The sequence below is a fragment of the Macrotis lagotis genome, chromosome 2 (assembly GCF_037893015.1).
Source record: "Macrotis lagotis isolate mMagLag1 chromosome 2, bilby.v1.9.chrom.fasta, whole genome shotgun sequence".
Classification (NCBI taxonomy): domain Eukaryota; kingdom Metazoa; phylum Chordata; class Mammalia; order Peramelemorphia; family Peramelidae; genus Macrotis; species Macrotis lagotis.
The window spans coordinates 320,798,107-321,086,464 of NC_133659.1; the positions used below are offsets into that span (position 1 = coordinate 320,798,107).

The window sequence follows — 288,358 nt, forward strand, 5'->3', positions numbered from 1 at the left end:
GGTGGCATCTGAAGCAAGGAGAGGGAGGGAAGGATCAAATAAGGTTGGAGTTAGTTGTCCAAGGGCTCTCCTATCCCTCAAGTGATATTTGAGATCAGGAGACAAAAATAAACAATTTTTTTCTATGATACAGGCATCTCCAGACTCTTAGAGTGTTAATTAGAAAAACACCATAGGATCATTGAATTAGGGCAGGGAAGGACCTTAGAAGCCATTAAATCAAACTACCTCATTTTACAGATAAGGAAACTGAGGCAGAAAGAGGTGAGGTGTCTTGCCAGGAGTGCACAGCTAATACATATCAGAAGTAAAGGTTTTCTTCACTCTGAGTCCTCTTCCTTATCTACTAAATACCTTCTTTCCTTGTTTCTTTCTCTTTCTTTCTTTCTTTTTTTCGAACACTACCTTGATATTTCTGACCTCAAATCTGAACTAGAAAAATGAATCACTCTCAAACCTTAGGTTGTTCCCATGTCTGCGTGTTTGATGAATATAAGTCACTTTCATAGAGTACCCTAACCTTCTTTGTCAATCCCAGTATGAGAGGCAGCACAGTATGCTTCTGAAGTCAGGGTCTTGGTTTTCTCTTCTTTTGTCACTTTTCTCCACATTTTCCCCATAAATCCATCCAAAATGTTGATTATCTCTCTTTCCTCTAGGTTCCCTCATATTAATGGGGCACATGACTTCCCCCTTCCCCTTAGTCATCTTATATGACTGACCTCTCTCTCTTCCAGTCTCTCTCTCTCTCTCTCTCTCTCTCTCTCTCTCTCTCTCTCTCTCACACACACACACACACACACACACACACACACACACACACACACACATCTTTTAGGCTGGCAGTTGCTTAATGAATGAGATAATGAGGTCAATTCTGAATGGTCTTTTTTCTTTTAATATAATTGAATGAGAAAGGGGGGAGGAGTGAATCAAGATAACTGCCACTTGTCAGAAATGTTTGAAAACTGTCAAGTTAATTAGAAAAGGCTTGTATGGAGAAAGCTTAACTAATGAGAAAAAATTGTTTCAAGAATGAGTTTATTTTGACGAACTCACACACACACACACACACACATACAGCCATTCACTCCCAGAGACCTCAGTAATACCCTCCTCACTTCCTCTGATCCCTCCTACAAATATTTTCTAAGTTCATTCTTTGTTTTTCAACTTAATATTGTCATATGCACTGAGGCAATATGTCAATATTACAGCCAGCAATGTTGCTAACCTTCAACTGTATTTACCCATGATTGAGACAGATGTGTCTCTTGGAGAAAGGCTAATTGAAATCTCAACAGTTCAGTAAATTATTGGTTCATTTGTTAATACATAGAAGCTGGTACATCATCTTAATTTACTTATGCTCCCTAAGCTTGCTTTATCTGCAACCAGAAGACTGTTATTAGTGTTCTAGCTCCCATACTAACTAGCCTTGTAATCAATCAAGCATGAATATTTATTAAGTACTTACTAGATTCCTAATAAATGATTATTGATTGCCCAGGCACTATGCTAAGTGATGCAAATATGAATACAAAAATGAGAAAGCTCCTGCCTTCAATAGTGTACACTCTATTAGAGGCAATGAGGAGGATTCATGTATCCACAGAGAAGTAAATAAATGACATATATCAAATTAATTTATAGTCATTGAGAGATGCAACAGTGGGAGAATCAGGAAAGGTCTGTTGAACGTGTTAGAACTTGAAATGAACTTTGAAAGAAGCTCATGACATACGAGGCAAGAGAGAAAGGTTGTGATTTACAGACTTGGGAGAGGGCCTTGCAAAGTCTCAGAGGTGAGAGAGGTGTATGGAGGGCAGCAAGGAGGCCAATTTGACTGGTGTGTAGCATGTAAAGGGGAGCAATATGTCACCAACTTGGAAAGACATGCAAGAGTCATATTTGCAAAGACTAGTAATGCCAAACAGAGGAGTTGAGTTATCTTTAAGGCAATGGGGTAATCCTGAGATTTCTTATGTTGGGGAATATTGCCTCTTTGATAAAGGACAGTATGGTTCAGCAGATTGATTAAGTTGACAAAAATGGAAAATGACCAATACTGGAGGGACTGTGGGAAAACAGGCTCATTACTGTACTGTTGGTGTGTTAGGGACTGTTGTGTATGGGAACACTGTAAATTATCTTCACCTGCTGTCCTTGAACACCAGAGCATCATCTTACTAAGTGCCACAGGAGTGGTAGTGGATTAGAGACTGGGAGGTATTTAAGCACTGGTATTTGGTTCAATAAACAGACTTTGGTGTATAGGGAGAAACTTGTCTTCCTTGTCTCCTGTCCCTCCAAAGTTCACCTGGGGAAGATTGAAGGAGTCCAGAAAAGGACTCAACATTGGTGAAACTCTGAATTTAGTCTGGTCATTCTAGAAAGCAATTTAGAGCTATTCTCAAAATTACAACTGTGTATTTTCTTCAAAACAGTGATACCACTATTAGGTTATACTCCCCAAGAAGTCATGTATGTATAAATACAAAAATATTTTAAGAACTCTTTTAGCAGTAACAAAGAATTGGAAATAAAGGTAGTGCCATTAATTGGGGAGTGGTTGAAGAATTTATGGTGCATGCATGTAATGGATTACTCTAAGATTGATGAAATAGTTTCAGAGATACCTGAAAGACTTGTATGAAGCAGAGTAAAGTGAGTAAAGCCAGAAGAACCATTTATATAACATGTAAAAATTAACAACTTTACGAGATATAATAAGACTTCTGACAAGAGGATCATTAATGAAGCAGGCTACCTACCTCCTGACAGAGAGATGATAGATTCAGCATTAAAAACTGGCTATACATTTCTGAACATAGCCCAGATGCTGTAAATTTTAGTTTATTAACTTTTGAGGCTAGAGGATAGAGCCAAAAATCCCTTCCATAGCTTCCCTTTTTAGAGAGCTCAAAAATCCATCTATCTTTTTGTTTGCCACCATTTCCTCTACTAAGTATGAGCTCCCCCATAATCTTCTTTGAGTTGCTGGGTGGCACAGTGGATAGAGTTTTGGGGCATCGTTCCAAACTGCTTTCTAGAGTGGCTGAAACAATTCACAACTGGCATGGAAGGCATCTTGTTTTAGGGGTTAAAATCAAGCATGGCAGCAGAGTGGAGTGAGTCAAAAAGTCCAGTCCTTTGCCCTCTGTAAAGGAAGGCACTGGGAGGAGTTGGTATTCTACCCTCTGGCCCTCCAATCAGAGAGGAGGAGTCTGAGGGAGGTGGTGTCATTGGAGGTCTGAATTAGCAGCTTGGAGGTGAGATTAGTGGTGATGACTTTAACTTGGGAGGGGCATTTTCAGTGGAGATGAAACTAGACTGAGCTATAAATGCAAAGTAGAATGATTGACCTGACTTCTGATACTACTGCTTTCACTGGTTTGATTCTTTTCTTCCTAAATGTTATTTCTTTTGATTCTTCAATATTTCATCATCTTTCTGAACCCCTAAAGTGGGTGCTCTCCAAGGTTCTTACTGCATTCTTTACTCTTTTTTTTTTTGTTTGTGCATTGCTCCCATTTGGTGTTGTGGTCAACCCTATGGACTCCTTTTCAGAATATTTGTGTGTGTGTGTGAAATAAGCATTTATAGAGCACCTATTTTATGTAGACTAGGAAACTGAACTAAGCTCTTTTTCAAATATTATCTCATTTGATTCTTACCATAACTCCGTGAAGTCCATGGTATTATTTTTTCCATGTTACAGTTGGGCAGACTTAAGCAGTCATGTTAAATGGTTTGCCCAAGAGTGAGTGACTGAGTCTGAACTTTACCTCAGATCTTAATGACTTTAGGCCCTGTGATCTCTCCATTTTGCCCAAAATTTCCTCATTATGAAAGAAAATGATCATATTAAAATATATATACATATTCCTGGACTCCAGTTAAGAACCCCAAAGCTGTATTCTCTTTCATGAAGTTTTATGTCTTCATTCATCGTATCTATGTAACTGACTCCTAAATCTACATATTCAACCCTGACAGTAGGGAGGACATGAGCTCTGGACCTAGAGATTCTGACATCATTTCACCTCTTTGGGCCTCAATTTCCTTACTTATAAAATGAAGGGGTAGGACTAGAGGACTGTTATGATTCCTTCCAATTTTATATTCCTGATTCCATGAGCTACCATAAACTCTGTTCCTTTATTTCCAACTGCCAGATGGCTGTCTCCACCTGGAATCTGCTAAGACCTTAAACTCAATCTGTCCAAAACTGAATTCATCCTTTTTCTCTTAAAACTACTCTTCCTCTTAATTTCTCTATTTCTCATGATTGTACCATTTCTCATGACCAAAGTCATCCTTAATTCTTGCCCTTCTCTTCTTCTATAACTAGGCAACTTTAATCACAAAATGGGCATTACCTCAGTCAAACTGAGACCTGGGAAAGACCTTAGCTTAAAAAGGCCAAAGTCTCCTACTGCCTCATCTCCTGTCATCCTGATCTACCTCTTGCCACTGGACCTCCATGGTTCCAGAGGAGAAAGTGAAGCTGGTGACTTTCTCACTTAATACAATTCACTTGCATGTCATGGCACCACTTTTCTGATGTCCTGGTCTTCTTCAAGAAGAAACACCACCACCACCAACAATGACAACAGCTGGTAGTCGTACAGTAGATACAGGGCTAGTCTTGGAGTTGGGAAGACTTGAATCCTGACTTAGACACCTACTAGTCATACGATCCTGGGCAAGTCACTCAACCTGTATTTACCCGAGTTTCTGTAAAATGAATTATAACAATTATAACAATGATCATTTCACAATACTATTTCCCTCTCTGGGTTGTTGTGAGGATCAAATAAGATAGAATCTGTAAAGTGCTTTGCAAACCTTAAAATGCAGTTATTATCATTGTTGCTTTTATTGTTACCATTTTCTAAGCAGCTAGCAAGTCCAGTTGATTTTAGCTCCCCAAAATTGCTATCTTTCAATAAACAAAGGAGGGTTCAATTATATTCACTATACTCTGCTTATTCTGGCAGGGATTCTCTTGTTGTTTAGTCATGTCTCTTTGTGATCCCATTTGGAATTTTCTTGGCAAAGATACTGGAGTTGTTTGCCATTTCCTTCTCCAGCTCATTTTATAGATGGAGAAACTGAGGCAAAGAAGGTGAAGAGTCATTCCACCAATAATGATCAGATGTAGTACTTGAATCTAGGTCTTTGTGAGGAGGAGGTCAGTTTTCTATTCCATTCATCACGACTACTTCTCACAGTCTTCACCCAGATTGCCAAATAAGTTTCTAGGTATGACCATGTAATTCCCTTGCTCAAAACACCTTTTTTATAAAATCCAATTGCCAACAAGATAAAATATAAACTCCCTAGCTTTGGCAGTCAAGGCTTTTGATAATTTGGCTTCAACTTACCTTTTTCAGCCTTATTTCACAGGATTCCTCCTTATACACTCTTTGTTCCAGCCAAATCAGACTACTTGCTGTTTCCAGAACATGATGTTCTATCTTATGCTTTTGTGCTCCAGGGCAAGTTGTCCCCAATGTCTGGAATGTATTTACTCCCTCCAACTCCCTCTGTCTCATTCTCTCCCTAAACATCCCCACCCCCAACCAAGGCTGAATTCAGGTGCCACTTCTGAGTTCAAATGTGACCTCAGTTGCTTCACCTCTCCAGAGCTCAGTTTCCTAATCTAGAAAATGAGGACAATAATAGAATTTATCTCCTAGGTTTGTTGTGTGCTTTTAAAGCTTTCTGCAAACCTAAATGCTAATTACTATCATTGATTAATAATTAACAAGAATGAGCCTCCCCTGATTCCCCCAGGTGTTTGGTGCTTTATTTTATGTGACACACACGCAGATGGATGACTATTTCTAGTTTGTATTATGAGTGCCTAATACAGAGCCTGGATCCTAATAGATGTTTAACAAAATGTTTGGTGGATTGGATTGAAGGGGAGAAGAAAAATAGAAGGAAAAACTCAAGGTATAGAAGAGGTCAAAAGAAGATCAAAGGAAGAATTTTAGGATGGGGAGAGCTCCTTTGAATTGATGGGAATAGAATCCATAGGGAGCAAAAACTTGGTGAGAAAAATGATCACTAAATGAATGAATTAAAAAACCAAACATTTATTAAGTAAATACTCTATGTGAAGTATTGTGGTCGGTACTAGGGTTACTAAAAAAAAAAAGGCTCCTTCCAGGAGTTTATATTTTAATAGACAAAAAAACTAATAGAATGCAAACTTAAGGAGGGTGAAGTAAGCTCTATTTTTTAATAATTGCAAAAGAAAAAGTCAGGGTGCAATTGATATGTCAGAACCATCTCATCCTTTGGGATTTGGCAGGAGAAGAGAATGGAGAAGGTTGTGGAATTGGAGAAGTGAAAAAAGGATAAGGTAAGGAAGGAGTTACTGTTTGTAGATAAAGTATTGGAGCTTAGAAGGTGGTTTTTTGCTCCAACCCCATCTACCATCCTCAAATTTTCACCCAGCTTTATAACTGTGGCAATACCAAAGGCAACTTGACAGCGTTGAACACAGAACACCCAATGACAGAATTAGTTGTTGCTTACAGAGTACTTAAATATTTTTCAAGGCAATTTATGTTCACTTGTACCTTATAACAACTCTGTAAGGTAAGGCACTATGGGAAGATGCTTATTCTCATTATGCAGATGAAGAATCTGAGGTTCTTTCATAGAGAGCAGATAACTTGATCCTGGCTATATAGCTAGTGATTGTCAGAGATAGGATTTGAATTCAGAACTTTTGACTGTAGCATGCTCTCTACTGCAACATGTAACCCTTTGATTTTTTTTATAAAATTATGCTAAAACAGGGATAGAAACCAATTACATAGGCCCATAGGCTTATTGATTTAGAACCAGAAAGAACCTTAGAAGTCATTTAACCATTTTATGAGATGAGAAAGTAGAGAGAGTAGTCAAGTGATTAAATTAAGTGACTAAGTTACTAGCCCAGGGTTATATAATAGGGAAAAATCGGGGGTAGGATTTGAATCCACATTTTCTTGGTTCTAACTCCAACATTCTATCCACCATTACAAGTTGTTTTCCCAAATAAGCATAATCCAGAAAGTATTTAAAATCAAGGTCCTTCCTGATTACAAAAATCTATCTACCAAACATGTTAGCATGACTTTTTTTGGAAAGGCAATCAAGATTAAATGACTTGTCCAGGATTATAGCTAGTAAGTGTCAAATATCTGAGGTTAGATCTGAACTCAGGTCCTCCTGAGTCCAGGGTCAATGCTATATCTACTGTACCACCTAGCTGTCTTCATAATGAGTTATATAGCCAAATCTAACTTTTATAGAAATTCTGTTCTTCCAAATGACCCATTCCTCATTTCACCTCCTTATCATCCTTCCTATTAACCCCCTTACTCTTTTTGAGGTTCTCTCCAACATTTCCCATTCCTGGGGCCCTTCCAGTGGGGATTTGAGAAAAACACTGATGTGAGGTTAGGTGAGTTCAATTTATTTCATTAAATTCTCATTATCTAGGACTCTTCCTTATCTGACTAATTCTTCAGTTCTATGGAAGTAGCTCAAGGACTCTTTCTGGGCCTGCATTCAATTTTCACGTTGATCCTTTCATGCAGAGCAAAGCTCCAAACCTCCCTTTTTGGGGCCCTATTTCCTACCCCCAGCAAACAACCGGGTTCTTAATTACTTGCATCACTTTCTGTTGAAGACCTTTGGGTCTGCAGCTGTTTCACAGGAAGGGGCCTCCCATCTTTGTTATGGTGCAGGATTCTGATTAATGTGCTCTCTGCCTTCATGGATCATCTTTTAAAGGCCTTTCTGAAAGTTTTGCCTGGTACCTTAATTCTAGTGGAATGCAGACACAGTTCCTGAGATATTTGTGTTCTGAGGAAGAAAAGGACTGTTAACTCTTTTCTGGCCAAAAACTGGACTACTGTGTTTTCTAACATAGCAATAACTAAAAATTTAAAGAATTCACTTTTTTTGTCTTTAGAACCCAGTAATTTCTGGACTCTCACACCCAATGGACCTTATAACAAAGAAAAACCAATTGACACAGTAATCGCATGTGAAAGTGTTGATTCCATCTAATACCCATAGTCTCCTACCTCTTCCTAGCTCTTCTTTTTTGAGAAGCTGTCTGAACCTGTGATTTCATGAAAATGAAACTTTCTTTTTCAACCCTTACTCTTCAGTCTATACAGTCTTAGAGAGTTCCCTGGGAATCCTAAGAGGTTAAGACTTGTACATGATCATAAAGACAATATGTGTCAGAGAAAGGACCTGAACTCAGGTGTTTTAAATTCTGAAATCCACTCTCTATTCTATACTATACTGCCTCTTTTGTTTGTAAGATTGTGGGGATAAGAACTAGACCTGTGATTTCATGTTAGTATAGAGATCTCCTCAATGAGGGATATCTCTCTACCAATGCAGGTAGACATTTTCTTTCTTTTTGAGTTGTTTGAATCAATAAGAGGTAAGGTAATAAGGGGTTATACAACCAGAGTGTGCCAGATAGGACTTTAGTTCAGGTCTAGGTGATACAGTGGATAGAACCCTGGCCTTGGAGTCAGGAGGAGGGGAGTTCAAATCCAACCTCAGACACTTAACACTTACTAGCTTTGTGGTCTTGGGCAAGTCACTTCACCCTTATTGCTTCTCATTCAGGGCCATCTCCAGTCATACTGATCCATATTGGGCCACTGGACCCAGATGACTCTGGAAGATAAAGTGAGATTGGGGACTTAACACAGCAACCCCTCACTCTAATACAGTTCACATGCTTGTCATGACTTCTCCTCCCTGATGTGATATTCTTCAAGAATGAAGGACAAACAATATTACTGTTCCATGATCAGCTCTCTATACACTACAACACTTTGTTCAGTTACTCAGGGTCTGACTTCCTTTTAGCAATTTTTTCATTTATATTGTAGCATTCCTATCAGCTTCCTGACTCTGTCTACTTCACTGTGAATCCATTTATACAAGTCTTCCCACATTTCTTTGATTTCCTCCACTTGCCATTACTCATGTGGTAGTGATATTTCATTATATCCAATGACCTCTTTTCTCTTGAATCCTTTTAAAATTATTCTCAATCAGTATTTTATTTGGAAAAGCTTCAGTTTGAGACTCATTATTGTCTATGAAGCTTTCCTTATGAAAGAACCATAGTTTCATTTAGAACTAGAATTAGAGATAATCTAGAGATCTGGTCCAATCCTTCACTGAAACATGAATTCTGCTCCATCTGATTTTTCCTTAGTATCTATTATGATATGACCAATCAGTCAACCAGCAAGCATAAATTAAAGATTTACATATAGAAGGCATTTTCTTAAGAGCTGGGGATACAAAGATAGGCAAAAACAGAGTCCCTGTCCCTCAAAGAGTTTGCTATTTAATAGGAGAAACAATATGCAAGCAACTAGGAACATAAATTATATATATATATATATATATATATATATATATATATATATATATATACACACACACACATACATACATGGGCAGTCATATGATTATGTATCCATATACTAGATGGGAAGTGGTAATGTATTGGGAAGGATATCATAACTGGAGTCAGAAGACCAGGGTTCAACACTTGACTCTACTACTTATATGATATTGGACTTCTTTCTACTTATATGATATTGGACTAATTACTCAATTTCTATGGGACATAGTTTCTTCATCTGTAAATTTAAGGGGGGGATTGACCTAGAAGGTAGCTAAGGCCTTTCTACCTCCAAATGCATGTTCCTGAGGAAATCACACTTTTGTAAGGAAGACTTTGAATGATGGGGAGCTCAGTTTGATGTTCAGTTGTGTCCTACTCTTTGTGACCCATTTGGGGTTTTCTTGGAAGAGAAACAGAGTGAAGTGACTTGCTTAGGTTACAAAGCTTCTAGGTGCCTGAAGTGATATTTGAACTCAGGTCTTCCTGACTCTATTCACTGTACCACCTAGCTGCACTGGGGAGCTCACTATCTGTTCCATGCATATATTGATGTGAGTGTTCAGAAGGTTTTACATATAAGGGAATGTATCCCAAGCTCTTAATGTTTTTCTACCCATTTTTCCTAGTTCTATTGTCTGGAACTATGTTAAGGCTAGTTTCTTTTCTACAAAAAATGCTTTTAAAATGTTTCATAATTGCTATCCTGTTTTTTTGTTGTTCAGTCATGTCTGACTCTTTTTGACCCCATGGACCATAACAATCAGACCCTTCTAGGCTCCCCTCTCTCAAAGTCTGTCCAATTTCATGTTTTTGTTGTTTCTGTGACACTATCTATCCACTGTCTCCTCTACCATCCCCTTTTCCTTTTGCTTTCAATCTTTCCCACCCTCAGGGTCTTTTCTAGTGAGACCCTGCTTCTCATTTTGTGGCAAAATATTTAAGTTTCACCTTCAGTATTTGACCTTCTAGGAATAGTTTGAATTCATTTCTTTAAGTGCTGACTGATTTGATCTTCTTCCTGTCCAAGGAATTCTCCAATGTCTTCTCCACAATTTGAAAGCATTGAGTCTTTGGGGAAGTCAGCTTTCCCTATAGTCCAACTCTCACAGCCATACAATGCTTGCTGCTGGAAAAACCATAGCCTTGACTTTATGGACCTTTGTTGGCAAGGTGATGTCTCTGCTTTTTAATATACTGTCCAAATTTGTCATAACCTTCCTTCCAAGGAGCAAGTGTCTTTTAATTTCATGGCTCTAGTTGATCTTTGAGCCCAAGAATATAAAATCTGACACTGTTTTCATTATTTCTCCCTTTATTTGCCAGGAAGTAATGAGAGCAGTTGCCAAGATCTAAATTTTTTTATGTTAAACTTCAAGTCAACTTTTACATTCTCCTTTTTCACCCTCATCAAGAGGCTTCTTAATTCCTCTTTACTTTCTGCCATCAGAGTGATATCGTTTGCATATCTGAGATTGTTGATATTTCTCCCAGCAACCTTAATTCCAATCTTTGATTCCTCCAGTCTGGCATTTCACATGATGTACTCTGTATGTAAGTTAAATAAATAAGGTGACAGTATACAGCCTTTTCATTCTCTTTTTCCAATCTTAAACCAATCAGTTGTTCCATGTTTGGTTGTAACTTTTTTCCTTGGTCCAAGTACAAGTTCCTCAGGAGACAAGTAAGATGATCTGGTAACTCCCATCTCTTTGAAGACTTGCCACATTTTGTTGTGATTTCTCACAAAGATTTTAGTGTGGTTAGTGAGGCAGAAGTAGATATTTTTCTGGAACTCCCTTGTTTCTTCAAAAACCCTCCTGCTCTTCTGGTAATTCTTGGTTCATATATTACTGAAGCTTACCTTGTAGAATCTTAAGCATAACCTTGCTAGTATGTTAAATGAATACAATTGTTTGGTAATTTGAACACTCTTTGGCATTGCCCTTCTTTAGGATTGGAACATAAACTTATCTTTTTCAATCCAGTGCTGTGTTCTCCAAATCTACTGGCATATTGAGGGCAACATGAACAATATCATGTGTTAGGGTTTTAAATAGCCCAACTGTAATTCCATCATCTCAACTGGCCTTATTGTTAGCAAGATTTCTAAGATCCATTTGACTTTATTCTTTGAGTTGTCTTGACCCTAGATTAGTAGTTGAATCAGTGTGTTTATTGGGGATTTAAAAATCTTTCTTTTATATATTTTTTGGGTATTCTTACCATTTTTTCTTAATCTTTCCTGTTTCTGTTAAATCCTTGCCATTTTGGTCTTATATCATGTCCATTTGTTGCTATTTCTAATTTTCTTGTTATGTATGTTTTCTTTTCTTTTCTTTCTTTTTTTTTTTTTAGATTTTTCAAGGCAATGGGGTTAAGTGGCTTGCCCAAGGTCACATGGCTAGGTAATTAAGTGTCTGAGGTCGGATTTGAACCCAAGTACTCCTGACTCCAAGGCCGGTGCTCTATCCACTGCGCCACCTAGCCGCCCCCTTGTTTTCTTTTCTTGAGATGATATATTTTCGGGTTTTTTCAGCCACTCTCTTTGTGATATTTCTCAGTTTTCTTGATGCCTCAGTCACCTTTCATTGGCCATGATTGAGTTTGTAAATGTCTCTCCGAAAATATATCCATGAAAATTGAATCCAGAAAAAACCTTAGGTTTTTGGTGACCATCTCATGTGAGTCTACAGCTAATTTAAAGACTTAGGTCATTTACACAGGAATCATTATGTAACCAGATTTTCCTGGTATTGTATTTATGAAGTTAATTTAAAAATTTTTATTGGTACCTTTTGTCTTTATAGAATCTTAAAAACACCTGAGTTCAAATTCTGCCCCAAATACTTAACCTTCTCATTGCTGATTATTAACAATGTCTCTTGCCTATATCTTGTTTGTATGGTATTATTCCCATGTTTTCTCTATTAGACTAGGAGTTCCTTGAGACTGTCTCTGGAGAAATAATTTAGTTATCTTCAGTCTCAATTTTGTCATCTGTAAAACAGGGATTATAATAACATCTACATTATGTATTATTGCTGTAATGATAGAAAAAAACCAGTATAATGTAAAGCATTTTGCAAAACTCAATGGACTATGCAGAATTCATTGTTGATCTTGTTGCCACAGCACTTTTCATTCCCCCTCTCATGTTGAACTTGCCCCAATTATGAACAAAATCAATTGGGACAATGATGACACCTGATAATTTACACCACATCTTTCCCTTTCCCTGGGGATAGTATACGTATACCAACTCTGCCATAAGAAGATAGATATGCTTCACTACTTGTTCTCTGGATTTTTCATTTTTTTTTAGCTACCCAGTATTCAAATTTTTTCTAATAAGCTTTTCATTAATCATTCTGCATATTGGTCTCTTATTTTGGCATTTTTGACTCAAATAAATCTTTTTGTGTTTTGGCGTATTCCATATGTGCATCATTTCTTACTATGAAATGATTTTCTTCTATATTCCTATCCTGTAACTTTTTTTTTAGGTTTTTGTAAGGCAAATGGTGTTAAGTGGCTTGCCTAAGGCCACACAGCTAGGTAATTATTAAGTGTCTAAAACCGAATTTGAACCCAGGTACTCCTGACTCCAGGGCCGGTGCTTTATCCACTGTGCCACCTAGCCGCCCCCATCCTGTAACTTTTTACAAAAGCTATCCCTCAATTGACAGATCCCCATTTTGCTTTCCCTTCTTTCCTAACACAAAAATACTGTTATGGATATCTTGATATCTCCTGGACATTTGTTAATATCTTTGACTTTCTTGGTTATATTCCCAGTATTGGAATTTTTAGGTCAAAGACTATTGACAGGTTAGTTACTTTTCTTGCATAATTCTAAATTCATATCCATAATGATTAGACTAATTCTTAGCTCCACTGACAGATTTTTAGTATGCCAGTCTGCCCATAGCTCTTCTGATATTGACTCTTCCCATTTTGGGATCATTGTTGCCAACTTGTGACCCCAGGCAAGTAAGCACAACCTGTCTCAACTTCTTTATGTACACAGTGGGGAACCATGCAACCTCTGAGGAACTTTCTAACTTCATTCGGTTGTTGTAGAGGTCAAGTGAAAACTCTAATATAAAACACTTTGGCAAGCCTTTCAAAGATTCAAAATTATGCAATGGAAAGAAAGTTAAATTTTCCTTATGAACTTGGAAGAAAACAATGATCTATTAGGCGCTTGCTATGGATCAGACACTGTACTTAGCACTTTACCCATATTATCTCATTTAATTCAAATATTACAGACATTTCATTTATTTGGAGTCAAAGGATCTCACTTACCTTCAACCCTCAGTTTTCTTATCTATAAAAGGAAAGGGTGGTATCTGATCTACTCCAAGTTCTCTTCAAACTCTAATGATCTAATGGAATGGACCTAGAGAACCTTTCTGAACCATTGGTTTTATTGGTGAAGAAGTTAAGGACAAGGGAGGATAAATAACTCGTCCAAGGCTGTATAGGGAGTAAAGTGATGGAATCAAGATCTGAACACTTACTAGTCCTTTGATGCCAAAGTCAACTTCTTTTCTTTTATTATATCATCTTGGTGAATTAAATAATAAAAAAAGACATTTATCAGGCATCTGATATATTTCCAGGTCCTGTTCTAAATGTGGGAGCTATGAATACAAGTAAGCAAGACAGTTCCTGCTCTCAAGGGACTTACATGCTATTGGGAATAAATATACATAAAATCTTAAAACTGCATGGAGATCTTGAAGGCACCCCATATGGCCCCATAGTAATGTTATGGAACATTTTGTTGAGATGATTAAAAAAAGCGGAACAAGCATCATCTTCCTTGCAACTCTCAGTCTACTCTAAACTCCTCTGAAATCTCATGGAAACATAACTTGTCTAATGACTTCATTTTCTTTTGCTCAACAATGATGGTCCCTTTATGTATGAGAAGGGTTATCATTCTCCTACTAAAGGGATCATCATGAAACTGCATACAATGATTACATCCCCAAATTTGTGGCAGTACTCAGGGGAACCATATCTCTAAGTGTTTATATCAATAAAAGAGAGAAAGAACAGATCAATGAATTATGCATGACAACCCAAAAACTAGAAAACTGACAATGAAGAAGAAATTATGATTATTAAGAGCTATTTCACTCAACCATTTGCCAACAAAACTAACAATCTCATTAGATGAATAGTAATAAAACATAAATCACCAGCATTAATAGAACAGGAAACAGACTGTCTTAGAAAAAGAAATTAAGCCATGAAGGAATTCCTAAAGGGGAGAAAATCCTCAGAACCAGATGAAATATTTAATGAACATATTTGAAGAACAATTAATTTCAATACCTCATAAAATGCCTTAAAAATAAGCAAAAAAGGAATCTCACCAAGTTTCTTCTATGACGCAAATATGGTCTGGTTATTTAAACCAGGGAGAGTCAAAACAGATAAAGGAAAGTACAAGTCACTTTATCTAATGAATAATGATGCAGAACTTCTAAATAAGGTATTAGCAAGATGATTACAACAATATATCACAAAATTCATACACTCTGATGAGGCTGAATTTATACTATATATTCTCAGGAGATTGGGTAAGATTTGTTTACCTGGCATTCAGTACAGCTCTTTTTTTTAAAATCATCTGAGAAGGGCTTCTGCTAAATTCTAGTTTGGGACCATAGTGCCCAATTAGAAATAGGGAGATGTATAGGTAAGAGTCAAAGGAGAGTGCTTATCCAATTTATCTAGCACCTAGAGCACCAGGCTTTGCTATTGCCCTGAGCTTGGCCTTCTGAACTGATCAGCTTCCTCATTTTCCTTCGAGCTATAGGGATGGAACCTATGTTAGAACTGTTCCCATGCTACTTCTTGCATAAGGAATAAAACAAAGAAATCTTCGCTTCTCATCTGTTCAATAGGGAGGTAGATCTTTTTTCCTTGTTCCTTTTCCAATCAATCCTTTTCCATTTCATCAACATAGAACAGCAAAAATCAGATTGAAGCTACCACTTTGGATGCTGAATGTACCCTTTTTATTAGTAATAACACCACAGATCGTGTGGAAGACTCTAGAGAAGGCAGTGTGGTATAGTGAAAAATGAGTCAGAAAACCTAGGTTCAAATTCTGTCTCTGATACTTATCTGTGTGACCTTGGACAAGTCACCTAATTTGCCTAGATTCAATTATAAAATAAGACAAGATAGTCTCTGAAGTCCTTTTTGGATTTAGATCTATAACCCCATGTAACTTGAGACAGATTAAAACATTACACAGTGTCTCTTCACCTAGGCCTTATGCCTTAGTTTCTTTATTAAAAAAAGGAGGGAGATGAATCAGACAGCTACTGAAGCATGTTCCTATAGTAGTAGTGGTGGTGGTAGTGGTAGTAGTTGTGATAAAAATAATAGAAATAATAATAATAGCAATTTTTCTAAAGAGTCTATTCTTTTTCTTTAAAGAGTCTATTCTTCATAAAAGTTTATATCCATTGCACTTAAGTCAGACAATTATTTAGATAGTCAAATTTTAAAAATTTCAAGTCATTCCCAGTTGATAAACTGTTAAAGGACATGAAAGGCAGTTTTTAGATACAGAGACCAAAGCTATCTATAGACATATAAAAAAATGCTCCAAATCACTATTGATTAGAGAAATACATATTAAAACAATTCTGAGGTAATACCTCAAACCTAACATATTGCATAATATGACAAAAAAAGGAAATTTTGGATGTTGGAGGGGATGTGGAAAAACTGAGATGCCAATGTAAAATTTGTGGAGTTGTGAACTGATCCAACCATTATGGAGAGAAATTTGGAAGATCTGTATCCCCAAAGCATCCAAAAAAAGGGGGGAAAGGAACTATTTGTAAGAAAAATATTTATAGCAGTTCTTTTTGTGATGGTTAAGAATTGGAAATCACAGGGATGTCCATTAATTGGTGAATGACTAAACAAGCTGTGGTATGCAATTATAATGGAATATTATTGTGCTCTAAGAAGTAATAAACAGGATGATTTCAGAAAAACCTGAAAAGAATTATTTGAACTGATGCAGAGTGAAGTGAGCAGAAGCAGGAGAATGTTGTACATAGTAGCAGCAATATTATTCAATGAAGAACTATGAATGACTTAGCTCTTCTAAGCAACAGGGATATAAGACAATCCTGGAGGATTAATGATGGAGCATACTATCCACCTCCAGAGAAAGAACTGATAATGTTTTAATATAGACTGAATCATACTATTTTTCATTTTCTCACATTTTTCCCCTTTATTTGTATTCTTGAACAAACTGACTAATATGGAAATTGTTATACATAATCGCATATGTAAAATCTATATCTGATTGTTTACCATCTCAGGGAGGGTTTGTGGGAAAGAGGGATAGAATTTGAAACTCAAAACTTTAAATAAAAATGTTTGATAAAGCTTAGTGATCTAAAACCATGACTTTAAAATGCCAAAATGTGATGATGATGGATGATGATAATCATCATCCATCATCATCATCATCACCTATGATTTCATTCTGGATGGAAGTATCTGATGAGGAAACTCTACTGTACAAATCAATGGAGGTGGTGGCAGCAGTATTACTAGGAATAGTGAGTTAGTAGTAGTAGTAGTAGCAATAGTAGCAATGGAAGTGGTGATGTAGTATTAGTAATAAAAAAGTATAATAATAATAATAATAATAATAATAATAATAATAATATAATAAACAGTTTTCCTAAAGAGTCTATTCCCTCAGAAAAGTTCTACCTTATATATTCATTGTAATTAAGTCAGATACTTCTTTTGAATATGTTGTATATATTAGCAAAACTGGAATGTCTTTCTGGCCCTTCTTTTGCCTGTAAAATGTCAAACTAGTAGAAGCATGGAAAGGTTATTTGTGCTTTTTTTGGGGCTGGATGAGGTCAATCACAGCTTCAGAGCTAGAAGGTCTCATGGAGGTCCAGTCCAACCCCATCATTTTACAGACCTGAGGCATAAGAGGTTAAGTGAGTTGCCCAGTAAGTGTCTGGGTTGGAATTTGAACCTAACATTATTAACCACTACACTCTGCTGCCTTTCAGGTTCTGAATTGGGACACTTGAATTGATGAACAGGGCGTAGTCCAAGATCATGGCCACAGACCTATTTTCATTCAAGGAAACACATGATTCTTTCCCCACTCTTTAGTACTGGGAGGGCTTAAGCCAATCCTTTGGAATCCTCCCCTATTCCTTTTCCACCTGTTTGCAGTTACTGTCACAAGGAGCGTCATGTCTCTTTCTTCCACAGCTGCAAAACAATTTTCTGTCTCAAACAAAATGAGTTTTTTTGCTGTGTCAGGGACACTTCAGGATGTTCGAAGTTCACTGTCCATTTCCCAATATGCTTCCCTGCACAGTCTGTAGAGTTTTTTGCTTGGTGATTTGAAAAGAGATCCTCATCAGCGTCTGGACACTGTTGGTAAAACCACATAGGAACTCTGCTAGCCAGCACTGGTCCATCCTTGGGAGTCTTTTCTGATCAGCCCTCCTCTGCTTTAATGAATGTGGTTTTACTCTAAGAAAGTACCTGCAAGAGTGAATAAATTCAACTTAGATGGATTGATGGGGGATTTTCTGATATGTCCATACCTATACCCTTCTATGGGATCAGGTCTACTAGTCTGACATCTGAACAAGAGAAATGACTGTCCCCAACATTTTTTTTGGCTTTTGCAAAGTAATGGAGTTAAGTGACTTGCCCAAGGTCATACAACTAGGTAATTATTAAGTGTCTGAAGCTGGATTTGAGCTCAGGTCTTCCTGACTCCAGGGTCAGTGCTCTATTCACTGTGCCACCTAGCTGCCCTCCCCAGCATTTTAATTGTGTACATGCATATTTTAGAATCTTTCCCTCCCATTTCTTTTTGTGATGTCATTGGTCCTCTTTGAAAATGAAGGACTGGAGTGGCTAAGTGGCACAGTGGATAGAGCACCGGCCCTGGAGTCAGGAATACCTGAGTTCAAATCCGGTCTCAGACACTTAATAATTACCTAGCTGTGTGGTCTTGGGCAAGTCACTTAACCCCATTTGGCTCACAAAAAACTAAAAAAAAAATAAAAAGAAGAAAATGCAGGACTGACAACAGATTTCTGTAGTCTCAGGAATAATGGAGATATGTATTGTAAATGTCTATGGAATCATAGGATATTAGTGACAGAAGGGAGCTTGGAAGATATAATGTTACAACAACAAAAAAAAAACTTCCGAGTCAGGAGATACACCAGAATGATAGATATTAGAGCTTAGAATGTCAGAGTTGGGAGGAACATTAGCCCATGAAATGGCAGAGTTGGAATATAGAATTTAGAATTGTTAGGGACCTCAGTGCCCAGAATGTCAGTGTGGGAAAAATCTTGAAGCCCTAGAATGTTGGAACCAAGAAGGATCTTAGAGCATGGAATGTCACACGTTATGAGGAAGGCAGGTGCACAGTGAATGGAGCACCTGCCCTGGAGTCAGGAGTGCCTGAGTTCAAATCCGGTCTCAGACACTTAATAATGACCTAGCTGTGTGGCCTTGGGCAAGCCACTGAACCCCATTGCCTTGTAAAAACAACAACCAAAAACCCAACAAAAACCCTCAACAGCAAAAAAAAAAAAAAGAGTTTATATTGTAGACATCAGAACTAGGGAAGGACCTATGGGAGGGACCACAGCCTTTAGAATGTCAGAGCTGGAGTGGAGTGAAATTTAGAGACCCATCTTATCACTTTTTAGTCCATGAAAGCGTGATTCGCAGCACTTGCTAGGGAGGCGGGACAGGGCAGGGCAGGGGAGGGGATTGCCCCAGTCTACCATCTGTTAGCTTCTTATTGTAACTCATTTTTCTTGATAACTAGGCACTGAACTCTATTGTTTCTAAGCTGCCAGAGGACTGCAGGTGCAGTTAGAGTACGCTAAATTTAGCCCCCTCTATATTCAGCAAGCTGGAGCAAATCTCCCATCACCCCACCCTAGTTATGTCTCTGGGTGTGCTCAGCAGCGCCTGAACTACCACATGTCCCGTCTAGACTTGAGAAACTTTGATTTCTTTCCTAGAGTCAATGAAAGGGGAAATTGCTTTTTCATGGATTCCACCTTTTCAAAAAAAAAGGTCTTTTGGTTTTCCATGATGGCAGGTCCTTTTCCACTCCAATAGTTCTTTTCCCCCGGGGCATTCTGCTGGGCTGAGCTTGTCTCTTGGGAGCAGTTCCTGGTCCATGAAACCTGGAATTCCAGAAGGCTATAAAATTCAATGACATGTGGGTTTAATAATGTCAGGGGAAATGTTCAGTTAATCCTCGCGAGCGTGGGTGCACCTAGGATTCCAAAGAGCCCGATCCACAGAGCACTAAGAGGAAACAGAAAACTGGTAATTATCTGGTGAATTTGGACCATCCAGAAAGCCAGACTCAGTGACTCAGGCCAAGAGCAAAACTAAATAGTGGCTTTGGTGGGGAGGCAGTTCTTCTCCATCCTCCCTTTCAGCCCTTCTCCTTCCCCCCACCCAGGAGGATAGCATTGGGCAGGGATCTGAAGGCATGGTGTCCCTCCCTATTATAGTGGAGAAAGCATTGAATCTGGCTTTGAGTTCTGGCTCTGACACTGTCTCTAGTTACTAGTGCCTTTTTCTAGCCTGCCCTCATATTTATTTCTATATATCTTGTTTTCACTTATTTTTTGTCTCCCTTTCTCCCTGAGAGAGGGGTGTTGCATTGGAAAGTATCATGATGGGAAAGCATCTGGTGGGAATCCAGAGAACTCAACTAACAAAGCAGAGATACATAGACTTATAACTGGCAAGATGATACTGTCCTAATATCAAAGCTATTGGCAATGTATCACACCATTGAGTCACTCAAAGGAGGAAAGGCCGTATTGATGATCAGTCCATCAAGAAACAGACCTGGATGTATTTAGTTGTTGCATTCTATTACCAGAAATCACCTGCTGGGGTGTTACCCAGTGTTGATGATGTGCCATCACCATAGTCCTGTTTCCTCTCAATGAGGCCATATGGTATAATGGTTCTGGAAAAGGTAAGTGAGAAGGATGTCTTTGCATAACACTCCCCTCACTCTAATAAACATAATTGTACAAGTCATATCATCAAGTATAGTCCTCTTTGATTACAAAGGATGAATATAATCATGATCAAACTTCTCAGGGCAGGTACTAGTTCATCTTTGCATTTTTATTCCTACCACCTGAGTGGCCGTGTGGCATTATGGATAGACAGAAGACGTTGGAGTCAGGGCCACCTGGGTTCAAGCCCCCTGTCTTCTGACACATATAGGCTTTGTGACTTAATCCCTCAGTGTATTAAATTGCAGAGAAAGTAAAATGTTTGTCCTTCATTTTCTAAGACAATGACACCAGAGAGGTGATGCCATGACAAGCATGTGAATTGGATTTGAGTTGGGGGGGGGGGGCTGTGCTAAGATGCCAGCCTCACTTTCTCCTCCAGAGCCATCTGGGTCCAATATGGATCAGGACTACTGGAGATGGCCCTGAATGTGAGACAAGTAGGATTAAGTGACTTGCCCAAGGTCACACAGCTAGTTAGAGTCAAGTGTCTGAGGCTGAGTTTGAAATCCTGTCCTAACTCCAAGGCCAGTGCTCTGTCCACTGCACCACCTAGCTGCCCTACAAAGAAAGTATAGACCTCTGCTGAAAGAGGAAGCTTCTCATTGAGAGTTTATTATATTGATCAAATCATAATCTAGTTAAAAAATTGTCAGTGTTTGACACAATGTAGATGCTTAATAAATGTTACTTATTAATTAATGCCATTCACCACTAATACTTTCCTTCAACTCCTAAATCTTAGTTTGCAAATCTGTACAATGGGAATAAAGCTATTTATAATCCTGATTCACAAGACTGTGGTAAGGAAAGTATTTTGTAAAAATAAGAAAGGACTACAGAAATGTATGTTATTAATACCTATATATTTTAACATCACTATTCTTCCTGCATAGCTATGAATTGTGAATGTCAGAAACATAAAAATTACCAGTGAACCAAAAGAGTCAAAGAACCAGCCAGAGAGACAGAGAGACAAGAAATTCAGAGAAAGACTCAGAAAGATAGACAGATACAGAGATAGAGATAGAGCTAGGGAGACAGAGACAAAGGGAGGGAGGGAGGGATGGGGTCTTTATTTGGCTGCAACAAACTACCTTGGATGATATGTGAAAGAGAAATAGGAGAGAAGAGGGCCTTTGTCACCTCTTAACCTGGGTGAGTGTAGTCACATCCTAACTGATGTTTCAGTCTCTAGTCCTTGGAAAAAGAAAGATTTTATGAAGACTCTTTCCATGGAGAGAAGCTGGTAATCTCTATCATATCCCTATTCTGCTTACCACACTAGAGACTTTGAAGCATTTTCCCTTGAGTGAGATCTGGAATTTTTTCTTTGGTTGAACTGAGTTATCTTGCTCTCAGTGGGGGAGCTCATTGGCTCTGAACATTGTCTGATATGCATTCTGTATATGTTTTATCCAATTTTTGCTTTACTATCAACTTAGATAAATGGGTTTATTTGCTATTTGCTATGTTTGTTCATTGTGAAACTGGCATTTGGTGGGAAGGGCAATCCAAGAACAAGCCTTGTATCCATAATTTAGGGCCCTCATTTTCCTCTTAAAGAATAATAGTCAGGGTTTCAATCTACATCCTTTCCAATCCCTTCTTCACCCACATGATTTTCCTAAAGAGTATCTCTGATCATGGCACTAACCTACTCAAGAAGTTCAACTAGCCCCTTCTTAACTTTAGTGTAAATCAATCAATACCTACTCTGAGCTAGGCACTATACTAAGGTCTACAAGGGACCTACAAGGACCTTACATCCTATGAGAAAAAGACAAACTCCTTTGTTTGACAATTAAAGCCTTTCAAAATTTGACCACAGCTTGTCTTTCCATTTGTATTACACATTCTTCTCCTTCACTCTACATTTTAGTCAACTGAGCCCACTTTCCAGTCTTCATGCACAATCTTCTATCTCTGTGCCTTTGCACAGATTGTTCCCCCATATCTAGAACGTGCTTCATTTTTACTTCTGCTTTGTAGAACACTTATATTGTCCAAAAGTCAGCTCTAGCAGTACCTCCTACAGAATTCCTTAGATGCTCATTTACCAGTGAAATAGCTAAATGGATTGTCATCAATGCATGAAGTGGAATAATAGCGTGGCATAGAAATGGTCAGTATGATGAATACGGAGAAACATGGGAAGACTTACAGAACAGATGCAAGATGAAGAAAAATAAGGAAAACAAAGAAAACCACAGAAACTATAACTATGACAATGGAAATAGAAAGAGCAATAATAATACACTTCAAAGTGAAGGCTGGAAGATAATGATCAAGTTCAGCTCAATGAAGACATACAGATAGTACTTTCTTAAATATACATTATATATATATATATATGTATATATACCTACATATGCATATTTACGGGTGTGTTTTGTTTTTCCCATGTAGATTATGTGTTCTTTTGTTTCTGTCTAGGTGTGGCTGGCAGAGAGAGAAAAACACATTTAGATTCTCTTCCCTTTCCCTTCTTAAGTGAGACTGATTCTTGCTAGGAGGGGAAGCAAAAGGTGAGGAACAGAGGCTGACCATTTGCTCTCTTCAGATAAAAGAGAATTATCTTTATTATTTATTATTATAATTTTATTTTATTATTATTAATAAAATATTATAATTATTATAAAGACTAGAATTATTTCTGTGTCTTCCTTTACATGTTGTTAGTTTTGGGGAAATAAATTTTTAGGTTCAAATTGTACGCCTAATTGCCATATCTTAATAGGGAAAGAGGAGCCTCAAAATATATATCCAATTACCAGTTCCACAGTGGGCACACCTGGCAAATATGGCAAATAAATCCATTAATCCAATCTGATGACAAAGCAGAAATCAGAGAAAGTATAAATAGAAGAAAATATACCAATAATAAATGAGCTCTCCCACTGGGAGCAAGGTAACTCAGCTGAGTCAAGGGAGACAATCTAAGGTCTAACCAAAGGGAAAATTCCCCTAAATCTGTAGCGTAGTAAGTGGGAAAAAGTGAGCTGATAGAGATTGTCAGCTCCTCTACATGGGAAGACTTTTTCAGGGACCTGAAGACAGTTTGGAATATCACAATTTATTTCTTGAATTGAGAACCTGAGGAGACCAGATCTCTTTTCTTTCCAGCCATTTCCAATTTCTCACATAGTCTCAGGGCATTAAGCAATCAATTTCCACCAATGAGGAGAAAGTGCCATACTTTCTTTTTTTTTTAAAATTATTTACTTTGAATTTTACACTTTCCCCCCCTCATCTTGTTTCCCTCCCCCCACCTCCACAGAAGGCAGTCTGTTGGTCTTCACAATGTTTCCATGCCATACATTGATCTCAGTTGAATGTGATGAGAAAGAAATCATATCCTTAAGGAAGAAAAATAAAGTGTAAGAGATAGCAAAATTACATAAGATAATGGTAATAGTCTTTGGTCTTTGTTTAAACTGCACAATACTTTCTCTGGATACAGAAGGTATTCTCCATCCCAGATACCCCCAAATTGTACCTTTCAAAACTTGGAGTCAGGAGTTACACTTCTTTTCAGAGATGGTGGATTATAGATGTGGAATACTATATATTTAGTTAGACCTTTTTCAAAATGCTGGTTAGTCTCTTGAACTTCTCCCCAACACCTTAAAAAAATTCTTTCTTATGATGATTATTCCTTGAAAAAATAGAGGAAGGGATAAATTAAGAATTTCAGGTGATATAAAAATTATTTTAAAAAGAAAATTATTGCTCAAGAGTCAAAGTATAATGAATGTCATTAGAGAAGGGAGGTGTTTGGCACTTTACAAATATTATCTAATTTGATCCTCACGACAACACTGGCAGGTAGGAACTATTATGATCCCTATTTTATGATTAAGAAAATCTGGGCAGCTAGTGACTTGCCCAGGGTCATACGCCTAATACTGGATTTTAATTCAGGTCTTCTAGACTCCCGACCAAAGTTCTATCCACTATGCGACTTTCAACGTTGTTTTTCTTTGCAACGCTGTTGTGGCTGTATAACTTGTTCTCTTGGGTCTGTTAACTTCTCTCTCCATAGTCACATAAGTCTTCTCAGGTTTCTCTGGCACTTGACCGGAGCAAGAGAAAACCAATTCATAGCCCCCACATTCTTTCCCTATTCTTCCAATATTGAGAGATTTAGAGGATGTTCCCTGTTATGTAGAATGAACTTCTTGTGAAGTTCTTATGGGTGTCCGGGGACAATAATGGCATAGGAAATGACACAATTATAGGTGGATCACTGAAGGGACTCTATCTTCAATTCCCAGTCTCATCTAAACACTGATTGTCCCTCATTGCCTGGGAGCCAGGGTAAAGAAAGTCCCTTTTCTATCTCCCTATTCTCTACTGGATCTGTGTGGACTTTAGAACACCTTAAGAATATCTTCTAGGTAGTGTCTAGAAAGAAGAAATTAGAGATGTGGGGATTTGCAGATTGGTTCATCCCTTTTTCCTATTTGTCACTTGAATAGAAAACCAAAATAACAGCATAATCAGTTGTGTTGAGCTTGATAACAGGACTATCAAATCAACTTTAGTGTCATGAATGAAGCAAATGGTTTTTTTCTTTTTTTTAGGTTTTTTGCAAGGCAAATGGGGGTTAAGTGGCTTGCCCAAGGCCACACAACTAGGTAGTTATTATTAAGTGTCTGAGGCTGGATTTGAACTCAGGTACTCCTGACTTCACAGCCGGTGCTCTATCCACTGTGCCACCTAGCTGCCCTGCAAATGTTTTTTTTTTTTTTAATAAAGTTGAATTGGAAATTTGACCTATCCTGTGGCATTGAGGAGCACCTGCTCTAATGGAGGGCAGACTTTTAAAGTCCCTGCTCTATGCCAGTCATCCTGATAGGTCCTGGGTTTGAGTTAGAGATAGCTACTGGTTCTGTGATTTTAATGCTTGTATCAAGAACTCTCAGATGAGGAAACTTTAATCAATTTATATCCAGAGCTTCTCCTACTCATTTATCCAGGGTCACACAGTCATGTAGGTGAGAGGCAGACCTTGAACTCAGGTTTTCCTGGCACGACAGCTTTCTAGTCATTATTCCAGTATCTCTCCAGCAGAAAAAATACAGACACCACTAGGAAATGGTCCTTACTCTCAAGGAGCTCATATCATATCTAAAACGAGTTTGAAATAGAAAAGGGAGAGCCTTCCAAGGCTATGATTTTCTTCAGGCAGCAATTTACCTGTTTGGGGTCCTTTCTGGTAGCATGATGCTAAAACTTAAAAATTTAGAGTTAAAATAAAATGACAAAAAATAGGTTAGACATGAAGTTTATTCTCTAAGATTTATCAGTAAAACACTATAGGTAAAGGCTATTATGGCCAGGATCATCTCCTGACCAAGAGAGAAGGGAATATTTATACATAAGAAAAGGATAGGGGAATCATTAAACTTCCTTGGAGACTTTTCTATTAGATTGCACAATTGCTCATTCTTATACTATCTTGTCTAAAGGAGGATTCAAAGTTTTCTTTTTCCCCCCCCCTGGATTAAGGTATAATGAGGACAGGACAAGCCTTCTTGCTATTCTAATCATTGTCTTCCCAAGTTTGTAATTAGCATATGGGGAGATAACAGTCCATTTCCTACAACAGAAAGAAATCAAACTTTTACCAAGAATATAGATTTGATATACTTATTGAACTTTCTCATATATCAGAAATGAAATACCTAAATGATTGAGACAAGATCAATTCAGTTGAACTCAAATCCACATAGATTCAATTGAGCACCGACTCATTCAAAGAGATAAAAATGAACTTGTTTCCCCCCCCCCCCCCCCCACCACCACCACTATCCTCAAGTAGCTTGCATTCTGGCATGGTGGTACTAGAAAGAATGACATGCATAGCAAATTAGATTCAAAAGACAAAAAATGTTAATTTTAGGAGAAAGTTTTAGCAATTGAAGGAATCAGGAAATTTTTTTAAAATATAAAACCTGATAAAAAACAGAGAAAAATTAGCAAGAAGTAAGATATTGGATGAACATCTGTCTTTCTTGTGACTTCATTTCCTCATCAGTGAAATGAATGGATTTCCTAGAATAAAAGAATTCAAGAACTCCAAGGGGCAGTTGAGACTAGGACTAACTTTTTACAATTGATTTGAATGTAAATGCTGAAATCCCAGAGATACATTTTGCTATTTTGAGGTTCTTGTGACATAATTTTATTAGACATTGACCCTCCCCAACTTTACCTCAGATCTTTTTTATTTTTTCAATGGAAGGAGTTTCCATGGCAAAAATTCCCTCCACTGATGCAAAGCAGCTACTTTTCATTTTGGGTCTTTCTATATCTGTAGCAAATCGACATAGTTTGTGGCAGACAAAAGGTGCTTAATAAATAAATGTTTATTAACTTGAATTGTTCTGTAAGTTATATTCTGACACAATTGCATGAGGTTAATTTTTTAATCCATGCTCATACATACATGCAAACATACATATATGTCAGTCAAGTCAGTAAGTCAACAAGCATTATTATTTATTATGAACCAGACTTGTAGTTGACTCAGTGGATAGAGAGGAAGATTTGAGTTGAAATTTTGTTCCAAGTGACCCTGGATAAATCCCTTCATTTGCCTCGGTTTCCTCTTTTGTAAAATAAACTGGAGAAGGAAATGACAAATCACTCCAGTATCTCTACCAAGAAAACCCCAAATGGGATTGCAAAGATGACTGAAATGGCTCAATAGCAACATGTATTTGGGCAGCTAGGTGGCACAGTGGATAGAGCACTGGCATTGGAGTCAGGAATACTGAGTTCAAATCCAGCCTCAGCCACTTAATAATTGCCTAGCTGTGTGGCCTTGGGCAAGCCACTTAACCCCATTACCTTGAAAAATCTAAAAAAAAAAAAATAACAACATGTATTAGGCAACAAGTTAAACACTAGGTATAAAAACAGAAAGACTGTCCTTGCCCTCAAGGAGCTTACATTCTAATGACGGAAAACAGTATGTAAGAAGGAAGCTGAAAAGGGAAAGGTATCAGTGGCAGAACAGGACTCAGATCTAATTTTAGGGTGGCCTTCTATCTGGCATCATGCTGCCCCTTATGAGAATACCATTGCTTTACTTGGAAGCAATGGAGGCACCCATTTCAATGTGTATCCTTTAAAATCTGGAAAATGATACAATTTGAGCTTGTAACCTCTTCATGTATATGTCCTTTTACAAACTTGAATGATAGTATGAGCTGACATCTTCCTCCCCCCTGACTTGGTGCCTGCATATTTTTCTGTTGTTTCACTGCTAGGACTTTTTGGCCAAAGCATTAGTTCATCTAAGTCAACTTCTAAGCAGAATGCCTAGCCCAAAGTTGGCACCCGCCTTTATGTATCATCCTTTCTGTATTCAAAAACTGTCTGAGACTTATTTGATTAAGCATAAAAATAACTCTGTAAATGCCATTAGTGGTGCTAATGAATATTCAGTGCCTGGTCCTTTGCATTGGGATTCAGGGGAGCATTGTTGGACAGCCTGTCCATCTTTCCTCTTGTAAGAACCTGATTGTGTTCTCTGGAGTCTGGAGAAATTATTTTCATATTAAGAACTTTAAAAGATTTATTTTTTTCCATTTCCCATTCAATAGAAAGGAAACAGCTGGTAATTTTGTGAATGCTTGTCCAGTTTTTAGTTGGCTATATATTACAATCTCCTTTTACTAATTTGGTTGAGTTGATTTTTTTTAAACTCTTCATATCAGAACAGGTTTCAATTAGAAGGAAATAAATGGCATTTCCTTCCCAAGAGTGGTGAACCTCAAGTCCCAATTTATTCTACTTTTGCTTCTTAGGTAGTAGCCCTTCTTTGATAGTTTTCCTCTGTCCCATGTAATTTCTTCCACTCAACAGTCCTAGAGTTGGAGAGAGGCAAAGTCCTCTTTGTTAAATGATCTCTTGATTTCATTCATTCCACAAATACTGTGCCTATGATGAGCCAGGTATATTAAATGCCAATGTAGATTCATGCTAGCCTCAGAGTCAGAAAAATCCATGTTCAAATTGTATCCTGCCTATGTGATCTTGGGCAAATCACTTAAACCCTTAATGCTTTGGCAGTTTTCAAAGACCCTAGCTTATAGAACAACTGTTGATCATCGGTGGTAGAAGTTGTTTCTTCCTTGGAAATCCTGTCATAGGTCCTAACCAAGCACATTGCCAGGTGCTGGAGATGCAGAGACAAAGCAAAACAAAACAAAACTGCTCCCCTTCTCCAGAATGATATTTTTTTTCAATTTGGGAGAAACAACATGGATGTAGGTAAAACAATAAAATTTGGGAATGAAGTCATTAGTCACTGGAACTAGGGGATCAGTGTCTATTGATTGATCAATCGATTGATCAGGAAAGACCTCTAATAGAAGTTGGCATCCAAATAGAGTTTTGAAGGAAGTAGAGAACTCCAAAAGTGGAGGTGAGGAAGATATATGGAGACCCTCTGTGCAAAGGCATGGAATGGGTGTTGGGACAAAGCGTGCAACGAGCAGAAACTAGGGAAATTTAATTGACATTTAAGGTGCTTGAAGAGGAATTAGGTTGTAATGTGAAATAAATAAGCTTAGAATACTGACTCCATATTGTGGAAGACCTGAAAAGCTCAACCAAAGCATTTGACTTTTTCTTTGAAAGAAGGGGCCACTGGAACTTTTTGAATAGGAGACTACTGGATTGTATGTTGTACATACATTCTTTTGGCCCAACTGTGAATGTCTTCTGAGTTTAGCAGCTTTCCTTGATAACTAGAAAACCAAAGGAAAAATCTTTGGGACTCTTTTCCATGTGTATTTGCAGAGGGAAGACTTTTTTCCCCAAACCAGGAAGGGGTAACCATGATACTAGTCAAAATTACCCACTAATAATTGGGGGAATCTTAATATTTCATCTCCTTCCTTCATGCTTTTGCATGTCCTGTCCTATAAACCTGGAAAGCACTCCTTGCTCGCCTCTGCCTCTTAAGCATCCTCAGCTTCCTTCAAAGTTAATTTTAAGAGCTGTGATGTACAGGAGTTCTTTCCTAATCCCCGGGTTGTTGATGCCCACCTAATTCCATATATATTTATCTGTTAGTTCACGCCATTCCTTGCCCCTCAGTAGAATGTAAACTGCTCGAGGGCATGGGGATATTTTTGCTTGACTTTTTATGCACAGTCTCTCACATTGAACTGTGTACCTCATTGGTGTTTAATAATTACATGCTAGATTGGATGGGAAGATCCCTTCCATTCTTGTTGGAGGTGTGTGTGTGTGTGTGTGTGTGTGTATGTGTGTGTGTGTGTATTAGTGGGAGGCAGCTTGACCTACACGATAACTTAGGTTACTTCCAGGGTTTAGGGTTAGACTTGGAACCAGAGGCTCTGTCCTTTCTATGTCTGACATCTCACTTTATCTTGCACATGATGGAGAGATATTAAAACAACTGCATTCATGGCTCCAGTCAAGTGGTTAACCAGGTTGAATAAATTGTTCGCTGATGGGAAGTAAATTATTCCTCTTCAGGGACCCTGGAAGCTGTTGAGATTAATCAGTGACTTTCTCTAGTGTTCTAAATAGCCCTCTGGTGCCCAAAAAGAAACCAGTCACCTCCCATCAAGGGACTCTTTGCCCTCATTGCTTTGAGAATCAGAGTATGGAGGCTCATTGAATAGCAGGAAGTGTCTCCTTCATCAGAATGAGACTGGGTTATTAAACCGGAGGCAGCTAATGCCACCTTTTCTTTTACCATGGTGGTCAGTGGCAGAGAAGTCCAAGCTGTCTTTTGAAGCTGTCACCTCTGTTTCAACGTCTCCTCTTCCAATCTATCCAGTCTCAAAGCTCCTATTGAATCATCTCTTTGCTCAAAAATCATCGAAGTGTATACATTGTCTATTGGGAAGAAACCATACTCCTTAGCCTGCCTTTTGAGGCCCTGTTTAATTGAGAAATGACCCATCATTTTAATCTTATCTTCTGTGTCTGTCCTATTGGAATGCTGCCAAATTATGCTGTATTATCCTGTCCCTTCGACATTCTTGGTGTTTTCCCTTCTCAGAACTTTTGCTCATCCCATTTCTTCCGATTTATTGCTGCCTATAAAAACCAATTGTCGTTCAAAGTCTAGTTGTACGCCATATTACTAGATTTGGACTCAGGAAGGCCTGGGTTCAAGTCCTGCCTCAGACTTTTACCATAGAGAAGTCCAAGCTGTCTTTTGAACCTGTCACCTCTGTTTCAATGTCTCCTCTTAAATTCTCTCAGACTCAATTTCCTCATCTGTAAAATGAGGATTAATAATAATACCCACTTCCCATGAGACAACATATATAAAGTACTTTGAAAACCTTAAAGCTCTATGCAAGACCTAGTTGTTCTCCCTAAAGAATTTCCTGACCTCTCTCCCTATACGAGGACACCTAGGTGGTATAATGGATGCTGTGCCTGAAGTCAGGAAAATTCATCTCCCTGAGTTCAAATCTGACCTCCAACACTTAGTAGTTGTATGTAAAATGAATTGGAGAAGAAAGTGTCAAATCATTCCAATATCTTTGCCAAGAAAATTCCCAAATGAGGTTACAGAGACTTGGATATGATGAAATAAGTGAGCACCAACAATTCCTCATGATATCCAATAAATTGGTAGCTCCTATTTCTAGAGTTTTTTAGGGTCTACTAATTTTTTTATATTTATATCTATATCATCTATATCTATATCTGTATCTATATCTATATCTATATCTATATCTATATCTATATCTATATCTATATCTATATCTATATCTATATCTATATCTATATCTATATCTATATCCATAGATACACGCATGCATATAGACCCACACACATATCTTAACTTGATCCTTGCGATAGCCCGGAGAAATGAGTTCTACAGCTATCACTATCTCTGTTTTATAGATCAATGTTTTATGGATTTAGAGGTAGAAGGGACTTTAGAGGTCACTGATTCCAATTCCTTAATTTTACAGGTATGGAAACTGATACTTTTATTGGTGAAGTGACTTGCCCAGGTCATACAATTTGTAAGTGTCTTAGTCAGGATTCAATCCCAGGTCTATCACTCTATCCACTATGGTACCTAGGTGCATGATAGTTGGAATTATATAGCTTTAGAGGTTCCTTCCAGTTCAAAACCTGCTTACCATCAGAAGTAACTTCACTTTTATAGGTCCGTAATCATTTCTAAGGTTACTTATAGCTTTAAGCTTTTGATCCTGTTATCCCAAATCACTTCACCTTTCTGTATTTCAGTTTCCTCATTTGTAACATGAAGGGGGATTTGATGGACTGGACTCAGTGACATTCAAGGTCCCTTTCATATCTAATCTAAGTCCATGATTGTATCATCTATGCACTGCTCAAAGGTACAGTGAGCAAATAAAATGTACAGTGTGGTCCTTGTATCCCCCAAGATCTCTAAAGTCTAACTGGGATAACAAGATTAACCTCCATGAAAATTCAATCATCTGGAGAAGCAGTAGATGGTTATGAACAAATAGTGTAGAAACTCAGTGGAGTATAATCAAATGGAATACTGAATTGAATAGAAAAAAATGTCATGCAAGATCAATTAGAAGGATGCAGAGACCAGAGTTAGGAAAAGCATTTGGCAGCTCTCTACAAGCACAAAATGATAAGGATCTGAAGGACATGGGGGAGGGAGGGATGGAAAAGGAGGGACCACCCTAAAGAGATCAAAGAAAAAGGAAAAGAGTCAATATGTATAAAAATATTATAGCCTCTCTTTTTTGTGGTAGCAAAGAATTGGAAACTGAGGGGAGCAATAATTAGCGAAGGATTGAACAAGTTCTGGTGTATGAATGTTATGGAATATTATTTTGCTGGAAGAAATGATAAAAGGGAAGGTTTCAGTGAAACCTGGGAAAACTTGAATGAACTGATGAACTGATGAAAAGTGAAATGAAAAGGAAGATTGTAATGATAAACCATTTTGAAAGACATAGTAACTCTGATTAGTACAGTGACCCACCACAATTCTTAGGGAATCATATCAAACATGCAATATATTATGAGAGAGAGAGAGAGAGAGAGAGAGAGAGAGAGAGAGAGAGAGAGAGAGAGAGAGAGAGAGAATTTTTTCTCTCTCGGAATATGAAGAATGCAGAAATTTGTTTTGCACATCTAGATATATGGGTAGTTTTTTTTTCACCTTGCTCTCAATGGATAGAAGACTGAACAAGTTATTGTATATGAATATGCTAGAATACTGTATGGTAAGAAATGATGGAATGGTTTCAGAGAAATCTGGGAAGACTTGTATGAATAGGGAGAGGTAGGAAGGGAGAGAATTTGGACCTGGAAATAAAACAACATTGGAAAAAAAAAGAAGGGACTGATGTACAACACATTGTAAAGCAAGAATCCATATGCTGACTACATATGGGTGTAATGACAGAGATGAAGGAAGCAAAAGTCACTCCAGCATTTTAATTGTGATGACTGGGGGAAGAGTAAAAGTAACAAAAAAAGAAAAATAAAGAAGGGAAGTAGGTAGCTTTTCTAGGGTAAGTATGTAGAGGGGAATAGGATTAATTTGTTTATAGATTCATTTAATTTAAGGTGATAATATTTTTATCCAGATTGAAATGCCCAGGTTGTAATAATATAACTAGAATTCATGAAAACAGAATGATATTTTTGTGAATCCCTTAATAATAGCTGACATTTATTGAGTGCCTTAGAGTTTATAAATTGCTTTATAGGCTTTATCTCATTTTATCCTTTTACTCATACTATATTTTTGACAGAATTTTTGATTTCATTTGTGTAAGGAATTACCAGTGAGAAGATGCCTTTTACAGAAACAAATCAACCCTTGTTTCTGTAATTTAGTCTTAGTTTCTACAATTTATAGCCTGGGTCACTGAAAGATTAAGTTATTTGAATAGTCATTTACTTTTGTTTAAAAAAAAAGTAACTAGAAGCTAGGATATCTTGATTCTGGTGCCAATGTTCTATGCGTTACTACATGCTATTTTTTTATTTTTTTTGATTATTCCCACTTTATAAATATGAAAAATGAGACTCAGGAAAATTAAAAGTGACTTGATCAGAGTCATATCACTGATAAATATGAGATAGGATTGAAGTCTAAATCTTCCTGTCTCCAATTTCCATGCCCAATGTACTTTTTGTTTATATAGAAATAATATTGGCATGTATATATTTTTTCTGTCTTTTTTCCCAGGCTGTGTTGATTACATTCTCATGTGTGGTTTGAAATCCTATTGGCTCCAAATCTGTATTTGTTTTGGGCTGCTTAGAGCAAAGTGCTAATGAGTCCCAGGTCATAGTTTGATCACCATATGGGCCTGGTGAGTTTCATGCAGAGAGAAATTCTGCGCCACAGGTCACAGACTTTGCCCTGAATCCCATTCACTTGTCTTGAAAATATGTACCATTAATCCTGAGGGGACTGAGTGAGAAGGTGTGAATAGTTGAGCTCAATTCATCATGGCTACTGGAAAAAAAAAGTCTGCTTGGGTCAGTTGTATTGTCATCATATATGAAAGAGATTCTCTCATTTACTTGTATGGGCAATTACATAACCACCAGTGGATGAGGAGCAGGTACCTCATAGTCCAAGGTGAATTTTTTTCAGAGAGGGTAGCATCTGCCTGGGGGACTTACCATTGCATGTCATCTTTTCCTCAAGGACTTGAGATTTTTAAGATACCTTGAGAGCACTTGGGAGAGGGCATCATGAAGCTGAAGAAGCATTAACATTGGAGTTTGCAGAAATGATGGGACGTTAAATTCTCCCTCTAATGCTTACCATCTTTGTGACCTTTAGCAAGTTATTTGATCTCCCTGGGCTTTGATTTCTTCTGTAAACTGATGGTTGGGCTGATTAGTCTTTGAGGTCTCTTTCATCTCTAAAATAATGACTATGATATCTCTGAACCTCAGTTTCTTTATGTGTAAAATGAAGGAGCTAGACCAGCTGACTTTTGATGTCACTTCCAATTCTAAGTCCATGACTATGACATTTCTGGACCTCAGTTTTTCTGTATCTGTAAAATGAAGGGATTAGATTCAAAGATTTCTGAGAGTCTTTCCAGTTGATCTAAGATACCATGAAATTTCTCAAACCACATTTTGGTCCTTACCAGGATCAAATCTTTCTCTGGATATTCTGTCTTAGACCAGATTTTTCTACATTTCTGTTTCCAATGATAGCTTCAGTTTTTTTTTGAATTTCATTCATAGGTTGAATCAAAGAACATTTAAAAGCCAGATGTTATTAACCATCATCATTTATTAGACCTCCCAGAGTTTTAAACTTCCCATACAAATACATTGGGCATATGCTTTCTAACTGTCTTCCTTCCCAGGGTTTTCAGAAAGCAGACCATGAAGTTGGCAATGTATTTTTATAGAATCCAAAACCCAAGACTAAACTAATCTTTGTATTTAACTGAATGACAAAATTCTTTGGGGAAAGTAGATTTATGTGAGCATTGGACAGTGAAAAGCACCAACCTCTAGACTTGTATCTATGTGTTAAAGTAATGATTCATCACTATTAATGGAGCTAAACTTCCATAGTTCAAGAAAATAATGATTGGTTGGTTTTATATCATTTCCCAGGAAATAAGATTCCTTGAGATCACCTTTCAGAGTTTTCCATTTTTAGCAAGAGAATCTCCTTATGTGGACCAGAATAAGAAATCCTTATGTGGACTTTTCCCAGGAGCATAAAAGGGCTGAGGGTTTAACTAAACAATGACACTTTTGTGGTGCCCAGTCTCTTTTTGTATTACAACAATGATATATAAGATAGGAAATAATGCTTGTCATCAGGTGCTGGCATCATAACATGGGTGGGCATAAGGATAAGAATGAGGACATATTTCTGACAGCTGAATGGTTCTCAGTGCTTCTGGCAGTCAGAGAGATCCTATTGGTTAAATTTATCTTAGTGGTTTGAGTGCTTTTCAGGAGATAACCAAAATTCACATGTAAAATATGTCACTTCAAGCTTTGCATCAGGGTATAGCAAATAGCAGAGACTTGGCTTTGCTGCATTTGGATAGGTGGTTTTTCTAAACCCCCAACATTTTTGGAAATCAGAGGAAGACTAGGATTGTGTTATCTCATTTTACCTTGTTGTTTCCAATGTTTTTTGCTCCCCTCCCTCTCTCCTTCCTTCCCTTCTTTCCCTTCCTACTTCCTTCCCTCCTTCCCTCCCTCCCTCCCTCCCTCCCTCCTTCCTTCCTTCCTTCCTTCCTTCCTTCCTTCCTTCCTTCCTTCCTTCCTTCCTTCCTTCCTTCCTCCCTCCCTCCCTCCCTCCCTCCCTCCCTCCCTCCCTTCCTTCCTTCCTTCCTTCCTTCCTTCCTTCCCTCCATTTCCCTATCTTGCCCAGCCTGGAAATACAGTGATCTCTCAGGATCCCAGACCCACTGCTGACTGATACAGAAGTTTTGAGTTCATCCTTTAAACAGCCTGGGAGTCCCCTGCTTTCTGGAACCCATCACATTGGTTTCCAACTCAAGGTGGCCCCTTGATCAGCTTTAGCCCTAACCCAAGCAATCCAGCAGCTTCATTTTTTCCTAGTAGTATGGATATCACACGACTGTGCCCCCAGACTTGGCATTTTGTCTTAATGTCTTTTCAATAGGAAAACAGAGTGTTTTATTGAAACAGGAGATTTTAACACTTGAAAAAGAGCCCAATTCTCATTCACCATGTGTGTGTGTGTGTGTGTGTGTGTGTGTGTGTGTGTGTGTATGTGTAGATGTATAATTTGTCATCTATGATATCATCCTCTACTGGGGTTTTGTGTCAAGAATTGCCAATGCTCTACTCTATGGACTAAATATTATTTGTTGTAGGATCACATTGGGTTGTGTTCTGATAACTCATGAGACTTTATTATTCATATATATATATATATATATATATATATTCTTATGTAAACAGTTTTATTTCAACACCTTCATTTCAACAGGTGGTTGATTTTAGTTCATGTATAAATGGTGTTCTCATTTTACTGAACTGTCATCTTTGATTGTTGAGAACACATAGGCAAACATTTAAAAGGCTGTTGACTAACTGATGTCATAGCTGAATTCTTAAGGAATGACACATTACACCAGTGTTATCCAAAACAGACTGATTAATCAAACATGATTAATTTTAATGTAATTACTAAAGAAAAGGAAGATAATATCATTTTATTATTACACTCTAGCCGTACATTTTCCAAATATGCTTATTACAACAGTAAATGAAAGATAATGATTCAGTTAGTTACATTTTTTAGAAGTCATCAGGATCAATATTCCTTCACCATATATGAATTGAATAATAATTTCAAATACAATCAGGATTAATTTCTTGAAAAATATGCTTTTTTAAGCTAAGACAGATATCATAATGAACTACTGATTGCTGTTTTCAGATTACAAAGTAGCAGGGAAGGTAGGGGTTCAGTGCCAGGGGGGACTGTTTAGCACACTTGGCCTTATAAAAGTGATAAAAATATAATGAAACAAAATGCAAGATAGAACCATAGTCCTTATACTTCATTAACTCCTTATCCAAAGAGGATCTTGTATAGTGCATGGAGCCCTTGTGTAAATTGGATACATGGCAAGTGACATTGGAAAACTTTTGCTAATCTTACTCTGAAAAGGAGTTATAATGAGATATAGCAAAAAACAAAAAGGACTGGTAAATAGGCTGGATTTGAGAGGCACTCCTACTGGGTGATTATTATAAGAGTGACCAGAGATGGCATAGCAAACAGGATGAAAAAAAGATTAATGGAATCAAGCTCTCAGATAGGTTTTGGGAAGAGATGGTTCCTAGCTTCAAGCTATTGTAAGTCAGTGTATTGGGGGCAAAAGACAAAAAATTATTTTAACATATGATTGGGCCTACACAACTGAAAGTCATGCAAGGTCAAAGAATGGTGGACTGCCATATGCAAAGCAGTGAATGGAATTTAGTTGATATCCTCTACAAAGACTTAATGTCTTTAGTTTGTTTTATTATCAGGGAATGGAGACATTTGCTCTTATGTCTTCCTCTTGTCATAACACAGGGAGAGTCTTTTTTTTTTTAAAAAGAAGATACTCTTTCCCTTTGCAAAAAGAAGAGAATAAGAACCAATGAAGAATAGTAGAAGTGCATTAGCTCACACTTGTGACTCATTTATATTAATGTATGATGAAAAAGGAATGGATACAAAGAAAAGATTTAGCTGGTCATTCTAAATGGTCCCTTTTAGCCCAATGCCTCTCCCTTTCCAAACACTACTAAGAAGACCACCAACATGCTAACTGAAAGGGGAAAAAAGGACAATGGAAAACAAAATAGATAGAAACCAAGTCCAATTCTCTATGCTTCAAACACGAGGTTTCTCAGTTATCTTGTTCACTGTCAGATGGGAAATCTTTCCACTCTGCATTGTACTTAGACCTCTAGCCATTCTTCCCACCAATTTTTTTTTGGGGGGGGTAGGAATCATAAAGAAAAGACTGATATGTTCTAACCTTTGAGCCAGGTTCTAACCTGTGAAAGGAAAGCTTAAAAAAAAGAGTAACAAAATAATGGCAAGCAAATGTGTATAGGATTAAATATTAGCATTGGGAGAAACAATCAAACAAACAAGGAAACAAATATTAATAGCTTTCCTTCTAGGGTTTTTTAAAAATGAAAATGCATCATTTGTGGTCAGTTTCACAGATTTATCATCTGGACTTTGTGACCATAGGTGTGTCTGGTTGGTGGGGTGGCGAGGATGGAAGAATTGTAATGGCTGAATTTTGAAATCAATGGCACTGAACAGATTTGCCAGTGGGAAGACTGGGAAGAAGACATGGCACTTTTTGAGCTTGCTTTGGATGGGAAGCAGTGTTCTCATAGAGAGCCAACCATAGCAAGTTCCTCTCAAATAAATTAGTACAATTCCTTTAATACTAAAAAATAAATGCAAACTATCTTAAATAGACTGATTATAACTTCATTAAGTCAAACATACATTTTTCCTAACTAGCCTAATAGTTTCAAAGACTATTTGGGTTTAACTTATAACCCCTTATTCCAAAAGAAAAGGAAAAAAAAAAGATGAAAGAAAGAACTGTCTTTTTTTTTGCACATTAAGATAATTATAAAGACAATATAAAGTTTAAAAAAACTTCACAGATTGTTAGCCATATCTTTCAACGCTTTCTCATAAGTTGTCCTCTTTTTTACCTTTATCAGTAGATAACCTGTGTCTCACATTGGGAATGCTATGTGGTATGGCTCCTTGTAAAGATCAGAGGCTTTGCTTTCTATATGAGTAAGAGCTAAATGCTCATTGAGATGTTTAAATGAAGGGTGAACATCATCCATGAATGAGGAAGTGCTGAAGAATGTCATTGGGGGGGAGGGGGAGAAGATAGTCTTAGAAGTGACTGCACATCTTCCCCACACCCCTCATTTGCTCCTCTCTTTTGACTTGGCTTCCTGGTTGCAGAAAACAGGACAATCAACTTTTGATCGCCCTTGATTTTAGCTCTGTTTCACCTAGAAATGTTCCTCTTCATTTATATTTGTGCCTTGAGTCAAGGTATTAGTTCCATTAATATCCTGATGAGTTTTCCAAGTTCAAGAGCCTTACAAAGTCATGGAGGGCCTAAGCTGACCTCAATATCTAACTTCTATCCCTGCCTCCAAGTTAACCATTTTGGAGGCTTTGCTACTTGTGAGTGATTAAAAAAAAGGTGAAAGGTGATGGCTAGACCTAATTCTATTTCAATAAGCCTTACATCTATAGAATCATTGGTTTTTTTCAATACTTTAAAAAAATATTTCTATGCTTTCTTTTGTGTTTTAGTCAAGTACTTTCTTAAACAAACAATAGCACCACTTTGGCATTGCTGGCCAAATCCGTAAACAGGAAAGCAAGATGGACTGCTATAAACTCTTCTAGAAGCCTCCTAGGAAATATATTTTTTCCTGATGGAGACCCTCGAGCCATCGGGCATAGGGGACTTCCTACATACCAACAAACTAACCCCCAAAGGCAGGGGCAGTTTGGAAATGGCTCCTGCATAGGATTTTTTTTTTAAATTTTCAGAGACTCATCAGGGATTTGATTTCTGCTCAGAATGCCACCATGCCACCACAAACCCTCTAGCATGCTTTCTAGACTGTTAAGTGTAAGTAGTTTATCTGTATCTACAGGAGAGGAATATTCTGATGGAAAAGAGGACCATACCCACTTTGTTTACCATCTTATAGGCAGGAGCAGTCTAATTTTTGGAGCTGTATTATCAGCACCTAGGACAGTGCTTTGCACACGGCAGGCCCTTAATGAAAACTTATTGATTGATTAGTCAAAGACCATAGTGGTCATCTAATTCAATCTCCTTATTATATAGATACAGAAAATTCAACCCAAAGACTTAATATGGTAATTGGAAGAGTTGGGATTTGAACCCAAAGCTCTTTTCATCGTATCACATTGATCAAAGCTGATGTCAGTTAGACCCTTTTGCTTTGGGCAATCTTCTCTTCTTGTGGTGGTGATAATTCTTTTTCTTTTTTTGCCAGTATAAAATTAGTAGATGAAACAAATAAATCAGTAGCTGGGGTCTAGCTAGCATCCCAAGTATCCTGCACCATCCTGGGTCAGGAAGGCCCAGAAGAGGCCCCTTGGCAGCTATGCTAGGCTAGGGAATTTAAACTAATGTCACTAGTAAAACAACTACCAGGGTAGCTTCTCTAGGAAGGAGTATTGGTCATCTGTAATTTCTATCACTACTTTCTCAATGACCAAGATTAATCTCTTTTACAATTACTCCTAGTGCCTAGGACAGTGTTGAATACAATGCTCAATAAAATCTTCCTGACTGGAGATAGACTGATACTGTTCCTAATCCAAAATGATATCTTATCAGATGTGTAGTATGGCCAGTTTCTTATTGGGTGTGTGTGTGTGTGTGTGTGTGTGTGTGTGTGTGTGCCTTTGTATCTCCAATCTGGGATAGAAGTAGGTGCCTAATAAATGGTTATTAATTAATATGTACCTGCTGTCTCCCCTTAAAGGATGTGAGCTCCATTAAAGCAGAGCTGGTTTCAGATTTGTTTTTTGTTATTGTCTTTGTATCACTAGGGATAAACACATAGGAGCTTAATATATTTTTCTAATCACTTGCTTGATTTACAAAAGAATTTTGGATCTATTGCCAAGGAATTAAAAAAAAATGTCATTTCTCCTTTTCCCCTTGTTCTCTTTACAGCTTCCCATTCCTAAAAGCACATATTGTAGAATATTTCTAAAAAGAAATCTTTCTAAATGAACAGATTGAATAGATAAAGTATTGATTCTTATCCTATTATCAGCTCAAGAGGTGACTAATTTTGCTTCTAGGTATCTAACTCTAAATGGGGAGGGCAGTGTTTTTCTGTTCTTTAACTCTAACACTTGGTATTTGACATCTGACCTTTACAAAGTATGTGCAGAGTGCTTTACTATACACGACCTCCTTTGATTTAAAATCAGCCCTCCACCCCCAATAGGGAGGGTGTATTGACACTGAGGGACTCAGAGACTGAAAAACTCTCTCCCCTTGTTTTCCCATGAAGTGACCTGGTGGGTTGAGGAGCCAAAATGTTCTTTCTTACAGTATTATGTGAACATATGAAGTGCATAAAGGAGAGATGGGCCCCTCAAATGAAGAAGAATAAGATTTGTAAGAAAGGCCCAAGAGCTCAGTGCTTTTCATGGAAGTGGAAGAAAAAGATGTGAAGATCAACTAGTCCATGTGCTTAATCATTGAGGACATTCTTACACTGGGGATTGGGGGTAGATTCAGATGACCTTGAAGGTCTGAGACTCGAAGAGTCTAGGATTATTTACAAAGCCCCCATTAATGATAGAGAGGCAGCATGACAAGACTTTTCACATTATCACATGTTTTTTTTTCTCTTCCTCCCCCACCCCAAACAGAAATCAATTTTTTGAAAGAACATGATCCCCAGCATACAGGAGGAGCTTTATAAATGCTGACTGAGACTTTCTTGGGAAGAAAGATTTGATTTCCCCACATTAACATCTGGGTTCTTAGCCTCCTGTTTAATGAGCTTTGGAATCCTGGGGAAAGGAACCAGTGGAAGAACATTTGAGAGGACCTTAAGGAAACAAACAGCTGACTGTGGGACCAGGGCCTAACACCACCAAATCAATGTGCTTCAGAGCAGCCTTGAGTGTCATAGCCATATTCTTAAAGGATCTTAGGAAAGCAAGAGCCCCAAGACTTGAAATAGGGAAACTTCAGACAAAAATGACCTTCTGTGGGCCTGTTTTCTATGTTCATTTTCCTAAGAAAGAAGTTCTGTGGCAACCCAGAAAGTGTTTGAAGAATATTTATGCGAGACTCTTGGACAGATTTTTTTTTTATGGAGCACAATTTTCTGGCTAGTCAAGTCAATGCTTTGGAACTTTCTAGCTTTCAAATTTAGTGAAAAGTAGTCGAATTAAAAACAAATACATATATAGTAATGCATTAGTCAGAGGTTAGATTGAAATTTATTCAAGGCAGTAGTTCTGTGATTATTTTATTTGACACTGTTTAAATATTTTGAACCATGGGATACATGGACTTATAAGGAAGGAGCAAATTAAAATTTTCAGATATCTAGATGATCATTTCATGCACCAGAGGAGGTATTTACTAAATGGACACTGTTTGCCTGAAAGAATCATTGTATCCTGAAAACTGAAGTCATATCTTCCCTAAACTGGCAGAAATCAGGCTGAACTAGTCTCTTTCTGTTTTCTCCTCTTTTCTTTCTTTCTATTTGTGTGTGGAAATCAAAATGCATAATTCTATACAGTTCTCAAATATACACATCCCATGTGCTTTGAAATATTTCTGAGAAGCCCACTATTAGCACATGGATGTTTAGAGCAATTTGTCATTGCATCCTATGGTTATGATATTGTCACCCATTTAGAGGATTCCTTTCTCTCCAGCAATTCATTTTTGTGTGGTAGAATCAAGACCCTTTTTCTTATTAATCCTCACACCACTCCTGTGAGGTAGGTAGATGACAAGTACTCTCCCCATTTTGCAGATGGGGAAACTGAGGCACAGAGTGGTGAAGTGACTTGCCCAAGGTCACACAGTGGTGAGTCCACAGCGGAGTCTGAGGGTGGGGTGAGAAAGTGATAAATTTTTTTCCCCCCAAAATTAAGAAAGGAAAGGAAGAACTTCTACCTCCTAGCCCTTGACACCATTTGTTGGATTGTTTTCTCTCAACATTCTCTCATTGAGAAAGAAGTAATCATTCTTGGTATCTTTAGTCTATTTGTGAAAGAAAAATTTTTTTCGAGGGGGGGAGGAAGGATATTTTTTGCTTTCCATCAAAACCAGATGGATTTCTCAATTCCTTTTCCCTTTGTTCATCTCTCCTTCATTTTGCTTTCACCAGTTACAGTTTTGGCCAGACTCCATCATATAACAAACTACAAAATAGCACCATTGTACTAGAAAACAGAGTTGTACATACGATTTGATAATATTCTGTATTAATGATATGCTAAATTTTACATACTGCTTTTACATGGGGAAAAATAAAAGGAAGAAATTACTTAGATCGCAAAAGGAGAATCAAAGAGACGACTATGCTTTGGGACTGGGCTCTACAATAGAATTTGTTTCTCAAATTGTGTCTACTTGCTTGTGGAGGAAGAGGTGGGGGGGCATTGGGGGGTGAGGAAAGAAAGCTTTGTCTTTAAACTAAATGGATCCAACCCATATTTGGTCCAAGTGCCACAGATGGGAAGCTGTGTGTGTTTGAAAATCTGATGTGTTACTTTCCTGCTGGGGGTCGGCTACTGAGAGTGTTTGCGTTGTGCAAATGGAAAGGGAAGGGAGAAGACAAACAACCGTTATCTGACACTGTTAAAACAAACAGCCCTGTTGCTTGTTAAAGAAGTGCAAATAAAAATAAAACACACACATACACACACACACACACACACACACACACACACACACACACAGACACACACCTTAGACAAGGCTGGTGAATGTGTTACTCTTCCAGCCAAGGGTTCATAGATCGATTCTGAGCAATTGCATCTATGGAGGCCCATGGAATTGTGGGCTACTGAGAAGGAAGGGAATATATTTTGTTTTGCTTTTGTACAGTATAGTATAGAGAAGTTACAGAATCAGAGAGCAACATAGCAGCTCTGGGAAGATGCTTAGCAAGGAGTTGACACTAGACTTTTAAAGAGATTTAACATTGGAATGTTTGACCCTCCCATCCCACCCGCCCCTTGGGAGAATGCCCATTGTTTTGCCTTTTCATCAAGCTTATTAAAACAACCGGTGTGTTTTGTTTTTGTTTTTAAAGTCTTCCAATGTTGAACAAATAACTTATTTACATAGAAGGATCCCGCAGAGGTGGCATGTTCATTCTTCGCCCCTGGATGGTAGTTCTTACATTCTGTAATTCCTGCTTCCTGAGCTCCCTCTGCTTGCGTTCTTCAAATGTATTTCCTGAAAATGAAGAAAAATAATCAGTCTTCACAGCAGATGGGACTTCATGAGTGCATCTGATATCACTGTGGAAAACTGATTTTGTTCCTGCTATTCAGATGCTTCTTTCACTTCCATAATGGGTTTATATATAAGACAGAGCTGAGAGTTGGGCCTTTTGGACTGGTTTGTGGCTAGGTAGTAGTCCTGTAATTTTCTTGCTGTAGGGAACTTCCAGGTGAGAAAATTCCCTCTACTAATGTGGGTCAGCACCTTCTCTGCAACTTGGTCCTAGAAAGGTGCCTACAGAAGTAGTATTCGATCATTTTTTGTCTTAGGACCCCTTTACTCTCTCAAAAATGATTGATGTCCCCAAGGAGTTTTTGTTTATGTGGCTCAATCTATTGATATTTACTCTATTAGATGTTAAAACCTTAGCATTATCATAAAATAGACTCCCTTGGACCCTTATAGGCCTCTGTTCAACATTTTTTTTCCCCACAGGAAATGAAAACTTTTTATTTAACTTAAATTTGCATAGTTTTATATTTAGGGTAAGTATAAAGGCCCAGTTAATCAATTATTTAGACTGGTCAAGGCAAGACACTTGAGCTAGACAATAGGCTTTAAAAAGCAGTTGGTCTTTTAGTAGTTCTCTTGTAATCACAAAAATGGTATTGTACTCAGGACATATATATATATATATATATATTTTTTTTTTCCCCCATAATCTTAATCTGTTCACAATTTGTAATATTTGGAAAACCATACAAACAGGACATAACCAAATTAGAGATGTTTGACAGACTTTTATAAAGTACTTGGGATCTGGACAACATTTTGAGAACCAATGATTTTTGAGCACTGAGATGTTAAGTGGCATTTACCCAGGGTCATACAACTGGTGTATGTCTCTCTGAGGCTGTACCTGAACCCAGATTTTCCCTGCCTCAAGACTGGCTCTCTAGTCACCAATGCTACACAGATCCTAGCCTTATCTAACATATCAGTAATATTCCATTCAACTCACCAAACATTTATTTAATATCCATTATGTATGTGGCATTGGGGATATAAAACCTAAAGTAAGACAGTTTCCATCTGTCCATCTATCTGCCTGTAAGTCCTATCTATCCATCCATTCATCCATCCATCTAATGTATGTATACTATGATTTGCATGAGGTCCTCCCTCATTTGAAAATGAGCTCCTTGAGAATAGGGATAGCTTTTTTGCCAGTGTTTAGTTAACCTGACACATTCTAAATACTTAATAAATGTTTGACGAATAACTGACAGATACTGGCAGATAACAAGAACATAAATTAATAGACACAAAGAATTTATAAAATAATTGAAAGGAAAGGCTAGTAACTAGGGATTAGGAAATATTTCTTGTAAAAGGGGAATTTTTTTTTTTGGCAAGGCAAAGGGGTAAGGTGACTTGCCCAAGATCACACTAAATTAATTATTAAGTCTCTGAGGCTAAATTTGAACTTAGGTCCTCCTGATTTCAGGGCCAGTGCTCTATCCACTGTGCCACCTAGCTGCCCCTGAGTTGAGTTTTCAAGGAAGTTTGGAAATGTGCAGGACCAAGGAGGGGAGGGGATACATTCTAGGCTTGGGGACTACTACTTACTGCAAAATGAACCCCTGGGATAATCCTCTACCACATCCCAATATGTATGTTTTCTTTGGGTTTTTACAGAGAAGAGATATTTTTATTTCAGAGAGAGAAGTGCTAAGAATCATAAATGTAGGAGTTTAACCTAGAACCATTTAAATTTGAATTTTTCAATTTGAATATTTCAACATAATTTTTTTGGTAATTGAGTATATTTTTCTTAATGCATTTAAAAGCGTGATTTTAAGAAGGGGTGTATAGATTCATTGAACTGCTGTGAAAGGGGTCCAGTACACACATATAAAGTTAAGAACTTCGAATCTCTGGATCTCTTATTATCCTCCTTTTCCTGCCATAGATTACTCTATACTAATGAAATTACAGGTTTAGCAAGAGAGGCAGTGTGGTCTAGTGGATAGAAAATTAACCAGAAAGTAAGAAAGACAAGGTTTCAAGTAAATCTTTGAGTTTAAGACTCATTGTGCCATCATGGGCAAGTCCTTTAATGTCTCATTGTTGCTGGTAAAGAATATAATTTGGAGAGCTAAGCATATCATCTCCTCACTCAAATCCAATTCCCAGGCATGCCATGGTATCACCTCCCTGATATCAAGAATGAATGAATGACAAACATCAACAGGTCAATCAATAAATCAACTTGGAGAGCAGATGCTTCTGTGTTAGTAAAAGGAGTTTCCTTAAGAAAAGTTCCATAAAATCAAAAGCCTAGTTCAACTCTCCTCTCCAAATTTGAATAGTATAAAGATACCTAGACATTTGAAGGATCCTTTAAGATCAGCTACTACTTCAACCCCCTGCTTGAAGCATGAGTACCTGCTACCATAGCCTTATCATCTTGTATACAGTTAATAAATAATTTCTTAATAAATGTTTTCTGTTTCATTTCACTCTGCTCCATTCCATTCTATTGTATATAAGTGGCCATCCAGTTTCTATTTGAAGGCCTCCAGTGAATGGTTACTCATAATTTCATAGGGTAGCCCATCCATTTCCTTTATAGTTGTTTTTAATGGCCAAGGAATTCTTTATATTGATTCTATATTTGAATCCCTTTAAATTGCACTTATTGGTTCATGTTCTGGGACTAAGAGGCATGTTATAAATTTCCTTTAGCATAACTCATAAAACAGTTGAAGATAGGGATGACATTAATGACTCTAAATGGCACATGAAATTACTATTTTTTTTAAATGAAAACTATCAAAGCTGGAAAAGCACTTAGAGATACCAGTCCAATCCTTTCATTTTATGGATGAGGAAACTGAGCCCCAAAGAGGTGAAATTTTTTGCTGTTAGAGGCAAGAAACTGAGAAAATGACCCCATCTATGGGAAATTCTGCCTAGTGATTCACCAATAAAAGAATCTGAGCAGCCTACCTTATGGGGTTATCCTGCCCTGCTAAGCGTTAGCTCCTTTGAATGCCTTCTGAAAAATTGTCAGTTGTTAGTACAGTGGTTAGTAATTTGTGGAGAATGGAGAAAGAAGAGAAGTCATTTGGTTAGAATATTTATAATTAGCCTCAGGCTCCCGGTCATTGATTGAAAACATGCAAAAGCAAGAGTTTTTCCTTTGATCTTGTTAGTTTAATTAGATTGTAAAGATGTAGGGATTCTCCCCCACCCTGCAATGATGTAAAAGCATCAATATAATATAGCATATTGAGAGAAAAGGTTGAGGGGAAGGAGGGAGAGAGACAGACAGAGAAGGGAGGGAGAAAGAGATAGGAGGAGAGGGAGAGAGGAGAGAGAGAGAGAGTTAGTTGTTCAGGGTCCACAGTTAATAAGTATCTGAGGTGGAAAAACCTCAAGTCTTCAAGTCTTCAAGTCTACTGGTCTCAGTACTGTGCCACTTAGCAGGCTTTTAGATAGGAACCAGAAGATGATTTTCCTCTCTACTCCCAAAGAGGGTATAAGCTTTATAGTCTGAGAGGGTGCAAATTTATAGAGATGAATTTAGCTGTTACTTCTAGGTGTGTTTCTATAGCCAAACAGAGGCAGAGACAACAACTGATCAGAGCAAAGTGAACTTCTCCCAAGCTGCACATTCCCTCCACCCCCAACTCACAAACATACATGGCTGTGACTGTTCAAAACCAGCTGCAATCTGCAAAACCAGTCTGCTTTGCATTTGGCTCAGTTCCTAAAGTCTCACACATGCTTTCTTTGTTGCAGACAATGGAAATAATAAAACAAAAGCACATAGGGACTGTGTTCTGAGTTGCATCTTTTGCTCGGTTCATTGTCTTAATTACCCAGAGTAGTCTTGACAAGCAGTGACAATCACTGGTCATGTGGGCAACCATGTTGGTGCTCACTTTTTTCATCCCATTTTTGTTGGGTATTGAGACTGTTATCAATTTAGCAAAAATTGTTTCAAATTTCTGCAAACTCATCAATGTGATTTGTAGTAGGTGACTAATTTAGTATTTAAAAAGGAAAACAGAGGCAGCTAGGTGGCGAAGTGGATAGAGCACTGGGCCTGGGGTTAGGAGGATCTGAGTTCAAATGTGACCTCAGACACTTAATAATCACCTAGATGTGTGAACTTGGGTAAGTTACTTAACCCCATTGCCTTGCAAAAAAATTAAAAACAAAAAAAGGGAAAACAGCAATGAGTTTTTTCTTTTTTGAAAACTCTGACTCTTAATGACACAAGGGAATGGGTAACCATTTAGGCCAAATTGGAAGTGACTCCAGAAGCCTTCCTATCCAACAGAATCCTCCTCCATGATTCTGGCTTTGGACTCAGAAGACCCAGTTCAAAAATCTGCCTCTAATGTTTATCACCTATGTAATCTTAGATCCGTCAGTAAACCATTCTGGATCTAAGTTTCCTTATTTGCCAAATGAGGGGGTTAAAATAGATGGCCTCAGAATTCTTTTAGGGCAGCTAGGTGGTGCAGTAGAATGCTAAGCCTGTATTCATGAAAACTCATCTTCTTGAGTTAAAATCTGGCCTCAATCATTTACAAGCTGTATGACCCTGAGAAAGTCATTTCACCCCATTTGCTTCAGTTTCCTCCTCTGTAAAAATAAGTTGAAGAAGGAAATGTTAAACCACTCCAGTACCTCTGCCAAGAAAAGGTTAGATATGACTAGACAAGAGAGATCCCTTTTAAGTCTACATCTAGCAACCTACAGGTTACTTTAACATCTCTAGGCCTCTGTTTTCTCATCTGTAAAATAAAAGGGTTGAACTTTGAGATCTCTTTCAGCTTTAGGTCTATGGTCTGATGACCTAATAATCCTAAATCACTTAAATTTCTTTTGTCACTTAATTTTTCTGGATTTTAATCAATCAATCCACAAGTATATGCTGAACTCCAACTGAGCCCTATAGTACTTAGCACAGCAGCACCCCCCTCACTCAAATCTAATTCATGTAGTTTCATGGCATTGCTTTCCTGATGAATGAGAATAAAAGACAAGCATCATACTAGATGCTGGGGATACATAGGCCATTAGAGAATGGGGTGGTTCATAAGTGGGTTGCATCAATTGGGACTTTGTCCCCATGCCACTCCAATTTAGAACACTTAAGTTCTTTCTACAGTGTAGAATCAATTGAACTTAGCTCAATTTATTATTTAGCAAGAATAACGAATTAAAACAAGAAGCAACCATAAGATATACCTTCCCCCCGCCCCATCTCTCTTCCCTTTCCTAGAAGAAGCATCAGAATGACTCAATGTCCTTTCTTCTATCTACTGACTTTATCTTAAAAATTGATCTGGGGGTATGCCTCACTCAGCTATCATTGCTATTGAGAGCTCTGTGTAGAACAGGCAATCTGATATAAATAGTGATTGATAGCTCCCAAACCTAGAAATCAAACAGACTTCATTTGTTCCCCTTGATTATCACCATTTGCTTTTGCCCCAGAGACATACCCCACTTGTCTAATGGAAGGACATAGAGCAACATGTTAACAGACCCTCTACTATTCTAAAGAGAAGCAGTGATGTTTCCATTGGGCAAGTGTTTCCAGTGCTGTCCATTCAGAACAAGTTGAGTATTGTAGAACACAATATCTTGGCAATGGATAGAAGGCTTGAGCTCTGGGGAAATGTGGTTCAGCCATGTTAAGCATTATCATACTCGTCCAGTAACAAAGTGCCATCTTGGCTTTGACCTCTTTCCCAGAAAGCCCAATAAGAAAAGGGACACTGAATTCTTGAAGGTCAGCCTGTTACCTGTTGAAAACAATTTGTGGTAGCAGTAGTGTGTGTGTGTGTGTGTGTGTGTGTGTGTGTGTGTGTGTGTGTGTGTGTGTGTAGGAATGACTTAGAGGGCTTAGTATCAATTCTGATATCCCTATTCCCTGGGAATCACAAGTCCAAATTCCAAGAGGGTTAAGTCAGCTTTTCATCTCTGGGAATCCGGCATATTGAGTGTCAGACAAATTATGCATCTGTTAGGGGAATGACCTTTAATATCAATTTCCTGTCCACTTTTTGAGAGACTACAAAATGCCAGTAAATAACTGGGGCTGTTTGGCAAAGATAAAGAGTTGTGGTTGCCAAAAGGTGCTTATCCGGGGGGTTCAGCTGTAAGTAGAATCTGGTGTCTTTCTATGCCAATGGTAACAACTCCAAAACAAGTCTGTTGAATATGCTGTTAAGTGATGAAATGGCATTGGATACATTCAGAAGCCTTAGGGTCTAGCAATCTCAAATCCTGGTCATTATGGACTGTCTCCTTTCAAGAGTACTGATCTTCAAAGGAAGTAGATAAAGGACAGGAAGAAGCAGAGAACCAAATTCTTGGTAAGTTATGGGTTGGGTCACTGTATGAAACATTTGAAAAATGTATCCAAAGTCTCTTGGTTGATAAACCAAGCTAGGTGTTAAAAAAAATCCCAAAACAAAACAAACTCATTTCAAACTAGTTCAAAGAATGTTAGATTTGACAACAGAAGATGGGAGTTTGACTTGTTCCTCTGTGAATTACTGCCCGTAGAACCTTGGTCAAGTCACTTCTCTCTGGATCTCAGTTTCCTCATTTGTAAAATTAAGTGAGTTGGAATGAACAGCCTCTAATGACTTTCCTAGCTGATTCTGGAGAACCTTAGCTTCTTCTCTCTTGAAGCTATTGCTCTGTCTAACCATGGCAGATGTAGGCTCTTCCAAGGTCCTTATTTAAACCATCCATAAATGGAACATACTGCTTTGTGAAATTTTAATTAAACTGATTGGTTTGGTCACAGCAGAGGCTAGCATAAGTAGGCTTGCTCCATTCCCAACTGGGAGCCAGTGTAGTATTATGGAAGGATCAATAGATGTTGAATTAGAAAACCTGGGATTCACCAACTCTGCTGCTGCTTGCAATCTGGGTGACCTTAGTCATTGCCTTTTTATGGGTTCTAGTTTCCTTATCTGCAAAAATGAAAATAGTTGGACTAGATGGAAGGTTTCTAAGATTTTTTTTTCCCCCGGCTCTGCCATTTTCTGCTGTAAGGGTCTTCCCAGCTCTGGCATTCTCTGTCCCAGCTCTTACTTTGTCCCAAGAGTTCTCATAACCCTGACATTCCACATTCCTTCCAACTATAAATGAATAGTCCTATGCTATCCCTGCAGATCTTTATATCTGAGGGCTCAGCTGAGTCTCCAGTATGAGATCATGACCACCAATTTAGGCAGATAGGGTGAAGGGGGGAAGAAATGCCAGTGATGCTTTGTGGGGTTGGTGAGGGTTCTCTCTAAATTTAATGTTCTTTTGGGGTGCTATGAAGCCATTGAGGAGCCCTAGCTGTTGATTTTAAGAGCTGCTTGTTTATTTCGCTGTTTGCATATGTGTTAGATTTTTGACGTAAAAAGTTGAAAGACACTGTCTTGCCCTGACTGAGTTATTTTTGGATGTACAGAAAGGGTTGGAGTTCTTGGTCATGGCATTTCTAGAAGGATAATGTCAGATTTTGGCAGCTTCATTGAAAAATACTAAATATACCCCAATAGATGGTGTTCAGCACATTCATATCTAAAAACTGGATTATTGTTATCATTATCATCATATCATCGTCATCATTATTTTTGTCTTTTAACTCTTATCCTGTGAAATTATTTTTTTTTCAAGGCAATGGGGTTAAGTGGCTTGCCCAAGGCCACACAGCTAGGTAATTATTAAGTGTCTGAGGTTGGATTTGAACTCAGGTACTCCTGACTCCAGGGCCGGTGCTCTATCCACTGCACCACCTAGTCGCCCCCTTGTAATTACTTTTGATTCCCCAAAAACTGATTACTAAGTCACATTCCAAAAGAGCCAGGTAAATTTCAGTCTTTTATCATTTGCTCTCTTTTTCATGTCTTAATTCCTCAGAATTCTCATCAGTCATGACATGGATGGTAGACTAAATGACCTAGAAGACTTTTTCCAGCTCTATATTTATGATTCTGTAACTATCTCTGGGCCTCTGCTTCCAACCTGTAAAATGAAAGGGATGTCTAAGATGCTGTTTCCACCTCAAAATGATTATTCCATGATTTGCCATATGGAGCTATGGTAAGGGGTCAAATGAGATTATAACAACTAAGTTTACCCATTCTCCTTACATTTTTTTTAGAAACTGATTATGATTTCCATTATATAGGGGAACATCTAGCATGGGAAATTGTCTCCACCGATGCAAATCAGTAACACCTTTCAACTTCTATACTCTTAGAGAGCTGCTGGGCATATTGAGAAACTACCCAGAATCGTAGATTGTCCAATATGTCAGAACAATTGAACTCAATTTTTTTTTTTGACTTTGAGGTCAGCTTTCTATTCACTGCCCTTATAGAACTTTAAGGTTGATAAAGCAGTTTACAGGTATTAGATCTTTTGAGTCTTATGATGACCTCAAAAGACATAATATAGGCCTTATTGGCCTCATTCAATAAATGAACAAACTGAGACACAGGGAGGTGAAAAGATTTTCCTTGTTGGTTCTCAAATGAGACCTTGAGATAATGTTGATGAAGAGTTGAGTAAACCTTAGAGCTGGAAGAAATGGGAACTATTGAGTTCATCCTTTAACAATAAACCTTCTCTGTGACCTCATCACCCTGTGAAAGTGGCCCTGAGTTCCCAAAAACAATACAGGGGAGTACAAACTCTAGCAGACATTCGCTAATGGACTGGCTTCAAGTAGTGTCCAGGCACCAGCAGAGTTTGGCTCAGACAGCTTCAATGCCAGCTTGGTGGCAGAGGAATGACAATTTTGGTCACAACAAATTTTGATGACCTTCTCTTCTTCCATTTCCTATTACTACTTTTACCTGTCATTGAAAAAAATTAACTTTAATGCCTGGAATTCTCTTCCCTGCTCCATCTCCACTCCTGTCTCTTAGAACTCCCATTATATAGCATTTGGGCAACTAAATGGCACCATAGTGGATAGAACACTTGCCCTGGAGTCAGAAAGACTCATCTTCCTGAGTTCCAATTCAGACTGCATGACCCTGAGGAAATCACTTTACACTGTTTGACTCTGTTTCCTTATCTGCAAAATAATATGGAGAAGGAAATGGCAACCATTCCTGTATCTTTGTCAAAAAAATCCCAAATGGGGTTATGAAGAGTCAAATACGATTGAAAAAATTACTGAACAACCATAAATCTAGTATTTACATAGGTCTTTGTAATTAAACTTTATTTCTACTTCAGACCTGATTTCTTAAGACTCCCTGTCAAATGTTTGCCTTGTATTTATTTTCATTTGTACATTTACACACAGACTATCTCCTCTATTACATCATAAACTCTTTGAAGGCAGGCATTGTTTCATTTTTGTCTTTGCACTCTCAGCTCCTAGTTCAGTGTCTAGAGTTGGTGCTTAATAAATGTTTTTTTGGCTGATTGTTTGGTGTTTGTTTATATTGTCTCATTGAATCCTTACTAGAGCCCTATAAGATAGGTGCCATTTTCCAGAAGAAGGAAATCAAGGCTCAGAATGGGTGTGACTTGCTTGGGGTTACCTAGTTAAGCTTCTGAGGTAATGTTGGAATCCACATCTGCCTCTCTCCAGTCCAGGATGTAAAATGGGTTGCCATGGGCATTGATGTTGGAAGGACCTGTACCCACAACATCATAGATACTTGAACTTTTGACAAACTTCCCAGAATCGTGTGGTTCTGTGATTAGTTCATAGGGCTGGTAGGATTGGGCGCCAGCATCTTCCAATGATTCTTTATGATGAATCATGCATAATATTCCAAAGCTGCATTCTAAAATTCCTTTCTCAACATGTGAAAGTTATTGAGAGTTGAAAAGCAGTTTGGAACTTTTATATGGAATGAAAAAGGGCCCTGATGAATAAATGCTATTTGCTTTCATTTGAAGTTGATGGGACCTTCCCCATAGACAACTATCCAACACTATCTGGGCTTTTCCTGTGATTTTTCATGCTTAAATTTTACTTTCTACATCATGCCTGGCAACCTTTGCCATCCTCCCTTTATAGTCTTCCTAGTATTCTTTTGAATTAAAGGACAAATATTATTACTCCCATTTTGTAGGTCAAGGAATTGTTGGCATATGGTCCTTTTGGGCAACCAATACTAATACTTATATTTAAGGGTTTATATTTTCAGAGAGTACTCCTGGGTATCATTTCACTTCTCTACATAGAGGCAATCTGGAATTGTGGGTAGAAGACCGGGCTTGGTTTCAGGAAGAACTTATTTCAGAGGATATCATAGATCAGGAGTTAGAAGGGATCTTAGAGGCCATCGAATCCCTCATTTTCAGATCAAGAAGCAGAGACCCATGGTGGTTAAGTGTTTTGCCTAGGGTAAGAGAGATTGTATCAGAGATGGAATTTGAACCCAGACTTTGGAGTCATTGCTCTTAGTCTCCATTCAAATCCTGCCTCTGATTCTTACTAGCCATTGATCCTGGGCAATTTAGCTTCTTTCTATAAAGTTACACCAGTGATACTCATTGGTGGGGGAAGTTACCATGTTTGGAGTTCCCTAAGCTGACCAAATAAAGCTGTCCATATAGCAGGTGCTACATAAATATTTTTTGAATGAATGAGTGAACAGTCCCCAGTTTCCATGATAGATGCTATCTATCATCTAGGATTCTCTCTCACCACAGAGCTAACGGGAGTCCTCAAATCAACAACAGTAGACTAATTGAGGTATTGTTACCCATCCCTAAACCTGTCAGCTTCCTCTGTCTGTAACCCTGCAGAATTCAGGTCTAGCCACAATTGTTATCTCCAGCTGTGAAAATAGAATATCCTATTTTGACAGTCTGTGGGGCTGCCTGTTCTTTAGTTGTTTAACCTCTTGGTGTGGGCTGGGCCCGAAGCTCCATGCTAGCTAACATTAGTGCATTTTGAAAAGAGCTCCACAAAACCTCTGGCATCTGAAAATTCAGCCTGTGAAGGCTTTTGACTTTTGGCCAGCTCAGGGTCAGGGGGTCACATTTCCTGGTTTCTTGCTGGAACCTTCAGAGCTCTTTTACCAGTAAGAAAAGCTGCTTTTGTGGTCAGCAATTTGCTCATCCTGCCGAATATTAGACTTTTCCATCCTCCTTTCTGTGAGGCGTGGATGCCCCAGAGCCAATGCCAACAACATGACCCCGTGTCTCAGAGGGCGGGCTTTGTAGTTGAATCCTCAGAATTCTAGGTTAACTGATTCCTGTTGGACACTGGTCAAGACTTGTCCCCAGGACCTTCCAAGACCTCAATAGGAATGCTGGGTTTTAAAACATAATCTTTTTCACTGGAGAGCAAGCAATTGGCACACAAGATAATTAAAGAAGTATAGAAAGAAATGCCATGTCACTCAGTCCCTAATAAGGAAAATGGGCATTTCTATTGGGCTTTAAAGTTTGCCAAATGCTATATGCATAATCTATTCAGCATAGTCTAGTGGTTGGAGAAAGTATGACTTCAAGTTGCACTTCTGAAACAAACTTGCTTGGGGGCTATTGGTAAACCAGCATCCTAGGCAACTTGCTGAGATTTTTAAGTTGTAGTCAAATTGTGAAACTGTATCAGTGGATGGAATTTTCATAGCAGGACTTCCTCACTTCAATGAAATCACAAGTCTTTCCCAACTCTACTTAAAAAGAAAAAGACTGAAAAAGGAGATGTTAGTTCTTTAACATGAATGAAAAGCATTGGGCAGGCAGTCTAAGAATTGCATTGCCTACTGCAAACAAGAGACTTAGAGAATACTAGCATTTAGGTGTCCCTTGTAGCTCTCTCTAAGGCAAGAATCAAAGTTTCAGAGAATGTGCTGACCTGCCTAAGTAGAAAGAGCTTCCTCTTTGATGAATTCTCCATATTAATGATATGCCAAGTCAAGTCCCTTTCCCATCTCCATATCATTTTAGACTCAGAGCAATTAATGACTGAGGTCATTAATCTAATTTGCAACCCCCATTTTCATAGGAGGGGAGTGAGGGGGAGAAAAATGAAGTGTCTTGATTTGGGGAGTCAGCTAGTAAGTGTCATGGGTGACATTTGAACCTAGGTCTTCCTGACTCCAAGTCTGATGCTCTATCTGTGACGATAGGCTACATTTCAACGTTGCTTGATATAGAAATAGACCCCAGGCCTGTTATGAAAACTCAGAATCCATTTGATACCTTCAGACAAAGGGGAATTTTGAATACTGTCTTTTGATGAGTTTCCTTTAGTAAGCCACTATTCCCACATAGCTACAGCATATGGTGGACAGAACCTGGTTCTAGGAGGTTTGTCAAAAGTTCAAGTATCTATGATGTTGTGGGTACAGGTCCTTCCAACATCAATGTCCATGGCAAGCCATTTTACAGCTTGGAGTTGGAGAGAGGCAGATGTGGATTCCAACATTACCCCAGAAGCTTAACTAGGTAACCCCAAACAAGTCACACCCATCCTGAGCCTTGGTTTCCTTCTTCTGGAAAATGGTACTTATCTCATAGTTCCAATAAAAGTTGATTCCAGTATAAAGTAGTTAAATTGTAGTGGAATCAACTTTGGATTCAGTCAGAAGACCTGGTGGGGTAAGGGATAAAAGCCCAGACTTTGACAATTATTAGAACAAATATTATCGTCTCCATTTTACAGGGTAAGGGATTGTGGGCATACGGTATTTTGGACAATCAGTAATAATAGGAGCCTGGGATACAGGCAAAATCCTGACTCTGAGATTCACCTCAGAGGGGTAGAGAGGGGAAGAGTAAACCATTTCCCTCAGTGGAAGGATGAACCAGATGCCTTCTAAGGTTCCTGTCAATCCTAAATCTCTGCTTCTGTGATCATGAATGCAAACTCTTGGTTCAAAGGAAAGACTACTGAATTTGAAGTCAAAGGATCTGGGTTTGAGTCCTGGCTACACGTGCTGCTTCTGACATATATAGATTGTGTGATACTGGACAGAATATCTCAACTCTCTAAGACAATAATTTGCAGAGGAGGTGCCAAACTGCATTAGTAGGAGTTCCTGATACCAATAAAATCCCAGTCCATTTTTTCCCACCTCTCTATATCTCCATCCCTTCAGGATAAGTCACAATTATTGCTTCAGCATGGTCACTTCATAGCTAGGTGACTTGGTCAAGCTCATTCCAACCCTTTGGTCCCTTAACTCCTCATCTGTATAATGGCTGAATAATGGATTGACCTTTCCATTCCACCTTGCCATCTCTTGATCCTGCAATCCCAAGGAAGGCTGGTCCAGTGATCTTATCAGCACTTTCTGAAACACTTGATTGAACTGGCAGTGGTCAGAGCTGTGTCTTTTCATTGGCTACCTCCCCAGTGTTGACCTACTTCTAGTAACTGTAGGCTAAGGGAAGCCTGAGAATGGAGGAAGCAGAGGAAGATTCCCAGACCTCAGGCAGACACTTGAGGACAGAGAAGCTGATCCCAGCCTTGCAAAGGAAGTACATTCCCTGCCCTTTCCCCTCCCCTCCCAGTGCTTATCCTGGCTTCTTTTTCCAGTGAAGTTCAGATATTTATTAGTCCTAGGGGAATCATTACTCACCTCAGCTACTCCTTATTTCATAGAATTCTCTCTCTCTCTCTCTCTCTCTCTCTCTCTCTCTCGTCAATAGATGTTGTCATTGACTTTAAAAGGAGTCAGTAACAGGGCTCCCCACTTCATCCAGCCACACAGGGGTGGGTGGGGGAATTACTGAAGCAAGAAATTCTAAAGAACAGATTCCAAGTCTTATAAAGGGGGAATTTCTTCAGCATTCAAAAACAATCAATCTTTGCCCAATTACCATAGGTATCCATGTTAGAGTCAGTAGGCTATCTCGGACTATCTCTGATTTTTCTTTGTATCCTTTGCCATCTAGCAAATAATGCATGTTTAATAAATGCATTTTGAGTGACTGATCTCTATTCTAATATTGGCCATCAATAAGCTGGATCTCATCAATCTAATCTAATGGAACTTCCTCCTTCCCACAGTCATTCCAGTCCATTAATCTTTCATTCCCCAGTGGGTGCTTTTTTGAGTTGAAAGGAGATCTGCCAAATGTGTATCCTAAAAGAAGCTAGGGGGTGCAATGGAGACAAGCTAGCTAGTCAGGTAGGTGGTGCCGTGGACAGAATGCTGTGTCTCAGTTAAAATCTAGCCTCAGATACTTACTAGCTGTGTAACTTTGGGTGAATCATTTAACCTCAGTTTCCCTTACTTTCCTCATGTAAGATGCTGGATAATAATAGGACTTCCTTGCAGGTACTTAACACAGACACTTAATACAGTGTCTGGAACATAATAAGCACTCTATAAATGCTAGCTATTAGCTGGTTAGTTGAGAGTGTGCTGGGTATGGATTCAAGAAGAATTGAGTTCGAATTTGAACTCAAATACTTACTAGCTATGTGATCCTGAGCAAGTCACTTAACCTCTGTTTGGCTCAGTTTATCAACTGTAAAATGGAGGATAATAATAGCTCCCATCTTTCAAGGCTATTGTGAAGATCAAATGAGATAATAAATATAAAAGTGTTTAGTGAACTACCTGCCACATAACCAGGGTTATATAAATATCAGCTATTATGATTATGTTAAAATTAGTCAGAAGGGGAAGAAAGGAAATTATTTAGGGAGCAAGTTGTCTCTTGAATCCAGGTCTTCCTTGAACACAGGTTGATTTTTTGACCTAGGGCAAATCACTTCATCTCTCTAGGACTATAAGACTATACCTCTAATAAAAATATAGATCCTTCTCTTATTCTCTATTCCCTATTTTTTTCATGCTCATATCCTAATAGTGCACTCATTGGAGGAAGGAGGTAGTTTTATTTGTTTTCAAGACATGTTAGAAAGGAGCTTGAGCAGTTGGGAAGGCACTGATTGGAAGCCCATGGAGACTGAAGTCCCAGAAGCAGTGGGGAGCCCGGAAATATCCCACATGTCTATTTATTTTGGTCTTTTCCACATAAAACTTATAAGAGCTGGAGACTGACTGTTCCAACCAAATCTTCCCCAGGCACCACAAGGTTGGATCCATTGTCTCATCCTGAGAACAATGAAAACACAGATCACATGCGATTTTAAGTGATACAGAGAAATAGTTATTTCTCTGAGAGCTCTAAGAGCTGAGTGTCTAATTTATCACATGAGATTGGGAAGTTTTGACTGAAATAATAATTAATTGTGCCTGATTGATCATGAATTTAGAGCCAGCAGGACTTTCAGAGGTCATCTAATCTAATCTCTTTACAGATAAGGAAAGTGAGGACCTGAGAGATCATAGAATGAAAGCATCCCTGAATCACAGACCTAGAGTTAGAAGAGACTTAACAGTTGCTCAGACACAGGGTTCTTCTCTCTTACATGTTTTAGACCCCTCTGGCAAGTGAGTCAGACAAAGCCCAAGGATCCCTTCTAAGAATCATATTTTTAAATGCATAAAATAAAATTCATAAGATTTGGAAACAGTGACTGAAATATTGAAAAAATTCAGATTTAGTTGGTCTGATTGAATCAAACCTGTCACTTTAAAGAAAACTGAGAATCATGCAGTTATAAATTTAAAGAATCAGAGGATTATGGATTAAGAGTTACTAGAGAATTTAAAGATTATTTAGTTTAATCTCCTAACTTTACAGATGAGGAAATTGAGTCCTAGAGAGGTCCATGGAATCATTGAATCATATATCATAGGTTAGAAGGATCTTTTAAAGATCATATAATCTGACCCTCTACAGAGAGTCTCCAAATGGGAAGTGATTTGCCTAAGGTCATCACTCAATTTTTATCAGAGACAGGATTCAAATTCAGGCTTTTCTTTCTTCAAGGATAGCTCTCTCTCCATCAGTCCATCTTTGTATCTCCATCCCACTCAGTCCTGTACCTACAGTATCTGAGATACAATTGGTGATCAACTACTAATTTTTGGAGGAATATAAACTGAGTTTTTAATGACTTTTAAAACTTAGATTCAAAATTTCTTTTTAAAATTCATGGTGAGCCATATTCTGTGGATCATTTTCTTTCTTTCTTTTTTTTTTTCAAGGCAATGGGGTTAAGTGGCTTGCCCAAGGCCATACAGCTAGGTCATTATTAAGTGTCTGAGGTCGGATTTGAACTCAGGTACTCCTGACTCCTGTGCTCTATCCACTGTGCCACCTAGCCGCCCCCTGTGGATCATTTTCATTTCTGTTTTTAACAGGTCTTTGTGTAAATGTATTCTAGTTGAACTGTACCTGCCTCAAATATTCACTTGAGGCAGTAGATACTGGCCAGACAACTTTTTTTTCTCTGAAAATGGATGAAAAATTAAAAAAAAAAGCCAGGGATTGTGAGAATAGGGCTGAATTTGGTTGACCCAAAGTCTTTTTTCTCCTCTTCCCAACTTTACTATCATTTTAATAGAGAGGGAAAGAGATCATTATATTTTGCTCTTGTGTTTTTGCCCATGGTTCTTAGATCCTACTTTCTATTTATCTATTTATACCTCTATATGAGGGTAGATTTTCATACTAGAGAAGAAGAAGCAGAAGGAGCTACTCCAAAGCTTCATGAGATCAGACAATGTTTTGTTTTATTTAGTTATACTACCAAGAGCCTAGTATGGTTCCAACCTCAGAATAGGTGCTTTGCTTTACTTCATATTGTCCATTGGTAAAGATGCTGAACATTTGGGTTATTCATTGTGGGACCACTGATGCTCACCATGGAAAGATAGGTTTTTTTGAATTTTTTTCAACCAATGAGTAATTAGACCTGATGAGAATTTTTGAGTTAGAGAAGTCTTTTGCTAAAAAGATGTTTGCTCTCATTCCTTTTTAGAGTTGAAAGGGGCTTTAAAGAACATCTAGTCTAGGGATTCTTAAACTGGTGTGGTGTGTGTGTCCATCAACTTTTTTATTTTTGAATATTTTAGTGACTATATTTCAATAAAATGATTTCCTTTGATATTCTAAGGATGTAATTTTGTGTATTGAAAACACAGCAGCTTGGTGATGCAGTGGATAGGGTACTGGACTTGGAAGCAGGAAAACCTCTTTTCCTGAGTTCAAATCTGGTCTCAGACACTATCTCTGTGACCCTAGGCAAGTCACTTCATCCTGTTTGTTTCAGTTGCCTTATCTGCAAAATGAGTTGGAGAAGAAAGTGACAAACCACTCCAGGATCTTTGCCAGGTAAACCCCAAATGGGATCACAGAACACCAGACATGAGTGGAAAAAAAACTGAATAACAAAAACAAAGTGAAAACATTATTCTGAGAAGTTGTCTATAGGTTTTGCCAGACCACCAAAAGGGTCCATGACACACAAGTTAAGAACCATCTAGTCTACTTCTCCCCATCTCATTTTACAGACAAGGAAAGTGAGACCAAGAGAAGTTAAGTGACTTGCTCAAGGGTACACAGAGCCAGGATTTGAACCTAAGTTTTCTGACTCTAAAACCAATGCTGTCTTCACTATACAATGCTGTTTTAAGAGTGAGGAACAGACTATTGTTGCATTGCTATCAAGTGGGAGTTAGGTTTCAGGAGGAGATGATCATAAATCTAGAGTTGGAAGTCAACTCTGAGGCTATCTAGTTCAACCTCTTCTTTTGACAGATGAAGAAATGAAGGCCACAAAGAGTCAAGTGACTTGGCCAAAATCATACAAGAAGTAAGTGTTGGATACAGGATCTGAACCCAAGTCCTTTGACTCCCAAACCAGTGTCCTTTGCACTGGACCAAGTGCCTCCTTGAAAGTTTACAGGTTCATAAAATCATAGCTTGAAAATTGAGAAGGCCTACCCTTCTCATCTTCTAGATAAGGAGAGATGGAAAGATTTAGGATCATGGATCTAGAGCTGGGTAAGCCCTCAGAACTCATCTCTTCCAATCCCCTCATTTTAAAAGTGAAGAAACTGAAGCCTAGAGAGGGGAAGTAACTTGCAGGTCATACAGTCAGGAAGTAGCAGAGTTTGGGTTCAACCACAAGGCCTGATTCCAAATCCAGTGTTCTTTTCACCCAAGTTTCAGGTGATGGCTAAGAAAACTGCCTTGCTATCATTTACTCAGTGCCTTCATCTTCATGTTGAGTCCAAGCTTTGAGTTGACTTTGGCACTAAATCAATAGCCAGGGAAAAGAATGGAGGGCAAAAGCCAGCCATTTTAGGGAATCTTTGGATTGGAAATGAACCAGTTGCATTCTATTCCAGGGGGATCCCCAATGGCTTTCTTTAATTGCAGGAACACATAAAGGCAATAGCTCCATCCTGTGGTATTAAAATGACCAGATGAACCAAATGTAAGGACTGTGTTTTGTAATTGCCTGGGTTTCCTCAAAGGTGTATGTGTCCAAGGAGTAAGTGAAGAGGGAACTTGGTTTTCTTCTGATTATAAAGTTATATCCTTGACTCGTCTTCATCTTCTTTGAGAGGTATAGGACAAAAGTCTGGTTTAATGGCAGCTGTGGGGATTGATTCTTTCATTCACTTTGTTTCCTTGGTCATGCCTGGGTATCTTTGCATCCACATTCAAGGAATCCTGGGTCTTCAATGAACTATAAGGAGCTTTCTGAGGTAGGAGGCCACAGAAGAAGTAGTCTTGGCTTGTTTTTGAAGTAACTCATCCAAGGTCACAGAGATAGTGGTGGAATTAAGATTTGAACTCAGGCCTCTGACTCTACACTCTCTTCTCACTTTGTTGTTCTACTTCCCTGAAATACTGTTATCTTGGTACTTTGGAAACTAGGGAGAAGGGTGGGGGCTAGATCTGAGAAATCATTGGTGTTGGGAATTCCAGCATCAAAAAATACGCAGAGTATCACTTCCTTTGCAAGTTATAGCTTTAGTGTTGACTAGAACACTGGAAAGTTATGTGACTTGTCCAGGGTTCCTCAGTCAGAATGTGCCAGAGGCAGACTTTGCACTCGCATCTTCCTGATTTCAAGTTAGCTTTCTATCTACTATGCCATGCTGCCTCTCAGTTTCAGTTCTGATTTTTTAATTAAGAAACTTCCCATTGCTAAGGACTTGGATTGTAATCTCCAGAGCAGATGCAACTTAGAACTCTCTTTCACGGAGTAAAATCTTCAAGGGCTTAAAACTTAGAATCTCTTATTCATGTGTATGTATGTGTGTGTGTGTGTGTGTGTGTGTGCATACATGCATGTATATGTGTGTGTTTGAATGCATGAATGTATGTGCTATGTAATTCAAAGAGATGAGACTACAAGGCTGCAGGACATTGCTTTTCATTGCTTTTCCCCTAATTTCACCCTTGTATACCCCAGTTTAAAGTACAAAAGAGGCAGGCTACCTCATTGGTCATTGGATCAAGTTATGCCTCAGACAAGGGGGTTGGAAAAGATGATCTCTTGAAGCTTTTCCAATTCTGAGATCCCATAATTCTCTAAAATGTTCCCATTGCCCTCTGGGGGAGTTTGACCCTGAACAAGATTGAGAAATGAACCATGTGGGGAAGGGGACCTGTGAGTGTCCATAGACAGTTCTGTTCAAATGCTTGCTAATTTTTAACTCAGCCTTTGAGGGCACATGCAATAATTGGAAGTAAGGTTGTCAATGTAAAACTCTGGAAGTGTTCCTAAGAAGAACCTTTAAAAAACCCCATCTTTGACTTTCTTAAACTATTATTATTATGGTGCTTCACTTGCCTAGTTTTCTATTTCTAGTCTTTTTCCTTCTTGTATCTGCCTTTGGACTTGCTCTGACATATTTCCCTTCTCTCCAAATATTTGGTTTTTTTCCATGTCTTGTCCTACCCAAGGTTTCCTTTTTTTTTTTCTCATTTCATTATATGTGCCATCTATTGCCACAATATGCTTCTTCTTTTTTCTACCATGTTTCCTGATTTTTCTGTTTCTTTCTCATAGTCCTTGCCTCTGTCTGTTTATTCCTTCTCTCCATTTTCCTGTTTTTTCCTCTGCGTTCAGTATTTCTATCTCCAGTCTCCCTCCTCTGCTTTTTCTTCTTTCCTTTGCTCTGCTGTCTCTCTTCTCTTCCCTTATTCTGCTCCCCTCCTGGGTGTTTCTCTGGCCCACCTTTCCTCCTCCTCTCAGCCTTCGATTTCTTGTTGGTGGATGGGGGCTGATACTGCAAATATCACAAAAATAATTTCATTCAGAACAGACGGTTCCTGTGCTGTTCTCGATGACATTGCTTCTGGGCCAGCCTATGGTCACTGAGCTTCATAGATTGGGAAAGCCAGAGTGTAGGGACTGTATTTTGTAATTGCCTCTAGTGCAATTCCTTCCTTCACTAATTTAGCACCTGGATTTGGGAGCTCATGATCCTGGGACAACTCAGATCATGCTCAATTTGATTCTCTTATTTATGATTAAAGCATTAGGTTACCTGAGATAAGAAGGGAAAGGAAATAGATACTCCCTTATCCTCCTCCCACTTCTGAAAAATTCACAATCATGTCCATGGAGTGAAAACCTCTTGATAACTAGATCCCAGGTTTATTCAGAAACCAGTAGAAGGTATTCTCATTGCGTACTTCAGTATGAGACCTTTCCTCTATGTAGCTAGTAAAGACAGATACACAAGAGGAGAAGGGAGGGAATTCTATTTAGAACCCACTTGAATACCCTTGGATTCTTAACCCTCTGGGTTTTGAATATTGGGAATTTTTTATACTGATGGTGATCAAGGACTGTGTCACAGTGATCTATAGCTCTGCTCATCTTAAGCTTTTGCAGAGTGATACTATAAACTAAAACTTTTTTTTTAAACAAGAGATCTTGAGGAGATCCAAAAGAGATCCCTTTGCTTCAATTTCTTTTCCTTGCTCTCACCTCTTTCTTTGCCACCAACTATCTCTCCTTCCTACCCTTCTACACATTCCAGCCCAAAAGATAAAAGATGATCCAAATGATATCATATTGCTTTCATCTCAGAGACAAGTCCTATAAGACTTGCTCACAGCCCTTAACCCAGAAAGAAGAGACTTCCATGATTCTATCATGGTGGGCATTTCCTTGAAACAAAGTAAAAATTTTGATTTGGCATCTTTCTATGAGAGGCAAGGTGGCAGAATGGGTAGAGAGTTGACCTTGAAGCTAGGAAGATTCAAGTCATGCTACTAACACATATAGGCTGTGTGACTGACCAAGATACTTAGCCCCTCACTGCTCTAGGCCAGTGACAAAGTCAGATACAACCAAGCCACCAAATCCTACATAAGGATGCCTGTGGGCTGCATATTGACTTAGAAAATCACACATGAACATTATTCTAAGGTCTTTTGCAGTTTTATCATATATTTTCCCCAGTTGCATTTTAATCTAGTTTTTGGCCCTCTAGAATGCTGGGGATGAGGGGGCTTACAGCTTTCACATCTCTGCTTTGGGAAACCCTAGACACTGAATAACTTGCTGGGGAGGTGCTGACTTGAACTAGTAAAGAGACTTTCTTCACATGGAAGTTTTCTATGCAAATATAACCAGAGGTGCAATTCCTACTCTTATTGTCATATAAACCCAGAGGATTCCTCTTCCAGAATGGTTTGTCTTTCTACAGCAGAGTGCTCATGACTTTTAATATTAGTTCTCTGATTAGTTAGCACTGGTTAGAAGTTAAAATCATGGGAAAAATTAATTAATGATTAAAATAGGAACATGATTAAAAAAGATAAGCCTAACACAATAGGTTAATAATAATAATAATAATGATAATAATAAATTTTAAAAGAATAGTTAAGATACTTGTTAAACCATTATCTTTTATTTTTTTGGTTTTGGAGGCAGAGCTAAGGGACTTGCCCAGGGTCATACAACTAGTCAATGTCTAAGGCTGGATTTGAACTCAGATTTCCCTGACTCAAGGAGTGGTTCTCTATCCACTGTGCCACCTAGCTGCCTCTAAATCATTCTTTATAGTTAATTTTAGTTAATGATTATAAAAATTATTAAAGGTAAACGATTGAAGGCACAAGTTAATAATAAATATTATTAATTAATGATAATTTTCTGAGGGATAAAAATACTTATTTAACCATTTTCCATATTTAATTATGATTAATTGATGATTGCAATGCTTTTCAAAAAATACATAATTAAATAGTACCTGGCAGAAGTGAATAATTAATAATAGTAATAATTTTCAGAGAATAAAATACTTGTTTACCCATTTTCCATATTTCATCATGATTCATTGATGATTATGATGCTTTTCAAAAATATACATGATTAAAAAGTACCTGGCAGAAGTTAATAAATTAATAATAATATTAATAATAATAATAATAATTAATAATAATAATTTTTCTGGGGGATAAAATTTGTTTACCCATTTTCCATATTTCATCATGCTTCATTGATGATTGTGATGCTTTTCAGAAAAGATACATGATAAAAATACCTGGCAGAAGTTAATCATTAATATTATTAATTCATGATTATTACTTTCCTAGATGAAATAGAATACATTCTCTATAATCATCAGTTAATCAGTGATTTACTTAACATGATTAATTAATGCTTATTTTTTTCCTAGGGGAGATGAGCTCCTTGTTTAGCCAATGGTGAGAAGGAATAATGACTAATTCTTAATTATGATGATTTTGAAAGATATATGACTTAAAAAGATGTGCCTGTCAAAGAGTAGGTGACTTAAATAAAGACTTCTTGTCGATGGATTGCTTAGGGGTTGGAGGAAGAGAATGAAGGAAGCCTAAAGCTAACCGGATTGCCCAATAAACTGGTGAGGCAGGCCAGGAAACACATTTGCTGTGTCCACTCAACATGGCCTGGCCCCTTTGGTGGAAGTGGCCTAGAAAGGCCTCCACATTCTACACTAGGGAGAGTAGGCCTCCTGCCATCCTAACCTACCTTTTGGGCTTTGGGCATGTCGGTGTGGCGTTGGGCACGCACCGAGCGAGCTGACTTGGCCGGCTTTATGGGCGCACAGTACATCTCGAGCCGCCTCAGGTCACAGCTCCGGAAGCAGCATTCGTCCACGATGCCTGTGTGGTGTAAACGCCGACTGCTAGAGCCGTACCCAGTGGGCTTGCCTGGATGAGACAAAGGAGAGAATGGTGTAGCCTTAGAACAGAACACATTTTTGCTTAAGGTTAAAAAAAAATAATAATAACGATGGACATTCCTAGAGCATCTGCAAGTTTGCAAAATGCCTTACCTGCCACAACCCTGTGAGATCAGGGTTATATTTTACAGATGGGGAAACTGAGATGGGGGGCGGAAGTGACTTGCCAAGGGTCATACTATCAGTGTCTAAAAAAGTCAGACCTTAAACTATAGTGTTTTCAGGCTTAATTTCTAATTTCTCTTGTTACCTATTTTATTTAGTTCAAAAGAGCAATTATTCTACTTAAATAGTGAGAATTTTCATCCATCTATCTGTTAATTTATTAGACCAATATTGATTGGAAGCAGTCTTATGGTGTTAAGGTGATGTCCAAAATCCATTATGCACCATCCTCATTAGGAAGTTGTTCCTAAAAAAATGGTAGTTTCATAGGTGTAGGATCTCCCAGTGTGGAAAGTCTCTTCACTGACACAGATCAGCAACTTCTCTGTTTTAGGGATTTGCCTGGAACTTACTGAGAAATTCAGTGACTTGCTCACAGTTAGTACAAGCACAAGCAAAAGTGTCAGAGGCAGGGTTATCTATAGGCCTTCTTTCAACATGTTACACTAGAAAGAATACTGGCATTGGAATCAAAGGAACTGGTTTCAAAGTCCACCATCGTCATTTACTACTGGTGTGGACTTGGGTAAGTAATCTTATTTCTCTAGGCTTCAGTATTTAGTTTGCTTTTATTTTTCTCTAATAACGGGATTAAGTGACTTTCCCAAGATCACACACAGTAAATTTCAAGTGTCTGAGGTCAGATCTGAACTCAGGTCTTCCTGATTCTAGGACCAGTACTCTATCCACTATACTACCTAGCTGCCCCCTAATCTTTTCTTTTGTAAAATGAATTGGTTGGACTAGATTGCCTTTAAAAACTTTCCAGTCTCAAATCTATGACTCCATATCTATTATTCCCAGCTGCCTTGAGTTTGGTGATAGGGTTCCCCATTCTAGGGACATCTTTCTCCATACTCGTCTAATTAACCCTTTTCTCTCAATTCCGATCACCACTGGTCCCCTTGCTCAGATGGCTAATTGTCTCTACCAACTCTAGAACCAAAGTATTTCCTGTAATTAAGATGGTGGACAAGACAGGTTGGCAGTGGGAGTCCAGGACAGCTGGGATATGGTAACTCATCATGGAGGGGTTTGTGGCACCCATGGGAGAATGATGTTGGCTTCTTTCTAAGAGCAAATCTGGGAGGTGGCCCCCACTCTGATGGTGGGGAAAAGCAGGGCAGCTGGCCCTCCTCTCTGTCTCCGTGGTTTTCTTTGCTGGTGTTAGATCCACTCTGTCTCGTTGCTCTTAGCAGGCAGCTCTACCCTCAGTTGAGAATCAACTGGCCCCCTGAGCTCTGTAAACAATGTTTTTTGTTTTGTTTTGTTTTATAATCTTTTCCAGAGACTGTAAATTGGAGGAGAGGGGAAAACAAGCTCACGTGGTCCTCGGCAATTCACAGAGGACATCTATAGGCTTTCTTTTTTTTTTCTTCACTAAGTTACTGGATATTTCAGGAGGCCAAAGGAGTCAGACCTCCAAGAATAGATGCTAAACTCTGGTTTCCTTTCAGAAAAGATGAAACTGTGGAGGAGAGTACAGGAAGTTTTTCTCTCCCACTGCCCTAGAATGCATAAAGGGCAAGAGTTGCTGGGGACTGGAGGTCTAGGGAAATAAACACTCTTTATAAGATGTGACAAAGAGTTTGTTTTGATCAAGAGAGATCTGGCAATATAGGGAGGCACCCAGAAGCTTTTGAGCTTGGCCACTGGGATGAAAGCATTTTTTTTAAGATCATAGATTTAATGATCTTTGGATGTTAATCCATCTAATCCTTTATCTTTCATCTGGAGAAATCAAGGCCCAGAGAATGGAAGTGATTTACCCAAGGTCACACAGTCAGCATGTGACAGAGTTGGACATTAGAGCTAGAACTAGCTTTTGGATATGGAGTTCACATGCCAATGGTTTGGTGTTTTTTTTTTCAGAGCTGGCATATATGTCTGAGCTTCCTGCCAGTAGATGAAATCGCCAGTTCTCATCTGTGGTTATTATCTCTTCCTAATGGTATTATCAACCTCTTATAAAAGGACTGGGAGGCTTAGAAAAGTCATGTCTAGAGAGTCACAATCACATAGCCCAGAAAGCTTCAGTGACAGAAGATCATAAAGTTTGGTCCCTTGGTCAAGTTATGTGGTTCACCTGTAGGTTGGGAGGGGATGTGTCTTGACGACTTTGAATCTCTTCTAATTTAATGACTTTGGAGACCCCACTGGTTTAGACTAGAGTTCTAATTTGTACTTTTTGTATTAAAGAATCTGATTCCCTAATGGCTGTTGCTTCTCTCCTTCAAAGATTAAAGATTAAAGAGTCATTTTGATGGAAGGGCTAGATTCCACATTTGGGTTTCTAATCTCATCTCTTGCAAACTTGCTACTGTAGGCTAAAATAGGAAACCCAATGCAAAGTCTAGGGAACAAAATACTTAAGCTCCCGTCTTAAAAGAAATTGGTTTCTTGAATGGCCCCCATATCTGAGCCTCTGCAATTAATGAATAAAGAGATGATCCTGGTTGTATTTTTAAAAGATCCCTTTCTAGTTATGAAGATCCCTTTCTATCCTCCATGCTGTATCTCTATTATTAGGTGTACATTGACTAGAGTACCTGTGGGGCATTTCCCATAAGCCACTCATTAAAGAATTTCTCATTTCTATACTTAGCCATAATAGCAAGTTAACATTTATATAGCCCTGTGCTAAGGTAGCACTTTGCAATCTCATTTGATTCTCACAACAAACTTGGGAGGTAGGGACTATTATTATCCCCATTTTAGAGATGAGGAAACTGAGGCAAACAGAGGCTAAGATCATGCTAGTACACAGCTAGTAAGTGTCTGAAGGTGGATTTGAACTAAGATCTCTATCCACTACATCACCTTGCTGTCTAGTCATGAAAGGTCGTGTGTTATAGCAGATAAGTGATCCTAATGCCAGGAATACTGGCTTCAAGTCCTACCTCTGGCACACACTGACCCCTACTTAGCAAGTTACTTAACCTTAGTGACCAAGAAGATAGAAGATTGCATCAGGACCCATAGCTTCCTCCCCCAGGAAAATCCCTGACTCATTGTCCTTATTTAGACAAACAAGCTGGCTTCCTCAGGTCACCACCATCATTGTGGGTGTCCGGCTAGTCATGGAAAGAGCTTCGCACTTGGTGATGGGTATTGTCCAAATGTAAAATGGATTTTTTTTTTTTTAGGTTTTTGCAAGCCAAATGGGGTTAAGTGGCTTGCCCAAGGCCACACAGCTAGGTAATTATTAAGTGTCTGAGACTGGATTTGAACTTAGGTCCTCCTGACTCCAGGGCCGGTGCTTTATCCACTGCACCACCTAGCCACCCTGTAAAATGGATTTCTTTGGGAGACAGGGGGTTCCTCTGTAATGAATCTCTTGGAGCAAAGGGTAATCAGTAAAACGATCCATATCATTTCCTTCCCCATACTCTGGAGTCCTGCTTGCTGACCCTCACACAACACTTCATCTTTCATTTCTGTTCTTTCACGATGGTTGCCTCCCAGACCTGGAGTGCACTCCCTCTTCACCTCTGTCATTTGTTTCCTTCAAAACTCAGTTTTAGCATTGCCTACTACTTCCCAGCATGGTTGTTCCATCTTAGGTCACCCTCCATCTACTTTGCATATATCTTGTATATTCTCAATCATGTTTATGTCATCTCCCTCGTTAGACTGTAAACATCTTGAAGGCAGGGACTGTTTTTGTTTTTTCTTTGTATCTCCCATGCTAAGCACACAGTTAACTACTTACTAACTGCAGGTTTGTTGGGAAAAAATCCCCAAACCTTCCTGATTGCTCAATGGCTTGTGCTTCCTTCCCTCACAGACCGCTGCAAATAGTCTGGTTTTTATTTTGTTGAGACTTCTATGTGTGACCCAAAAAAGTCTTCATAGAGTTTTAAGTTATTAAAGTTTAAAACCTATCTGAAGCTATTGAAGACCCCAGAGGATTGTCCCCACACGTATTCCCCCCAACAGAATGTAAGGTGCTTGAGGGAAGGTATTTGTTTCATTTTTGTCTTGATCTATGCTTACTGTCATCTACGAGGTGCTTAATAAAAACTGACTGATTGATAGATGACAGAAGGGATTTGTTTTCATTTAGATAGTGGTCACTGAGATTCCCCCCAACTCTGAATATTCATCCTATTGATGATGAAGATTAAGAGAACTGAATTACAGAATCTTATTCCAGTCCCATCTCTGCAATGTACTACTTGTGTGATCTGGGTTTACTTGCCTAGACCTCAGTTTCCTTATTTGTAAAATGAAACGGTTGGTCTAAATGAACTGTGAGGTCTCTTCCACCTCTAGCTCTGAGACTGTGATCTTTCTAAGGAGAGTGAGATTAGTCAGTATGAACTGATTTAATATATACACATCTGGGAAGAGAGGCCTGTGATAGCACAGAGCAACAGGTCTCCTCTCCTTGGATCTACTTCCCAGTTATTCTTGTTAGGGACCACAGCAATGTCAATAGGGCTTAGAGGAGAAAGTATGGCTCATACATCTGCCACCGCTGAAGAACTCTGGCTTGGGTTGGAAAATTGTTAGAGATAATCCTGTGGAATCCTTCCCCCCAAGCAGTGGGTAGGAGTTTTTACTTGTCAGTAGTTAGGGGTCCTGACCCAAGGCTTAAGGTAAGGATTCTCTTCTCAGGAAAGAATGATTCAAGTCATATCTACTGACTCATTTCTTCATTTAATCAATTGATCAATCAAAAAACATTTATGAAAAATGCACCGAGTCAAAAACAAAGTACTGAGGCAATAAAAAACAAGCAAAAACAGACCTTGCCCTCAAAGAACTTATATAGTCTAATGAGGAATGGATGTGTTCTGACTCTATGCTGATTCATCCTAGCTTTGGCCTCTTTGTAGAAACTCTATATTTCTGGATCCTATTTAGCTCCTTGGATTTAGTTGCCTCATGAATTCTGACTATACCTTGTATATAATATTACTCTCTTAAATCATGATTTGGACCATGCCCTCTTTCCCAGAGAGGATTCTTTCCCTGGTGCCATCTTGATTGTGGTTTCTGCCTCCTTTCTAGGGTGTAGTGGTTTATAAATATCATAATGTGGGTTTTGAAGATTATGTGCTGCATCTGTGCAGAAAATGGGATGTTCTCAAATGATTCTTCTCTCCTCTCCTCTCTCTTCCTCTCCTCTTCTTTCTTCTTCATCTTATATGTCCACTTCAGATAAAAAACAATTTTTTCTGTTTTGACAATTTTCTTCAGAGAACCAATCATACCAATGGTATCCAAAAAGCTAAAACTTGAATGTTAACGAATCTCAATTTCATTGCTCCTTTGGTTTTCTGTCTAAAAGATGAAATTAATTATATTATTAGGTTCTTAGCTTATAGTTAAAATCATTTTAGCCATAGTCTTTAGACATACTGGCAAAAAATGGAGAATGGCTTAATAGATAAAGAGTTGGGCTTGTCATCAGGAAGATCTGAAATCAAATCATGGCTTGATTTCTTCTTATTTGTGCAGCTCTGGGCAAGTCACATAACCTTTGTAGGTCTCCATTTCCCCATTTGTAAAATGAGGAAGGTGGATGAGATGACGCACGAGAACTCTTACAGTTCTAAATCAACAGTTCTGGGAAGCATGAGAAATGTGAAAATTTCCTTTGATGGAGAGCGTTCCTACATCAGGATTTCCCCATACTGACAAAACCAAAGCTCCTTCCCAGACTTTGTGTATGCATACACAGAATGGCAAATAGCAAACAGTTGCTACAAATTGGCAAATCTGTCAAAAGTTACCCTCCTGCATTAGTTGTAAATGTTTCTATGTTTAGGTTAAAATCAAAGGAAGCCAAGAAGACTGCATGTGCCATCAAGCTCAGTCATATATCTCGCCCTCCTCAATTATGTTACAAAATGTCTCTCACCAGTGGGCAAGCATCAATAACATTGAGTTCAGCTGTGATGACGGGTGTATGAATATATGTTTGCTACCCCCATTTTCTGCAGTGTCACATTTTATCTAGTATAATCTTGAATTTTGGGCCATATAAAAAGTCCCCATCTCCATCTCCATTTTCCTCATCTATTAAGGTAATTTGAATAAATATTTCAAAACTATTGAAATTTCTCTGCCCCTTTCTACTCTCTCTTCTCTATTACTCCAGTACCAACAAATGTTTTAAGAATCAAAGAAAAAAAAAACACTGGTTTTTAGTTAAGGATCACAAGAAAAACAGGCTTAAGGTACTCTTGATCACTGATCTCCTATTTAAGTATATGTGATCTCAAGGTACAGCCCAGTCACAGAGGGACCTGTCCACTTATTTTCAGACTTTTATGGGTTCTGTTTATTCTTATATTTTAACCATTTTTTATGTCACCACCCCATCATGTTCAAAAACAGTTATATACAACTAACTGACACAGGTAATCACATCTGAGGTATAAGCTACATTCCACCCCTAGAGTCCTCCACCTCCTTCCCAAAAGGAAGAAGGTAGAATTTATCATGTGTTCTCTGAGAGCACACTTAAGTCATTCATTGTTTGACTGCCTTTTGACCAGCTCTGGAGTCAGGAGTACCTGGGTTCAAATCTGGTTTCAGACACTTAATAATGACTTAGCTGTGTGACCCTGGGCAAGCCACTTAACCCCATTTGCCTTGTAAATAAAAAAGAAAAACTACATTCAGTCTTGGTGACCCTAAGATGTAGTTTTCAAGCAAACAGAACAAATATACAAAATGGGAAAGTTATGTGTCCATAAACCATTTGGGCAGTTGCAAAAGTCCATCTAAACTTTACTGCTTTTATTTTAAAGAACACTAGACATACAGATTAATGAATAGAAACAACAAAAGTATTTGAGGTGAGGAATTATAGAATGGTTAGAAATACTTGCTTTATGTACACTTTGTCTCAGAGTAGATTTAAACTACTCTTTCCCCTTGCCCCCTTCTCCTTTGCTTTCTCATTGGTAAAATAAGGGATTTGGGGTAGGTCTTTTGAAACAAAATTCAATTCAGCAAACATTTGAGTAGCTATGCAGGATAATGTGGATATAAAGCCATCCATATCTGAGGGATTACGAAGACTCAGACATGACTAAATGATGGAATAACAACAACCACATGTAAGGCACTTCGGTAGATGTTTAAGAGAGAATGAACCAAAGATTTAATTGTTAAAATGCAGAGATATGGCCCTGAGGGTTCCTGGGAATCCCTGAGACCCTTGTGGGAGGTCCATAGGAGCAAAACTTATTTTCAGAATCATACTAAGACATTTCAATTTCTAATGTAGTAAGTCTTGATAGAGATAACTTACATAAAGAAAAGCTCTTTGGAGAATCTGCAATAATTTTTAATCATGCTAATGGGATCATGACATAACCATTTTGAGAATTGTAGCTCTAGGAAACGCCAAATGAACATACTCCTGTGACTAAGCCAGATCAGCACCTTCTCAGCAACCTAGAGTCCTCAAAAGGTTATTTGACTTTCCCAGAGTCACACAGCCTGCATGCATCGAAGTCACAATTTGTACTTAGATCTTTATGGATCTCAGACTAGCAAGAAAGGAAGTATGGAAGGAAAGAAGGAAGGGGATTTCTAGCTACTATGAAACATTGCCTCTCTGTTAGTTGATAGGAAAAAAAGGACAAAAAAAAGATAAAAAATGAAATAACCCCTTTAAGAAGTTTACATTCTCCATGGGGAAGCATCATGTACACAGAGAAGAAGATAAAAAGTATAGGCAAAACAATACAATTTTATTTCCAGGGAGAGAGATCACAGGCAAGTGGGGTGATTCTACAAAGGTCTTGTGTTCAAGCTACTACAACTGTGATTTAGGAGAAGCTTGGGATTTTTTTAAGGTGGAGATGGAGATGGAGAAGGAAGCTCATTCCAGACCTAGTGGAGAGCTTGCACAAAGTCTCAGAGGTGGGAGATTTTGAATGGGGAACATAAAGGAGGGGCCCTTGTCAAGGCTGAGAATGTGTAAAGAGAAGTAATATGAAAAAAAGTCTTGAAAGAAGCAATTTATAGAAAACTTGAGTGGTTGACCTGAAGAGCCTCATTTGTCCTCTGGGTAGTTGGATAGTTCCTTATGTGATCCCAAGAGTAAGTTTTAAGATACTCAATTAGAACAAGACCAAATAATTTTTCCTTTACTAGTTTGACCTTCATTTGAAAGACCTCACAGCCCCTAAAATATTGATTATCTTTCCTTGCTGTGAGCAGTACATTAGGTGGACGATGCCTGTGGGTGCCCTCTCTAGGCATGGTGACATCACTCCAAAAGTCCCATTCTCTTGCCATGTTGGGATGTGGTGGGGGAGGGGGTGTATGAATTTTCATTTGAGGAATCTGGGTTCAAAGTTTAAAGTTCTGTCCTTTCTTGCTTTTGTGAGTTGAGCAAACCTCTTAGTCTCTCTGTGGCTCAGTTTGCTTATTTGTAAAATGTGTGGAGATAAACTCTGACTTCTGGGATATAATTCTTTAATTCTCAGATCTATTCATCTTTTCTGAACTTCATTTCCCTTATATAAAACATGAAGATGTTGGACAGCTTGACCTCAAGAGTTCCTTCCATCTTTAAATCCAAGAGCCTATGAACAAAGTCTTTATAATTACTCAAACTTTAGAATGAAGCCTGTGGAGATAAGTATATTAACAATCCTTAGAGTCCCTCTTACTGGAATTTATTGTTGTCTGTCTTTAGGTTTATTAGAACTCTTGGGAGTCTTTTTTCCTCTTTCCTCCCTCTCTTCCTCCCTCCTTCCCTTCTTCCATACTTCCCTTCCTCCCTTCCTCCCTCCCTTCCTTCCTCTCTCTAGGGATCCCCTAACATATAAATCAAGGAGAGTAGCATTATCTGACCACCACTTTAGCTCATCCTTCAAACACACTGAGTAGACATAGTGGTTAGTCACAGTGCACAGCTCTTTTCCTGAGTGTTGGCCAATGTACAGAATTCCAATGGTTAAACAGCTGGCTTCTATAATAGCAGCGCTTCCCTTTAAATAATTCATAGCCAGTGAAGTAATTCAATACTCTTCAAAGCTAACTCACTAGTTACAAGAATGGGAGGCAGAATTGTGGCATCATCAAACCCACAATAATTAGCTGACTTTCCTCATTGTGCCCAGGTCCATCATCAGCAAACTGTTCTCTGGCCTGGAGCAAAGAGGGACATAGAGATCTCACCTGTGGCAATCGCTAACAAAGCAATCTTGGTTGGGCAAGGGCACCTTTCCTAAGATGCTGTGTAAGCTATGGGTAGATTTAGGTTTCAGCCATATTAATGGAAACATAGTTGGGACATAGGACCTTGAGTTAAAATTTCTTTGAAATCTTTCTGCTCAACTGAATGGCCTTCCCTTTAAAAAAGTCTTGGCAATGAAAAGTAACTTTTCAGCAAGTTACTTAACCTTTGATGAGTTTTCTTGTCTGCAAAATGAGGGTATTGAACGAGATCACCTCTAAGGCCCCTTCCAACCCCAGATTTATGATCCTTTGATCCCATGGCATAGACTCAGACTTAGATAGCAATGGATTTGGGATAAGATGCTGTGGGATGAAGTGTTGATTCTGTCACTTACTGACTGTGGGATTGGGGGGGCTAGTCACTTGTCTCCTCGAATTCTCTCTTTATTCATATAAAAGAATGTATTCTTATACTACTGACCTTTAAGCATAGTGTAAGAAAGTGGTTTGTAAATATGACCTATTGCAATGATTAATATGCCTTTAACATCTGGCGTTTTGGAAAGATGAAGAATTGGCTTAAATTTATAAACTTCTAAGTGATAATTTTAAAAATTCATGTCCATTAATAGTTCCCAAATGGGGATAAATTCTGCCTGAACTTCCATATTTAAAACTAATCATCTTCAAAAACAAGACATAAACATGAGACCTACACTCTTGGCTCTGGGTGAAATTGCCAAGAAAAGCTTAATGATCAACATCAATGGAGGTGATCATGAGCACTCTCCTTGTATCGCCCTGGCCTCTGTCCATGGCCCTGTGCTGTTCGACATTTTCATCAGGGTCTTGGATGAAGAAGGCATAGATTCAGCTTGTAGATAAAGCAATGCTGGGAAGAATGACAAGTGCACAGAGTGCCAGAGTAACAATCCAAAAATATCTCAACAGATTTGAATGCTCACATCTACTAAAAGGAACTTTAATGAAGAATGGCTCTCTGGGCTGGGGGAAGAGAAAGGAAGTGATGCAAGGGGAATTTTAGGTGATGTAAAAATATAATCTTTCGTATGAAAAAGGATGGTTTTAATAGGATCCAGTAGCCCTGCACTTTGAGTTAAAAATGATCGACTGTGAGCTTTCCCTCTTCCTTTCTCTTCTTTCTGCTCTTTCCTCTTGGTCTCTGTCTCTTTCCCTTCCTTTTGTGTCTGTCTGTTTCTCTCCCTCCCCTTTTTTCTCCTTCCTTTTTCTCTCTCTCTTCCTTCTTCTTTCTCTGTCTCCTCTCTCTCCATTCTCCTTTCTTCCTCCTTCTTTACCTCCTTTCCTCTCTTATTCTCTCTTCCCATTCTCTCCATTTCTGTATCTTTCTATCTCTGTCTCTCTCTGTCTCTCTCTCTCTCCCCACTAATTCCACCCTCCCATCTTCTAAACTGAAAAGTGAAAGACCTCACTGTTTTCTAAGAACTGAGAGTCCTGAACTCAGCTAAGGGCATTGTGATTTGGTTCCTGAAAATCTATCAACTTTATATATTGATTTAACCCTTGACCCATGTTAATTTTTAATTGGAGAGATGGTTTGCCAAGGAAGCTGTCTCTTAATTGGATGAGGATATATATTTCCCCCCCCTAGAAATGAACACTCTCTCATCCAGTTTCTGAACTTTCAAATCCTCAGAGCAACCACTCCTGTTGCCTACTCAGGTCAAGACAGTTTCTGTCTTGCAGAATTCTAAATGACTAGATTAGCAAATGACAAAGCTAGAAGGGACTTCAGAGGGTCCAATCCCCACCTGACCAAGAATTGTCGCTCAAATATTGCCAGTAGCACTTACACTGTATTTGCCAAAATGTTTTCAATAAGGAGAACACCTCCTGAAATAACCTATTCCATTTTGGGATGGCTCAAATTGTTGGGAAATTTTCCTTTTGCATCTTCCACTGATTTCTTCCAGTTTTTGCCTTCTAGGGCCAAGCAGAACAAATTTACTCCCTCTTCCATTAAATAGTCCTTCAAAAGCTCAAAAACAATGAGCCTCACCTTCTCTAAGACTTCACTTTTCCAGGCTAAACACTAATTTCTTTCAACCAATCCTTGTATGGCATGGTTTTCAGTTTGCTCATCAACTGGCCCTTGTCTTGTGCCACTGACTAAAGTCCCAGAGCCCACAGGGGTCCATATAAGGGGATGATGACTAGCTATAAGGTATGTGTTATCAAAATGAAGAAGCCAGGGCAGCTGAGCTATGGGACTGGCCCAAGGAAGCTAGAGCTAGTAGCTTGGGGGTTTATTCTCTGCCTTCAGATAGCAGAGGAAAGAAAGCACAGCAAGACTTTAAGATGGTGTTATGACTCACTCTTAGTCATGTTGCTTCCACTGCTGGTTGTCCATGAATGTGGAAAAACAAGAGCTAGGCATGACCTTTTTGCAGTGGAATTGTAGCATCTACTGGTGTTCTTGGGTGGTTTTGTCTGTATATACATATTTGTCTTCCTCTGTGTTGTCTGTGTCCTTTGGGAAATACCCTGTGCCAAACCATGCTGTAAGCTCCCTGAGGTCTGGGGAACACTCCCCAAATCTTCCCTTTTTCCTTGGGTATGTCTTTATTAGAGGTCAAGAAATTCTGCAATCAGAAGTTGGGGACCACTCCTTAAACCCTTTCTCAATCTCTTGGGTATGTCATTGTTCTGGGCAAAGGATTTTTCCGCCAGAAATTTGGGGGCTGCTCCCTATACTATGCCCTTCTGCAACTAGATTTCCAAGACCCTCACAGAGTAGATAAGTCAAGGCTGGATGGACTCAAATCAAAGCAAGATTTATTCTGTCCTGATGCTATGTTAGCAACATGACTGTGCAGAATCAATCCTCGCCTCACTTCCCCTCCCTGGGCCGCCATTGACATAACACCTCACTTCTCTGGGGAGAGCCTGTCTTAGTCAAGTATGGAGTAAGACTCCTCCGGGCTCCATTTCCAGAGCCTGTGGCAATGGTGTCCTGGACAGGATTAACTGGGGCTTCTGGAGCGGAAATATTATCATTTTAGGATCCTTTGGAGAAATAGGCTAACAAAAAGAGTGGGAGGCAACGTGATGTATTGCTTTAGACCAATACAATGCCCTAGAGGGCGAGAACCCTGCCAGGACAGCACAATTTACAAGCCTAGGTCAGATTCCAGGGCTTGAAAATGATAGATGCTGCCAACAAAATTATACTTTGGCAACAGAAATGCTTCGTTGGACAGAAATTCAGTTCTAAGAGGATGACTTGGTTTATCAAGGTCTGAGATAAGATAATTAGATGCCAAGAGATCATTGTTACATTTTAATTCTTCCAGAAGAGCATGGAATATAAGGTAGCAACTTAAAAAAAACCCCAAAACCAAAACAAAAACTCCACTTTCTTCTCTATAGATTGGAATATACCGTGAAGATTTTCTTGGTTAAACAGAAAACACAGTATGGTTGTTATTGATGTAAATTAGATGACACTGGATCTGCTAATTACGTCAGACTAAATTTGAATCAGAAGCAGTCTGGTGTAGTGGAGAGAAAACCAGACCTAGGAGAAGGAAGGTCTATGTTCAAGTTTTGACACATCTTAGATAGATGACCACAGACAAATTAACTTCAACTTCTCTGATCAAACAGCAAGCATTTTTAAAATAGTTTTTTTGCAAGGCAATGGGGTTCAGTGGTTTGCCCAAGGCCACACAGGTAGGTCATTATTAAGTGTCTGAGGCTGAATTTGAACTCAGGTCCTCCTGACTGCAGGGCTGGTACTCTATCCACTGGGCCACCCAACCGCCCCCAAGCATTTGTTAAGTACTTAATTTGTCCAGACCCCAGTGTCAGAAAAAAACAAGGAAAAACCACCTCTTGCCTTCAAGAAATTTATATTCTAATGGAAGAAACAACTGGTAAATGAGTAGGTATACACTGAGTAGAATAAAGGTGACCTTGATAAATTGTAGACATATTATGGAGATCATTAGTGAAGAGAGTTTACACCCTGAGAATTCCAATTCCAGTTAATTCACAGGTGTCACTCATCCCTTCCCACTTGTATTCAATTAATTCCAGTGCTTTCTCTCTTCAATTTTTCTACCCTGTATAACTTGCATTTTTATAAATTTGTTAGTATGTTGTCTCCCCAGTAGAATCTAAGACCATTGAAAGGGCAAGGACTGATCTCTATCTCTTTTTGCTTTTGCCCCGTGACAGGCAGAGTAGGCATTTAAAAAATATTTATTGATTGACTGAATTATTTCTGCTCCTTTGTGCTTTTACTTCCTCTCAAATGATGCACTGGTTAAAATGGTTCATTTTATATTTCTCAAGACATTCGATCTCCCTTCCCTCTTTTGGTACAATGCTCATAGACCCTGTTTGAATGGTACCACACCTGAGATATTTGCCAATCACCCACTCTCCAATAAATACGCCTGTAGGCAATTTTGGAGTGGTAGAAAGATCTCTCATTTTGGAAGGAAAGGAAGAGGGTGGGAATTTAGATTTTTGTCATTTCATGGCCTTGGGCAAATCACTTTTCTCTGGGACTCAGTTTCCTCATCTACAAAATGAGGAAGTTGGCCCAGATCATTTGTTCTTTCTTCTATGATTCTTTCTTCCTACTCATTGTGGTTTCTTTTGTTTTCCTCTTTTGAATCCTTTCAGTTTTTCTTACTTTAATTCTATTATCGCAACCTCTGTTGTGAAGCAGCCCCTGATCTCCCCCATATGAAATTCACCACAAAGAGGCAGAGAAGCAAAGTTAAAAGAGCAAAGATCTGGGTTCAAATCCTACTCTCCTGATCACCCTTGACAAGTTACTCTTCTGGCACTGGTTTCCTCATGTATAGAATGTGATGGTTGGTGGTGGAGGGAGTGGCATCGATGGCTTCTCAGTAGCTGAACTCCATGATGTCTTTTGTCTGGGATTTTCCTTTGACCACTTCATACTTTAAATGGAATTATACTTTCCTGTTTAAAACTCATCTCTTCCTGCCTTTCTAGGAAAGGGTTAGATCATTTATTATTAATCTTTGTGTCTCTGAGATATAACAAGGTACCTTGAAATACATACAGATAGGGGCAGCTGGGTGGCGCAGTGGATAGAGCACTGGCCCTGGAGCCAGGAGGATCTGCGTTCAAATTTGATCTCACCTAATACGTTTTAGCTGTGTGACCTTGGGCAAGTCACAAACCTATTGCCTTGAAAAAAATCCCCCCCAAACCAAAATATAATACATATAGATATATTGATTTATAAATAAGGTACTAAATTATATTGCATGTTCACACTCACACACACACACACAGTTGTATTAATTTGGAATTTTAGAGTATTACCTGGGGACCACTGGGAAGTAGAATGATTTTCCCAGGGTTGCCCAACCAATGATGGAATTTGAATCCAGACCTCACTGATACACTGTCAGTTGATATTACATGTCTTTAAAAGTAGTAAGAACTTCATATGTGTTTCTTGCCTTACAATTTTTGTTGAATTGGGAATAGCAATTCAAAACATTTGTCAATGACATCCAATATCCTTATCCCCACTGTTGATGCTTAGGACTAAAGAAATCACTGATCATCACTGTAATGAATTGTCTCTTCTTACAATCAAAGAGCTCCTGAATGCCAGAGTTGGAAGTGATCTCAGTAGCCATTTGGTCCTTCATAAAAATTCCTGAAGTAAGATTGACCATACCATTTTATCCCCTTAGTTCATTACCCTGTCTTTGTAGCAAGATCAAACATGAACTGAGAACTTACAATGAAAGAAAGATGGAGAGAAAGAGAGAGGGGTGGGGGAGATGTTGGGAAAACTTGTATCTGAACCTCTCTTATCTCCCTTTGGCAAAAGAGAGACTGCAATGAGAATTGGTAAGCTGATTCTGGCTCGAGACTCAAGATTAGAACCACAACACCAATATCATCATCTATAATTACACTTGTTATTAGTAGTTTACCCCTTTTGCATCTGGGAAGAAAAGCACCAGAGCCTGAACATAAGGCAGTAGTGAATAGGAGGGAACGCCCGTCTTTTGGTGCCACAAAGCAAAGAATGCGCCAAGTGTGTATTAAAACACATTTTCTTTATTTGCAGTTACTCTCAAAAGTCTATCGTTTGCCTGTTCTTTGTGACTTGGCTCCAGCACTGCCTCTTGGGGCCCCCTCTCCATCTCGGCCTCCTTATCCTCCACTCTGTTATATACCTGGAGGCTTTCCCAGGGGTGGGGTAGGACATGGTCAAGGAGGCAGGTGAGGGAGTGATGGCTGCCAGAGAATTATTTTTTTCTCATTGGAGAGGGAGAGTGTCTGGAAGTAGGGAACCCAGTGGGCGAGGTATCCAGATCCTGCACCAACAAGCTCATTTGCCGGGAAGTTGAAGAGAAGGCAGATCTTGGCACAACCCGAGAAGAGGAAGTAGCCGGATTTATTGACAGATTGAACATGGGGAGAAAAAGGAAGGGAGGAATCAGAGATAATTATGGTTTTACATAATGTTGATACTGCACTTTGTGCACTTGTTTTTGTGTTTTGGTTTTCTAGTTTGGCCGTTCTTTTTCCATCTGTCTGTAGCAAGGCTACAATTAAAAATATGTTCCTAGGGTTGAGGACGATGACCAGAGTTCATGTCTAGGAAACAAAGAGGTAACCCCAAGCAACAGGGAAACTCAGCAATGAGGAAAATCTTCTAATGAAGGCAAGATGCCCTTCTTTTTCACAGATCATAGATTCAGAGGCAAGAGGGACTTTAGAGGTCACCTTGACCAAACCCTCTGCTTTGCAGATGAGAACATTGAGGCCCAGAGTAGTTAATGGACTTCCCCAGGAAGATACAGGTGAAATAGGAGCAGGATAAATGATTGGAGAAGGATGCTAAGATCACAGCTTGAATGGCTTTGAGGATATTCAATCTGGCCCTTCCATTTCACATTGGGGAAAATGAGGCCTAGAGAGATGAAAGATTTGTCCAAAGACCTTTGTCCAGAGTCAGAGTTTATAGTTCAGGACCCACGTGTAACTCCAGATTCTGGATTCTTTCCTCTACATCTTTAGTATAAGACGTGTGTGTGTGTGTATGTGTTTATGTGTGGTGACATTCTTGACTGTGAAGGAACCAGATTAAAATATAATAGAGAAATATTTAATAATAAACAAAAATCCAATATAGAGCATGGATAATATTTTTTTAAATTTTTATGGATAATATTAATATGTCATTTTCTAAGCCAATATGAAACCTGAAGGAAAATTTACATTCCAAGTGACTCCTATTCCTAATTAAGTTTTATGCCACTGCTTTCTACATCATACAATATAGACTTTTTTTTTAATCATTCTATAGACTATTTGTGGTGGAAAATGAATGATGGAGAAAAAAAATGGGCCTATCAAGTAGAGCCTATTAATTTCCTCCAGAGATCCAATGAATCCAACTACAGTCATTCTTTCATCAGTCTCTTGCATAGGGCTCTCCAGCCACATCTCTTTGACCATGAATAATGTGCATGCTTGGTTGGCTATTCAGACAATCCTCTGCATACAGTGACAGAACAGTAAATGTTCTGTATCAGGGACACAGAAGAGATAATTCAGGAACAGACTAGGTAGAGAAAGAAGCATCTAAGGTGAAGTTTAGGTACCCACTGTCATTTAATGAGTTGAAGAAAAAAATATTAAGAAGAGATAGTTGATGGGAGGCTTGGAGAAATAGAAAAGAAACTCCCCAAAATGCTGAATTTTGAAAACTTGTCCCAATTAGGTTTTGAATCTATACTATTCTATACTATTTTAATGATTTTTGTAGCTTTAATGAGGTATACTATTTTAGACAATGTGGAGGATAGGAAAATGTGTAGAAAACTGCTTTCTATGCCTGTCTTAATTAAACACCACTCTTTTGGTATCAAGAGAATAGGATCACAAAATTTTAGAAGGGGCCCTAGCAACCATCTGTATCTGGAAAGGAGAGCCCACTGCAGCAGAGCTAACAAGTGGCCATCCAGCTTTTAATCGGAAACCTCCACTGAGAGGAGATCTACAACCTCCTGAGGGAACCCATTCCCCCTTTGCCTATCTCATATTCCTAATATTGACCCCCCAATTTTCTTCTTTGTAACGTCTTCTATTGTAATTTCTTGACTCTTCATTCCGGGGCCAAACAGAGCGAGATGAATCCCTTTTTCAACATAACTGCCCTTCAAATTCCTCTCTGTCTCTTCTCATTTGATACTATTCCTTCAGTTGTGTTGTTTCTTATCACAAAACTTCAAGTCCCTGTACCATGCCAGTTACTCCACTCTTCAAGGTCCTTAAACTCAGGGTTAAGAAGCATCTTCCAAATACGGGAAAGCTTCTGTTCTCACCGTTTTCCACCTTGTTCCCTCCACATAGTAAAGTGTTTGATTTCTTCAACCCTCCATTGGCCAAACTTAAGACCAGTGATGTCCTTGTGACAACCTCTATAATCACAGGGTGAGAATAGGACTAGCTCTCTGAATTATTCCTCCACTGTTCAATTAACCAAATGAGAGAGGGTCCATCATTTTCCTCCAGAAATTCAATGAATCCAACTATGGTTTTTCATCTAACAGTCTCTTGTTTTCCCAGGCCAACTTTCCCACCCATATCTTTTCTACCAAGAACAATGTGCATGCCAGTCAGACAATCATCTGCCTATAGTGGCAACTGGTGAATGTTTCATAGGTGGAGATAATGCTAGCAGTTGAAAGCTAGGGCTATGGTTTGGACTTGTATCATATGAAGGTGCTTAATCAGCCACTGCCTAGCTAATGTCTTGCCCATTGTAGAGTCTTCACAAATGGTTAGTGAATGACTGAATAGACAAATCTCTAGTGCCTACCGAGTGACAAAATTATAGTAGGTGCTTAACAAAAGTTTGTGAATGGAATGAAAGAATAAAACTCCAATTCTTAGCATTATTGGTACATAGTAGACATTTGCTTGTTGATTGACTTTTGATCAAATACCACTAACTGTGATCTTTCAACCTTGGCCTCCTCTCCTTTTTCTTTAATTTCTCAAACATGGGGTCGATGGAGTTTGGGAGTAAAGCTTTTTTTCATCATTTTCCCTAAGGCTGGATTGCTTAGGTGACTGAGAGACTATGATAAGCTTCCCTTGAACTAGTATACCTGGAATTTCCATCCACTCTTGGATCACAGTAGAAACCCCAGGGTTAGTTGGCAATGTTTGTCACCAATCTCTTTGGCAGTCGACTGAGATTTTTTTTTTTTAAGCTGGTTGTTTTTTTCCAGTGGGCTCATTCTTTGAATTGAATAAGGATTTAAGAAAGAGGTGTGGTCCGTTGAAACTAGTCCCTGAATTGAATCTAGTTTTCATCCTTATTTCATCTGGGACAGATAGTGTGCCTGTCCGTCAGCTGCTTTTCAATCAACATCCTGAGCTATCCAGAAAGTCTATGACTTCCTCCATTCCCCTCATTTAAAAAAAAAAAAAGAATAAAAGCTAAGTTTAATAAGAAGAAAAAAATCTGTTTTTTTTCCCCTAAAGCTTAGCTTGTGATGTTGGCTTGGGGATCTACTCATTTTTTTTCTTCTCACACACTCCAATGTGTTATGAATGACCACATCTATCTGCTCTGAAGTCCCGTCTGAGGCAATAGCTTCTTGCTTTATTCTAGTCAATCACTTCTGTGAATTTTCTGACTTTCTGAGAACTACAGAAGACTGTCCTTGGAGGCCCCTTTTCCTTCAGCACAGAAGCCAGCCAAGTTTTGTGAATCTGTCAGTCTATTTGGGAGCTTGCCACATGGTCCCAAATGTGACCCATGGACAAGGTTTCTCTGGTGATTTAGTGATATTGAGTTAAAGTGTTGGCCCGACTGTTTCTGTGCCCCCCACACTTGTCTTTTATTGTTATTTCTTTGGCTCAGCTCTGTGTGGAGGATTTGGAAGGGATGAGTATGGGTAATAATAATGTATCTAGCTATTCCTTGGCTTTGGCCAGCAGGAAAGACATTCATAGCCTTAAAGATGAAAGAGGTCACTGGAGAATATTGAATTCAACCCTCAGATTTTATACTTGAGGAAACTGAGTTCTGGAGAGGTTAAAGATTAAACAACCAAGGTCTTTGTCTAAAAGAGATGGCCAAATAGCCACCCTTTTATTAATAAATATTCAATCAACTAATAAGCATAAGATAGTGTGGTATAGTGGAGTCACAAAGACTTGGATGAGATAGCATATGTAAAATATTTTGCAAAACTTAAAATGATACATAATTATTATTATTACTAATTAGAAATCATCAAATGTCACTTCAGATACTATCTGGGTGATGTCCTGCAAATTACATAACCTTGCCAGGCCTCAGTTTCCTCATCTGTAGAATTAAGGGGTTGAATTAGAAGACTTCAATGATCTCAACCAGTCTTTAAATCTATGATCAATAATTCATTATATACCTATTCCATGCTAAGCACTCTGGTAAGTGCTGAGGATAAACAGAAATAATAAAAGAAATATTCTCTGTGACCTCCAAGAGTTTTTAGATACACAAAATGCATATCTTTACGTATACACATATAATGCTGTATATTCTACATTATTATTATATTCTCTCTATATGCACACAAGTATAAATTATACAGAATGTCTACCAGTTACTTTAAAAGGGGATTAGGAAGGATTTTCATTGAAAAAATGGTGCCTGAGTTGAGTTCCAAAGGAAACTAGGGATCATTGATTTTAGAATTAGAAGGGATCTGAGGACCATAGGATCATAGATTTAGAGCCAGAAGGGATATCTAAAGCCATTTAATCTGGTTTCTTTCCTTTCTTTTTTATAAAGTGGTTCAGTGTTTTGACCTGGGTCACACTGGCAATAACCATCAGGAGCAGCATTGGTACTCAGGTTCCTTTACTCTAGAATCAAAGCTATTTTCCCTTGCAGTACCTTGATTCCTCCCAATTAAACAAATTTAAGTTCTTCATTTTTACAGATGTAGAAACTGAGGTACAGGAAAGTAAAATGATTAACCCAAAATCAGAAAAAAAAGAAACAGGTATGAGACTTTAATCTAGGTCCTTTAGGTTCAAATTCAATACTTTTTCTCTTACAACACAGCTAACTCTTGGGTTGAGTTCTCATGGCTTATCTATGGCCATATCATAGGACAATTCTTTGCCCCCCTCCAAAAGTCATCTTGTACAAATGTTGTATTTATTTATATGGGTACATGTTAACTCCCCTGATAGAATTTAAGCTCTTTGAAGGCAGGGAATGTTTCATTTCTGCCATTGTACCCCTAGCATGGCACTCAGGAGGCACTTGGTTGGTTAATTGAGAAATAGCTCTATTCTTCCATAAATCACTCCATGCAATAAATGCTTTCTTTTCATGTTCAGGCTAACCTTCTAATGTATATGCTAGAAGAACAATATTCAAGTCTATTGGGTTGTTATTGAAAAGATTTCTTGGTTAAATGTTCTACTTTGTCCAAGGATAGCTATTTCTCTAAGGGACAACAGATACACACTCACTCATACACACACATACACACACACACACACACACACACACCTCACCTCAAGATTTGGGTAGTGATTAAAATTGGCACTGAAGTTCTTCCAGTAAGTTCTACAATAAGAAGACTGGGCTAGACAACAGAGAAGAAACATGGTCCTAAATAATAAGAAGTTTGATGAAAGAAGATGAATGAAGCAACCCAGGCCATCCCTTTCCCCAAAGTGGGTTGTGATGGTGAGTGGGAGTCAATTAATGTTGACATTGGAAAAGAGGGCTGAGGAGGGTGGTGAAGTGGAAAGAACCTTGGCTTCAGAGTCAGAGGAATCTGGATTTAAACCCTTAACCTTGATGGCAAGCTGTTTGATCCTTTGGAATAAAAAAGAGGGAGTAGGTCCTTGACAGCTAAGATCCTATGGTATATCTGGAGTTACTGGAGTTTACCTCCAATGGTTTGATAATCCTACCCTTTCATATTTGTATCTCTTAGCAGTCAATACATAGCCTGACACATTCTAAGTATTTCATAAATAACTTTTCATTCATTCATACATTCATTCATTCACTTTCATTCAGGTTCTGGTTTCCCTTTTCTTTTCAATTGCTGCTGGTAGAAATGGACCCTTTCAGGAGGTCACTTGGTGAAAGGCCGCTCTTCCTTTGCTTCCCTATTAGCTAAGATTTTTTGTATTTGGAATAAGCTCTGCCCTCACCAGCCTATTTTCCACATTTATAGTATGCTCACCATAAATCCTTAGCATTTTTTCAGAACATCTGGGTCTTCTTTTGCCACATCTTTTTCTTTCTTTCTCCCCCCCCACCCCCACACTTGACAAGCCACAAATCACTCAGAAATTCTCTTTCCAGCCCATTGATGTCTTAATGCTCCCTTGTTAATGTACTACATTCCTCTATCTTTCTTGGCTTTTCCTGCATCTCCCATCTGTGTTCCCCATTTGTGGTGTCACCCACAGGGCCCTCGCTCAGCTTTGCCCTGGGCTTGGATCCATCCAGTAGGCTTTCCTCTGATTATCAGAAGTTTTTATGCAAATTATCATACCTGATATGCAAATCATCAAATTTATGCAAATTATAGAAACCAAGTTTAGGACTTTAAAAATAGCTCAGAAATAGTAATGCAGACAACACCTTCTTGAAAACAAGAACACTTGAGAAAACCAAGGCAGAGAGGATGTTGATTAACTGGTGAGAGGGAAGGAGCTAAAATAAGGCCACAGGAGATAACCAGAGGAAGTTGAGAATGTTGCCTTTGGATGTGAGAGATATCTCAGTGACTAGAATTGAAATGCTCTCTTTCTTCCCTACCCCCTGCCAGCCTTACATCCCTTCACATACTCAATATTCTAGCCAAAGGAATCACTCTCCTTACATGGCTTTGGCATCACAAGCTATTCCCCTTGCCTGGGTGACATGCTCCCCCATCCTTGCCACTATTTCTAGAATTGTCCAAGAAGCTTCCCAGAATCTAGAAGAATGGTGTCATTGCCCAACACCCTCTCATTCTACTCATGTATATCATGACGTGAGGTCATGCTCTATTAGCAATATAAGAGAAAAAAAATGTAGAAAAACTAAGAAGATAGGAGAAGACTGAAGTATTAGGGACCTACAAGGGTTTATTGGGTAAAGCTGACACGATCAGATTTAAGATCTTGGAAAATTGCTTTGGCAGCTGAATGGAGAATGGATTGGAATGTGAATAGACTTAAAGGAGAAAGGCCAATTAGAAAACTGTTATAACTGAGCACCAGAATTAGGCAGGTTGCTATACAAGTGGAGAGAAGGGATGTATAGGAGAGATGTGGAGGGAGAAACGACAAGATTGAACTTGGTAGAAGATGGCAGCCCAGGAAGAGTGAGGGTTGAGGATGACATCCAAGATTTCTAGTTTTCACTCTTCCTTCATAGTAACTTGCATTTACTTATGGGTAGATAAGCCTCATTCTCCCACTAGAAATAAGCTCCTTGAGGGCAGGGACTGTTTTGGCATTGCCTTCAAATCCTCAGTGGTTGGCAAAAGATGCAAAAGTTTGCAGGCATTTAATAAATATGTTTTGTTGAATTGCTGAGAAATTACTTGATTGTTTATAACATTTTAATGCATTTCTTTGGAGTTTAGCATTAAATAAAATAGAAAGTGGGGTTGGGAGTAATCCTGTTATTTCATTAATGTAGAGAATTCTTTTGTAAATAAACTCCCTCTACTAATACAGATTGATGACTGTTCTGTAATTTGTAGTTTTAAGAGAGTTTCCTAGGGGCACTAAGAGTAATTTTCTCTGTGTGAGACTGCAAAGGTGGGATTTGAACCCATTCTGAAACCAGTTCTCTATATACTGATTTCTTTCTTAGCAAAATGAAGAGGGAGCAAGGTGACTAATGAATGGAGCACTGGTCTTGGAGTGAGGATTATCTGAGGGTAAATTCAGTCTCAGATCCCAGATCCTTACAAGATGTGTGACCCTGGACAAACTGTCTACCTCAGTTTCCAGAAAGGTGAAATGGGGATAATAACAGCCCCTACTTACAAGGTTCTTCTGAGGATCAAAGGAGATTTTCAAAATGCTTTGCACAGTGTCTAACTCTATAAGAGTTATTATTATTATTATTATTAATACCTTTGCAATGTTGTATGCCATCTCTGAATGTGGGGAATTAATTGCTTGGCAATGAAAGAGAAACAGTTTCAAAGGATGAATTAAGAGCTTCAAAGTAAAGGGATAATTCTACTCCATCTAACTGGTCTTCTTCCATCATGGCTAGGTGAAGGCCATTCATATGTCGTCAGTCCTTCAGCATCACATCAGTGTATAGAGCCCTATCCTTGGAGCCCTGGTGTGCTAAAGCCAAAGGAAACAGAAGACCTGGCTACTACCCCTAGAGAGAACACATTGTACACATGTTACACCATCGATCAAGGCTGGGTTTGGTATGGTCTCCTCTTGCCCAGCCAAGTACACTATGGAGCTTCCCAGATCATGATTGGATAATTGGATAGCCAACTTTGGACGACAGCCAGAACATCCTGTATTGATTAAAGGTCTCTCTTTCACATATGTTCTCTCAGGAATTTAAATGACAAAGCAAGGAATGATAGTGGGATTCAGTAAAGGCAGATTATAAATAGAAGTCATATTTAGAATATTTGTTCATGAAAACAGAACTTAGAGATAGACAGCATCTTAGATTTCAGTTCATCTAATTTTTCTAGGTAATTTTCTAGTGAGAAACCTGAGGCTCAGAGAACCCAAGTCATTTTCTGAAGGTCACACAAAGAGTGAATAGTAAAGACTTGTGGTTTGAATCCAGAGTCTCGCAGGAAGTATTCTTTTTTACTACACTAAATTCTAAACAGAAATTGTTCCTGTTGAAAGCCCTTATTGCATAGGATTTAGGGTGTGCAACCAAGAATTAGGTGTAATTTTCTGGGGTTGACTAAGGAGAAGAGAAATCCAAAGAAAATGAAGATGGTGAAAACAATGACTTTTCCTCTACTTCCTTCCTCCTCAGGTCATTTAGTGGTCTTCTAATTCAGATCCCCAATAGAGAAAATGGCCCTTATCTCAGATTTTATTTATTTTGAGTTTTATCATCCCCCCCATCTTACTTCTCTCCCCCTGCACAGAAAGCAATCTGTCAGTCTTTACATTGTTTCCATGTTGTACATTGATCCAAATTGAGTGTGATGAGAGAGAAATCATATCCTAGGTGTCTTTGTTTTTAAAGCAGCTAACACATCTATGAATTTGCCTGAATCCTAACCACATATATTATGCTACCTGTCCTAGCTGGCTAATATCCAACATTAGCTCTGAAATTGGAACCGATGTAACCAAAACATAAGAAATACCACTCCTTAACATATCAACAACTTCAATTTTCTGAATTAGAAGGGAAAGACAATCATGAACCTGAAGCAGAGAATCTGGGTCTATTACATTTGCTCTGAACACTGGACACCCTTTTGGCTGACATTGGACCCAAATCTTGATTATTATGTTTCATATAAATAGACTCATGTTCTTACGATGTCATAAACATTGCTGATGAATATAAGCTTCATGTAAATTCCAAACAAACCATAAACTCTATATTTATTTTAGCGAAGAGGATAATTCAAAGTTTAAACCATTTTGACAGATAATAGATCTGAAGCATATCTCAGAGGCCCACCATTCTTATTTTCCAATTGAGGAAACAGGGAGATGAATGATTTGTCCAACATCACAAAATGACAAATATCAGAGACAAGATAGGAACTCAGATCCTCTGACCCCAGAGTCAGCAGCACTTTATTTCCTGAGGTAAGGATCATGTATTCTTGCTGCACTTATGTTTCTTGGTGAGCCGATGGGGAATTATGTCCAGTGATGTGAAGTCCATATCTTATGAGGGGCCCAATGGTACTGGTGAATAGTGGGGGTAAACAGGAACCCATCTATATTCACTTATGACTCCAGGAGCTTATTCTCTACTTCTACAACACTGGGAAAGGTGGGAATGGCATACAACCATGTAGTTATTAGCAAGGGGTATCTAGTCATCCTGATGCTATGACAGCCCCAACCCTATTTCACACTCTCATTACTTCTCTCTTGAGTATTGCAATAGCCTCCAGGCTGTCTTCCTATTTCCACTTTCTCCCTTTTCCAAACCATCCTTCACAGAGTTACCAAATTGATATTCCATAAGCATTGATCTGACCATATCATTTGTATTCAAACATCTTCAATGGCTCCCCATTTCTCTAGGTATGAAAAAAAAGCAAAATTCTCAGCCTGATATGTAAAATACTCCACATTATAGTACATTATCCTACCTCCTTTTTCTTGTTTTATTTTATTATTCTCCCCTTCATGCACTCTTTATTTCAGTGCAACTAATTTTCCATTTTTCTTCTATACACCTTCACACAAAGTGGCCCACTTGTCTAGAATGCCATCTTTCCTTACCTCTACTTCTTGAAATTCCTGGCTTCTTTTGAAGCACAGCTTAAGTGAAGCCTCCCTTTGAAGGTCTTTTCTTCTTTTTCTTTCTGTCCTGTCTTTGTCACCTCCATTTATCTCTATCTCTTCTCTGGCTGTATCAGATTCTCTCTCTCTCTCTCTCTCTCTCTCTCTCTCTCTCTCTGTCTGTCTCTCTCTCTGTCTCTGTCTCTCACTGTCCTTTCAAAATTATGGATTGATCTCCATAGAGAACTCCTGGTGAAGAAATATCCTCTATCAAATCATATTAGTTGTTGCATTGTATAGGTATAGAGGTTTGTATGAGGAGATAAGTGAGTTGCCTAGGCTCATACAGGTAGAACATATTTGAGGTAGGGCCTGAACTCAAGCTATCCTGACTCCTGGTCCAGCCCTCCATCCACCATGCCACCCAGTTGTCTAGATATTTAATTTGCTTATTGAATTGAATTGAATTTAGAGTTCCCATGAGATCTTTCTTTCTTTTTTAAAATTTTATTTAGCATATTATTTTTCCCCAGTTACATATAAAAACAGATTTTAAAGGCACTTTCTTTTTTTTTTATGAAGTTAAGAAGATTTCTTTCCTCAAACCCAAACATAGCTTAGCGTTTATGCTTCATGAATCCCTAGGTTGTAAGTATTCAAAACAGACATATTAACACAAAAGTATGTAGCTGCTGTAGCTATAAGCTCTTATCCTAAGTCATAAAAGAGATTAAGAAAACGTAAATAATCAAAACCCACCTTAAGTTGACTTTTATTATCTTAAATATCTCAAAAATAATAACCAAATGACAATATTTGTGAAACACTTAGCCTAGTTTCTGACCCATAGTAGGCACTTTAAAATGTTTATTCCCATCCCCTCTCCCCATGGAAAAGAAAAATCCTGAATAAGAAATTAAGTTCGTCAACCATTTATCTAATACCCACTTCTTGATAGGGTCAAGGAGCTTATCTTCTTTTTTAATTTAGTTTTTTTTTGGCAAGGCAAAGGGGTTAAATGACTTGCCCAAGGTCACACAGTCAGGTAATTATTAAGGTGTCTGAGGTTGGATTTGGGCCACCTAGCTACCCCTATGGAGCTTATCTTCTACCAAAGCATCCTAGCCTAGCCACAGAGGTTAAATGCAAGGTAATCCAAGGAGGGAAGAATCATTAACAACTTCCCAGAATAGTTTTCCCAGAGTAACCTGAGCTTAGTCTTGAAGGAAGATTGGAATTCTAAAGACAGTGTTGGAGAAGGAATGCAAATATGGATTTCCATCATTTCTGATCAGTCTATTGCTTAATAAAAGGAGTAAAGTGGAAGAGAACTGGTCTTAGAGTCAGAAGACCTGTGTTCATATCTCACCTCTGTAACTACTTGTATTGCCTTTGGGTAAATCACTTTCCTTCTCTAGATCTCAGTTTCCTCATTTGAAAGATGAAAGAATTGGACTAGAAAGACCTTTAGGACCTCTTCTGGGTCTAAAGCTATAATCCTTTTGATCTTAGCAGGGCAAATCACTTTGCTTTTGTGGACTTCAGTTTCTCCCTATGTAAAGGAAGGGGGTTGGATCAGATAGCTCCAAAAGTTCCTCTAACTCTAAAATCTATGGTCCTTGGTTTATTTATTTCTCTAATTATTGTTTGAAAAGTGAGAATCTTTAATGAAAATCTTTAAGAGAAAATGACTTTGTATTATTAGTATGCACTGGAGGCTGATAGTTCCAATGGAATGAAATCTGCCCAAAAGCAGGATTGGACAGTGGCAAGATAATGTTCTAGTCCATTGCCTTTTCTTTATGGTTCTCAGATTCTGATTCATTTTGCAACTTTTACCCATGATTCCTTGTTCAGCCCACTGGGGCCAAGCAGGAGAAGTCAAACCCTCTTTCATTTGTTAGCCCTTCAAACATGTGAAGACAGCTATCAAGCCTCTTTTTAAGACTTCTTTAATATAGACTAATACAAACCCTACCCTGACCCCCCAACATCCCCTGATTTTTTCATGGCAAGTCACAAAAGGATAAAAGAGAATCATCCTTCACCTAATTTTCACATGGCAGGGTCTTGAAAAGATTGAATGATGTCTGGCATCCTGAGCTGAGGAAGGGAGGGTCTATGTAATCTGGAAGCTATTCAATTTCTAAAAGAAGAGTAATTTATTATTTGTGAATCATGAGACTCTTAATCATCCAAACAGTCCTGGCTAAAGTTATGATTAGCCAAATGGAGGCTAGTGTACAAATGTACAAATCTAACTGTTTCAATATGCAAGCACTAAGAAGGTAGCAAATTAAGGGGTCTTTCAACCCTAAGCCCTATTCAAATGTGTGTGTGTCTGTGTGTGTGTGTGTGTGTGTGTGTGATGTTAACTATTTTAAATCCTGTCCTCTGTGACTGGAAATGCAGGTTGCAAACCATGGAAAAGAGCCACTGTGGCCCATGTTTGGTTTTTCAATAATACTCTTCAGTCTCTGTTTACATCCTCCTTTAAGGAAGAAGGTAGTTAGTTGTTAATAATCCTTTCTTCAGTTATTTCCTTTCTGCTTCCTTACTATGATAGTTATTTCGGGGCTTGTCTTCTCAGGGAGACTATTTCTGGGAAAGATCAGAAGCAGAATGATCTCATTCACTAATTGGAAAGCTAATTGGGTGAGTCCCCAAGGCTCTAAGAAGACTTACTAAGCTGGTATCTCTGGGCTGGAGCAGCCACACCCACCCTGCCAGGACCTTTTTGCTCCCAGCTGCCACTACTATGGATGGAGTCCTTTCTAAATCTCACCACAGGAATGTCCTAGTAGCCAGTCAATTGCCCACTCTGTAGGATTGACTGAGGACCCACTGTGGGCTGAGTCCTCAATGGAGCATTGTGGAAGAGGACAATGGGAACAGATGGCATGAGACATGACCTCAAAGAACAGGCTCATAGGGACCAGCATGCACATCCACACCAGTAACTTCCATCAGCCTGACTCTCCACTTTGGCTCAGTTGACAGCTTCCCACAGTGTGCTTGAAGGGAGGCCAAGAGGTAACCCTTGAACGAATTCTGTAATTGCTATAGTGCTATTCCTTTCTCTCCTGTGAGTTAAGCCATTGAAAGTCCCATCCCACCCTCACCTCCCAATGGAATGTAAGATCCTTGAGGACAGAAGCTTTTTCCTCTTCTGTTTGTCTCATAAACCCTCTGCCCAGTAGTTTTCTATTAAAAATACTTGTTCAACTGGATTGTATTAACTATTAACACTTTAACCCAAATTCTTCCCCAATAATGTGAGTGGTTTTCATACAGTGTTTTGCTCATCTTCCCAATCGCCTTGTGAGGAAAGTGACAAAGTTATTATTATCATCTCCATTTTATAGACAAAGGGCGATGAAGGATATAAAGTTGCCTATGACCACACAATTAGCAAAGAGAAATCTAGACAATACAAAACCAAAATATAATAGTTAGCATTTATAAAGAATTTTCAAGTTACAAAGTGCTTCACAAATATTGTTTCATTTGAGCCTCACTCCAACCCTGAGATGAAGGTGACATTGTACCCATTTTACAGATGAGGAAATAAGTCACTTGTTTAGGGGAACTCAGTAAATTTCTGAGGAGGGAATTTGAACTCAAGTCTTCCTGACTTCAGATCCAATATTCTTTCCCACTCTAATATTAAATCACAATAAAAATCTATTTTAAAACTTTCCTTAAGAAAGTCTTCCTTAAGTTATAGTTCCAGGGTAGAGAAAGAACTCAAAAGAGATTGCTTAACAGTCTAGTCTCAGCCCAGGAGCACATGGGGAATGGTGTTCCTAAAAGATTATTCTTAGATATAGTTGTACTTGGGGCCTTATCTATTATCGAGGAGATGAAATGAAGAGCATGGTTTATGACTTTGACACCCAAGTGGAAAGAATTGAAGGGGGAAAAGTCATTTTGACCGTTTCAAGAAACTGACATCAAGGAAAAAAAAGAGCAGAATGGGCAAAGATTTCCGGGGAGGGGGAAAGAAACCCACTTAGTATTATCGACCTAGACTTTGAAGTGATGTTAGAAACCATCTTGTCCAACTCTTTCATTTTTATAGCTGAGGAAAGAAACTGAGACCCATGAAGTTTAGTAAACTGGCAAACTTCACACTGACAGTACTCACCAGAGGCAGGTTTGAACCAATAAGGCTGGTTCTAATTAATTAATTCATTCATTCTAATGCCAAGGCTAATCCTGTTTTCATTGCACCACCCATGGATCATGCTTTCCCCTAACCTCAACATGAGGTTGACCAGATACTGTGATATATTATCATCAATATGAATTGTGAAACCATGAGGCAAATCTTCCATTACATTTGGCATTGGCGAAAATACTAAAGGAAGAATGTGGGTTTCAGCTGTTAGTTTAAAAAAGGGTGTGAAGAAAAGGGAAAAGATCCAGAAAAGAGCAAGAAATAGAAAATGGGATTTCTGAGGAAAGGTTACAGAACATTGGAGATTCATTCTGGGAGAAAAGAGGGTTCAGGAAAATTAATGACTGGCTTCAGGTAGACAAAAGATCACTTCAACACTGACCACTTTTATCCATGTCCACAGAAGACTGGCCAAGGGAAAGGGGATATCAGGACAGCAACCAGTTTGACATAATAAAGAATTTCTGGCCTCAAGGAAGATAGACAATCTTCATCCCTAGGGTATCTTTCAAAAAAAAAAAAAAGAAGTCAATCTATTCTCAATTTACTTAATCTCCTTGGGTCCCAATTTGCTAAATGATAAAAAAAATGAAAGAGTTGGATAACATCGTTTCTAGCTTTGCTTCAAACTCTAGGTCAAAAATACAAAGTAGGTTTTTCTATTTTTCCCCTTGGGTAGGACTCATGTCATGCCAAACTTTTCTCTTGGATGGCAATGAGCAGGAGTTTTTGACATTTTTGTTACTTTTAACAGGTGAAGCCTAGGGATATCTTAGAATCATGTTTTTAAATGCATAAAATAAAATCATATTACAAAGAAATAAATTATATTGAAATAAAGATATTTATGTGTTCTCTTATCATGAATGTATGTGTCTGCTCACCTATCCATCTATTCATCCATCCATCCATCTATAGGGGAGGCTTAGTGGGGAAGAATGAATGAGAAGCTTGGAATCAGAAAAACTCCCACCTTAGCTATTCAGTTCAAATCCTGCTTCTAAACTATACAATACTGTATAACTTTAACTCTCTAAGCTTCAATTTCCTCATCAATAAATAAGGACGTTGGATGACCTCTTCCAACTCAAAATCTATAACTCCATGATCTCTTGGGGGTCATTTTTGATTGTTTCCTCATCATCCAGGTTCTTAAGCTTCCTCCATCCCACACTAATAAGACAGGATATCTCATTGGGAAAGATTGAAATTTTTTTCTTATGAATGGGGAGCAAACTGGTCTGTTGCTCCAGCTGCTCCTCAGCTCAGTTCTAGAGAGAAGACATGAGGTTTTTGTCCTGTAGGACCTTTCAGAGCTCCAGGGCATGTCTCTTTTATGTGGGGGTCCTAGGACCAAAGCCAGCAATACTGTGGATTCCCTTACAAATCAGAGAACCAGAGCCTGCCAGTAACTAAAAGGATCTGAGGGGGCATCTACTCTGACCCCTTCATTTTACTAACACGGAAGTTAAGACCCAGAGAGGTTAATGGTGACTAGCCCAAGGTCACACAGTTAATTAGTAGCAGATCCTGGGGCAGACCATAGAACCCCTCTTGACCTTTCATCCGGGGTTCTGTTACACCACACTTCCCCCTCACTAAGTAATGTGTTTTTTTCACTAGAGAAGGGGAAGACACATTTTGAAAACACAGATGTATGACTAAAAGTACACTTTGGGGATTTGGGTTGTGGGTGGGAAAACAAATGGGAATAGAGAAGGGATTTCAGTGATGATGAAGAGGTGGTCAGTATTTAGGTTGTGTGGAAAACGACTGTTGTTTTGAAGTACAAATGAAATTTTAGGTAAAAGGCTTCCTGGAATGGACTTAAAGGCACAGGGTATTTGGGGTATAACTGGGTAGAGCTCCTTAAACCCTTCTCCCCTTTAGAAACACAACAATAAGATTCTCCATGTAACTCAAATATTGACTCCACAGAAGACTGGCCAAGGGGAAGGGGATATCAGGACAGCAACCAGTTTGACATAAGAAAGAATTTCTGGGCTCAAGGTAGACAATCTTCAGCCCTAGGGAATCTTTCAAAAAAAAAAAAGAAGTCAATCTATTCTCAATATATAACTCAAAAATTACCCCCAAAAGATCCTCCAGACCATAGATTTAGAGGTGAAAGAGACCTTAGATGGCATCACATCCAACTCTATCATTTTACAGATGGGGAAACTGAGACCTACAGAGGACAGTGACTTGCCTAAGGTCATACAAATACCAAGTGGGAAAATAGGATTCAAATGGGTCTTCTGACTGCAAACTTAGTTCTTTTTGCCTGTACCAAATTGCTCCACTTCTATCTCCAGCTCTGAATTGGCTCCTGATCTCTAGGCAGGGGGGTGTTGAAGTCAGCTTGAACTGTCTCCTAAGAGTCGGAGCAATTGTAAAATTTTCGGTCTGAGTATTTATGCTTTGGAAATCAGCAAATGCTACAAAATCAGGACTTGATTTATTATCTTGTTGATTTCTAGACTTAAGAAATGATGGAGAAAATGTCAGAAACTAAGATGAAACTTAGATGTGTGTGGTGAGCATATGTCTCTCCCACCCCCTCAGAGAGACAGTTGTTAAACATTTACCAACAAGCCCTGCCTCTTGGCCTCATTTGCAACAATTCAAGCCGGACATCTTGCCATCATGTCCAGCTCAAGATATCACAGTTTGATTTTTTTCCTTTTAATCTTTTCCCCAAATCTATTGGGACAATGAGCAAGCTGTTTGACTTCCTTGGAGGTTGGGGGATTCAAACCAAGGGCTTTTATTCAGTTTCAGTCATGTCTGACTCTTCCTGACCTCATTTGAGGGTTTTCTTGGCAGAGACATTGGAGTGGTTTGCCATTTCCTTCTCCAGCTTATTTTACAGATGAGAAACTGAGATCACCAGTGTGAAGTGACTTGCTCAGGGTCACACAGCTAGGAAGTATCTGAGACCAGATTTGAAGTCAGGAAGATGAGTCTTTCTGGCTCCAGGTCTGGCAGTCTATCTACTGTAGTACATCAAACTTCAAATCCAGTTGTCTTTACACCATGCTATACTCCTCCTCTATCTTTCTTTCAAGTCTGACTTTTTCTATCTTCTCTGACAACTCCACCTCATAGGAAGCCATCTTTCCTGACCTCCCTTCAGATTTCCCATTGAAATGTCTTATTTGTAGAATTCAGCATGTAGCATTATAACTCTTTAGTCACTTTTAAGACAACTTATATTTTACTACGGACCAAAAATATAAACACATTGACAGCCGGGAGAGTTGTTCAGTGGTGCCTAGACAAGCGAGTTCTTTCCCTTTACCCCTTTTCACTTCCTCTTTCTGTGTTGTTTTCCCAATTAGAATACAAATTCCTTAATGACAGACTGTTGGCATTTGTATTCATGGAACTTAACACAATACTTGGGATATTGTAAGGGTTTAATAAATAAATTCTATCTATTTCTATCTTCTAAGGACTTATTTATCTACCCTCTCTCTCTATCAACTTTCTGGCTCTGTTTGCTGTCTCTCTTACCTATCCATCCCTATCAGCTCTACCTATCTAGTTCTATCAAATCATTTCATATCTCTTCTCTTCTCTTCTCTTCTCTTCTCTTCTCTTCTCTTCTCTTCTCTTCTCTTCTCTTCTCTTCTCTTCTCTTCTCTCTCTCTCTCTCTCTCTCTCTCTCTTTCCCCTCTTTCTCCCTCTGTCTGTCTCTCTACAACCATCCATCTCAAATAGAGATCAGTTTGGTTCTGGGTAAGTGAATTTTTGCTTTATTACTCATAGCCCTGGACCTGATTTCCCCTAACCCTTTACTACTCATCAGCTCTGGGTCAGTTTTCTTCTCTAAGTTGTACCTGGGTGACAGAGGGGGTAGCGATGTTGTAGGGCAGGGCCTGGCTCAAGAATATCAGAGAGCTGGGTTGGAAAGTAATCAGCATGCTGTGGTTGTTGTTACTGTTTGGTCTTTTTTGGTGTAAAAGGCAACATGGGGATGGTCTTGTTAAAATCCCTGCTCCAGTCTATCCAATGAGCATTAGTGCAGTTCTGATAGGAAGTGTGAGGAGCAACAGATACACTCCTTCTCCCCATTGCTTGATAGTATTATACAGATGAGAAAGATTATCATTCTTCCTCCCTGGGGTGACCTCATTCTATTAGATCACATAGTTGGACTCCTCAAAAAGTTGTGTCCTTTGAATGCTAATACATTGCTTCCATTCAATAAAATTCTGTCTTCTGTCCCTGTGGTCTGGTCCCTTCTAGTCTCCATGGTGCAAGACTTATAGCATGTATTATCATGAAACTGGTATTCTAGCCAAATTCATCTCCTGGCTGTTTTGTTCATTCAGGGTTCCATTGCCTGCCTTTGCACAGACTCTCTATTCAGCCCCCCAAATCCCCTTCCTCTTCTTACAAACCCTATCTCCCTAAACCTCCTCCATAAAGTCTTTTTTTTAAAAACCATTATAGATTGAATTTTAATGTGTCTCCTTTAATAGTCATCATTATCTCTGGTTACAAGCAATTACTCCCAAGGTTGACTGGCACTGAGGTGGAGGGAAGAATTAGACACAATCCTTTGATGGCCTGGGACATGGAGGCAAAAGGCACATCATTTGGCATCAGAGAGGTCTCTATAGGGGGAAGGGGTACTCCATAAAGTCTTTTGATTCACCCCACTCTGGAAATCACTGTTTACTTACTAATCTACAAAAACTTTATTCCCCTTCCCCATTAAAATGTAAGCTCCTTGAAGGCAGGCACGATTTTAGTACTCCACCTAATTTTCTTTCCTCCTGCAACTGAAATGCAAATTCCATTTGGTCAGAGATCATAGAAAGAATGATCAAGGTCTCTCAGAGGTCATCTAGTCCAGCCATCTTCCTTTCACATCTGAAGAAACTGAGGTTCAGAGGTGTGTGACCTGTCCAAGGGTCACACAAGCAGAAGTGGGGACTGAATGTAGGTTCCTTGATTCTAGCCAATGTTCTTTCTCCAGGACTAAGATGCTTCCAGACTTCAACAACTCATCTTGTCTTAGATAAAGGCTTAAGAGTGGATAAAGTTAGCTGATATAGTGACAAGAGTACATCTAGTTCTATTGATTGGAAGGGTGGTACTCAAGGTCTCCTTAATAATCGATTAGTGAATTGAATTATATGTTGTATTCTCCTGGTAGAATAGAAATTTCTTTAGGGAAGTAATTTCATTTTGGGGGGAATTGGTGAGGAGACATGCTCTGTTTTGCCTCCCACCAAATATAGTGCTCTGTATACAGTAAGGGGTTAATACATGCTCATTAAGCTTAGTTGACTCTCCAGAGGAGATTTAATAATGGCTCCTAGAATTTGCAGAGAAGAAAACAGGGCAAATAAGGATAAAGAAATTCTCTAACACATCTGGCTAATGTATCAGGTGTATAATTGCTCAGCAAACAGTCATTTGTTGAAATGTTTTTATGCCTAAGTTGCTCTGATGCTTGGAGCTGATCTCATCATATGGGTAGGAAGAGTGATCATTGAGATGGGGTTATTTGAAGGGTGCCAGCAAGTCTCTCCCCACTTTCTCCCTTTCCCCTGATTCCTGATGCTTGGTCATTGATGCCTGAAATGCCACCATTAGAGGTTTATAACTTTGGGTCGTGAAGGCATTTCCCCTAGTTAAAATGCAAATGGGCTCCCCCTTAACCCTTCTCACCTATTAAGGCTTTAGTATGCTCCCAGGGAAAGAATTTCACTGATTTTTTTCCAGTTGGCCCAGCCTAGCAGCTCAGAGGTTCAGAAACTGGACAGCCAGAGGGGACTAGCCAAGCCTGAACCTAATTTTCCGCATGATGAAACTGGGACCCAAAGTTACACAGGTAGGATCCAGCCGAGTTGGGAGCTGAACCTAGAAATTCTGACCCTGAATCCTTTGATTCATCTCCAGAATGGGTTAATGATGCAGATGGTTAGTTCTAGGGTAGAGGGGGCAGAGGGTTGGCATAGAAGCAAAAGTAGACTTGGATGGGGCTCTAGAGCTGCCATTCCCAGGTAGCTGAGAGGCTAGAAGATGGGAGCCTGACCAGTGGTTGGGGCGGGGTGAGAGAGGAAGGAGGGAAGGTGCCCAAGAAAAACTTGATCTGCTCCGCAATTGGGCCTAGATCCCACCAGGAGAAATTCGGGGTCTTGTTTTTTTCCTTTTGTATATAGGAGAGTGGTTGTGTCTAGATCTGCAGACCCTCTTGTCCCTCCTTCAGTCTCCCTTCATACCTTCCCCCCTCCCAACTCTATACTGGGTGTCACACATATGTCCATAGGAAAAAGATCAAAGGACAATAGGAAATCTAATCTGGGACAGTGAGAGATGAAGGAAAAACTCAGAAGGAACCAAATCAGACTTTTTTTTGGGAGAGAGAGAGAGAGAGAGAGAGAGAGAGAGAGAGAGAGAGAGAGAGAGAGAGAGAGAGAGAGAGAGAGAGAGATGGAGACAGATAGCTATATTAAACCCTTGTTATGTGTGTCTGGTGACTTTATTAGGGTGGGGGAAACTTCTGGCATGGAAATCTCTCTTTGGTTGCAGATTGGCAACATCTGTGGATTCTGATCTTAGAGATCTTAATTTCTGGGGATACTGAATAAGGAAGCAAGGTCTCTCTTTTCCACCTGCACAAAGCTAATTTCAAGGTCAGTTCTCTGTCCTCTCTTCCACTCTTATGTGAAGTCTAAGTTCGTGATGCGTGAGTGGGATGAGTAAGAGTGATGCCACCTTTGAGACCTTTGCTCAGGCTGCCAGACACTGAGACAGGTTAGCTTTTGAGAGTGGAATAGAACACTTTTCTCCCAGCCACCTTCCAAGTTTGGAGCATTACTCAGGAGGGAGAAAAGGACCCTGCTTTTGGCATGAGGAGGATGACGGAGTCCTTTGTCTCTGGGAGGAAAAAATAGAGGGAGCACTGTGTCTCCAGAAGGAAAGTAAAGGAACACTGTCCTTTGGGAGGAGGGTGAACAGAAGCACTCTACCATTTGGAATGAGGAGAACAAGCACATTTGCCCCTGAAAGAGGGAGAAGAGGGCACCTCCCTCTTCCGGGATCTTCCTGGGGAAAATGCCAATGAAGCACAAATCTTCTGGCACCAGACTGTGCTTCTCTCAGATTGTCTTCTTGTGACAGAGTCTCTAGGAGAGAGGAATGTGATTTCACCTTTCTGTGACTCAGCTAAGGGCAACCAGACCTGATGAAACCCATTGTGCTCTTTGCCACCTCTTTCTGTCTGGTAAACAAGAGGAGATGAAGTGGTGGGGGTGAGGGGGAGAGGGCTGGGGCAGGATTGGGGGGGAGTCATTCTTTTTGGGGGGAAGTCAGTCTTTTTTTGGGGGGGGGGAGTCATTCTTGATGATTCTTGAAGTCTAAGATAGAGCCAGTAGGTGAAATCCACAGGATCATAGATAGAGAGATGGAAGGAATTTCAGAGGTTACCTCCTACCCCATTTAACGGATGAAGAAACTAAGGTCACAGATGCTAAGCAACAACCCAATGTAAAAGTAGTAAAGACACAGTTAGGACTTGAACCCACATCTTTGAGAAAAGGGACTGATTAATTTGTCTTTATACCTCTGTTGCTTATCACACTGCCTAATAGATGCATAATAAATGCTCACCTATTGATTATTGATTACAAAACTGATCCTTAAATGCTTCTATGACTTCCTGAATATGAGCACTCCATCCACTGATGCAATTGGCAACACATCCTCTTTAATTCTATGTGATTCTTGCCTTTGTCCTTCCATAATTCCTCAACATAGAACCTAGTCAATGTCCTAGAGAAGTGGGCAATCTGTGACCCTCTTCCTTATCTTTAGCCCCAATCTCCTGCCCTCTACCTTCTACCCACTGGTCCCCTTTAGGGCCGAGGCAAATATAGTCTAATCCTATGATATCATAATAGATATTTTCCTGAAAAGTTAGGTGTCAGGTGCCAAAAGTTAGGTTTAAAACATGCTCAAGGACCTCAATATTTCAGCTAGAGAATTCTTCTCTAAATGTCCTTATAAATGTGTTTATGATGATGAGAGATCACTTAAGGTCATCTTTTCACAAGCTGAGTTTTCTGCCAAGATACAGCACGGTGAGTGAATGGAACCTGGGATGAGAAGACTCAAGTTTTAGTCTCAATTTAGCTAGTGATCATGTGACCCTACCCAAAGAAGGTAACCTTCCTGAGCCCCCTCCTCTACAAAACGAGAGGGTTGGGTTGGACAGTTTTGTATCCTCCCTCCAGTTCTGTTATTCTGTCTGGGCTAGAGTCAGAGAATGCTTTCCCAAAACTTTAATTACTTCCCTTCATCAGTCTTTGAAAGTTGGTACAATTTAATACAGCAGTTCTCCAAGTCTGGTCCATAAACTCCTGAGGATCCCTAAGATCCTTTCAAGGGGTCCTCTAGGTCAGAATTATTTTCATATTAATATTAAGATGTTATTTGTCTATTAAAACATTCCTCATTTTAAACTACATGTCTGTGTGAGGCTTTTTCTTCCTATATTTCAACCAAAACAGATTGAATATAAAAGCAGATATGAGAATCCATCTGTCTTCTATTAAGCTAGATATTAAAGAGATTTTCAAAAAATATGTTAAACGATGCCACTCTTCTTGTTATATTTTTTTGTCATGAAAGATAGTGACTTCTCCTGTATATCTTATTTGTGTTTATATGTAAATATCAATACTTATTTTGAAGTATTTTAAAAATAATTAGTTTTAATTTCTAAAATGAAAAATATCAACATATATAATCCACATGAATGGTAACTCAAGAAATTTTTAAGATTGTAAGGGGATTCTAAGATCATAGAATCTGAGAACCATATGGTCTAAGACCATAGAATTTGAGAACCATTGGTATCATTACAGTGTTGACTTGGAATCAGCAGACCACCTAGCTGGTTATCTTGGGTGTCCTATTGGTGACTTATGGGCTAACATGCTTAGAAGCATTAGAAATGTGCTATAAAGGCTCACTTGGGTTCAGTAGCAGCCAAAAAACAGATGATTCATGAGTATATATTCAGAGGCAGCTAGATGGAGTGGTGGATAGAGCACTGGCCCTGGAGTCTGGAGGACCTGAGTTCAAATCTGACCTCATATACTTAATAATTATCTAGCTGTGTGACCTTGGGTAAGTCACTTTAACTCCATTGCCTTGCAAAAGCTTTTTTAAAAAAAGAGTACATATGCAGTATCAATTCCTTACAAAAGACAAAATGGACCTCAAGATGCTTCCATTCTCAGGAAAGAAATGGTCAAAAAAAGGATATACTTTCTCCTCACCTGTCTTGGAGAATCCCTAATTTCCTTCAACATTAATAATAATCATAGTTCTCTGTTTGAAGTTTTGAAAAGTGTTTTACAAATATTATCTCATTTTATACTCACAACAATTCTGGGAGATAAAAGCTAATATTTACTATTATTCCCATTTTACAAATGAGGAAACCAAGATGAGTTTAGGAAATTTTAGAAAACAAGAGAATTTAAGTGAGTTTTTCAGGGTCACCCAGCTATCAAATCACTGAGATCAAGCTTGAATTCAGGTCTTCCTTTGTGGTGGGAGATGGGGAGAAAGAGGAGAAGCATTTTAATATAAAAAGGAAACAATTCTTGGCCTCAAAGAGCTTACATTTTATCAGGAGATATATATTCTTTTGTGCATAGGATGCATATATCTATGCATATCCAAAATAGAGGGATTGATATTGAATCTATAATTTTAATGGAACAGGGAAGTGGCAGGTAAAAAACTCCCTCTGCTAATGTAGATGAACATTTTTTCTGTCCTTTCTAGTCTCTCTCAGAGTTGTTTATGGTACAGACAGATTGCTTCAGGTCACACAGTCTGTACATGTCGGAGAAATCAATCAGCACTTATTAAGCCCCTATTTTTTTTGGCAGAATATCAGAAGCTGTTTTTTTTTTGTCAGAAACTTATTTGTCAGAAATTGTTCTAGGTTCTAAAAGTAGAAAGAAAATAAAAACAGAATGCTGCCCGAGGATGGCAATTTGGATAGTATAGAAAAGGTAGATGTGAATTAGATCTACCTTCCTACTTTGATTTGGTGTGATGCTGGATAGGACAGAAGTGAATTAGAATCCACCTTCCTACTTTGATTAGGTATGACCCTGGAGGAGTCATTATCTGTAGAAGGAGACTAGGAATCTTTGTCCTACCTTGCCCCCTGGGTGGGAAGACTCCCATGAGCTCATCATTCTAAAAGACTTTTAAAACCCTCTAGAAAGCCTGGCTCTGGCTATCCCTTCTTTCTCCAAGTTCCATCCTTTCTTCACTTTCCTCTAAATTTTCCCTGCTCCATCAGAGTTCCAAGCCAAAAGTGATTTGCATTTCCACAGCTATCACAGAAAGTGTCCCATTAGCAGGGCAAGGGAGCCCCATACAAGGAGCTGAGTTGGCAATTTTAGCTCCTAGAGTAACCAGCTGCATTTCCCTTTGGGTCCTGACTTGCTGACTTTGTGAGAGTTCTTTGGCTGGCCTGTTCCTGAAAGAATGAGAAAAGACCAACTCCACAACATTCTCCTTGGAGATAAATTGACTGCCAAGTCACTTAAGTGACATTAAGTTTGCTTTTGGGGGGGGGGCTTAAGTAGGGAATACAGATTATTTCATCAGAGTTGGGAACTTCCAGTAGGGAAACTTCCTCCACCAATTCATATGGGCAATCCTATAATTTATAGTATTAGAATTGCCTGAACCACTAAGAAATTAAGTGAACTGCCCAGGGTCACTTAGCTAGTATGTATCAGAGGCAGGATTTGAACCCAGGTCTTCCTGACTGCTATTTGTGATATCTTAATGCCAGTCTTTTAATGTTCTGACAACATTCTTCTTTTTTTATTTCTTCTTCTTCTTCTTCTTCTTCTTCTTCTTCTTCTTCTTCTTCTTCTTCTCCTCCTCCTCTTCTTCCTCCTCCTCCTTCTCCTTCTCCTTCTCCTTCTTCTCCTTCTCCTCCTTCTCCTTCTTCTTCTCCTTTCTTCATCTTGTCTTTCCAATGCACCACTTAGATGCCTTGAACCTTCTCTATTCTAAGGTAAAATACTTCAATCAAGTCAGGGAGTCTTTATGATGCTAAACACTTTACAATTCTGCACTTCATTTCCTTAGCTGACAAAAGGTAGTTGACTAGATACTTTCTAAGGTGTCAGCTAGCTCAAAACTCCTTGATTCTAATAATACTCCAAATAAACTGAGGTTCAGGACAACAATCTGAAGGAAGAGATGAATTAAAAAATTGGTGCCAGAAAAATGGAGATCAGAGTGTGGATCAAAAAAGTGATAGTTAATAGGAGGCAGCATCTTAGAACAGAGCCATGATCTGGGCATCTAGAAGACTTGGGTTCTAGCAGGACTCTTCCAGGTGGGGAGAAGAAAGATGTAGAATCTTAATCAGATACTGGATAGGTATTTATTTCCTGTCCTCAGAAGACATGCTTAACACAAAGACCCCTAAGTCTACATTGACAGAAAAAGATGAACTAAAGGTAATAACTTCTGTTATAGTCTCCTGAGAGGTTGCTACTTAAACCTCATCTAAACAGAAGCCATTTGGGGGAACTATGGAGCAGGAGTTTTACATTTATGATTCTTGATTCATGACCTGAGGGTTCTTGTCTCCCAGGGTTGTCCTGAGGCTTAAATGAAACGGTCTATTAAAGGAGAATGAGGAAGCCAATGATTTCACTGAAATAGTTCCTTCTACTTAATAATGCAGATCAGCACCTTCTTTGCCTGGGACCGGGAGAGTGCCTTGACGAGGCTCACACATCCAGTATGCATTAGAAGCAGACTTGAACCAAGGTCTTCCAGCTTAGCTCTGTAGAGACCCACCACTCCTCTCCCATGTTTTAAAAACATTTTGTCAGTTCTAGAGTGATATATGAATGCCACTTGTCATGCCTAGGAGGAGAGGAGATGCCTAGAATGAGCCTTAAAAATAGCTCCCTGGTGAACTCTCACTTGGAAGGAGAGACAGGCCGAATACAAAAGGGTTTGGGTCATTGGGATTTGTCAGAGCACTTTGGAGCTCATCGAAGCAAAAAATAATTTAAGAGCAGAGGTCTCTTTTAGAGAGTAGCCCCCACCTTGCTAAGCCCTCCAGTATGAAGAAAATTGTGCTGGGTTAGGAACACCTGTAAAAACCTGTGAAAATCTGACTTCAATGTGAAGAAAACAATTTTAATTAAATAAGCTGTTTCTGAGTCTTTCCCTGGAAACTGAGGGCTAGAGAGATAGGCCCAGGGGACTCTTTTTCACCTCTCCGACTAACCTTGGCCCTTCTGGGAAAAGAAGAAAGATCTCAGAGGTCATTTAGTCAAACCCTCCTCATTTTACAGATGAGAAAACTGAAAGCCATAAAAGTCATAGAACCTAGATCTAGGAGGGACCTCAGAAGTCATCTAGTACAAATCCATTTTACAGATGAAGGAACTAGGGCTTTGGATCCAAGACCCTATAGTTAGTAAATATTAAAGTTGAAATTTGAACCCAGGTCTTCTACCTCCAATGCTCTTTTTATTATACCATAACTGTCTCTGATGACAACTATGAGGAGGATGGATTACAGAGCAGAGAGACTGGAAATAAGGTCATGGATTAGGAAGCTATTGCAATGATCTAGGTGAGAGGGGATGTAATCTTTGGTCAAGGGGACCAGTGCTAGACTTAGGGACATGGAAGACCCAAGTTCAAATCTTGCCCCAGGCACTTACTAGATATGTGAGCATAGACAAGTCACTTAACTAATCTGTTTCCTTATCTATAAAATGGGATGAAACCACCTCCTGTGGTTGTTTTGAGGATCAAATAAGAAAAATTTGTAAAGCTCTTTGTCTTATAAAGTGCTATATAAAATGCTAGCTCTTATTTTACAAGTGAGGAAACTGAGGCACTGACAGGTCACATAGAACAATAGATTTGGAGCTGGAAGCAGATCTTAAAGATGATTTCATTTCACAAAGGAGGAAACTGATTCTAAAGAGAGGTACACTAACTTGCCCATAGTCACACTGGCAATTAAGATGTGTTTATTAGGTAGGTGTGTGACTGCAAGCAAATCACTTCTCCTTTTGATTTTCATTTTCAGAATGAGGGGGATTGGACCAGATCCTCACTAAAGATCCCTTGAGCTCTATGAGTCTCTGAATTTAGTTTCTCAATTTAAACATTTCCACATTATCAACCCCCCCAAACAAAGCAGCATTTTCAAGTATGAGCTCCAGAAAGTGCTATTGATAGGAATTCCCTTCTTTCCTTGAAGCCTTCCTTTCCCTCTTCTCAAAGGATACATAGCCACCTTTCCCAGTTGCAAACTTGGCCCCGTTTCTCTAGGCTGATCCTCCTTAAGCAATCATTTGAAGGGATAATGCTGAGGAAATGATGAAAGCTGTTTCCATTTTAATAGTCTAAGGCATGAGTCATAAAATGAGGCTCTAATGGGGGGAGAGAAAGGAGAGGGGAAGAAAGAAAGGGAGGGAGGAGAAGGAGTTTCGGAAACAAGAGAGATGAGGGGATGGAGGGAAGGAGAGAGGTGATGGAGGGAGGAAAAGGAGCAAAGGAAGCAAGAAAGAAGAAGAAGAAAAGTGAGGGATTATGGGAAGGAAGAAGAAGGAAAGTAAAAAGGGAGAAAAGGAAATGGGGATAAGGAAGGAAAGAAAAGGAGAGAGAGAAAATGCAGAAGGAGGGAAGGAAAAGAGAAGGAAGGAGAAAGGGAGGGAAAGAAAAACAGGATGTGAGATTAGAAAGAAGAAATGACAGGAATTTAGTTTTGTTTAAGGTTATTTTCATCCCTTAGTCATCAATAGGTGTTTAAAATCATACCCACAGTTATTCCACCCTTCTAGGAATTTGTTTTTGTAGATGAGCTCTATATGTGTTTCTGCGAACCTATACTCAGGACTGAAAAAATATTCGGCTGCTGGTCCAGAGGCAAGGGTTCATTCCTTTTTCTATTAATTAACCAGTCAATCAAACATTTATAAAGAGTTGACTGTGTGCTCATACCAAGGCCCACAAATGGTCCCAGTGCACACTCCTTCCTATCCCTCTCATCGGGTGAAGGAGAAGATGAACACAGTTTTTGGGGGGAAGTCTTTGTATCCCTAGTACAAATTGCCCTTCTTTGTATCCCTAGTACAAATTGCCCTAACCAATCTTTTTTTGGAAGGGATACGGAAGGCTAGATCTACAATTGTCTTGGTACAGAGGACTTGCAGGGAGAAAACTCTCTCTACTAATACAGATCACCATCTGCTCTGTAACATAAAGTCTTGGAGAGTTGCCATAGTGACAAGAGGCAAAGGGAGTTATGTGTCCAGGCTCACGTAGTTATTTTGCACTAGAGGTAGCTCTTGAACCCAGATCTAACAGGGACAGTTGTCTAAAGGGGCTGAAAGTGTCACATCCAAGCCTGGAAGGCACTTAGGATAAACTTGCTGGATTGGAGGTGTAATTGGTTGGTATTCCCATTTCCATTCCACAATGGTAAATACAAATAAAAGGCTCAACCCTTGTCCACAAGGAGCTCACAATTTAATTGGGTCCCCACCCACTAAAAGTTTATAATTTAAAAAAAAATCAGTAGTTTAAAAAAAAGATCTAAAGGGGAAATTTTAAATTGACTGAGAGAATCCTCTTTAGGACTTCACATTTCTCTCTCATTTCAAATCATTGGTATATTTCTAAGCTAGTCCTTCTAAGGAGTTGTTTGAATATAGATTATGTCATTTTAGAGCTTTTACTAGGCAATACTTACTAATCCAGTCATTAAACTCTTCCATTTACCTCCCTGACTTTGGATGAGTAATTGCCCCCTGTGGACCTCTGGTTACCTTAGGGATGAGAGGATTAGATTAGATGACCTCTAAATTCAGCTCCAACTCTAGATTTATGATCCTGGTTGGACTTGGAGTCAGGAAGAATTGACTTCCAATTCTACCACTAACTTGCAAACTATGTGACCCTAAACAAGTCACTTAACCTTTATGGATCTCAGTTTCCTCACCTTTAAAATGGGTATAATAATAATACCTATAGAACTACCTAGGAAAAGAGACCATAGGATCATAGGTCTACACCTGGAAATGTCTTGGAGTCCATCTAGTCCAACCTCTTCAATTTTAGTGAGGATACTAAGACTCAGAGAAGAAAATCCAAGACCTTTCCCTCTTAGATCCATCTTTTCCCTTGTACCACAGTGCCTTCTGTTAACATATATCAAGTTAATCTTAGAGCATTGCAGAAATATCAATAATTATTATTGTATTAGATGAAAATTATCCAACTACATTTCTTCTTTTAACAAAAATCTCCTCCAGACATTTCCCTAGTTCAAAGTGATCTTTCCTCGGTTTTATTGTAACAACGAGAAAAAAAAAACACCAAAAAAATGGGGATGACCAAACACAGTCCCTTTCAAGTGGTGAAACCATTTCACATCATGCTATCTCACCCTACTCTTACACCATCTCTGTGAAACTATTATTACATATATTTGACAGATGACCACAGAAAAATGAATTGTCTTGCTCAATATTCCCCACCAGGTCAGTAGCTGGGCCAGGTTCCTGACTCATATTCTCATTGTGTCTCCACTGTAGATGTTTCCCCAGAAACTGTTGTTTTCAACCTGGATGACTGGCATGGATGAAATCACTTAGCTCAGTGATGAGAAACAATTTCTAGTATGGAGAATCAAAGATTGATTCTGGTCCTTGGCATAGGGTTTGCTCTGACTCCCTTATGGATTCGAAGGAAAGTTTTACTCCATCCCAAATCAAGTCCAAGGGTAATTTAGAACACCTTCTGACAGTTTTGGGAAGGAGACAGGCTAGAGACATGCACACCCAAGAAATCCAATCATTTGCACAGACCCCCCCCCCCCCCCCTTTTATAACCTTAATTGAACTCTAACAAAAATGCCTGTTATGGGGCCCATGACACTGATATTCAATCACTGGAAGGATGCTACCCAAAGGTACACTCAGTAGTGGTTGCTATGGGAATTGAAGTCATTCTTCCTTGATGAAGTCCATTAAACTCTAGAGGGCATCCCTAGCAGATTTAACCCCATATTACAGACAGAAAAGTCACATTGCAAATCCAGAATTTCTGGCTCTAGTTGAGCTTGTTGGGACTTCTGGATCCTGACTAGAATGAGGAAGTCAAGAAGTCAACAAACATATATTAGGCACCTACTCTACCAGGTACTACGCTGAATTGTGAGAATAGAAAAAAAAAAGGTGAAAACAGCTTTTCGGAATGCTTAGACAGCATTTCTGACTCTCATCTTTAGCCACCAAATGCTAAGGAGAGGGGAAGGAGAACATTGGATTCAAATAAGGAACAATTATCTTCTCTTTCTTCTTCCTATCTTATGAATGAAGACTATGGCAGGAGATCTAGTCATATCCTAGGCTGATCACCAAAAAGGAAGGACAAGATAGACTCAACCATAATCCAGATGGGGGATTTTCCAATAGGTCATTAAGTAGAGACTAAAGTCCTTTAGGATTAAAGGATCCAGAGCTAGAAGAAACTTTACTGATCTTGCAGACATACTTGCCTTATTACAGATGAGGAAACTAAGAGAGAATGATTGAGTGACTTGCCAATGGTAATAAGTGGGGTGGCGCAATGGAAAGAACATGATTTAGAATTGAAGCATCTGAGTTCAAATTCAGACTTCCATTTATGGTGTGAAAGATTCTGAGTGAGGTATTTCCCCTTCTCTGGGCTTTCATTTTCTCATCTTTAAATTGAGGAGGTTGGACTTAGATTACTTTGGAAGTCTAACCCTCCAACACAATGAGAATATTGAAGTTTCATCACCACTAATTAATGGCAGGACCAAGACTAGAATTTTCCTCTTGAGTCTTTTTTAGGGCTTGGTTGTTCAGTTGTTTCAGTCATGTCCTACTCTCTGTATCCCCACTTGTACAGATGAGGAAACTGAGGCAAACAGGGTTAAGTGACTTATCCACAGTCATATAGCTAGTCAATGTCTGAAGCTAGATCTGAACTAGAGAAGATGAGTTTTACTCTAAATCCAGAGTTCTTTTCATCTTTTCATCTCACTCTGCCCTTGGTGAAGCCAGACCTCAACTGCCCTTCACCAAGTCCCAAGAGAACTTTTGGGATGGGCTGTTTAGGAACAAAAATGGAGGAAGGCTCCTTTTTTAATAGACATTTTTCAGATCCTGTTTCAGATTTCAAATTGGACCAGACAAGCAATCCAGTGGGGATTGAATGAGTCAGAAGATTAGAATGGGATGTATAGTCTTTAATCTCTAGTCCATTGGGTAGGATCCAGACCAAACTGATATTAAAAAAAAGAAAGAAAGAAGAGAAAGAAGGAAAAAAGAAAAGACTTTATGATTGATTTTAAAAAAACTATTCAGTCTTGTCCCTTGCTACCAGGTGTCCCATCCCTGGGGTTCCTCCCAGATGCAGTCGTCAGCAGAGAAGTTTCAGGTAGAACAAGAATGGAACCACCATTAGCTTCTCACCTCTCCCCCTCTCTCTGCTAAAGCACTTTATTAGGGAAACTATGGGAGGTGACATGAGGAAAGAATAGGGGGAGGGAGGAAGGGCCATGGCCACCCACAGTGTCATTCCTGTGTTCTGATTAAAGAGCAAGAAGCCGGTACTGACATTCTCATTTTCCCAGAGACCCAAATTTGTTTTGACTTTTTGGCAGAGGAGGGCTCAGATTTCAAGGGAATGGCCCTGGATGCTGCTGCCTTTTCGCCTCACAACCTAAAGCTGCAGGATTGGGTTTTTCCCCCTTAGTCAAATGCATAGAGAGGGCAATTTCCAAAGTGACTTTGCTATGGATCAGGGTTGCACAACAAGATTATGTCAGCCGTCGGTTGGGAGTCGGGTTGTTGAGCAATTGCCACTTGGAAGAGAGAGGTCACACATCGAAACCTGTCCAGCAGTTCTAAGAATTTTATATCTTTAAAAAATATTCAATATATTTCTTTATGTGTTAAGGCCTTGGTCTTTCCAAACCTCTGTTAGTATTTTTCCAGAAATCTTCAGTGAACTTGGGATTAGAAAATCACTTTCCCCCTGACAGGCTAAGGAGTCATTGGGAGCTTTATTACAGTCTGCAATGAATTCAGGAGAAGGCAATGAAATAAAGGGCTGCCCTGGAGACCCTCTGTTCTCTGGACCCTTACCCCTCCTATCCTCCAAAGCCTCCCCTTTGGGCTTTGATGAACTCAATTTTTATTCTCTACATCTTTCTTTAGGACCTGCTAGGTACCCTACATTTTCTTTTTCTTTCTTTCCTTTTTTTTGCAAGGCAATGGGATTAAATGACTTGCCCAAGATCACATAGCTTGGTAATTTTTAAGTGTATGAGGCCAGATTTGAATTTAGGTCTTCCTGACTCCAAGACCAGTACTCTATCTACCACCCTACATTTTCTTGGAAGTTTGGAATGGGAAAAAGGGGAAGGATGAGAATTGGGACTGTGATTTTCTCCCAGAAGAAGAAATTCCTATTAATGTAGGTCAACAACTCTAAACCCAGACATTTGATTAGTGTACTGAAAGTGATTTGCCCAGGGTCATACCGACCATATATATGGATAGAAGTGCTGGGGATATGAAAACAAAAAAAAAATGAGCATGTTTTTAGTCTCTTATATTTTGCTGGGGATACAAGGGGGAATACAGCACCTTGTACCCAAAGACACCAACCTCACTATCTCCTCCAGAACCTTTTGAATCTGGTGGCCCATTAGAATAAGAACAGGACTACTGGGTTAGCCTAGATACAATGGAAGACTTTGACTTTTTAGACATAGAATATCCCAGAATATCAAGGCACCTTGGTACTGAGATATTGTCAGACTTTGGTGGATTTTGATTTAGTGACATTCAGTCAAAGCTCCACAAATAGTAGTTGTGCCTCTTTGACTTAATACTAAGCAACAAACCTTCATCTGTTGGGTAAAACTAACCTAACCTGTCTCATGATGATCTCTCTATTCAGCTTAGCAACCTTACTCTTCCCAGAACCCAAAGTCTTTGGTTTCCTGGAAGCTGCCTTTCGGGTCATGGGAATAAAGCCACTGGATAGCTAGTTGGCATTGCTTATATAACTAGGATGAGGGCACCCATGCGTTTGTCCTAGGGCACAGAAAAGATATCACATCGCTCCTTCAGCAATTAGAAATTAGAGCAATAAAATAGTAATAAATAAAAGAGTAATATAAAAGTGGAGTAATAAATCTTCTCACTGAAGTGAATGTCTGAAAAATTTCTTGTATTATCTTCCCTCTCTGAATTCCAAAGTTAGAGTGTTTTTTTTTTTTTTTGGCTGCCTGCTCAAGGTGTCAGCATTCTAAAAGGCATGGGGCCATGAAGCAAAAATTTCACATTCTAATCTCATCAAATTCTAATCTCAAAAGGAAAGGAGAGGCTCAAATTGATCTTGAATTGTTTTTGCATCTATTTTGTATATAACTATATATATATATATTCATATTGTTGTACTGGTAGAATGTAAACTTCTTGCAAGGCATTTGCTAAATACTTATGAATTGGTTGGATGACAGGTGTTGCGGGAAAATCACAGGACTCACAGTCAGGAAGGACATAGATTTGAATCCTACCTCTGTCACTTATTAGTCAGATGATCTTGGGAAAAAGGGAACATCAGTCTGTCATCTGTAAAATGGGGATAAACTTATTTCTCTCACTCAACTAAGAATAAGTTATGCATGTAGAAATGTCAAACATTATTCTTTGGGGAGAAAATCTGTGAGAAAACTGACAGTTCACTTCCAAAGGGAAAGAGTGTTTCTAACAATATTTTATCAGTAATCAATCCTCTCTTTTAAATTCAATTTTAGGCTTCCATTAAGTGTTAATTTGACAGCTAAAGAGTAGCTTATGGAGTTGCAATACATACAAATGGTTTGTTAGTTTGTTTTGTAGTAAATTCCCCACATGTTCATGACAATTGAACAGATTCTAGGTGTCCTGTTGCCACCCAAGAGAAGTAGCCAATTAACCCTTTTCACTTTATTAGTGCTTGGCAGAATGTGGGGATGACTGGGACTGGACTGTCCTCAGCCATGTGATGTCAGTCTGGTGAAGGCTGCTGTGACCCAGAAAACAGAATCTGTGGCCCAGCACTGGGCAGAGCTGCACCCCACAAATGGGGCACTTGAGCTCTAGGCAAAAGCCAAGTTTGAAATTCCCGACACCTGCTCCCCTGCCTCTAGAAAGCCTCCTGGCCTGGTCTGTGCCTTCATTTCTTCAGTTGGACTCCTTCCAGATTCCTGGATCAGGATATGATGCCTTAAACCTAGATGCCTAATATTTTCAGAGAGAGAGGTTGGCACTGACATATTTCTAGATGCCTCTGGTCTACCACCCTCCACAATTTCAAACACATTCCTTTGTTAAAAGGTGACGAAATAACAACAGTTCTTGTTTTGTTTCATTCTACTGGAATATAATATGATAAAGGAGTTAGGGCAAAAGATAGATTTGGAAGATCTTTTTTCCTTGAAGACAGCTTTTTTCCCCAGAACTTTTATTCTATCCAGGATACAGGCTGGCAGACCCAATTCAGGTCTTGTGCTATTTTAGGAAGGTGATTGTCAAGGCAATGTGGTTTTCAGGTGGATAGGGAGCTGGTCTCAGAGTCAGGAAAACCTGGGTCCAAATATCCTCTTTGACTCTTATGACCTATGTGGCTTTGGCCTTGGTTTCCTCATCTGTAAACTGAGGGGATTAGATCAGTGGTTCTAAAACTTTTTGGTCTCTGGATTACTTTATACCCTTAAAAACTGATTGGATCAGTGGTTCTAAAACTTTTGATTTCTGGACTCTTTTGTATTCTTGAGGATACCAAAGAGCATTTCCTATATGGGTTATATCTATCAATATTTAATCTATCATAAATTTAAAAGGTTTAATATTATTCTGAAAATAATTTTGACCTCTTGGACCTCTGATGGGATCTCAGGAACCCTAAAGGGTCCTTGGACTATTTTTTGAGAGCCACTAGACTAGATAGTCTTTCGGGTTCCTTTTAGCTTTAGATTTGTGATTCGATTAATCATCTTGGGGCCTCGGTTTCCTTATTTGTAAAACAAAGGTGTTGGACTAGATGATCTTCCAGCTTTAGGGTTAGGATCTCATGATCCAACTCCTAGGAGCTTGGCTTAGATATCCTAGATAGCTTCCAACTGAAAAGATCATATTTCATGTACCTCACTTCCCCCAGGAATTCCATTTAGCAACAGAGCTCTTCATTCATTCCTTTCAACCTCCTTGGAATGTTGATATCTTCCTAAGCCAGATTTGTCTGCACTTTGTCCAGATTGCTTTCTACCTGTTTACAGACATTCTAAAACTTGGATTCTAACATTTATAGAGATTCTATAATTATCTGTGACTTTGTAGTGGTTGAGTAGGGACGTTTGTGCAAAACCAAATCATATCCACTTGTTCCCTGTATATTCAGTTAGATGCTTTGGTCTTTCTTGTTGCTGTTAGATAATTGTAGGATTTTCTCATTTGCCTTGATCGTAGCTTGCTGCACTAGAGACTTCAGGGAATTTCTCCTTGGATGAAATCTGGAACTGTCTCTCTTAGTTTTTCTGAGTTACCTCATTCCCCTGGGAAAGGTCCTTCATTTGGTATTGTCTGATATATATCTTCTCCCATGTATGCTTTGATGTTTTTGATGTCTGTTTAGTTAAACTTTGGATAAATGAGTTTCTTGGCTAAGTGTTTATGTGTGTTCATTGTGGAACAGGCATTTGGTGGGAAGGAAGTTAAGCCTTGGAAATAAAGCTTGGGTCCTCCTTTCTCCCTAATTAATGAGCAGCGTTCAGAAGTTTAACTTGAACCTAGAAACTAAATGTCATAGATTGATGGCAATCCAGGGAGAAGAGAGTGATAATTCTGGTCTCAAAAGCTCCCTTCTCCACCCCACCCCCAGGAGAGCAGAGTGACCATGCTTCTGACCCAAACTTCTTGCCATCCCTCCTGGCAGGAAATCAAGACTTTCTTGGAAAGGTTTGGGGTGAGGTGGAGAAATGAAGAAGCTAGAGATGACTAATTTACTGCCCTTGAGCCATACCAATGGCATCCTCATGCTACATATGTGGGGCAGCCTCATAATACTGCCAGTTGCAGAATAATTGTATTGTTAATTATGACAATAGCTCATTTATTAAATAATTATTTACAAAGTGTAGTCAGGGGTCCAAGTGTTATTCCCAATTGAATGGTAAGTAAACAAGAGGCTGAGAAAAGTGAAATGACTTGCCCAGAGTCAAACAGCAGGAATATGTCAAAGGCAGAACTCAAACTTGTCTTCTGATCTTTAAGTACACAGTGGTCTCTTCACTTTAGTATAAACTGAAAACTTTGGGAAATAGAATTTTGATGTTCAAAGGGATCTTAGAGATCATTTAGCCTAAAACACCTCTTTCATTGAGGAGGTAAGTGAAGCATTAAGATATGCAGTTCCTTAAATCAAGGCTGGGATTTTGAACCCGGGTTCTGATTGAATGCAGACTTTCCAAGCTCTAGTTACATTTTTTGCATAATGAAAAAGGTTCTGGATGAGCCATAGTCTTAATGATATATGAGGAGAATAGGAAATGGAGGAAGGAAACATTTTTCAAAACACTCTGGCTTGAAGATTACTGGCTAAAAGTCCTTATCTTTCCTATGATGGTTAACAATAATTCTAATATATTTCTATAAGACTGTAAATTTCTCAGGGACAGGGGTTATCTTTTACCCTTCCTAGTATTCCCAGGATTTATTAGCATGGGTCGGGGGTGCTTAATCTCTCTCTCTCTCTCTCTCTCTCTCTCTCTCTCTCTCTCTCTCTCCCTCCCTCCCTCCCTCCTTCCTTCCTTCCTTCTTTCCTTGTCTTTCTTTCAATCTAACTTTCTATTTGTCTATCTGTTTGTCTTTTCCTAACCTAGAATCCAACTACCTTAATTCCCAGACACAATAATTTTAATAGTTAGAGCTGTGTCATGTTCCCCAATAGAATGTAAGCTCCTTGAGGGCAAGGGTTATTTCACTCAAGTATTTGTATCTTGAGTGCCATATGGTGTTGCTTGGAACATAGTCAATAGACTTGGTGATTGCTTGATTGATTATCACATGATCATTGTATCTCCATCATCTATAGTCTAGTGTCCAGGATTGTAAATATGAACAACCATTGACTAGGGAGATTTAGTAGTGTCTGTCTTTTTTATTTCAGGAGAAGTTTTCCTGAAGTTTCTGTTTTTGAACTTCTAACTTATTACAGTTTGCAAATTACTGACTGCAACCCTCTTTTAGCTTCTTTGAACCACTTATTTTGTTCTTTTCCCTAAATCAAACCCCAAATTATTTATGTCAGATTGGGATTACAAGAGACAACATTAGAATTCTCCTTAAAGTGATTGGGGAAACCATTTGATTAGGAGTAGAATACACATACATCTACTTATTGCAAAGATAAACAGTTGTCTTGCTTTTTTAAAAAGTGTTATTATTTGGCTGTCACTAGTGGGGGCTTGTGAAAGAGGGGGAGGGGGAAGAAAAAAGCCCTGGCAAGATCCTAAGAGCTGATGTTGAGTTCTTGGCCCAACCACTGGTGTGGAAATTGCAGCCACAGCAATTAGTATTTCCAGTTCATAGAAGGTCAGGCGATGGGGTTATCCTTGGAGCAAATTAATGTTACTTCCAAGGAAAATCAGGATGAAAGGGAGGAAATAAGAAGCCTTTTGCCCAGTAGAGTCAGCATACAAATTGCTAATGGTTGGGTGGAATTTGCTTATTCAAAGCTTGGGTCAAAAGCTGATCTGTAACCCGGGTGAGGTGACTGGAGCTCTCACTCAATCCTTATATTTTTAGAAGATAACTGAGTGGGATTAGCACTTTGCTAATAATGATAAATAATAATAATAATAATTATAACTAGATTGTAGAGAATATCTTTAAGGTTGACAAAAGCTGTACATATTATCTAATTAGATTCTCACAATAACCCTGTGAGCAGATGCTATGGTGATTACCATTTTACCAAAAAGGAAACTGAGGCAGACTGTCAGTAAGTGACTTGCTCAGAGTGGTTACCACAGCTAGTAACTGAGGCAGAATTTGGACTCAGGTCTTCTTTATTTCAAAGTCCAGAGCTCTTAAACACTGTGCCAACCTAGCCATCTCAACTAATTGTCTCAACAGCAAGAATTTTGAATTAAAATAAGAAGCTGGGCTTCTCAAACTTCCCCTTCTTCCATCTGCTGGCAACCACATCCTACAGCTACCTCTAGGTGAAATCCTTTCCATCCTCTTCCTTTCCTAGAGAAGCCTGTGGTCCTGTGTATGAATATAGTCATTAATAAAGTCAAAGATACAGGCATGGAAGATATCTTTGAAGTCATCTAAGCCAGCCTTCTTATCTTACAGTTTTAGGAACTGAGGCTCAGAGAAGTGACAGGATGTTAACAGGGTCTCTTCTCCCTGAGCTGCTTGACTCAGACTGTTTTTTGTTTCTGGTCCTGGGTGCAAGATTTAATAGTTATGGTTCTGATGAAAGACCTGACTGGTGTGGCCTGTGTTCAGAGAGGAGAGACCCAAGCCATGCTAATCAACGGGTACCTTTTGGCCCCCAGTATCCTTCAAATGACCACATTTCTCTGCCATGCCACATGGTGTTTGCTTTCTGCACTCCTTGGAGCATAGAGCCTGTTGCTTTGATTATAAAATCAAACTTTCCCATCCTAAATCAAAGCTAACTTATTGACCAGAAAAATATTTCTGTAGCCGGTTGAGCTTGTTCTGTCCTAAGAGATGAACTCTAGTTTTTAAAGAACTGAGCTAAGGATGGTACCCACCATCACATACCAATGATGTTCCCTTGAATTGAGAGGTCAGACCTAGGCTTTTCCCTATTGAACATGTGCTTCAGGGGTCTTGGATTTCCTTCAAATCTTACCTTTTGTGCTAATGCAAATTTCCATAATTGAATGCAAAGCTCCCCTATGTCCTTTATTAGAATGGGATCTCCTTGAGGACAGAGACAATATTTTTTTGCCTTTCTTTGGATACTGAGTATTTAACAGAGTTTCTGACATAAAATATAGCTAAATACTGTTGATTGACATGAAGTATAGATGTATTTTATAATTTTCTAGTGTGTGTGTGTGTGTATGTGTGTATTGTATGTGTATTTATGTGTGAAGTATGTATGATTGTATTAAGGGAAGGATGAATGTCTACTGCGTGATCCCATCATAAATTTCATCTCTATTTTTAAAAATATACTCAAAAGAAAGAAACAAAAATTACTAAATTATGTTGGCATCACTAGGGAGAGAAGACCGCCCTGGCCAAAAATATACCTATGCAATTTTTCAGAGAGGAATAAGAAAGGGAACATAATTAATTGGCAAATACAAAGTATATCAGGATTTCCTTAAGTTTCATAATTCCATCCAACCCTTCAGGAATTCCCCTCCATTGCATATCTAACCAGTGGTCATTCAATCTCTGGTTGAAGATGTCCAGTCCTGGGGAACCTACCATCTCCCTAGTAAACCCATTCCACTTTAAGCGCCCTTTCCATCCAAGACAGAATCATCCCTTTAATTGGGGCCATTTGTTCAGCCTTGGCAAATTTGAAAGTGAAAAGGTTGGATCCATAGGAAGGAACATGCAGAAAATGGTTTCAATATGATCTTGTTTTTGCACTCGATACCCATTGATTGAGGGGGCTCAGCCAAAAACAATGAGAAAACGAGCCAACCCTAGTCTTACATTTTGACTGTATTAGATAGAGTCACAGCTGAAGTTCGTTATACATTTCGGGAATAACAATGCATCCATACAACACAAATATTTGGCCGGACTTCAGTTGATGAAACCCAGAAAAATTAGACAAATTATCAATCGCTGGCTCCCAAATTACACACACACACACACACACACACACACACACACACACACACACACACATACACATACATACACATTCTCTCTCTCTCTCTCTCTCTCACACACACACACACACACACACACACACATACACATACATACACATTCTCTCTCTCTCTCTCTCTCTCTCTCACACACACACACACACACACACACACACACACACACAGAAATTAGATCCATTTTCAGTAGCTTTGCTTTCAAATTTCTTCATTCCATGAGTCACTGCTGCTCATTGCCAAACTAAATATGTCTATGAGTGGCTGGAAACTTTAATGGAAAGAAACATAAAACTCAAAATACGTAGGAAAAGTTAAGCTTTTTCATGGAAGACCTGTTGACTTGTACGTCAGGAATGCAGGGGACATGGGGGCAAGACGTTATGATGCCTTTATCTTTGCTGGTTTCAAGTTGGTGACCAATTGGAATGCATAAGCTAGTCAACAGTATTTTCAAATTGTGGAAAGTTTCCCCAAAAGAATTAGTTTTTTGAAAACAACAATAATGACAACACACACACACACACACACACACACACACACACACACATAACTGACCCAACTGAGAGGTCTGATGAAGGCATGTTGTCTAGAACATAGTAGAAATTTAATAGATTTTTATGGATTGATCACTGGACTCCTCATAACTCTTAAATGTCAATATCTCAGAAAATGAGAAAGGGCTCTTGTTAATCTGATGAGTGATCCAATAATTTGTAGGACCAGGAGACATACAGTAAAATCATAGGCCTATATCCCAGACTGTTGTGTAAACCTTTGAATCCTGAGAGAAAGAACTACTATAATTGGGGCAAATATGCTTGACTCAGAGGCAGGAGACTCCGGTTGGAGATTAGTGTTCATGCTTGCCATATTACTGTGGGCAAGGAATTTCAACCTCTTTGAACTTCAGTTTCCTTATCTATAAAATGGAAGAATGGTACTGCTCAAGTTATATGAGGTAAACACTTTGGAAACTAAAGCTTTGGATGAATGAGGTATCCTGGACTTGGATTTAGGAAAGAACTGGGTTCAAATCCTGCCTCAGACTCTTATTAGTATTATGACCATAGGCAGCTCATTTAGCTCAGTTTCCTTCTTAGCAAAATGGGCTTAACGTCCGTACTATCTTCCTCATAGGATTGCTGTGAATTTCAAATGAGATAATGCATATAAAACAGTTCACAGACTTTAAAGCCCTGCAGAAATATCAGCAATCATTTAGATTTCATTAGAAATATCTCAACCATTTATGAGTTCAAGGTATTCAAGAGAGAAGGTAGAGAAGTTAGATAAAAACATTAACAAAATAATTCACATTTTCATTATTATTATTATATCACATTCTACTACTGATAATTGTCCACACAATTATTACTAATAATAATGTCAGTGGTCTAGTCCTTTATCAGTATCTGGAACTCCTGGATAGTACTTCACTGGCGCAAATGTCAGCTCATTTGCAACTTACCTCTTTAGAGAGTTGACTGAGGCAAAGGGTAGATAAATTGCTGAGGATCCCACAACCAGCACATGCAGAATCAGAACTTGGTAGTTTTGACATAGTGCTATCTTTGTCATTTCCTTATTTTTATAATAGGGACCCCCAGAGAAGTGGAATGACATTTCCAAAGTCACACAGCTTAAGTCAGAGAGGAAGAGAGGTGTCAGAGATCAAATTTGAACTCAAGCCTTTCTGATGCTCACTCCAGTGTCCCACCCTATCACTTTCTAGATCAACAACACCTTAATTTTACTTACAAAAAATGAACTGAGTGATTTTTGAGACAAAAGACTGTCTGAAGTGAATGTTCAAAAGGGGTTTGTTTCTGCCTGACTTTCCCCAACAGCTAGCAGAATGTCTGACAAATAGTAGGTGTTGAATAAATGCTTGCTGATCCAGTGACTAAAATAACTCTTAATAAATTATAATAATTGACTAACTGTCCAATAATTGACCAATTGTTCAATGAATAAAGGACTAAAATAACTCTGGATAGATATGTTCAATTTTCTAGTTAGAAGACTATTTCATCTGATAGTGAAACTAAATAAAATTCTCATCTGATAATTAGCTAAACCACTCAAAATCATTTAAGATAACCTGGGTGAACAAGTTTGGTTTTCTTTGTTTTTGGTTGTCAAATGATCCTTGTCCATTAATCTTCTGATTTGTCAGAATCTGTTGGGGGTCATTCCAGGACCAATAATGAACCAGCTTGTGATTAGTCCCTGATTCTTAACATTCCCTGACATCCCACAATCAGATGATGTCAGAGCTGGAAGAAGTCTTTGAATCTAACCCAATCAATTCATTTTCCACTGGAAGGTGAGTGGGGAAAATGAGATCAAGTGAAATTTCAACAATGCATTTGAAGGGGGAGAGAGAGAGCATTTCCTGGGAGAGGAGGTTAAAACCCTTATATTATCCAGAAATTACCCAGGATTCTCAAGAGATGCACTCCCTCCCCTGGCATTGCACATATTCGGACTTGACTGCATGTGGGTTGGCTTTGTGCAGACTTTCTCAATCATATGTCAATGATGAAAGGTTGATTTCATCAGGGAAAATAGTACATGGTCCTGATACTTATGAGAATTGGCTAAAGATGGACATATTTTTAAAGTTAAAAGAAGGACTATTGGAATCCAGAAGATAATGAATACAGCCTGCTGTAGCTTCAAGAACTTTGGAATAAGAGACAGAGGAACTAGCCTTGGATTCTGGCTCTATTATTTAGTAGCTGTGTGACTTTGGACAAGTAATTTTACTTCTTTTGTCCTTGATTATTTTATGTTGTATAAGCAAAGCTTAGACTGGGTCATCTCAGAGGTCCTTTCTATTTCTAAATCTGTGGTCCTGTGCTCTTAGGCACATGTTCAAATTGAGAATTTTCATACATAAAGAATCTACCCCATTTCATGATGCTCTTTTGGGGAGAGATTCATACCTAGGATTGCCCTAAGATTCTGCAGAAAATGGAGTGAAAAATACCTCTTGGTCTGGGGCAGTGTTGACTTTTGAGTTCACTGAAATCTCCAGCAAAAATGACTGGCCCAATAACTCATCACCATGCTTCAGATTTTCCAATAGCCCAGTATTTTAAAGTCATTCCAAAGCAGCCTGGAGCTGAGTTGACATTGGAGAGAGCAATCCAAGAGTAGGAGTGATAGAATATACAATAACATTCTGAATTGGGATTTTAAATGGAACCTGGGAAAGAGAGACCCTATTGGAATGGTCTTTACCCAGGGCAGGTGGGGGAAGGAAAGGAAAGGTCAGAGACAGAGAAACAGAAAAAGAGATAGATAGATAGAGAGATAGAGAGAGAGATAGAGAGATAGAGAGATAGAGAGAGAGAAACAGAGACTTGATGCTATGATGTACATTTCTGAGGATTTATGTTGCATCAATGATAATCAATAAAAACACCTCCTATTTTATATGAGAACTTCTCACCACAGATTCCTTCCCATCCAAGTCTGAAACAAGCATGGTTAAACTTAGGAAATCAGGAAAACTGCAAGGATTCTTGTCTGCTCTGTCCATAATTAGGTGACCTTGAAGAAGCATCTCTAAGCCTCAATTTCCTCATCTGTAACATGACTAGGTTGTACCTGGTTATTTCCAAGGTCCCGTTTAGAATTGTGAGAATAAAACAGTAGTAGCTCTCAGGATTTTGAAACTTTTATGGAGTATTTTACAAATATTAGTTCATTTGATCCTCAGAACAAGTTAAATATTATTATTATTTTATTATTATTGTTATTATTGCTCTCATTCTATTGATGGGAAAACTGAGGTTGAACAATTAAATGACTTATCTGAAGTAGGATTCAAATTCGGTTCTTTCCATCTTTTATGCTACTTAGCTGCAGAAGAGCTTGGAGGACCACAGAATTTTGAGCTGGTAATAGCCTTAAAGATGATCTCATCTGGGGGTTCTTAGTCTTTCTATGTCATGGACCCCACTGATGGGTGATCTCACAGTCTGTTAGACCCTCTCTTAGAAGCTTTAAGCTTCGAATGGAAAGAAACATTACATTTGTTAGATATTAGACATGAAATAATTTTAAATTATATTTATATATTATAATATATAAATATAAATATTATATTTAAATTATAAGGAAAGAAGTTTATAGACCTCTAAAATCTATTTACAGACCCCTTAGAGGTCTCTAACTTAAGTACTCTTGATTCAGTCCAATCTTGTACTTTTACAAATGGGGCAACTGAGGACGAGAGAGAGAGAGAGAGAGAGAGAGAGAGAGAGAGAGAGAGAGAGAGACAGAGAGAGATCCAGTAATATATCTAATGTTTCACTTGGCAGCAAGTAGCTAAGCTTTGATTTGAACCCGGCTCTGCTGAGGTCAAATCAGGTTGCTTCTCTGCTTCGACTACTGCCTTCCACAGCATGGGCCATTAAGTGAGACTCCAGTGTTTTGGAAGTTGCTTCTGGAGGTCACCATGTGATTCTCCTGCTCTGAAACAGATTGCCTTAACATTGAATGCAAGAGGTTTTCATTAGAAGACTGTGTGGTCTCTGCCAGTTGCATAATTCCTCCCTGCAACTGTGGCTGCTGATGATCAAATATTGCAAAGCCATTAATTATCTCAGGACAAATGCAGAGGGCCCCGTGCAAAGGTTCAGGCCAATTGAATAAAGCAACACGCCAAAAGGAAAGTAAGTCAAGGGTTTTTCTTGGTATTTAAGGTTCAGTGCAAAATCAAGAGGGGCCAGCCATGCCAAGAATGAATGCCGGCTCTCGCCGAGTGCTTCGTTAACTGGCGTTGGCCAATGTGAGACTAAACAATGCATTAAATAGGCATACAGCTAACTGCTGTTAAGGAATCAGATGTCAAATAACAGGGTTTTTTTTCTTCTCGGTTTTAAACATGATCTAGCCTATAGATAAAGACAAACAGAATTCAGTGTTGTCATCTCCTTAGCCTAACAGCTAATAAGGCCTGGGGATTTGAACTTCCAGAGAACAGAAAAGCCATTCCTTTGAATTTCCCAGGCTGCTGGCGTTTTCCTGGAGAGGTGTTTCTTGGAGAGGTGTTGCTGTGGCACCTTGCCCAAGACTGCAGTTGCAGTGTAGACCAATTCCCTCAATGCCACCAAAGAAGTCCTCCAGATCCTAACCAAATTAAATGTGAGGCTGGGAAGGATGAGAGTTTCCGAACCCTCAGAATCTCTAAGCTGGAAGGAATTTGTACGGGTCGTCTGGTCCAACCAGGACCTCTTCTACAAACATCCTCGGAGAGCAGCCATCTGGGTTGGCCTTGAAAAAGTCCACGGCTGCCAAGATCAAGCAATGGATTTAGAGTCAGGAAGATCTGGATTTGAATCCTGCCCCAAGCACTGCTGGACTCAATTTGCCCATCTATAAAATAGGAATGATAATATCATCTACTTCATGGGACTGATGTGAGACTCAGGTGATATAATATACAGAGAATGTTTGGTAAACCCCCCCCCCTATATATATTAGTATTTTTGTCCAGATCTGTGATTTTGTTGTAGATCTCTTATCAGCAATTATTCTCTACTTTTTAAATAGAGTTCAGATAGAGACAGTCCTGGGAGAAGTCAATATAATGGTATTAAAATGGATAATATTCTTTTATATTTAACATTCTGCAGTGGATAAAATAACTGCTTTTTGTAATTGAATATTGGAATGTCAGCACACCCTCTGTAAGTCTGATTGAAGTCATCTCCAGGACAACTTCAGTAGCAGACTGAATGATGGGAAGAGTGTGAGCCTCACCCTTTCCCCACATGGTTTTAATTTCTTCTGCTGGGTCTCTATATTTTGAAAGCTTTTCATTCTACAGTTTGGAGTTTATGAGCATTCTCATTATTATCAATCGCAGTAACTGACATTTCTAGAACTTGTTAGAGTTTACTAAGTACTTTATATTCATTATTCCACTGGGACCTTCACTATAACCCTCAGAGATAGGTATTGTGACTGATATTATTCCTTTCTTACAGATGAAGGAACTGAGGCCCAATGAAATGAAATTTTCCAGGATCAGATAGCTACTAAAAGACAAGAGTTAAGATTTAACTTGAGGTCCTCAGCCTTCTTTCGTCACATATAACAATGTAGTAGGGACCCAGTGGAGTGGAGATTTATTTGAATATATTTTATATTAATATATTTTATCTAAAGTTGGCTTTTCCAAGTCTTTTTTGGGTGCTATATATAGTATAGTGGTTCCCACTAGGGGGGAGGGTTGGACTCAAGAATTCAAGGGGATTATGCTAAAATTTCTTTAATAGTGCTTTGTCATCTCATCAATAATCACCCAATTATGTTACTTATATATGGATTTGTATACATATATATTACATATATGTATATATTTTCCTCAGTCACAATAGATATGTGCACCTTTGAAACATCATAAATTTATTTCTGCCCTGGTTTGAAGCTTTTGTTAGATAAGATAATCACTGCAATTGTTATAAGCACTGAAACAGTCGGGCATCACAGTAGATAGAGCTCTGGGCCTGGAGTCAGAAAGACTTGAGTTCTAATACAGATTTGAATTAAAATCCAGACTCAGACACTTCCTAACTGTGTGACCCTGGAAAAGTTACTTAATCTTTGATGGCCTCAGTTTCCTCAACTGTAAAATGAGTATAATAGCAGCACCTATGCCAAAGGGTTGTTAGGATCAAATGTGATATTTTCAAAGTATTTAGCATAATGCTTGGAACATTATTAAATCATTTTGGGGGTTGACAACATGTTTTGTTGTTGATAATGAAAGGATCTGTTGTACAAAAATCGGTGATGTGGTAGATAGAGGGTAATACTTGGACTCAGGAAGACTAGTATTCTGTCTCTGACATTTACAATTATGCAACTACAGACTTATCATTTCATCCTCCTTGACCTCAGTTTCCTTATCTGTAAAATACTGTTGATAGCACCCACTCCCTCGTGATGCTATAAGGATCAAATGAGATAAACTTCATAAAGTTCTTTGCAGACTGTCAAATGCCATTATTCCCCTTCTTGTTATAATTGTTATTATTAATCATAATATTTTGATGGGACCAGACCTCTAATTTCACTCCCAGCAAGGAGACAATACAGATCTGTTGCTATTCTGTAATTTAGAGAGTTTCTCCTCATAATCGATATTATTGTTGGTGGTATTACTTGTTGCTGCTATTAGTTAGTCTTTCTGGAGATAAATCATAGGAAAATCTTTGAGAAGGAAAGCTATTATCTTTGAAATATACAAATGACTTCCTCAGTTCTTCTTTTCATGGAATGACCTGGCCATACTGCTAAATCTCTGCTCTTTATTTATTTTGTATTATTTTGAATCTATCTATCTATCATCTATCTAAACACCTGTTGTCCCCGTCCTCCCTATGCCCACTTGCCCTCCCAACTCCATGAGCATGAAAACTCCCTGTGAGCTGTGTTTTCCATTTTTTTTTTTTGCATTTGCATTCTTGGCCTACCATAGTGCAGAGCATGAAATTGGGGATTAATAATGCTCTTTGACTGATTTATATAGCAGTCATTTAGTAAATTATTTTTGACTGATATTGTAGATGCTTATTAAATGTTTATTAAGTGATACAGTAGTAGGTAGTTAATAAATGCTTGTTAGATGGAATTGGATGGAATTAGATTCTCTTGATTGGAGGCAATAATATAATGACTAAAGCACTGAATGGGGAATTGATGAGTCTTGATGCTTTAATTGTCTCATCTGACAATTAGAGTTATTATTTATTGATTTATCTCTGTACAATAAGATTGTCTTGGGTATAAAGGAATATAATATGTAATATTCTGCCACTGTAATAGTAGTATGATCTCACTTCATTGGTTTTGGTGGCAACCCATCCTAGGTTGCCAGCCCACATGTCCCTCCTTGCCTTTATTCTTTCATAAATATGTCACAGTAAGTCCTCACAATATAGAAAGTTGTTAATAATAATAATAAAAGTAATCTTAGTTTGACATTTATATAAGTGGTTATGATCTTCAGATTACTTTATATACATATGTTGCAAATGTATGTCTTTGGCCACAAGGGGGAGAAGACAGGGGCGAGATGGATCAGCTCCAATTCAGCACCTTAATAGCGGAGAAGCATCATCTGTGTAGACCAGTACACTTGCTTATTTAATAACAGGGCAGTTGATTTGGGAAATCTTAGGGTGCTCTTGGAGCCAAGTTTTGGTAGGTTGTAAGCTCTCATTAGTACCCTCTAATTAGAGGATCATTTATAGTGTAGCTAACATTTTGGGAACCGACTCTATTCGTAATAACCACTTACCAAACTTGGTGGTCCCAAGACATAACTACTAAAATAATTATAAAGAGTCAGGAAAAAGACTTTATATGCAACCATAACACAATACTTTAAGGCAATTAGTTTACAGTTCCTAGGACATAATAGCTCCTCAAAAGTTATTTCCTGAATTGAATTAAATTGTGTAAACGCTGGACAACACCAAATCAAGAAGGCACCTCTAGAGATTGGTATATCTTGTACGTTGATCTCTTGACTGGTCTTCCCCTAAACCAGCAGCTGGCTGTCTCCAATTTTTTTTTTTTTTTTTTTTTTTTAGTTTTTGCAAGGCAATGGGGTTAAGTGGCTCGCCCAAGGCCACACAGCTAGGTAATTATTAAGTGTCTGAGGTAGGATTTGAACTCAGGTCCTCCTGACTCCAGGGTCAGTGCTCTATCCACTGCGCCACCTAGCTGCCCTCTGACTCTAATTTTTTATGATAATAATTAGGATAACCCAGACTTCTTGAAGGACTTTGACAGTCTGATGGGATTATTTTTCATTTTCCCCTTGATTAGAAAATGCTCTAATACTTAATATTCCAATAATATTCCCCATAGAATGTAGAGTGTCTGAGTATTGACATATGGATAAGACTTGCCCACTAGCTCTCCTTTTGGAATTAAATTCCATGGAACATCTGTGAAATTCAGGCTAATTATGGATGAGGTCTTCCACTCTCACTAAAATTATGTCAACAAAGCAAGGAAGGTCCATTAAATATTTTTACTAGATGTCATAGAAGTGTGACTTATAAAGAAAAATCATAGAATCTGAGTTGTATGGGAACTCCAAGGTAATTTGGGTTGACCTGAGCCTGTCCAAGAGTCCCCTCAACTTCATTCCCATAAGTGATTACCAGGCTTTGCTTGAAGGTTTTTAAGGATGGGAAACTCATTACTTCCTAATTATCCCATTCTGTTGATTAGAAAGATTTTTTACCTTTTTTTTGCAAGGCAAAAGGTTAAGTGACTTGCCCAAGGTCACACAGCTAGGTAGTTATTAAGTCAAGGCCTGATTTGAATTCAGGTCCTCCTGACTCCAGGACTGGTGTTCAGGATGGTTTTTCTTGACACTGAACCAAATTCTGAGATCTCATGGACAATCCTGAGAAGCAGTATGGTGTAGTGGAAAGAGGACTAGATCAGGAGTCAAAGGATCTGGCTTCAAATCCCAACTCCTACTTACCACTTGTGTGAGCTTGGGCAAGTTAATTAGCTTCTCAGGGTTTCATTTTCCTCATATTTAAAATAAAGGGTTTGGACTAGCTGACCAATGAAGTCTCTTCCAACTTTCTATGAGCTTAATTAATTGAACAGATTAATGATCTAACATATATGAGAGATCAGGAATTTTCTCTATGTTCTTTTTTTTTTAAGATTTTTTCAAGGCAATGGGGTTAAGTGGCTTGCCCAAGGTCACACAGGTAATTATTAAGTGTCAGAGGTCAGATTTGAACTCAGGTACTCTTGACTCCAGGGCCGGTGCTCTATCCACTGTGCCACCTAGCCGCCCCTTCTCTATGTTCTTAAAGGAGCAAAGTAAATGTGAACACAACTAATTTATAATAATGGTTTATATTTTCATAGCATTTTACTACAATTGTTATCACATACTTTAAAATTCAAACTTTTTGATGAAATGAAGGCCTGTCATTCTCTAACTCATTTTCTATGCCAAAAGCTATTCTGAACAATGTAAACCCCCAGGACAGACATCTCCTTTCACTATAATTCTCAAAGGGACAAAAGTTAATTCAACAAATATTTATTGATGACAGTAAATACCCATAAGAGTAACTGGCTGAGATTATCAATGTCATTTCTCTAATGCAACCAATTAATTTAGAATCAGTTGACATTTAAGTTTGTCATAAAACAATAACCACCACCAATAATGTCCAAACAATTTGGCAACCTTAAATATTGCTAGTGAAACCGAGTGAGAAAGAGGAGAGCTGAGATCTTGCAAATTTATATCGACATTTCACTTAAACTGGAATTTCTCTGGTTATGAGAGATTCTATCTTACTTGCTTATCTGGGAGGAAAGTCACCAGGGAATATATAAATGGGGCCTATTCTGTGCTGGATTTGGATTCTGGGGGAAAAATTATACTCGGTTTAAAGGAACTTGGGGAGAGAAGAAATCTGTAAGAAAGGAACAAGACTGAGAGATGACCTTAACACAGTTTGTTCTCCTTGAAGTAAGAAGAGTATTTTCCTGCTCTGAGGGTGATGATCAGAAAGGTCTCCATGTGGATCTTGTGTCAGACCAATAATCCAAATGAAATCAATCCACTTTATGAATCAGCCGAGATATACTATTCACAAATAAATGGAGCAACAAAGATAATATGAATAGATGATCCCTTGAATTCATAAAATACTTTCCTCCCAAGAAGTCATATTCAATATGTCAAGATTTTCCACACATAGCTCTTATTCTTTGGATGTACTGAATTAGAATTTCAGTTACAACCTTTCTCCACTCCCTTGACAACCAAGAAGAGAATGGATAGATCCTTGTATTCCAAACATAACCCAAAGCAACTTGAATTTCCATCATCATTGTTAAAGAATTTTGATTATCTGGAGGGGTAGTGTATAAAAGATATGTAATATAGTTATAAACTGGCTTAAGACCTAATCTCTGCCTTCCATCCTGTTTGAAAAAAATCATACACATGTATTCATCATGGGTACCAAAAAGTCCTATTTCCATGGCTTATGCTTTGGAATCTTGGAGAATGTCATATTATACTCTATAATTCAATTAATCTAGTGGATTAGGTTTTGGTGCAGTGCATCTCCTGGTGAATTTGAAGTCATAGGACCTGAATTTGAATCCCAGTTCTGTTACTAATTACATAACTTAATATATCTGGGCTCTCCTCATCTTTAAAGTGAGTTCATAAGTCAAGATGACTTCCAAGGTCCTTTCAAGATCTATGATTCTAGGATTTTTAAAAACTGCTTTATGGATTTTTTTCTTTTTAAAATGTTATATTTCCAAATGATCCCCCCCCCCCCCCAGCTCAAAACCCACCATTCTACTAAAGAAGAATAAAAGACAAATAAATGCTTTGGTCCTATCTGACAAAGCATGCCTAATTCCATCCCGGAGACTTCTTTGAATAAGGCATATTTTTATTATTGACCATATTTATTTTTGATAGGCCTAAAAGGTAGTCACGCAGTTAGGGGAATGGAGACAGTAAGAGCAGATGATTGAAACAAAAAGAAGACACATTTTGGGCTAAGTGGGAGACACTGAAATTTAGAAAACTGAATAAAGAACAACGATCCCAGAAAAACAGACATTTTACACTATCATGTTTACGTCAGAAAGTCATCTCTTCAGGTTAATTTTAATGTTAAAAATAATATTAATTCCATTTAAAATTCATTTATTCTCAATTCATTAATGATCTACTCTGAGAAAATAAATTGCCACCACTTTTTCAATCATTGACTAGAAATTGCTAGCCATTCATTCCATAAGACAGTAGAAGACACATGAAGTTATGTAGAACTGTCCTTTCCCTGCCCTTTCCCTTAAAGAAGCCTCCCTTCTGAATCAGTAGTGAGGTCAGATCATCTACTTTCTCCATTCTTAGAGAGAAAAGATCTGGGAAGAGAATGAGAGATAGGAATCTATTCTTTAGAGCTGAGAGAAGAACTGAGAAAACTTTTCTGCCTTCTGATGATACAAACACTTAGGATGACTCACATGTGATGTGGGCCAGATTCTCATTGCTTGGATCATAAGATACAGTCAATGACCAGTGGAAGTCTGACATTCCACAGAGCTGCTTAGGAGGAGTATCTGGTTCTGGAATCTTTCCCTATCCTTTGGTATGGGATAATAGAATCCAAGGGGTTAAATTAGTTTGAATGCCAAGGATTTCATGAATGTATATTGAGTCAAGGAAGACTTGAATATCTCTGAAGCATTAAAATGTCATGCTTTTAACCAGTTCACATTTTTTTTTTTTTAGTTTTCTTGCAAGGCAATAAGGTTAAGTGGCTTGCCCAAGGCTACACAGCTAGGTAATTATTAAGTGCCTGAGGTGGATTTGAACTCAGGTACTCCTGACTCTAGGGTGGGCGCTCCTATCCACTGTGTCACCTAACCACCCCAACCAGTTCTCATTTTTAAAAATAGTCCTACTGTGCCCTTGTTTTTTTCGTTTCCCCTTCATGTGGAGATAGCAACCAGAGAATATGAGCCTTTAGATCATCAGCTCTCCCAAGTCAATATTGAACCTTTACTACAATCACAAACTGACTCACAGAGAACAAATTGTGATTTGTTTGCATTTATTTTGTCTCTGTATTGTATTAATAATCACTATGACCCATCTTCTGTCATTCTAATTGGCCATAGCATTGATTATCCATGTAACCTGGTAGTAAATTTCTGCTAGTGGAATTTCTCCATCTTCTTCCAAAAGAGTAAGTTATTTGGACCTAAAACAAACATCATAAATAGTCATCTAGATTAATTCCCTCATTTTACAGATGAGGAAACCAAGGAACAGAAGAATAGAAAGTGACTTTTCCACAGGGACACATGTGAAAGTAATAAGTAGCTGAGTCAAAATTAGAACCCAGGTTTTCAGACTCTAAAATCAGCATTACTTTCAGGATACCAGGATAGTCTATTTAGGGTTATGCATACTTTGAAAATATATCTTTGTGATTCCACATACAATCAGACATGCACACACTTAAAATCCATCTTGTCCAACCCCTCACTTCATTTCAGTTTCAGAAGGAAGGGACTTTCTATCTCTCTCAATTCAAAGGTGTGTCAACTGAAAGCCAAAGAGGTTGAATGACTTATAGGACCACAGATTTAGACCTGAAAGGGACCATAGAGGTCATTGGGTCAACCCTTTATTATATGTATGAAGAAACAGAGGCATCTAAAAGTAAGGAGGCAGGATTTGAATGCACATCCTCTAACCCCAAAGTTTTGCTATGTTCCCTCAAAGGTAGAGAGGATGAACCAGGAACAGTGAAAAGGCAGAATATTAAGAAGGAAAATTCCATCCCCAGATGGCTTCCTTCACCAATTCTCTCTGAAACAGCATGCTTACTTTAAGGTAAAAAATTTCAGAAACTTAAGAGAGCAGCCAGTGCCAAGCCTTATGGTTCAATAATTTGCAAGCACACTCTGCAAATGGAAATCCATAGTTAACAAACACTTCAGATTTTAGGAATTAAAATTTAGGACCAGGGAGAGGGCAACTTACTGAAGTAGAAACCTCTTTCTCCACAAACAAACTGAAGGGCATCTACCAGCTCAGCTCCGCAGAGTGTCTCCGGCCCCGCCGTGGCTGAATTGGTCAAGGTGAGCAAACACAAGGCCAGGTAGAAGAGATGGATGGAGGACACAGTATGCATCTTTACCTGCCAAACAAATAGAGGGATTGTCACATTCCCTGTCTGGGATGAGGGGACCACCACCCCAGTATTTTATGAGGCAGTAATCATAGAGGTAGGATAGCTTGCTTGACAAGGTAGGGACATAAGAAAATAGACCTAAAGCTAGAAAAGACTTCAGAAGTCATCTATTCTTACCTTCCTCATGTTGCAGATGAGGAAAATGGAGGCTCCTTATAGTTAAGAGACTTGGTCCCAGATAGGTGGACCCATCACATCAACATCAATCAGGATTTGAATTCAGTTTTTTGACTTCTAAGCCAATATTCTTTCCATTGTACCTTGATCATGTTTGTGGTCCTCTCTGTAAACTAGCATTCTGGTACCACTTTTTTTTTTATATATATATAGGTTTTTGCTAGGCAATGGGGTTAAGTGGCTTGCCCAAGGCCACACAGCTAGGTAATTATTAAGTGTCTGAGGCCGGATTTGAACTCAAGTACTCCTGACTTCAGGGCCAGTGCTCTATCCACTGCGCCACCTAGCTGCCCTCTGGTACCACTTTTTAATTGATTCTTTTTTGTATGGGTTGAGCTATCTGGGAATAAGCTTCTTTGAGAGAAAGTAGAGGTATCTTTCATGGGAGGTCTTCAAGGAGAAGCTGAATGCCCACTTGTCATTGATTTCTCAGAGGAGATTTGGGTTCCTGCATGAGCTGAACTACATGGTTTCTGGGAACCCTTCCAAACAGACATGTGCTGGAACCAGCTCAAAGTAGCTGGTGAGAGCAGATTGTTAAATTTTCAGTGTGAGCGTTTATACCCCAGCAATCAGAAACACTACAAATTAAGATTTGATTCATTGTTTTGTTGCTTGTCTACACTTAAGAAAGGGAGTAGGCTATCCTTAAAAGGGTATCCTGTGTACACTTTTTCCCTAGAGAGTTAGTCAGGAAATATTTACCAGAACACGGCTTCCAACTCTAAGATTTTGTGATAATAATTGATATATGATAATGATAAGAGCCAGAAGATAGATGAGAGGCCATCTAGTCTAACCCCTGTATATGACAGATGAGGAAATTAAGGACCATAAAGCTTATATGATTTGTCAAGTTCATGAAAAGGATCAGAGAAATTCTTAATGATTACTCTGCCATGTCTCCTAAGATCATATTGTATCCTGTTTGGTCCTGAGTCCATTTAATTCTATTAGAATGCTTTGAAAAATTGATTGTCTGTTTGATAATATGGCAGCTCTCTATGAACTAGGAGTTTGATATAACATTCCATTCCATTATGCGTCTACTTTACCGATAAAGGTCTTGGGGTGATGCTACACATCTCCATATTTTTTCCTGTTTTAAAAAAAGTCAGATTTCTTATCGGTGAAATGCTGACAGCTATCACCACCAGGGAAAGATGACACTATGGGCGGTGGGAAGAGGGACCAGGAACCATAAATTATGAGAGATCAGAAATTGCATTGGACCATTATAGGTAGTCTTCTTTTGGGTGTGGACCTTTGGTTTTTTGCTAGAGGGAGCTCCTCAGTTTTAAGTCTCAAGATGTGCCAGAGACACATAGAGTGACTTCCTCAAGGTCACACAATCGATATGTATCATTGGAAGGACTTGAATCCAAGGCTTCCTGACTCATAAGTCAGCTCTCTACTCTCTTTGCCATGCTGCCCCAAATGGATTTTTGCTTCTGAATTCTAAAGTCCATTTCATCCAATGAGAATCGAATCGACAAATATTTAATGAATGCGTACAGCATATGCAGAACTCGCCAAAGCATTTCAAAGCCTTTTTTGTTTCTGTGGTTCCCCCTGCCCTGCCCCCCCCCCCCAGCCCGCAACAGTTTTCCTTTCACCTTTTGGAGGCCCTTATGTCATCATATCCATTTTATAGCTAAATAAACAGAAGGACCCCTGATGATGGGACTTGGCCAGTCATGGAGAGAGAGAGAGAGAGAGAGAGAGAGAGAGAGAGAGAGAGAGAGAGAGAGAGAGAGAGAGAGACAAAATAGTAACCCAGCCAGGAGATGGATTCCTGAAGCTTGAGTTCCAGGTCTATTCTCAATATGAATAAAACCAATTTGAAAATGATCATTTGATTTTCCATGGTGTCAACTCTCTCAAAACTTTGATTCATTCCAAAAAGTCTTCAGATTTTAGAAACATAACTTCCCTCTTGGTCTTAGCCAACACCAGTGAAATCAGAGGCGAACTCTGCCGGGACGGTAGGTAAAATGAATTATGGGCAGGTAAGACATGGCACAGCAACTGGAAGCTATCATTCTGAAGTAGGCTTCTCTGAACCTCATCACAATGGCATTCCCATCCAATCCCTTCCCCTTTGAAGACTTGGATGCAATCATTTATTTCCTGACCACTGCCTTTGCACTCTATGAACTCTCAACTTAATAGCTTTACATCAGTTGCAAAGTTTGCTGGGTCATTTTAATTAAGATTTCCATATTTGTGGCCAGACGTTTTATTCCTGCACTTGGCAAAGAACCCAAACCCTTGACTCTCGTTAACACAGCATAAATATTTAGCAAATTCTTGTAAAATATGCAGGAAAGCATTATAAATAACCAACATGAAATAGAAGGGGCAGTGAAGAGAAAGTTGAACATTTCTTCCATTTTCTCAATGGCACCTCTGAATGGAAACCACCCACAGATCCAAATCCACTGAGGCTATAAGAAACAAGTAAGCTTACAATTTCCATTTTTTTGACTTGTAAATTTTTTTCTTTCTTCTTCTGCCACCTTTCTAGTAGAAAACCCCAACAAATGCATTCCAAACATAACCCCAATGTGACTTCAACACTTTCTTTAGAAAAGAGCATGCATCCTTGAAAAACCTTAAAAGACATTCCACTGTCTAGGTATGGTCATTTCTATAATCTATCATTTTTTAACTCATCTCTTCTCCCCATGTCACTCTTTTTATATCCTCTCCCCTCCTTTATTTAATGCAATTTTAATCTCCCCAGATTTTGAGTTGGTAGGTCAGATACCTGTAATCACAAATGGCGTGTTTTTTAGGGGGTTTTTTGGTAAGGCAAATGGGGTTAAGTGGCTTGCCCAAGGCCACACAGCTAGGTAATTATTAAGTGTCTGAGACCAGATTTGAACCCAGGTACTTCTGACTCCAGGGCCAGTGCTTTATCCACTGCGCCACCTAGGCACCCCACAAATGACTTTTAATTCCTCACTTCTTGGAAACAAAACTACATTTGAAAAATCGTACACCATATAGTCTCAGTGCACCAAACACTTGGATGTGTGTTTATGTTTACACACATACATACACATGTTTATATCAGTCATATAATATATACACATATACACGCACACTATATGCCATTTACATACATACTACACACATGCGCATGCATATACACATACATAGACAAATCTATGTCAGAACTTGGTCATTAACAGCTCATTCAGATAGAAAATCTTAAGGCCAGTGGTGAGCATTAATCTCCAGTGCTGAACAATTTGGGCTTTTCAAAGTTTTCAGCTGGGTTACATTGTAAGATAAACATCAGCACTTTAGTCCCAGGACAAGATAGATCCTCTAGTGGTTTTTTCCTTTAATGAAGGCCAAGGGAACGGTCCAGTACACCCACAGAGAGAACCCGAAAATTTATCCACACAGTGTTCCAAAAAAGAAAACAATAAAGAGCTTGCCTTTGAGTGAAAAGTTTGAAAGAAGTCGACCCATATGTTCATCATTTACTGTGGCTCCTTTATTTTACCAGAAGGAAGAAAGAAAAATGAAAGAAATAAGAAAAGGAAAAGAGAAAGAAACTGGCAGGGGGGGGGGAGAAAGGGAGAAGAAAGAAAAAGAAATCTAAATTCAAAACACCGGTCCCTCAAAAATCCTTCAGGAACCCAATCTACAGAGAAAACTTCTTTGATCTGAATTTTAATTAAATGGCCCCTCAATTGGTTCAAGATGTCTGGGCTCCAGTCAGAGGGCCAAGGAAATTGCAGGGTAATATTCATAAGAAAATACTCACGGAGGTGTGACAATTGGGTTGCAGGTCTTTTACAGCAGGTCAGGGTGGGTATTATGTGGCTGATGTGAATTGAAAGCTGAAGACTTTAAGGAACATGTGCTGCTCTGTGGGTGGGGTTTATGAAAGCATCTAGTTACATTTGGACACCCAGGGCAGGTATACCAGGCGACTGGGTAAACGGCCTTTTGTCCATTCAAACACTGGGCTCGCTACAGGCTACACAACTGGAATTCCAGTGGGTCCTTCCGCCCCCCCCCCCCCCCCCCCCCCCAGCAAAGGCACCAATTCTCTTTGCATTCCGGTTATAGCAGCACAGGGTTGGGGCAGGTCAGTGATGAACTGGTCTGAGCCCCTGGCTTACCTTTTTCACCTCTTCTCTACACTTGGAAATCTTTGGAGTCCTTTGGAGCAGGACTTGGGGTTGGGGGGGGCAGGACCCTGGTGGCATTGCCCTTTAAGATTGACACCAAGTCATTTACCCAATTCAGCTACGGGGAGGGGGGGAGGAGTCCCCAGGGGTTTTTCCATCTCGGAAAAGGGGCCGATACAGAAAACAGAAGGACTTGGCAAGTTGGTTGCAAAAGGACAAAAGTTATGGCAACGTGTAGGTAAAGACATGGTGACGGGGCTCCGTCTGCCACAAGCCCTGTACGTTGGACAGGAAGCCAGACAAAGACAATCGGACACTCTTCTTCTCAGGGTCAGCATGGGTGTCCCCTTAGCAGGTGGGGCCCAGACATTCCCAAGTCCCCGGCTCTTGTCGTGGAGCCTCCCCCCACCTACCGCCGGTGGGATGACTGCAAGACCAGTGAACCAAGGCTGCCTTTGGGCAGCAGCTGCCACTGGGGAACCGAGCCGGGAGGCAATGACAGGCAGGGCTGGCGGGGCTGCTGCCCCCGGCCCCGAGCTGTTAGCAGACTGACAAACACCCGGTCTCCGAGGCTGGGATTGTGTCCCAAGTGGAAACTTGTCCTGGGGCCAGGGCAGTGAAGCGGGCAGAGGTCAGTGCATCCCGGGCAAGCCCGGGGCTGCCGAATCTGAGAGAGACCTGCCGCCCGTGGGCCCAGAGGGAGACGGGAGCCAGACAGAGACAGAGATGGGAGAGAGAGACAGACAGAGACAGAGAGACAGAGAGACAGACAGAGACAGAGAGAGACAGAGAGAGAGACAGAGAGAGAGACAGAGAGACAGAGGAAGGAGAGAGACAGAGACAGAGATAGGAGAGACAGAGAGAGACAGAGAGAGAGACAGAGAGAGAGAGACAGAGATAGGAGAGAGAGACAGAGAGACAGAGACGGGAGAGACAGAGACAGACACAGAGAGACAGAGAGACAGAGATAGGAGAGAGAGACAGAGACAGACAGAGAGAGAGAGAGACCGAGAGACAGAGAGAGAGACAGAGAGACAGACAGAGACAGAGAGACAGAGACAGAGAGAGAGACAGACAGACAGACAGACACAGAGACAGACAGAGAGACAGAGAGACAGAGATAGGAGAGAGCGAGCGAGCGAGCGCTGACATGAAAGCCCTCATCTAAACTTTTGCCTGCACAAGCCCCCCCCAGGAGGCAGAAGTTGGACCGGCTTCTGCAGGCATTTCCTCTGTCTTAGCCAGCATACATTGACGGGTCTGTAGGGACACGCAAGGTCAGCAGGAGCGGCCGGGGGGGATTTCCCCAAGAGCCGCCCCAGGCTCCCTCCGACGTCGAGGGGCTCAGCCCAAGGGGGCCCGCCCCCCCCGCGCGCCCGGCGGGACCCGCACGCCGCGGCTCCCCGTCGCGCTCCTGCCGAAGTTGCCGGGCCAAGCCCCCGGCGTCCGGGGCTGCCGTCTGCACCTGCAGACGGCGGCGGGGGGTCCCCGGGCGGGGGCTTCGGAGCCCCCTCGGGCCGAGGCTCAGGCGCGCGGTGGGGGGGGGGGGTCTCCCCGGGGGACCTCCGGGGGCGCTTGCAAAAGTGCGAGTCGGGCCAGGTACCTGCCGCGGCTCCCCAGCCGAGCCGCGGCCAACTGGTGCCCGGCGCCGGGGCCGACCCCCCTCTGCGGACGGGCCGGGGGGTCCCCGGGGCGCCCCGGAGGGGAAGGCCGGGGCCACATGCCGGCGGAGCGGGGCTCACCTTGAGGAGATCGCAGAGGCAGCGCCTGGAGAGCGGGGCGGGCAGGCTGTGCAGGCTGTCCATCGCGGGCACAGGGGGCCGGGGCGCCGCGGGCACAGGGGGCCGGGGCGCCGCGGGCACAGGGGGCCGGGGCGCCGCGGGCACAGGGGGCCGGGGCGCCGCGAGCACAGGGAGCCGGAGCGCCGGGGAGACGTCGAGAGCTCTGTCACATTTCAGTTTGGAGGACTCGCTTCCATTGCGCAGGCTCTGGCTGCTCTGAATTTAGCAGTGACAGGGAGATTTAGCAAACAGGAGAGGGATTTAGAGAAAATCCTCACATTTATCTACACAACACAGACACTGGAGACAGGAAACAGCTGGGGGAACATTTGCCTTCTCTCTCTCTCCCTCTTCTGGCAAAGTTATCAAGTCAGGACTTTTTTGGGCACGGTGACAAATAACATCATACCTTTGCGTTTTCAAACTGGAGCACAGAAGCGAGCCCCCCCGGAAAGAGTGGGGGGGGGCAGAAGACACCCGAATCCTCCGCCTGGAAAACCAGGGCTCGGAGGCTCATTCACCCTTTCCTGGCCGCCCTCCCCCCCCGAGGAGCTCCTCGGGATCAGAAAAGGGGGTGACGGGGGGGGGACGGGGGCCTTTGTTCCTGAGCGCAGAGGAAAGATGCCCTGGGGGTGGGTCTGGGGGGGCATCCCCGCGGGATTAACCAGGGAACGGCCGGGGGGGGGCGAGAAGCCGGCTCCCCAGCAGCCGCTGCCCCCCGGTGAACCCTCACTTGTAACACACGGGAGCAGATACCTCGGTGAGCTCCCAGCAGCCACGTGAGGGGGAATGAGCTCATTTCCTAGAACCTCCATCAGGGGAAGGCGGCGATGCCATCGGCCTACTTTAGGGCACCGTCTCCTGCTCTTTGCCCGGGATCCGGGCGCTGGGCTGGACAGCTGGCCACAAAGGAAAAAGAAAGAGAGAAAGGAAGGGGGGAAAGAAAACTGCTCTCCTCGCCTTCCTCCCTCTCCTTAGCAGCCTGGCTGGCAGCGCTCAGAGAGGGGCACCTGAGAGCTCAGCGCCCCCCTCCTTCTTGCCCCTTGCCCACCTTGCCCCTCCTTGGGGCTTTTTTTTGCCCCCTCCAATTTGTGCATATTCTGAAACAACAGCAGCTGGCCAGTAATACCCTCTCCAGGGTTATGATGTCATGCAAATCCCTCCAGTGTGCTAGTGGTTTTGCGGTGTGCTCCAAAGCCAGCTGTTTTGCTATTTATAATATAGACTTTGCATCTCCACTCTTGGCCATCGAGGATCGCTTGTGATATTTTATAGACACGATTTGTCCGGCTCCTTAGAGGCCAGGGAGATAAAAGCAGAGGGATTATGGAACAAGGTGGGAAAAGCCAGGAGAAGAACTCACATCTTGCCCTAGGAACGGATGGACTGGGGTCTGATTGAGTGCCAGGGACCCTGAAATAGCCTGGAGTTTGGAGTTAGAGCCTTGAGTCGGAGTGGGGGGCCTAGCGTGGCCTTCGGGGCTCTCTCACGGAAGAGTGTTCCCTTCCAGAGGTGGGCTTTAGTCTTGGCTTCTACATCTTTCATCCAAGGGAAGCTCAGCAGGTTTTGAAAAATGCATTGATTCATGTTTTCTGAGTGGTTATGGACCCCATAGTAATTATCACCTTTTGAAATCTAAGGCTTTTAAAGCTTGTGGATTATTCCTCCAGCAGCCCTAAACCGGACTCCTTCAAAGTTAGTGACGGGTTCACGTCTAGTACAGGAAAAGAGCCTTGTCTGGGGAGGCAGAGAATCTGAGTTCAAATCCCACCTCTGCTACTTGTTACATGTGTGACATTGGCAAAGTCTCCTTTTGGTTCTGGACTTCATTTCCCCCAATCTAGAAAATGAGAGAGAGAGAGAGAGAGAGAGAGAGAGAGAGAGAGAGTGAGTGTGTGCTAGAATTCTAGTCTTGAAGGATTCTTGCATATTGAAATCTGCAAGTCTGGGTGATTACACGTCAGTTTTGGGGAAAAGGGCTAGCTCCAACTGAATAGAGAAATTCTGGCATATCCCATTCTCCTAATAGGAGGCAGTGTGATACAGTGAAATGTACACTGGCTCTGGAATCAGAGGTTGTTGTTGAGTCTTCTCAGACTTGTCTGACTCTTTGGGACCCCATTTGGGATTTTCTTGGCAAAAATATTGCAGTGGTTTGCCATTTGCTTCTCCAGTTAATTTTATAGAAGAAAAAACTGAGGCAAACAGGGTTAAGTGACTTGCTTAGGGTCACACAGTTAGTAATAGTCTGAGGCAAAGATGAGACTTCCTGAGACCAGGCTCTGTATGCTATTTACTACCCCACCTGGCTGTCCCTTGGGAACACAGGACTTGGGTTCCTATTCTACCTCTGGGACTTGCTATCTGAGGAAAATCACTTAAGTCTTTGGGCTTAATTTTTCTCAATTGTAAAAAAAAAAGGTGGACTAGATAGATTTGAACACAGGTCCTTGCTTAGCCCTAAATCTATGATCCTATGAACTATGCTTTCTTTGAGGAGGGGGAACTCCTGCTATGGACACAGATTGGCATTTGGTCTGTCTGTAAACTATGGTCACAGAATAGGGATCCTTAACTGGAGACCTGAAAATTAATAATGATAAAAAGGATAATAAATCAATCCAATTGATTTCTTTTGTATTTCTGTATTTCATTTCACTTTTAGCATTTGAAGACATCTTCCAGAGAAGGAATCCAACGACTACACTGACCTTCCAAAGAAGTCTATGACACACAAAAGCATTAGACACTCCTGTTTTAGGGATTGGGGGGGGGGGGATACTGAGAAGTTGTAACTTACCTCGGGTCCCTCAATTGCTAAGTGTCTGAGTTGGGATTCCAACACAGAGTGCTGTGACTCCAAGGGCAGCTAGGTGGCATCATAGTGCAGAACCCTGGATTTGGAACTAGAAAGTCTCATCTCCCTGAGATCAAACCTGACTTCAGACACTAACTGTATGACTCTGGGCAAGTCACTTCATCCTGTTTGCCTCAATTTCCTCATCTATAAAATGAACCGGAGAAAGAAATTCAAACTGCCCCAGTATCTCTGCTATGAAAACCCCAAATGAGGTCATGAAGAATGAGACACAACTGAAAAGTGACTTGCCAACAACAGAATTCATGACTCCAAGACTGGTCCTCCATCTCCCACACCACACAGTCTCATAAGTGTAACTACTTTATCAAAAAATCATTATGGGAGGGGGAATAGTTTTTCATATTACAGTCCTCCAGGATTACCTCTGATATCGTATTTCCTCAATGTATTTATTACTGTTTAGTCATTTTTCAATCGTGTCTGACTCTGTGCGACCTCATTTGGAGTTTACTCGGCAGAGACACTGGAGTGATTTGCCATTTCCTTCTTCAGCTCTTTTGACAAATGAGGAAACTGAGGCAAACAGGGTGAAGTGACTTGGTCAGGGTCACACAGCTAGTAAATCTGAGGTCAGATTTGAATTCAGAGCTTCCTCACTCAACTGCAGTTACATCTAACTTCCCCAGTAAAGCAAATTTTATTTAGAAAAATCATTTTTATATGCATAAAGACACCCATTGAGAAAGGTGAGGGAATAACATTAGAGTACTTCACCTGTGCCCATGGTGGAGGAACACCCTGGAGGTATCACCTCTGATATATCCTGCCCGTGGGACTAAGGATAAACCATTTCATGTCTCTGAGCCTCAGTTTGTCTATCTGTCCAATGGGGACATGAATTCTTCTATTTCCTTCTTTATAGGCTTGTAATTAGGAAAGTGTTTTTGAAAACTTTAGAGAACAAGAAGACCTTTCTTATTGTTTCTGAAGTGTGATGCTCCCCATTTTATAAGGCATTATCAATGGCTGTAAAGACAAGACTGTCTAGTGGATAGAAAACTGACTCAGAGCCAAGAAGCCTGGGAGTCAGTCCTGCTCTGATACATACTGGCTATGTGACCCTGGGCAAGTCACTTAATCCCTATTTACCTCAGTTCTTCTCTGTAAAATGGATATACCAGAGAGGAAAATGGTAAAACCACACCAGAATCTTTACCAAGGAACTTTCTCAATAGGGCCATCTAGATTTGAACCAGACTTATCACCACCACCATTGCAACCACAACCCAAAACAACAACAGAGGTTGTGAAATCTGAAGCTCAGAGATGGTAACTAATTTGCCTGAGGTCATGTAGCTTGTCAGAGTCAGAGATGACTTAGTCTCTCTTACCTCCGGGTCTAGTGAAACTAATATATGGAATGCTGAGAGAAGGAAGGGACTCCTCAAAGTTGGAGAGCAAGTGCAATTCTTCTGTTGAATATATAGAGCAAGTGTCACTGGTATTATAGAGTAGACTTCTTTTCAAATGCCGTCTGTGTTACCTACTACCTCTAGCATCTTGGGAAAACCAATATCTCTATATGCCTCTGTTTCCTTAATGGTAAGATGAGGAGACTGGTCTAGATGGCCTCTGAAGTCCCTTCCAGACCAGACCCATGATTCTTTGGACATGCCTAATCCTAAATATTAGACAGCTAGATGGTGCCATTGAACGATGAGTCTGGAATTAGGAATACTCAACTTCATGAGTTCAAATTCATCTTTAGACACTCACCGGTTGTGTGATCCTGGCAAGTCACTCAATTATTAAAAATAGAATATTTCTCTGTGTCCCCAATGCTTCTTCCTGTCACTTGCCTCTGAAACTCTACTGAATTTTTTTTTCAGAAATGGGTCACTCCCTCTGGTTTCCCCTCCCCTTCCTTTTGGCAAAATATTTAGCTACAAAATCAAAGAGCTTACTGTGGTATCTCTCTAGTCAACCATTTCCCATACTTTCAACCTAGCTCTCAAATGGGAAGCAAAGGGTACCTTGGTGGGAATTTGAAAACCTGGGTTCAAATCTCTGCTCTGCTAACTGGGTCTCAGTTTCCTCATGTGCAAAATGGGTATCTTGGACCAAATGATGCCTGCGGTCCTTTCTAGTTCTAAAAGTATGAACTTGTGTTCCACGTCTGGGTCAGGGACAAACTGGAGTCTCCATCCTCAGTGTGTTGCTTAGCTCCCTTACAGAGTACACAGCCTGCCCTCTGTTCCCTATTGTGATTTCCACATATTTAATCTTTCCAAGATGTTTGAAAGGGCTCATAAGCTTATTTGAAGGCCTGTAACCAAGTCGGCTGTGATCTCTCAGAATTCACAGTGTGCATATCACCTTACCCCACCGATTTAATAAGAAATGTTGCTTAGGAAGACAGAAGGCCCCACTTACTTGATCAAAGTCCTGGCCTCTTTGGGCACTGACACACCAGCTCAAGAAGGCCCTCCATTCTGTAGACTCAATTACCTCAAGGGATAATTGGCTTTTAATTTATGCCCCCATGAACCAAATAAAACTGAAATTATAGCAAACCCTAATTGTCATCAGCTTTGCCGGTGGAAACATTCAGATGCTGGAGATCAGTTTCCAATAGGGAAAGCAATTTCCTGCAGTGATTATTATATATTTCAATTTGGAAAATGGTCCACATTTCTGTGTAGGGCGATATGAATATGTCACAGTGTAATAACTACTGGAAAAAAGGTCCGCTTTTTTCCTGGCAAATTCCAAGAACAAAAAATGAAAAAACCATAAGCAATAAATGTGTCATTTGATTACTAGACAATGTAACAACACTCATGTATAACATCACCGCCACCACCACCAATATATATATATATATATGTATGTATATATATATATATATATATATGTAAAACTGAAATATTCTAAGGTAGTTACAAGTCTCAATTCAGGTCACTGAGCCCCATTTAATCTAAACCTAAGGGGTCATTCTCAGATTTTGAAATGATTACAGGGCTTTGTGCTTGGCAAAGTCCCCCAGTGAGATTGGGGAATTGTGCACCACCAAAATAGATAGCTGTAAGGATGTGCTCATGGTGAGATCATCCAACTCCTGTTTTCACCTTTTGAATTTGTAATGCCTGTGGGATATAAATAACTCTTTCCCAAAGACTTTTTTCTTGCCTGGAGTATTGGCATAAGGCTGCAACCTCAGAAAACTTCTGACACCATTCTAAAAAGAAGAGGCTTGTTTACTTCTTCAAAATGCAAGCTGATTCAGGTCAATGCAAAGAGGAAGAAGGACCCCAGTATGGTAAATTCCAAACCATCTTATCAGTATCTAGGACTTTGAGCAGCTCCCCTCACTCTTCTGGACATTTTCCTTATTTATAAAATGAAGAGGTTGGATTCAATGACTTTTAGGGTCCCCTCCAGTTTCAACTCTTCAATCCCAGGACTTCTCAGTATGAGGGGCTTTGGACAAGTCATTCAACCTTCTAGGGACCCTATTCACTCATCTGTGAAAAGACCGAATTCTCCTAGATGACCTTGATGGTATCTTCTAGCTCTGATTCTATGCTTCTAGGATATTTGTAGGTGGAGGACTTTAAAAGGAGATCTGATTTAAAAAGTAACCACCATAACAATTTCATTTTATAGATGAAGAAACCAAGGCACAGAGCAGGAAGCTAAGCTGAAGTCATGATCATCTAGGAAATGATTAGGAGTTCACTAAATTTTGCATCTGAGTTTAATCTGGGTTCAAATCCTAATTTTGTTACTTTTGCGTGCAATCTTGGCCAAGGCTGGGCCTCAGTTTCCCAAATGAAGTTTGACTAGGTGGTTTTTAAAGTCCCTTCCACTTCCAATTCTATAACCTGTGATTTAAACCAAGAGCCCATTGTTTTTCCACTAGGTCATGCTTCTCCCTTGACTGTCAGATGTGCCAAACATTGGACTAGATATTGAATGTGATGAATGAGGAATGGTGTCTGCCCTCAGAGGGAAGGTAAAAACCGGGTAAAAATAACTAAGTATGTCAGTTGCCAAAAATTAATTCCAAGAAGGAAATGCAATTGGAGTTCAGTAGAGGCAGATTATATTCAGTTGATAGAATTAGAAAGATTCTAGAATCCCATAATCTTAGAGTTGGAAGAGGTGTCTGAGACCATAAATCCTATCCAAGAGTAACCCCTTCTACAATGAACTTCAAAGATAATGATTTCATCTTTCCTGGAAGTACTCTAGACATTGCCATTCTGCTTTTCAGAGACTCTTTCAGATACTCCCAACTTCTAGAAAGCCTAATTCTGTTTTTCTATACTTTCTATTCATTGCTCCTAGTTTTCTGCTCTGGGCCTAAGACAAAACCAGAATGATTCTTAAGGCAACCCTTAGAATACTTGGATCAAGCTGACACACCAGCCCCTACTTCCATCCTGCCCTCCTCACTTTCCCCTCTTCTCTCCTCCCCTTTCTCCCTCTTTAGGCTAAACACTTACTCTCCACTACTCCAACTGATGCTCATATGCCATGAATTCAGAATCCCAGGTGAACCCTTTTGGACACTTTTCATCTTTGTTTAGTCTTCATGGAAGAATATAGAATTCTAACTGAACCTCCAAAGGTAATGGGGAAGGTGGAGACAAGATACTGCAAGCATAAGCACCATGAACAGAAAGGATGCAAGATGCAAATGGGTACATGAATGAAAAGACTATCTTTAGGGAATATGGAATTAACACAGCATAGGTCCTGCCTTGGAGGGGACCATTCAGCCCTCCCTTCCCTCCCACCTGAATTTGTTGATCAGGAACCTGAAGCACAGAAAAGGATTAAGTCACTTGAATAGAGTCACACAATGAGAAAATATCCAATGTGGGATTTGAATTCAGGTCTTCCTAACTCCAAGTCTAACTCTGCCTATTTACCATATTCCCAAATTTTCCAGTTTGGCTGGAGTAAAGAGGCGTAGTATAAATTAAGACTGGAAAAGCTGATTGGCAACAGATTATAGAGAGCATTGAACACTTTCCAATCTGAGGAGTTTGGGCATTCTCTCATTAAGAAAGAGGGAGCTACAGAAAGTATGTGAACAAGAGAAAGACAGGGTCCAGACTTCCATTACCAAGCTGAATTTGATAAAATGGAGTAGCATGAATTGGGATGAAGAAGGACAGGAAGGTGAGGAAGAAACTAATTAGGAAGTTGGGAATAGTATGATTGTTGAATGAAGTCAAAACTATTTCTCCCCACAGCTAGAGAAGACAGGGATAGAGATGACAAAACCCTTCCCTTAAAACAATCAGAACTTTTCTTCCATTCCTTGACTTGGATATTGATGATTCCTGAAATGCCAAAAAGGAGAAAAAATGATGCTTTCAGAACACATGTAGGGATGAAAGCCTTCCTGAGTGTGACCCAGTATGTTATGCTGAGAGCAGATGGAATGTTGATAGAAGAGGGCAGGAAAAACCATGGGGAAGGAAGGGGCTGCTTGGGTGAAGGAAGGAAGTCAATGGCGGGAATCTAACGGTTTCTCTCTACTGGCCCAATTTAAATGGACACTATGGAATGAAGGCACGTCCCCTGCATTTCACAGCTGGTCCTATTTATGGACCTTCTACAGGAACTGAAAAATGTGGGTGCCCTCTAGTGTGTGGCTCAAAAAATACCTCTCCATTCCCCTAACTTTCCAAGGGACTCAGAGAGGTGGCCTTCAAAAAACAAAACAAAATAGAATCAGAGTTAAATTGAATAATGTTCATTACTGACTAATGGCAAAAATAGTAATAGCAATAATACATTATATAGATTTATTACTATGTGGAAAGATTTTAAAAAGTCTGTTAACTTAGATGGGGGAAAATACATATTGATTCCAATGTAATTGGCTTCCTTTGTAATCCTATGCATTTTATTTTATACACTTAAAAATATTATTTTGAAAAGGAATACATAGGTATCATCAGTCTGACTGACTGCCAGATGGATGTTTGGCACAAACATGTTACAAAAGCCTGCTTTAAAATGATAGCATCATAAATTTAGAAATGGAAGAGACAAAACATAGAGGGTATAAATCTAAACCCTTAATTTTTACAAATGAAGAGAATGAAATAAAGAGGATTAAATGAGTTACTCAGAAACACATAGCTAGCAAGCATGTGAAGCAGGATTTGGACTGGAATCTGTCTGACTTCAGATTTGAGCTACCACCCCCTGCTCCATTTTCTTAATATTATTCTCAGTTGGCAGATGAGGAGACTGAGGCACAGAGAGGCCAATTAATCTGCCAACTTACCTAGTAAACAATAAAGCTAGAACTGTAATTCATGGACTCAAAGTCCAGGGCTCTTCTATGGATGTGAACTTCAGACCTCAGAGGAGGAAGTCGAAAGGTTCTTACCCTCAAATTTAACTTTGGAGATAAAAGTGTAAATAGAAATATTAACAGAATATGTATATAATATATATGATACATAAAATAAATATATAAATAAAATATAAACAAATACATTATATAAATTCTTATGTTATAATATAGTATATAATATATGTACAATATATAATAAATTTATAAATATAAATAAAATATATGTATATTATATACCATAATATATAAAAGAAATGTATCCATAGATTTATAATTTGTGTATTTGCTAAGCAATCAGTTTCAGGGGGTCATGATTCAAATGCATATTATGCTTTGCCTTTTGCAAAAGTACTATAAAGAGTAATCCTATTTTTCCAGCAAGGAGTAGGAATAACCATCATGGCTTAGATCAATGGCTAGAAGTAGTCTCAGGGTCCATATAGTCCATCCCCCTTACTTTATAGATGAGGAAACTGAGGATCAGAGCAGTAAATTACCCTATCTAGGGATTCCATTCTACTATGCCATGGAAATGAAAAGGACCATAGGTATTAAGTGAAATTTAGGACAGTTACTTGGTTCTTTGGAGAGAGCACTGGGCCTGGAATCAGGAAGACCTGAGCTCAAATCCACTGTCAAAGAACTTACTATTATGTGACCCTGGACAAGTCACTTAACCCTGTTTGTCTCAGTTTTTCTCCTTTGTAAAATGAGTTGGAGAAGCTACTCCAGTACTTTTGCCAAGAAAATCCCAAATGAGGTCATGAAGTGTCAGAAATGACTGAAAATGATTAAACAGCAACAAATAATTCCTGGCCTATACTAGGTCCTTAATAAATGCTTCTTGACTGACTGACCATAAACATCCATCATAGGATCATAAATCTGGAGTTAAAAGGGACCTCTAAGGTCACCTAATCCAACCACAAAGCAATTGGGTGACTCAGTGGCACCAGTATAGGACCAGGAGTTAGCAAGTTCTGAGTGTGAATTCTCTTGTAGGCCCTTGTTGTTGGGACCCTGGGTGAATTATTTCACTTCTCTCAATTTTTTTCTGTATAATGAGAAATTCAATCAGACTGTCTCTAAAGGTCCCTTTAAGCTCCAGGTTTATAATTCTATCATCTCATTTTATAGATGAGGAAACAAAAGCCCTGGGATGATAATTGACTTGCCCCTGGTCATACAAGTCGTGTTTTAGGTGAGATATGAACTCACTTCCCGTGACCCCAGGACTAATGTTTTTTCTGCTAAATATACACAACCTGAAATAATGTGGGGAGGGGGAGTAAATTCTAAGAGTGGGATAAGGGTAGGAGGAGATTAGAAAAGGTTTAATAGAGGAAAAATTCCCTGGATCTTTGGATGATCAAAGTGAGGGGAAGACAAATGTCTTCCCATTTAAGCTCCTTTATCCTTACTCCAAAATATCAAAGTTGTAGGTATAAAATTTCCAGGGGTATATATGTGTCTGTCTGTCTGTCTCTCTCTGTATATGTATTTTGGTTCAAATCCTCTTCCATTTACTATCTATTTGACCTTGGGCAAGTCATATTTCTTCCCTCAATTTTTTCCTATCTTTTTCAAATTTTCTTTATTTAAGGCAATGGGGTTAATTGACTTGCCCAAGGCCACACAGCTAGGCAATCATTAAGTGTCTGAGGCTACATTTGAACTCAGGGTCTCCTGTCTCCAGGACTGGTTCTCTATCTTCTGCACCACCTAGCTGCCCCAGTTTTCTTAAAAATGAAGTCTGATTAGGTGGTTTCTCTGGCTCTTTCTGGGTATGGCTTGCACTTCACTGAGCCTGGAGTCAGGGAGGCCTGAATTCAAATCCAGCCCCAGAGACTTTCTACTAGATATGCGACCCTGGGCAAGTCATTTCTCCCCTGTATGCTTTAGTTTCCTCACTTGTAAAATGCAGGCAGTAATAGAACTAACCTCTTAAGGTTGTTGGAGTGATCATGTGAAATAACCAACGTAAAGTGATTTCCAAACCTTCTGGTGTATAAAGGACAGCTTGGAAGTGGGTTTTTCTTTAAGGTTGGCTACATATATGCAGGTATATTATAGTGTATAGTGTGTGCATGCATGCATATGAACTTATGCATGTAACATGTAGTTATACATGCAAGTTGATATGAAGCCAGTCAATCTGGAGAGATTTCTGTGGTCTAGACTTGTGATTTCATGTGTGAGGTGAGGAAACATCTCATAGCCTAGCACCTTCGAGAGTTAGTCTGACAGCAGGATTGGAACTCGTTTATCTGACTGCTGTGTCATAATTCTGCCATATTTATTTGCTGAAAATCTCTCTCTCTCTCTCTCTCTCTCTCTCTCTCTCTCCCCCTCCCTCCCTCCTTCCCTACCTTACTTCTCTATTTCTTTCTCTCCGAGTCTCTCACTCTATCTGTCTCCCCCCACTTTGTTCCTCTTTGACCCCCTCTCTGTCTCCCCACCTACTCTCATTCTTTCACCAATTCTTTCACCATTCTTTCACCATTCTTTCATTCATTCACTCACACATTAATAATAATAATATTAAAGATATTTCTAAGAATTTTTTCCCAGTCTATTGAGTTCACTTTTAATCATTCAAAAGCCACTCATTTAAAAACCTATGATGTACCTGGCAGTGTCCTGGGTGTAGGAATGCAGGGGTAAAAAGAAATGAATTCTTTACTCTCAAGGAGCTTACGTTCCAAGGAGGGAAGGCAAGAATATGCTTGAGCACATATGGAATGCATGCAAGTCATTGAGAGAGGGAGAGAGCTAGGAAGTGAGGGCATCAGGGAAGTCTTCACGGAGAAGGGAATGCTTGGACTGAGTCTGGAGGTTAAGGATGGGAATTTATGAGGCAGAAGTGAAAGGGAAGAAGAATTACACACATACACACAACATGCTTACAGGTTACACATGCACACATGTAGCCATATATGGTTGACTACATATATACAGGTATATTATATTGTGTGGCATATGGATGTATGTATATGAATTTGTGCATGTAACATGTAGTTATACATGCAAGTATATATCAGTTGAAAGTGTTAAACTCTGATTTATTCTTAAGGAAAATGACTTTGACAAGTGGCAATGTTGAAAACTAAAAGGAAGGGGGTATATAAGAGATGCCTATTAATGAATCTCTGTCATTCAGTGTCCCTGCCTAGGTGACCTCTAACTGGTCCTGCCTTTGACCTGACTCACCCCTCTTTCCATACCTCCCCTCCCTGCAGTATGAGCTCTGCCTCGCCTTCTCCACAACTTTTTTTTTTTTTTTTTTTTTAGGTTTTTGCAAGGCAATGGGGTTAAGTGGCTTGCCCAAGGCCACACAGCTAGGTCATTATTAAGTGTCTGAGGCCGGATTTGAACTCAGGTACTCCTGACTCCAGGGCTGGCGTTCTATCCACTACACCACCTAGGCCGCCCCATACAACTTCATTTCTTGACTGCCTCTCTGGTGGCTAATTTTTTCTACCTCCTTTTCAAAGAACTTTCCATATCCATGATGCCATTTAATCTCCCTTGCAGATTTCATAGGTTAAATTCAATTGACCATTCTTGGCTCTAGAAAACTATTGATAAAATGCTAACTACCTCTGTGATCTTAGATTAACATCTCTGAGCCTCAGTTTCCCTTCTATAAATTGTGGTCACTAAAGATTCTTCTAGCTCAACTTTAATGATTTTATAATGTCTCTGCAACTTAGAGTTTTAGAAATTTGCTTGGAAATCGTTGAATGTAGAGAACTCACAAGGTAGATATGCAGACCTCCAGTACAGATTAATATACCTCTTTGTAGGTTTAAAGAGTTGGAAGAATAATAATTTAACAGAAAAGAGTTGGGGTAAGGGTTAGAGAGCTTAAGTGATTTGGATAAACACAGCTAATATATGTTAGAGGTAGGGCTTCAATGCCAGGTTTCTCTGACCTTGAGGCTGATTCAGCCATGTTGTTTACTATCTTCTTGCTATGAATTTCTCCTGTTGAATGGGGGAGACCATTTGATAGATTTATAAGAAGAATTAATTTTTTCATAAGTCCTTCAGGTTTTCAATGAATTGTGGACTAATCACTGGGAACTCTTCAGATTTTGAAATATTTCTCTTTCCTTTTGATTCTTTTTTGACTATTCACAAATCCATGGCAGAGGGGGGAAAATTCTTTAAACTGATGCAATCTGTGCATAGATTTGGAAATGAAAAATAGAGGAGTCATGAAGGATAGAACACTAAGGAATAAGAACATAACACATTTTAAAAATGTATTGATACCTTTCCTTAGTTTCTAGAATTATTTGAATTACTAACTTTTTACATCACCTAGATTTCTCTTGTAACACTTCCTGTCCCAGAGACCCAGCCTTTACAACAAAAAACTTTTTTTTGGTAAGGTAAACGGGGTTCAGTGGCTTGCCCCAGGCCACACAGCTAGGTAATTATTAAGTGTCTGAGACCGGATTTGAACCCAGGTACTCCTGACTCCAGGGCCGGTGCTTTATCCACCGTGCCACCTAGCCGCCCCAACAAAAACCTTTTTTTGAGAAAAGAAAAGAAGGAAGACAGGAAAATATAATTCAGCAAAATCAATAATAGAGTGAAAAAAACTAGCATATGAAGTATCTGGTGTCTGGAAAGGAATGGGGAGAAATGTCTTCTTATATTACATCTTTGGGGCCAAACTGGTCCCAGATCTTTATAATTTTGCAACATTCATTTTGAGATTATTTTGTGGTCGTTGTGCTTTCCATTTCCATTATCACACTCATCGCATATATCATTTTTCTGTCTCTGCCTCACTTTGTACTCAGTCATATCAGTTTTTCCATGCTTCTTTGTATTTTCTCACATTTGGCATTTCCTATAATTCAATAATATTATTCTATTACCTTCAGGCACTCCATTATGCTTATTCATTCCCCAATTGGTCAACATCTACCTTATTTCAAGTTCTACCACAAAAGTTACACTTCTAATTTTTATATAATTCGTTGCCTGCCATTCTACACGCAATGAGTCTTCTTAAGGAAAAAAAAAAACAAGCCAACTCTCCTACCCCCTTCCAAAAAAGTCAGATAAGCAATACAAATAAACTTAAAGACTAAATCTGATGGCAACCAAAACATTCCATACCCATAGGTTCCTATTTCTCTAATGAACTGAGGGTTTATTATTATATTTATAAATCAATAAACTTGATTTTACTGGGTTTTTATTTACATTTTAGTCATTGTGAATATTGTTTCGCTGCTTTTGCTTACTTCATTGTGCCTTGGTTCAAGTTTTCAAGTTTCCTGAAATTTCTCACAGTTAATTTCTTATAGTGAAATAATATTCCATTAATATACAATCATGTCTTTAGTTTTTCTTAGTTTGATGAGTGTCTATGTTTTTTCATTTCTGTTGTGAATACTGCTTGGGAAAAATGATCTGAGGCAATGAGATATAAGATTCAGAGTTCAAATATGTATCGAACTCAGGCCTTCCTGATTTCAAGACTAGTGCTCAATCTACTATGTCATGCTTTCTCTCACAAAACAAAAGAACTTAGAAAAAGAAAACAAAAGAAAAGAATACCCTTCTCCCCTCCCCTTAGCCTCCCCTCCCCCCACCTCACCCCCAAAGAAATTTCTCCATAGGGGTTGGAAATTAAGGTAAAATGATCTCTCACAAGTAACCTAATCTCATTTTAGCAAGAACCAATGGTTGACTTTGTGAAGAACCCATGACTGACTTTGTTGGGAGAGTAGCCTGTCCAGAGACTGGTCCCAATCTGGCCGATTCTATCAAAAACTTTGTAACCTTGGAGTCCTGGGACATTATTGCTATGGATGCTTCAACAGTCACTTATAGTACCTTTTAAGATAATGGTTTCATGGATCACAATGGAGAACTTGTGATATCTATCTATCTATCTATAGCTATAGCTATATCTATATCATCTATATCTATCTCTATCTCTATCTCTATCTCTATCTCTATCTCTATCTACCTCTATCTCTATCTCTATCTCTATCTCTATCTCTATCTCTATCTCTATCTCTATCTCTATCTCTATCTACCTCTATCTCTATCTCTATCTCTATCTCTATCTCTATCTCTACCTCTATCTCTACCTCTATCTCTATCTCTATCTCTATCTCTATCTCTATCTCTATCTCTATCTCTATCTCTATCTCTATCTCTATCTATCTATCTCTATATATCTATATCTATATCTATATCTATATCTATATCTATATCTATATCTATATCTATATCTATATCTGTTTTTATTGACCTTACCATGAGTTCAGGGTGCAAAAGCCAATTTTGGACAGAGGGACATTTTCACTTCAGTTTTTATATTTCTAACCCCTAGCACTGTGCATCATATACAGTAGGTGATTAATAGATGCTTGATGGATTAATTTCAAGGCAGTGTGACCAAGTTCTCCCTTTGCTGGCTATTTCTTTGGCTTCTTTCTGTTGGCTGCTCCTTGACTTTTTTCCCCCCTCCTTTTCTTGGCTAGTGATGACTAGCTGAACTGGCTTCCTAGGTCCTTTCATCAATTGTTCCCTGGCTTCTCCTCCCTGTATTCTTTGCAAGGAAAATGGTGACTTCAGATTTGGACCCCATTCGAGGTAGATAGCTGCCAACCCCCCTGGCATGCTTCTCCCCAATTTGGGTTCCCATCCAGGTAGAAAAGACCACATCCTGGATTGGCAACCTCTACAACAAGGCGCCAGGCTTGTTAAACTTATTCCACAGATCTCAAGGGGGAGAGTCCTCAGAAGCAGTTGTATTATCCTATATGAATCATTGAAACAACCAAGGGGGAAGAAACTGAGGAAGACTGCTTTCTCCTGAGAGGCTATCTGGTTCAACTCATCTGACTTTGGACTTTTTCTAAGCTACTCACTCTTTGGAATTTGACTTGATAAAATGTTTACAAAACACAGATGCTCCGCCAGGTGCTGTTCCAAGAGGGAGAGACTCAAATCAAGCAAGGGAAGCTTAAACTCAATAGTGGACCCTAACAAATCAACTTTCAATGTTCCCAGGGAATGAGGGCTCCTTGATTCTTGGGATTTTGATCTTGAAAGGACCTCCTAGGAGCAAATTGAGGTTCAGAGAAGATCATGGGTTCAAACATCAAGAGCTGGAATAAGTCTAAAAAAGTTATTGAGACCAGGATCTTTTCCTCCTAGAAGATACAAAGAATTACTTAAATTTTCTACACCATCACTTAAAGAGTGTTAATTGATGTGCCTTCTGACATCATTTGGGTGGAGGAGATAGTCTTTTTTGCATATAATACCTAATTAAAAAATTTGTATATCAAGCATTTAACTTCCTCATTTTTTACAGATGGAGAAACTGAGGCTCAGGAAAGTTAAACCAGTCAGTTAATAAGCAGATTTTCCAGTTACTGTGCTAGGTGCTGGTGATAAAAAGGAAGGCAAAACCTGTTTCTTAGAAAAGATTTCACATTCTAGTAGGAGTAACAACTGAAATGATTTATTTGTCCAAGGTCCTAAAAGTAATTAGAATCAGAGTTGAGATCAGCTAGCCCAATTCTCTCCTTCCTTCATCATTTTTTCAAATAAAGAAACTGATGCAAAAAAGGTTAAGTCACGTAGGTAATAAAAACATATACTGGATTTGAATTCAAGTCTCTTGCTCTAAACACAAGGAATATTCTCAGAGGATAGAGGGGTGAATTATCCAAGGACATAGGAAACTAATAAACTATTTGGTGAGATAGTTTCAGTGTCTGCCTTCCACAATTTTTAGTCAGGTACTGATGATTTTGGTGAATTTTTATCAGTTTAACACACACATATTATATACACATGTGTGTATGTGTAAAATACATCCATATAATACATACACATATTATATATGTGTGTGTTTATTACATGTGTTTATATACCCACACACAAACCCCAAACTCTTCATTTCCACCCTTTGACAAATTTCAAAACTAGCTGGGAGGTGGGGTGGGTTTATATGTCCCAGTATGTCAAAACCAGGTTTGGAATCACCTCACTCTATACTATAATTTCCTTCCACATAAAAGTCATTATGAAAGTGGGAGATATTTATATTGACTTGTCCATTCAGGTTGGCCTCTGAGAGTCCCACAAAGACCCTGGGCTCAGAAGCATGTAGAGCATTTTATTCTTCCTGAATGTGTAAAGCTGTTTGTATGATGGAAGGATTTACATAGCTCAGCAGTAAAAGTTACAGTAAATGGGCAGCAAAAGCCAAGGGTGGTCTTCCCTAGGTAGATTGCGCTCAGGAACACCCCTCAGAAAAGGGGCAATTACTTACTTGATTACCAAAACAAATCTCATGAGACAAAAATCACCTATTACACAAACCAGCTGAAAGATGTGAAATAACCATGTTACTGTGTTTTATAGTCTGGGAAGAATGCAGTGGGGTCTTGATCTAGCAGGAATCATTTAAAGAAGGCTTCTTCATTCCTATAAATTCCAGATGTTTACCCCTTAGCAATCATTCACTTGGAGTAGAGATGTGGGGTCTCTCTGGGTCCAAGTCTGATTTCAGGAATTGGGACATAGCTACACCTGAAACCAGATACCTTTGGAATGGTGAATGTAACTCATAAGGTTCCCTCTGAGAATCTGGATGAAAAGATTCAGCGAATGAGAAAACTCCATGCGATAGAAAGACGGGAAGAAAAACAAGGAAGTAAGAAAGGAAGGAAGAAAATCTAGCCCCCATAAGTTCTGGGCATTATTCACCTAAACTCCTTGGATGGCTCCCCGGAGGACAATTAGGTACAGACTCTGGAGTACTTTCTACTAGCTCCCACTTTCACTGTCAAATCAGAAAGTTGACTAGGTATGTCTCCCCTTCAGAGATCTAGGATGTTTCTGAGGGGTTGTCATTTTTCTAATGCCATTGACACGGGTCCCAATTCTGGTGTATTCTCCCCAATATCACCAATTAGAGTGAAGTTAACACCTTCCTTATGTCTTTGATCAATCCAGCTATTGTTGCCCCAGTATCACTTAACCAATTAACAGCTTTTACAAAGGTATGTTAAATGAGGAGACATAACATACATATCTCCCTTAACCCTGGGCTACAATTTATTTCATATCACTTCTCTCCAGGGGAAGAGTGGGTTCAAGCTTAAAGTGATTGCCACAAAGCTTTTGATACCTTAATTTCACTTTTCAATTGTAGCATAGATAGGGACTGGTCACTCTCTTGCTATTGCCAAGACCTGGTATCCCAAGTGCTTCCGTACTATTGGGACATGGAAGTTTTTTGTGCTATCACTTCTCACTAGGCTAGGCTGGCATCAGTCTTTGGCATGGCCTCAGTTCCTGTACCACTGGCAGATCTCTCTTCTGACTTTCAAAAGAAGCTCAGACTGAAGCTATCTTTAATACTCCACCTAAGAATATAAAATAGACATAAGAGATAGAAGCAACCATTGGGCTATGTTGTCATGGTTTCATGCCATCATTGAGTGAAGGAGGCCTCAAGGCATCTCCTATACCCTAAAGGTCCCAAGTAGCTTGTTCTCTTTGCTCCCCATTGGTAAAGGAAAGAAAACACTTGGGTGGGATAGGGTCCCTTTGAATGAACATTCAGTTCTGGCTCAGCAGTCAGAAAAAGGCTTCTTCTTCACCGTGCAGTAAAGAGAATGGGACAAAATTATCATCAGATATTGTCTAAAGCTCCAAAGTTCATGTGTTGGATGCATTAGGCAGAGTCCGTTATCACTATTTATAACAATTAGACCTTCTTTAGCCAGTCCCTTTTTTTAGAAGAAAGGAAGGAGGAAAAGAAGGGAAAGAAGGGAGGAGAGAATGAGGGAAGAAAGGAAGGAGGGAATGAGAAAAAGAAGATAGTAAGGCAAGAAGGACTGGAGGAAGGAAAGGGAAATAAGGAAGAAGAGAAGTATAGAGGGAAGAATGGAGGGGAGGAAGGAAAGAAGGAAGCAAGCAAGGAAGGAAGGAAGGAACAAAGGAGGAAAGGAGAGATGTAAAAATGAAAGGAACTAAGGGGGGAAAGAAGGAGGGAGGGAATCAAAAAATAGCAATTAAGGACATCAAGGAAAGCATCCACTTCCTGTCAGTCTGGGATCTACATTCCCTGGGCAAATCTATGAAGGATTCTTATTGAGCATCTGATACAAGCTATTTCATTTTACAGATGTGGAAATTGCAAGGTTTCTTTTCCAAGTTTACATAGCCCCTAAGAGCAGAAATTTAAACTGAGGTTTATCCATTCCCAGTCCCTCGGCCGTATATCATCTTTTTTCAAAAACACATTCATTTCTAATAATTTGGCAAAACTATTAGTCTTTTGTCTGTCTGTCTTCTTTCCCTCTCCCTTTCTCATCAAACTGAAGCTTTATTATCTGGACTCTCTCTCCCTTCTGCTAGTCAAGATGGTTATCAACATTTTAATGGTCTAAGTAAAACAAAGTAATAGAATATTTCTCTTCCACTGAATAAGAAAGGTAAACAACACACAAGTTCATTTTTGCCATTGTTGCTGAAATTTAGCTAAAACATGTACCTAAACTACCTATGTAATTTATAAATTTGAAGAGAAATTAATCTCTTATTTATTATATTACTTTAAATTTTTTTTTCAAATGACCTGAACTGTCTTTGAATTCCTGCTTAGTATTCATAGGAACATTCTTAGCATCTCCCTCTTTAGACTGGAAAATCTGGAGAGCTGGGATTGTTTTGTTCTTTGTCCTTGTGTCTTCTAGCACCCAAAGTGTCTGGAATATAGTGGGGATTGATAAATGCCTAAGATTCTTTAAAAATGCAGAACAAGGCAGGAATGTATCCTTTAGACAAGCAGAAACATTTAATATACCGGTCTAAAAGCCGAAGAAAATGTATGTTCAGTCTCAGACTCTGGCATTCTTAGCTTGGTACACAAAGTCTTTCATTCTTTGGACTCAACCTCCCCTTCTCGTCTCAACCCCATTTATTTTCTTTTCCCATACTTGTTGAATTGAGTTGAAGAAAATAAGTAAGGATTTGAACTCAGGGCCTCTGACAAAATCAGGATTCTTTCTTTGATGGAGACTTTTTAGAGCAGGGGCTCTTAACTTGGAATCTGTGAAATTTAAAGCTATAGTTTAATAGATTTAGTTTCCTTGTTCATCTTGTGTATTTTATATTGTTTGATCTTTTCAGTTTTGTTCAACTCTTAATTACCCCATTGGGGCTGCACGGCAAAGATACTAGTGGGGTCTCCCATTTCCTTCTCCAGTTCATTTGAAAGCTGAGGAAACGGAGGCAAACAGGGTGAAGTGACTTACCCAGGGTCAAACAGCCGGAAAGCAGCTGAGGTTAGAGTTAAATTCAGGTCTTTTTAACTCTAGACCCAGTGGTCTAACCATTGTACCATCTAGCACCTATGCAGTTAAAAGCATTCTGAAAAGAGTCCATTGATTTCAACAGATTGTTGGAGTTGTCCATGATACGGAAAGGTATTTGTTCTTAGTGTACACAAACTGGTTCTGAATTTATGCTGGGCTGTGGGAAAATAGAAGCTTTTTTAATAGACAAAGGTTTTTTTTTTTTAAGTCAAAGGTGAGTCCAGCCATTTTATAAAGTAAAGACTTTCCAAGTTACTCATCTCCTTAGTGTTAATCAAGGGAAAATTCTTCATAACAGGATTTTGGATTCCTTAGGGCATAGGTTGTAAAGATCGAAGTGTTCTAGTTCTCATTCACATCTACCTGGCATCCAGGCCATACTTCATTTCATGTCCCATCTGGCTGCTCTTTCAACTTTGGCCATTTTGCCATATGCCCTTCAGCCCTGGGGAGTACACCCTCCCTCTCTTTTCCATCCCCATTGACTCTGGACTTTGACTCTGGACCCAGTAATTAAATCAATGTCAATAAAAATGCATTAAGCCCTCTTATGTCCCAAGAAACTACATGGTACAATGGCATAATTGTCGGTCTTGGGGTCATCTCCTTGACTTCAAATCTGACTGAAGATACTTACTAGCTGTGTGACAAGTCATTTAGCTCTGACTGCCTTGATTTCCTCATCTGTAAAATGAGCTGGAGAAAGAAATATAAACCATTCTGGTGTCTTTGCCAAGAAAACTCCAAACAGGGTCACGAAGAGTCGGACACAACTGAAAATGACTGAACAATAACATGTGCCAGCAATTGTCCTAAGGACTAAGGAGACAAAGAAAGACGAAAGACAGTCTTTGCCTTGAAGGAGTTTATTTCTTACTACTTTCTTACTTTCTTTTTTACTACTTTCTTTTACTAGTTACAACTTATCACTTACTACTAATTGGGACTTACTACTAGTCCTTCGTATTGAAAATGAGCACACACCAACCAATCAAATGGTTGGAGGCTAGAGTTGCACAATTGTGTTATTATAGAGGATATGCAAAAAGCTGTGTAGAAACAAGCTATAGATAAGACCATTTGGAGATAATCCATGAATCACAGGTATCTGAAAAGGAAGGGATACTACCATGGTTTCGAAAAAGACTTACCATTCCTCTGACTTCTTTGATTACAAGACCTTACTTCTCTCTGTATGTGTGTGTGTGTTGTTTCTTCCTATTGGACTTAAGTTCCTTGAGGGCAGGTACTTTCTCACTTTTGTATTTGGATTATCATGTATAGACACACAATCACTATTAAAAATCACCATTCATTTTCATCCATTTTTCAATAGGGGCACTCCCCCTGTCAGTGCTTCTTACAATTCATACATTTCTCTTCATTTGTGAGACTATTTTGATGTCTTCTTGTAAATTTTCCAGGGGTTGGGGGTCAGGGTTAAGGGACTGTAGAGGGTGAGCCAACATCCATACCTACCCAACATGCTGGGGACCTTCCTCTTGATCTCTTGAATTTTGAGGAAATCAATAAAGCAATGTGGGTTGTCCATCACTGATCTCACATTTGCCCCAAGGTCAATCCAGCTTCTTTTCTTCTGGTCCTTCATTTCTCCTTTTACCACTTCACCTGGTGAGGATTCAGGTTAAATTAGTTAAGAATGGTTAAAAAAAAAAGGGCATCTGTTCATGGAAGTCATATGTAAATAGGATAATTCCAAAAATATATGCCCATACATATTTTACAGTCTTAGAGAGCTCCCTGAGAGTACTGTGAAGTTAAAGACCTTACCTAGGGTCTCTCAGTCAGAAGGTGTCAGAGACAGAATTTGAACCCAGGACTCCCTGATTCTGAGGTCTACTTTCCACTCCCTACTCCCCTGGTGTCAAACTCAATAGAAGGGATGACTACTAAACTTTACACAAGAATCCCTGTTGGGGCATATTGACTTAGAAAACTGCACATTAATCTTATCTGTATTCTGTTGCATTTTTATTTATTTTATTAAACATTTCTCAATTCATTTTCAGTCCGGGGCAGCAGTTTGGATGCTGCTTGTCAATGTATTTGATACCTCTGTATTACAAAATGCTGTCTGTGCATTTCAATCCTATATTGGTAATAAAAAAGGAAAAAGACTTTAGGTAGGTTCACTGAAGTATTTTGAAGTTTCAATCAGAAATTATGGTTCATAAAAGAGATAGACAAGTCCTCAAAAACACTATGTCATGTAAATTATGATTCCTGTGATTTGTGAGCCCTTTGTGATTCCATTCTCTTGTTGGTCATAAGATTAAATGATTTGGAAGGGTTTTCAGAGGTCATCCAATCTAACCTTGGAAACTGGGGTCCAGGAAGTTAAATAAACTTACCCCATAATCACTAGAGGTGAAATTTGAATCAAGGTCCTCTCTCTGACAAGAAGGGCAGTGAATTTTCTTAATAATGGCTCACCATCTCTGGACATCAGGATTGGTCCCCAAGTCCAACAGCATCTGGTTGGGGGTCTTAAGATTTCCCAATATTTTCATGATCCAATTCAAGTCTATTCATGGATGTGTACCCTCCCTATTCTCTTTCCAGTTGAATTTATTAGAGTTCTTGCTATCCCTAAAAATCAGAGAGATTGTAGTGTCTGGATGTTTTTAGGAGGGAGAAACAAACAACAATCGAAGCCCTCTGTAGGGCTGGACGAGATGTCCTTGATAAGGGGCTGCCAGAGGCATGTTCTCATCCAAAAAGAGGGTTTGTCAAGTGGTCATGACACTCCCAGGCACAGAGGCTACTCCTTGGGTGGGGCCACAGGGGCCCTTCATCTTCTCATACTTGGCACAGAAGAAACATGGCACAGAAGAGGCTAATCAACACAGATTTTCATTTTGAGGATTCTTCCCCCCCTGGGGAAAGGGAAAATCCCCCCCCCCCAGCAGTAGAAGTGGTGAATCACAGTTGCTAAGCTCCAGCTCATGTTACTGCCAGTGCTTCTGTTGGTTTTTTAAGTTTCCTTGGTGCCACACCAGATGAAAGAGTGATGAAGACTGTTACAACCCAAACTGATCCCTACTGGTACATGGTTGGAGCTGGGAGATGATGCATTGGCTAGTTTGGTTCTGAAATGAGGGGGTGATGATGGGAAAGGATGAGGGCTCTACCTCCCTCACTCCACTCAAATGGACTGGCTACCTGGACTGAATAAGACACAGTCCAGTTGGCATGAACTAGCTGGCATGTGAATAGAGGGGCAGACCTGGATTCAAATTCTACTTCAGTCACTTTCTATCTTTGTGATCTTAGACAAACCACTTAACTGTCTTTTGACTTAATTTCCTCATCTGTAAAATGAGAGAACTAAGTGATGTTTGAAGTCACTTTTATCTCTAAATCAATGTTTTACCTCTGATACTTTGTGTTCTTAGATGTCACATCAATTGCCCTGTCCTCGGGGCATGAGAGGACCAAGTGGCCACTGAATCCTAATATTCTAAGGCCAATATTTCAGACTGTTGGGCTGATTGAATCAGAATGAATTAGAGTGTATTGGGGGAGGAGAAGCTCACTAACATAACAATTTAATCAAGACAGAAGACATCATGGAATCTTAGAAAACTGGAAGGAAACTTGGACACCAGTAAGTACAGTGTCCACCAGAACAATATTCTTATGATGTACCCAATGAGGAATCCTCTAGTCTTTCCTCAAAGGTGTCCCATGAGAGGAAATCTGCCACCTGTCCAGAAAGCATCTTCTCCTTTAGAACTATGAAATTCTTCATTTTAAGATCATTTTCATGATATCAGCTCCAAAGTTGCTTCATTGTTACCTCCTAGTTCTGCTCTCTAGAGACAAAAGAACCCAATCTAATCCTTCTTCAAGGGGATGATTCATGGTATACAGAGGATACTGGATTGGGATTTAGAGGAGCTGAATTCAAATCCTGACCCTTCCATTATCACCTATGTGATCTTGAGCATGTGATGTGGGTTCACTGGGCCTCAGTTTCCTCTTTTGCAAAATGAAGGGTTGAACTTTTTATTTGTTCAGTCATTTTAGTTGTACCTGTCTCTTCATGACCTTATTTGGGGTTTTCTTGGCAAAGATACTGAAGTGGTTTGTCATTTCCTTTTTCAGCTCATTTTAAGGATGAAGAACAGGTAGGGCTAAAGTGACTTGCTCAAGGTCACACAACTAGTAAGTGTCTAAAAGGAGTATTTGAATCCAGGCTCTCTTATTCTAGCCCAGAGGTTGGTTTTTTTTTTTATCTTTTTCAAATTCCAGACTTCTTTAGCTGTTCAGTGATGCCTGGACCCTTTCTCAGGAGAATGCTTTTAAATGAATTTTAAAAACTATGTAGAATTACAAAAGTAACCAATCATCATGAAATTCTCTTAGAATAATATTTTTAAATGGTTCCAAGACTTTCTCTTTTGATCTGGACTTCTTAATCTAGACTCAGGTTAAGAATCTCTCCTCTAGAGTCAGTGTTCTTTCCATTAGCTCATCCTGTCAAACATATCTCTAAGGCTCCGAGTCCCCTATTTCCAACTGCCTTTAGGAAACTTCCCTATGGATTTTTTGCCATCACCTCAAACTTAATGTACCCCAAACTAATCTAGTTATTTCCCCTCTAAAACCTTTACCTCCTTTCTCGCCTACCTGTTCTATTCCTGCCCTATTATCATCAACTGCCATCTTCCCAGGTTTGAAGATTTGGCATCACACTTTTTCATCACTTGCCATATTGGATCAGTTTCCAAGTTCTATTGAATTTATCTCAAAAATATTAGGCTTCTTTGTGACCATTCCTTCCTTCCCTGTCTCATCCCTATTCCTAGTTCATCCCTTCTTATATGGATTATTGTAGTGGTGTTCTAACTGATCTCCCTACTTCTATCCTCTTCTCTCCATCCTTCTCACCCCTGCCAAAGTAAACTTCTTAAAACACTTTGTAAACTTTGAGTAATTATCCACAGAGCCCTACAAAGTAGATTCTCTATTAGTTAAAATGAGGGTGGCTTGGAGTAGCTAGATGGGGAAAGGGGAAGTGAAAAAGATTTTAGTGCTTAATACTGTGCTAAACGTTTTATGAATATCTCATTTGGTAGATGGACAGCTATACATCAACGTGTATGAGACCCCTACTGTGTGCTAAGATCTAGTCTGAGGACTGAGGATAGAATTCAGTTCAATTTAATAAACATTTATTAAGTGACTGCTATGTGCTAAACACTATAGGAAACACTGGGCATACAAAAAGAAGGAAAAGATTGTCCCTGCCTTCAAGGACCTTACATTCTAATAGGGAAAGATTGTGAATATGGTCAGTAAATGACCAGGAGGAATGGATCTAGGAAAAATAATGTCCCCTTCAGAGCCTCACAAATCACAGGAATCTATCCAGGGGTGGAGATAATAAGGGCATCCGTTAAAAAGCTAGAAAGGACGACAGAGGTCATTTAGTCCAACTCACTCATTTTCTAGATGAGAAAATTGAATTTCAGAGAACAGGCTTGCCTAGGATCACCCAGAGCTAGGACTGAGCCCTAGTGTTCTGACTACAAATCCAAAGTTCTTTGGAGAGATAGCACCTTGCTGAAGTTAGTAAACAGTTCCAGGCCTTGAATCCTGATTCTTTAAATATTTTGCTTCCTGGAGATCTCTGAGTGCTTTAGAGATATTTCTCAGAGAGTTCAATAGGTTAGAGAAGGCACACACAGCAGCCCCAGTTGAACATTACCTGCCATTGTCCAAAGTGGTGCATGGGACAGGTCCCAGGGGGCCTGTAAAACAACCAGCAGGACCTCAGCATGAGGTAGCCTCACCCAGAACATGATCCCACACCATTTGCCCTGGGGAACTTGTCAAAGGCAGGCATTGATGTATCCCCCTGGTTCCATACAGTTCTGTGCTCCAGCCTTCTGATTTGCTCATTTGTATGGAAAAAGGATCCACCTGTGGCTTTCTCCTCTTCCCACCCTTGGGAGCATCCTACCTGAGGTTGGCACTGATTACTCCCCCTTGGGTGATCAGAGCAGGGGCATTCATGCCTGGGTAGCAAGTGAGAGGCTAGAAAGATAAGAATGGATTCAAAGATGTTTTGGGACATCACAAAACCCCTATTGTAACCCAAGGCACTTTGGAGCTACATTAAAGAAAAGTGAATTAGGTCTGTTTATCAAAGGGGAAAATGAATTCCCCTTGGCCACAAATGTTATTTTTGAAGCTGGAGCCTTTAATGAAAATGACAAGAAAAGATATGGACCTTTGAATGTACTAAGGAATGAGAAGAAGCCGGTTTCAGTCTCCAATAGGAGCTGCTTGGTATTTAACTCTATGTTTTGCCTCCTATCCTGGTGACGATACTACAGGATTTCATAGAACTCTTGAATAGGAGAATTATCCAATCCCTTACTCAAAGTTTACAAAGAAGGATGGATTAGGGACAAGAAGAGGCTAGAAGTAGATAGAGGAGGGGTAAAGCTAGGTGGCACGGTCGATAGAGCAATAAACCTGGAGTCAGGAAGATCTGAGTTCAAATCCAGCCTCAGATACTTACTATTTGTCTCACTTGCTTCATCTGTCAAATGAGTTGGAGAAGGAACTCAGAAGGTTACTCTGGTATCTGTACCAAGAAAATCTCAAACGGGGAAACAGAGTCAGATAGAACTCAAAAACAAAAACCCTGAGCAGAACAAGGTATATTGTAAAAGTTCTCTGACCTGGGCTGAAATCTCAGCTTCAGCAGGCCACTTTTCTCTGGGTCACAGCTTGCTCATCTGTAAAACGAGGATCTTGGACAAAATGGTCTTGAGGTCCCTCTAGCTTTACATCTGCAATCCTAGGCTCCTGCCTCGTTGACATAAGGTAAGCCTATTTCACTTCTTGGGCCTCTGTTTCTTCATCAATAAAACTAGGAATGAGAAGACTTAGATTATATGAAAACTAAAGTCCTTTTCAGTTCTAAATACATTGAAATGGGTCAAAATGGGTATGTCTGGGATCCAGAACCAGAGAGATCTTTCAATCTTATGCAGCATCTGAGCAGAGGTTATGTTGCAAAAATAAATTCAAACACAAAGACATCAAGTAAACCCATTCAGCAGGCAACTAGCTGCCTTGGTAGTAGGTAAAATAGTAGTAATAGTCAGAGCTGTGTGACTCTGGGGAAAGCCACTTCCCCACTTTTTTTAGGTTGTTGCAAGGCAAATGGGGTTAAGTGACTTGCCCAAGGTCACACAGCTAGGTAATTATTAAGTGTCTGAGGTCGGATTTGAACTCAGGACCTCCTGACTCCAGGACTGGTGCTCTATCCATTGCACCACCTAGCCACCTGGCTTCCCCACTTTTCATCTAAAACAGAGAGGCGTTAGATTCAATGACCCCTGAGTTCCCTTTGAAATTTTAATTCTATTGATCAGTCAGCAAACACTTATTAAATGCCTACTTGGTGCTCTGTTAGACACTGGAGATTCAATTAAATACCACCCCACACCCCCAAGCAATTAAAAAAGCTGTTGAACTGAGAGGTTCAGGTAAACTGGCAATTTGTTTTAGGAGGGGTCTGACAGCAGATAGTGGAAACCTAGCCACGAGGACTGAATTTGGGTGTAGAATTATGGTCCCCAGGAGGATTAAGGGAGGAAAGGCAGAATTTCTGAAAGACCCCAGATACCAGAAGGGGAACTGAGTCAGGGAGTCAGGTTCAAGAGAATAAACCTGGTGTCCATTTTCTGGAATTGAAGCATTTATAGATTTATTCCTAGAGAATAGAACCAGAAGGGGATATTAGAGACCCAGCAATCTGACTCTAACATTTCCCAGAAGTAAATTTAGGACTAGAAAATTGGGGTGGGGTGTCCTCATATATCTAGAGTTGGACCCATATCCTTTGACTCAGAATTCCATTCATTTTAATGTATATTCCTTAAGGACTTGCTTTGTGAATTTGTATCAGCTAGAATCCACTCGTTTAGCCCTTCTATTCAATAAAATTCTGCTTCTCTGTGGTTTCCACTGATTTTACTCCTGATTCTATCCTGATTCTAGAACCAAAGCAAATAAACTTAATCCCTCTTCCCAATGACAATCTTTCAGGTACAACAGTACATCTCCCTGGCTCTCACAGCCCTGTATATGCTTTAGCTTACATTATAATAGGAAGATATAAAGCATATACAGGGCTGTGAGAGCCAGGGAGATGTACTGTTGTACATCTCTGCACTCCTAACTTTTTATTTTTAATGAACAAGCTTTAACTTTCCTTCCCATCGACCCATCTTCCCTCCCTCCCCTAATCATATTGGAAATATGTTGGCAAATATGCCTAGGATATTTCAGGATAGATTCGCACCCAGGTCTGCCCAATCCCTTTTCCAACACTCAAGACACTATGACTTACATATGACAAATGACTAAACATGTAGTCGAGGAAAACCAATGCCCACATTGGATATATTTCTAAATGTATGTCTCATTCTGTGACCTGTATCCATCACTTCTCTTGAAAAAGGTAGGTAATAGGCTTTTAGAATGAATGGTCTATTGGAATCCCTGCTGATCATTTTGTAGATCAGAATTTCTAAGTCTAATTGTCTTTACAATGTTATTATTATTATTATTATTGTAAAAATTTGTTTTCCTAGTTCTACTCACTTTATTTTCCCTGAATTCATACAAGTACTCCCAGATTTTTCTCAAATCTTACCTTTAATCATTTCTAATGATGTGATAATATATTTTTTCAATCTGCAATTGATGGGGATTCTCTTGGGTTCCATTTTATTAGACCCCAATTACATTTGAATTTGTTTCAGATGATACTCAGAAAGGTCATGGGCTTCCCACGTTTGATGCTTCTGTACTAGGTGGTCTTCTTGGAGGTCCTTTCTGGCTCTAGACCTAAGATTCCATGTTTTCATTTAAATTTCACAGCAACTCTATATGAGAAAACTGAGGCTTGCCCAGGATATTTCAGGATAGATTCCAACCCAGGTCTGCCCAATTCCTTTTCCAATGCTCAAGTCACTATGGCTTACATTGAATGGACCCCTTGTCTCAGTTGACCTTCACTACAGCTCTGGAGTTATTCAATGCAGGAATATTTATTCCTTTTTTACAGATGTGGACACTGAAGTACAGAGAAATGACTTGCCTATGGCCATCCACTTGGTCAGTGTCAACTGCCAGACCTCTTCTGACTGGAAGCTGCTGGGCTCTCTTTTATATGATGCTGCTGCCTTACTTCTCTCTGATCTATGGTGGGAGCTAGTCATGGATGTTGGCATTCATTGCAATGGGCAGGGGTTGATAATTGACAATTGTGGGCAGTGCCAATCCATTTGGGATGTGAGAGCTGTCACGATTTTAGAATCTTATTCTTGTGCGGGAACACACACACACACACACACACACACACACACACACACACACACACAGAAATTAATTTTAAAGCTGCATGCAACAAAACCAAAACAAATGTCACAACCAAAGTAGCAACACCGAGGATTGGAACAGAAGGGAAAACATGGACAGCTTGGAAGTCTTTCCTTTTGAAAATGAACAGTTGTGTTTATTTTACTGAACAGAGCAGGTCCGCCCTGACATCTTCACAACTTCATGGAGAATGTTGACTTACAATGGCAAGTCAGGAATATGTCAGAGAAGTGAAAGGGGGGTTGGAGAGGGAAGTTTGTGTGTGTGTGTGTGTGTGTGTGTGTGTGTGTGTGTGTGTGTGTGTGTGTGTGTGCACATGTTTGCATGTGGATAAGAAACTCCAAGAAAGATTGTACAGGAAATATCGGCTTTTCAGATTTTTCTTTAATCAGACAGGTCCCCCAGGTGTTACCACAATCAGGAAGAAAAGGCTGGCCATCTGGGGGGGACCAGCTGTTGCCAATAACCCTAATGAGGGCACAAGTCTCTTGATCTCTGTCTCTTTCTCTGTCTCTGTCTATCTCTCCCACTCTCAAGTTGTATGTAAATGAAAGATAAGTCAAGAGGGTATTCTAGTTATTCTTCTGTAGAAAGAAAGGAAGAAAGAGAGAGACAGAGATGGAAAGACAGAGGGAGGAGGGATGGAGGGAAGAAAGAAAGAAAAAAAGAAAAAAAGAAGGAAGACCTATTTTTTTAAGGTAAGAATAGTTTTAAAGGATTTGTGTGTGTGTGTGTGTGTGTGTGTGTGTGTGTGTGTGTGTGTGTGTTTGTAGAAAGTCTTGCTCATTAGACTGTGTTGAAAGAGGCCAGAAGTTTTAAGCACATCACAGTCCAAGGGACTAAACATTATGCAGCAGTTCTGAGGTCCTGGATTTGTCATCCTTCACAACATCATCGAAGCCTCTCCTAGCCTCCCTTGCATTGGCCAGAGGTTTTGGGATCCTGGCCATCACAGATTCTGGGATTCTGCCACCAGGATGAATGATTCTGAACTTCCAAACTCTTTCTATTATCCTTGTAGCCCTTTAGAGGAAATGGTAGAAAGTTGATTGCTGAGTTCTCCAAGGAGATCTCCAAAGAAAGTCAGAAGCACATAGTTATTCTGTGGGAAATAGAGAAAGAGGGCTGATGAGAGGAGCAGGTAATCCAGAAGGGAAGGATATAGAAAACAAAGGAAAATGTGTTCCAAGGCAGTGCTTCCCGAGAGGGAAAGTGGAGGAGAGTTGAGAAAGGAGTATGTTTGAAGATCCCAAAGGTTAAGCAAAGTCATTGGAGGTAGCAGGTGGTAGGGCAGCGAGCCATCGGCTTTTGGTGACCGCTGCTCAGATGATAGCCTGTGTGAGCAGGATGACAAGAGAGATGAGAAGCATCCTGGGGCCCGTTGTCTTATGTTTCCATTGTCAGAGCTGGGAGATGGATGGCCCCTGGCTGCCCATGATGTCATCAGGGTTGAAATGGACCAGCTGCTCAGGTAGGGGAGGTAATGGGCCTGCAGGAACAGGCAGAAGGTGAGGCTTCGTGGGGTCAGAAAACACAGCCATCATCCCCCTCAGTTCAGGCTCTGTCTTTTGACAAGTCCTATGCTCAGAGAGGGTATCTGAAGCAATTGGGAAAGAGGGTAAACTGATTCCCCTAGCAAATGGAGAGTCAAAGAAGCAAATTCTTCAAAGATCTGGGTGTCCTTACTTCTTTGTGAACTTTTTTGGGGGGAAGGGGAGTGGTGCCAAAGGAGGGGAGGAGGATTTTAAGAGCTTCATAGGGCTCCCAAAAAGCAAAGACCTTTCTTCCTGAGTTCAAGTCCAGCCTCAGAGACTTACTGTGTCACCCTGAGCGTGTCACCTAATTCTGTTTGCCTAAATTTCCTTATCTAAAAAAATGAACTGCAGAAACAAATGATAAGTGTGTGTGGGGGGGGAATCCTTGTTGGTTATTGTCTCAGAGGAAGAGTGGGGCGATAAGGTTTAGTGAATAACAGTGATGGACAGCTAAAATATGTCTTTATATAGTGGACCAGACACCATGCTAAGTGTTTTACAAATGTTATCTTATTTGATCTGGAAGACCTGGGTTCAAATTCCACCACCGATACTAATTAGCTATGTGACCAAAGGCAAATGGGTTTCTTCCCTTTGGAAATGGGGCCAAATTTCACTCTATTTTCCCTCCTATGTGGAAAGTACTGTGTAACTAAGAGTATGCTGGGCTCGTATCTGTACTGACTCAGCACCTGAGTTTCCAGGCCACTTGTTTACCTCTGTCTCAGTGGGCTTCAACTGAGACTCAGGGAGGTGAAGTGACTTAACCAATGTCAATTTAATGAATTTTCCACTTCATCATGCTACCTCACCACTCCCTGGTGTCCTGCTTAACCATATACCCAAACGGAGAAAGTATTTCTGCTCCCCCATCGTGTGCTCCAAGAGAATGTTGCGGCCAGATGAGCATTGTTAAAATTTCATTGTGAACTTTTATACCCTAGAATTCTGCAAAGGTTGGTTCAAATCACACAACAGGATAAAGTACATGATTTGGAGTTAGGAAGTTGTTGTTTTATGACCACATTTGAGGTTTTCTTGGCAGAAATACTGGAGTGATTTGTCATTTGCTTCTGCAGCTCATTTACTGAGCCAAACAGGGTTAACGGACTTGCCTAGGATCACACAGTTTGTCTCTGAGACTGGATTTAAATTTAGAAAGAAAAAATCTTCTTTGACTCCATGCTCAACATTCTATCCATTGTACTTCCTAGACAAGACCTGGGTTCAAATCCCACCTCTGACTTACTAGTTTTGTGCCCTTGGCTAAATCATTTAATTTTTCTGAACCTCAGGTTTCTCATTTGTAAAATGAGGTGATGACAGTCATTGACCTCTGAAGTCCCTTCAACTCTAGGTTATGATACTCTAATTAGTACAGGGTAAACTGAACAAATATCATTTGTATTACTTATGTTTCTCTATATCATTAATATCCATAAATATCTTTGTCATCAGTAAATATGTCTATGTATATATATATAAAATCTATGCCTGTATCATTACAGCGTATATAAACATATCTATATCATCTATATATAATCCAGATATATTACCGATATATTTCTATATTATCGGCATATAAAATTTGTGTCTATGCCAACAGTATGAACAATATATATTTGTATCATTTATTTATATATGTCTATATGCCTGGATTATTAATGTGTATATGCATATGCTTATAACATGGGCTTCTATTATCAGTATATATATATATATATATATATATATATATATACTATGTAAAATATAATATATAATCTTTACCATTGATATATATATATATATATGTATATATATATTTTAAGCACATAACACTATAAACAAATATAATTTAGGGGATGTTTTATGGTATAGTTTTTTTTTGGTTTGCTTTTATGGTATGGATGTGAGGTATCTACCTCTGCCAATAGAGATCTACAACTCTAACTGCATCTTAAGAGATTTTTCTGATGCATTATTGAGAGGAAAAATGTTTTATCCTGTGTTGCAAGCTGAGGAGAGACTCTTTATTATTTATGACAAGAAACAATAATATTAATAGCACCAGGGCAGCTAGGTGGCGCAGTGGATAGAGCACCGGCCCTGGAGTCAGGAGTACCTGAGTTCAAATCCAGCCTCAGATGCTTAATAATTACCTAGCTGTGTGGCCTTGGGCAAGCCACTTAGCCCCATTTGCCTTGCAAAAAATATTAATAGCATCATATTTCTAGAGTGCTTTAGCATTTGCAAATCATTTTCCTCCCAAACTCCAACGAATTAGGATTAGAGTCAGTTGATTAACATTTATTAAGGTTTTATTATGCATCAGGAACTGTGCTAAGGGTTGACTAGAGCCATAAGGAAAGCAAAAACATTTTCAAATAGGAGAGATATCATGTGACTAATTATATACCTAGAAGATATGTCCAGAGTCTATAGAAGGTAGACCAGTAAAGATCTTTTGGGGAAACTAAACCTTGAAGGAAGTCAGAGAAGGTAAGGACAGTGTTCCAGGGATGAGGAATGGGCTGGGGCAGTGCCTGAGACCTGGTAATATCATAATCAATTCTAACTAATCAATGTGATACACAGACAGGAAAAACATAATTTTGACAACATGGGGCTTTCCTCTGCCCATTGATGACTTCTCTCTTTATTTTTTAGAGATCATAGAGAGCTTGAGGTAACTTCAGGGACCATCAAGACCAAACCTGTCATTTTACAGAGATGTTGCAACTTGACCAAAATTTATATGAGCTCCTTGAAGTCAGGGACTAAACTTTTACCTATTTTTGTATACTTGGCACTTAAACACATAGGTGATTAATAAATATTTATTTCTTTCCCCGTTCTCTTTATCATAAGGTAAATACTTCAAAAATGCTTTTTAACTCCTGACCCTATACCATACTGCTTCTCGTTAGTTTGTATTTTATTTTTTTGCATGCTATATTCCTCTTATTAAAAGGGAAGCTCTGTGAAGGCAGGGAGCATTTTGTTTTTGTTTCTTCAGAGCATAGAATGATTTCTATTCTAATTTAATAATTTAATTTAATAACCATTTCTTTAATTGCAATTACTTGGCTTTCTCACTTTGGCTAGTCTCTCTCTCTTTCTGTCTCCCTATTTTTTATGTTTGACTGTTTTGGGGAGGACATGAGAGTTTTATCCTGGAAGAAGTTTCATATCTCTAACTTTTGACTCTAATTGGGTCATTGATCCAAGGATTTGGATTGGTTGGCACCATCTCCATTTTGTCGGGTACTAAATAATGAAGAGGAAAGAAGCTGATTGTTAATTCCAAAGGCCTAGGAAGAGCCAGTGAATAGCGGGCCAAAAATAGATGCAATAATTACAAGTCTTACAAAGGCTGTTACGATGTACTTTATATGAGGCAAAGATGAAATGTGTATGACATTAGATGAATCATTCTGCGAAGAAGGGGGAAGGATATGAGTTATTTAAATGTTTTTTTGTCAGTAGTAGTCCTTCAAAGCTTGCATCAATCTTCTGAATAACATGTGCACTTCAATAATTGGGATTGATTGCTTCAGTGGAATGTGAAACAGATAAAGGTCTTGGGTAAGACTTCATGAGAACTTAGGACTAATCAGCTACAGGTTCATTTTGCTTAAAAAAATTGCAATCTTCTAAAACTTGTGACAAGTAACAGTCCCTCCCAATTCAGGGAATTTATGGATATTTCCATGTTTACTTGATTTAAGAATTGAATTAGCAGAACTAGCCAGAACATCTGTTTTAATTAATTTACTTCATTTGGAGTCCTCTCTAAGTATCAGTGATAATATCTTCCATTTCTTTTTCAAATGGAAAGATATTAGTAATTTCCTATTATCATAATCCACATTATTATCCAGTGGTCTCTGCTTAGTGAGAAAAACATTGAAGAAATCAATGAATCTGTCTGGACTTCAGTTTCCTTTTTATTCTTTCCTGAACTTGGCTTTCCCTCTCCCCTCACTCCTACCTCCTACTGGCCCCAGTAGCCTTGGACTTGGAATGCATTTCCTTGTTTTTCACTATCTCCAGCTTCCTTCAAGGTTCAGTTTCAGACACTGCCTCCTATAGAAAGCCTTGTCTAATCACTCCTCTCCTGTCATCTTTTAGTATTCTCTCTGGTCTCAAATTATATATTGAGTTTATATATCCATTTAGATGTGGAGAATGGTAGAAAGAATTCTCTGTCAGGATCAGAGGACCTGGAGTCCAGTCCCATACTTGTTATCAAAGTAACTTGGGCAAATCACTTAACTTTACTGGGTCTCAGTTTCTTCATATGCAAAATGAGGGGGTTGGATTTGTATATGGTCTTTGAGATCCCTTCTGAGTCTGAATTTATTCTTAAGTCACTTCACTCCCCTGGGACTCAGTTTCTTGTCTTGTAGAATAAACATATTAGACAAGATGGTCTCTGAAATCCCTTCTTCATCAATCCTGTATTTCATTCTTACAGAGACAGTTAGTTATTGAAAGTCAGACTTTTTCAATGTATCTTATTCTCAGTACCTAGAAAAATCAGTCAATGAAAATTTATATGACAAAGTTTGACATGCATTCGTTAGGGGTTGGGGAGGCAAAGACAGCACCTCTCATCCTCAAGGAAGTTATCTTCTACCGAGGGAAACAACATGGACTCATATGAATGGGCTTGGGTGATTCCCTAAAAGTGGTTCCTTAAAGGGCTTCCTGCTGTTTAAGATGAGGGTGACATGACTCTTGATTGTTGGAGAGAAAAGTTGAGGTAGCAAGGCATGGACTTTGCAAGGCTAATGAGAACTCTTCCCCTGAAGAAAGCCAAAAATCTTAGGCTGTCTCTTGTAGAGAGTAGACTTCTTAGATAAGATGGTGAATGTTCATTTTGTTTTCTCCTGCAGGGCCCCCTGACATATCTATCTATCTATCTATCTATCTATCTATCTATCTATCTATCTATCTATCTACCTATCTATCTATATATATCTATCTATCATCTATCTAAACCATCCTTCAACTTAATCTGCTTAACCTTGAAGACTTTACTTCAGTAAATATGGTTGCTATTCCTATCTTTTATTTAATAAGTATTTGATGGGCTAAGGGCTAAATTGAGATTAAGATAATTGTTATCTGTTTGATTTGGAGTGGGACCACTTCCTACCTAGGATAAAAAGGAGATTTTATCCTGACCTCTAAAAAAGTGTTGTACCCCAGATGACAAATATTTGAATTATAATAGATTAAATTCGAACCGCATACCTGTCTTGTAGATTAGAGAGTGAACAGTGATTTCTCAGGCATAGCTTCCCCTATACTTTTCTCATGTAGAAATAATATAGGAGCTGAGTTGAAGGAAGTTAGAAATTCCAAGGGGTAGAAGAGAAGAGGGTGAGTCTTCCAGGTATGGGGGAATAATAAAACCAAGTGGAGGTGCATGTGGGAGAAACAATTAGGACATTCATTTGGTTGCAATGTAGAATGTGAAGCACACTCCCTGCCATATTGTAGATGCTGTCTTATGGTGACCCTTAAGGATGGATCCCAGGGAATCTTGATGTTGTTCCCTTTCTCCTGTTGTACAGATCTGACCATTTCATCTTCCTCCCTCCTTATTCTCCTAAACTCTACTGGCTTTTTATTACCTCTGGGATCAAATAGAAAAATTTTATTTGGTGTTCATGTCCTTCATTTCCCTCCCAATCTTTCCAGTCTTTTTGCACCTTCCTTCCATGAATTATGTGATCTGGTGATACTGGCTTGCTCACTATTCCTCAAACAAACCACTCCCATCTCTTGGCTCCTGGATCTGGAGCTCTCCCTCCTCATCTTTATCTCCTAGCTTACCTGGATTCCTTCTAGTCTCTACTGAAATCTCACTTTCTGGAAAAACCTTTCCTCAGTCCTCCTTAATCTCAGTACCTTTATTTTTCTGAAGTTGTCCCATTTATTCTACCTATAGCATCATATTTGTACATATTTGTTTACATGTTATCTCCTGACTTGAGCATCTTGAAAGCAGGGACTGTTTTCTGTCTTTTTTTGGATTCCCAGCTCTCCTAGCTCAAAGTGAACACTTAATAAAGGCTTGTTGACTTGAATTGGCTTGCTAAATAAATGAATCTGTCAAATGAGTGAAATTTTTCACTCCACAGTTACCTGGATTTAAAACTTCCTAAAATCTGACCTCTTATTGAGAGAAAGGAGGCCTATTAGTCAAAGATGAATTACAGAATTATAAATTTACATGAAATAAGACTGGGCTTTAATTATATTCATTCACTATTTTCAGTGACACAAAATATATTTTTTAGATTTTCTCAGAGTAAACTGTGGGTAGAGGCAATGAACCCAAAGAGCTACTCATCTTTTGGGGTCCTTCAAGATTTAACCTGATCAATATGATCCCATATTCTTGGGGAGCATTGGGTCGTGGGTTACATTTAATTGAGTTCAGTGTGTTCCCTGTCAGTGGAACCTGAACTTTGACGCCAGAGCTTGTTTCATTTTTGGCTTTCTATCCCCAACCCCAGGATAGTTCCTGGCCCTGGGTAGGCATTAAATAAATACTTATTAAATTTAATACCAACAGCATTTCTCCCAGTCTGTTACCTTCCCTTCTCAAGACCTTTTTGTGTTTTATCTTCCCTTTTTAGTGAATTTCTCCCTGAGGGCAGTATCTATCTTTGCTTTTTTTTTTTTTTCAAATTTATTTTTCCAAACATTAGGCACATAACAAATGCTTTTTCCCTTCCCTTCCGACACTCCATAATAAATGCTTAATGACAGACTTGCCCTATGAGAGAAGTCTTGTCAATTCTTCCTTTTCTCATCTGTCCCATAGTCCACTTCCAGATTCCGTCAATATAACTCCTATAAAATGAGGCGGTATCTATACTTAGTATTGAGTTCTGGACTTTATATCCAGAAGGATGAACATTTGATTTTGACCTCAGACACTTAATGACTGTGACCCTAGGCAAGTCATTTCACTTCTAGGAGCTTTCATTTTATCAGATGATAATATAATTTGGATCACTTAAAAGAAGAAAATGATAAATGACTCTCATATCTTTGCTAAGAAAACTCCAAATGGGGTCACAAAAAGTCATCTGAATAGCAAAAGGAGTGCCTATCTTATAGTGTTGTGAGACTCAAATGCAGTAATAGATGTTAAGCCCTTTGCAAACCTTAAGCCCCTCCATAAATTTAAGTTCTCATTATTTTTCCCCATTTCTTTCTCCAGCTCATTTAACAGAGGAGGAAACTAAGGCTAATGAGGTTAAGTGACTTATCCAGGGTGACATAGCTAGTAAGTGTCTGAGACCAAATTTGAATTCAGGTCTTCTGCTCTTATCAGCATAGAGACGATGTTAAATCCATGGTAGTTGATATAATCATCAAGGGAAATAGCATAGAGGGAGAAGAGGGACCAGAAGAGGACTCAGAGAGATACCTATGGTTAGAGGAGGATCCAGCAAAGGATACAGAGGTAGAAGGAGAACCATAATAGAGGGTAGTCCTGAAAACTTAGAAAATAATATCGAGGAGTGGGGAATGATCAACCATATCAAAGATCAAAGAGAATGAAGCCAGAGTTAAGGCCACTGAATTTGGCAGCTAAGACATCATTGGTAAATTTGGAGAGAGTAGTTTGGGTGGAATGATAAAGTAGGAAGCCAAATTTTAAAGGGTAAGAAGAACAAGGGAGTAGAGAAAGTGTGAGGAATGCATCCTTTTTGAGGAGTTTAATTATGAAGGACAGAAAAGATATAAGAAAATAGAAACATCAAATGAAAGTTGTTGGTTTTTTTCCAGAAAGGAAGAGAACAGAAAGGAATGAATTGATTAACAGTGAGACACTGACTCCTTCTACTTCTGACTGCCCAGGAGTAGGAAGAAAATTTCATCTGGGCCCTCTGAAATGCCAATTCTTGCATTCATTTTTCCTGTCTCTCCATCACAATCCCTACAGAGGCTCTTCCAAACCTTTCATCTACCCTCCCCTTCTGCCTAAAAGTGTTCTCTGGTCTTCTCTATTCTTACACACCAAACAGACAAACCACAAAGAACCACATCATTCCAATGATTTTGATATCCCCTTAATTTAATACCAGCTATCTCATTTCCTTTACTCTGATTTTTTCAACTTTAATACTCCAGTGCATGTGTGAGATCATCAATGTGGTATGGATGTGCTTTCCATCAATCAGATTACAACCTATCTGTGTTTTCTCAATAGGGTTCATTCTAACCTTTGATCTTCTGTAGTTTCTTGAGAGTATAATCAACATCTTGAATATCTTACCTTAAGTCTGTGTGTGTGTGTGTGTGTGTGTGTGTGTGTGTGTGTGTGTGTGTGTGTATGTGTACCATTTAGAGGGTATCAATGGAGTCTTCTCACTTGTACCAAAACACCGAACCATTTCTTCCTCTGATGGTATTCTTCAATGGTCCTACCACTTCCTTTTAAAGAAGAAATTAGAAGTTTCATAATAATAATAAATTATAACAATGTTTCTCCTTCATTTTTAATTAATATTTTATTTATTTTCCAATTATATCCAATAGTAGTTTCTACCTATCATTTTTTGTAAGGTTTTGAATTTTACAGTTTTTCTCCCACCCTCCCTTCCCTCTCCCCATCCCCCCCCCCCAGAAGGCAGTCAGATGACTTTTACATTGATTCCATGCTCTACATTTATCAGTATTTGTCATCAGTGGAAATATTTGACAGCTCACCTGGTCAACACACCATGAATCTCTCCCTTATCCTTTAGGTCATTGGAAAGATCAAGTTCACAATACCTGTAGGGCTCTATAACCATAGTGAAAGAACATTTTCCCCAGAATAAATGTGGTGAAATGATAGTCTTTGCAATGAGGAGTAGTTTGATGACCCTGAATCTAATTCTCCATTGGATTAGAAGTCAGGAGATCTCAAATAGTCCTGGATCCTGCCACTTCTTAGAGCTAGGGCCACATGGGCTAGTCCATATATTCCCCTAGGCTCCAGTTTGCTCCTCTTTAAAACAAGGCGGCTGGATTAAATTATCTTTAAAACTCCTTTCAGCTTCAAATTCTATGATACAGACCCAACTGTAAACTAAGCTATTGGTTTGATTATAATCTATACTTTCCTGCCTCTCCCCCACGACCCCTGCCTAAATCTGGCCTGTAATAAAAATCCAAGTATGTTTCATAATTGGTGTTATTTTCATTGTATGTCTCTGTATATTTTTTCTTTCCAAGAGATCTCATTTTTCAGGGGCAGTTTATACTCTAGGGTGGCTTATGTTCAGGCCCCTACAGTAGTCACTGTATAACTGTACCACTGAGCACAGAACAGACATATGTTTCATTCATCTGAAGTTTAAAGAAACAACTTGTTTTATGGGATTCTTCCCTGACAAGAGATCAGACTATTATGCATGATTGATTTATGATTGAAAACATCCTGATTTTGTTTAAAAAATAATCAGGTTTTCATATGGAAAGAGATGACTGCATTGTGATGTTTGCCTTGTTCTTACAGACAGCATGGAGAAGTAGAGATGAGAGGGAACTAAAAAAACCCCAACCAAAAAACAACAAACTAATAAAAACCCCATTTCTTTGTTGCTTTCAAATGTACCAAGTGTGTGTTTTCTTCCCAATAGCCCTGTGCACTAGGTACAATAATTGTTTTGTCTAAACAGATGAGGAAACTGAGACTTGGGAGAGCAGACTCATAGATTTTAGTTATAAGGGACCTTAGAGGATTTTTAATTAGTGTTTAACAAAGTGCCTAGCAAATAGTAAGCACTTAATATATGTTTCTTGACTGATCTCATCCAGCTTCCTCATATTAAAGATGAGGTGGGGAAGCTGGATGGTGCAATGGATAGAGCACCAATCCTGGAGTTAGAAGAACCTGAGTTCAAATCTAGACTCAGACACTTAATTACCTAGGTGTTTGACCTTGGGCAGGTCACTTAACCCCATTGCCTTGCAAAGAATAAACAAGTGAAAAAAATAAATAAATAAAGATGAAGTGAAGCAAGGAGATATAATTAGCTTAAGGTCGTACAGGAACTTTGTGGCCAAGTCAAAATTCAAATCCAGGTTTCCTGACTCCAAGTCCACTGAAAAATTGTTGAGAAGTGATAGTCAATAATGGAAAGATGAGGCATAAAAACTCAGACATGGCCAAAGTATTGATCCATTTTGTTCAAATGAATTTAATGTTTTATTCAAAGAAATGACTTTATGTTGGAAGATTCATTAAGAAGTAACAATCAATGTCACTGTTTCTGACATGTCCCCCCAGCTGCCAGTGCTTTCCCTAACTTAATCACCTTCACGTTTTTAATTCTATCTTGTAAATACTGACATTTCTACATAGTGTTTTCCCCATGGAATATAAGCATCTTGAAGGCAGGAAGAGTTTCATTTTTGTCTTTGAAGCTCCACATATAGCATGGCACTTACAGAATAGAAGCATTGAATAAATAATTTTTGGATTTTTGGATTGATCACTGTAAAAAGTTTCAAGCTGAGATGGGAACTCCTGCTACAAGCACCAATTCTACTTTTTACCATGCCACCGAAGAATCTCATAAAACCCTATAGAACCAATTCTGAGACTTTAATTAACATCATTGTTTCGCATCTGAGGGGACAATTTATTTCTTGCCTGACAGGTTATGTAAAGGATTTATAGTATTTGGCTGACACCAATCCATGGTGTTATGTAGACACTGGGAAACTGGGCCATCCTGGAGGCCTCCAGTGCAGCTGATTAGGGCAGGTAACTCGACAATAGGCACAAGAAATTCTTACATAAGTCTCCTAGCACTGATGGAAGAACAGTCCCAGAGAAACTTTCTACTGAAGAAAAATAAAAATTCAAACCAATCACATTCAGTGTTTCTGAAATGTGAACTTTGGACGAGTTGTTAATCCAGACATACTGGGGCCATGTTATTCATTGAAATGTATGTCTGAGTGAAGAATAGGTCTATTTTTGATTCAATGACCATCTGCCATGGTTAAGTAAATACAGGGAGCTAGACACATTTTGTACTAGAAAAGATAAATTGGTTGTGGGGTATGGAGAGCACCACATGTAAGAAAATTGACCATGACTCCCACTATGTGGCTCAGATCTTGTATAGGGGACAATATTTAGAATAGGGTCGAGACCTATTCCAATGTCTTCCAAGCCTTCCTTCAGATGAGTCCTCATGTCTAGATCTTCTACATTTCACAATTATTATTAAACCTAAGCTAAATCTGACCCCAGAGGTGGCTGAACTTACAAGGAGGCTTTTTTTTGTGTGTGTGTGTGAATTTCCTCAGGATTTATTAACCATTCCCTCTCCAACCCCCCAACAGTGATCTCACAGCTGATTAACTACAGCCAGATTTGTGGGACCCTTGGGGGGTAAGGGGAAGGACGATGGCTGTCATCAATCATGGAGACAAGGCCATTAGGAAATCCTCAGTGAAAGCATCACCTTCCTTTTTGAGATGGAGTTGAATAAAAACCCAGGACTCTGATGAAGAAGGGGCTGAGGAGGGTGATGGGAGGGAATAGGTAATTAAAGATGAATATAATCTTGGACTTGGAATTCCAGCATGGTATTCTTTAAAAAGTCCCCATTTGTTTGCAAGATATATGGAACCTTCTTTAACTTAAATCCTTTCTTTGCGGCAATTCCTCCCCCTTCCTATTCTGCATTATATAAACATTTCTTACCTCTTTGGAAGGAAGCAGGATGCTAGAAGATCACCTTCATTGTGGCCGCCTGCCAGGGGCTTTAAAGGCAACAGCCTCCAGTTAAGGGAAACATTCATCAATACCCTTATTTTTCCCTCTTTGCAAGGACTCGGCATCTGGAACCTATTTCACATCCCTCCGACCCCAACCCCCCAAGCACGTACATACTTCCACGACCAGGGTTCTTTCCAATGTATATCCCACAGGGGTAAGGAGGAGGCACCCCATCCCCATGAAGACTACACAGCTGGGGCTGCCGACATTTGTCCATGAGTATATATTGTATTTTTCCAATGAAGCCTAGGTTGGGAATAGGTCTCTGGGCTCTCCCAGTTCAGGGGAGATAGGCTCTCTCTGTCCTTTCGCCTTTGGTCCCTTCCATTTTTCTCTTCAGGGAATACATGAACTCAAGGGGCAAAACACCACATAAAACTCTTAAGTGAAAAAATCAAATTCTTTTAAAATCTATGTTGGATTCCACGTGACCTTAGGTTTGATACTGAACCCCACTGGGCCTGTTTGTTGCTCTGGAAATAGAAGTTGGATGAGATGACCTCTGACATCCTTTTCAAACTCTTGATATCAGTGCTCTCTTCTCTCTAATCTGTCTGTAATATGACTGCCAACCTGAAAGTATTCCTGGAGGAATGGGGGATTGGACAGTGACAACTTAGGCTTGGGAGCAGGTGTGCTTCTGAAAGGGTCAGGAAAATGGAAATATGCTGCTAATCATGCACAGATATTAAAGACTGGTTTTAGTCTCCAAAGATAAAGAAACCTACTTTTGTTGGGCTACTGAGTCAGAACCCTGGGTTTATATTCAAAAGACAATAGAATTCTTTCTTCCTCTCTCTCTCTCTCTCTCTCTCTCTCTCTCTCTCTCTCTCTCTCTCTCTCTCTCTCTCTCTCTCTCTCTCTCTCTCTCTCTCTCCCTCTCTCCCTCCCTCCCTCTCTTTGTTCTCTTCCCTGTTTCTGTCTCTTTTTATCTTTTTCCCTCCTTCCTCCCTGAGACCCACAAGAAGAATTCATGTCAGAGTTTATAGAATGCTGATCCTGGTACTCAAGCACAGATCTAAGGAGTGACCTGAACCCAATCTCATGTGGGGACTCACATGAAAATGGAAGCCTAAGTCAAGAGCATAGAAAGATGCCTGCAAATGTTCAGGGGTTCCTCCAGAACCCAGAGAGAGAAAGATATCATCTTCTTTGGGAACCACATTTTGGGAAAGAGTGGCAGATGAGATAAGGACTTGTTACTTGGCCCACAGAAGGGATGAAGGTGGGGTACAGTCAGGGCTTGAGTTCACGGGAACAGAATATTGTATTTGGGTTCTACATATGAACCTTTGAAACTTGGATAAAAATCTAATTATAAAATCAAATTCTTAGAAAATTCACCAAATGGGACAAGTCCCGTTGAAGAAATTAGTGGAGAGAATTTTTTTGTGAAAACAAAGGATTGTCATCAGAAAGTAAAAAATGCACATTTGTTAGAAATCCATTTATAGGTGATATCTAAGCATGCCTCAGTTCCCTAATGAAGGAAATGGAAAAAAGTGATTTCTAAAGTTCCTTCAGTGTTGAAATCTCTTCAGTTCTAGATTTCTGGTCCTATGAGCTCCCCTCTTACTTGCCTAAATCTTTGATTTCATGATCCCATGATCATTTCATAAGGGACCTCATTCATACTCATTTTGCTTCTGTCTGACTTTACTTTCTGGACTTCTCCATCTTTTCACCAGAAGTCTCGTTCCTTCTTCCTTACAACCTTTCTCAATCTTTTCAACTCCTCTTTATGTGATAATCTCTTCCAAAAGTATATAAACACCTGGAAGGCAGCAATTGTCTTGTTTCTTTGACCTAGTATCCCCAGTCCTTTGCACAATTCTGAAGTAGTAGTCAATGTTGAGAATGAAAAAAATGAGTAATGAGAAAGGCAGTCCTTGCCTTTAATGAGTTTACATTCTAATAGATGAAGACCACACAGAAAATGGAGTAGCAAAAGGAAGAAGGTACTCATTTGGTGGCAGAGCATGGTACTCCATGTCTCTATCTGTCTGTCTGTCTCTCATCCATCTATCCATCTATCCATTTATCTATCCATCATCCATGTATCCTTCATCTATTCATCTTCCTCCTCACCTACCCATGGACCCACCTACCCATCTATCTATCTATCTATCTATCTATCTATCTATCTATCTATCTATCTATCTATCATCACCATCTATCATTACCTGGAATTGAATTGAATATTGGTCCTGCCATTTGACTCTTGAGCTTCTTTATTGAAGAAGTCATTGTTACGACATCACTATGTTAGCCAAGTTCCAAGATGTCTGGTTGTGGGTGACCAGAACAATACAAACTCATAATGCTGTACCACAAGTTGGGTACAACTAGTCTATGGAGACTCCTGGGATGCATTTTCTGAAACTGTGCATCTCATGTTTCCTTTGAGTTGCTTCCATTCTGCCTTGCTCATAGAGCAAAGCACCCTCTCTGATGAGGGCACACTGGCTCAGGCAGTCCTGTGCCAGTGTTTACCAAGTTGCACAATCAATTCCAAAGTTCTTAAGAAAAACTTTGCAAATGTTCTGCCACTTACCAATTATATAGTACCTTAGATTAATCAGCAGCTCTGGATCTCAGTTTTCTCGTCTATAAAATGAGACTTGGATTTGATGACCTTTAAGGAACTTACAAGTTCCAGCCCTGTGATCCCAAGATCCTATATATTTACTTCATTTGGAAAGGAAGATTTTCCCCATATCTATTGAGTCCAATGGATTTGAACCATTTTTCCCTTGCCTTGGTGCTTTTCTTTGCTACCTGATTGGCTACTTATTAGAGCTAAGGGAATTCTATAGGGACTTGGGGATAGACTCTCCTTGAGTCATTCACTGTAGTGAACTAGAGAGGAATCACCCCAGAACAACCCAGTCTGGTGATTTCCTGGTGTGAATTGGCCTGTGGGTCTGGCTTCAGCCTAAGTCAGCTGGAGTGTGTTTGACAATGTGCTGGCATCCAAACCCAGGGAGCCTGGACTACTGATTCTCCAAGGAGCTGAGCCATTTAGACTTTTCACTGGGACCACCCAGAAAACTGTTCACTGGCCTAGGCCAACTGACTTTTTGGTTGCCATGCAGGTCTTCCGAAATCTATTGTGACAGAAACTTCTGATTGCCTTTAATTTGGTGGCCTTGGGAATAAACAGACTTCAGTTGAATGTCAATCAATTTGTTCAGGCCGTCAATTTGTTCAGGACCACAGGAGACATGAGAACACTTTGGGTGTAAGGCTTATTTGGACACTGGCCTCTGGTTTCCTTCAACAGACTAGTCATCCTAAAGACCAGCTGGGATGTAGTTCTTCCTTCCCTTCCCCTACTCTCCTTACTGAAAAATCTTTAAATCCTCCCCACCCCTTAGATCTTTGCTTCTTACCCTGACATTCAAAGCCTTCAGAACCCTGATTCTAACCTACATTTTTAGTCTAAGATCACATTACTCCCTCTATGTGCATAGGGCTATAGTCAGAGTGAATAAGTCATACCCTGAAGAGGAAATAATAGTAATAATGTTAATAATAATAATAATAATGTCAGACTTGTGACTAGCATTGGAATAAGAAAACCTGGTTCAAATATCACTTCTTACCCTTGTTACCTATATGAATTTGGGCAAGTCACTCAAATTTTCTAGACCTCAGTTTCCCCATTGGTAAATAAAAGAATCTCTGACTATATGGCCTCTGAGGTCCTTTTAGTTCTAGATTTCCCTACCCTATGCTAGGAACATAGAGATTCCTCTTACATGGGCTTGTTGCCTTTTACCTTTCCCTTCCTGGACCACGCAAAGAGTTTGTTAATGCACCTCTCTGATGTATTTGTTGTGCATTATTTCATATGATTATTAATTGAAAATATGTCTTATCCCATCCTATAAACTCCATGGGACAGGGATAGTATCTCCCCATTGCCTAGGATAGCTTCTTCATAGAGTAAGCACTATATATTAGAAATCCTTTGCTACCTCTAAACTTTACTTTTCTCCTCTGTAAAATGGGGATAATAATATATATCTTTATAGGCATTATAAGATCTGAGTAGGTAGGTTTATATGGGAATGAAAGGGATAGCTTTCACCTGCTCACTTAGTCATTTCACTCTCTCCAGAACTCATGGTTATGACCATTTTTCTGTAGTTGCGACCTAAGGGAAGTTGGACTTTGCCATCTTTCCTGCTGTTGAACCCAAGGACCACAAGGCCTCTCCATCTACTATGTAGCTGTGCCCTCCCATAGGTGTTGTCTCCTTGTTTTAGAACATGAGCTCTTCAAACTCTGGCAATGTTCTCACTTTTCCTTAGAACTACATAGGACTGGGCACCTAGAAAGCAATTAATGAACTCCCTTCCTTCCTTCCTTCCTTCCTTCCTTCCTTCCTTCCTTCCTTCCTTCCTTCCTTCCTTCCTTCCTTCCTTCCTTCCCTCCCTCTCTCCCTCCTTTCCTTTCTTCCCTTCTCTCTTCCTTCCTCCCCTTTTTCTATCTTTCTACCTTATTTCTCTCTTTTTTCTTTAGTGCTTTCTTTGTTTCTTCATTTGTTTCTTCATTCATTCATTCGTTCCTTCCTTCCTTCATTTCTTTCTTCTGTCTGTCAGATGGTGTTGATGTTAGACTCAGTTGAACTGAAGTACTATGTAAGCAAAGTGGGCTACTAATGTGATAGGTTTTTCTTCTCTCTTCTGAGCTCCCAGTGTCCTTTCCTCTGTTTTGAGTACTGTAAGTCGCTCTACTGATCCACATACTAGACAGGCTAGTTGTATCTTTTCCATATAACCTTCTCCAACCATTCCAGAATTTTTCAGATATCTAAAACACTTCAAAGTTATAGGGAATATATATAGGAATAGGTAGATGGTCTATCTCATTTCCATTTTATAAGTGAGATGAAACGGAGGCTTGGAGGGAGAAAGGGATCTCCCAGGTTGACTCAGCTAGAGTCAGGGCTGTCTATATCTCTTTCCTCCCTCCTATGAACTCCTATAGCAATTCTGTTCCTTACCATTGATTTGGTCATTAGCCAGGGACAATATTGTGACATCTCTTTGAAGGCCTGGACCTATTGTTTGAAACTTTCCCATATTTAACCTTTTGTGTCTTATGTCCCCGACTACACTATAAACTCCTCGGAGGCAGGTACTATGTCAAGTATCTCTGTAATTTTCTACAGTGACCCAGCCCAATGACTCCTGTAGAGCAGAGAGTGAAATGATATAGCCTAACTATATGATCTAAATAGTTGGGTTGCTCTAGCCCCATTGAGGTAGATGGAACTTGCCAACAAATCCAGCGTGTGTTTGATGTCTTTTGGACAGTAACAGCAATGGCAACAGCCAAAGCAGTAACAAGAGCAAGCATTTGTATAGAGCCTTAAAGTTGGCAAAATTTTTATCTGAATTCATCCTCCTGGTAAACCAGGATGGTAAGGGTTATTATTGTCCCCATTAGGATTGACCACTCTGGCCCTTCATTTTATAGAAAAGGAAACAGGTTAAGAAAAGGGAAGTGACTTGCTCAAGGCATCCAAGGTAATAAGTGACCGTGACAGGATTTGAATCCAGGTCCTTTGATTTCAAAAGGCACTGGTATTTCTATTCTCTTTTAAGCTACATTGATAATAAGCTTTCTTTGTACTACTACTTATCTTTTTACCATTGAGAAGGCAGATCTGATATATCTAATTCATATTGTTGTTTCTTTAATGTAAAATTCTTCATGAGCCCATTTGGGGTTTTCTTGGCAGAAATACTGAATTGGTTTACCATTTGCATCTCCAGCTCATTTTACAGATGAGAAAACTGAGAAAAACAGAAGTCTCTTGCTCAGGGTCACACTGTAAGTGTCTGAGGCTGGATTTGAATGCAGGGAGAGGAGTCTTTCTGATTCCAGGTCTGGTACTCTATATACTGCATCACCTAGGTAGTCCTAATTCATATTAGGATTAGAGATTTATAGCTCAAAGAGACCTTCAAAGTCAGCAAGTCTAATCTCTCCTTCCATTTTTCAGATGAGAAAACTGGGACTTGAGAGATAAGTCCCAGGTAAGTAACTAAGCAGCAAAGGTAGTATTTGATAGTCATGACAATACATTCCCCCATCTAAAGAGTGTTTGAATTTTGAAAGAAACTCTCTTTAAATCCAAAGAAATGAATTTCTCATGGTGGAATTTCAGATTCTGGAGTCTTTGGAGTTAGGTAGAGGCACATAAATAATCTGGGTATCTTTCAATTCATACCACAGTTACAGTTATTTACTTAGCACATGTATTTATCTAGCCCTGAAAAATGTTATATTTTGACAGAAGAAATACCATACTGGGTCAGAGTCAGGGTCCCTTTAGCCTTCAATTCTATTTCTGACCCAAGCTCTGAATAACATTATTGGGGTAGGGTGGGGGTAAGCTGCCCTCTTTGATGCAAAGGGGTAAGTTGACCTCAAGGGATAAAGAATTATTCTGAGGTCTCCTTGATAACCTGCTTAGATCCATCCATCATCAATTCTTTAATCTAAGCCCTCTGTGAGCCTGGTTATGCTGGTTGGCCGGGTTAATGTGTCCCATATGCCTTCCCTTACTGGTTGGGTGAAAGGGAGATCCTATGTCAAGCTGAGCCTGCACTGGAGTGAAAAAAGGACCTCCCATTTCCCAACTGACATGCTTGGTGATTTTGGACAGATGTGTTCTGAGGGCAGGGCAGCATGACACTAGTCTGCTGAAGAAATCCATGTCAGTGGCAAAAATAGCATGGGAAGTGGGGGTGGGAGAGAGGGGACGGGGGAGGGACAGGCTTTAGTGGGAGTGGGATAGTACCCACATGCCCAGGGTAGACCCTTGAAAAATCTCCAGAACTAAGGAATGGAGCAGATAATTGCCAATTGCAGCAAATCAAGGGCATTGTCCCTTTTTATCCAACTTGGACTTTACTTGGCAGTTGTGGGGATGAGAATGCTGAAGATCCTTAGGATAAACATCAGGGCAGAGTGGATAGAACAGTGGTGTGGACTTGGGCCAAGCAAACAAGCATTTATGAATCACTTACTATATACCAAGTTACCAAAAAGAAAATGAAACACTTGCTGCCCTCATGGAATATCCTTGTATAGATTTTGTCTATGATTATATATTCATGTATTATTTTCCTTGGCTAGATTATAAGCTTCTTGAGGGCAAAGTCTATTTCATTTGGTCTTTGTCTACCCACCACATAACAGTACCTGATTAATAAATATGTGTTGGGGCGGTTAGGTGATGCAGTGGATAGAGCACCAGCCCTGAAATCAGGAGGACCTGAGTTCAAGTACGGCCTCAGACACTTAATAATGACCTAGCTGTGTGACCTTGGGCAAGTCACTTAACCCCATTGCCTTGCAAAAACAAAAAGAAAATGTGCGTTGAATAATTGGTTGGTTAAACTGGAGGAAACAATAAGTATATAAACAAATGAATATAAAATAGATAATATTAAAAACTAATTCAGGAGGACACAAATACAGGTTCAGGAAAGTCCAGAAGATGGGGCTCAAATGCTCCTTCTCTCATTTGGGTTCAAATCCCGTATGACCTGACTTCAAATTCTGACACTGTTTATTTAGATCTGTGTGACCTTGAACAAGTTACTCAATCTTGCTGACCTCAGTTTCCTTACTGGTAAAATGAATAAAAGGACCTATCTCACAGAGAAATTTCAAATGCGATAATGTCTGCAAAAAACTTTGCAAGCCATAAAAGTGTTATATGAATGTGAGATATCATTGTTAGTATTCTTAGCACATTCAAAACCATTTAATATCATAGTAACTGAGATCCAGAACTGGGAGATCATCCAGTTCAACCAGAGTCCCCTCCTCCTGCCCTCAAGGAGTTTAAATTCCACTGTGTATGAGCAAATAATTGCAAAATAATTTTCTGAGAGAGAGAGAGAGCATTATTACTTGCTGTACATATTTTCAATAATGATTCTTGATTATTTATGGATTCGGTTACATGATATCTAAAGTCTCATCCAATTCTGAAATTTTGGGAAAAGCTTCATAGAGAAAGTAGCATTTAAATTGGACCTTTTAAAAATATGGGTAGTCTATCAATCATTATTTATTAAACACCTTTTGTGTGCCACAACTGTGCTAAATTCTGGCAAACAAAGAAGAGCAGAAAAAATTAACAAGTCAATCAATAAATCTTGATTAAGCACTTACTGTTTGCCAAATGTGTTATGCACTGAAGAAGGACAAAAAGACAGCCCCTTCCTTCAAGGAGTTTACAGTCTAATGAGGGAGACAGCATGCAAACAAGTATGTACAAACAAAAATGTAGAGAAGAAAAATTGGAAATAATTTCAGGGAAGTAGGAAAGGGCATTTCAGGTAAACCAAGCCAAAGCATACAATAGTTCCAAGAAAGGATGGGTGGCAAGGAAGGAAGGTGGAAAACAGCCCTGTTTGGCTGGATCAGGAAATCCATTAGAAAGATAATGGGCAATAAGACTGGGATCATTCTGTGGAGGGCTTTGGATACTAGGTTGTGGAGTTTAATATTTCTCAGACAATTAGGGTTTTGATTAGGATTAGGATTTTGAACAGGAAAGTGACATGATCCATAGATCCATGAGGATTCTCAATCTGATATTGAGTGTAGGATAGATGGCATGGGGGAAAGTCTGGAGGTAAGAGTGACCACTGAAGATTAATCTGGGGTTCTAAAGAAAGAACAAATCCAAGTTATAAAGTGAATGAGATCTAATATACCTTTGTATATCTATATATGCATGTATATGTGCATTTAGTTATAGGTATGTATGAAAATATACATGCATGTGTGTATGTGTATAAATATATAGACATTACGTGTGTGTATAAATATATACACAATACATTGTGTATGTATAAATATATGTACAGTACATGTGTATATAATATATAACATTATATAATATATAATATTATATATATGTGAATGAGATTTAATCTGGTTGACTTAGAGGAGAGTGGTGCTGTGAGTAAGAGTAGAAAAACCAAAATTAGTTGCTTTGAGGCATCTATCCTTGACCCAGGAGAAGATCTACCTCTTTACTTGTTCCAAAGCAGGAACCAAGAACTGTCTTCTCATAGGATCATAGATTTAGGACTGGAAGGAACCCTAGAGATGATGGAGTCTAATACTTTCATTTTTACAGATGAGGAAAGAGAGACCAGAATGGGTCAGGAGATTCACTTAAGGTCACCTAGATGCCATGAGTCAGAAGCGGGATTTGCAAAGAACTTTTACTGACACCAAGAGCAAAGTATATCTATTTACTGTATTACTCCTTCTCATTCAGTGGATATACCATTGGGTACAAATATAGAATCAAAGGTTTATCCTCTGAAAGGACCCCAGAGGCATGCTAGTCCAACCTTCTCATTTCATAGATGAAGAAAATGCTTTAGTTCATAAATTAAAAATAAGGCAATTACATATTTTTTTTAAAATGTAAAAAGGAAATGAGCTCTAGGGAGGTTAAATAATTTGTTCAGTGACCCCACCCAGGTTCTTTAACTCCAAATCCAGTTCTTTATCCACAAGAAGAAAGGAAGGGGTTAAAAAAAAGTTCACCAAAAAAGTACAAAGTACTGTATAAATATGTGGGAAAATGAGAAAAACATGGTAAAGAAAGCAAGAGAATGGCAGGGAATTATCTCCCCCCCCTTCCTCAATCTTTAGGGGCTACTTAGCCTCCCCAGAGTGGGCACATTGGAAAGGATGTTGTATTTAGGATCACAGATACGAGATTCTGATGCAGCTGCTTGCGTGCTTGATCTCTGTAAAATGAGATGTTTGACCTTCATGAAGTAGGTGGTCCTTTCTAGTTCTGAGTCTGTGATGCCCAATTCTGAGGGTCCTATCCAGAACTCCTCCCCATCATTTGGGGAGAAGACAAAGGAAAGGAAGAAGAGTCTTACTTTTCTTCGTCAATTTAGAAGGGAAAAAGGAATAGTGACTTTGAAAATATTGATCCTATTTATAGAATCATAACAGAATTGGAAGAGAACTCTTAAGTCCATCTAGTACCATACCCTACATTTTCCTCAGGAGAAAGCCAACACCCAGGATTTACTTAATTTACTAAATAAGTAATTACTTAAATTACTTATCCAAGTAATTTAAAGCAGAGAGATGGGATTTGAACACAGGTCCTTAGACTCTGCAGTCAATATTCTTTAATTTTTAAAAATGGATTCAATTAAATCCAACAAACATTTGTTGGACACTGGAAACAAAACAAAAATAAGGGCCAGATGTATAGATTTGAGAGTTACATATGGAACACTTGAAATAATAGGAACAATGAGATTAGGAAGAAAGAGCATAGAGGAAAAAAGAGAAGGTGCTGAAGGGCAGAAGCCTCACTTATACCCCCAAGGGAATAGGAATTGAGTGACACCAGTGCTCTGGTTTTCTCTGTTAGGTTAATATACCTTTGGATTCATCACTCTGTGAATTCCTTCCTGTGACCCAGACCTCAGATCATCCTTGCCTTTCTATCCACTAAAACGCTTGTTCATATCCTCACATCAATTTGCTGCAGGAAGTCACCCAAAGTACTAGAGGCTTTCCTCACTATTGTATGATTTGTGTGAATATCAGTGGGGCATTGATCAACCTGTTGTTTGTTTCTTACTTTTATCAAGTGAACAGAATTATTTTCACTAGTTACACAATTCTCTGGTGGCATTCTTTTTCACACTTCTTCCTTCAAGATTCAAACAGAAGTCCACCATTTGTAGCATGTTTTTCCCCCAATCTTCCCTTCCCAGCTGCTATTGTCTTTCCAGTTGAGATGACTTTCCATATATTATAAGTCTATTTCTTTGTACATAGTTTTAAAAATATTATTTGATAGGAGTGGTGGCATTAGGGTAGACTGAAGATAGTATATCTTGTGAACATGGGATTTCTGAGCTAAAGTAGGTTGGGCATCTGCACTAAGACAAGAACCAATATGCTGTGCTCCAGAGGATGTAGATGGGGGGCTGTCAAGGATATGTGAGGATATATGAACTTTGTTGTTGGTCTTCAGTCATTTCAAAAGCCAGATATGACCTACAGTGTTTCGGACTCCAAGACCAGTGCCTTAGCCATTATGTCATTCAAACAATAAATTATTAATTGTGGATAGAGCACTGGCCCTGGAGTCAGGAGGGCCTGAGTTGAAATCCAGCCTTAGACACTTGATAATTGCCTAGCTGTATGACCTTGGACAAGTCACTTAACCTCATTGCCTTAAATAAAAATAAATAAAAGAAAAAAAGAAATTGTTTACTGCCTATTTTGTATTAAATCTGAGGATATGAAGGCAAAAGACAGTCCAAGCTCTTCAAGAGCTCATAGTTCATAGGAGGAAGCAATTACATAAAAACAAAATGTATATATATATATCTTATCTATCTATCTCTATACATATATAGGATAAATTGGAATTGCATTAGAATTAAAGAAAATAAATTTAATTGAAGAAAGACAATCTATCTATACATATATATATATATAGGATAAATTAGAATTACATTAGAATTAAAGAAATTAAATTTAATTAAAGAAAGACTTCATATAGAAGGTAGACTTTTAGCTTAGACTTGAAGGAAGTCAGTGTCTTGTATAAAAAAATGGTGATGAGACCATGGTTACTGGATCACAAGGTACATGATTGAGTGTAGGATGTAAGACAACTGGTAATATAGGGGCAGGTTATGAATGGCTTTGAATGCCCAACAGAGGGATTTATATTGGATCCTGGGGCAATAGATAGCTAGTGGAGTATATTGAATAATAGGTAACATGATCAGAAAGGAAGTTATTGAGAAAATTATTTTGGAAGTTGATTAGAGGATGATCTGGAGTGGGGATAGCCTTGTGCACAATCATTGAGGCATAAGTGATGGAGGTCCTGTACAACAGTGGTACCTATATCTGTAAAGAGAAGGGGGGGATATGTGAGAAAAATGATGAAAGTAAAATTGATAGACCTTGGTAACATATTGGATATGAGAGGTGAGGGTGAAAGAATGAGAAGACAAGGATGCTATCTAGGTTGTGAGCATTGGGTATGCATCTCATTGAGAAAGTTCTACCTCATTATCTGTGTGGAAGCACTTTCCAACTTGAAGCCCCCACTGGGCATCCTCTCCAATAAGGATCAATATCTTTGGCATTCAAACAACTGCCTCCCCACGCCTATTATTAAGCATCAGAGGGTCAATTGAACAAAATTCCCTCTGCTGTCATATTTCTCAGGGCACCTGGTATGATGGGACACCAACCATTTCACTGGGAGGACAATTCTTTTTAATGAGAACAAAAGGTCTGAGAAGACAAATAATGTAGTCCTAGCTCCCATCTTTTACCTCTGGAAACTGTGAACTTGATCCAGGCAGAACTCTGCAGATCCTGAGTTTTCCCTGAAACAAGAAAGCAGGCTTGGACCTCTCTAAATCTTCAAACAGAGAAGCATTTTTCAAGTTGAAAAATGTATTACACGGTTTCATAATCTCTTACTTGACAGCAGCTGGTGGTACAAAGGAAAGAGTCAATTGGATTTCATTATGTAACAGATGGTTCTGTTTTCCAATTTTCTCCAAGTGTTCAGATGCTTTTTTCTCTTTCTTTCTTTTCTTTTCTTTCTTTCTTTCTTTTTTTATTACTAAATTCATATTTCTCATCTGATCGAAACCCTTGGGGCTGAGCTTTCATCTTGGTTCTTGTTGGTATGTGTGGGTTTGTCTTTTGTCGGCAGAAAAGAGTTAATAAATGCCACCAGGGACCCAGGCAGTGGCTGAGACAGTGATAAAGACATGGGAGAATTGGTTGAAGGTGGGTAACCTTGTCAGGAGTGTTAGCCTCCTACCAGAGGTGGAATCATCCATGCCCCATTTGGAATCCCACTGAAAAACCCAACCCAAATGACCTTGAGAGAACACTCTGTTCTTTCCCTCAGGCAGTACCATATGCTAGCACATCAAAACTCTTATTAGAAAATTAAAAGCCTTTTGGAAAAGAATAAAGATTCAAACTAACTCTGTTGGCCCATGATGATGTGTCTCTAATTGTGTCACCTCGATCTCTGATATGGTCTTTTTATTTTTGTTTTTTAATGGACACCCATTATTTCCAGGTTCTTTCCCCACTGGTTTACATTTATAGACTTCCTACTCCTCTACTCCAGCTGCCCACAGCTGTCAGCCTTCCACTCCAGCCTTGAATTTCTAGTTTTTTAATCTGCCAGCCAACATTATGAAATTTTCTTTTTTTTTTTCCAAAAATAAAATGTTCTCCAAGCCTCTTTCTCCTCATGATCTTCAGCTTCTTTTTAGCACTTAGCAACCTCCCAAATGCTCCAGACACCTGCTTTACCTGGCTTCATCAACTTTTGAATGTTGGCTTGGTTTCCCCATGTTAACTTCCCAGTTTGAATGTTCCCAGTAGAAACAGGAAAAGAGGAAAATAAACATGACTCAGTAATAAGGTGGAAGAGACCAGAGCTTAAGTCAGTGGGTCTCCAAGATAGAGCAATAAAATAGAAAGAGCTTTCAATGTCCAGGGACCTGAGTTCCAGTCTCAGTTCTACCAATTAAGTCTCTTGGTGACCCTGGGGACATCAGTCCGATTCTCTGATTGGATTTTGCTTCTACACTTGTGAAATGAGAGTGTTTTTTTTTTTTCTAGAGGGTCTTTGATGTCCCTTCCAGGCCAGACATTCTATGATTTTATACTTCTCTGTTTTTTAAACTTCCTCTTTGTGTGTAGACAGATATATGTCTATATGTGTACATGCATTTACATATGTGTGTTATATGTGCATATAAATAAATAAATATAGAAAGAAATATAAATATTCAGAGTAAAGTGACTTGCCCAAGATCACACAGCTAGTAAGTATCAAGTGTCTGAGTCCAGGTTTGCACTCAGGTCCTCCTGAATCCAGGGCCAGTGCTCCAGACACTGTGTCTCCTCCTCTTCATATATATTTGAGTTCCTCAAGCTCAATAGACAATAAGTAAGCAAGCATATTAATTATCTACTTTGTGCCAAGCAAAAACACTTCCTCCCCTCAAGGAGCTCCCAGTCTAAGGAAGAGACAACATGTCAATAGCTAAGCACAAATAAGGTAAAGATAGGATAAATCAGATCATCTCAGAGGGAAGGCAGTATCACTGGGAGGAACTGAAAAGACTTCTTGAAGAAGATAAACATTTAATTGAAATTTGAAGGAAACCAGGGAAGGCAGGAAGTGAAGATGAAGAGGCAGAGCAACCCAGGCATGGAGGACAACCAGTGAAAATGCCCAGAGTCTGGATATGGAGCATCTTGCTTGAGGAATAGCCAGGAAGTCAGGTTCCCTTGATTGTAGAGTACCTGGAGGGGCATAAGAAAACTGTCAGAATCTGAAGGGACCAGGTTATAAAATGCTTTAAACGCTAAACAGAGGATTTTATATTTACTGCTGGAGAAATTGCCTATTATTGAAATCACCTATTATTTTTGAAAATGGGTGTGACTTAATCAGACCTGCAAGATCTGGGAGATCATATTAATGGTTTAATGGAGAATGGATTGGAGTGGAGAGAGTCTTGAGACAAGGAAACCAGAAGGCAATTATAATGACTTTAATTTTTTTGGACTATGGATAAGATGGTTTTCCTCAGAGGATAGGTTTTTAGACTTCTTGGCTTCCTATAAAGCTTATATTATCCATCCATCCATCCAACTACCCATCTATCATTCATCTATCCATTCATCTATCCATCCTCCTTCTGTTCACCCATCTATCCATCCATACACTATCCATCCATCCATCCATCCATCATCCATCCATTCATCATTCATCATACACCCATCCATTCATCAATCCATCCACCTATCTATCCAGCATTCATCCACCTATCCATCCATCCAGATCCAAAAAATCTAACTCCATGATTTAATTTAGGGAGAGACATTGACATCAGTTTATCCTTTGTTGATGGAAGCCCCCCCACAGGCTTACATGGGAAGAAGGAAAGGAATCATACCCCACTCCTCTCCCCCTCATACAACATAGGGAGTTGAAAGAACTTGTGGGTGATTATTAAATTGTTCTCAATGATCTATGGAGAACTATGAGGAATGAATTTTCCATCAAGATGGAAAACAGGAAAATGTGCTGTTTTCAAAAGGGGAGAAAATAAAGGGGACTGACTAGGTGGCATGGGGAAATAGATCACTAGGTATGGAATCAGGGAGACCTCAGTTGATATCTGACTTGATACACCTTCTAGAGTGTATGACCTTGGGCAAGTCATTTAACTGTTTATTTCAGTTTTCTTATCTGTAATATGAATTGGAGAAAGAAATGGCAAACTAATATTACAGATGAGAAAATCCTTCTGCCAATAAAGGTCAGCACCCTCTCTGACACTTACTCTTAGAGAAGTAACTAGAGCTTTATGTGGTTAAGAGACTTACCTAACATAATAAACTCAGTATCTCACAAGCAGGACTTGGTCTTGGCTCCAAGGCTAGCTGTCTATCCTTTATCAATGCCATAAAATTTTCACTTTTAGGACTCTCAAAAAATTATTAAGGTCTTTTTACCCTCTCAAAAATTAAGGTCTTCTCAAAGAGCTTTTGTTTATATGAGTCATGTTGTTCAGTCATTTTGTTTGTGTCCAACTCTTTGTGACCCCATTTAGGGTTTTCTTAGCAAAGATACTGTCTGTCCCTCACCACATACTACACTGATTCCAAGTTACAAAAGGGAATTTTGTATCTTTTTACCACCACTGTATGATTTTGGATCATAGTAGGCAGTACCTATCCTTGGTTTCAAGAGGGAACTTGCTTTGAAAGAACAAATTAGTCCCAAGAAAAGGCTGGTAGAGGTGACTGGTGTATCTTTTCTGATCATCCCTAACCTTCTTTCCTTACAAGTGAAAATCACAGGATCTTAGTTCAAGGACTGGAAGGCTTTCAGAAACCACTTAGTCCAAATCTTTTTCCAGATGAGGAAGCCATTTAGAAGTGTCATTGAAAAGCAAATCCACTGAAATCTGTTTCTGATGCCTCATCAAGGCATGGGACTCACCTTGTGGGATGGAGGATGGGGTGATCTTGAAGGCTGTACCAGCAGAAAGCAAACTGATAGTTCTTACAGAGATAGAAAGACTTTGGGTATGAGTAGGGGACCCAAGTGCATAATAAACTGTCTTCAGGGAGTTTGCATTCTTATTCTCATTTTCATATGAGAAGTTAGCTAAGGATTCAAGCTAGTTTGTGGAAAGTTCCAGATTAGTAGATAAGTATTATTCTTGTTATTTTATAAGATCACATCAGGTGGGAGGTGATGCATTGGCATGCAAATGAATTGGATTTAAGTGAGGATGGGGCTGTGCTAAGTCACCAGCCTTGCTTTTCCCTCTGGATCCATTTGGGTTCAGTGGCCTGAAATTTATCAGGATGACTGGAGATGGCTCTGGATGCAGTGGCAGACTTGGCCTTTTAAAGGTAAGATCTTTCTTAGTAGATGAGAGGATGAGGAGTAGTGAGGAAGGGCACTCCTATGAGCAGGAGTGGTCCAAAAGGCCCTCATAAAGGAGATGATGCTTGAGCTAGGCAGGGGGCAACTCCCTGGAGTGCTGGAGGAGACCCCAAGCTATGTTGATCTCACTATCAGAGTGAATAAGACTATATTATTATTATATAGGATCATGGAGCTAGAATGGGTAATAGAAATCATCTTGCCCTCTCTACCTCATATTTTCTAGATAAGAAAAGTGGGGTTCTCAGAAGCTCACATTTTTAAAGAGCCTTCAGGTTTACAAAGCACTTTTCTCAGAGTAACCCTGACAGGGAGGTGGTGAAAGTATGATCATGTTCATTTTACAGATGAGAAAACTGAGGCTGGTAGCACTAAACTGAGTGTGACAGAATGTCAGGGCTGGAAGAGATCTTATGGATCATTGCTGTGTCTGACTCTGTGATCCCAGGGACTTGTTCATGGAATTTTTCTAGGCAAAGATATTGGAATGCTTTACCATTTCCATTTCTAGTGTGTCCCCATTTTACATATGAGGAATTGTGACAAATAGAGGTTAAGTGACTTGCCCAGGTTTAGATAGGTAGTAAGTATCTGAGGCCAGATTTGAACTTAATGCTTCCAGATTCCAGCCTGTGCTTTATCCAAGGTTGCCACCTTATGGACCATAGTATAACACCCTCTCCCTCCCCCCCGCAAAAAAGAATTTTCTCTACAACTTATCCAATAAGCAGTCATCCAGATATCGCTTGTGGTTTTCCAAGCTAGCCCTTTCCACTTTGAAACAGCTCTAATTGTTAAGAAGTTTTTCCTGACAAGCCTCAATCTACCTCTTTGTAACGTCTACCAACTGTTCCTAGTCTATCCTTTGAGCCCCAGCAGAATAGAGTGGTGTAGCGGGAAATAAAGCCAAACAAAACAGTGAATTCTGCTATTTGTTAATGACATGACTTTGGAAAAATTGCTTAACCTCTGAACTTTTTTTTAAACTCATAAAATGAAGGGATTGGACCACATGATCCCTTTTGCTTTAAATATTTGTATTGATTAATTGATTGATTTATTTATATGTGTTCATGCAGCTGACAAAAGTGATTTTCCTAAAGCTTAAATTGGACTGAGTTACTTTCCTGCTGACTAGTGGTTTTCTGGTGATAGGATCCAATATATACTCCTCTGTTTGGTATTTAGGACTTTTCTTATCATAATGCCATCTTTCCTTTGTATCCTTAATGTACCTAACTCTCTTTCATATGCTCTTTGTAGACCTGCTTCTCATACATGGAAACCAATCTCTTCTTTTTAATCTATTCTCCACACTTGGAAAGCTCTCTGTCTTCACCTTCAACTCTTACAATCCCCAAAGTCCCTCTAGGATTAACTCAAATACTGCCTCCTTTTTAATGCCTTCTCTCTCTCTCTCTCTCTCTCTCTCTCTCTCTTTTTTAGTTTTTTGCAAGGCAATGTGGGAGGGGCGGTTAAGTGATTTGCCCTAGGCCACACAGCTAGGTAATTATTAAGTGTCTGAGGTGGGATTTGAACTCATGTCCTCTTGACTCCAGGGCTGGTGCTCTATCCACTGTTCCACCTAGCCGCCCAATGTCTTCTTGAGCTTCATGACTGTGAGTGTCTTTCCCCCAAAATATCATCTTATATGTACAGAGAAATACAAATGAATGTATAAAAATGTTTTGCTTCCCTTGCTTCATGGTAAGCTTTTTGAGGGCAGGGACTGTTAATTTCTTTCCCCAGTGATTAGTAGAATGCCTGTAAACAAAATTAAGTGCTTAATGAATATTTTGATTATAGTTTGAGAGGTTTTCTATATATCTATTTCCAAATTCCTAAGGGCTTAGACTTCTTGATTGAATCCAAGAGAGGTCTGAACTATCAAAAACCTTAAATAAATGTAGACCTTGAGGCAGCCAAGTGGTTCAGTGGATAAAGTGTTAGGCTTGGAATCAGAAAAACTCATCTCTATGAGTTCCAATCTGGTCTCAAGATACTTCCTAGCCACATGACCCTGGGTACAACTCTTAACCCCATTTGCCTCAGTTTCTTCATCTAGTACCTTTTTTTAGGGGTTTTTTTTTTGCAAGGCAAATGTGGTTAAGTGGCTTGCCCAAGGCCACACAGCTAGGTAATTATTAAGTGTCTGAGACCGGATTTGAACCCAGGTACTCCTGACTCCAGGGCCAGTGCTTTATCCACTACGCCACCTAGCCGCCCCTATCTAGTACCTTTGTTAAGAAAATCCCAAATGGTGTCACAAAGATTTGGGCATGACTAAACAACTAAAAATATAGCTCTTGTCATGCTTTGTGTGTCATTGAATACAAATGCCGTTCATTTGGAACCTGAGTATCACCCATAAGCCCTGACCAGAAAAGAAACTTATGAATTTCCCAAGATTGAAGGATTTGGATTTCTTATCCAGATCCTAATACTGTCTGTCAGGTAGCTGCCTGCAGAGTCTGTGTCAAGAACTGAGGACAAATTAGGTATATGGAGGAGATGCAAGCAAGAGGGAATATCTTGAGGAAAAAGAGAAAATTACATGTAGGAGTATCACATGTGATCTAAATTTGTGGCCACTTCCTACTGTACCTGTGGGACAATGTTCTCTCATTTGGAGGGAAGGGGATGGTTTGTACTGTTATTTTACCACTTAAAATGTACCCTAGTTCTAAAAAGTCATATTTGCCTGACATTGTTATCAACTGATAATTAGTGGGAGAATCACACTAGTGGGGGCTCATGAGCAATACCATTAGAAAATGATTTCCACTCTAATAGCACTAAATCTATAATACTATTATACTTATTAACTAAGGGACTGAGGGAAAGACATTTCCACAGAGTCAGCAAACACTTCCTAAGGAAGCTCTTAGCATGGAGGATACAAAGAAAGTTAAAAAATAATCTGCCCTCGAGGAGCTCATGTTCTAATGGAAGAGAAAACATAACTAGATAAATACAAAGTCCAAGCGCTGGGTAGGGTACAGAGCTTTCAGCCTCTTGAATCTCAATTTCCCCCCCACTGTAAAATGACCCCTAAGATCTCTCTTAGCTCTAAATCAATGATCTTTTGATCCTTGGGAACCCACAGCCAAATGGTCTCCACGAGTCTTTCCAGCTTTAATATTCTTCTTCGATGACTAAGTCGCCTAGAGAGAGAGCCTTGTTCTTTCAGTTTATTTGACTTGAGCCCAGAGTTGTTGTCCCATTTCAAACATATTACCCTCAGTCACTGGTCTTCCCACATTGAGCTGGCTCCTTCTTCGGCAATAGCCCTTTGGGACCTCTTGACTACATAAGGTGTTATGTCAAAGGACACTGTATTCCATTTCACCAGAAACCTATCTCTTCATTTGTCAGCAAATGTCAACATCCTGGTTCTTTTCCATTTTTTTTTGTAAGCAATTGTCTTTCTACAGCTTCTCAATTGACCCTCTGCCTTTCACTCTTCCTACAGTAACCTTGTAAGAGGCAAATTTAATGAGAAGGCACTGTACTGAGTACTGGGGAATTCTTTCCCATTAAAAACAATTGTACACGAAGCAATTCTGTGATTTACTTTGGCAGGGCTATCGGAGAAGGAACCTTCCAAAAAAATCAGGCCATTTATACCACTCCTGGCTGATGTTCTCTTTTACCAAAGTTGTCACTGTATCTCCAAGCATACACTCAGGTCCCAAATACTGCTCTGAGTCTCTTCTCTATGTCTATAGCTTATTCAAGGCAAAGGAAGGAGCCAAGAGGCTCAGGCTGAGGAAGGAGATAACCAAACTCTCTGAAAGTGGATCTTTTGCTTCTTGCCTACAGGGGCACTGGCCCAGGCCATTGGCTGCCTTAAAACTCCCCAGGCTTTGGGCCTTCAGCTGGGGGGGGGGGTGTGTGGAAATACACTCGGGGCAAAGGGTTTGGTGATGTGGTTTTATTTTTTCTCTTCCCCCTTGTGGTGTTTGGCTAAGAGAATTCAGATCCTGGCGAAGTCCCTAAGCAAGGCTAAGAAGTGTGTGAGTGAAAAATAATGGAAAGAAACCTCGGAACACTTTATGACCTTCAAGAAGGTTCGGTTTGGATTCACTTCCAGAAATGGGTAGGTTTTTTTGGTTACAAAACTTTTTTTTTTCCCTTTTAAAGCCAATTGAGAAGAGCATTCAGGAATCTGACTTTAGAATAAGAGTCAGAAGCTTGGCCCCTGATGCCCCTGAGCAGCCTCCAAATGTGACTGTGGATAGCATATTGTCCCCCTCTCCCTCTTCCAAACCAATTTTTACTTCTTTTTTGACAATTTAGTTCATTTTAACTCACCCTTTTCCAGCCTTCTACCCTAGTTCTAACTAAGGGAGGATGACTGGGATCTTGCCTCAAGGCAAAATTTAGAGGTTATTGGACTTGATAGGGTACTTCCTGATAGTCCTTTGTCAATACAGAAACTGAAGTTTAGTCCTGGGTGGGCAAGAATGATTAATTAAGATGCTATCAAAAGCTAGTCTTGAGTAAATTTCTCCCCTATTTTGACCTGATCCTTCCTTATCCAAGGATGTTCTATACCATTGACTCCAGGGGTAAATTTGTCTTCTACTTTTGAGTGGGAAAATTCCTCATTATAATATTTGCACCTATGGTTTATAAAGCCTAGTGCTGGGTGCTAGGGGATACGAAGATAAAAGCCCAAAGAGCTAACATGCTTTTTTCAACCCATTCTTACTATGGGACCAAAGGAAAGGAAAGACTCACTCCAATAAGTTTTCAATCCTCCAAGGACAAGGATCTTAAAGGGAAAAAGGAATTCATACAAAGAAGAGCAGATAATCCATGAAAATTGGTTTAACAAATATTTCTTAAATGCCCATTATGTGCCAGATATTGATGACATAAAATAGTTACTTCCCTCTAGGAGCTTACAGTAAACTTAGTACAAATGCAAAGAATCACAAAAAATTAGAGGGGGAAGAGATCATTTTGGCCTGGAAGAATGGGGGGAAGATTTCTTGAGTTTAATTATCTCTATGAAGACCACTGCCATTCCCATATTTCTACCCCTCATCTCTCACTTGAATAAGTCCCCACATAACCAACTGACTATTGGACTTTTTTTGTTTTTTTTTTTTTTTTAGATTTTTGCAAGGCAATGGGGTTAAGTGGCTTGCCCAAGGCCACACAGCTGGGTAATTATTAAGTGTCTGAGACCAGATTTGAACCCAGGTACTCCTGACTCCAAGGCCGGTGATTTATCCACTGCGCCACCTAGCCGCCCCCTATTGGATGTGTTTTGACTGGATTTTCTATTGGTATTTCAAAATCAACATCCAATATGTGCAAAATTGAATTTGTATTTCCTCCTGCAACTATCCTTCTGAATGTTCCCAATTCAGTTGAAGCTCCCGAGAACTTTCGAGTCACCTATGTTGTACTTGGACTTATCCTCATCTTCTCAGATTTGTTCTGAGAACACATCCCCCAAACACATCCCCAAGTGTTTGTACTCAGGTCATCCTGACTCCAGGGTTGGTGCTCTATCCATTGAGCCACCTGGCTGCCCCAAAACATTTCCACAGTAGTCATGTTTATTTTTTTTTAATTTAAGGCAATGGGGCTAAGTGACTTGCCCAAGGCCACACAGCTAGGTAATTATTACGTGTCTGAGACCGGATTTGAACTCCGATATTCCTGACTCCAGGGCTGTTGCTCTATCCACTGCACCACTTACCTGCCCCTTCCAGGTGTTTTGTAAATGGCATCATTCCTCTTTGAGGAAGGTTATTTGATATAACCACTACTATTATAAAAATGGATGTTTTTGTAAGCCTCAACAATTTGCAGTGTATTTTATGTACATTGTGCATCTAGGTCCTGAAGTGGACAGAGTGCTGGGAACTGGGGTTGGAGTCAGGAAGACTCATGAGTTCAAATCTAGCTTCAGATACTTATTAGTTGTGTGATCCTGAGCAATTCATTTAAATACATTTGCCTCAGCTCTATTAAGTGAGTTGGAGAAGGAAACGGCAAACAATTCTAGTATCTTTAGCAAGAAAGCGGTCACTAAGAATTGATACAACTTAAAAATGATTAAACAACAACATTATAAACACTATTGCATTTGTGTCTCCCACTAACCTTCTGAGAGAAGAACTGCAGTTTCAAATTCTGGTTCTATTATTGGTCAGCTATGTGACCTTTGGAAAGTTACTTATCTCTCTGAACATCAGTTTCCTTTTTATGTAAAATAGGGTTAAAAATAGTTGTACTGCTTCTTTATAGGGTTTAATTCGCAAACTTAAACCCTATAAAATGTGAACTGTATGTTATTATTATCAATATAATTATATCAATAATATTGTAATTAATTATGTATGATTTCTCAACCAGAAGTTCCCTATAGGAACAAAATTACAGATCTAGCACCTATCTTTATCTTTATGATAATAATAAAGTATATCAATCATAATATAATGATATGACAAAAATATTTTTAAATGTAATCAATTGCAATATTAATAAAACAATTTATATTTCTATAGTGTTTTCATTACCAAATACATTCTACATGATAATTATATATAATTAAATATAAATGAAATACTTATTAAACATTTTATTTGTGCTGAGTACTACGCAGGGTACTTGGGATACAAACAAAAAGATATGATAATCCTTGCTTTGAGGGAGTTTACAATCTAATGAGGGGGACACAACACATATGAAGGGCATCACCTGCAAATCATATTAATCATAAGCAGGAAATTATATGTTAAAATAATTATGCAATATATGAAATTATGTAATACATAATAAACTGTATTATATATTCCACAATTATACAATTTATATATACATATGCATATATAACATATAATTATGGAAGACACTGGTACAGGACTGCCCAGCATGACATGCTTTCATCAGTGAAGGTGCTGGACTCTACAAGGAAGGTAGAATTGAAGCAGCTCAAAGGAAATTTGGGATATGTGAGGTTTAGAGTAAACACCCCAGATGGACCTATGGACTATTTGTGTCCAACCTGTGTTAGAGCATTCAGAGCTCCTGTTGGTCTGATCAGCCACATTTGGACACACAGTGAATTTTCTTTAACAAAGTGATTTCATTTTGGTCTTCTTCGATAACTAAGGACAAGAACCAACCAATAATATATAACTGATGTAAAATTATATAATATTATGCACCATAATGTTATAATTATATGCCACAATAGTATAATAACTATAATAGTTGTTGTTATGGTAGCATTATATATCATTATAATTTATGATTTATTGTTTTATTACATATCATGGAATCAGAAAATTTTACACATATATCATTACATAATATATTTTTGAGGGGGATATTATATCATGGCATAGGGGCTAGAAAGCAAATCTTCTGAGTCAGGGACTCAGAGTAACTATTATCCTGGGCAAGTTTATTCACCTGTCACTGTTGTAGTCCAATGTCTAAGATAACAATTTATAAAGAACAGCTACTATGTGTTAATAGAAGCAGTTTGCTCACCTGGAAGTCCATATACTAATAAAATAATCAGCTCAGTCTCTATCACTATCATTAATATAATAATAAATAGCAGTTTTTTAGTGTTTAAACAATATCTTCCTCACAATGATTGGATACAGTTAATCTTATAAATCATATTGTGCAATCACATAATTAATGATTGTGATTCCATTATTATAATTATATTGGTACTAATAATAATCTTTGGCGCAGAGTTTTGATAGCATTGCTAAGTCCCTTATCCTCAGGGCCCCATGCAATACCCAGTCTGATACCTGATAACATCTGAAATCCGGCCCAACTAAAAGTCTGGCATGAATCATGGTGGGGATCTCATTTTCTTTTTGGGATTTGCCAAGGTTGAGTGCTTTTTTGGGGCTTTCTTTCTTACTTGGCTCTTTGTCCTTCACTCTCTTACCTCCGTATTCTCACATTTCATTTGTTTTATCCACCACCACCCCCCCCCCAGCCCCATATTGTGGCATTTGGAAATCTTGCCCATAGAGGGACACAAAGTCCCAGTGGAAAGTTCTTCACTTATTCCCTTGAGGTGGCAATTATCGTAGGCGTCAGAGATGGCCACTCTTCCATTCATTTCCAGAGTGGTAACTCATAGCTTTGCCACCCTTCAACTGATGTCCTGGTATCCCAGATGACTGGGTCTCCTCTTCCCTTGTTTGATAGGAAGACTTAGAGTTGGGACACATGAAATCAAGTCATGGTTTCCTCATTGGATGGCTCTGTGACTATGAAAAACTAAGTCACTTACCTTTCTTGACTCTTGGTTTTCTTCTCTAAAAAATGAGGGATATTTGCATTACTTTTGCAAATATTCTTCCTAGTACTAAGAACAGAATATGATATAATAGAAAAAAATTAACAAATATTTATTGATTGAATTTAGACAAGCCCTACAGCATTACAGAAGGGTGGACTTATCACACATCAAAGAATTTCAGAGTGATCAGTGATCACCCAGCCTACATATTCCCACATAATCATATCTACAATTTTGTACATATCAAGGTGAAATTTGCCACTTTGCAACTCCTCCTCATTGCTCTAGGTTCTATTCTTTTGAGCCAAACTAAGCAAATGTAATTGTTTTTCTGCATGTCAATCAAATTCTTGAACAAAGCTATCGTTTTTTGTTCCTTCATCCCATCCCAATCTTCTCTGTCCCAAGCTAAACACTCCTATTACTTTCAACTGACTTTTATACAGCAAACCAAGGACACTGAAAGTTGGGAATTGGGAATCTCCTTCGATTCCAGACCAGTCTTCCCAATGTTCCACATTGCCTTCCCTCTTATCCTCCCCACCCCTCTTTCAACTGTAAACTGTTAGAGACCAGGGACTATCTTTTGTCTCTTTTTATATCCCCATCACTTAGTACAATGATTAGCTTATAATGCCTGTCTTAGATTAAATTTTGCAAGGGACATTGGGAAAAACCACACATAGTTTGAAGTAATCTTTCAATTTTGGGATAGCGTATTTCAAAGGGTTCAGATAAAGAATAAGAAAGATTCAGCGGCCTAAGATTCTTCAAGAGATGTTGGCCCAAGAAGGAAATTTTTAGGAAGGAAATCCTGATGATGAAAAAACACTCAATTCTAATTAAGAATAAAATGTTAGTCTAGTTAAAGAGAACAATGTGACTGTCCAGGAAACTCATTAACCAATTTATATCCACCATGTAATTGCCCCAGTAATTAAGACTTTAATTTCTTAAGGACTGTGGTGTCTTAAGATGAATAAATCATAGAACACTTTGAGAGAACATTTGTGGTTTAAAAAGAAAAGGCATCTTTGCATTGCAAAGTTACTTAGGCCCAACTACCAATTTCTCATATGCATTCTTCTTGATTGATGAAGTCATTAAAATTGACATTTAATAAATGGATCAAATTAGAGTAGAATAGTTTTATTTCTTTTCTCAGAGAAGTCACAGTTTCCAATTTGTAAGATGAAAGAGTGTTGAGTAGAAAATGAGAAGGAAACTTGTGATGATGATGTCAACCAGAAAGAAGAAAAGGACAGAAAGTTATTGGAGCATTTTAAAAAAATGTATGGAAGAAATCAGAAGAAATGTGAAAGAAACATGTCGTATTTATTTGATATAAAAGCCAAGGTATATATAATAGAGATGTAGAATTTCACAAGTTTTACATATAATCTTTGTCAGTTCTACTTTAAATATGGAAATATTCAGAGTGCATGTGTGTGTTTGAAGTCCATAATTAAAATGAAAACAGCAGCAACAACGAGTAACTTCATTTCCATCTTGGCTGGGTTCCTATCAGTAGAATACTACTCAAAGGAAACCTGAATTTGATCAAGCCTCCCATGCTATTTTGTAAACCTCATGAAGAGTTTTTTGGTTAGACCTTAGATTTAGACACTGAAAAGGATGAAGGATCCATAGAGGCATCCAGTCCAAGCCTTTCATTTTTCTTACATATGAAGAAAATGAGGCCCAGATAGATGAATTAATTGGTTTGATGTCACAAAGGTAGTAAGCATCAAAGCAGGGTTTCAAACTAGGTTACGCTGAGATTCCCAGTGTTCTCTCCATTGTAAGCCATAGGGTCAGGCAGATTTTGAACTGGTCGAATAAGAAATGAGAATGTTATAGTTCTTTAAAATATGCAAACCATTTTACAAATTTCCTTTCATTTGAGCTTCACAATAACTCTGTAGGATAAGTGCTACTGGAATTTAGAGAGGTCATGACTTGCCTATGGTCACACAGTTGGTATGCTTCAGAGGAAGTGACCTGAATTCAGATCTTTCTGAATCCCAGTCCAGTTCTCTGTCCAGTGTACCATATTGCTGAATTCAAAGAGTATGACTGTTGAATGCAGGCCCATCTGGAAGGATATCTTGGGTGAGTCCCAGGGATCTGTCCTTGAAACTCTTTTATTTAACATTTTTTATAAGCCAATTATATTAAAACATACATGATCCAAATCAAATTTGAAGAGGTTATGAAATTGGGAAAGATAATTAACAAACAAATGGGAAAAAAAATTAGAATCCAAAAAAAATCTAAGGAGGCTTTAAATAAGAGGCCAGATCTAATAAAATGAAATCTATTTCAGATATATGCAAATTCCTGGATGTTGGTTCAAAACGCAACAGGACAAATAGAAAAAGAGTGAGGATAGCTGAGGTATGGCTGGGAAAGAGATCTTGTAAAAAAAAAGTGAGTAGCTTAGACCTTAATAAAACATAGCAGCGTGTAGGAGAAAGGTCCTAGTTCTGATGTACTCTGTTCTGCTGAAAGCATGTCTGGAATATTGTGTTGACTTGGCAGAGAATTGGAAGAGAAAATGAATTGCTTTCATCCCTTTATTTTATTGATGAAGGAACTGATCAGCAAGGAGGTAATTGAAGTCCAACTAGGGAGAGGAGATGTAACAATTCACTTATTTTCCTTCTGTTTTATTTTTTTGGCCAATTGAAAGGAATTCAAAGATCAGATTGAGCCAAAACAAATACTTAAAACAGGCAATTGAAATCTTAGTCCTTGATAAACTAGAGTGTATCCAAAGTAGGGGCACCAAGATGGTGGAAAGGTTAGAGATCATCTCTTATGAGGAACAGCTGAAGGAGTTGTGTATCTTTAACCTAGAAAAGAGGAATCAGAAGGCATATGATTGTTGACTTCAAGAATTGATGGGACTGGCATCCAGAAGAGTGGTAAAACTTTTTCTTTTTGACCTTGGGGATCAAAACTAGAAAAAGCTGATGGGAATAACAGGCAAGCAGATCCAGCTTGTCATCTCAAAGAAGGAAGAAGGATTCCCAATGATTCAATTTGGTGAGGAGAATAATTAATTTAGGTTCTCTTGAAGCTCACACCAGTGAGGTGAGAACTCTTAAAGGCTTGCTTTCACCAAACTATGTGCAGAAATCGAAATAGGACCAGACTTAAACTATTTCTATTATATAAGAATCAATCTAGCTTTTTTGGAGGAGTTCTTGACCTTTAGTTATTGAATTTTTTTAACTATGTCAGCTTATCAAACGTCATAAAATAAGATATGTGTATAAATGTGTTTATGTGTGTGCGTGTGTATTTAGTCTCCTCTCTTGCTTTCTTGTTGAGTAAGTTAGATTTCTATATTTAGTTGATTGCATATATTATTCCCTCTTGGAGAGTCATAAAAATAATGTCCAAGTGACGCCCCTCTCCCACCCTTTCATCTTTCCTTTCATTGCAATAGATTTTTTTGTGTTGCTTCATGTGAAATAATTTACTCTAGTCTACCTCTCATTTCCTTCTGCACACAATGTACTCCTCTTTTTCATTCTTAATTATTTTTGTGTCATTTTCTCAAATTCACCTTATATCCATACCCTCTGTCTATGTATATTCTTTCTACCTGTACTGTTAGTGGAACAATTTTTAAGAATAGCAAGTATTATTTCCCCTTGAAGGGATGTTAACAGTTCAACTCCATTGAATCCTTTGTTTTCTTTTCCTTTTTTCCTCTTCCCCCTTCTTAGGATCTTGATATTGGAGATCAAATGTCTTGTTCAGTTCCGTTCTTCTCTTTATGTAAGTTTGAAATCTTTCTGTTTCGTTGAATGACCATTTGTTCTTTGGAAACATCATGCTTAATTTCTCCAGGCAGGTGAATAAAATACTTGTAAACAGTTTTGTTAAACTTATATATGTTGTTTAGCTGATATTATTATAAGATACTGAATGAAACACAAATTTTAGGGCATGACCAAAGCAGGGCTATTTTTCTTTTTTTTTCTTTTTTCTTTTAGGTTTTTGCAAGGCAAATGGGGTTAAGTGGCTTGTCCAAGGCCACACAGCTAGGTAATTATTAAGAGTCTGAGGTCAGATTTGAACTCAGGTACCCCAGGGCCGGTGCTCTATCCATCTAGCTGCCCCCTAAAGCAGGACTATTTTTCTGAATATTTTATGGTATTTTCAAGGGGAGGCAGAGATGAGGAGAGAAAGTAAATTTTTGTTAGAATAAATTTTTGTTAACTGAATAAATTAAAATAAAGAAAAACCAAGACAGAGTAGGTAGTTAATTACTAATGGTTATATAATTAGTATTGGTGTTCACTTGTAGATGCTGAAGTGGTTTGTCATTTCCTTCTCCAACTCATTTTGTAGAACTGAGATCAACAGGATAAAATGACTTGCCCAGGGTCACACAACTCAGTCTGAGACCTGATTTGAACTCATGAAGATGAGTCTTCCTGATTTGAAACTATCCACTGTACCATCTAGCTATCCATCTTGTACTTTAATTGGGAATATCTGCCCAATAAGGTGATACATTACTAGAGAAATTAATACAAATCCTATAAACTATTACACAATCAATGCAGCCAGAAGACATAAAGAGGATGGAGCTTAATGGAAAGGCAGCCCACAGGTTCTCCTCTTAGAGGCCAATAAAACTTTTGGCAGGGTTGGTTTTCTCTCAGGCCCCAAGGAAATCATAAAAGCACCATAATGAAGCACCTGGCAGTCTCTCCTAATAGTACTCACAATGAGTAAGCAAACTGATTACCATGAAGATAATTGCAGCTCATGGGCCAACATCTGTTGTGAAGAAATTCTAAGAAACTGACAACTTCCTCCAAACTTATCATATTCCTCAATGCTTAGTGACTTCCATACAAAAGTGGCTGCACTGGAGGTAGGAGAAGACATGACTCCTGGTCCTACAGGCTTGTCTCAATTCCCCATCAATTTTGGATGCTAGACTTTTATCGGAGAACTTTGATTATTTTTCTGCCAATGTGTATACTAGTCTTCTAATTCTAGCTCCTTTGATTTTTGTCTGTGCAAAAGGCTTTAAATATATTAAATTAAAATGTTCTGGGGTGGCTAGGTGGTGCAGTGGATAGAGCAAAGGCCCTGGAGTCAGGAGTACCTGAGTTCAAATCTGACCTCAGACACTTATTAATTACCTAGACTGTGTGGCCTTGGGCAAGCCACTGAACCCCATTGCCTTGCAAAAAAAAAAACCTAAACTAAAGCTTAATTAAAATGTTCTATTTGTTGTTGTAATTTTTTCTATCTAGTTGGGATATTCAGTCTTCCATTTTTTATCTAATTTTGTGTGTGTGTGTGTGTGTGTGTGTGTGTGTGTGTGTGTAAATGTTTGTGAAGTGGGTCAGGATAAAGACAGTACCCACTGGTATTATTTCATTGCCAGTATAGTCTGCCACCTTCTCTTATAGTCTTAGTTATTCAGAGCAAAGATGTCAAATGGGGAACAGTCTCTAAGTCAAAGATATTAAAATGTAGTTGGGAAATGTTTAACAAAATAAAAAAGAATACAATAAAGCATATTTATTTTAATGAATTATAATTATATAATAAAACACATTAAAATTTGAAATTACATGGTCTGCTAGTATCCTCATATGTGGATTGATAGCTCCCATTTCTACATATTTGACTCTATCGGCCAGAGGTTTGACTTCCCAGGGCCACACAGGCAGGATGTACCAGAAGGAGAACTTTTTGCCTCCGCTCCTTGTGCTGCCTCTCAGACATTCAACAATTATTCCAGACTTAAACTTCATCCCATCTTGTAATACTTGTGATGTCAAATTTATTTCCTTGTTTTAGGTTCTCTACTTCACTCCATTCAATGTACACCATTTTTTACACAATCTGAGACTTTATTGTTACTCTCCTTATATTCTCTTTATTGTTGGAGTTGTTACTCTCTGGTTTTTGGATTAAAGCTATCTTGTTCTATTAGGTGAGGCTACCAAATTACTGCAATAGTTGCTGGTGGTGGGGAGCAGCCTGCTTCAAGTCTTTCCCCTCTTCAATCCATCCTCCATTTAGTCACCATAGTGATTTTCCTGAAGCATGTAACTCAATAAACCCCAGTGGCTACTCATTGCTTCCAGGAACAAATAAAAAATACTCCATTTTGCATTCAGAACCTATCTTTGTTCCCCTTTTATTTTTCTGGTCTTGTTACATTTTATTCCAGACTAATCTCTTTAATCTAAAGACACTTACAAACACTTTTCTCTGTTTGTCTCCCATACCTGGAATGCTTTCTTTTTTCTATTTCAATGATTTCCTTGGCTTATTTTAAATCCCACTAAAATTCCACCTTCTACAAGAAACCTTCCCCAACCTCTTAATTCCAGTGCCTTCCCTTTGTTCATATTCCTTATTTATCCTTTGTGTAGTTTGTGTTGTAGGCATTTGTTTGCACGTTGTTTCTTATATTAGACTGTAGACTCCTTGAGGGGCAGACTTTTGCTTTGTTCTCTGTCTCCAGTACTTAGTATAGTTATGACCCTGTTTAATAAATATTCACTGATTGGTTGGTTCCTAAATTTTAATCTACTGTCTAGAAATCTAAATTCTTTCCTCCAGCATCATCTTCTTGAGTGTGTGAGAAGTTCCAAAGTCTGCGTTTCTTTTCTGAACTCTCTCCTTTCAATTATTGGTGGCAATGACAGCACAGCCAGTTCTCTAAAGGTCTTCAATTTCTGCTCAGAATTTCCCTAGGACTTTGTATCTCCAGGCAACACTTTTCAAATCTGATATTTTAGCATCCTCCGACTCTCTAAGAATCACTAGAAAAGTATAGGAAGCACTCGATTGACCAAGTATCTCGAAATTATTCACTGCATAAACAGATGCCAAGAGATAGAGGCCACCACTATTTATTTCTTCTTCCTCTGATTGTCAGTGAGGTGATGCATTGCAAGGATAGATCATTGGACCTGGAATCAGGAAGACCTGAGTTCAATCCAACCTCAGACACTTAATAGTTGTGTGTCCCTGGGAAAGTCACCTAACTGCTATCTGCCTCAGTTTCCTCAATTATAAAATATGGAGACTAATAATACTAATGATTTCACAGGGCTGTTTTGAATATCAAATGAGATAATATTTGTAAAGCCTTGAACACAGTGCTGACTCACAGTAGGAGTTTGATAAGTACTTTCCCCCCTGCTTTCTTTCCTTTCTTCCTTCAGTGCTTCTTTTCTTCCCCTTTCATTTCTTTCCTCTTTCCTCCCTTTCATCCTTCCTTCTTCCTTCCTCTTTCCCTTCTCTCCCTCCCTTCTTTCCTTCCTCCTTTCCTTCATTTCAACCTCCCATCCTTTCCCCTTTCTCTTTTCTTCCTTTTGCCTTCTCTTCATTCATTCTTTTCTCCCTTCCTCCTTTACCCCTTCCCTTTCTCCCTCCCTCCTCCCTCCCTCCCTCCCTCCCTCCCTCCCTTCCTTCCTTCCTTCCTTCCTTCCTTCCTTCCTTCCTTCCTTCCTTCCTTCCTTCCTCCCTCCCTCCCTCCCTCCCTCCCTCCCTCCCTCCCTTCCTTCCTTCCTTCCTTCCTTCCTTCCTTCCTTCCTTCCTTCCTTCCTTCCTTCCTCCCTCCCTTCCTTCCTTCCTTCCTTCCTTCCTCCTTCCATTGGATGCCATCCCTCCTTGGAGCAACTTCTTCTTATCCATATGATAAGCAATAGACAAATTGTTTGTTAGCTCCCAGAGTTCATTGGTCTTTCATTCCATTTTTTATTACTATCTTTTATCCTTCAACTTCCCCAAACAATTTCAGATTCTCTCCTGACTTAAAATTCTTTTCTTCTTTGTTGCCACTTTCAATCAACCCATCAATCAATAACCAATTATTAATCACCTACTATGGGCCAAACACTGTACAGATCTTGGGTGTCTAAAGACAAAAATGAGCCAATTCTCATCTTCAAGAAGCTTACTTTCTAGTAGAACAATTTGCATTCATTAAAGCATTTCTTTTAAATAATTTTCCATTTATCCTTAAAACCTGGTCAGCCAAGATCCATTTTTTAGTCCTTTGCCCTTCTTCTTTAAGGACTGAACCAATCTATGTATTGTATATACATATCTATTAGTTGGCAGTGGCTGAAATAGGGACATATTAGACTCTTTTTAGGTCTCAGACCTTTGTGGGTCTCCTTGACCACCACTGTGCCATAGAGACTTGTGACTCATTAGATGTGTGTCTCACTGTGTTGTTCTTACTAAACTACTGCCTGTTTGCATCAAGAATTGGGGAATAACAAACAAACTACAGTAGTTTCTGAGAGAGGTTGGTCTCACTTTTTCCCTTCAATAATTTGTTCAACTACCATTAGTTGGTAATTAGTAACTTCCTGCTAAATCCCCAAGATAAATCAAAACTATTCAGAATTGCCTACTGTCAGTGGCTCTCAGGTTAAAAATGTTTTTTCTCTTTTTTTCAAATTTGCATTTTGCCTTGATATTTCCTGTTTTTTAGATATGCCTTTATCTCTCTCTCTCTCTCTCTCTCTCTCTCTCTCTCTCTCTCTCTCTCTCTCTCTCTCATCTATTTTATCATCTATCCAGCCATCCCTCTGTCTGTGTCTCTGACTATATTTCTGTCACCCTGTCTCTGTCTCTTTCTCTCCTTCTCTCCCTTCCTCACCAATCTCTTTCTCTCTGGATGCCCTCTCTCCTCCCCATCTCAGGTCTTTCTCTAATTTTGCCTATCTCTCAAACCATCCTCTCTCTCTGTATTTCTCTGTCTCTGTCTCTGCCTCTCTCTCTGTCTTCCTCACTCTAAATCTTTTTCTCTCTGTCTCTGCAATTGTCCCTCTGTCTCTGTCTCTCTATCTCATCTGTCTACTCACTCCTCCATCTATCCATCCATCCATCCAACTATGTATTTATCTATCTATGTCCATCCTGGGCATCTTTCCTGGGCTCCCATATCATGCCACCAACTGCCTTTTGAACTGGATGTCCTTCAGGCACCTATCAAGCTCAAGATGACCAAAAATAACCTCATTATCTTTCTCCTCAAACTTGCCCATCTTCCACACTTCCCTATCACTGTGAAGAACATCAGCATCTTCCCAATCATTCAGATTCATTACCTTGGTTGTTTTCACTTCTCACTCACATGCACCACATATATTCAATCTTCTGGCAAGTTTTGTCATTTCTTACTATAAACATCCCTTTGCTCTCTACTCATATACTCATCACTCTGGTGCAGATCCTTATTGCCTAGACTATAGCAAAAGCTTGCTTCCTATGCCTCTTCATTCCAACCTGTCCTCCAAATCCATCTACTGGGTCCCCCTTCTCCTTCCCATTTCCCCAAAATGCTAATGCCTTTCTTTTCAGATTATCACTGTAACTTAGTTATTTGCACTTTGCTTCACCCATTTTGCTTCAGTCAAATTGGACTCAAAAAGGAGGGGAACATATTTTTTTCTGTCTTAGAATGACTGACACATAGTTAAGTCTATCACCATTGCTTGTTGACTGACCAACTTTCACAAATTCAGAACTTACTGGGCATATTATTGTGTCCCTCAGGCTACAAATATACAGAGTTGCCTAAACCTTTTGGGGAAAACCAAAAAGCAAAAGATTTCTCGATTCCTTGGTCCTTTGTGTGTGACCATGTGAAAAATCAACAGACCACAATTAAACAAAACCACTTACACTAAACAATTAGCTTAATGTGTTAGGCAGTGGGCACAGCTAGGGCAATGCTACAGCAATGGTGAAGGGAGACAAAGAGGCAAGCACTTCTCACACTTCTCTTCTGGAAAGCCCAGAGAATTATGGAATTACCTAGAGCTGAAGCCTTTTATCTTTTTTTTTTATTTGATCTCAAGCCAAGTAACTACTTTAGAATAATTTAATATTCTCTGAGGAGTCAATAGCCAGCCTTGCAATGTGAGTGTTAAAGGCCCTCACAATTTTGATGAGATCATTAATAATATCTCTTGTCAGTGACTTAATTCCAGTTAATAACTTCCTTGTGACTTTCATCAACTAGATTTTCCTGAGGGATATTAATTTCCGAAGGTTTATGGATGTCATTCAATTGTTTGCCAGGGACCAGAAATAGCTTCTGTGCTGTGGCATGTTTTGAGGTTTTGCCGTTATTTCTAAGAAAAAGGCGATAATTGTCCAAACCCAACGACTCATCTGTGTTTGGCACCAGGTTTTTAACCTAACAACCAGAGAAATATTTTCGAAAAAGAAGGGCTTCGTGTAATTTTCAAGATAATACCATGCCAACACTAACTCTTCTAAAACGGCAGCCTGTTATTTTACAAGTTATATAAGTCAAATCAGAGAGAAAAAATACTTTTACCGGTGCTTTTTGAGAACAGCCATTTCTTAGAATTTTCCTGACTAATGGGGAATCACGTCAGTCGGCTCATTTCTCATATTCTTCAGCTCCTACCACAGAACCCATACAAACCATCTCCCTTCCCATTGTGGGGCCAACTTGAGACTCAAAAGGGAACTGAGAATCTTCTGTGTGTTGGTGGTAGGAATGGCAGAGGAAAGAGAGCTCAAGAAGGTGGATCAGAGAGTGGTACCCAAAATCCTACAAGGAGATGCCTACAGACCTGGAAGGAATGTTCCTACACTCACTTCATGTTGTGGAACATGTGGAATTTGTGACAATAAAGCTACTACATACATACATATATATATATATATGTATGTCTGAGAAGAGCTGAGATAATGAATAGAGACAAAAAGATTTACTAAGAGTTAAATTAAGAAGTAGAAAATGACTTGGCTCTGTATTTAGAAGACCTAGGTTCAGATTTTACCTTTGATCTTACCTGGGTACAAGATGGGCAAATCATTTAACCTCTTGGGCTTTAGTTTCCTTATTTGTAAAGTAGGAATGTTAGATCTAATGACCTCTGAACTATTTTCCAGCTCTAAATCTATGCTCTTGCTAATCAGCATTTGTTGAGTAATCATTTATATGATAGCTTGATGGTGCAGTGGAGAGAGACCTAGAGTTAGGAGGATATGAGTTCAAGTCTAGCCTTAGACACTTGATATTTACTCGAAGTGTGACCTTGAGCAAGTCACTTGACTCTGATTGCCTTGCATCCATGGCCAATCATCCTGATTCATATCTGGTCACTGGATCCAGATGACGCCAGAGGAGAAAGTGAGGGTGATCTGTCTCTTAACACAGCCCCCCCCCCCCCATTCAAATCCAATTCACTTGCTTGGCATGGCATCAGTTCCTTGTTGTCATGGTTTTCTTCAAAAAGGACAAACATCATCATCAACATCATTATATGGATTAGAAAGGCAATTTTGCAAAGTATAATAGGATTTGGAGTTTGAAAGACTTAACAGACTCTCCTCCCCCTCCCCACCTTTGGCACTTGCTTGATGTATGAGGCTGCACTTGGGGTTGAAGTAGATGACTCTGGATGAATTCTCTACTAACTCTCAAAATACAGTATTTTTTTGAGATCATTCTTCTCAGGCAACCTCATCTATTCCTGGACAGATCTAATAGGTAGAAATTACTTCCTTATATTGAGCTAAAGTCCTGCCTTCCTCTCAGTCCTAGCTCTAAGTTCTGGAGCCAGACCAAACAAGTATGAATCTACTTTGCAATATTCAGTCCCTTGGCTGTTTGAAAGTGGCAATTGTATAGCCTCTGACTTGTCACTTTTCCATCTTAAACATGGATGGTTCATTCAATTATTCCTCATGTTAAATAGTTTTGGGTCCTACCTACTATACCACATTGCCCTCCTTCCTTGGAAATGGAAATATTTAAACAAAGATTGAATGCTCATTATTAATAGGTATCATAACAGGGCTTCCTGACCGGAGCAGGGAAGAATTAGACAGCCTCCCCGTCCTTTCTGACAGTAGGATTTTATGAGGTTGGATTTCTAGGACTCCAAGGTTTTTTTAAGCTTAAACATCAAGCACCTTGAACTAATAGAAAATTTGGGGCAGGGCTTAGTTTTGGATGTGGGGAATGGGGAGGGAAGGAGTTTTTAGTCATTTTGAATTTGAGATGATGAGAGGATAGCTAGCTTAAGGAGCACAGCTGGAAGAGTTATTACTGGAGTTCAGGAGCCAGGTCAGGGCTGAAGAGGTGGATGGAATTGTCCCCTATATATAGAAGTTGTCCTCTGATGCCTCATTGGGTAGGGAAGCTTGAGGTTGATGCCAGTGGGCCACAAACTCTGGTATGTCTTTCTGGGATGGAACAGCTTGGAGAGCAGACTTGGCATTGGACTCTGTCTGCTTTCCAAGGACCAGCCTAGTTAAGTATAGAGAAGATCATTATTAGTAGGCTGATCACTTGGTGATGAATTCTTTGGCCACAATACGTAAGTGTGTACATGTTGAAGCCACCAGAGTGAGTGAATCTTTGAAGAGACAAGTCTAATACACACACACATACACACACACACACACACACACACAAAGACACATACACACATATACACGAGTGAGGATTGATTCTTAGGCAACCCTACATGCAGTCAGTCAATAATCAACAAGAATTAAGCACCTACCACCATACAAGAAGGAATGTGCTAGGATCTAGAAAGAGTTTGAAAAAATACTTGCCATCAAGGAACTGACATTCTTCAGGATAGTAAGGCATTAGAGCAGGAGTTCTCAATCTTTTAATGTGCCATGGTCAATTTTGGAATTCTGGTAAAATTTATGACCCCTCCTCTGAAGAATGTTATATCTGTATCTGCATCTGCATCTGTATCTGTATCTGTATCTGTATCTGTATCTGTATCTGCATCTGCATCTGCATCTGCATCTGCATCTGCATCTGTATCTGTATCTGTATCATCTGTATCTGTATCTGTATCATCTGTATCTGTATCTGTATCATCTGTATCTGTATCTGTATCTCTATCATCTCTATCTCTATCATCTCTATCATCTCTATCTCTATCTCTATCTCTATCTCTATCTCTATCTCTATCTCTATCTATTTCTATCTCCATATCATCTATATCCATATCCATATCCATATCCATATCCATATCTATATCTATATCTATATCTATATCATCATCTATCTATATCTGTATCTGTATCTATCTCTGTAGCTGTATCTATCTCTGTATCTATATCTGTTTCTGTCTCTATCTCTATCATCTCTATCATCTCTATCATCTCTATCATCTCTATCTCTATCTCCAATCTCCATCTCCATCTCCATCTCCATCTCCATCTCTATCTATATATCTATGTCTATATCTAGCATAAAACACACAGACTTATAAAGAAAACCAATTATATTGAAGTAGTTATTACCATATATCACATAAATGTATAAAATATACTGATATATAAACATAAATGTGTGACAGCAATGCATTTCTTGGTGGATCTAATAGCTTCAGTTATTCCAAAGTTGGGATGAGCATAAGCTATATTTCAAGGGTTCTTCAACAACTGTAGCATAATACTGCAGGAACAAGCTGGGATAGGGAGATCTGAGAGAGACAGTTACAGTTAGTTTTGGGTGATGAAATCACCAGACTCTCTGACTCAGGAGAGAAGGAAAAGACTTTAATTCCCAGGTTGCTTAGGAGAAGGCTTTATAGGTTCATATAAAAAGTTCACCAGTTAGGCACTTTAACAAGGTAAAGAAGGTGAGGTTTTAAGAAGATAGTAAGGTGAAGCAAAAAGAGACAATTACAAGCAGGGCAGAGACAGTAAAGAAAGGAAAACAAAAGAAAAAGCCACAAGATGGTGGCTGGGCTTAGATCATCATGGATCCAGTCATATGGAGTTGGGGCTACATGGGCTAGCAGCACGGAGCTAGAATCACATAGAGATAGGAAGGGGAAAGGAAACTGGGCAGCGTGCTGCCTGGCAAGTCACATAGGAAAAAGGGAGGGTCAGAGGAACAGGCCCTCTTTAAATGCACTTCTTTGGTGGTGGTGGTGGAGTCCTAGTGCATTTAAGGAGTGTTTAACATCTGGTGTAGGAGTGGTATAGTGTACAAAGACCAAAGTCAGGCATATCCCCAACTACTGGAGCCTAAGTCCACAGTTGTCTTAGGTACAGGAAAAATTTCAAGATTGTTTCTAATACAAAAAGAGATTGCAATCTTTGTTTCCAGAGTTCCCCTGATTCAATAAATATCTATGATTTCTACTGATGACCAAGTCGGTGAGAACTGTTAATACTACTATGGTTTATTGCCTACATTTATAGTCAGAAATAATGTTCAATTTCAATTAGAGGTTAGTGAAAACAAATGTGATTTTTTTGCATCCAAGTTCATAGATCTTATAGTTCCCTGGGTTAAGTGAAATAGGACCAGGACCCAAATCACTCCTCATCTAGTCCATGATGGACATGCTTGCTTCAATTTCTCCAGTTTATCAGTTGATCGTTTTTAAGGAGCCTGGGAGAAGTAAAGGCACTGAAAAAGAATGAATGGTCTCAGATATTCCTTTTAAGTGTAGTATTAGGGTAATTTCTCCTTTCTTATGATTTTTATAGGACATCTGAAGGACCATTATAACAACACCATATTTGTGTTTGTGTGTGTGTGTGTGTGTGTGTGTGTGTGTGTGTGGCAAAAATTGTTGACAACATAGTTTGAATTTTTATAAAACTTCAGCTTTGAGTAAGAGGTCTAGACAGTGGAATTTAAAGATCTGTGTGTTCCCATTTTTCTATTATTTCAAAATTTGCAGACTAGATGAAGTGAAGTTTCTAAAGTCAGATGACATTAACCTGAAAGTAAATATTTCAAGGTATACTGCACATTTGAATGGTTATGGAGACCCATTTCCATACTAAAAAAAAGTGATAAAGAGATAAAGCTAACAATTTGTATGGAAATTTTCCTACCCATATGCCTATGTATAGAGGATAAGAAATGTGCTTTAAAAATGCTATATTGATGTCTGGTTTTTTTCTATCATAGTCATTTCCTGTTCTATCTCCAAATGCAATGAACCCTTCCTGTAACAAAGGAAAACTTTTGAAGCAAAATGAACAAACAAAATGTTCATGTCTTAAAGCAGATGTAACTTTCTGCACTTTTCCCCAAGTATTCATTTTCATATTTCAAACATCTTTCAAATACAAAGGAAAGAGGATTATTACTTTTATTAGTTAGTTGATAAGCTTTTATTAAAGTACTGACTATGTGCTGGTGGTAGAATTGATAGAGTACTGGATCTGGAGTCCAGAAGACACATCTTCATGAATTCAAATCTGATTTCAAATATTTACTAGCTGTGTGACCCTGGGCAAGTCACTTTACCCTGTTTACCTCAGTTTTCTCATCTGTAAAATGAGAAAGAAATGGCAAACCACAGCTGTATCTTTGTCAAAAAAAACCCCACACAAAGCAAACCTCAAATGGGGTCAGGAGGAGCTGGACATGACAAAAATAACCCAGCAACAACAAGAAAACTATGGGTTGTTCCTGTGATAAGTGCGAAGCTTAGGGATAAAGTTTTCCAACTTTCATTCTCCTTAGCTTATAGGTGAGGAAGATGAGACTGAGGGATGGGCCTTAAACTTGTAAGTATCAGAAGCTGAATTTAAATACAGTTTCTCATGACTCTAAGCCCAGAAGCCTTTCTTTTTCACTGCTGTGTATCTGCTAAGGTTGGTACGTCATCATCCATTCCTTAGGCTCAGGGCGGCTCATTGTTATTCATAGGAGGTTCACTGCTGTTAGATATTAGGTCTTATTTTTAACTATAGTATACATTGTTCTCCTGCTTGGGTCAAATGCATCTTCACCTGGCTTCTTTATTCTTCAGAAAAAGAAATAAGCTTTAAAAATAATTTCTGGGAATATATATATTTCTTTCTTTTAGTTTACTGATTCCTCTATAAGCTCAATCTCTTTTATCCTGAATGACTTTGGACAAGTCGCTTTCCCTTTGGATTAAATGATCTCCAAGATCCCTTCTTGGTTATTGTTGACTCATTTTTTTTCAGTTATGTATGACTCTTCATGACCCAGTTCTTGGCAGAGATATTGGAATGAGTTGCCATTTCCTTCTTCAATTTGATGAGGATACTGAGAAAACTTTGGTGAAATGACTTGCCCAGGGTCACACAATTATTATGTGTCTGAGACCGGATTTGAACTCAGTTTCTTCTATCCACTGTGCCACCAAACTATCTTAAGATACATTCTAGCTCTCACCTTCTGCTATGTTTGAGGGGAATCATTTTTTCCCTTGCATCCTTAGAGAGCCCGCAGGAGATGATTGCTTCCTTTTTTTGGACTGACAGGATTGAACTACATGGGATTAAGAACCCTTTGACCATCTGATTCCTTTCCACCAATCCAGATGGGACTTTTTTGTCCCATAAAGGAAATTATGTCTGAGGGCTCCTGAGGTTTCAGTGACTTGTCTAGAGTCTCACAGTTCAATGAGTGTTAAAGATTCTACTCTAACCACAGGTCTTTCTGACACTAAGGCTGTCTCTCAATTCATTATACCTCAATGCCTCCTATACCTTCTTCTCTTTGCCTCCTAGGTATCTAATAAATAGTTATTATATTGAAATGAATGCTGCAAAATAAGGTGAAAAACTTGATACACATTAATCTAGAAACATCCACCATAATGAGTATTAATTAATGAAGTGATCTCTGTTACAATTATAGGGATATGAACTGAACCTCTGATTGCTTTGGCAGAGAGAGCTCCCACATAAGGAAGGTCCCTCTTTGAGTATAGGTTGCCACATTGTCTGTATACATGTTCTGAGACAGTTCCCAAGGGCAAGGAGGCATTTAATGACAGACTGAGACTGGATGACCTCTTTAGATAAGAAGTTCTGAGTGGCAGTGGGTTGTCCCAATATGGTGGGTCTTCAGGAGGAGTTGGGGGGGGAGATAAGAATAGGAACATTCAGTTGTTTAAAGAGGGATGAACTGACCTAATAGCAAATAAAGTAGATCATAGCTCCCAGTTTTCTAGAAAGCTTCCAGGAAGCCTTGAAATTTAAGCCTGGGTGAGCTGAGGAAACCTCCATCTTTGATCATAAACATATACACATGTACACACACAAATATGTATGAATTGACACACAAAACATGAATTCCATTGTCCATGGAGATGGTATCTTGGGATGCAAGGAGTATTTGTTAAGGAGAATAATTAGATTTCTGCATTAATTGACAGTAGTCATGGGAAAGGAAAATCATACTCTAGGCTTGAATCAAGAGAGACTTCCAACAACTCATCAGCCTCCTTTTCTTTCCTTCAGGGTCACACCTGAGGCCAGAATGTCATCACCTCTCAGAGAAAAAATTCTTCTCTTAAGTCTTTCCTCTCTCAAAAAAGCAATTTTTCAACTGTAAAAATACAGGATCAACCTAAGTAATTTTGTAAGGACCCTTCCAAGCTTAAAAACTACACACTTGGGATCATTCCCATTTTGCATATGAGAAAACTGAGACTCACATTGTTGAAGTGATTGGTCACAGCATAAACAAACTTATGTTTAGTCTGTAAATAGTCAGAGAGAGAGAGAGAGAGAGAGAGAGAGAGAGAGAGAGAGAGAGAGAGAGAGAGAGAGAGAGAGTGTGTGTGTGTGTGTGTGTGTGTGTGTGTGTGTGTGTGTGTGTGTTCAAAGACTGGGTTTTTCTCTCTCATCCAGGCTGAAACTTCAAGGTCTCTTTGCAGATCTTATCCCACTGCTCTCATATAGGAGCTCTGACCCACTCTGTTTCCCATTGGGGCAGCTGGGAACATCCAGATGGGAAATAGGAAGACCCAAGTTCAAATCTGGCCCTGGACAGGTCACTTAATCCTAATTGATTCAGTTTTCTTATCCAAAATATGAACTGGAGAGAAGAAAGTGGCAAATCACCTCAGTATTTTTGCCAAGAAAACCCCAAACAGGGTGCCAGTCAGACTTGACTGACTTGTCTAAGCAACAACAAAACCCCTAACCCTTACTTCAGTATGTGGTACAAGTAAATACTTAATAAACAAATATTTTTCTTCATCAATATGTGTGAGGTGCTTTGTGTACCTCAGAGTGCTAGTTAAATGCTAACTAGTAATAATGATGATGGTAATAATGACTGATAATAACAGTAGCTCACAGAGTATCCTGTCTTCCTCTGGGGTGGGCTCTCTGCCTATGGACCTCTAGTTTCATAGACAGTACTAGGAGCTCAGATCTGGAGCTGTGTCTAACTGGCTCAGAGACCGTCTTGTCCAAACTTCTCATTTTGCAGATGAGGAAAGCGAGGCTCAGGGAAGGGAAGGGAGTTATTCAAGCTCATCTAGGCAGTGAACATCACTGGTCATATTTGGACTGAGATCCCCCAGCTCCAAGGAAGCATTCTTTCCATGCATCCATGCTTCTTTTTTCTAGTTCTAAATTCTAATCAGAATCTTTGCTTCTACCAGTTCAGGGTATTCAAACCCGTTCTTAGAATAGGCTCAGCTCTTGAATAGACTCAGGACTGCAAGAGGAGAGGCTTAAGAGCATTAGATAGGAGGTTCCATCCCCCCATCTGTTGCCCTATAGGCCCCATATTTCTCAAAAGGAAGGATAATGCATAAGGTCAATCAAACAAACTATAATTTTAAAATAACTTACTGGTGCTGAAGATGAATACAACAGCTAAGGGCCTCTTGAAGGAAACTGGCAATTTTATACAGGAAACCCTTGGATTCACGGACTTGTGATTCTTGGTTTTCATTTTCTCTAGGCAGTATGTTCTCTCCCACCCATTATAACTAACCTTTGTTCCTGAATTTCAAGGATACTCTGATATTCAGGTCAGAAGAATACTTGTGTCCTTCACTGCACTGTCTTTTGGATTGTACTATAATTCTTGATACTTAAATGCAATAATATGTCACCTATCAACTCTGATATGGTTGGTCGTAGCGGAAACTACTGCCTATTTTGCTAGTAGAGTCATAATACCTTGGATCCAAAGCTGGAAGGGAAACCAGAGGTCATCTGGTCCAGTCCTCTCAGAAGAGAAAAACAAGTCTCCAAGATTAACTAAGTAGTTTACTCAAGGTCACACAGGCAATGTCATTGGATTGTACTGTAAATTCCTTAATGTATTGTACATTTTATGCTATATAAATTCTGCTTTGCTCTCCAATTAAATCAAACCTTGAAAGCATTTACTTGTTGAGGACCTACTATGTATCATGGAATATTCCAGGAGTGAGAGGGTTCTTAGGGGAGCAGTGTAGTACAGTGAAAAGAGTCGCATTTGGAGTTCAAGAGTCTTGAGTTCAAACTGAAGCTCTGTTAAGTGACCTTAGACGAGTCACTTAATTTGTCAGGCTCCATCTCTAAAATGAGGTGTTCAACTGAATGACTTTCAGGATCCCTTCTGGCTCTACCAATGATCCTTTGATTAGATGATATCTAAGGTGCTTTCAGTCTTAAATATATGAACCTAGATGACCTGGAGACATAGAAGAAGGAAGGAGGAGGAGGAAGAGGAGGAGGAGGAGGAGGAGCAGGAGGAGGAAATCAGTTGTCTTCTTTTTGGAAGGACATAATATAGGTGCAGAGGCTAATAGAGTTAAGTGACTTGTCCAGGGTCACACAACTAGTAACTACTTTGAGGCTAGATTTGAACTCAGGGAGAAGAGTCTTCCTCACCCTCGGCCCCCAGATCCCTGCACATGATGCCACCTAGCTGCCCTAATTATATTAGACTCTAATAGATACTAGGGAACATATCCTTTTGTTTAGGTGGAGAGTTGGTTTTCCTAACACATACAAATATGTAAGGCTTTAAGATTTTTGTAGGTAAACCCTAGGGAATTGATGAAAGGGATCAGATGATTTATTCAGCTACTAATTCTCAGAAGTGGGGTTTGAACTCAGATCTTTTTGATTTCAAGGACTTTTTAAAAATCATTCCTGACCTCTCAGAGGATTTGTTAGCATTGCCTATTAGTTCATCTTCTTGGATTTTCTTTATTCCCAAGCATTTGTGACACTGCTCTCCTGGTTTTCTCCACCTTCCTGTCTGACTGCCCCTTCCCAGTCTCCTTTGCAAGATCACCCCATTCTTGCAGGTAGGAGGGTAGTTAGATGATGTAATCCATAGTGTGATTGTCCTAGAATCAGGAAACTCTGAGTTCAAATCCAGGCTTAGACAACTAAATATTAGCTCTGTGACCAAGGGTAGTAATAATACGTAACATTTCTGTAGCGCTTATTATAATGTGTTGGCTACTGTGCTAAGGGCTTTTACAAATATTATCTCATGTGATCCTCACAATAACCCTGTAAGATAGAGGTCATTTGATTTTTATTATTGTCAGTTGTTTCAGTTGTGTCTGATCCCATTTGGGGTTGTCTTGCTAACGATACTGAAATGCTTTGACATTTCCTTCTCCAGTTCATTTGACAGATGAGGAAACTGAGTCAAATGGAGATTAAGTGACTTGTCCTGCCATTTACAGCTATGTAGTAAGTGTCTGAGACAATTTAAACTTAGGTCTTCCTGATTCAGAAGCAGCATACTGTCCATAATGCCAACTAACTGCCTTTGAAAGGCTCTATCTGCCTCAGTTTCTTCAATCTTCTCTCCTTCTTGCCTCAGTTTTTAGCATTTCTCCTACTCCATGAGAGATCTGGTCCAGAGTATCTTTCTTTCTCTAAATGCAAGAATTTTTCCCCTGATTGTTTGATGGAAAGGTTAGAGCAGGATTGTTTCTGTAGTGTGACATGAGACCCAGCCTAAATAATTCACTTGTGGCGTGCGGGTGTATACTCCAGGATCTAAACACAATGGGGTGAATTCAGGACAGAATTCAGCTTTCACTAAGACACTTCTTGCTTTTGTGGGTTGAAGTTAATGCTTTTTGAAAATCCTTTTGTGTGTCTGTGTGTGTGCGGTGGAATCTATATTACAACTTGCTCGTTTGTGGCAACTATCTTCATACTGGCGGTCTCTTGGCTACCGCTGGAAACTGGAAGCTTAGGCCCAATGCAAGCACAGGCTCCAAGAGTTTTAAAAAGACAGCAACCATTATTCGCCTGTGCTATATTTCAAACTCTTCTTGTATCCAATGAAAGGTTTATGTTCCATGTCTGTGAATTGATCTCTGGTGGGTCAACCTTGTGAACAATCTTGTAGATATTTAATCCCCTGCATGCTTAGGAAGAAAAACATAGTTCAACCCATTTCCCTCCCTATTCAGAATCCCACAATGAACAGGATTTTGCTGGGGGGTGAGGTGGGGCTGATTCTAATGGGGGATGTGGAAGATATTGGGTTATCTTCATCATAACCCACTGGGCTTTCATTCAGTGTCACATGGAGAGAAGGGAGAAAGTGAACAATTTGGGAAGGAAAATATAGAAACTGGCACCCCCTTTTGTATATTATCTGGGTTTCAGGGGAGGATTTTCGGTAAAAACAAGACTGTGAGCCGAGTCTGTCTCCTGTGAGGGCTAACAATGCTAGTCTTTTAAAAATCATAAATGCTTTTAACCTCAACAATTTGGACCCACTTGCCACAATCTCCAAAGTTTCAACTCACAGGGATTGCATTTCTTCTCCTTGCCTTTAAGGTCACTGCCCAAATATTTATATGAAGGTCTCAGCTATTAGAGGATTGAGACCCATTTTCTGTGGCCTGGAAGCTTGTTGTCTATACCTCCTCAGTTAAAAAATTCTTGATCTGAAACCAATTGCATTTCTTTCCTTTTCTTTCATTCCTTTCTTTTCTTTCTTTCTCTCTTTTTTTGGATATCTACTTATATATGCATACTATCTATCATCTATCTGTCTGTCTATCTATTTCAATAATTGAGGCAATAGTTCCCTTTAATTTCTCTTGGATTTCTATTAGTTTAGTAAAGAAAAAACCCTCATTTTTTTCTCCTGGGGATAGAATGTATAGTTCAGGGAAGAACTATAGACTAGATGTTTCCTAGTGTCTCCCACTTAGCCATTTATGGGTTTTCAAGTCATTTGCTCTCTCTGAGGCTCATTTTCTTCTATAAAATGGTAATTATAAAAAATCAACAGTTTTTAAAGATTTTATGATTGTGTGATTTACTGTCACATATTGGAAGTGAAGAGAGCCAAAGTGGCAGGATCTGGGTTGAAATTCTATCTTTGCTACTTACTACCTGTGTGACTTCTAGGGGAGACCCTGGATTTGTGAACCTATGTCCCCCATCAGCTTGCCATCCTCATATCTTCTCACTTGGGTTCTATTTTTGGACCTTACATCAGCTCTTCAGATATCCCTGGGCAAGTGATTTCACTCTTAAAATCCTCCAAGGAACCTTCTACCTCCAAAATTGTCTGATTCCCTCATTCCCCTCTGGTCTTCATTCCTGATACTATGCACTTTCCCTACCATACTGCAGCAACCTTCTCACCTTGTAAGATCACCTGGTTCCTTCTTTTCTTTCTTCCTCCATTCTTTCCTCCCCTCTCCATCCATTCTTCCCATTTTCCTTTCCTTCCTTCCTTCCTTCCTTCCTTCCTTCCTTCCTTCCTTCCTTCCTTCCTTCCTTCCTTTCATCCTTCCTTCCTTCTTTTCTTCCTTCCTTCCTTCCTTCCTTCCTTCCTTCCTTCCTTCCTTCCTTCCTTCCTTCCTTCCTTTCCTTTCTTCCTCCTTCTCTCCTTCCCTTATTTCTTTCTTTCCTTCCTTTCTTGGAACACAACAGTGACATTTGTCTTGAAATATATGAAAGGTCATTGTATGGAAGAAGGATTAACTTTGTTCTGCTGATTGCATAGGCTAGTTATGGTTTGATGTCAGGAATACTTCCTCACAATCAAAGCTGTCCCCAAATGGAATGGATGGTTCCATGAATTGATTAGATTTTCCTTACTGGAAATATTTTGACAGAGGTTGGATGACTGCTTCTTGGAGGGTAACTATAGAGCAGATTTCTGCTATAACATTTGGCTATATGATCTCCTAGGTCCCATCCAGTTCCAAGATTTGGCACAACTCTTCTTACATCTTGAAATTAAATTGGCCAGAAGTGAAATGATTCAACTTCTCCCATCTTCATCCATCTGACCATTTCTGTGCTCTTGGAAAGGAAGGGGGTAAAGGAATAAACATTAATTAGTTACCAACTGTGTGCCAGAGACTGATTTAAACAAAGTAATTTTGAACCAGGACCACTAGGGATTAAATCTCACCTCTCACATATATTGGTTTGAGGTCTTTGGTAAATCAATTAACCTCATAGAGTTCCAGGCAAATCTCTTAGATGCTAAATCACGGAGAAGGTGCTCACCTGCATTGGCACATGGAATTTCCTTGTCTGTGAGTTCCCTATACCAATAATGTCCCAGGTCCAGTCTCTATTTCATTGTATTTTAAGCTCCATGAGGGTAGGAAATGTCTCATTTTTCCATCTCTATATTTCTAGTACCTTATAAGTTGTCAGGTTATCAAATCTCTAGGTAAGAATTCTGGAGTAAATTCATTTGAGAGTAAAGAGATGCAGAGCTTAGTCAATGAGTGGAGGCAATGCAGTTTCACTCGATAAATTGCAGGTGGGCTTAGGGTAGGGAGAAAGGGTGATTGGGGGCTTGAGCACAGAAGAAAGTCCTACCCTGATTTTCTCTTCTGTCTTTTTACAGCGCCTCAGACAAAGCCTGGCGCTCAGTTGGTGTTCCATCAGCCTCACTGGGTTATCCTTGGGGAGGAAGTGGGATAGTAGGAATGAGGAAGGAGTGGGGATGGGGAACATGACAAGTTGTGGGACTTGTGTGATGTCATGTAATTCAGGAATAACAGAAGCATATTCTACATAGGGGATCTTGGGACAAATTTCTAATTACCCCATACTAATTGTGGTTTTGTTGGTCAGTAGATTTTTTGTTGAGTGGACAAATTGAATTTAGCATTAAAATAGAGAATGTCCTGATCAAATGTGGTCCCAATTTCTTTCCAGTGACCCAAGGAGCATAGCTTAGAGCAAATATTCTTAATCTGATGTCCATAGCAACTACAACTTCTCCTTCTCCTTCTCCTTCTCCTTCTCCTTCTCCTTCTCCTTCTCCTTCTCCTTCTCCTTCTCCTTCTCCTTCTCCTCCTTCTCCTTCTCCTTCTCCTTCTCCTTCTCCTTCTCCTTCTCCTTCTCCTCCTTCTCCTTCTCCTTCTCCTTCTCCTTCTCCTTCTCCTTCTCCTTCTCCTCCTCCTCCTCCTCCTCCTCTTCCTCCTCCTCCTCCTCCTTCTTCCTCCTCCTCCTTCCTTCCTTCCTTCCTTCCTTCCTTCCTTCCTTCCTTCCTTCCTTCCTTCCTTCCTTCCTTCCTTCCTTCCTTCCTTCCTTCCTTCATTCTTTTTCTTCTTCATCTCTTTCTATCTTTTCCTATATGTATCTGTAACCATACAGAACTATTGATATGTAGAAATAGAGATAAGCACACAAAGTGTATGTATTATATAGTGTGTATTTGATAACTGCATTTTAATATAGTTTCCTTTGTAAGTCTATATATAATATCTTATACATTTAAAAACAAGATTTTGAGAAAGGTGTCCTTAGACTGTTACCAGTCCAATTGTGAGAAGGGTCCAGGACATAAAAAAGCCTAAAACCCATTACTCAGGGGATGGTTTAGATGTCTTAGTCATACCCAAATGAAATCAAGTGAGTGGGAGCTGGTTTTCATGGTCTCCCACTTTTATACCACTGCTCATTATGGGCTACTTTATTTTTTACAGCTTTATTAAATATTTTATAGAAAGGTTTATTTCAAGTTTTATTACAGTTTTGTGGGATGGTTATTTTCAGCCCAGCTTTCCAAGAGATGAACACAATTGTTTCATAAGTCAGCTGGGAGCCAATTTAGAACAAATCAGGTTTGGGTGGGGTTATTGTCTCCCTTAATTACACTCAGTCACAGGAGTTTTTGTTGTTTAGTCCTGTCTGATTCTTCGTGAACCCATTTGGGGTTTTCTTGGCAAAGATCCTGGAGAGGTTTGCCATATCCTTCTCCAGTTCATTTTTCAGATGAGAAAATTGAGGCAAACAGGATTAAGTGACTTTCCCAGTGTCATATAGCTAGTAAGTATCTGAGGTTAGATTTGAACTCAGATCTTTCTGATCCTAGACCCAGCACTCTAGCCACTGTACCACCTAAGTGCCTACACTCACAGAAGATGACAGACTATAACGGATGTGGGGATTGGGTGGATTTCATGGCCTGCTTTGTTATAGGTACCCAATAAATGCTTAATGATTGAATGACAGAATGATGGACAGTATTGATTTCCTAATGTGCATTTTTTTTTGTCTATTGTGGAATGTCAATCCCTTCAAAACTATAGAGAAGTTGATATAGGAGAAAATACACTAGCTTCTGAGTTCGAATCCCACCCTGCCGCTTAGAACCTGTATGATCTTGGGCAAGTTATTTTATTTTCCCATACCCCAGTTTTTTCATCTGAAAATGAGATATTTGGACAAGATGACCTCTGAGGTCCCTTTCAACTCTACAATTCCCTCTTATCACTCCAGTCTTGCCCCTTCCCCTCTTTCCCAGTTGGCAAGATCTATAGGCTAGTCTTATAGCAATCGTTGCTTCTGTCTTTTCCTGGGTATTAAACAAATACAATTAGGGCTTGCAATTGAAGTCATCGTGATGGTTTGGGAACCCCACCGATTGATCTGGTGAGCCTCCCCCCCCATTCAAAAAGCATTTATTAGGTGCTGAGTTCAGTAGAACCAATGTGGTAATGAGAATGAAAAGGTGGAAATGAGCCAGCCCTTTCCTTTGGGGAATTTTCATTCATCTTGTTCAGGGAGTATTCATTAAGTTGCAGGAAAAAAGTTCAATCCACAAGCGCTCCTTAAGCATCAACCGTATCCTAGACTTTGGCCTAGCTTTTGTAGTTGCTCTTCACTGTCCCATTTTTAGGATAATTTTAATTCTAGGACACTGCGTTAGATTTTCCTGAGAAACAGGACATTTACCCCAGAGTACTACAAAGGAGGGACTAATTGATGTGTGCTTTGTTTGCCCAGCTCCGAGGACAATGTCGGGGACATAGCTGGTACTTAATAAATGCTGCTTGGGGGATAGCTCAGCACATGCCTGTCATAGAGGACCCATTATACAGGGCAGAATGTGTGGGGATTGTCCACAGCTCTTGAATCAGACGGCCCACTTTCCAATATCACTTGGAGAAGTTGAGGGGATGGGGCCAGATTGGGGAAGAATGGGTCTTGGAAGGGAGTGGCTGGCCGTAACTTGTTGGGAGCTGCTGAGCTTCTTGCTGAAAGCAAAATCCTTCTTCCCTTTGTTTGGAAACCAAGGACACGGGAGTACTTGGCAATAGAGACTTGGGATACTTGCCCAGTTAGACTTGAGGGTCCAAATTAAACCAGGTTCTTTTCATTCCTGATTTTGTTAGAGAGAGAGAGAGAGACAGATAGACAGAGGGAGGGAGGGAGACAGACAGACAGACAGACAGTCATAAACAGAGAGACAGAGACAGACAGACAGACACAGATAAAGCCTGAGTCAGAGACACACACATAGACAGAGACACAGCAATACAGAATGACAGACACAAACACAGAGACAGAGACAAACAGACAGAGACAGAGACGGATACAGACAGCAAGAGAGACAGAGACAGAGACAAAGAGAAATAGAGAGATACAGACTGACAGAGATAAACACACATAGAGACAGAGACAGAGACAGAGAGATAGAGACAGAGAGAGATATGGAGACACAGAGGCAGAGAGACAAAGACAGAGATACTATGAGACCTACAAAGAGAAACAGAGGGCATTAAGACAGACCCCCCCCCACACACACACAGAGCCAGTCAGTTTTGATATTGTTAGTTATGCTGAAATGCCTAAATCCTCTCTGTATAACTCCCATAGGACTTACCATGTGACACTGAACATAATCTACCCAATGTATTGAGCTTACTAAGATATTTCTTCGGGTTAAGCAGGACTCTCAGTTTCCCTGTTGAGCAACTGGGGATAAGACTTGGTTGTTGTGAAGAATGAAGTGCCTTGATAGTGTAACTCCAAGAGAAATGTAACTGGATCATTGGTTTTTGGAATGAGAGAGAGTAGAAAGAGTAGGTCTCATAGCTGGTACTTAATAAATGCTGCTTGGGGTCTCAGGTCCCTTTTACACTCAGAAGATGGACCTCTTCTTAGAATCCTGGTTTTTAAATGCAAAACATAAAATACATAGGATGACAGAGAAAATAAATTCTACTGAAATTCAAAGTATTAGAAGAACAAATGTATTGTTCACTTGTTTCAGATAGGTCTGACTTCCTGATCTCATTTAGAGTTTTCTTGGCAAAGATACTGGAGTGGTTTGTCATTTCCTTCTCCAGCTCATTTGATAGATGAGGAAACTGAGGTGAGCAGGGTTAGGTGACTTGCCCAGGGCAGTCAGACACAGCTAGTAAGTGTCTGAGGCTGGATTTGAACTCAGGTCTTCCTGTCTCCAAACCCAATGCTCCAACCACTGCTTCCCAGAAGAACAAGTACACGGACCCTAACTTAAACATCCTTGTTCTAGAGGAATTCTATTGGATCATGTTATATATCTGAAAAAATATTGACCAAAAAAAGTCAGATAGATCAGTCTTAAACAGTAAGTTCCTAGAATGTGCTGGCTACCAGGCTGGACACAGGTGCTAATGTCACCCTTGGGCACTCTTTGGGAAATCTGATATCTTGGCAGGATCAGTTTTCTTGATTGGGAGCTAACATACAAGCTCCTCAGCTTGGCATGGAAAACCCAGCAAAATCTGACTCCGGGCTGCTTTTCTGGGCAGAATGGGCAGTGTTCCCCTTCATGAACTAGAGCCAAAGGAGTCCATTTTCTGAATTCTGAACTAAGAACTCCATTGCCTGCCTTTGGGTCTTTGTCCAGACACAGTCCTCCAGATCTAGGATGTCTTTCCTCTTCACAACTTTGAATCTTTACCCTCCCACAAGGTTCGGCCCAAGGAAGCCTTTTCTTCCAATGGCCTAGAGTTCCCCTCCCTCCTCCTCACTGTCTTTGTCTCCTTTAGCTCTATTAGTCTATATCTGTACCTTCAACACTGACACACACATACACACACATGCACACATATCAACACAGTATACATACACAATGCAATACATGTGTGTATATGCACACATATTTGTGTAAATGTATACCTGTAATACACATACACATGTGCCATACACCCATATATACCCATGAAACACACACATAATACACATGCACATGTGCCACACACACATAATACACTCATGAAACACATATAATACACATGCACATGTACTGTAACCCACATACACACAGGATACATGCACATGTGCCATACACCCATATACACCCATGAAACCCATATACAATACATATGCACATGTGCCACAACCCATATACACACATGAAAGACATATATAATATACATATACATGTGCCACATACCCATATATACACATGAAATACACATTTACAATACACATGCACATGTACCACACCCCCATATGAAATACATACATATCATGCACATGTGGTATACACCCATACACATTACACACATACAGGTGTCCTGAACCTGAAACATATGATACACACGCACATGTGCCACACACATGAAACACACATATAATACGCGTGCACACTGCCGTGCATCCATATATACATCCATGTAACACATACACACGTTGTGCAATCCATAAACTGCAATATAATATGCACATAATATACACATATATGGAATACATGTTTACATATACATACCTGCCTGCAAATACATTCACAGAATACAGGTATATGTGCACACATATACACATAAGCACATGCAATGCAAATATATACAGTGCATAAATACATATACACCTGGCTGTTTGGTTGGTTCTCGTCCTTCGTTATTAAAGAAGACCAAAGATGGTATCATTACATTTGAGACAAATTACAACGAATCCAACTGTGGCTGATCAGACCAACATGAGCTAGGAATGCTCTACCAGGTTGGGTACAAATAATCCACAAGAACACTTGGGGTGCTTACTCTAAACTTAATGGATGCCATGTTTCCTTTCAGCTGCTTCCATTCTGCCTTCCTCATAGAGGGCAGCCCCTCCCTGATGAGAGCATGCCATGCTGGGTGGTCCTATGCCAACTTCTCCCATGCTGGACAATCAATGCCAAAGTTCTTAAGTGAGAACTTCAGGGTGTCCTGGTGTCACTTCTTCTGACGACCCCCTTGTGAACACTTGCCCTGTGGGAGTTCTCCATAAAATAGTCTTTTTTGGCACTCTAAAAATGTGGCCAGCCCAGCAGAATTGTGCTCGCTCTATCTGTAGAGATATACACCTGTAGATAGACACCTACACAATCTTTCTATACATCATCTATCTATCTATCTATCTATCTATCTATCTACATGCATACATATATGTTAAGTGTATTTAAATCTACACATGCTTAATGAATGCTAACTGATTGACTAAAAGAGATAAATAAGACAGAATGATAGAATGAACTTAAATTACAACATATGGTCCTCCACCTCTTTGCAAAGAAGAGAAAAAGATGTTACATTAACTATCTCTAAGACCAAGAATTGTTTGTTACACAGTCAGCTTCCTTGTAGGGTTCTTGTGGTTGACATTATTGTAGTCATTTTATGTGGTGTTCTCTTAAGTGTATATGTGTATGTGTATGTGTATGTGTATGTGTATGTGTATGTGTATGTGTATGTGTATGTGTATGTGTATGTGTATGTGTATGTATATGTATATGTATATGTATATGTATATATGTATATTCCATTTTGCATCATTTCATCTAACTGACTTCTTCATATTCATCATGTCTTTCTGTATAATACGATGATATTGCCCCAACATGCCATCATTTAATTGTTAATCCCTAAATGGCATTCCCTTTGTTTTCAGGTCTTGAGTTTACATCCTCTAGTTGACATATGATTTTTGACTTGTAGTAGGATCACACAGCCAAAGTTATGAAGGGTTTATCGACTTAAATTCTTTTAATTTTTAAAAATTATTTATTTAACTTTGATTTAATGAATTTTTTCAAGTGGCACTCAAAAGGGAAAGGAGGGAAAGCCCTGGTTTGGGGTCAGATGATCTGTTTTCAAATCTTTCAGTTATTACCCATGTGACCCTGAGTAAATTATTTTGCTTCCCTATGCCTCAGTTTACATTTCTGTAAAATGATTGGGTTGGACTAGTTGACCTATTACCATCCTTCTGGCTCTAACATTATGATTCTGCGAGGTCATCTGGACAGCCTCTCGGATCCTTTTCAACTCTAGCCCAGCAGTTATTTGCTCCTGATTCTTAGTTGTTTCCCAGAGCAGATGGGCCAGATGCACAGGGGAGACTGCTCGGCTGGGCATCTTGACAGTTTCTTAATTATCACCTGATAATTAAGAATCACATCAACTTTTATATCCCAGTATGTTCTCAGGGATTTGGGGATTTAATGTTTAGGACTGAATTTATTTTTTCTGCTACTATATTATGCCCTTTAGTTGTTTGGAGTTTGTATGTGAAGATGGGGAGGAGAGGTCATGCTACACTCTACACTTTAGCCTTCCTACTCAGTTCCAACTACATCACCAGGTTAAAAAATGAATAAATGAGTGAACAAGTGAAAAAGCATTTATTAAATGTTTTCTTTGTGTCAAGCTCTGGGGATACAAATATAAAAATACAGTCCCTCGAAACCAAAAAAGTCTATGTCCTCAAGGAGGTTGTATTCTTTTTTCAAAAAGGTTTTACTTTTTTTTTAAATTAATGGAGTTAAGTGACTTGCCTGAGGCCACACAGCTAGGCAGTTATTAAGTGTCTTAGGCCAGATTTGAACTCTGGCTCTCCTGACTCCAAGGTTGGTGTTCTATCCACTGTGCCACCTAGCTGCCCCAAGGAGGTTGAATTCTAATGGGGAAAATGAGGGAGTGATGGCCAAAGAAGGTCACTTCAGAAAGTTTCAGAGATGGCAAGTAGGGCCATTGTTGTTCAGTTGTTCCAGTCATGTCAGGCTCTTTGTGATGCAATCTGGAGTTTTCTTGGCAAAATTGGAGTGATATGGCATTTCATTCTCAACTCATTTTACAGATAAGGAAACTGAGGCAAGCAATGTTTAGTGATTTGCTCAGGGTCACATAGCTAGTAAGTGTCTGAGGTTGAATTTGAACTCAGGTTTTCCTGACTCCAGGCCCTGTGCTTCATCCATTGTGTATCTGGTTGCCCCAAGTAGGGCCATTGGGGAATAGATGGACACATCCTATCATCCAGGAACAGTGATGGGATGAATTGATCATGCTTCCAGAACTGGGATGGAGGATATACTGAAACTGTTGAGGTAGCAGGCCAGAAGATTGTAGAAGAGTTTGTTGGAAAGGAGGTCATGAAATCTCAGAAAAGACAACCACCATGAACCATTTGACTGACCTGAAGTTTTTACCTTTAATTAACAAGGAGCAACCCCTCCACTGACCCTAAGATCCAATGTAGAGCTTAGAATAAAGAAGGTATGGTATATAGCTTCTAGCTCTCAGTGATAGTGAGGAAGATAAGTTCAATTCAGACATCAGACACTTCCTAGCTATTTGATCCTAGACAGGTCTCCCTGCTTCAGTTTTCTCATTCATAGAATGATAATGATGATGATGATGGCGGTAGTGGTGGTAGTGATGATGATGACACCTCCTCAGGTTGATGTGAGAATGAGAATGAAAATATTTGTAAACCTCTTTGTAAACCTGAAAGATCTATATAATATCTAGTTATAATCATCATCATTCCATAATACATACATACATACAAGACATTTTCTATAATTTTATTGGTGGAGCTATTCCTTTGACAGTTATCATCCTAACTCTGGCATGTCTTTGTATCTGGTGGAATCCTTATCCATGTTTTCCATAAGGCTAACAGAGAGAGTCCCCCCAAAATGCAAGGGGCCTTCCTCAGAATTTTATTACATTAAAAAAAATTCTTCCAGTCCTCCCAGGGTATTAGTTAGATTGTCCATCTGTTGTCTCTCATTCTCACCACATTATAGGCCCACCTCCCTTTCTGGACATGTGCATATCCCATCATACCTTTTATGTCACATCTCACATGCGAATTATCGTCAGTAATCTGCTGTAGCCTGCTCACACTTACTGGGCATGTTTCCATTGACCTTTCAATTACTTGAAATTTGGATTTTTCCCAGTAGAAAGTGTTTTATGATTCACAGACATCTAGTATCACTTGGAGAATACTGATTTTTTTTTAAAAAATAGGTTTTTGTCAATTTAATAAGTCCAATTTATCCCGTCTTTCTTTGTCCCACTTACATTGCACTTCTGCAGTATATCAAAGTATAATCAGCAGTCTCTTTTCATAAGGTGCTTGTCTAAGGACTGGGTTTGGAATCAGTAAAAACTGGATTCCAATTCTACTTCTGACACCTACCAGACAAACTAAAGTATTGCTGTGTATAGAAAGTACTAGAAATGCAATCAAGAAATAAAAGTTGGGACAGCTAGGTGGCGCAGTGGATAGAGCACTGGTCCTGGAGTCAGGAGGACCTGAGTTCAAATCCAGCCTCAGACATTTAACAATGACCTAGCTGCGTGGCCTTGGGCAAGCCACTTAACCCCATTTGCCTTGCAGAAAAAAAACCCTAAAAAAAAGAAATAAAAGTTGTTATACTTAGAAAATCCCAGAGAATCAACTAAAAAACTATTTGCAATTATTAATAAACTGTAATAAAGTTGCAGGATACAAAACAAACCCACATAAATCATCAATGTTTCTATAGATCACCAACAAAGTCCAGCAGGAAGGGATAAAAAAAATTTCATTTAAAATATAAAATACTTGAAAGTAAATATGCCAAGATAAAGTTATTAATTACATAAATACAGCTATAAAACACTTTTTACACAATATAATCAAATTTAAACAACTGGAAAATTTGTAATTGTTCATGGGTAGGGCAAACTAGTAATAAAATGATAATAAAATATAAATAAATATAATAATAAAGATAATAAAAATGGCAATTCTACTTAAATTAATGCTTTTATTCAATGTCATAATAAAATATCAAAAATTATTTTACAGAGCTAGAAAAATAACAAAATTTATCTAGAAGCTCAAAAGCTCAAAATATAAAGGGAATCAAGGAAAAAAAAAATGGTCTAACTATACCCGATCTCAAACTTTATTATAAAGAACAATCTGCTACTGGCTAAGAAACAGAATGGCAGATCAGTGAAACAGGTCACATTATCATAAATGACCATACGAATGTAGTATATGATCAACCTAAAGATCCTTGCTATTGGAACAAAAACTCATTATCTGACAGAAACTGCTGGGAAAATAGTAAACAGTATGGCAGAAATTAGGTCTAGATCATCTCACACCATGTACCAAGAGAAGGTCAAAATGGATACATGATTTATACATGAAGTGTGATACTATGCATGGAATAGTTTATCTGTCAGATTTATGGATAAGGGAAGAATTTAGGACCAAAGAAGACACAGAGTACATTATAAAATAATTTTGATTATATAAAATTAAAAAGGTTTTGAACAAAAAACTAATACATACAATGAAAATTATAAGAAAAAAGAAGAAAACTAGGGAAAATTTTTCAATAAATATTTCTGATAAAGGTCTCATTTATCAAATATATAGAGAACTGAGTCAAATTTATAAATATAGAAGTCATTCCCCAATTGATAAATAATCAAAAGATTTGAACAGGCAGTTTTCAGACAAAAAAAATCAAAGCTATTTAAAGTCATATAACAATGCAATAAATCACTATTTACCAAAGAAATGAAAATTAAAACATTCTGAGGTACCACTGCACACCTATGAGATTTGATAATATGACAAAAAATGAAACTGATGGATATTGGAGGGGATATGGGGAAACAGAGCACTAATTCACTTTTGGTGGAGTTGTGAACTGATCCAACACTTCTGGAAAGCAATTCGGAACTATGCCAGGGCTAGCAAACTGAACATATCTTTCAATCCAACAATACCACTATTAGTCTATATACCAAAGACATTCTAAAAGGGGGGGAAGGACCTATTTGTACAAAAATATTTATAGTAGCTCTTTTTGTGGAGATTAAGAATTGGAAATAAAAGAAATGCTCATCAATTGGGAAATGCTTAAACAAGCTGTGGTACATTATTGTAAGGGAATATTATTCTGCTATAAGAAATGATAAACAGGATGATTTCAGAATAACTTGGAAAGACTTACATGAACTGACAAATAGTGAAGTGAACAGAACCAGGAGAAAATTGTACACAGTAAAAGCTATATTGTTCGATGAAGAAATAAAAATGACTTTGTTATTTTCAGCAGTCCAATGATCCAAGACAATCCCAAAGGATAAATGATGAAACATACTATCTGCCTCCAGAGAAGATATCTATATTTATTGAATACAGAATAGAACATGCTTTCCTTCCTTCCTTCCTTCCTTCCTTCCTTCCTTCCTTCCTTCCTTCCTTCCTTCCTTCCTTTCTTCCTTTCATTTAAGTCTTCTTGTACAAAATGACTAATATGGAATATTTAACATAATTGCACTACCTATAATTATATAACCTATATCTGATTGCATACCATTTCAGGGAGGGAGAAGGGAAGGGAGGAAGGGATAGAATTTGAATGTAACACTTAAAATTGTTAAAACGGGAAAAATTTGAAGTCATGTTGCATTGGAATGCCAATGCTTTTTCAAATTAAACTTCATTTCTTTAAAAAAATACAAGTATTAGAATATCAAATGATGTGATTGTATTTTAGCAGCATCACCTTCATGTGTGACCTGGACAATACCTTTTATCTCTCTGTATCTCAATTTCTTTGTCTGAAAAGTGAAGATGTTGGTCCCTTAGATTGTTTTTCCAGATATAAATCTTTAGGACTGGTCAACTGACATGTATTCTTATATTGGGTATGCTAATGTGTCCTAAGGAGGCCCTTCTCTACTCCCTTTCCCTCTAGTAGATCAATTGCTTTTCTTTTCTTTTTTCTTTTGACCCAATACCACCGTGGGATAGGACTAGGGACAAGATTTTGTCAAAGGCAGGGGTTGACAGTTTTCCAAGGAGAAGGATAAAGTCACCATGGGACTATGAGGGAAGAAATGCCATACAAACAGATTCCACTTGGGAAAGATCTAGAAATATCAGATTGAAGATGGTGATGGGGGTTCCAGGGCAAAGCATGGCCATAAGTAGTTTCTGGATTGTAACTGTTGGACCCAAAGAGTGAGACAGTGACCAGAATTTGATAAGTTTGGAGATCTTTATTCCCAGGGACTGTCTGGGGATGGAATACCCAAATCAGACAGTACCTGAGTGTTTAGGAGATAGGGTTTTTATAGCATTTTTGGGGGGGGGTATACTGAGAGCAGGCAGGATGCAGAAGCAAAGATTGTCTTATCATATGTAAATATGGGGTTCTGTATAGACAGAAAGGGTCTTTGTTTGAACATATTTCCTGAGATGGGGGGAGTCACATATTCATAAGCTTCCCACAGGTTCAAGGAATTTACTATCATATTGTTCCAGCCACACCTGGGGAAGCTGGGAGGCAGTCCTGGAATTTAACAGATACAGCAAGATAATTAGGCTGATGAGGGTGCTTTGTGATCTTTCAAAAGATTTTATGGTATATCCTGGATCCCCAGGTCAAGTACTTGAGTACTTGATTATTTTCAGACCCAAAGGCACTGGCCAAATTTGTATTTCTAAGGAATTCCTTAAGGCCCAGAGGATATCTGGGACCCCTTTCTATGCAGGAATTTCACAAACATTGATATTGTCCTTCAGAACCAAGAATCAACCTCAGGAGCAAGAAGGGATGATTAGATGAAAAGTTTCAATTCTGGGATAAAAGCAAGGGTGCATATTCTATAAAGGGTTGAGAGTGTATGGAACTCTGATTTCCATGAGTGATTCTGTACACAAGATTTATAAGGCTCACCTTCCAACCTCCCCTAAAAGTGGATTTCACTAAAAAAATTATTGTGTAATGCCATCTTTAGTAAAACTATTTGAGGAGTCTTTTGTTTAGGCTTAAAGTAGGATGGTTTCCAAAACTGGTGAAAAGGGATAGCCAGGTGGCATAGTGGTTAGAAGTCTATACTTTATAGTCAAAGAGATCTGAATTCAAATTCTGATTTAGACACTTAGCAATTGTGTGATCTCGGTTTCATCATTTGTAAAATCAGAGGATGAAATTGAGGATCTCTAAATCTGCCTCCAGTGCTAAATCTATGATCCAGACCTTAAATGAAAATAAACCACATTATTCACATCCTTAGGATAATCACAAAAATGAGATTTCTTGAAATACACACACACACACACACACACACACACACACACAGACTCCCTCCTTGAAAAAACAGCCTAATTTCCACAAGGTGCTCAGGTTTTATTTGAACCAGACTGCAGAGAGGATCTATGACTTACATTTGGAACAGTGATAAAGATGCAGGTTCCAGGAAAATGCAGAAAAACTTAGGTGTGATGATGCATGAGATCTGCTGAGTCCATCTAATGTCCATATAGACTATATACATGTGAAGTATTAATTCCACCAATAATGTGATTTTTATAAGCACAATGTAACATAATATACATGCTCATATGCACATACATATCTTTATCCATATCTATATCTATAGATATCTCAATAGATAGATATCTTGATAGATAGATAGTGATAGATAGATAGATAGATAAAGATAGATATAGTTTCATGGATTGGTGTTATTTTGCCTGGACCTGTGATTTCCTTGATGCAAGAGGCTCCTGGTGAAAGAACTCTCTCAAACAAAGCAGACCCAATAATTGTTCTACATCCTAGTCTTAGAGTGTTATTTGTCCAGGAGTACACAGCCAGTGTGTGTTCAGTGTGGAATTTGAACTCAGACCTTCTTGAGTCCAAAGTAGACAGCTCTCTGTTTACCATACCATGTTCCCCTTCATGGATGGACCTACCAATTTATATTAATAATCTCCCAACAAATGGACTTTGAGCTCCTCAAGAGCAGCAATTGTTTTGTATTTTGTCTTCATATGCCCCCAGTGTTCAAAATGGCACTTGGCAGGAGTCATTTAATGAATGCTTGTTCATTAATTAAACCCCAAATTGTAATTTCATTTACTGGCAATGCCCTTCATCAATACAGAAGTCACATGTCTATACTTTTTCAGATAAAGTATTAGAGTATAATCTGAAGCTCAGAGTGATTTGTCCATGAGCACAAAGAATAAGAATTAGTATGAAAACCAAGGTCATCTTGTAGCAGGGGAATTGTGGGGTCAGAGAAATATTGTGATTTTCCAATGTTGGGAACAAATCTTTTGACTTTTTCTGTACTGTTAAAGTACTGTATTATATACTGTTCTATACTGACATGGTGGGTGGCCATGTGTCTGACCTTGATCATGCCCTTAGGGTAGGTAGTAAGATGTGCAATACTAAGGATGTCAAGTGTGCTTTGTAGGCAATAAACAGTATGCATGCATACTGGATAATACCTTATGACAGGTATTAATCATTCCTTGGGGATCACCCCTGTGGCACTTGTAGTGGAAAATCTCACTTATACCAGGTGTTAGGCTGCTCCTGAAATGTCGCCTTTGCTCTGCCTATCATAGAGGATATACTTCAGAAATCATCACTTCCTCATAAATCCTTTTTCATACTTGATTCTGGGACAGGCTGCTCTGGTTTCTTTTTTCCTTCCTTTCTTCAGGTTGCTCCATGTGATCCCAGCTCCATGCTGCTGTACCAATGTGGTCCCAGTTTCATGTAACTGGATCTATGTTGATATAAACTCACTTACTGCCTAGAGGCTATTTCCTTTCCTTTCCCTTTTCTACCCTTCTTAACTTGACTATCCTCTTTTCTATTTCCTACAATTGTCTCTTTTTGCATAACTTTATTACCTTCCTAGAATCTCACCCTCTTCACCTTGTTAAAGTATCTAAATTTGATTCCCAAAAGATTACTCTCCCTCATTAGGGATCAGTGGTTTCCTGCCTTCACTTTAGCCTTTCTTTCCCTTAACTTTTGCTAATCAGCCTGCTCATTAGCCCTTCTCTCTTTTCCTTTCGTCCACAGTACTCACTATGTAGTTGCTTCTTCAAAGAATCTAATTATAATAACTTATAAACTATTCGTGCAACCTGTAAATAAAAATTTCAGCTTTTCTAACCTCCCTGAGTCAGCGAGTTTGGTGATTTCATCTTCTGAAAGAACCACGGTTATCTCTTTCCTCTGGCAACACTCTTTATTCCAATTCCTAGATTCAGACTATTGTACTTGTACTCTACACACACACACACACACACACACACACACACACACACACACACACACACAAAGAGCAAAGCCAAAGGTAACAGTTTGAGTAGGGTAAACCTATTTTTAATTTGCTATTATTAACTTCATTGTTTGGGGGTGTAAATCACAGCAATCTACTTTCTTTGGGAAGTCTGAGACAGCTCTCTTTATATTTATCTCTATCTTTGTCTCTTCTTTTTTTTCTGTGTCTCTTTGTCCATGTCTATCTTTCTTTCTAACTCTTTCTAACTTCTTTCTCTTTCTCTCTTTCTCTCCACTGTCACCATGTATAAATTTTTCCTCTTATTGAGATAAAAATGATTCAAAAGTAGGGCTTTTCTTATATACTCCAGATCTGGATTTAGATCAACTTTTGGATGAATAGGTCTTGCTGTCACTGTTAAGTTTTTGAGATAGCAACAATAATAAAATAATTCTTTTTCATACTATTTTCTTTACTCACCAGCCAAATACTTAGTATTTCTAAGTTCCTTGTCATGAAAAAGTACCCGTTCTACTCTTCGGATAAATGAGAATGATATTATAAGCTCCTGTAAGCTGCCCCAAAGGGTCATGTAATTATGATAACTTGGGCCAAGACTATCAGGGTTCATGTGATATGGATGCCTTCCAAGGTTTTTCCCCCCCTTTAAACCATATCTTCTGCAGCTTATTAACTTTATGAAATACCAGGAAGATGTCTGGACAAGGGAATAAATGTGATTTCCACATCAGTACTGAGAAATTCATTTTGATTCTTAGTTAAAAGTTCATGTTTCATATCACCAGTCTGCCCAGGTTAAAGTCTATTGGCTGTCCCCAGAATATCTCGTGAACAGCTTTTGCTTGACATTATCCTTACCTATACTCCCTTTCTCCAACTCTGCCAACTACCCAAATCCTATCCATGTTTCAAAGCTTAGTTCAAATTCTACTCCTTTCTCTGTATCTCCATTGAGTTACATCTATCACCTAAACACTCTTATTGGTTTGTATTATTAGTTACCCTTTCCTATGCATTTGCCTCATGGTCCTTATTAGGTAGTTATAAGTATGTTGAGGGTAGGGATGACATTGCCTATTTGTGTCTGTTGTGGTGCTTAGCACAATGTCTTACATAACAGATGCTCATTAAAAACAGATTAATGGATTTATTGGATTAATGATGTTGCATTAGAGCTTTGGTCAGTGTCTTTCTTTTCTGTGTTTTGTGCTTTGTAAGCACTTAATACACTTTCAGTAAATTCCTCAAGGATGGGAGTGCTTTGGTTTTGCCTTTGCATTCCCCTCTTCCCCCATAGTACCTTGCCCTGAGCAGTCAGTCAGACATAAAGATTTATTAAATTCCCATTAGACACCAATCACAGTGCCGAAAAAACCCCCAAAACCTGGGATCAGGAAGGCTCCTTTTCATGAGTTCAAATTGGCCTCAGATACGTACTAGCTGTATGATCCTGGGCAAGTCACTTCACCCAATTTACCTCATTTTCTTCATCTATAAAATGAGCTGGAGAAGCAAATGGCAAACCACTCCAGTATCTTTGCCAAGAAAGCCCTAAATGGGGTCATTAAGATTTAGACACAACTGAAAAATCATTTTAGCATCTCTAAATCGTAGGGGAAAGGGGCATGGGGAGAAACAAATAACTATATATAAATAAGCTACATGCAGAACAAAGTGGAAATAATTAACAGAGGGAAGGTAGGGGTAAGGTGCTTTATAAGGTGTTGTTTCCTGGATTTCCTTAAGTTATGAAATCTGCAATCATGGAAAATACTTTGGTCTAATAATCCACAAAGGAAAAACTAAGTCAATGAAGAATTCTTATTGTTCAGACTATATTACACAATGTTGAATGGAAAACTCGTAGGGGGGGATTTATCAACATATATATCTTGGACTAAAACTTTATTTGGCCAAAAGGTAAAGTATGGGATGGATTGAAACTGGGCAGGACTTTCAGTAATCCCGAGGTTCTCCCTGAAACAACAGTAATACTAATATTCTTAAATAGGCTTTTGGTGGTGCTGTGTGGCTATCCATTATGGATAATCATATATTTAAAAAATATAAAAATTGTATTAGTACCCATAGGGCAAAGGATAGTCACACTGTGGGTGTAAATTGGATGCAACTTATTATTAAAACAAATTACATTGAAGAAAGCAGCACAAAGTTATCACCAAAGATATATATGAATAGAAAAGGAGGCAGGACAGTTATGTAGTAAAGTCAAAAAGCAATAGATTGACAGCCCACATACTGGACTGCTACCACCATTGCAATATCAGACCTAGGAGATTCCCAACATATTGGGTGAACCCTCTGTTGAAAATGTTCTTGAGGACGTGAACATAAAGAAACAATTATTGATCATTTGACCTTAGATTTAGAGTTAGAACAGACTTCAGTGACCACTGAAACTAACCCAAACATTGGGTCACGAGAGGTAACAACCACAATCACATAGCTGGTTGGTGTCTGAGTCATGATTTGAACTTAGGTCTTCCTTACTCCAAATCCAACACTTTAATGGAGACGAGCTTCAATGGTGAAGAAATTGCCTTCCTTAAGTGCAAATTTTAAGTAGTTGCAATGATGAAATTATGAGATCCTGGAATCTGAGTGAGAAACTACCTCAGAGACCATCTAGTCCTATCTGTTCATGAACAAACATCTCCTCATAATATTTATTGTAAGTGGACATCCATTTGTCAGATGAAGATGGCTTCCTAGCAAAGGAGAATCCTTTAGAATGTGAAACTCCTGGGGAACAGGAACCATTTTTTACCTTTCTTTGCATCCTAGCACTTAGGGCTGTGGTTGTTGCTTTGTAAATGTTCATTAACTGACTGAAATGGTCCATTCCACTTTTGGATAGTTCTAATTGACTCTGGATAAGTCATTTAACGCTTATTTGCCTCAGTTTCTCATATGTAAACTGGGGACATACTGGAAAACAAAATGGCAAATCACTTTAGCATCTTTGCCAAGAAAGCCCCATGGACTTGTCCATGGGGTCAAGAAGACACAACACAATTGTGGGAACGATTTTTCTTTACATTAAACTATAATTTGCCTCTCTTCAACCACTTCCATTGGAGTTCAGACTGATGCATAACGGATGCCTTGATTGTTTTCTATGGGGTGTAATGCTAGCTTTCAAAGTTCTGAATAGCCTTTGGAACACTGGGGACTGAGGGTTCTATTCTAAGCCCTGCCTCTGACCCTGACCTTGGGTTAAACTTGGGTAAGTCCAAGTCTACTAGAGGGCAAGGCTTCTAGACAGAGAGCTTTCAGCACTGGTTTACCTTGGATTTGAACCTTTTTTTCCCCTAGTGATTTATGTCTTTGACATGGTTTCATTTCATGTAACCCCAAATAAAGACTCATTTGTTTCTTTTGGCCCCTTCATCATCACTCAAGCTGCTTACTCCATATAGTCCTCTGCACAGTTCCCTGGGATGTGTGCCATGAAACTCACCGATAAAAGGCCATTTTGATTTGCTCATTGGTTTAGTGACCTTGTGGGTCCACTTTGGAACTGTAATGTTAGTCCTCATGCGGGGGCAAAAGGCCAGATTTGACCAAAATGATACATGGTGAATATCAAGTTTCCAAAACAGAGGGGCCAGACTTGTTCCATGGTCACTCTCTCACTTCCTGACCCAAAAGCAGAATTGATTTCTTGTTTCTCACTTAATGATGGGGGAGCATGCTGTGAAGCAGATCCTCTCCTCCCCAGGAAACCTATGGGGATGGACTGAGATTCTTTGTTGAGTTTGTCCATGGTTGGGAAAATCATACAATAATCCAGTCTGTTGTTTAATTATCTTACTATTTAAAAAAAGTATCTGGTCCAATCAAGTCAATTCTAACAGTCAGATCTGTCAGAATTACAGAATTCAAAGCTGGCATTGAATTCAATTGATTCATTGTAAGATCATAGATTTGAAGCTGGAAGAGACCTCAGAGTGCCCATTTTGCTTATTGGGAAACAGAGACCCTGAAAAGGGAAATGAATGGTCGAGGGTCACACAGCTAAGATGTGTCTGAAATGGAAGTTGAACCCAGACTTAGCTAATTCCAATACCAGCCATGTCTCTAGTATACTAGGCCTGGGTTAATTGAACTTCCATTCACTTTACTTCAAGTAATGTAAATGAGCTTTTATTAAGCTTTTATTATATTTAAGATAATATTAATTGCATAGGAAAAACACTGTCCTGACCTCAACAGACTAATAATTCATGAATTAGTTGACAATTCTTTATTAAACACTATGTTTTGGGCACTGACCTCAATGCTGGATGCACAAAGGAAAAACTACAGCCATCCTTGACCTCAGGAAGCCTACATTCTATTGGGAGAGCAACCCCAATAAACACATGTAAGTAGATGCCGACTAGACAGAATAGATGCAACAGAGTCTAATAGCATAGAACATACAGAACTAGAACAATTATCCAATTTTCTAAATGAGAAAACTAAGTCCTTAGAGTGATATGCTTAGGACCATATGCCAACTGGAATTCTGGGTCTGGCATCAGGAAGACTCATCTTCATGAGTTCAAATCCAGTCTCAGACACTTAATAGTGGTTTGACCCTAGGCAAGTCACTTAATCCTTTTGCCTCAGTTTCCTCATCTGGCAAATGAGGGAGTTGTATTAGATGACTTCTGAAATCTTATAGTTCTATGATAATTTATACATAAGGATTAGCTGGAGTCCTGAATAAAACAGTGTAACTAAAGACAGAGATAGTTCTAAAAATGGTATCAACATAATTATTGAGCTTGAAATTTGATTATGATCTTCTATCTTCTAATGGAGAGTCTTATCCTCTGGTATAGGATATACTTCCAAAGGAATGAAAGCAGCTTATAGTCTTTGGAATGCATTAGTATTAGTATTGTGTGTATGGGTGTCTTCTGAAGGGAGCCAAAGTGTGAAGAAATGAAAAGGTCAAGTAATTTGGATGGCTTAACTCCCAAGTGGTTGCACAATGGTTAATGGGTGATGCATGTTTCTGGTGCTCTGGAAGCCTGCCTTCCAGCATTAGATGAATGGATTACCCAAGAGACAGAGGACAGTTGACTTAATTGGCTTCATTTCTTACAGTTCTGGGGCTGATGTCATTTCATGGTAGGATCATCTGTTCTATGGAAATTCCATTAATCTTGTCCCTTGGATGCTTTGGCTTCCTCTAGAAGCAGCGGGATTTTGAGTCCTCAATTTAGTAGGGCCAGGCCTTTCATTACTCACTTCATAGAGAGCAATCTTCATTCGTTTTTGGATTCCTTGCTTCTCTCAAGTGCAAAGGACCAAGTTCACCATTGATATCTCTAAGAACATATTGCTCCCATTTGTTTGGCTGGAATGAGATTTAGAGAACATCAAAGAATGTTAGCATAATGCCATTGAGTCAGGACGATTTGGCTTCAATTTCATCTCTGACACATCCTGACTGTGTGACCCTAGGCAAGTCCCTTAATCTTCAGTGCCCCAGCTGGTTTTCAAAGACTATAAGATTTTGGATGAAGTACTGACCTGCAAAAGTAGAGGGAGTTTCCTGTGTGCACCAATGGGATCATGAGATTGGATCCTCCCCTCTGCTCCCTTCAAAACTAAACAAAACAAAACATACAGTCAATCTGCTTTGGATTCGAGGGGACTTATTTCTAGTGTCAGAAGATGGAGCTACAATTGTAGGTAGTGCTACTTGCTACTTGTGTGATAGACAAGTCACAACCCTCCTCTGGGACTCAGTTCCCTCATTTGTAAAATGAAGAGGCTGACCAAGATGAGCTCTACAAGTCTCTTCCTTTTCTAGTTCTATGATATGATGACTTTTAAAAGGAATTATTTTAGGGTCATCTAGGTGACCCAGTAGTTGGAACCCCAACCCTGGAGTCAAGAAGACTTGAGTTCAATTGTGACCTCAGATACTTGTTAGCTATGTGACCCTGAGCAAGTCACTTAACTCCCACTGCCTCTGGAAAAAAATCAATCATTTAAATTATCTGGTCTCTAATAATAACAGCTCAGAAGTGAAAGAAAGTCCTTTATAAGCAGTATCTCGTTTGATATAAACGCCATTTTACAGATGAGGAAATAGAGACTCAATCATGAAGTGACTTGCCTAGTCTTCTGGAGCTTTTATTAGTTTTTATAGTCAGAAATGGATTTGAACTCAGTATTCTCTGACTTTAAGATTGGGGTTTTATATTTGCTTCTCCAAAGATCAGTCCATTTCAGTATTTATAATTTTATAAGAAGGACTCTCTAAGGCTTTAAGGATGACTTGGAAAAAATATTCATGTTGTATGATCTCTGAGAAGCAGTATAGGGAAGTGGAGAGAAAGTTAACCTAGGAACCATGAAACCTAGGTTGTGCCACCTATGGTCAGTGTGACTTTGGGTAAGTCCCTTAACATCTCAGTGCCCCAGGAAGTTCTATAAAAATGTGCTTCTGAGAGGGTGTTCACAGGTAGTGTTAAAGAAAGTTTCTTTCTAGAAGCTCCTCAACCCAATGAAAACTTAGGACTGATTTTTTTTAATTAATTTTTTCTTTTCCTATTTATTTTTTATATGGTTAGAAAATTGGAAAGCATGAAAGAAGGTGTCTCTTCTCAGTCATCTATTAGCTAATTTATTGGAATTGACCTTCCTGACATATGGCGTGTCTAAGGTGAAGAACTCCACTTATATTTGTATTGACTTAATGAAATAATGCATATTAGTTATGTGACTCTGAACTAGCACTTAACACTGTTTCCCTCAGTTTCCTTATCTATCAAATGAGCTGGAGAAGGAAATGGCAAGTTGCTCCAGTATCCTTGCCAAAAAAAAAAACCCCAATGTGGTCACAAAGAATCAGACATGACTGAAAAATGACTTAATAGTAGCAAACAACCAGTAATGAAATAAGTAGAAAGTGAAGCCATTATTCAGCTGCTTATTTCCTTATGTCAAGGATCTTGATTTGGGTTGTGGGGTTCTCTCTTCATGAATGTTATTCAGATCTCTTCCAGATTTAATAGGTGGTCCTCCAGAATTATTATAGATTAAAAAAATCATTGCCCTTGATTTTTAAACTTCTCTGGACTTAGCAAGACTGTTCCATGTGCAGACAGATTTATATTTTATCCTTGTCGTTGCTGAGTCATTCAGTTGTGTCCAATGCCTTGTGACCCAATGACCATGCCACAACAGGCCCTATATCCTCCACTATCTCCTGAAGTCTCTCCCGGTTCATGTTCATGTTCATTGTTTCCATGATACCATCTATCACTGGATGTAGTTTAGCAGGATTTCATTCTTTACTGATGTCCCAACTTCCAGTGTCCAGTTCCCCTCATTTACCCTGGATTTATTTTATATTTACAAACATTGATATGTACATATATGTATGTATAAGGAAGAAGGGAGAAAGAGATTATATTTATAGATTTATCTGTAGACTCTATAGATATCTCTCTACATACATATATCTTTACTGAGCCTGTGATTTCTTTTGTCTTTTTAGCTCTGTCTCTCCATCTCTATCTCCTCATCTCTGTCTCTCTCTCTTCCTTTGTCTCTGTCTGTGATTTCATGAAGCTCCCAGAGAGGACCTTGCCTTTTACCAATAAAGAGCAGAACCTTTTCTGCAAGTAGAGTCCCGGATAGTTCTATGAAGGACACTTCATGGAAAGTTTAAGTGACTCATGATTTACCCAAGATCACAATCCATTATATGTAGATGTCCAGGTATCTTGGACACTCAGACCATCTCTCTGTCCAGTAAACTGCTTCTTTTCATATCTTTAATATTAAAATTTCCTAAATTTGAGTTTCGATTCAGTTTCACGCCAGCCTCTTGCAGGATTTACAGAGTAAATCACTGTGTACATTCCTTTTTCACCTCATTACATTCTCAGAAGTAGTTGTTGTTGCCTTGGCCTCCTTACAGAATTTATTTGCTGATTTTGGGACATTTATGTCCAAAGTTGGCTGAGCTCAGGGGGCCTTCAAATTTCCTGGAATACAAGGCAATAAGCCATAGGCCTCAAGTCCGTAGGGCACCTGTGGTCAAGGCACCCATGGGCAAATGTTGACCATTGAGTTCCCGCTCTCTTTTCAGTGTGAACTCTAGGGAAACTCCTTGGGTGGCCTCAGGGACCCCTGAAGTGGTTTGGGTGAGTGGTAGGCTTCCAGGATCCCCACATACCTATTTCCCTCTCTTCTTTTCCCTCCATGAGAAGTGTAGATTTTCTCTGAGCCTAGCTACTGACAGACACCCTGGGGAGAGCAGATGTGGGCACACTCAGAATTTATCAGACTGGTTTCAACATTTGGAAACACTAAATCCTTTCCTATTTGGGTTTCTGAAATTCTGTAGCAGTCTAAAGGAAAGTCACAACCAACCCAAGGACCTCCTTCCTCAACTGTCTTACTCATGATCATTCAAATAAGGAATCAAACCAGGTTCTTAATACTAAAGACAGGCTTGATGGAATGGTAGAATAGTGTGTATTCCCAAGACTCCTGGGAGCTTGATTCTAATTTTTTTTTTGCAAAATGTATATAAAAATAATTTGTTTCCTTTGTAACATCTGCATTTTATTTTATATAATTAAAAATATTATTCTGAGAAGGGACATATAGGTGTCCCTAGACTGATGAAGTGCTCACAAAAAATTAAGAACTAACCTCTGGCCAAGAGGTAGCCAAATTGGGTTTGAATTGAGCTATTGAATCTGCTATTTTTTATCTGGAGAGTACTAGGCAAACCTTTTAATTTAGTTCAATTAAATAGTTATATTCTGAGCACTGTGCTAGTTTGGGTAGGAGTGTGCAAAGACAAAACCAAAATACGTTCAATCCTGAAGATTTTGCTAGGAGAAACACACACACACACACACACACACACACACACACACACACACACACACACAGAGACATGCATATGTATTTATAGATAAATAAACATACATATATATGTGTATACTTATATGTGCATAAATACATGTGGTTATACTTATATACATATAAGTGACATTGAATTGTTAATGGTTGCTCTTTGTATCTGACTCTTCAACTAGTTCCAAATCCATATAGCTACACCGTTATTTAATTCATGCTTCTCTCCTTCATCCACGAATAGCATGGGACTAGATAAAAAAGCCATTCTTAGCCTCATTTCTTATCTAACCTTAATAGATGAATGGGTGTCGCCTCAGTCAAACTGAGACCTGGGACAGACTTAGCTTAAAAAGATCAAGGTCTCCCACTGCATTCAGTTTCCCTAGCCCATATGTGACTACTAGACCAAGATGGCTCCAAAGGAGAAAGTGAATCTGATGACGTTACACAGTCCTCCCACATTTGAATCCAATTCTTTTGCAAGTCATGATGTAATGATTCTCTTTGATAGCGAAAGACACTAACAGTTATCTATCTAAACAGAAAAGTAAGATGTTTGGGGTATATTTTGTGAGCAGAGAGGAGAGTCCCCTCTCTAGTCCTCAGCTCCCTCATCTTTAAAATGGAGTGGCTGGACTAGGAACCCGAAGTTGACTGTAGAAGGTCATCTAGTTCATTGTCTTCCCATTTTATGGATGAAGAGACTAAGACCAAGAAGTGAAACAACTTGTCCAAAATCACATAATCACATAATCACCTGGCAGAATGAGACTCAAACTTAGATTCCCCACCTTCCTTCCTCTACACCACATGGTAGTCTTGCTCTCTAGGTTCTTTCTGGCTTTAAATTTCATAAGTTTGTCATTTCCCCAGCCTCTGGCTGTCATCTGCCTTATTCAAATGAGAGCACACATATGTAAAATATATTTTAAATCTTAAAGTTCTACACAAATTATGGTTGTTATTATTCATTGTATCTTTAGTGGGGATTCCAATCACTAAGCTTGGAATGAGGAATAGTCCTTTACCTAAGTTCAAATCTGATCTTAGGCAGTTATAATCTGTGTGGCCCTGTTTGCTTCAATCCCCTGTCAAATGATCTGGAGAAGAAAGAAAATGGCACTCCAAGATAGGGCCACAAAGAATCTGAAATGACTACAAATAACGGGACAACAATGTAGTGTCTGCCACATAGCATGCACCTAAAAGATTCTTGATCAAATGAGTGATTATCTGGAAACATTGATCATCTCTCCCAATTCAAGTTTTGTTGAGGAAGAAAGAGTCAACAAAACTTAAATTGGGAGATATCATCAATATCCCAATGCAATTAGCACAGGACCTGGTCTTCCCCTCCCTTCTTCTGTTTAATTAACACTAAAAGAGAGATTAGACATTTCTAAAAAATAAAAGTCCACTGGGATGAATGACTAGTTTACTTGACTTCAATCCTGGCAGATGGAGTCAGGTAAGGACACTGTCTATTCTTGACTCAGGCAAGAGAATTCCATAAAACACCTTATTTTTGTTATGATACCAAGGAAAATATCAAAACAGTAAGGTCAAGAAACATTCCATCATTCCCTATTGGAAGTTACTATGCCCCAGATTTAAGTGCTATGTATAGTAACAGCTGGGGTGTTTGGCATTCCATTTAGTAGATACAGCTAAGAATTGACACAAAAATGCAATGATTTCCCCTGAGTACACTTAGGCTGACCTAAAATCACCAAGAGAAATATCATGGCATAAATGATTAGAAGGCCAGTCACAAGACTTGCTCCATAGTTAGGGGGTAGGGATTGGTCCTGTGATTTCTTTGATCTATGGAACTCACAGATGGAGGAAGCTTCTTCTGCCAAGAGGTCCATGCTTTCTTTCTGGGCAATGATGAAATTTTATGACATCCTAGAAGTCATTTTCAATCTTGAAGAACTCCCTAGAGTTTTGAGAGGGCCAGTGATTTATCCTGGGTCACACAACCAGGATGGATCAATAGAATAACTGGAACACAGTCAAACTCTATCGATTATGTTACATTACCTCTCTTTGAGGGAGGAGGAATTCAGTTGATAGAGATGGAGTGTGTTCTGGATGGTAAATGTTGCTGTCTCCATCTGCCAGTCAGTGATGGAGTAAGACACAACTTCCATGGTTTTGAACATGATATTTTCATCAATGTTATCAAATACTTTAGAGAGCCCACTTTGGGTTTTCACACAGACTATTTGTGCCCAACCTGTGGTGGAGCATTCTGAGCTTGTATTGGTCTGATCAGCTGAACTGGTATTGGTTTGATTAACCATAGTCAGACATAATATAACTTGTTTCTAACAGTGATGTAATTTTGGTCATCTTCAGTACCAAAGGCAAAAACCATTGTTCTAAGGAATAGCAAATAGACTGCTGGAACAAGATCAGGACATAGGAAACTTCTAGTTTAATCTGACTGGAATAAAAATAACTGCCTTTTATACAGAGCACAGAAGCCTTATATGCATAATCTCATTTGAGCTTCTTAATGACTTGGAGAAGTAGATATGAAAGGTATTGTAATCCCATTTTATAGATGAAGAAAAACTGAGGTTTGAAGAAGAAAAGTGACTTGTCCACGGCTTTAAAAGAAGCAGATGTTGGACATGGGTTTTCCTGACTCTAGGACTAGTGGGTGCTCAATTGTACTATACTCTATTGCAAGATGGAGTATGAAAAATATAGTTATGTGAAATTAGGTTGGAGAGATGGTTGAAGCTAGACAAAGGATTTATTGTTTCTTTAAAAACAATTACTTAGTCATATTTTTGTTTAAAATTTTGAGTTCCAAATTCTCTCCCTCCCTTTCATACATCTCCCACTCACTGACAGGGCAAGCAAAATGCTATCAATTATACATGTGAACTCATGCAAAACATATTTCCATATTTGCTATTGCAAAAAAGGGAAAAATTAAGAAAGCAAGAATTTATAGTCTGTTCTTGAAGTTCAACAATTCTCTTGTTGGAGGTAGGTAACATTTTTTTTTCATCTTGACTCCTTTGGAATTATCTTGAATCATTGTATTAATCAGAATATCCATCTCTTTTACACTTCATCATCATTACTGCATTGATGTTTCTGTTCACAATGATCACCCTGTTCTCACTTCGCTTTGCTTCAGTTCATTTAGTTGCCATTTTTCTTCCTGAAATTATCCCCTTGTCATTACTTATAGCACAATTGTCTTTCATCAATCATATACCACAACCTTTTCAGTCATTCTCAAATTGATTCACATTTCCTCAATACCCAACTCTTTGCTAGCACAAAAAGAACCACTACAAATATTTTTGTAATACAGGTCCTTTCCTTTTATTGTTGATCTCTGCGGGATACAGATCTACTAGTGGCATTGTTGATCAACAGGTATGCACAGTTTTATAGTCCTTGGGCATAGTTCCAAATTGTTCTTCAGAAAGGATGGACAAGTTCACTCTGCCACCAACGGTTTATCAGTACACCTATTTTGCCTTCATTGACTTCAGCACTTGTCATTTCTGATAGTTATGAGGTGTTATGTAAGAATTGTTTTTAATGTACATTTCTTGAATAATTAGCAAGTTGGAGAGCATTTTTATATGACTATAGATAACTTTGATTTCTTCTTCTGAAAAGTGCCTATTTATATTCTTTGACCATTTATCAAATGAGGAATTGCTCTTATTTTTTCTATAAATTTGACTCATCCTTATATATTTGCGAAAAGAAACTTATCAGAGAAATTTGCTATGAAAATGTTGATATTACTTCATTGTCTATTACTTCTGTTGCCTATTTAGCAAAATATAATTTCCCTGTTTATCTTTTTTTAATTATGTCTACTTTTTTGCTTTTGTTTTGTCTGAGATCATGATTGCTACCTTTTTCTTTCAATTGAAGCATATTAGATTCTGATCCAACTCATTATTTTAACTCTGTGTGTGTCTTTCTGTTTCAAGTGCACCTCTTGTAAACAATATGCCGTTGGTTTCTGGTTTCTAATTCAATTTACTGTCCATTTCCTTTTTTTATGAGTGAGCTCATCCCATTCACATTCACAGTTAGGATTACTGTGCATTTTCTTCCATCCTATTTTCTTTTGTTTATCTTCTTTCTCTTTTTATACTATTCTTCCTCAAAAGTTTGTTTTGCTTCTGACCACTGCCTCCCTTAATTGGCATGCCCTCTCTTCTATCATCCCCCTCCTCTTTCCCTTTCCCTCCTATTTCCCTATTGGGTAAGAAAAATTTCTCTGCCCAACTCTCTTTAAATCTTCATCTATCTTTCTATCTATCTGTACACAAACAAATACTTTCCTCTTTTAAACTATTTTCAAAAAAAGTGAAGTTCAGACAATGCCTGTCACCTTTGATTTCCCCCTCCACTATAAAACCTTTTTTTTGCATCCCTTCTTTATGTGAGAAAAATTTACTCTTCTACTTCACCCTTCCTCATTCTTCCAGTAAAACCCTCTTCCTTATCCCTTTAATATATTTTTTTTGAAATCATCCCAATATAATTTACTCAGATAGTTGTCCTCTTTCTGCGTAACTACCCTAATAATGATACAATTATTATGACTTGTATATATCATATATGTTCGACTCTCATTGATATAGTGGATAGAACACTGGCCTTGGAATCACGAGGATAGGAGTTTGAATTTAGCCTCTGACACAAGTTGTGTGACTTTGGGCAAATCACAAAACCCTGATTGCCTCGCATACAGGACCAGCTCCAGATGTCTTAATTCCTATCTGGCCACTGGACTCAGATAACTCTGGAGAAGAAAGTGAACTTAGTGACTTAGTACACCATTCCCCACTGAAATCCATTTCATGTGCTTGTCATGGCATCACCTTCCCTGATGCCATGGTCTTCTTTGAGAACAATGACAAAGTGTCATGACTCCCATATAGGAATGCAAACAATTGAACTTTATTGAGATTCTTATGATATCTCTTTCATCTTTACCTTTTTATACTTCTCTTGAGTCTTGTGACTGAATGACAAATTCCTATTCAGGTTTGATCTGTTCATCAGAAATGCTTGTAAGCTCTCTATTTCATTAAATATTCATTTTCTCCTGAAGGATTATACCAAGCTTTGCTGGGTAGGTTAATCTTTGCTATAATCTTATCTTTACTTTGTGGGATATCATATTTCAAGTCTTCTGATCATTTAACATGGAAGCTGTTAGATCTTGTGTGATCCTGACTATAGCTCTATTTTTGTCTTGCTGCTTATAATATTTTTTCTTTGACTTTGGAGTTCTAACATTTGGCTATAATATTCCAGGGGTTTTTATTTTGAGAAATCTTTTTAGGTGATAGATGAATTCCTTTAATTTCTATTTTACTCTTTGAATCTAAGATCCTGGGACAGTTTTCCTTTATAATTTCTTGAAATATTATATCTGGGGTTTTTTTTGTTCATGGCTTTCAGGTTTTCAAGAATTCTTTATGTCTCCTTGATCTCTTTTCCAGATTGACTTTTTTTCCAATGAGATATTTCATATTTTCTTCTATTTTTTTCATTCTTTTGAATTTGTTATATTAACTGTTGATGTGTCATGGAGTCATTACCTTCCACTTGCCTAATTCCAATTTTTAAGGAATTATTTTCTTCAATGAACTTTAGTACCATCTTTTCCTTTTGCTTTTTAAGGAGTTCATCAGTGAATTTTTGTGTCTCTTTTACTATTAGGTCAATTCTGGTTTTAAAGGTATTTTTCAGTGGTTCTTGCTGCCTCTTGCCAAGCTATTAATTCTCTTTTCACAATTTTCTTGCATCACTCTCATTTCTTTTCCCAATTTTCCTTCCAGTACACTGATCTCTTCCAAGAATTCTTGTTGGGATTGGATCCAATGAACATTTTTCTAGAAACTTTATTTGTAGATGTTTTCATATTGTTGCTTCTTCTAAGTTTGTGTCTTGGATTTCCCTGTCACTATAGTAGCTCTTTATGGTCAAATTTTTTTGGTTGTTTGCTCGTTTTCTCAACCTATTTCTTGACTTTGTGCTGTTAAATTTGGTGTCTGTTCACCTCAGAATGGTGAGGCACTGACTCAAACTTCAAGCTTTTTTTTTTCATGCTACTATTTTCAGAATTCATTCTCAAACTCTGCAAGTTTTGGGTGCTTCCAAGGTGGTGTGATCTGGGGAAAGGTTTGGTTGCTGTTCTCTTGGCCTGTGCTTTGGTATTTACCTAAGAAGGACACTTCTTCCTGTGCCTCCACAATCACAAGCTCTCCTCTTGCCTCTGGAACTCTGACCAGTGCCCTGCTCTTCTGCAGCAGCAAGTGCCAGGGCAACTCTCCATTCTGGAACTGCAATGCAGAACTCTGCATGGGCAGCTGTTCCCAATACTCCCTCTAATCTCTTTATGATCAATTATCTGACCCTCTTACTTTTTTTTTCAAGAACTCCCAAAGCTGCTGTTGTTGTTGCAAATACTCTGGCTGCTCCAGGTCATCACCCATCCTGGTCTCACAGGCTTCTTCTGCTGACTCCATAAGTTGTCTTGTTTCACTTTAACCTTTTGTTGGCTCTGTCCAGAAATTGATATGAGGCATTATTTTTAAAATTGTTTGGAGGAGAATGTTAGGATATTTCAAATGAGTTGTTGCCTACCCTCCACTAAATTAGCTGTGCCCATCAGGCTAAGAATTCTTCACCTGAGTCCATGGGCATTTCTCAAGTCACCTCTAGACATATTTCAGGAGATCTGTAAATGTGGATGGGGAAAAATAGATCCTTATGTGCACTAACTTCTAACTAAAATGTGGCATTTCCTTTAATTATTTTAAACATTTTTTTTTCTGAGGAGTCTATCCATTTCACTAGATTGCACCTTCAGCAAGACTGTTAAAATACTTAAATGCCAAAGTCAGGGATTGATATCTATATTATAAGTCATGGGAAATATTTTGACCAGTGATGAGACATGGTCAGATTAGGGCTATGGCTCTAACACCCTTCAATTAGGAAACTATTTTTTACAAAAATCTAGGTGAGAGGTGAAGAGCTGCTGTATTGGAGAGATGGTCTTGGTGAGATGGTCATGGGTGTAGAGAGAAGGGCATGAATGTCAGACAAGACTTGGAAACTAATTGGATGTGGGTCATGATGGAGAAGGAATATATATATATATATATGTATATATATAATATATATATTATATATATCAGTCAACAAACATTTATTAAGAGTTGACTGTAGGGGTGGCTAGGTGGTGCAGTGGATAGAGCACTGGCCCTAGAGTCAGGAGTACCTGGGTTCAAATCCGGTCTCAGACACTTAATAATGGCCTAGCTGTGTGGCCTTGGGCAAGCCACTTAACCCAATTTGCCTTGCAAAAACCTAAAAAACAAAACAAAACAAAAAAAGAGTTGACTGTATACTAGGGATGCAAACACAACTTAAATAGACTCATCTGTTGGCTCATGTGTTGGCATATAGTAAGCATGATGTTCACTTATGTTGTTTTTCAGTCATGTTCAACTCTTTATGGTTCTACTTGGGGTTTTCATGGCAAAGATAATGAAGTGATTTGCCATTTCCTTCTCCAGCTCACTTTCCAGATGAGGAAACTGAGGCAAACAGGGTTAAGTGACTTGCCCAGAGTCACACAGTTAATGAGTGCTAAGGTCAGGTTTGAATTCATGAATATGAGTCTCCCTGATTCCAAATCCAGTGTTCTATCCTCTACATCACTTAACTGCCAAGCAGCTATATAAATACTGATATATTAGTATTATGTATAAATAACTAATTTAATTATATATGTAATTATATATAATTAAATTATATAAATACTATATAAATTCTATATTATACTATATAGTATAGTAAAATATATAAATATTATTTATATAGAAATAAATATATAAATGCTATGCATAGTATTTATATAAATATAGAAATACTATATAAATAATATATACTATATAAATGCTAATTTATAGTATATAAATAATAATTTAATTTCCTTCACTTTCTGTCTTTAATAACATTTTATTTTTTCTTATTCTTATAAAGATAATTTTTAACATTCATTTTTAAAAAACATGATTTAAAATTTTTCTCTCTCCCTCCCTAAAATAAGTTATAGTTGTGCAATCATGTATTATAAGTTATGTATTGTGCAATCTATTTCCATATTAGTCATGCTGTGAAAGAAGAAACAGACCAAAAGAAAAAAAGAGGAAAGTAGCATGCTCTGCTCTGCATTCAGGCACCATCATTTCTTTCTCAGGATCCTTCTGTTTTCAACTTGGAGATAGATCTCAAACCAGAAGGGATCTTTCTGTCCATATAGTTTAAACTTGCCATTTTATAGGGGAAGAAGACAATTCCAGAGAGGTAGTAAAATAATTTGCCCGGGATCATATAAGTATTAAGTTTAGAGTTAGGATTTCATCCTATGTTTGTCCTCTACGCGGAAAATCATTTCTCTTCATCATGCCATATTACTTCTTTAGGAGCAGAAGCAATAGAAGGCAGAAGGAGAAGGAAGGATCTAGTCCAGGCCAGTTCAAGCAGAACATACAATAAACTCAGTTCTAAAACAGAATGAGGCCCAGCCCCAAAGGAAAAAAAAAATGAAAAATTGACCTCCCCCTCCCCCCTTTATGTACTGAGCTATCACAGACTCTTCTGTGTGGAAGTACATAGGACTATTCAGATAATTCTGAAAAAATGGCGGCTTTGCCTTATCTCTTGATTGTCTTGGCGACCAGGTTCAAAGAGGTTAGGGCCTCAGAGATAGCCCAGGTAGCTCAGGACCATCCTCTGACAAAACCTGCATATGTTCCTGCCAAGAAGACTGCACAAGGAGAGGTGTAGGTTATGAATTAATTCCTTGGGCCTCCAGATCCCTTCCCACTAAGAACCTTCAAAACAAGGGTCCAATGCTTGCCTTGGCTCTGATGGCCCATTGGCAGCTCATTCAAGCAGCTTGAGCCCTGGGATTTGTTTTCTTTAAAGTTGCTTCCAAGACATCTTTAATAGGCAGATGTAAACCTATATGTTGTCCTTCCAAAAAGTCTTGGATCCTAACTTTCTTCCATGCATGTACTGACTCCTTTCCCAGTGTGTCTTTAGGAACACAGTCTATACCTTCCAGAAGGAGAATGACCTTTGAGCTGCATTTCTTCACTTCTCTCTTGCTGAAGCTCTTGAGTCCTTACTTCCTTGGTTCAGTCTACTTACAAACTCAGCTTCAGACTTGTAGGACCATAGAGTCACAGAGCTAAGCCTCAGAAACCATGTATTGTAGAAATTCTTATCCCAGGACCCATGAACTGACTTTTCAAAATATTTGGATAATAATTTCTATAGAATTGGTTTCTTTTGTTATCCTATGGTTTTTTTTTTTAGATATTTTGAAACATGATTCTGAGAACAAGTCCACAGGCTTCCCCAGATTGCCAGAGGTGTCTATAGCACACACCAAAAAACTTAACTCCCTCATGCTACAAATGAGGAAACGGAAGTCTAGAAGTGAAATGATTTGTCCAAAGTCAAAGGGTAAGCATTGAAAGGATGCTTTGATACCAGGTTTTCCGACTCCAGAAACATCACTTTTCCCACTGTACCATGGTTATCTTCCTTTGGGCTAGGTGGCCGTTAAAAATTGACCATCTTGCTTGGAGACAGATATATATTATATCATGCTATCTGATCTATATAATCTGTCATACTATATACTTACATATTATTTATCTCTTTCTATTTCTTCTCTGTCTTCTCTGTATCTTTTCTACTTATGAGATTATAAATATCTTGAGGGGGGAAACTGTGACTTCTTTTATTTCTGGATTCCTAGCTTATTCACCATAGTAAACAATAAGAAATAACTATTAGTTGAATCAGATATTTATTTCTACTCTAAAAATTCAGTTTAGAGAAAGGTGGGAAGAGGGTGAAAGAATTTCTAGACCCAGTTCCAATCATAGGTAAAAATTCTGATCGTAAGGGCAAGTTTCATGAAATGTCTAGGTTGGACAAGAATGGGTATAGGGAAAGTCAATGAGATAGAATTCCTTTCCATGATAAAGGAAATCCTGGGATATAAGACTTTGGCAAAGGGAGGGAGAAGGCTATGCCTATGCCCTAGAGGCATTTACGTGAGGTTTGGTCACCAATGGCTTTCTGTTTAGGTGGTGCTGTGGATAGAGCCCTAGTCATTGAGTCAGGAGAACCTGAGTTCAAATACAGCCTTAGATACTTGATACTTATTAGCTGTGTTACCTTGGGCAAGTCATTTAACACTGATTGCCTCACATCCAGGGCCATCTCCAGTTACCCTGTTTAATATCTGACCCCTGGAACCCAGCTGACTCTGGAAGAGAAAGTGAGGCTGGTGACTTAGTACAGCCCTGCCCCAACTAAAATCCAATTTATCTACTTGTCATGGCAACACCTCCCCCAAAGTCATGGTCTTCTTTGAGAATGAAGAACAAACATCATCAAACATCATCATCGTCATCATTTTCAAAAATTATTCTAGACAATGAGGCAGTAAGCTCAGTTATTTCTCCCTTCTGGAGCAAGCACTTATCTAAATTTTTCACTCCTATAGACCAATCCCTATTCACCCTACTATAGTTTCATCTCTGCCAAGCTCTAGTATTTCCTGACTGCATGACTGTGGACATGCTATTTCACTTCAACTTGTCTCACTCTCCGCCTTTTTCTTGTCTTCTTCACTCCCAGGGCGGTGAGAGCAGAAACTGGTCACTAGTAAAACTACTACTGATAACGGAGATTTTTTTTAAGTATATGAGAGCCTATGTCTCTGTGTGTAAAAAGCTCATTGTCATGAATGTGGGTGCTCAAACAGATGAATAGTGGATATCCAATTTCTTTGGCAAAGAAGAAAAAGCATCTAATAGCTGTCTGAATGCCTGAGCCACCAGCATGATAGGCACCATAGAAATACTAAGGTAGATAAGATATCCAGAGGCAGGCCAAGAGTTACAAACATTTCTGAGGGGATAAAGAATCTAGAAAAAAGGGAAGCATATAATTTATTATTTCTCAGATGTGTATGTGTGTTATGGGTACAGAAAGGAGGGATATAAGGGAGGAAAGTACTAACTTTTCAGCCAGACATATGGCCCCATAAGGGTAAACACATGAGCCACTTTATGACCCAACCTCCCAAGATTAGAATGTACGGGTGATGTCAAGAGAGAATGAGGGGGAAAAGAAAGCAAAGACAAGTAGGGCCAAGGACAGAGTAGAGAGAAAACAGACTGGGAAGGGACCACTTACTTTTAAGTGATTAGAGGGATCCAGCTGTTTGGGAGATTAGCTAACCTTAATTTTGTTCTTATCAGGTGTCTTTGGAACATGTGTCTCCAAGGACTCCACCAGGGTCCAACATGAAACCTTCAACTTGGAGGAAAGAGGGAATGTTTGTGTGTGTGTGTGTGTGTGTGTGTGTGTGTGTGTGTGTGTGTGTGTGTGTGTTTGTGTGTGTGTGTATAAGGGTGCAAGGTGGAAGAGCTTTGCACATTTAGTTCATTCTATATTGGAATCATCAAAAGGATGATGGGGTAATAGGATAGTAAATTTGTAAAAGGAACTTTGGGGCGGCTAGGTGACGTAGTGGATAAAGCACCGGCCTTGGAGCCAGGAGTACCTGGGTGCAAATCCGGTCTCAGACACTTAATAATTACCTAGCTGTGTGGCCTTGGGCAAGCCACTTAACCCCATTTGCCTTGCAAAAAAAAGGGACTTTGGGGGTCCTTTTAAGTCAACCCTCTAATAATTTGGAAAAGACCTTCATTTAAATAGCCAAGGACTCCCAATATCAGTCATCCCTGTTCCTCCCATTCCAGGCCACTGGCTTAAGTTGGTTCAGGAAAGGATAGTGAGAATAGTATCTTTGCACAACACACTCCCTCACTTTAATCTAAAATAGGTGCATGTCCTAACATCATTTCTTTGTTGTTATGGTCTTCTTCAAGCTCAATGGACAATGCATTATCATTTTCTAGATGAGGAGTCTAAGACCTAGTGAAGTGACTTAATTCAGGTCACACAAGTAATAAACTCAGGAAATGTTAAACACCCTAGGGGTCTCCATTGCATTTCCTGATACTCATTTTTTAGTTCTTGGCAAGTGTGTCTGCAGATCTCATCATTCAGATGAAACTGCCCTCTCTGAAGATGCCAACAATCTCTTCATCAACAAACCTGGTGGTTTCTTCTCACTCCTAATCTTTCTTGACCTCCTTGTTATTTCACATCCTGGCTACTAGATGCTATGTTCTTATTGGATTTTCATGCCATAATAAATAATAATGATGATGATGATGATGATGATGATGATGATGAAGCACTTTAGAGTTTAAGTATGTTAACTCATGAATCTACATGCAAAGTGAAGTGAGAAGAACTGGGAGGTTGTTGGGTATAGTCTATGGAGGATGGGGTGGGAGTGATAGAATTTGAAAGAGAAGAGAATGCTTATAATAAATAAATAATAAATTTGAAAAAATCCAGTTTAGCAACAATAAATAAATAAATAATAAATAAAAAGGAAAACATCCTCTTTACAGGCAATGATTGCCCCGCTCATTTTTATTTGTGTCTTTAGGCCTTAGCACATTGACCAACATATGGGAATTACTTGTTAAATGCTTCCTCTATCTCTCTACCTTCCTGTCTTTCTCTTCTGATTTTCTTTCATTCCTCCAAGTGTGTAGTATAGTTTTGGCTACAGAGTAAATACTCAAGAAATATTAACTGATTAAGAGAAATCTAAAGAATTAAATTTTATCTTAAAAATTAAAAGTAGAGGGGTGGCTAGGTGGCACAGTGAATAGAGCACCGGCCCTGGAGTCAGGAGGACCCGAGTTCAAATCCAGCCTCAGACACTTAATAAGTACCTAGCTGTGTGACCTTGGGCAAGCTGCTTAACCCCACTGCCTTGCAAAAACCTAAAAAAAGTAAAAAATTTAAAAAGTAAAAGTAAAAACTAGGTAAATTATTCTAAATTAGAACTAAAATCATTTCCCCCCCTTAAATGCTACCAAAAATTGAGAGAATTGAGTTGAATTTTGAATTGGGTCAAATGGAAAGATGGCCTAGAGTTGATCTTTATACTGTAGAGAAGCAAAAGGAGAAACACTGTTTGTAATGAAGTGACTAGAAGAGATTTGGGGTCAATATAGGTAAGTGTCCTAATCATTAGAGTTGTACAGCATTGGAATGGCTAAGGAAGAACTTTGATTATCTACATGTTCATCATTGGAAGAGTTCCCATATAGCAAGGTAATTCTAGCAGAAATAGTTCAAAGAAGGCTCTAATAAGCTGAAGAGAGACCTGGAGTGGATAGCCAAGATGGTGAAACACCTTCAGTTCATATGATATGGTACCTGGTTGAAGGAACTGGGAATGTTTAGTCTGGAAAAGAGAAAAGTGAAGGGATGTGATGGTCGTCTTCCAGCACTTGAAGGGCTATCTTGTGGAAGAGGGTGAGCAGTTCTATTTGGTCCCTGAGAACTGAACAGGAACAAACAGTGGACATCGCAAGGTGGTCAGTTTAGACTTTCTATCAGGGAAAATGTCTTATGACTTAGAGCTGTGAAAGAGGGAATCATCTCAAGAGGTGAAGTGCCCAAGGTTAGGTATCTTTAAGTGGAGGTTGGATGATTGCTTACCAGGAAGATTCCTTTCAGATATGGATTGGAGTAGATGGTGGCCAACATCCCTTCCAACTATGCAATTCTTGAAAGATGAGGATGCCCATGGATAGTAACTTTATCAAGAGGGACTTTTAAAGTATATTTTGGGAACGAGAAAGATCAAAGAAGAGATTGGATTTCGGCTTGGGAGTATATTGAACAATAATAAAAGACAAAGAAAACCAGCAGGATTTCTCAGTTCTTAATTTTTTTATTCTAAGGGAAGTTTATCCCAGGAAAGCTAGAACAAAATCAAAAGCCAAGATAAGGAGGGGGGAGGGGGAAATTTCTTGTCTTCATTTAATTCAACCTGAATCAATATAGTAGGGAAAGAGCTAGATTTAGAGTTACAAGCCCTGGACTTAAATCCCACCTCTGTTACCTGTGTCAAGTCATTTCAGTTCTGGGGGCCTTGATTCCCTTGTCTCTATAATGAGGGTAAGGGATAAACGACTTTAATAAATGCTATAAATAAATGACAGAACATTTTATTGCATCCTAAGGTACCAAGAAAACTAGTGGACGTAATAAGCAAATAACCATTTAAAAATGAACTTAAGTGGATGGATTCTTTAAATAAAAAGTCAATGACTTGTCTTGGATTCCTAGAAGAATACTAGATGGAATTATCATTATTATTATTATTATTATTATTATATAGCTACTGAATTTATAGAGCACTTAACAGGTATCATCTCATTTTATCCTCTCAACAACCCTGTGAGAGAGGTACTATTATTAAATGAACCCCATTTTATAAGCAGACAGAAGTTGAAAGACTTTCCCAGAGTCACACAGCTAGTAAATGTCTAAGGTTAGATTTGAGCCCAGATCTTCCTCATAACACCTGTCACTTGTCTCATCCGTGGATCCAAGATACAGAGTGGTTCCACTCTGATAAACCATCTTGGCAGATGGTCCAAACCAGATTGAGGTTAACCAACTTAAAGCCATTAGTGATTTAGGGAAATATCTTCCCCAAGTATGTATAAATCTCTGGCAGAATGGATAGATGAAAACAATTTATTCCAACAGCCATGAAGGTGACTGAGGAAGGTACTGGAAAGCACTTAGAGATTAGTTAGACACTGAAGAGGCCAAGGTCATACACTGCATCCAAGGAAATCACCAGTTGACCTGACTTTTGTCTTTTTTACCGGACTTTGATGATTCTGGAAGAGATAGTGAGATTGGTGACTTTGTGTAACTATCACACTTCAATCCCGTTCACAAGCACACACACACAAGAAGACATCGCCCTATGAGCTGATTGATCTTCTTTGAAAATGAAGGACAAACAACAACAGATGTCTCTATTTTAAAGAGATAGATAGCGGTCATTTAGAATTGGAAATGGTGATCCCTAAACCAGAATGGATTTGTCAAGAATAGACTATTCGCAACTAACCACATTTTCTTTTTTGACAGGTTGATCAGCGGAATATCATAAACATTTTTATAGTATCTTTGTGAACCTAATAGGAAGGCGTGGTTTGCATAACAATTCAGTTAGGAGAGTTTAGAATTATTTGAATGACTGGAACCGAAATGATAAATTGATATCAACATGGACAGATGTCTATAGGTGACCTTGTGCTATTTAATATTTTTTGTTTCATTTTTTGGATATAGTTACAGATAATATACTTTTTAAAACTAGAAAAGTCCGTACATTTCCTAATTGGATGTAGCAATAACAATAATAGTAATAGCAATAATAAACCCCATTTACATAGCCCTTTAAGGTTTATGCATTATTTTTCTTCTGATATCTTTTGGGGGTAGATAGTACATGTACATTTCTATTTTTATAGAGAAGGAAACTCAACCTTGGAGAGGATAAATGACTGTCCTTGGACTATGTAATAATAAGCATCGGAGCCAGGATTCAGACCTTTGATCTGCTTGATCTCATTTGGACCAGTTCTCCCCGCTTTAGTCAACCTCAGAACTCTTGACTTCTTAGGGGTTCATCGCACTGGTACCAGACTCAGATCAGTGACAGTCCTACTTCAGCAAAGAAATCTCAAAATCTCAGCTTCTACAGTAGCAGAACTTATAGGTCTCAGTCATTCAACAAACATTGATGAAACGTCTACCATGCTCCAGGCAATGTAGTAGGCATGGAAGATACAAAAAGAAGCAAAAGACAATCCCTGTCCTCAAGAAGCTCGCCATTTTATGGTGTGTGCCACCATTCCAGAAGTAGAGGAGTGTTGGTTGAAAGAATGAGAGGAGAAGAGAGGGATAATTACAAAGGAAGGAAGGGAGGGAGGGAGGGAGGGAGGAAGGGAGGGAGGAAGGAAAAAGGGAAGGAAGGAAGGAAGGAAGGAAGGAAGGAAGGAAGGAAAGAAGGGAGGGAGGGAGGAAGGAAGGAAGGAAGGAAGGAAGGAAGGAAGGAAGGAAGGGAGGGAGGGAGGGAGGGAGGGAGGAAGGGAGGGAGGAAGGAAAAAGGGAAGGAAGGAAGGAAGGGAGGGAGGGAGGGAGGGAGGAAAGGGAAGAAGGGAGGAAGGGAGGAAAGAAGGGAGGAAGGGAGGGAGGGAGGAAGAAAAGAATGAGAGAAAGGGGAGAAAGAAGGAAATAAAGGAAAGAAAGAGAGGGAGGGAGGAAGAAATAAAACAAGGATAGGGTACCTACAATGGGACAGGTATTTTATGAATATTATATTTTATTTAATACTCATAACAATCAATCAGTAAGCACAGAATTAAGTAACTCACTCAGAATCACATAGCTAGTAAGCCTCCCAGGCTGGATTTGAACTAAAAAAATGAGTTGTGGGGGATGGGGTGAGGGAAGTGAGATTGGGGGGAAAATTGTAAAATTCAAAAAAAAATTATTATAAAAAGATGAGTCTTCTTGATTCCAAGCCAAGGGCTCTATCCATTGCATCACTTAGCTGTCTCTATAATCTCTTGTCATAAAGCCAAGTTGAAATTTGGTCTCAGACATTTACTTGATGTGTGACCCTGGGCAAGTCACTAAACCTCTCTGTGCCTCAGTTTCTTCCTTTGAAAAAAATGGAGTCATCCTTGATAACCTCTAAGGCTGTTGTCAACTCCAGATCTAAAATCTCATATCTCATGACTCAATGACCTCGAAAGTCCTTTCCAGATCTAGATCTAGGATTCTTGGGTCCCATGATCCAAAGAAAGAATTTCTAAGGTGCTCAGAGACAGTGATTCCTGCCTTATTTGTCGCTTTACTACTAGACCATCTTTGCGGTTTGGGACATAAATTAAAGGGGACCTCTAAGGTCCCTTCTAGCGTTGAATCTGTCCTGTGAAAAGAATTTCCTGGAGGAAACTGAAGGAAGCTTCACTCAACGGTCTTTGCATTTCCTTTGACCTCAATATCTACCATTCTTTAGATTTATATGAATCAGTGGTGAAATTCAAACCTGAATATTCTTGATTTAATGTCTGGTGAGTTGGCCATGGGATTCTCCTGCCTTTCTTTACCACTGTTTCATACTTACTCCATGAATGAGTCAGGCCCTTTTAAAAGTGCCTTATAAGCTCACTAAGACACCACTTTTTGCTTAGAAGGTTAGGGGCTTGGGGTCTGGTGATCAAATGCCCAACATCAAATCAATGTTTCCCAGAGAAGGAAGCTCAGTGGGTGAGAGGATCAGCAGTCTCTTATAATGAGGAGAGAGATGCTAAAGTATGACCTCCATGGGGAGGTCACCCCACTCTCTGGGGTAATTGTCCCTGATCTCGTCCCAAAGCAGCTGGCAGCTTTCTCTTGAGTTCCCTCCCCCCATCATCCCCCCACGCCCTCTTTCTCCACTTACTACACCATTGGTGGTCTGCTGCATCACACCCCAGATGTTTTCCCCATGCTCTTTAGATGATTACTTTTCAAGTGGCTTCATAGAACAGATGTTCTAGTTCATGCACCCTCCTTCCCACTGCTGAAACTTTTTTTTTCCCTGCCCAGATTGCTCTGCTGCTCTCTTTTTTTGATAGAGTGGGCAAGTGAGAAAGCACAGTGATCCAAGGAGGGGTGTGGGGAAAAGGAGAGAGAGAATCCCACACTGATCATTCCCTGCTTTGTTCAAGCTGCTTGGCAATGGAGCCCCTGGGTGTGGGCTTCCCTCCCAGCCTCCTTCCCCTCTAGAACTCTGAGCAGATGTTCTTTCCTGGCCCCTTTTCTCGTTCGCCTAATCTCCCCCATTCCCTCTCCAACATATACTCCCATTGCTTTGGTTGAGTGTATCTTAGATTGCCCAAGATCACTCTGGCACCCCTGTGTTTTCTGATACAAGCTGTCCTCTTTACCTCATTTTGGGGTTTGGCTCTTTCTCTACTTAGAAAGTCTCCCTGGGAGAAAGGATTTCACACCAAAACCTACTGTATAGCTGTAGGTTGCTCTCTCCACCCACCCTTTCCCCTACCTGACCCCAACTCTTTGGACCTAGAAATTGTTTATTGCTCTTTCCTGGGATGGGTTGGACTTCAACTCCCACTCTTCTTTGGCACCCTGCCTTGACTTACCCTGATGTTAGAGGGAGGAAGGACAGAGAAGGACTGAGCTTGGCTTCCAGTTGTGCCCATGTGGGATAAGAGACTTTAGAGACAATATGGACAGTAGAAATAAGGGATGGTTCTTGCTTCAGAAGATACGGATTCAAATGTCATCTATGATGCCCATTGCCTATGTAACTTTGAGCAAGTCAACTGACTTCCCCAAGACCCCAGTTTTCTTTTCCATATAATGGGAAACTTACAAATAGGAGCATGGTGGAAACCAGAGAGCTGGTTGCAGAGGACTTAGGGAGAAGTTTCTAGACCTCAGTTTCCTCATCTATAAAATGAATGAGTTGAAGAAAACAACCTTAGAAGATACTCTAATTTACTTACAGTACTTTGGAGCTCTCACCCATATTATACACTACTTTGTAGCATGCCTAAATGGATAGTTATTGGATATCCTAGGAGTTTTGTTGTTCAATGATTTCTATTGAGTCTGACTTTCTTGATCCCATTTGGGGTTTTCTTGGCAACAATACTGGCATAGTTTGCCATTTCCTTCTCCAGTTCATTTTTACAGATAGGCAAACTGAGGCAAGCAGGCTTTAGAGACCTGCCCGGGATCACACAGCTATTGTCTGAGGCCAGATTTAAACTCATGAAGATGAGTCTTGCCTGATTGAAAATTCAATGTTTTATCCACTGTACTCCTTGCTGCTCCTCTTGGATAATATATGATCCTCTAAGACAGGGTCTGGTGTCCCTTCTCATCTCTCTCACTTAGAACCCTACTTTCCTTCCAAGCCCAGTTTTTCCCTGATCCTCCTCCTTCCCCTTTCCTCTCCTTCATATTCTTATAGTTACTGACAATCAGAAAGAGATGACCTTGAAGGTAGGAAGACCTGGGTTCAAGTTTCACCTATGATGCCTACTAGCTGTATATCCTTCCAGAGAAATCTCAGTGCCCCATTTCAGTTGAAGAAGACTAAGTTTAAGAGAAGGTTCAGAAATGCATTGATAAAGGGCATTTCCTCAAACAAGAGTTCCCTCCGTCATGATGGTATCTTTAAGATTTGTTGTTCAGTTAAATTTTACAAGAATTCTAAGAGTTGGTTCCTCTGAGAGACGATTAGTGAAACAATTTCTTTCTCTGGTTCCAAGTTACAGAACAGCTGCTATAGTAGAGAAATATGAATATAAGGACATTTACATGATTGTGAGATAAACATAAATTTATCTGACTATGGAGAAAAGATGATAATCAGATTATGAATCGTAAACTTAAGAGGGATCATTTGCAGACATGACATAGACCATGAAACTAGAAAGAGAGGAGAAAAAAGGTCAAAGGAGTTTTCAGGTTTGTAGTGATAGCTACAGTTGTTGGTGAGTAAGTCTAATGGAGACAGAAGATCACTTTAGAGGCAGAGAATCAGAAAACACCTAGTAGACCGACTGATTTAATGATGCGTTGTGATGAATGAGGTGTCAATGTAGACTGTCAGCTTGCAAGTGAAAACCTCTAATCTCCAGAGAAATTATTATTTCTCTTGGAATTTGCATGGGCAGTCCCTAAAACAAAAGAGGATATTAGTTTGAGAATGCTGAGCTTCCTGGAGCTCAAAATGGGATTTCCCTATTCATGTGCATCTTTGTAAGATTTCTGGGTGTGCCCCCTTATCCCTCACTCTTCTATATGGAGGACATTGGTAGAAGAGTATTCCTCAAATCATAATTATGATGACCCAAATCATAATTATGATGCTTTTTTCCCTTCTCTTTTGATGACATACAATGAATTATATCGACTTCTGTGATGATTTCCTCCTAATATTTTGGGATAATTTTGTTTTTTAGTCATTTTTAGTCTTATCTGACTCTTCATGACCCCATTTGGGGTTTTCTTGACAAAGATGGAAGTGGTTTGCCATTTCCATTTCCAGCTCATTTTACAAATGAGAAAACTGAGGCAAATGGGTGAAGTGACTGGATCATGTTCATAGAGTGAGTGAGAGTCTGAGGTCCAATTTGAATTCATGAAGATGAGTCTTTCTGGCTCCATGCCTCCTGCTCTATTTACTTTGTCACTTAACTGCCCCTAATTTTGTTTTATTTCCTGGAATAATTTATTCTCCTACTCCTTCTTCCTCCTCCATGGATCTATTCCCATAAGTTCTTTTCTTTGAATCCTCCCATTCTAGCTTGAGTTCTCCTTCTCCAGGGCTCCTAAGCTTTTTCTTCCCAAATCCTTCTTCTCACTTCAAAAATCATCCAAATCTCCTTCTCCTCAATTTCTTTTTTTCTGAATTTCTTTACCCAACCCAGAAATGGAATGTAGTAGATGCTTGCCAAATACTTTAAGAATTAAACCATACTGGAGATATTTGAAAGTGCTCGTGAAGAGAGAGTTTTGCTTGGTAGAATTTTGGATAAATAAGCCTTTACTTTGAGAAGAGAAAGTATGTGGCCAAAATTCCTTTAATTAATTCACTCAACAAATCATAGAACCTCAAAGTAGAAATGGATTATTGGGTCATATGGTCAGGTCCATCCCTGAAGCATGAATGCCTTCTCCATTTCCAATAGTAGTTATCCAGGGTTAGGCTCAAAGTCTTCCATGGTGGGGAGGAAACTTATTATCATAGAAGACAGTTCATTTCATTTTGGGCTAGTTCTAACCAAGAAGTGCTTTCCTATATTGAGGAGGACTTTTCATTACTGTAGTTTCCCTCTTTTTGTTGTGGTTCTCTAGGATTCCAGGAATTAGCATGATTCCCTAGAAAATTTTCAAGAGAATTCTAAGTCTATTATTCTTTATACACTCATAGGAAACCAAATAGAACTGTTATCATTTTTATCATTGTTATTTACCAAATGAAGATGATGAAACCCCTCCTTTTGATAGATCAGTAGAAGTCAAACTTGGAACTGATAACTTGAGAAATCATCACTTTTTCCTCTTTGTTATAAAAGATGCCCTCCAAGAGGGGAATGGAGGATACATACAGGTAGAGGAATGTATATGATATAGAAACAAAAAGTTTCTAGGAAAATCTCTTTTTAAAGAGGCGATTGGTTTTTGAAGCCATTTAATCTATTTTTTTTTAAAAAAGAAAAGCTGACCACTGTTTCCTTAATCATCTACATTATGTTAAAAATAAAAGAATCCTGAGGGGCAGCTAGGTGGCACAGGGGATAGAGCACTGGCCCTGGAGTCAGGAGTACCTGAGTTCAAATGTGAACTCAGACACTGCGCCACTGAACCCCATTGCCTTGCAAAAACCAAAAAAAAAAAAAAAAAAATCCTGTTTGATTGTTTGCTACCAGGAGAAAGGGGAGGTAAAAAAGGGTGGTAGAAAAATGTGGAACTTATAAACTTGCAAATGAATGAATGCTGAAAACTATCTTTGCATGTAAATAGTAAAAAAGATTAAATTAAAATTTAAAAAAAGAATCCCATTTGGCAGATTCTCCATCTCCATGAATGGAAGCAGTTTACCAAAATGCTTCTTTTGTGAAGTTCCAGGCTCAGCTCCTCTCATCAGTCTTTTCTGATTCTTTTTCCAGTCTATGGATTCAATCCCAATATATCCCTTTTCTACCTTAAAGTCTGTTGACAATTGCTTGTGTCTGTGTTGAAAAGTAATGCGGTATAGTGGAAAGACTACCATGAGAGCTGGAATAGATCCCAAACACTGTTTGATCTTAATTAACTAAATTATCTCCTATGAGCCTTGGTTTTCCCCATTTGTGAAGTTGGGAAAATAATATTTATGTTACTTCATCCTCCTCATCATCATTAAAATGTATATAGCTCGTTAATGTTTCAAAACTCTTTTGCACATATAATCTTATAATGTTCTGGGGAAATTGCAATGTAAATGGAAATATTAAATTAGAGTTAGAGGATTTGAATTTGCTGTTCAGTTCTGTTATTCTAGAATGTGACTTTGGGCAAGAAGTCACTTTTCCCCTCTGAGTCTCAGTTTCCTCAACTGTAAAATGAAGCCTGCTAAGGGAGATGACTTCTACTGTTCATTTTCCTTTTGGGGGGAGGCAATCAAGGTTAATGGTCACACAAGAGGCAAGTGTCTGAGGTCACATTTGAACTGAGGTCCTGAGTCCAGGCTTGGTGTTCTGTCCACTATAGTGTCATTTACCTGCCCCTCTACTGTTCCTTATGACTCTAAAGCTTCAATCTTCTGCCATTAGATTATAAGCTCCTTGAGGGCAAGCACTATTTTTTTTTTCATTTTTTTAAGGTTTTTTGCAAGGCAAATGGGGTTAAGTGGCTTGCCCAAGGCCACACAGCTATTTGAACCCAGGTACTCAAGCACTATTTTTTTTTAATCTATCTTTTAGGCAGCTAGGTGGTTTGGTGAATAAAATGCTGAATCTGAAACTAGGAAAAACTCAGTTTCTTTTTTCCTTTTTTGGTTTTGGCAAGGTAATGGGGTTAAGTGACTTGCCCAAGATCACAGCTAGGTAATTATTAAGTGTCTGAGGATGGATGAGGATTCAGGTCCTCCTGAATCCAGGGCTGGTGCTCTACCCACTGCACCACCTAGCCACCCCCAAGAACTGAGTTTCAGTCTAGTCTCTAGAAATTTTCCAACTGTGTGATCCTGGGAAAGTTTCTTAATCTCTGTTTGCCTCCGTCTCCTCATCTGTAAAATGAGGATAATGAGAATACCTATCTGCCTGGGTTGCTGTGAGGATAAAATAAGATAGTTGTAAAGTGTGTCGCCAAGTGCTGCTTAATACTGCCCCGTATGTTAATATTCACAAAGGACTTTTCCTCACAATACCCCAGTCAGACAGATAGTACATGTATTATTTTGCAATTTTCCAGAATGGAAAGCGAAACTCTGAGAGTTGCATATGACTTTTAGATGATCAGATCCCATCGGTCATAGGACTCATGAATCTGAGTATCATTACTACCTTTAGTGGCCAGAACAAAGCCAGTCTTCACTGACTATGAAATATTTCTTACTTCAAAGATGATGAGTTAATATCCTGCACCTATATACCAGCTTCCTGCCAACACACTCCAAGACTTAATGACTTCCTTCACTTTTCATTCACTGTGTTGACAAAATCTAAGGTGGGCAGTCCTGCTTTAATCAACCATGAAGTTGTTCCATATTTCTATGCACCTCAAGTGGTATTACCGTGTCATTTAAGCACTTGGACCTCAGAAGACAGAAATAACCATCAGTTCCTTCCCTTATGCAAGTTGTCACTGAAGAATCACTGGAATTATGGAATAATTGGAAAGTTATTTTTGCTGTGTATGTAGATAGAATATATAATACAGAAGGAATATAATGTTGATTTTCCATAGCAAGTTCATTTAAATTCAATGGTTTTGAACAAATTGTCAAAATAAGAGAAGAGTAAGAATGGGTATGGTGAAGATGAGAAACTAAAGTCATTTTTGTAGATTAGGCTGAAATGTCAATTCAGCCAGCAGGACCTTGCAGAACAAGGAATTTGGGGGACAATACTGACAACAGTGTGATCACATCTAGAAGAAATGTTCTTCTCTAAATACTCTGATGATTTGATTTTGATTTCTCCTTCAAGAGCTCTTTCATAAAGGATGTTTTAAACTTCCTATCTGTGACTAGAGTCACTTTTTAAGGATGGGGGAAAGCTAGTTAAATTAAACTAATTAAAATTAGTTAAAAACTAGTATTTTTCTCCATCTATGGGATCCATTGATGGGTTGTTCTCATCGAATATTTTATTCCTATCTAACCACACTTCTCAACCCAAGCATGTTAGAATTAATATGACACTCTACCTTCTGTCTCCATGTCTTTATAATGGTTATCCTTGATGTCTAGAATACACTTTCTTCCTACCTCTGCTTCTGTCTTCAAGATGTAGTTCAGGCCAACCGCCATCCTGTGGACTTTGCCTCCATTGGGTTCCCATTGCAATGCATTCCCCTCCAAATGGGTCCTGAAAATCCCAGATGAACTGGGTCTCAATAATTTGAGGGATGAATATGATGCAGGAAGTTATGGACATTGTGATGCTTTAATTGGAAACAAAGTTTGGACTTTTTTTACACTGTTAAATTCTGTCTGAGGAGAAAATAGAAGAAATATTTGTCTAGCTAGAAAAATGTTATCTACTCCTGTGATGCAGTGTGATTCCATTGTTGAATGTGAGTTCATCAAGATAGAAGTGGTCTTGGCTCATTCCCCTTCCTCCAGCTTCTCGTTTTCAGTCTAACTGACCTTGGCTATTGATGATGGTCAAGCTTGCTCTGGTGTGACAGAAAATGGCATGTTGGACTTAGAGGCCACACACCTTGGGCCAGGAAAGACCAGTATGTAGCTTGCCTATTGGAGAACAGGTGCTAGATAGATAGAGCCAGGTGCTAGACCACTCCCCAAGCACCGCCCTAGTCTAACCCACTGTAGAAGTACATTTAAGTTGTCCAGAAGAGAAATGTCCTTCCTTTTTTCTTTTCTTCACCCTACCTTCACCCTGCAGATATGGCTGGCTCTCTCTCTCTCTCTCTCTCTCTCTCTCTCTCTCTCTCTCTCTCTCTCTCTCTCCCCCCTAAGGTAGTGCCACATGCTCCCAGCCTCATCCTTCTGGAAAACCATGGGTCTCTAAATCATGTGACTGGACTTAACCATCCCTTATGGCGCTCTCTCTCTCTCTCTCTCTCTCTCTCTCTCTCTCTCTCTCTCTCTCTGTCTCTCTCTCTCTCTCATCTCTCTCTAAGCTTGGGTATTTTCTTCTTCTCTGGCTGAACTAGAGTTATATTCTGCCTCTTTGGCAGAAAAACAGAGATAAATGAACAAATCATGGTTAATCTTAAAAAGTTAATTTTTTATCTTTTAAAAATGTTAAATTGCTACCAACATTCCTCTAAGTGTATCAGCCAATATTTTTATTTTTAATGGCCAGGACCTTTTTTTGTGCATGTGGCAATTGGGGTCAAGTGACTTTCCTAAAATTGCATAGCTAGTAAATAGAAGAAATAATTGTTTGTCCTTCATTCTCAAAGAAGACTACGACATCAGGGAGGTGATGCCATGACAAGCACATGAATTGGAATTGAGTGGAGTTTGAGTGCACAAAGCCATCAGCCTCACTTTTTCCTCCAGAGCCACCTGAGTCTAGTGACTAGCTATGAATCTAATAGTTCAAAGTTCAAAGAATGACTGGAGATGATCCTGGATGTGAGGCAATCAGGGCAAAGTGACTTGCCCAAGATCACCCAGCTAAGTGAGTGAGAGTCAAGTATCTGAGGTTGGATTCAAACTCCGATCTTCCTGATTCCAAGGCCAGTGCTCTACCCACTGTGCCATCTAGCTGCCCTACATAGCTAGTAAATATCTGAGAGCACATTTGAATTCAGGTCCTCATGATTCCAGGACTGATGCACCATCTAACTGCCCCACCAAGAGTAAAAAAAAAAATTCTAGAATAAAACAAGACAACAGACTCCCCTTTGAGAGGAGAGAGACCTCCGAACTCATCTAAACCTCATAAGAAGCGACATTTCCTCTCCCATACCTCTCAGAAATAGCCAACTATCTAGCTCCCACTTGTAGACTTCTGAAAGTGGAGAACTCACTCCTCTTAAAGCAAATCATTTTACTTTGGAATAACTTGAAATTATTAGAAAATTTTCCTTTATTTTGATCAGAAATTTGCCTCTCTGAAACTTTGAACTATTAGATTATAGACTCATTTATTTTCAGTCAGTAGGACTCTAGAAACCATATTTCAATTTATAGATAAGGCAATAGAAGCCCAGAGAGTTTAAGTGATTTGCTTAAGGTTACCCGGGTAGTAATTGTCAGAATGGAGACCTGAATCAAGATCTGACTCTAGGAGCAAAGTTCTTTCCACTCTGCCATATTATTCCTAGCTCTTCCTTTGGGGACCAAATAGGAAAAAATCTAGACTCTCTTCCATGACAGCTTTCAAATATTGGGTAACAGCTCTGAGCTCCTCCTCATCTCTTCCATTTTCTGGTTGCTCTACCTGACCAATGCATGAGATTTATAGATTTATATATAGATACATACAAATATATTTATATGTAGGTAGGCAGTTTTCTATCCCTAACTCTGTCTCTATCATCTGTATCTTTATCTATTTGCTAGCACGCTGCCTCTATTATCTACCTTCTATCTATCTATCTATCTATCTATCTATCTATCTATCTATCTATCTATCTATCCATTCACCGACTTATCTATTTATCACCCCATCTCTATTGTTTAGCTCTCATCTGCTTTTATGTTTATCTGTTGCTCTACCTCTATCATCTATCTATATATCCATCTATTAGCTATCAGCTATCATTCTACTATTATCTGTCTCTCATCTATCTATATATTTACTACTCTACCTCTATTATCTATCTATCACTCTATCTCTATTCTGCCTTTATGTTTATCTATCATTCAGCCTCTTTTAGCTATCTCTCATCTATCTATATATCTATCACTCTATTATTTATCTATATATCCATCCATCCATCTAACTTTCTGTCTGTCTGTCTATCTATCTATCTATCTATCTATCTATCTATCTATCTATCTATCTATCTATCCATCATCTATCTCAATGCCATCATCTCACTGGTTACCAGACTCTCCAGGCACTTAAATTACTCCTTCCAAAAAATGTGACTAAGGACTGAACGCTGTCCCAGATGTGGTCTGACTGGGGCAAAGATCAATGGGATCATCGCCTCCTTTGTTCGGTACAGCATGCTTCTATCAGCATAGCTTTGGATTGCAGGAACCTTTTGGCTGCCATGTCATATTATTGAAGCATAAGAAAGCTTCCAGTTCCCTGAAGCCCCCCGCCCAGTTTCCAGCCTGTCCTGACCTACAGGATTCATTATTCATTTTTGCACCCCACATTCCTGCTGGCAGGGCCTAAAGATCCGACAGAACCCAAGAGAAAGAGGTGCATCCTGTTTCAAGAGTGTCTTTATTTATGAACTTGAATAGGAGGAACTCAGGATGTCCTTGGTTGACCTAGAAGGAGGATACACTTCATTATTAGAACTTAGTCTACAATAATAAATAGACTCACAATGTCCAGAACAAGGGAGGTGATGGTCCCCCTGTACTCTCCTGTCAAGACTACATCTGGAGGGCCGTCTCATTTCTGGGCACCACACTTTAGGAATGACATGAATAGGTCTGGGTACATGCAGAAGATGACCCTGATACTAAGAGAATTAGGAACCAAACCACATGAAGATTGCTTAAACAAAAGGGAGAGGGAACACTTAGCCTACAGAAAAGAAGATTTAGGTGCCATAATTGCTATCTTCAAATTGTTGGAGTGGAGGTCACATATAAAGGAGGGAACTGGACTTAATTATTTCTAAGGTTTCTTCCAGCTCTGATGTTTTATGACTTTAATAGAACAGATTATTCTGCTTGGCCCCAGAGGGTAAAACTAGGACCAGAGGGTGGATGTTACAAGGAAGCAGACTTCAGATAATTGTCATCAAGAACCTCTCAACCAATACAGCTGTCCCTAAAAAGAAAGTGGGTTCCTTATCACTTGGGGCTGGGATTTTTGTACAGGGAATGAATGAGTGATTGATGGACGAATAAATGACAAGACATTTATAAAATGCTCACCCAGGTATTATATTAAGCACTCCCTTAATTAGTATTATCTTTATTATAGTTAGCATTTCTATAATACTTTTAAGGTTATAACATACATATTTTATAAAGTAAGAACATGTATCTATCTATCTATCTATCTATCTATCTATCTCTTTCTCTCTATATATATACATCTTATTAATTCTGAGGTCAACTCTCTGTGACTTGGGTTCTAGAATTTTGTTTTGACTGCTCTCAAATCTCATTGATAAGGTTTACAAAGCACGTTACACAGGTTATTGCCTTTGATGCTCACAATTATAGTGAGATACTGTTATTATTACTCCTATTTTGGAGAAGAGGAGCTGAGGTAAACAGGTTAAGGTAGTTACCCAGCAGGGCTGAAGAACTAGAAAGTGTCTGAAAACAAATTTGAACTCAGCTCTTTTTTTAGTCCTGACCCAGCCCTATCTACTATGCTGTCTGTGGAACTAAGGATAAAAAAAATTCCATTTATCAAACATATAATTCTAGCCTCCATTCCTAACTTTGCACTAGACAGTCTCCTTTCCTGGAACACATTTCCTCCTCATCTTTGCTTCTAGGTGTGACATATAGTGCTAAGCACTGAAAAAACAAAAGAAGGGGACAAAAACATGACCTGTTCTGTACAACCCAATGGGGGAGATAAGACAATGTCTAGTCTCAAGGAGCTTATATTCCAAAAGGGTAAGGGGTACAGCATTAGTGGTGAACAATAACCAGTGTTTTGGTGTGGGAAACCAGAGTGTAGAAGGTAGGGTAGTCCATGGACCCACTCATTCCAGAGACAATGATAAAGTCTTTTTGATGACACCCTCTGAGTAAAGAGATAGAAAGTGGCAAGGCAGGGAAAGTGGACCAAGCAAAATGAAAACTGCCTAAAGTGAAGATTGAGTAGAAGTTTGAAATAAATTCTTTCTGAAGCCCCTGTCTTTTTTTGAACCAGGTTTGTGATTTCCTCAGATGATAATTTCGAGTTAAAAAAATATTTTCTAAAGATGCAGCGAGTCATATTTCTCTTCAACTTCTAGTGCCAGAGTTGTCTAGGGCATCTTAACTGAGAAGATAAATGAATTAATTGGCCTAATTGGTTCTAAGCACACAACTCTCTGGTCATCTCTTTCTGAGATAGCTAGTGACTTATAGGTTTTAGAATTTTTTCCTTAATATATATTTTCAATTACATATAAGGATAGTTGTCAGCATTCATTTTTGTAAGATTTTGACTTCTGAATTTTTCTTCCTTTCTCCTCCCTCCTTCCTCTCCCTTCCCCAAGACAGCAAGCAGTTGGCTTACATAGGAGATAGAGTGCTGGTCTTAGGATTGATGACCTGCAGTTAAAACTCACCTCTTACACTTAATAACTATATAATCTTGGATGAGTGACTTATCTATTTCTTTCTGTAAATACATTCACTCCTTTTAAGTATTTAGAATCCTTTATTTCACGCAGAGTTAAAATAAAGATTATAGGAAAATCTATTATGTTTTTGAGTAAACTTAAAAGAGTAGATAGCCACTGTGATCTGAAAAAGGTAATAGTACATGTAGACTTTATTAAACAAGATAAATAGGGGCGGCTAGATGGCACAGTGGATAGAGCACTGGACCTGGAGTCAGGAGCACCTAAGTTCAAATCCAGCCTCAGACACTTAATAATGACCTAGCTGTGTGGCCTTGGGCAAGCCACTTAACCCCAATTGCCTAGCAAAAACTAAAAAAAAAAGATAAATAGGAAAATTACATTATGCTTAAAATCATTACATACAGTGAATTAATATAAAAATCTGTGAATCTATTTCATATCTTTTGGATTCTACTTTCTGATTCATTCTACCCCTCTCTGTTTTATGAAAGAGTTCATCCCATTCATATTTATAATTATGATCATTAATTGTGTATTTCCCCCAATCTTATCTTTTTATTTTC

General features: G+C 39.0%; 1 protein-coding gene across 7 annotated transcripts; it reads right to left on the reverse strand.

Moving 5' to 3' along the window:
* Window positions 1-40,088: 40,088 nt before the first annotated feature.
* On the reverse strand, window positions 40,089-143,664 carry IGF1 (insulin like growth factor 1). 7 transcript variants are annotated; one of them, XM_074226719.1, is made up of 5 exons: window positions 143,062-143,662; window positions 136,781-136,937; window positions 66,967-67,148; window positions 64,013-64,225; window positions 40,089-44,108 (listed from the first exon to the last, which is right to left on the reverse strand). In XM_074226719.1, exons 1-5 carry the CDS (start codon window positions 143,122-143,124, stop codon window positions 44,049-44,051), a joined length of 675 nt encoding a protein of 224 aa, XP_074082820.1. In that variant the 5' UTR covers window positions 143,125-143,662; the 3' UTR covers window positions 40,089-44,048. The 7 variants fall into 7 exon arrangements, with proteins under 7 accessions (XP_074082820.1, XP_074082818.1, XP_074082817.1 ...); XM_074226717.1 differs by having other exon boundaries at window positions 64,174-64,225; window positions 67,009-67,148; window positions 143,062-143,658; XM_074226716.1 differs by having other exon boundaries at window positions 64,174-64,225; window positions 143,062-143,657.
* Between the last annotated feature and the right edge of the window lie 144,694 nt (window positions 143,665-288,358).

Bases quoted from the DNA above. Each gene is read 5' to 3' on its own strand.
- IGF1 (XM_074226719.1), bottom strand. From the start codon at position 143,124: ATGGACAGCCTGCACAGCCTGCCCGCCCCGCTCTCCAGGCGCTGCCTC. The intron at 67,149-136,780 runs GTAAGTTGCCCT...TGTCTCATCCAG, and splicing joins AGAAAGAGGTTTCTACTTCA to GCAAGCCCACTGGGTACGGC. The intron at 44,109-64,012 runs GCAAGGACTATG...CTTCATTTTCAG, and splicing joins GAAGGAATAAACAGACAGAG to GAAATACATTTGAAGAACGC.